General features: G+C 35.0%; 8 protein-coding genes and 1 long non-coding RNA gene across 9 annotated transcripts; 5 read left to right on the top strand and 4 right to left on the bottom strand.

Moving 5' to 3' along the window:
* Positions 1 to 7,406: 7,406 nt before the first annotated feature.
* LOC117331161 lies at positions 7,407 to 18,202 on the bottom strand. Its single transcript, XM_033889758.1, has 2 exons — positions 18,052 to 18,202; positions 7,407 to 7,690 (listed from the first exon to the last, which is right to left on the bottom strand). The coding sequence occupies exons 1-2, from the start codon at positions 18,137 to 18,139 to the stop codon at positions 7,407 to 7,409; spliced, it is 372 nt and encodes a 123-aa protein (XP_033745649.1). The 5' UTR covers positions 18,140 to 18,202.
* A 23,950-nt stretch (positions 18,203 to 42,152) lies between these two features.
* On the top strand, positions 42,153 to 91,628 carry LOC117331162 (protocadherin Fat 4-like). The gene is given in 55 exon segments (XM_033889759.1): positions 42,153 to 42,435; positions 60,015 to 60,240; positions 61,125 to 61,252; positions 62,016 to 62,329; positions 62,738 to 62,834; positions 63,056 to 63,297; positions 63,715 to 63,835; positions 64,229 to 64,474; positions 64,945 to 65,078; positions 65,210 to 65,320; positions 65,526 to 65,646; positions 66,283 to 66,528; positions 67,587 to 67,720; positions 68,001 to 68,105; positions 68,270 to 68,399; positions 68,685 to 68,930; positions 69,013 to 69,146; positions 69,372 to 69,482; positions 69,927 to 70,047; positions 70,320 to 70,565; positions 70,696 to 70,829; positions 70,965 to 71,069; positions 71,290 to 71,419; positions 71,643 to 71,888; positions 72,141 to 72,274; positions 72,486 to 72,596; positions 73,005 to 73,125; positions 73,367 to 73,612; positions 74,386 to 74,519; positions 74,653 to 74,757; positions 75,111 to 75,240; positions 75,381 to 75,626; positions 76,112 to 76,245; positions 76,704 to 76,814; positions 77,044 to 77,164; positions 77,345 to 77,590; positions 77,917 to 78,050; positions 78,360 to 78,470; positions 79,195 to 79,309; positions 79,657 to 79,902; positions 80,184 to 80,317; positions 80,638 to 80,734; positions 80,944 to 81,084; positions 81,213 to 81,332; positions 81,624 to 81,927; positions 82,044 to 82,544; positions 82,662 to 83,194; positions 83,196 to 83,888; positions 84,131 to 84,413; positions 85,017 to 85,165; positions 85,500 to 85,683; positions 86,873 to 86,991; positions 87,362 to 87,402; positions 87,720 to 87,858; positions 88,227 to 91,628. Coding segments are annotated over 55 exon segments (9,912 nt in total). The 5' UTR covers positions 42,153 to 42,353; the 3' UTR covers positions 88,346 to 91,628.
* Positions 91,629 to 96,419: 4,791 nt separating this feature from the next.
* Positions 96,420 to 114,265, top strand: LOC117330473 (hepatocyte growth factor receptor-like). Its single transcript, XM_033888766.1, has 18 exons — positions 96,420 to 96,592; positions 98,026 to 99,362; positions 99,747 to 99,947; positions 101,489 to 101,620; positions 101,964 to 102,155; positions 102,576 to 102,715; positions 103,115 to 103,253; positions 104,037 to 104,173; positions 104,333 to 104,512; positions 107,822 to 107,924; positions 108,247 to 108,510; positions 109,146 to 109,301; positions 110,292 to 110,550; positions 111,155 to 111,298; positions 112,165 to 112,248; positions 113,138 to 113,322; positions 113,733 to 113,842; positions 114,110 to 114,265. Exons 2-18 carry the CDS (start codon positions 98,232 to 98,234, stop codon positions 114,141 to 114,143), a joined length of 3,591 nt encoding a protein of 1,196 aa, XP_033744657.1. The 5' UTR covers positions 96,420 to 96,592; positions 98,026 to 98,231; the 3' UTR covers positions 114,144 to 114,265.
* Positions 114,266 to 127,021: 12,756 nt separating this feature from the next.
* Positions 127,022 to 158,769, bottom strand: LOC117330474 (hepatocyte growth factor receptor-like). Its single transcript, XM_033888767.1, has 20 exons — positions 158,526 to 158,769; positions 148,120 to 149,460; positions 147,575 to 147,778; positions 147,024 to 147,155; positions 145,654 to 145,845; positions 143,672 to 143,811; positions 141,807 to 141,945; positions 141,100 to 141,236; positions 136,646 to 136,825; positions 136,049 to 136,151; positions 134,993 to 135,256; positions 134,319 to 134,474; positions 133,349 to 133,607; positions 132,628 to 132,771; positions 132,230 to 132,313; positions 131,254 to 131,438; positions 130,092 to 130,201; positions 129,336 to 129,498; positions 129,011 to 129,147; positions 127,022 to 128,680 (listed from the first exon to the last, which is right to left on the bottom strand). The coding sequence occupies exons 2-20, from the start codon at positions 149,248 to 149,250 to the stop codon at positions 128,413 to 128,415; spliced, it is 4,128 nt and encodes a 1,375-aa protein (XP_033744658.1). The 5' UTR covers positions 149,251 to 149,460; positions 158,526 to 158,769; the 3' UTR covers positions 127,022 to 128,412.
* A 13,362-nt stretch (positions 158,770 to 172,131) lies between these two features.
* LOC117330475 (hepatocyte growth factor receptor-like) lies at positions 172,132 to 194,555 on the top strand. The gene is made up of 20 exons (XM_033888769.1): positions 172,132 to 172,213; positions 174,200 to 175,307; positions 176,408 to 176,606; positions 177,442 to 177,588; positions 178,112 to 178,279; positions 180,269 to 180,405; positions 180,717 to 180,834; positions 181,243 to 181,385; positions 182,274 to 182,483; positions 182,578 to 182,674; positions 183,071 to 183,310; positions 184,767 to 184,922; positions 185,802 to 186,084; positions 187,028 to 187,174; positions 187,903 to 187,986; positions 188,365 to 188,549; positions 188,941 to 189,050; positions 191,294 to 191,453; positions 192,602 to 192,738; positions 193,662 to 194,555. The coding sequence occupies exons 5-20, from the start codon at positions 178,115 to 178,117 to the stop codon at positions 193,822 to 193,824; spliced, it is 2,535 nt and encodes an 844-aa protein (XP_033744660.1). The 5' UTR covers positions 172,132 to 172,213; positions 174,200 to 175,307; positions 176,408 to 176,606; positions 177,442 to 177,588; positions 178,112 to 178,114; the 3' UTR covers positions 193,825 to 194,555.
* Positions 194,556 to 199,021: 4,466 nt separating this feature from the next.
* Positions 199,022 to 216,825, bottom strand: LOC117330478 (interferon-related developmental regulator 1-like). Its single transcript, XM_033888773.1, has 12 exons — positions 216,647 to 216,825; positions 213,687 to 213,797; positions 213,495 to 213,573; positions 211,808 to 211,888; positions 211,163 to 211,358; positions 210,624 to 210,674; positions 210,218 to 210,396; positions 208,990 to 209,098; positions 208,393 to 208,527; positions 207,761 to 207,889; positions 201,966 to 202,058; positions 199,022 to 201,322 (listed from the first exon to the last, which is right to left on the bottom strand). The coding sequence occupies exons 1-12, from the start codon at positions 216,666 to 216,668 to the stop codon at positions 201,233 to 201,235; spliced, it is 1,275 nt and encodes a 424-aa protein (XP_033744664.1). The 5' UTR covers positions 216,669 to 216,825; the 3' UTR covers positions 199,022 to 201,232.
* Positions 216,826 to 216,964: 139 nt separating this feature from the next.
* Positions 216,965 to 219,741, top strand: LOC117330480. The gene is made up of 2 exons (XR_004533352.1): positions 216,965 to 217,222; positions 218,440 to 219,741. It is a non-coding gene; the product is annotated as an uncharacterized LOC117330480 (long non-coding RNA).
* A 91-nt stretch (positions 219,742 to 219,832) lies between these two features.
* On the bottom strand, positions 219,833 to 230,941 carry LOC117330479. Its single transcript, XM_033888774.1, has 10 exons — positions 230,828 to 230,941; positions 228,933 to 229,039; positions 228,095 to 228,171; positions 227,695 to 227,756; positions 226,958 to 227,079; positions 226,101 to 226,271; positions 224,074 to 224,173; positions 223,077 to 223,286; positions 220,552 to 220,666; positions 219,833 to 220,140 (listed from the first exon to the last, which is right to left on the bottom strand). Exons 1-10 carry the CDS (start codon positions 230,891 to 230,893, stop codon positions 219,989 to 219,991), a joined length of 1,182 nt encoding a protein of 393 aa, XP_033744665.1. The 5' UTR covers positions 230,894 to 230,941; the 3' UTR covers positions 219,833 to 219,988.
* Positions 230,942 to 230,972: 31 nt separating this feature from the next.
* Positions 230,973 to 243,156, top strand: LOC117330477 (battenin-like). Its single transcript, XM_033888772.1, has 15 exons — positions 230,973 to 231,209; positions 231,791 to 231,833; positions 232,056 to 232,164; positions 233,086 to 233,151; positions 233,564 to 233,643; positions 234,007 to 234,092; positions 234,504 to 234,576; positions 235,055 to 235,198; positions 238,001 to 238,086; positions 238,541 to 238,590; positions 239,481 to 239,549; positions 239,766 to 239,821; positions 240,306 to 240,399; positions 241,905 to 242,045; positions 242,836 to 243,156. Exons 1-15 carry the CDS (start codon positions 231,077 to 231,079, stop codon positions 242,968 to 242,970), a joined length of 1,365 nt encoding a protein of 454 aa, XP_033744663.1. The 5' UTR covers positions 230,973 to 231,076; the 3' UTR covers positions 242,971 to 243,156.
* The last annotated feature ends 637 nt before the right edge of the window (positions 243,157 to 243,793 follow it).

A 243,793-nucleotide genomic window follows, 5' to 3' on the forward strand; every position in this document is an offset into this window, starting at 1 on the left:
TAGTGACATTACAACGTAAATGCTAATATGAATGCTAGGAATTACACTCAAAGGGATTTGTTTTAAAGCAGTTGTAATGAAAATACTATAACTGATAAAATAGTTACTGTTATCTGTTAAACAAAGAAAAAGCTTGCTTGTTTTACATTTAAACAGACTCCTTTTCCTATTCTATTATTAGAACTTTTATAATTTGGTCAGTTTTGTGTTTTACTGCATGTACACAGTTGTCCAGTACTCGGCGCTGTATCTTGACGCATGACTAATTACTGATGTATTGTTTTTATTCATTATCGGAATATACCTCACATCCAAACTTTAAGTTTTCATTTAATTAATATTTGATTTAAAATGATGTACCGTTGTTGAGTCATATTTTCACAGAGAAACGACCCTTTAACAAATATCTATGCCAAATTTCGCTGAGTGTTATATATACTAAATTTCGCTGGTGTTTAGAATTCACAGATTTTAGTTGAAATGTGAAAGTAGCGAAAATGAAACCACCGCGAAATATCCCAGGTAAACAGTAATTATGTGTGTACAAATGAAAAATGCTGTGAAAATATGACAATACTGATTCCAATAGAAGAGAATTTCGCTTTGGTAGTTGCATTTTGACTAGATATTTTTTTCGGCTAATGGAACATGTACATTATACAGTATTTTATTCTATAAGCAAGGAAATAAATATTCTTTGTAACCTCTATTTTGTACTTGCCATTTGCTAGAGTTATGATGCCTGCTGCAGATACACTGAAGTCGTTACCAGTATTACCACTAACAAAGGCATATGACACAGTGTCAGAGGTATCAGCGTCCGTACAGGCAAGCGTCTTTACCTGTGGTGGAGATGTATCGCACATTTACAATCAGCATTAAATAAAAAATGTACGATATTGATATGTAGAATATAGATGGCAAAAATCATATATTTGATTTCGCTTTTTACATTTCCTTTCTGATGTTGTTAAAGTATCATATTTTACCACCAAACATCACGTTACACTTTATAGACTCTCACAGGTATTCTGTACCGTTGTTCCAGTTGAAGAGGTCTCCGATACAGTGGCAGTATACGACGAAGGACTACACACTGGAGAGTTATCGTTAATGGGCGTTACCGACACTGTCACTGTCCCTGATCCCTGTTAAAATAACGCTGGATACTAAACATAGGATTGTATTCATATAGGGAAAATGATTAGTAGTTTGTTCGAATTAAATATCACTACAATTAAAAACATTGAGAACAGAAAAAAACAGCAGTTATCAAACGATATGACATAAGAGTCTTCAAGCGTCGGAATTCTACAGGCACAAAGAATTATTTCATCCACCACTGTCTTACATCGAATGGTGAGACTATCGAACAGGTGACATATTATATTAATCTTTATAGTGTCAATATATCCCCGACCAGTTATAGATAAACATGATTCTGGAATAAGCTAAGTAGATTTCCTGACAATGTATTTAGAATGACTGGATTGGCCACCAGCCCCGACGCTTTTGTACTGAATTGCCCAGCTAAATTTTAACAAAAGATTATCTCCCCCAAACTAGAAACTTAGAATCAGACATATCATTTGCGACTAAAATTATAAAGCTCAATCATAGATACGATTTTGATATTCTAGAGTCAGTGTGAGTCCATGGAGTGATATAAAGTGTAAATATCCTCAGCATGAGTTGTCTCCCTTACCATAAGTCCGCCTCCATCTGTAGCTGTCGCTGTTACCTCATAGCTCTGAGTGGTTTCGTAATCCAGTTCCTGAATTATCGTGATACTCCCAGAAGTACTGTCAATGGCGAAGTAAGAATTTCCTGTGTTTGTTACTAAAGCAAACAGTTAACGATCATTCGTAATTATCTTCAGCACACAACTACTGTACTGCCACTTAGGCAAAGTATATTAATCAATTGATAAAGCGTCACCATTGTATTTTTTCATTCAAAAAGTCGCCGTTGCAGTTTTCCTTCAAAAAAAATGTCATCATTGTCATTTTCCATTAAATAGAAATGTCACCGTTGTAATCTTCCTTTAAATAAAAACGTCACCGTTATTATTTCCTTTAAATAAAAAGGTCACCATTGTATCTTTCTCTTAAGTAAAAATGTCAATATTGTCACTTTCATTTAAATAAAAATGTCGGTATTGACACTTTCCTTATAAATAAAAACGTCACCATTGTATCTTTCATTTGAATTAAAAGTCACCATTGTGATTTCCTTTGAATAAAATGTAAACGGCAATATTGTTACTTTAATTTAAATTAAAAAAACAGCACTGTTGTGACTTTTCTTACGATAAAAACGTTACCATATTTCCTTTCCGTATAAGTTTCATAACTATCCTTCGATGAGATGTTATATTCCATAGTTCCTCTGTATTACCAAAAGGGAATTAAGTGACCAAGCATATCATAAAAATTGAGGATGACTCAATCAGATAGACTTATTAGTGCATGTATTTTAGTTTAGTAAGTTGTAGTTACTTATCGGATATCCCACAGTTATTTTAACATCAATAACAATTTTCAGTGTTTCTCCTGATATCAATTTTGATGATATCAAGTTTCATTTCTCTCCTTTCTGTATAATTAAAACAACAATACTACGATTAGAGATTGAATTGAAATAGTTAATTCGCTAACTCAGACGTTGTTCTACCAAAAATTGTTATCAAGGAATTACAGATGAATTATCTACTGTTAAAGATAACCATAGTAAACGGATTATTTCTGGACAGGAAACAGTATGAGCAGTGTGTTCTAGATCAATCCTGTTTGTGTTGTGGTCTGTCTCCTTAGAACCTGCACAAAATGCAATATATGATTTTTGATGTTATAACAATATACTTTCTGACGTATGTTTGTGTTTTACATTAGTAGCATACATCAGTACAAACCTGTGATGCTGTAGGTGAGGACTCCGTCGTCGCCATCATCAGTGTCTGTCGCCTGTATAGTCACTACATTAGTCCCCACGGGACTGTTCTCGGCCACCTGATGTACAGATAAATACTGGTAGATACATTTGTATTAACATTTGCTCCGCATTTTCCCATCGACGCAATGCAAAGAGGAAGTTGTCCCCATACGCCTATAGCACCCAGTGCCTCAGGCTATAACACCCAGTGGGTCATGTGACATTAAAAAAGGGCGGTAAATTCTTTGTTGGTTTAATTGACGAAAACGGTTAAGTAATGTAAATATAAGAATAGAATCGTGTTTTTAATGTTGTTATAGGCGATATGCGAACGTTTGGTTCCCATGGAATTTGTTAGCCATATATCTTCCTGTCATATCGACCATAACAACATTAAAACCACTGCTCATTGCTTCAATGGTTACAACGACTTTGCAATAATAGCAATTAAAACACTGCTTTGTCTGCAGCTTGAACACTTAGGATGTTAGAACACACATTGGGGCTGAATAAAAGTTTGATAAAAAAAATAAACTATTTGGTAAGGTAGCACCTTTGTGACGTCATTTATCTTATTGTCATACCACTGTTCTGTTGATGAACTGAGAGTAATAAATAAATTTCTTCCAGGATATGTGGGTGTTATTTAACCTCCAGGTTATGAAATACTCATAAAATTCGTGAATTACAAGCATTATATAGCATATGTGGAATAAACTCTAAGTGCGTTTTGATTGCGTGAGACGGTGGCCTTCAATAGGGACCTTGTTTTAATCACGTGCTTAAGTTGGTTTCGATTGGCTAACACTTGAGGGTCGCTTGTATGAATGATGACACAAAAGGTAGTGTTTTTTTATATATATATATGATACATTTTACATAAATATCTATCAAACTATAGATTTGAAAAATAATGAACTTACTTATAATTTGCTATGACAACAAATATTTGCACACATTGTCAGTTCTACATATTGATTAGCGGCATATCCTTACACTCAATCTGCTATTGTGATAAGAACACGCATTGACACAAAACGGATCAGTTCATCCTCAGAATAGCTATCATTGTGATAAAAACAGGTTACCAGGTACGCAAACTTATGGTTGTTTTATGTGGTACTTAACGCACTTGAGTTATTTATTGTTCCAAAGTAACAAAAATACATTCGCTAAAACTTGTGTTTTTGTAATTTTTGAAAAATATCTAACTCGAGTGAAAGAAATGCAATATACAACATCCACTCGTTGTGTTACCTCTATATATTTCAGAATTAGAAACTTATCCTTTTATTTTGCCTAGATTATGATATCAATTATCAAATGAAGTAGTCGGTAATTTGTTCCTAGCGCTTATAGACAATTTAACTCGTGTTCCATTGGATCTATGATCTCACATAGAAATCCAAATCAAAGGTTATTCCTCATATTTACAGCAACAAAATCATACAAAACCGTCATATAAAAATACAAGCATTTACCTTGCGTGAATTTAACATTATTTTGACATCAATTTTAAACAAGGCAATCTTTCTCAATTACAACAGAAAAAAAGCCCACATTTCAATTGTATTTTAGTGCGAAGTATATCTTAATAACACATACTGCGTGATATATGCATTGCATTGGGAGGAAATTATTTGGTTTATTTTGTTTAACGTCCTATTAACTGTCAGGGTCATTGGGAGGATCGCAGAAAGTGTGAACTTAGCTTATCACCTCACTCATTTGATTTATATAATTAAGGTGAAGTACTTTAAATTAGATGAAAAAGAGAACTCTTCCACTTAACAATTACAGTATTATACAGCGGTATATCTTTGCCTAGCAGTTTAATAGATGGCTGTTTCCGGCACACAGTATGTGGACACGATGTCTTAACCTTAAAATATATATCATATATAGAATAAAGTTTACAGTGTCCATGTGACGGTAAATAATAATAAAATAAAAAGTCAAACACAGATCAGCTTTCTCTCAAGTACTACTGCGGCTACATTGTGCCGTTCATCAGGGGAATATGAATATTTATATACAATGATAAGGAAACAATGCATACACGTACCGATACAGTTGAGGGTGTTGTACTAGATATCACCGGTGTGTTTTCATTTATACCCGTAATAGTGACGTAAACATAAGCTGTCCCTGTTAGATCTGACCCGGCAGTGGCGCTATCGGTTGCTATGACGACGAGGCTATATATGTAGTTCTGTGACGAGAGTAATTCGTAGTCAGTCGCAGTTCCGGTTGTTTGTAGAGTTGTACCGGAAATAGTAAACTTGGCTGAGACGTCGTCGCCACTTTGTATACTGAGTCCGCAGTCACCGTTAGTACCACTGTCAGCATCGGTACAGGTCAGGGCCGCAATGGATGTCCCTGTCGATCAAACGTTATATGTGTAAACTTGTAAACAACCCGGCCCAAGTTTCATCAATCTTTCTTAGGGATTTTTTCTCGTGAGAAAGCATTAGAGAATTTAATGTTCGTTATAATCCTATCATACTTTCTTACGGAATATTTAAACTAACGGAATTTCCATTAGTTAAGGAACGCTGGGATAGCTGGTGTCCGGTCATTAGTAGGCCCCTATAACACGATTATTTCCTCTTATCAATGCTTTTCTTGATGAAATATCTAAGGGAAACTGTGTTGTTGGTAATAACTTGATTTGTCTGTCCATTAACCCACTTAAAATTGATCAAAGTAAAGTCTATACTATTCATATAAAAGCAGTTGTATCATTAATCTACAGACTGGCCTATCTAGCTCTTTTACGATAGAGTAACTTAAAACAGTATTCAGTTTCAAAATAGTAACTATAACGTATACTAGTATACACTTACATAGAGAGTCAGGTGACAATAGAGAGAGGCAGGCAAAATAGAGTCAGGTAACAATAAATTTAGCCAGGTAACAATAGATAGAGTCAGGTAACAATAGAGTGAGCCAGGTAACAATAGCTAGTCAGGTAACAATAGCTAGTCAAGTAACAATAGCTAGTCAGATAACGATACATAGAGTCAGGTAACTATAGATAGAGTCAGGTAACAATAGACAGAGTCAGGTAACAATAGATTGAGCAAGGTAACATTAGATAGAGCCAGGTAACAATAGATATTCAGGTAACAATAGACAGAGTCAGGTAACAATAGATAGGTAACAATAAATAGTCATGTAACAATAGATAGAGTCGGGTAACAATAGATAGATAACAATAAATAGTCATGTAACAATAGATAGAGTCAGGTAACAATATATATTCAGGTAACAATAGATAGTCAGGTAACAATAGATAGATAACAATAAATAGTCATGTAACAATAGATAGTCAGGTAACAATAGACAGTCAGATGACGATACATAGAGTCAGGTCACATTAGATATTCAGGTAACAATAGATTGAGCCTGGTTACAATTAAGGATTGAATCTTGATTTGGTCGATTTCATGGGGTCATGAATTGAGTTGCTCTTGAGACGAAGCAGTTCATGTTGAATTTGTCTCAAGAGCAACTCAATTCATGACCCCATGAAATCGACCAAATCAAGATTCAATCCTTATATTTCAAGTGGTTTTTTTTTTTAATAAAATAGTCGGCCTAGATATTAATGTCTCGAAGCTTGTGCAAGTCAAAATGGGGAAAATCCCGAGGAGTTCCGGATTGTGCATGTCTAGTCGGTCGAGTAAAATAGTCCGCAATTTTAGGATTAAAAACAGCATTATTTTGTCAAAATAGAAGTATCTAGCATATCTGGTCTTTCATAAAATACTAGAATACATTATGAATTTGATAATTTTAATAATTGTTCTATGTTTATAACAACAATGTATAAAAAGTGAAATAGTTCCACGGAAGGATTTTAACCATGTATTCATACGCACTGTTCAGTGTTAATCTGGTCAAATTCATGAGCAAATGAAAGAGATTAAGTTTGGTAGTTTCATTGAGTCCAACTTGAGTAGAAATTGAAATATTAGATGATATACTACATTACATGAATGTTTACGTTTAGATAATATCTTCCAAATGTGCAATATCAGATAGTCAGCATACTACCTCGTCATGTAAGAAACTACGTACCTGAGGAGGATCCCTCCGGGATGGTTTTGGAGTAGATGGCGGGACTGAATGTTGGTGTGTTATCATTGTAGTCCGTTATTGATACTGTCAATGAAGGACTTGCTACGGAATTTGTTCCATCCGTCGCACTTGGAAATAGTAATAAGAATAGACAATGTTGATGTAAAATTGCTAAACAAGTTCAAGAATACTTGTCGATAGCTTAATTAGATGGGATTTTTTTTCTTCAAATCTGTCTATATACCGTATTTGTATACATTGAAATAAAGGATTGTTACATTTGACGCGCATGACATCACTACAGTTAGTTATAATGTAGAAAATGTGATTAATATCACATAATGATAAAACAAAAATATGAATGAAAATTTTGTCAATTTGCATTGTACCGATTATATTCCAATAACATAACACATACATTGCAACAAGACACTTGAACATCCTACATACGTGAACTGTAAGGCGTATGACGTCGTTGTCTCGTAATCATACGCCGTGTTGGTGTACACTACGTCACTGATGACGCTGAAACCAGAACCACTCGTCAAGGTGTAAGAAACGTTGTCGCCGTCCGCGTCAGTAGCCGTGAGCTGGTAGACGGAGACAGCCGTGGCCGTGTTCTCACTGATGGAGATGGACGTCGAGGTGGACGGCGTGGCCCAGACGGGAGGGTCGCCTATTTTAGGAAAAACAGCATCATGTTTTAATTCTATAACATTTGAAGTTGTGCAGAGCCGTAAAATACTGTAATTGACAACAAAATACAAATTAGAGGTATTTGAATTAATTTCAATCAATATGTGTGATTTGAAGCAGTAACAAATAGATCGCGTACTTATTCATTTCATTGTAATGATGTTATTGTTAATACTAAATCTAAAGTGTTTGTTCTATTCATATATATATCACGTACTTATTTATTTCTATGTAATGTTTTCATTTCAAATACGATCTAAATCCATTTTTTCTATTCACATACATCGCGATTTTCGGCAAGTTACATTAACAAATATTAGATCTACATTGGCAAGTATTCAACTGGTAGATTTAAATATATCAATCCATGATTTAAGAAAATTCAAGAATCTAAATATTTCTGGAAGTATCAACAGAGAATTTTCAGGAATTAATGTAACGTCCCATAACGTGTTGAAACATTTGTAAAAGTGATCGAAAACAGCTGAAATGCATTTATATTTGAATAGGTAATTTATAGAATCTAATTTGAATAGGTAATTGATAAAATCTAATTTGAATAGGTAATTATAAAATTTAATTTGAATACATAATTTATAGAATCTGATTTGAATAGGTAATTTATAAACTCTAATTTGTAATTACTGAAGAGTAAACAGTGTATGCAAATTAGGGTTATATCGAATGCTCTTTCTTATTTATATTGTCCGTTATAATCTAGTATGTATCCTTTTGCCATAGACAATCACATCATACAATTGAGCATGTTTTGAAAGTCCAGCACCTACGCCTTATGCAAATTGTATACTTTAAGGTCGTCCTGATCGTATTGAATTACAGATAGTCATGAAACACTACGTTATGACAATTTGATGAAGGTTGCAAAGATTTATGTTCAGTCGACCTCAATGCTAACAATACATCCAAATGGTTTTCATCCAATCACAAAGCGTCTTAAATTTGCCATTTTGGCAGTTTGTGCCAAAGGAAGGAGCAATCGACAGTGATTTTAAACGTTAAATTAGTCTGTGGTCGGTTCTGAATGTTATCCGTACAGATTGACATCTCGCTCATTTCACTAGTTAAGGTAGGATCAGATGTTAAAAAGAAATCTTACTGGTATCTTTTACTGCATGCTCATATTGTTTCATTATCACAAATATCAGTTGCGCTGTAACCTCGTCGATTTAAAAGCAAAGATGATTTGTTTCTTTTTATATTCTATTCGCAAATTTTGGAATATCGATTAAAATGAAAGTAAGATTTTCTTCATCTTTATATAGAACAGTATAGATGATAATGAAATAAAGAAACATGAAGAAAAAAGTCTTAATAAGGCGGATTGATTTTTTACCATTTTAACAAAGATAATTTACGGGAAAATGTCCTCTCTGTAATCTTAGCAACAGGATGTTGTTATCCATTTTACACATATAAAACAATGTTGATTTTCAATGATAGCTTCATTTTTTCAATAAAATTAAATGAAAGTATTTGATTTATCAAATGCCATAAGATAACCAAGTACTACCATATCACTGTAACCTCTACTGAGAACTGAGGTCTGACAATCATGTACTTGCTAAACTGTAAATAACCGTTAAGCCGTATTTGTGTTGTGCAGTTCTTTGTTTGAAGATTGACAAGCACTTGTACTTTGTCTCGCGATGTAGGCGATCTTTAAAACCTGGCATTCAAGTGTATGCATAAATAGACCTCAAACTGAATTTTGAAGTTCCTGAGGGACACGTGATATCCGTTTTACGCCCAATAGTGTTGCTACGCCTTGCTACAACAACACATAACATGACGATGGTAATAGGGATGGCGGCAATACAAACACGTCACTCTAGTGGTATAACATAGTAAGGGATCAACACTGGAAATGAAATTCTTAGGTCTACTTTCAACTACACATGACGTCAGTCGTCATAATATCTATAAATATTGCAAATGTATTGCAACAGCAATAAGCTGGTTTATTTAATCAAGTAATTCGCGTTAGCATTGATAAATGATGATAATAAATTTTGACAATAAAAACTAATTGTAGACAACCAATTTGTTTGCTTTTCATTTGATATATAGATATATTTCATTGGTTATATAGATATATTTTAATGGATATATGAATACATTTCAATGGATATATAAACATATGCTGTTCCTTTCAAATTATTACTCATCAGACATCAATATATATTTAGTTTTTGATATAAATTGTCAGGTCTAAAATAGAAATACGTGCTAGAAAATTATATAAAAACTGAAATGGTTAAACAGCCTTAATACACACATTTACAAACACGGCTTTCAGCACGTGTGATAAAAACCGGTGTCGTTGTTCGAATCCACTAGGTTATAGATATATATGTATCATTAAACTAAAGCACATGTAATATACCTTAACAAAATATCATGATACAAAAAAGTGTAATTTGAAATTACGCCAAAAGTTTATACGAGTAATTGTAAGCTATAACTTTTGTACATGAAAAAAACTGTTAACAATGGACATATACTCGACATAGATACACACATGTCATCAAATACACGATATGACATGGCCTTGGTTGGTCTACTTACATATGCATTCATACAAAGTGAGATTATTTTAATGGTCCTGTCGGGTTGTCAATCTAAAGTTTGTCTGAAGCGGGTCACATAGCGCGGGTTAATAAAAGATGGATATTGACAGGGCTTTGTGACACCTCCACCGTATCGTTTAAGTTGTCCTCATATATGGCCAAATACCACATCAAATTCCCTTTGACATAGTATCCTATATTTTACTATGAAGTTTGTATATTGTGTTTTCCTTTCAAATTGAACAACAAAATCACTTTATGGTATGAACATAAACGAAAGCCTTCCCATATGATGATAAATCAGACCTTGTCAGGTGTTTTATCAACTATGCATTCTCCTTTCTGTATTGACTGCTGCATAAATCTACCAGAGTTCTGCATATTGGAACCATTACTGTTCACGTGATATATTGGCTTTCTTAACAAAACTTGAATGTTCTTTTTCTTCTTTTATATATGTCACACGAACAGTTGACTTAAGGCTGAATGCTACATATATCCCCTTTCAAAAAGGGCTTTTAAGAAGTTGACCTATATATACTTTGTAGAGGTGATATTTACTTTTATGGGTGTATTAATAGTTGATGATGTGTACGGACGATAACAAGAATATGTATCTCGATGTCGTTTAATATCATTCAAAGGTATTTTATCAAATCAATATGATCCATTGTTATTATGTTATAAATCGAACGAGTTCCCAAGATAATTTCTTTTTTTCTTTGTCATTTTCATTGTAAGATGTTTTCAATATCAAAAACAATTTTGAGTGACCGCTCTACATACATGTAACCTTTGCTAATGCCATTGATACAAATGTCTTGGAGTGATGGTGTCGTGGTTGTTATGACATTGAATATAAAACATGATTTTTAAGCAATTTTTAAATAAAATATCATATTTACATTTGGATGGCAAAGCCATGATATAAACAAACTAAACAAATTTGCAGTCTATGAGAGTATAACTGACACCCAAAGCGTGACACCATTCTATGCATAACTGACACCCAAATCGTGCATTCGGGTGTTATTCATACGCGACCGGATCCCCCGGAACTACTTGCAACCAATGTAAACAAATGGCATCTTATAATTGCTCATCATGCTATCGGATCGAGTACGAGACCAGAAAACAAATCTTAAAATGTAAAACGAAAATAAAGGTAAGAATGGTTAACAATCACGAAAAGGAAATAAAACAAGATTTAATAAACACATATGTTGACAGATATTTGTTCCAGGGCCAGAGTGGAAAATCATTACACACCACATTATTTGCGCGCAACCGCCATCCAGTGTTTTGAATGACAAAAATTTTGAAACCCGACACATCATGTTTATGTCAAATCATAAGAACGAGGCTTCTCTCCGGTCGTACAATAGAACAGTTTCTTCTTCACAAAAGAAAGCATCAAGTGGTGCATTATCGTGTCTAACGCATCCTAAACTTGAAACAGCCATGGTACCCGTCACAAGCAACGTTGTCGCTGAAGCTCGTCTAACTCCCTCGGCCACTGTCACTTCTCTCATTGGTCGTATCCCTGACACCGGTGCTGTTGTAGCTACTATAAACTGTAATCAGGTTTCCATGCAATCAAAGAACATGTTTACATCTGGTTTTTTGGCGAATTCCACTTTCTCCCACTGCACATTCAACTTTCATAGCTAAACTCTGTCAATGCTGTCAGCCGTTGCGTGCGCGTGGTGACGGGTGAAATTTCCATCCGCATAATTGTTCCGGATGGTAAATTTTTTTTTAAAAATCCGAAATCGTTAACAAACTGAATAATTCATCCGTATATTCTGAAATACTGACTACCAATATTATTAATATTGTTATTAAAATATCTGATGATGTTTTCAGTATTTTTTTAATTATTTCCACGCACTATTTTTTTTAATTTTGTTTTGCCAATCAGCACGTGAATCACAATAGGCTGTTCAATTTGTTGACCTCTGACAATGGAAACGTCGGTAAAAGTCAGATTTCAAATTATAATGAAAATTAAAGTTGAAATCGAAAAGAAACTAATATAGAAAACGTAAATATAAGCATTAAACTGTCTTTTTATGGATTATATGGTCTATATAGATGCCAGAGCTTTGCAGACAATCATTTCATAATGCGCTAGCGCGCATTATGAAGATTGTCTGCAAAGCTCTGGCATCTATATAGACCATATAATCCATAAAAAGACAGTTTAATGCTTAAATAGACAGCCCATGTCACAATTTCTTTTTCATGGCTTTCTTTTGAATCTTTTAATTTATTATCTCTGGTATCTGTTTTATACCCCGAAGTAACTAGTGCCTTTCCTGTTAACATGCTGAAGTAAATAACGTTACAAGCTGAATTTTCTGTTATGCTCAGAATATTTCCATTTGGTCGATCGCATGAAAACGAAAGCTACTGGTTGTCTCTATCCCTCCATATATCCACGATATCCTACTTCAGATTTTAACTTTACATTACCTACGTTAGTAGAAGACGCTTACCCTGGAAGAACACTTTTTTATTTAATTTAATTTTTATTTTTGTTTAATTTTTCACCCTTGTATTTGTTATGGGTCTTCATGCAAATCTATATATTTGGTTCATACGTCACCATCGTTTTATGGCATTTGAGTTAGAATTACGGTTTGTATTATATCGGTATTGTCCGCTGTTTGATATAAGAGTTTTATATTTTAGACATAATATGCTATGTATGGTAGAACAGTGTGTTAGGATAATTGGACACCTAAACAACAATCTTAGACCCTCCTCTAGATGTAAGTAATTGAAAAGTTCTGATAAAATCTTTAATGAATGATGTACAAGGAAACCTCACACTGTTTCGTAGATATAAATATTCACCCATGATTATTAACAGTGTGTACTTAATTGATACTGAAATACTATTTTGAACGAGAACAATAAAATAATTCCATGTCGTGGAACGTTGTTTGTTTACTTCTTTCGACATATTTCGAGTTTTTCGGTGGCCTACTATGAAACAGAAATATACTGCTCCTCACATCAATTACGAGTCATAGAAGGACGAAAAACCTATATGATGTCCCTAACATCACTGATGAGTCCTAGAAGGCAGAAACAGAAATATACTGTCCCTCACATAAATAATGCTACTAAATAAATAGCGAATTCTATTGTTTGTCGTCTGACCCAGATCCTTATACGACCGGTATCCTAGGTAACATTTAGTATTCAAACAATATGATCTTCAAACTTGTATTACTACAGAAATGTGCGCTATCTGAATGAATACAAGTAAAACAGTTATTGAGGGGCATACACACTGCGACTGCATGCTTTTAACCAACACGTTTATGCAGTACATTGCACTATCATATCTATATAGGCTTTCATAAAAAACTACTTTTGTGCAATCATGTATTTAACATCTATTGTACATATAAAGAAAATACTGTTCTATTATGCATAAAAGAGACTTTTGTAAAATCAAATAGTTAATTTCGTACTATCATACATACATTTTGATAATACACTTCAGTACTGACGGTAAAATAATAAGTGTTCGTGCTGTGATGCAGGTAAGTCACAGTCATACAGACAGTTACCTTCCGTACTTGCATATATAAAGGACAGTACACTCAACAACAAAGGGTACATCTAAATAGTCATAAATACACTACCGAGCCATCATAAGGAAAAGACACTTGTACGGCCTATACAGAAAGAGTATACCTCCGTAGTCATACAGAAAAAGTATACCTCCGTAGTCATACAGAAATAGTATACCTCCGTAGTCATACAGAAATAGTATACCTCCGTAGTCATACAGAAAAAGTATTACTCCGTAGTCATACAGAAAAGTATACCTCTGTAGTCATACAGAAAAGTATTCCTCCGTAGTCATAAAGAAAAAGTATTACTCCGTAGTCATACAGAAAAGTATACCTCTGTAGTCATACAGAAAAGTATACCTCTGTAGTCATACAGAAAAGTATACCTCCGAGTCATACAGAAAAGTATACCTCCGTAGTCATACAGAAAAAGTATACCTCCGTAGTCTTACAGAAAAAGTACAGTATACCTCCGTAGTCATACAGAAAAAGTATACCTCCGTAGTCATACAGAAAAAGTAAACCTCCGTAGTCATACAGAAAAAGTATACCTCCGTAGTCATACAGAAAAAATAAACCTCCGTAGTCATAATGAACAAGTATTCCTCCGTAGTCATACAGAAAAAGTACAGTATACCTCCGTAGTTATACAGAAAAAGTATACCTCCGTAGTCATACAGAAAAAGTATACCTCCGTAGTCATACAGAAAAACTATACCTCCGTAGTCATACAGAAAAACTATACCTCCGTAGTCATACAGAAAAACTATACCTCCGTAGTCATACAGAAAAAGTACAGTATACCTCCGTAGTCATACAGAAAAAGTATTCCTCCGTAGTCATACATAAAAAGTGTACCTCCGTAGTCATACAGAAAAACTATATCTCCGTAGCCATACAGAAATAGTATACCTCCGTAGTCATACAGAAAAAGTGTACCTCCGTAGTCATACAGAAAAGTATACCTCCGTAGTCATACAGAAAAAGTATACCTCCGTATTCATACAGAAAAAGTACAGTATACCTCCGTAGTAATACAGAAAAAGTATACCTCCGTAGTCATACAGAAAAAGTATACCTCCGTAGTCATACAGAAAAAGTATACCTCCGTAGTCTTACAGAAAAAGTACAGTATACCTCCGTAGTCATACAGAAAAAGTATACCTCCGTAGTCATACAGAAAATATACTCCAGTAAAGTCGCACAGAAGAAACACTTCCAAAGTCATACAAAAGAATATTTTAAAAAAAACCACTCATACAGAAACGAATCTTCCGCAGGTACCTGAGTTAACATTGGACAATTTTGTACACATGGGATTAGAGAAAAAATACCTCGCATCCCCTTTGGGATATGATAAGGAAACTCTTCAGGAAACACATTTAAGTTGTAAACACCTAAGAAAGCTTAGTATTTGTCATCATATAACGTTCGTGTCGGGTTGAAATCCCCCTCTCTCATCCTAAGAGGATAACAGAAACAGATTATGCTTTTCTGATGTTCTCAGTTGTTTCATAATTTTTATCACTAATTATCATTATTTCCAATGTGTTTATTACAAGGGACATATAAGTTTTATTTCCTGTGATTTATGGTATGTTCACACTTTTACTCTATTGAATAACACATTCACCAAAGGGGGATTGATAGAGTACAGTCTCATATATAATCATTGGTGTGGTTGTACAGTGGTATAACAGAGTAAAAAGTGTATTATAGATTTATATTTCTGATGTCAAGTACGACATACAAACCCTTCCGATGACTTAACGACAGATCTCAAGAGTCCTCCAGTTATCGTTATCGCCACTCTGACGGTAGGGGGCATCTGTATATATTTATTTTTGTCAAACATAGAAACTCACCTAGCACCAGGACTTATAAATCAACAAATCATGTACCCATTCTACCTGTGAATACATTGTATTCGGATTAATTACCACAAGAAAATATTTCAATAAATCAGTTTATAAATCCAATATGACTTTGCCTAGTGTTTTAGTTATTTATCATAGCATGAAAAGCAACTTAATATTCGATATACAGATCGGACTTGGTTAAACTGATCAACCGCACGCTTCTCGTGTGGTAAAAACAACACAGGATTTGGTATTATGTAGAGGGTTCTACCTTATAAAGCATACACATTCTTTCAGATTGTACGTACAATTGTATAACAGGAGACGTTCGTTAAGAATCTACACTCTCTTATTACACTCTCTTATATACATGTAGCTATTTATCTTTAATACTGAGTTTAAGAAGGACGAAGCATGATTCAGTTCTATCATTTTGTATTGCTGTTTCTAGCTCTCAATTTGTTGTGAATGATGCTAATAGCTTGTGTGTCTTTTGTAAAATCCTGTAAAATTGTAGGTTTAGACACAGCTGATGGACTTATCAGTCCCCGAGGAGTATCGTAACCTACCTGTCATGCTTTAACTCATTTAAATCTATAGTTCTTTTGAAAAGATGGAAAGTTATGAACTTTATTTAATTTGTGGCCTAAGCACATTTGTTTCGACATATTTTGAGGGACTTTGTTTTTTAATTTATTTATTTATTTGACGCTTCCTTATATCAATACCTCAGGCCCTTATCAACACCCTATGATCTTTTAAGTGTTTGTTCACAAACTAGTTAACTTAGATTGAAATACTTTTAAGCCAGAAAGAAGTCAGGGACATATCATTGTTAGGTTATGTATTTTTGATGAATGTTGATAAGATTCTGATATAGTGAGCACTACCACAATATCAGTTAGTTAGTTAGTTACATGTAATTAGTTAGTTAGTTAGTTAGTTAGTTAGTTCGTTCGTTCGTTCGTTAGTTAGTTAGTTAGTTAGTTCAACCTCATTTAGATTAATATCAGTTGTTGAAATTCCAACAATGTATAAAATTGAACAAAAAATAACGTCTTAATCATCCACACGCTTCATAAGAATCTATATCAAATTTTAACAATGTCTCATCCTCAAAGTGGGAACCGGGTATGTATACCGAAAAACAAAGGCATGTTAATAAATCTGATTTTCAACGTCTGTCTGATCGATATATAAAAATGGTTAATATAATACTCCTTTTACTAATATATTTCGTACATATCTATCTTAGCTGATATAAAAGTTGAAAGCCAGAGTGGAAGTACTATCCGAGGAGTAAAACTTATAGACGTAGGGTAGTACTATGCGAGTTATGTATTATTATCCTGACTTGATACTTTGGTAGTAGTTTCATTAATGACTCTATATAGTTTATCTTTGTGATATGTCACTGGTGGGAAATCTTAGGAGGGCTATGTACTAGAAATGACCATATTACAGTTTATATCCTTTCTGACGATCATTCAGATTTACTGTTGAAATGTTATGAAGAACGGTATTTCGAGTTTGTCGCTGACTCCTTCGCTAGCATCCTGTGATGAGATGAGGCGTATACTAATATATACTCTAAGATGAACATATGTTTGCATTCAACCGTTTTATTTAGGTATATACATATAATGATATAACACTTGGTGTTAAACTACTTTTATCAGATACTAATATATCAAAAATTTCTAATAAAACTGGCGGATAGTAGATTTCATTAATTTAAGTGATCGTATGATTATGGTTATTCTAAATTATTTAATGAAAAATCTTATGACGCAAATATTGAATAAAGGTGTTTAGCTATCATAAAAATGCAATTAGTAATTTTAAGAACATCATAAATGAATGTAGTAATAAACTGTTCTTGATAGGAGAATTTCACAAAGGGGTGGGGGGGGTTCCGGTAGGCTTTGTGAAGTTAGACTGATCTTATTAGCTGTTTAAAAACAGGAAACATCTAAAGTACGATACTACGGTTTAAAAACAGATAGAGCTTAGGTATGTTCCCATACCCGGTACAACCAATAACAAATATTTACAACATGAAAAACACAATAATATCTTAATCATTTTAAAATACTAAAAAGCAATTTAACTTGAAAGCAACTTTATTGAAACTACTGTATTTACAAAATAACTACAATATAAGACACTCTAAATTGTGTTTCGACGTGTTTTTTTCTTGTTTTTTATTCTTGCATTTTCTTAAATCAAAGACAAAGTATATTCAAAGTTTTAAGAATATTTATGAAAATATATACATAAACCAGTTAAGTAAGTATACCTTACCTTCGCATGTTCTGATGAAGCATACAACTATTAAAGTTGAGAAGATATTTGCTTTCCGCCCAATTATAAATCCATTGTAACCTTTCATGTTACAAGCCTCAAATAATGGAGGATCACCTAACGATGTTATATAACTAGTCCCACTCTTTGTTTCTTCAGATCTACACTATATGATTGGCGTTAAATGTCACATCATCAACTATGTAATATCCTTTATGTGCCTTCCTTCGTGCTGTACACATAGGTTTAAATGCACGTGACCTCCCAGCGATCTCACCTGTACAGGCGTGGTAAATGTATTTGTACAGACGTAAACTGAAATAAAGTGAATTTTCCATTACTGTATATCAGCATAACTGAATCTGTGTTATGCAAATTAAATATTAATTGAATATAATTAACAACGCAAAATGAATTTTGTGATCAGTATTTTTGTTAAAACATATGCTATTAATATCACTAGTATTCTATATTACACATAAAACTCAATGTTAAGGTAATGTTGACTAGCTATAATGAGCGTAATTACTCTAACGGCCACACATTGTACCCTCAGGTAATCTTGTGGCTGGTAATTATACTGTCAATTGGCGGAAACGCCTGGAACACAACTGCCGCATGTTTTTCCTTTTATCCGAGTTGATTTGACAAAATTGTAATTGTCCAGACAATCGCCGCTGGATCTGTTTCTTAGTTAAAAGGTCTAAATGTATATGATATATAGCAAAATCAATAGCGTATCGTTTTGTATAAATTATGCATGTGTTGAATTTTATTTCAGACAATAACTATCTCTATATGCCCTGCACTAATAACAAGAAAACATGACAAGGGAAATAATATTACTTTACAATGAGACATACAATAGAAACAGTCAGTTGTACTCTATAAAACATATCGGTAAATACTACACAATACAATATCCACAAACATGTAAACTAGCCACATAGGGCTGACAAAAACCGCCACTAAGACACTTTCGAACCCAAAATAAATAAAAAAAATCTCCCTCGCTATTTACTTTGAGGAAGGATGATACATTCTCCCGAATATTGCGAAACAAATTATTGATGTTGGTAAGGATAGCTATATAAAAGGTAATCTAACTCAACCAATAAGTGTATAAGAGATGGTAACGATAAGTTTGTACGAGTTGATAACAAAAAGTTTGTACGAGATGGTAACAATAAATGTGTATGAGATGATAACAATAAGTGTGTACGAGATGGTAACAATAAGTGTGTAAGAGATGGTAACAATAAGTGTGTATGAGATGGTAACAATACGTGTACAAGATAGTAACAATAAGTGTGTACGAGATGGTAACAATACGTGTACAAGATAGTAACAATGAGTGTGTACGAAATGGTAACAATAAGTGTGTACGAGATGGTAACAATAAGTGTGTATGAGATGGTAACAATAAGTGTGTACGAGATGGTAACAATACGTGTGTACGAGATGGTAACAATAAGTGTGTACGAGATGGTAACAATACGTGTACGAGATAGTAACAATGAGTGTGTACGAAATGGTAACAGTAAGTGTGTAAGAGATGGTAACAATAAGGGTGTAAGAGACGGTAACAATAAGTGTGTACGAGATGGTAACAATACGTGTACAAGATAGTAACAATGAGTGTGTACGAAATGGTAACAATAAGTGTGTACGAGATGGTAACAATAAGTGTGTATGAGATGGTAACAATAAGTGTGTACGAGATGGTAACAATACGTGTGTACGAGATGGTAACAATACGTGTACGAGATAGTAACAATGAGTGTGTACGAAATGGTAACAATAAGTGTGTACGAGATGATAACAATAAGTGTGTACGAGATGGTAACAATAAGTGTGTACGAGATGGTAACAATACGTGTACGAGATAGTAACAATGAGTGTGTACGAAATGGTAACAGTAAGTGTGTACGAGATGGTAACAATAACTGTGTACGAGATGGTAACAATACGTGTACGAGATGGTAACAATAAGTGTGTACGAGATGGTAACAATAAGTGTGTATGAGATGGTAACAATACTTACTGTGTACGAGATGGTACTAAGAAGTGTTTACGAGATGGTAACAATAAGTGTTTACGAGATGGTAACAATAAGTGGCTTCACTTCCAGAGAAGTCTTCTTCTTCTTCTTCTTCTTCATAAGGGTGAAATCCGTTCTGTGATTCGACAATTTACTGGCTGCTGAAAATTCGAAATTCGAAAAGTGCCTTAATGTCCTTAAGGTATTTCATGGGTACTGAAAGTTCTCACTTGTCTGATTTCAGAACATAGATGTATTATGTCACTTCTATTTCTATTTCAAATTGCCGCCGTTCTGGATTCTGTTTCTTGGAAATTTAGGTATTGTCTGATTTTGCTGAAAATTAATACATAGGTGTTTTGAAGGATGCCTAAAACAATGGCAGCCACTTCGAATAGCTTGGATTACATGGTAATGAAATGGAGGCATCTGATTTATCAAACATGCACATATTGGCCCATTTAGATGATGTTTTATGTAGGTGATTTATTATGCTACAAATACAACTGTGATTGGAGTTTTTAAATTTTTTAAATGGCCGCCATTTCGCTTTATATTGTTGTTTCTTTAAGCTTCATTATCAATTGCGGGGATAGTTTGGGGAACACTTGTTATATGTGTATTTAGGTTTTTATTAAAAGACAAACAAAGGTAACTTAAACATCAGCAAAAATTTTCTGTCGCTGCATAAAACCAGCTATATGTAAAGCTTGCATTTATGCACTTCTGATGTGTTTAAAAAAAAATGATAAATTGTCTAAGATGTCTTTTTAGAAGTATGTTGTCATAAATTAAGGGCACACTATGACTGACCCTGTACAGTCCATTAAAATACCACGTTCAAGACTTTCAAGATTTGCATAGTTCATATTTCTGCAATACCAATGTTACCTAATAAATTCTTGCTATGAATCATTTTGATTATAAATACAAACATAGTCACATTTGAATCTCGTCCATATGTACTTTTCTTCAGTAATTCAGTCATATCGGGAATTCAAATAGCTTTAAACACATTTAAGTGGTTTGTTAAATCTCAAAATTGAAACATAATGCACGATTTTAAGTGATTATTTTTTTATTTTCATTGGCTGCATCTTTTAATCTTTATTACAGGCTAATGCCTGATTGAAATACCTATTTTGGTCATTTGTATTTCCATTACATGTGAGATTTATGTCATAATCCTTCATTCATATCAATCAGTATCACATTAATGGCAGCTTGAAAAAAATTGAAATTATCATGATTATATATCTACCATTAGTAAGCAAATACTTCAAATACATTTTAGCTAATACCTGGAAAGATGAAAGATTAGGCGAATTCAATTTACACCAATAAATCAAGGTGTACATTATATAAGACTCATTTGTAAAGGTAAATCCGTATTAATGTGAAACTAAGGTCTTATAATATCAACGTGAATCTAACTGGGTTAATTAAGGTGTAGTAACGTGTTATCAGGTTAACTTAAATGCAATAACGTGAATCTATATATGGTTAATTGAGGTGTGATAACATGAAACTATCGGGATAATTGAGGTGTAATAACGTGAATCTATTGGGTTAATTGGGGTGTAATAACGTTGAACTATTGAGCTTATTGAGATGTAATAACGCAATTCTTTTGGGTTATTGTGTAATAATGTGAATGTATTACATGTAAGTTAATTGAGGTGTGATAACGTGAATCTATTGGAGTTAATTCAGATGTAATACAGTACATGTAACATGGAAATAAAAATTTAATTGAGGTGTAATAACGCGAAACTTTTGCGTAATAAAATAAACCTGATGTGTTACCTGATGTGTAAAATAAAGATAACACGGAACTTGATAAGGTACATGTATTATAGTGCGTAACTTTCGCTGCTTTACCGGCAAATGGTACCTGTTATATGACGTAATGTGACGTATCATGACATTGGTGGTATGTGACCATCACTTATAGATTTTTTTCTTCTTTTTTTTTTCTATAGAGCCATACAGCTATGAAACTGTCAAGTAGATAAATACAATATAATATGATTTTCCTATTTGACATCACTTAGTCTTTTGATATCAGTATAATAACGTGACTTTTATTATTTAATGATCGTATTAAAAGCATATTTACCGAGCTGTTCAAATCTGAAATCGATGCACCAAAATATATTTCAGAGTGGATTTTAACGAATTAATAATGAAGATAATCCACTTGGAAAAAAACCTATGTACAAAGTTATAACCTTTATTTCTAATATCTTTAAATGCCCTTTTCACTGCGAATCAATTGTATTTCAATTTGAATGCATTTTCTCCAATTGATGTGATGAACATCCCATCTAGCGAAGTATTAGAATGTAAATTAATACATAAGGAACCACAGCACAAATCAGTAAATAATTTTTTATTAAAAGAGCCATTGACAAAAATAATACAATATATGGCACAATTCAATATATATCTACCTTTTAAGTTTAAACTTTTTCTGATACTCAGATATCTTTTATTTTTTACTCCAGTTTCTATTATATCTTATTGGAGACAGAAAGGTTAGACATTGGTGTCCTGTACTGGCTATAGGCGTGTCATTTGGCGAGTCATTTGTGAAGAGATTTGTTTGTAGAATGATCACTTACCACAGATTGGGGTAGTCAACAAATACCAGGATTAAATGAGTGAGTATTTGTGTTATCTATCGCACTTGCTTGCCAGTTTTACCTTGTGAATGTGAAATTCTGGCCAGGTACGGTGATATATATGTAAATATTGATAGACATACCGAACCGTTTCTATTTATAGCGACACAATAAAACCATAACGACGTGTAAACGAAAATGTCATTATGAACGAAACATCAGAAATTACATAAATTGTCTACAAATGTATCGATATCATAAATATTCATGAAAATACATTGACTACATAAGTTACTTATTATAAAAAAAACTGTAACAAAATAATACAATAATATAATGCATTAATGGTATTTACGTAAATCAATGATAAAGTTAATATGATTACAAACACATCAATTGTGTTTCTATTTACTATAATCTACACATAAAGCATATTAAGTGGTTCTTATCAATCTCATGGAAATTTCTAATATTTATATTTAATATTACTGAGAGTTATCATCTGATGGTTTTTATTGACATGACCCATTGGTCAGTCACTAACGTTAAAAACCAACTTTTTATAATACATATGTAGTATATCATATGGTAGGTAGTATATACCGATCTAAGAGGGACTACTTTACGATGATATTCAAACGCCACATCTAAGGCGTAAAGCGTCAAACGAAATTGTGCAGAAGCAATATATCCCTACGAGCCTGCCTGTGAAACAGAAAAGAAATCTTAATGCATCATATTTAACAAATACCGCCATTGTAGAAACAAAGGAACCGACGGTGTTTATTAAGAAAAAGAATATTAGCACTTCCATTACCTATTTTGAGTTTTTGGTGGCCTCGTATGATCAATTCATGCCCACAGCATCATTGACGACGTGCCCTAAAAGGGCGAAATAACTGAATGATTCAGATTGAATAAGTATTGCTCTACTCTGTTTAACTCTCTATTAATTTGATTAGAAAGGTGGTTATATCGTGTATTTATTTAGTACAATCATTCAAATTGACTGTAATGAGAGATATTTAATTCCCCTAACGTTAATGTCATCTGAGAATCCTTAACTTCACGTAATATCCGTCATACGTGTGATATCACTACAAAACGAATTCAGATATCCTAACCCTAACATAGCTGCTCTGCTGCATGTGATAGTCTATCCTATATCAGACATTATACTTAACTTAGATATCCTTAAGCTTACTTAATGTCCGCCCTACATGAGATAGTCCTATCCTATACCTAACGTTACAGTCAACTGAGATATCCTTAATATCACAAAATGTCCGTCCGTCCGTCCGATACTTCTATCCTATACTAAATGTTACATTCAACTGAAATGTCCTTAACCTGACAAAATGTCACTACATTACGTAGTATATAGATTTGTTATATACGAAAGGTACCGATAACGTATATACAGTACCAATATACAAGATAAAGAGGAATAGACGGGCGCAGTTGTTGGAATTGAATTCCCTTTGGGTTTATTAATGCATGTTTATTCACTACGGTAAATATTGGTAATACTCATATGCAAATAAGTCTCTGTATGATGGTTATCGCATGATTTAAAGTCCGTGATCAATTGCGCATGCTGCCAGTCCTCAAATATATTCATAACTATATTCATCCTTAATACAATCTGTTGGTCAAATTCTTTAAAGAAAGGTAAAAAAAAAATAGCACCAAATTATATATTACATTTTCATACACATTATAATTCTGCATGTATATCATGTAGCAAATGTCCTCGAAATATCTTGATATTTTTTTATTTTGTTCTCAACAAAGCTTAATCCAGTTTTGTTACAAACAGCCTGTGATCTACAACCTACATAGTATAGAGTTTTTATTTCCCTTACATACGTGTTTATGTGTCCCAAATAATTAGATATTCAAAACTTGTTCCCATTTTCACGATTTCCGTGACAATTGTCGATTACCGACGAAAAATAAGCAACCCCAGAGTTGACCTAGATTTACATAGCGAGTGGCGATAAAGAAACAGAGGACGCTTACCCTCAAGAACACCTGGTCTTATTTCCCTTGTACTGTTACAACTGTCTCCATGAAAAATATATATATATATTATTCATCGTTTGCCCTTGTGTTATCGATTTTTTAGTTATATTTACACTTTCGTAATTAGTCCATAGTCTCTCATGTTTCTGTTTGTTAATCAATGTTAGTTAGAGGTACCTTTATTTGTTTGTACAGCTATAAACCGTTTTAGTACCCAAAAAAATATTGAAAGAAATCAAAATCAAAACTCATGTCATTTCCTGTCATGAGATTTTCAATAAACAGTTAATGTGTATAACGAATGACTTCGGATATTTCAATAACTAAAATCGTGGCCCGCGATAATTTCTCAAATGTATTATAAAACAACTTGAAGGTATCGTAAGGAATAAACTCGGAACCACCACATTTTTGTATCTTTATACATATAAAATTCAATATGTATTTATTCTATTATATCATTATATATGATAAAACAATTAAGTGACGGGCTTAAACCATAACGATATATATGAATATATACATGTAGTAGATTTAAATGTCGATCAGTTTAAACAAATATTATATTTCACCCATTTTTGATATGCACAAATTCCAAACCAAAAGTGTTTTCCATAGAATGAAATAAAGAAGGATATCAACCATCAGCGTTACACCCCCCGCATATATTGAAATAATAACTTTCTTTAACCTGTTGCCCTATTATGCATGCAATGCTGACATAATTTCAATACAGGCATGCCTGACGTGACGTTTTGAATGGTGGCCTTGACGTAATACAAATTGTATTTCTGGGGAATCATTTTATCGCAATGACAGGGTGAGCAAATAAAGCCAATGCCGGCAATAACAAAATATTCACTTGAATATGCTTTGTCACATAATGTGCTTTTAAAAAATAAACCACGTGACTTTTCTTTTGTTAAACGAGGTTGGGCATTACGGATAGTCTATGCACATTAATATGCTGTGTACAGTATATCAATGCAAGGACCATATGATAAGTTAGTGTTTGCATATAATTAAAAGTTAAAGTCTGTAATTTAGAAATGAGTGTATATACGTTCTAGATATTGAACTAGTGTTTATTGATCACCTGTCATTAAAACTGTTTACTATGTTCACTGATGCGTGTCAGGAATTTCATACAATGGCGTAAGATATTGATGCATTTAATGTTGTGCAAAATGGATATGATCAATACCACAATCTTATCAAAACCGATATATGCGTTTAGTTGATTATTGTCTGGAATATTGACCTTGAATTGATTTAGAATTTGGTAAATATTCATTCACGCGAGTTGAAATACTGTAAATCACTAAGATTTCGCGAATACTTTATTTCCCTATCTTACTTCTTTTGACAAACTCGCTAATACATTGTATATGATTGATCTAGAAATGACATAAATTCGCGAATGATTAGTTATTAGAGTCTCGGACTCCATTAGACTCCTATATCGCTAACCGATAGCTTGGCCGCCATCCCGGGGTGTTATTTTTGTATTCATGGAACCATTCTCGTGCTAAAGCATGATATCTGTGTCCAACCGAATTTGCTTTCAACTCGCTTAAATCACGAAATAGCTGCTTAAAAGAAACCAAAACAAAATATCCAAAATATTATCTCCTTTGCGGCCTTTCCGAGATGCCGTCAAATCATTGAGAAAATATCAATATAGATATAAGAATTATCACTAAAAGAATTTAGTCTGAGTACAAAATGTGTATTTGAGCAAGAGCATTATTTCATTTACACCGCCTACTGATAGTAGAATGGGGCTAAAAGTGATCCCCTGTACAATGGGGCATTTTCTTCAGTGTAATCTTATATGAGGACATCAGAGACACCAAATCTGTTTTTCTGTCCTGTTACATCATTTGTGATCTTTGTCTTGTTCTATATTTCTGGTTTCCTTGACAAATAGTATTAAGTTTAAAGAACATGAATATTACTGATATTAAAACACTAATGAAAATGTGTACTTTCATCGGAATGATTAATAGCATGACCTGTCCTTGATAAAAATGAAAACGTTTTATTGTGAAACAGTGTTGTGTATCAACTACAAACAATACTATAATTATATATATTATATTGTAAATATGTTTCCTCTATACATCACGTTAGTATGGAAAACAAAAAATATGAATTTGAATTTGACCTCAATCCTCATACGACTTCGGCTGTTGGAATTTAACCTCGTGAACACACTAAAACTCATTCGATACTACTATAGTAAGATATTACTCATTATAACATGACTTAAATTAATCATATTTGAGGAAAACAAGGGAATACTTCATCGTTAAGTGATATCTGTGATAAAACATCTAATACGGCGCTGCTATTTCATAAAAATGAAAATGTAAATGCTTAGATAAACCATATTCATGAACCGGGCGCAACAAAGTTCCTCCGATGACGTCTCCACTTTATCTATCAATTATTCCTTTGCTCTTTTAATATTATCAACACTTAATATCAATTAGCATATCATTATCAATTTAATGTTAAATCTAAATTAAATTAAAACGATATAATTGATTTAAATGTTTATATCGCTTATTACATTACAAGGGGCATTACTCCAGCGACAATTATATCGGTACGTAGGTACTCAAACTCTTTTGACCTTGTCGTGAAAGGGTAAGATGAAATGACAAAATATTGTTATGAATATACTTTGAGGCAGTATGTCGATCTTGACAGACCACGTGCCTTCTCTATTTGTAAAAAGATTGAATAAATCATAGTATAATCATGTAAGTGTAAAGAATTAATCACTTTCTATACACATATACGCATGCTGTTTAGATCAATAAAGAAACCTCGCGGTCATTAAATTAGTAAATACATACAATTAAATCGTCAGTTCATAATCTAGAATGTTTATTTCACTTTCTATACACATACACGCATGCTGTTTAGATCAATAAAGAAACCTCGTGATCACTAAATTAGTAAGTACATACAATTAAATCGTCAGTTCATAATCTAGAATGTTTATTTCATGTTCTAGATACTGATTGCCCCGCGGCTAATTTCATTGATCACAACAACAAATGTCATATGACAGTCATCGATAGCAGGGTCGTGCCCGTTGATGAAAGGGTCATTCAATGACCTTTTGAAATCGCCATCCGAAATCTGAAATTGAAGGACAAAAGCAAACCGCCGAATCATGAAATGGGTTCCGATATTGAACCATACACCTATTGAACCATACACCTATTGAACCATACACCTATTGAACCATACACCGGGAAACAGAATGAGGTATACCTTCTGATATGCAAAGATGGTTCATGACTCGTATAATTAATTAAATAACCAATTTATTTTTATATTTGATACAATGTATTAGGACTTGATATCAAATGAGATACAATCACAGGTATCACATAATGTATATCGTCATTAACGCTACAAATGTATTCTACGTTTTTTAGTTTTTTATTGTAAGTATGCATAGCTTAATCAAAACACTAGTGAAAAGAAATGGACACAGAAAAAGTACAATTACAGATTATCAGCCTAAGTTTCTTCTTGTTTGTATACATTTAGTTGTAATTCACAATATAACTACATGGCTTTGTATGACACAGAGTGGATGGAGAGTGTAGAACTTGGATACACAATATTGAAACCTACCTGTTTCGACAAAGCAAAACAAAATTAACAAACAAAAATATCCGCTAAAATTCTTCGACACCAAAATATCGTTACTGGCCTGTAAAAGTGGCTTAAAACATCGAATATAGGAACAATTGAATTAGTTGTACAGCGATAAAGGAGACCAGTCGAATCAGTCGTGGATATGTTAGCCAGAATAGTGGTGCATATTACGAGACAACTTGATTGGTGATAACTGGATTAATCATTTTTATTTTCATGAGTACATCTACGATTTATACAAAACAAATGTATTGTACCACTACTGTTCCATCATTGCCTCGTCTGTACATATTAATAGTCTCTATCTGATTTCTCCCTGGCACTCCCTCGATGAATGTCGTGTGTATGTGAATGGTGAAGAACAGCATGTAGGACATCCCGAATAATTGGCTTACATGTATATTTGATTAAGGCTCGTGTCTATACTGACCCCAAACTAGTCTATGTTTATATATTGTTTATACATGCTACCTAGTAAGTTATATGTGGGAGGTTTTAGATGTTTATATAGAATAGTTGATTTATATTTGAGTAGCTTTGCGTGATTATGTAAATATTTTAATCTAAAACATGTCGATATTTAAATAGTGATAATAAGTGTACAGTTCCTGTGATTTAAAGGTGAAAGAACATTTTTTATTTGAATTATGGAAAATTTTATACAATTTTCCACCTTGTTTTCTCAATGTTTCCCACGCTCAGATGAGTACCATTTACGTGGTATTTATTAGATATGAACATATCTACAAAAGAATTGCATTCACTGCATAATTGCATTTACTTTATGCACGCGTCCGTTATATGACGTCACGGCATCTTTGAATGACACTTACATAAAAGAAAACATAAAAAAGCTTAGATGGGTTCATTCAATCCTATATATATATATATACCGTCACCACAGCCCGGTCCTTATCATTGAGTAAAACCCCATTCATCACTCAATAATCGTTTTTCTCAGCTATGTACCCGTTAGATATTCCACAGGGCTATCATGATACGCTAAATATTGTTATTGTCATGTTTTTTTTATACCCCCGCAACGAAGTTAGGGGGGGGGGGGGGGGGGGGGGGGGTATACTGGAATCAGGTTGTCTGTCCGTCCGTCCGTCCGTCCGTCTGTCTGTAGACGCATTTTGTCCGGACAACTCCTCCTAAACCGAAGGGCCGATTTCAATGAAACTTCACACAAATATAGAGGACCATTTGTAGATGTGCATGCCACTTTATTTTTCTCAAAATTATGGTTGCTATGGCAACTGGTCACTATAAACAGGTTTTCTGATAAGAACTATAACTGTAAGTTTGTCCGGACAACTCCTAAACCGAAGGGCCGATTTCAATGAAACTTCACACAAATATAGAGGACCATGTGTAGATGTGCATGCCACTTTATTTTTCTCAAAATTATGGTTGCTATGGCAACTGGTCACTATAAACAGGTTTTCTGATAAGAACTATAACTTTAAGTTTGTCCGGACAACTCCTCCTAAACCGAAGGGCCGATTTCAATGAAACTTCACAAAAAATATAGAGGACCATGTGTAGATGTGCATGCCACTTTCTTTTCTTTCAAAATTATGGTTGCTATGGCAACTGGTCACTATAAACAGGTTTTCTGATAAACCATAACTTTAAGTTTGATCGGACAACTCCTCCTAAACCGAAGGGCCGATTTCAATGAAACTTCACACAAATATAGAGGACCATGTGTAGATGTGCATGCCACTTTATTTTTCTCAAAATTATGGTTGCTATGGCAACTGGTCACTATAAACAGGTTTTCTGATAAGAACTATAACTTTAAGTTTGTCCCGACAACTCCTCCTAAACCGAAGGGCCGATTTCAATGAAACTTCACACAAATATAGAGGACCATTTGTAGATGTGCATGCCACTTTCTTTTCTTTCAAAATTATGGTTGCTATAGCAACTGGTCACTATAAACAGGTTTTCTGATAAACCATAACTTTAAGTTTGATCGGACAACTCCTCCTAAACAGATGGGCCGATTTCAATGAAACTTCACACAAATAAAGAGGAGCATGTGTAGATGTGCATGCCACTTTATTTTTCACAAAATTATGGTTGCTATGGCAACTGGTTACTATATTACTGGGTTATCTTAGTAAGCCTCTAATTAACAGTTCCAATTCACCATTGACTTGTGTAGATTGCGGGGGTATTAGTCAGCCATCCTGGCGACAGTTCTAGTCATTTATGGGGAAAATAGTTTCGCGAAAAATACATATATATTGAAAAAAATAGTAAAGACTATTATAAACTATTTAATGATTTCCCTCAAATATTTGTTTCTTAATAAAATCCGTAAAAGTGTGAGGATTTTAACAAGGGAACACAATCGTTACAGTTAATGGAACTTTTCGGTGTTTAGGGCAATGCATGTTCAATGAAACATTAGTAAGAAATATTAAAAAAATAGTTTAATCTTTAAGCAACACTTTTCCGTAATCGCAAATACATTCCATAAGAGAACAACAGCTGCCATTAGTAACATACTAATGATATATGCATTCTTCCTCTGTCATATGTAACATCCTCACGTGATTTTTTTTCTTTGATAATCATATGATAAGTGGTATGAATTACAGTTCAATAAGCACATCTATCATTACTATTGACTTGATCAGTGACAGCTCTGCATGAGTTATATTATGACCCCGAGCACGAACGGAATAAATTCAGGGTCACGCCCACGTTTGTGCAAGACCAACGGGGACTCCTTCAAACCTATTGATATATCTATTTATTTACTTATTTATTTTAAATACAAAGAAGCAGCATGTCCAATAAATAATTCATAATGCTGTGTGATATGAGCAGTCTATGACTCATGTTCGGATTCAGATTCATTTATTTTCATGAAAAACACAACTATATACAACTGGCATTGGTTTATATTCTACATACATGAAGATACCTGCTATATTGAATACAAGCTTATTTGTAAACGCTTATCCTGTGACAGATCATACTTCATCATTGCGACTACAGAAGAATATTTACACACCTCGTGACAAATGATATCTTAGTAACGATATTGTCAAATTTCGTCGTTACTTGTTATTACAAAATATACAATAACGCAAAGACCGTTGAAAAAGTATACGGAGATAACAAGATCATGCGTTTCGGGAGGATAAGCGTCGTCTCCTTCAACGACGACACCCGTCATATAAATCTAATCCATGTATTTCACATTTTCAAAATGCTTAGTGGACAAGGGCCAATACATCCACCAGATGTATTCACCAATAAACAGTCACATTAGGTCTTAGAATTTTACCACTGCTAAGATATGAACTTTCCAAAAAATGGTTTTAAGAAAGAAAGACATATGATGTATTTAATCCATTGAACCTATGCTGTTTTAAGAGTAGGCCGGTAGGGAGCTGAAGCTTTTGCACAGTTTCCATTGTCGCTTCTAATTAAAGACAAGACACTTGTGAAAGTACGTGTGCTTTTGTTGTGTTTTCAGTATGACAGATTCAGATATCTCCATTCCCAGTGAATTAGATAAAAGATTAAAAAAAAAAAAAAAAAAGTGAATAGTTTGGGTTGCAGAATAATTAATATAAAAAAAGATAATTCATTCGATTCGTTCTTCTAAGCAGTAAAACGCCAAATAGGTTCAGTTGGCGATGATTCTCGACACAAATTGGCCATTGGATGTTGCATGATGTAACTAAATTACTTACTTTTTAAGGTTTTCATTAGACATTGCGTCATCCAAATAACCTGCCATGATATCATTCGTCTGATATATTTGATTCATCAAAAAAGATAACCATCAACACCACCTAATCTCAGTGTGTACGGAGTCAGTAAGTACATACAATACAAATCCAGTCTGAAGCATTGGATAGGTGTCTATATCACTCACATCTCGATTATAGCATGGACCTCGTTGTATTGTCGAAATATTTACTGTTAATCAGCCAAACATGCTCTTTTTTGAGGGCTATTTGTATCGACCTTTAAACCATCTTGTTTCCCACGGATGGAAAGATTTGACAAAAAGCGCTGTTAATATCGAAAAACGACCCTTGTTTGTCCGAATTTTAGCATGTAGTATGATATATAAAATATAGTTAGGAAACAGCCATATTTGAGATTATGCCCAGATCTGTATATGAAATTGAATTAGAATTAATTATGTTCCCAAATTTTGCTGTTTCTTTCGCTATGAAATCAGAAAAAGTTGAAGAAAATGCTTTATGTAAAAGCAATTAATACGTGAATATGCATTGAATGGAAAGTCCACTTTAATAACGTTATACTACCGCCAGCAGAGACGGGAGTTATACGGGACAAAAAGGACATCCTGACCATTGTACCTTACACACGGGTGTATAATTCATAACATATTACATCAATAGACATTCAGGTTTACTATTTGTAATACAAAACTTCAGCGACAAAATCAATTTAAATCTTAATAGGATTCAGGATTGTGACCGAAGGGAGACAATCGCACCAACTTACTTTAGAGAAAACGATTATATTTTCTTTACAATACCACTTACAAAGTGAAAGTAAAATCTGAATACATTTTTGACGAGTTCGTCATGATATAAAAGAAGTTAATTAATGTCAAAGGTTTACCTGATATAATATAATATAGGATTATCAAGGGCTCTACATATGCTGAGTGATACCTTTATATGCACACGCTCATGAATATGTATACTTGTCGCTATTTAAGTTATTTGGTAATTTACAGTAGACAATGTATAATCATACAATGTATTTCAGTATTTGTATTCGGTTGTATTAAGTATTTTGATATAAGTGTTTTATATTGTATTTATATAACTTACCTTATCGCTGCTATTGTAATATCTAATCATGGTGTACATCACTTTAAACATTTCACATCAACTTATCTTGATTTTTTTAAAACATGTCAATCTGTCTGTTAAATCTTCAATACAGAAACACAGATAGAATAACAGTACAGGGATGATGTATCACGTAACATTTTATCTACAAATCGTCTTATTTACATAAATGTTCTGCCTTTTTAATGATGGCCTGAAAGAAAACAGGTTTAGCAAAAAAAACATTTTCATTCCTATTAGCATACAACCATGCAAAGGTACATTGTTTGGTATCTCATTGTTTCATCCCTGTACAAAATAACGTCATTATCTTTAAAACAAATATCCCACTTTTATCGGACATGAATAGTCCACTATCGTCGTTTTAGTTGCTGCGTACCGTTATTTTATCATAAATTAACTGATAGAAAACGTCACATAAACCTCATTTATTATCCATGTACATGATTGTTATCGAATTAATTTTAGCCCTGTGTATTATTACGTACCAGTGACTATTATAACCAGGCACTGTACGTTTGTATAATGAAACATAACCTTACAATTATCATCGTTTAATTTGAAACTGACACTCGGATTAAGCACAGACATGATTTGATTTACTGATGATTTTACCAGATTTGAATGAAAAGACTTTTTTTTTTTTAAATCCTAAATGTCTCACACAGCTTGTTTAAATATTTGTCGATATACATTAAAATAATTATATTAAATCTGATCTAATCATTAACGTTCAATTAATTTACCTTTAAATCTCCACTCGATACTATGTGGATATCCACCCCAATGGCTGTCTCCCGGGGCTTAGAGCAAAGGAGGACAATGCATGAAAGAGTGCGTTATGATCTACTGTTTATTCTCCTATCCTTTCCTTTTTTTCTGCTCTGTTTAAGAAACCATAATAGAATAGTAATATGGTGTTTATCATTAGGCTATTGCTTAGTTTTGCATATGTATAAATTGTATTACAGAGAGGAAATTGATAAGTTGTGATACCTTGCTTTCAATCCTTTTGTGTATTTTTTGCAATAAAAATTATTTAAATTCAAATTCTGGTGATTTTCATTCCATTCCATTTTTATTTCATTTTTTATTTTATTTTTGATTTATATCTTTTTCTTTTTTTTCTTTATTTTTAGCGTTTACATTTCTATAGAAAAAGAGCAGTATATGGGTGTATTAATGGGAAGATTGATTATCGAATGAAAGTCAACACTCACTTGTCGATATTAAAGAGGACGAATACGGGTATTACAGAGAAACCTTCGACGGACCAGACAGACCAGACAGACAGACAGACGGACCAGACGGACCAGACAGACCAGACGGACCAGATAGACCAGACAGACCATTTATCCAAAGCACAATGTCGCTCTTCCACTTACATCAAATATCTTATACAAATTATGTTAAGGATAAATCATTTTGTAATAACATTGACGAGATATCTGAAATATTTATTAGAGATCTTGTTACTTAAAAAATAATGATTTTAAATTATAAGAGCCCTTTCAAAAGAAAATAACAGTTTTCTTTCCTAATATGTGGAATTAATTAGCAATGAATTCCTTTGTTAACTTACTTTCATTATCAGATCCTATGTGTTGATTTAATTATGTTGTCCGCTAATTTACACTCTGTACAAAGATTTTGCGCATATTATTATTATTACTTATAACTGATTCAAGGTGGAAATTAAGTTGATAAAAATAGCTTTTAAAGATATTTCACATATGCTTTCTAATCCAATTGAATGTTTCCGTACATTTTTTTCTTTTTTTTTGAAATGAAATATATCAGACGCATATGATATATGATATTTCACGATTACGTTTTAAATTATGTGGTATTTATACAATCTCCAAATGTACAAAAAGTGTCCAAACATCATATTTAAATAACTAACAACCACTATATACTTATAATTCACCAATGCCTTTTGTATTCAGACCCCGCGGCCCAGTCACACCCTCACAAATTATCTCGTGATCGGGAACACTGTGTATATTGTCATCGCCAACCAAAAATAAACATGTAACTGAGTTTTATCTTTTAAATGGCTGGTGTTTCGTCTTTAATGACGGTGTTGGAATAAATCAAATAAATTGTATAATTGGTTCCACTTATATTTGTAAATATTTTCTCTGAACAAATAGAACACTACTTCGTTAGGACTATGTAGCAGTAGGTGCTATATTTAAAGGGTTTTTCTTCCTAGCGTGCCATACACAGTAAATTGTCGTGCACTAGATCTACAGGGTGACTATGTAACTGAACCTATCCACGTACTTCAAAATATGTTTCATGTGTTATTTGGACGAATTCAAATGAACATAAAATACCCTTTTGTAACTGATCGTAACCACACGTTTAAACAACTCCAACACCAGATACAGACAGTAGTACTATTGCCTATCTTCACTTTGTTGATTGGATTGTTGTTTTTCAATGTCATTATTGGCTTATTTCTCTACTTTTTCATTTTTTACCTTTTTTCTGTGTCCTATATACCAATTACAGTATAATTCCCATCCCTTTAATCTCCGTTAGTAAATATCAACCTCAGTTTTAGGTTATACAGATATATGAAAATTATTTCTTGGAAAATTACGCACAGGAAAAGCATGATTTCTAGACACCGACATGATCCTGTTACCTGCATCTAACATTGATACAAACATCAAATCACCAAACATGTGAAGATATTTACACAGACATGAAATCCGTGCGTTGATACAAACATCAAATCACCAACTATGTGAAGATTGTACAGACAGACATGAAATCCGAGCGTTGATACAAACATCAAATCACCAAATATGTGAAGATTTTACAGACAGACATGAAATCCGAGCGTTGATACAAGCATCAAATCACCAAACATGTGAAGATATTTACAGATAGACATGAATTCCTAGCATCACATTACTTAAGATATATATGTTTAGTTGGAATACAACAAAATCAATTTCAATATTCACCCTTAAATTTAATCCAACAAGAATATGAATCAAATATATGATTATTAAACAAAGTATAATGCCACAAAGATATAACTAAACATGTAGCTGGTAATTTGGTGTACTAGTATTCAGGAAATCAAAAACAGAATGATGAATTCCATTAAAACGGTTATGACAAACATCGAAGATTGAGTCTTCATTTCTGGTTACTGGTACTGGGTTTTAAGACTATATAAATTATATACTCACAAAAATACGACTTTGTGTTTTTCACGTATGTTTATTTAAACATTGTTTATCTAATAGATAATATTATAATATCGATAACTTTATTTTCTTACAAAAATTGGCATTTCAAAAGTGTCGGTTACATCATTAAACAAAAACATAACTTTTCACGGAATTGTATTCACGATGAAGCGCCTGATATCAGCATTCACGAGAGTATGGACTGGAACCTTATCTAAAGTCCCTGTCTCTGATTGTTACAAGTCGAATTTCTCCGACAAAATGGCAAAATAGATTTAAATAATTCCGCTAATCACTCGAGTACCTATATAGGAGGACAATTGGTGTGTATACAGGAACAATAGATCCTTGTGTCAGCCGAGGCGTCATTTCCCATTAACCTGATTTCAAACAGACATTAAAACTTACTTAAGCACCATTGTGTCCCCCGGCTAGATCAGACAGGTGCGATATTCTACTTATCTGTCAGTCGGCGTTATTTCAAGGTGTACACGTTTTCATCAAAATCAAACCGAATTCTAAATTTCACAGTGATTGTCATTGTACTTTATTACCTATGTTGACTATATAACCAAAGTTACATTCTAACAATGTCTACATCGCCGACCCTTGTGTTACTAATGTTACATTAGTACTAGTATCTACATTGTCGACCCTTATGTTACCAATGTTACATTAGTACTAGTATCTACATTGTCGAACCTTGTGTTACCAATGTTACATTAGTACTAGTATCTACATTGTCGACCCCTGTGTTACCAATGTTACATTAGTACTAGTATATACATTGTCGACCCCTGTGTTACCAATGTTACATTAGTACTAGTATCTACATTGTCGACCCTTGTGTAACCAATGTTACATTAGTACTAGTATCTACATTGTCGACCCTTGTGTTACCAATGTTACATTAATACTATAGTATCTACATTGTCGACCCCTGTGTTACCAATGTTACATTAGTACTAGTATCTATACATTGTCGACCCTTGTGTTACCAATGTTACATTAGTACTAGTATCTACATTGTCGACCCCTGTGTTACCAATGTTACATTAGTACTAGTATCTACATTGTCGACCCCTGTGTTACCAATGTTACATTAGTACTAGTATATACATTGTCGACCCTTGTGTTACCAATGTTACATTAGTACTATAGTATCTACATTGTCGACCCCTGTGTTACCAATGTTACATTAGTACTAGTATATACATTGTCGACCCCTGTGTTACCAATGTTACATTAGTACTAGTATCTACATTGTCGACCCTTGTGTTACCAATGTTACATTAGTACTAGTATATACATTGTCGACCCTTGTGTTACCAATGTTACATTAGTACTAGTATCTACATTGTCGACCCTTGTGTTACCAATGTTACATTAGTACTAGTATATACATTGTCGACCCTTGTGTTACCAATGTTACATTAGTACTAGTATCTACATTGTCGACCCTTGTGTTACCAATGTTACATTAGTACTAGTATATACATTGTCGACCCCTGTGTTACCAATGTTACATTAGTACTAGTATCTACATTGTCGACCCTTGTGTTACCAATGTTACATTAGTACTAGTATCTACATTGTCGACCCTTGTGTTACCAATGTTACATTAGTACTAGTATCTACATTGTCGACCCCTGTGTTACCAATGTTACATTAGTACTAGTATATACATTGTCGACCCCTGTGTTACCAATGTTACATTAGTACTAGTATCTACATTGTCGACCCCTGTGTTACCAATGTTACATTAGTACTAGTACCTACATTGTCGACCCCTGTGTTACCAATGTTACATTAGTACTAGTATCTACATTGTCGACCCTTTGTGTTACCAATGTTACATTAGTACCAGTATCTACATTATCGACCCCTGTGTTACCAATGTTACATTAGTACTAGTATCTACATTGTCGACCCCTGTGTTACCAATGTTACATTAGTAATATAGTATCTACATTGTCGACCATTGTGTTACCAATGTAACATTAGTACTAGTATCTACATTGTCGACCCCTGTGTTACCAATGTTACATTAGTAATATAGTATCTACATTGTCGACCCTTGTTACCAATGTTACATTAGTACTAGTATATACATTGTCGACCCCTGTGTTACCAATGTTACATTAGTACTAGTATCTACATTGTCGACCATTGTGTTACCAATGTTACATTAGTACTAGTATCTACATTGTCGACCCCTGTGTTACCAATATTACATTAGTACTAGTATCTACATTGTCGACCCCTGTGTTACCAATGTTACATTAGTACTAGTATCTACATTGTCGACCTTTGTGTTACCAATGTTACATTAGTACTAGTATCTACATTGTCGACCATTGTGTTACCAATGTTACATTAGTACTAGTATCTACATTGTCGACCCCTGTGTTACCAATGTTACATTAGTACTAGTATCTACATTGTCGACCCCTGTGTTACCAATGTTACATTAATACTAGTATCTACATTGTCGACCCTTGTGTTACCAATATTACATTAGTACTAGTATCTACATTGTCGACCCTTGTGTTACCAATGTTACATTAGTACTAGTATCTACATTGTCGACCCTTGTGTTACCAATGTTACATTAGTACTAGTATCTACATTGTCGACCACTGTGTTACCAATGTTACATTAGTATTAGTATATACATTGTCGACCCCTGTGTTACCAATGTTACATTAGTACTAATATCTACATTGTCGACCACTGTGTTACCAATGTTACATTAGTACTAGTATCTACATTGTCGACCCTTGTGTTACCAATGTTACATTAGTACTAGTATATACATTGTCGACCCTTGTGTTACCAATGTTACATTAGTACTAGTATCTACATTGTCGACCCTTGTGTTACCAATGTTACATTAGTACTAGTATATACATTGTCGACCCCTGTGTTACCAATGTTACATCAGTACTAGTATCTATACATTGTCGACCCCTGTGTTACCAATGTTACATTAGTACTAGTATATACATTGTCGACCCCTGTGTTACCAATGTTACATTAGTACTAGTATCTACATTGTCGACCCTTGTGTTACCAATGTTACAGTAGTACTAGTATCTACATTGTCGACCCCTGTGTTACCAATGTTACATTAGTACTAGTACCTACATTGTCGACCCTTGTGTTACCAATGTAACATTAGTACTAGTATCTACATTGTCGACCCTTGTGTTACCAATGTTACATTAGTACTAGTATCTACATTGTCGACCCCTGTGTTACCAATGTAACATTAGTACTAGTATCTACATTGTCGACCCCTGTGTTGCCAATGTTACATTAGTACTAGTATATACATTGTCGACCCCTGTGTTACCAATGTTACATTAGTACTAGTATCTACATTGTCGACCCTTATGTTACCAATGTTACATTAGTACTAGTATCTACATTGTCGACCATTGTGTTACCAATGTTACATTAGTACTAATATCTACATTGTCGACCACTGTGTTACCAATGTTACATTAGTACTAGTATCTACATTGTCGACCCTTGTGTTACCAAAGTTACATTAGTACTAGTATATACATTGTCGACCCTTGTGTTACCAATGTTACATTAGTACTAGTATCTACATTGTCGACCCCTGTGTTACCAATTTTACATTAGTACTAGTATCTACATTGTCAACCCTTGTGTTACCAATGTTACATTAGTACTAGTATATACATTGTCGACCCTTGTTTTACCAATGTTACATTAGTACTAGTATATACATTGTCGACCCTTGTTACCAATGTTACATTAGTACTAGTATATACATTGTCGACCCCTGTGTTACCAATGTTACATTAGTACTAGTATCTACATTGTCGACCCTTGTGTTACCAATGTTACATTAGTACTAGTATATACATTGTCGACCCCTGTGTTACCAATGCTACATTAGTAATATAGTATCTACATTGTCGACCCCTGTGTTACCAATGTTACATTAGTACTAGTATCTACATTGTCGACCATTGTGTTACCAATGTTACATTAGTACTAGTATCTACATTGTCGACCCTTGTGTTACCAATGTTACATTAGTACTAGTATCTACATTGTCGACCCTTGTGTTACCAATGTTACATTAGTACTAGTATCTACATTGTCGACCCTTGTGTTACCAATGTTACATTAGTACTAGTATTTACATTGTCGACCCTTGTGTTACCAATGTTACATTAGTACTAGTATATATATTATCGTCCCTTGTGTTACCAATGTTACATTAGTACTAGTATTTACATTGTCGACCCTTGTGTTACCAATGTTACATTAGTACTAGTATCTACATTGTCGACCCCTGTGTTACCAATGTTACATTAGTACTAGTATCTACATTGTCGACCACTGTGTTACCAATGTTACATTAGTACTAGTATCTACATTGTCGACCCCTGTGTTACCAATGTTGCATTAGTACTAGTATATACATTGTCGACCATTGTGTTACCAATGTTACATTAGTACTAGTATCTACATTGTCGACCCCTGTGTTACCAATGTTATATTAGTACTAGTATCTACATTGTCGACCCCTGTGTTACCAATGTTACATTAGTACTAGTATCTACATTGTCGACCCTTTTGTTACCAATGTTACATTAGTACTAGCATCTACATTGTCGACCCCTGTGTTACCAATGTTACATTAGTACTAGTATCTACATTGTCGACCCTTGTGTTACCAATGTTACATTAGTACTAGTATCTACATTGTCGACCCTTGTGTTACCAATGTTACATTAGTACCAGTATCTATACATTGTCGACCCTTGTGTTACCAATGTTACATTAGTACTAGTATATACATTGTCGACCCTTGTGTTACCAATGTTACATTAGTACTAGTATCTACATTGTCACACTGTCTACCCGCTGTTACCACAGTTACATGATTATCTACACAGTTTACTTCTGATACCATGGTTACATGATTACCCACAATTCCTTTTGTCATGACTACCTAATACTGACAATGTCTTCTCTCGTTTAACTATGGCCCTATTATATGTTACTTGCTGTCATTATACAGGCTGTAACGACACCAGCGTATTGAATAATATCGAGTTACATAAACATCTGACAGGTAAACTCCGATATGGTTGTTTATTATACATTTCGTTATCATATGCATACATTTGTATGCTTTAAATGATATCAATTACTTTAAAGTGTTTAAAATTTGATTTTGTCATTCTGTTTAACATTCATTTTCATGGCGAATAATTCTCGAAATTACGGTTTTCATTAAAAGGTAACGATTTACGATTTTGATATTTTCTTCGTTTTTATCATAAAGCAGTAACATTTAATAGTTTGTTGGGTGTGTATTGAGCGAATTACCGAGACTCGTTGCTTTAATTAAATGACAGTAAGGTGATTAAGTCAGTCACACATGCTGTTTGTACATGTCTTATTGTTAAAAATTACGGGTAGTATAGCAGTGTATATCGTGATATAGGGTTGTGATAACGCTTAACTACACGAATAACACTATATTTTGTGTTTGATGTGAGAACCTTGTTCTAGACACACATAAGACGTATATAAATACACTGTATACGGTACATGCATTTTAATTTCCCGCATCTATGATTTAAGACGTAAGCGCTGAATTTGTATCACGTGATTCTAAATCTACATCAAACAGAGAAGAAAATATTTAAACATAACAATGCCGATAGGCTACGATACGAGGTGATATGTGTTATCGTCAGGAGGTCGCGTGACACGGGTTTTACTGTCACAGTATATACGTATATATAAAAAGTGGTATTCTGTTCTTGTGGATCTTTACAGTTTTTTCTTCGTTGTTAATAGTGATATGTATTCTGGATATGTGAAGGGATATAACAAAATTGTGTTTTCTGTCCTGATAACATTGATTTATCTGGAAACATGTGAAGGTGAGTCTTTTTTATTGTACTTTAACTCGTTCATATATTTTTGTTTTCTTTTTGTAGTTTTCTTTCTTTCTTTTCTTTCTTTCTTTTTTTCTTTCTTTCTTTGATTTCTTTCTGTCTTTTACGCAGATATTCTCTCCATATGGACTCCAAGACAGTAATATAATTATATGCATGTATAATATCTATAGGAATCTTTTGAATTTTAGTTTTTTATGTAACTGACGTGATGAAATGCTACTAAAAACATCTGAATTTGTATCCAAATATTTTTTTTCTGGATATGCGAAGGGATATAAAAAAAATTGTGTTGTTTTTTTATCCTGATAACATTGAATTATCTGGAACCATATGAATGTGGGTCTCTCTTTTGTATTTTTACTCTTTGATGTAGTTTTTCCTTTTCGTAGTTTTCTTTCCTTCTTTCTTTCATTTACGCAGAATTTTCCCTCGTTATTGGGCTACAAAGATAGTGGTAAATGTTATGAGAAGGAATCTTTTAAATTGGAGTTTTTTACGTAACATAATGTGTAGGTAAGGTTACCGAAAACTTCTATATTGGTTTCCAACTCATACTGATTTGGATTTTTAATCACAGCAAAAAGTAATATCAGCCTTAAATTCAGGTATCTCAAAATGTTTTCTCCAAATTTCCAAACAATAAAAACTGATAACAAAAACCTTATTTGTGTAACTAAACAACCGATAAGGTCTATACTCCAGCCATTTGTCAAATTTATCGATACCTCTTGCCCGTCGTGGTCTAAAGTAACGAATACCTCAAGAAGGCACCATAAATGTATATATATAATTTATTATAGCAGGGACGTATTGAACCCGAAAAAGGGTCAATCGGGAGTAGTGTTTTTGATCGGTAAAGACGATCTTGTATATTACTTTGAATGATTCTAATAAATGCAGATTCGAGAATTGGGTTTATGTAAGTCAGTGAGGATTACATTTTCATTCTTCGCTGGTCTTGGTATGGTGGAACTATACCGACATAACGAGTTGAGAATTTCAGACTTAATCACGAACATGACTGTAAACTACATAATGTATATTTTATTATTCTAAGACGGACATTTTTGTACTTCTGTTTGATTAAACCGGTTTCGATTTCACGTATGTGTATTTTGTAACCTGGTTACCGAGAACAAGTTCAGTTCTGTTAATTAGGTTTTGCGCAGTTTTGTGAGTTCAGGACAAAAAGGGTGACACGCGTAATTAATTGCAATTGACCTTTGACCGAGCTTATCCCTGAGACGTTGTTGGTGAATACACTGTTAATGAGTGTCACAGAGAAATGGCAAACTTGTTACAGAAATTAATCCACAGTGACAATGAAGTAATGTTAGGTCAGATACGTGGAGCCATGGGGTGGATATTTAAAGGGAGCCTTATAATCGGACAATAAATGAAGTTATTATGACATAAGGTTACGTTATACGAATCACGTGATCTGAAGTTACGGAACCCTGTTAGTTAATACAGAATATCACGTGTCGTAAGTAAGCGAATAGGACAAACACCAATACGGTGTTGATAGAAAACACAAGATACGTGTTTTTTTTGCTTGTCTTTATTTTGTTACTAACTCTATTTGTAATTTTTGATCTGAGAATATCTGTAAAAGTTATTCTCAGATCAAAAATTACAAATAGAGTTGTTCTTAGGATTTATTATCAATTCTGGTTAGTGTTTACGAAAGGCATTGAAATAGTTAGGTATATTTAATTGTTATTTTCGCTTGTTGATATACCGTTGATGATCAATGGAATGACATGCAGTGTATCAAAGTTCATTTGACAACGTTTACGTACAATGGTAGTTTTCGAAACAGATTTATTGTCGTTATTATCAGAAATGTATAATTTCGTCCGTTCTCATTAGATATAGCACACACACAAATTGCAAGTCACGCTTATGTAAAATCGCTCAAAATCTACATCAGGTACCCTCAATTACCGTGAACCCTTGATAGAAACTTTATATGATACTATAATCACAAGGTTATACTTTCGGTAATATCAGAAAATAATTAGCTTACCTTATATATATTTGCACGTTCAGATTTGTTTTTTCCAATTACAATTGTATATCATCTGTGTCATATTTATTAAGATATACAATAAAAATTAAGTCATTCTTCAAAACTTTCATTCGGGGTGTTTAACTTCCTCGCCACAGCTTAAGTCATATAAGGACAAGACAATACTTTGATATGCAATAGATTTAAATCAATTACAGTAAGGAAATGAGTGGAGCAGTTGATACGACGACCAGTCATAGATTCATCTTACTAGCACCTCAAGATATAAAATTGAATCGCGGCTTCCCAAATTTTACCCTTTGCTCTATCAGCTCATGGGATATTACTAGTTTAACCTCAATAAATCACAGTCGTTATAAATATGACTTAGAATATATATGTGATGTGTCATGATACATGGATATCAATCAAACTTCAATAAAACCTCGGTATATCAAAGTCGTCATAAACATTGTACTAGGACACGCTAGTTTATCGTCGATTATACGGCAACAAAATCTCGGCATGTTGAGGTGGTAGCGATATGGATGTCGGCAAGTCGAAGTTATAATAAATATTTTACTAGGATATCTTATCATCATCCTACAAGAGTGAATTAAGTTTTTAATGTAGAATAACACTTGATATGTACAGGTATTAAATATTCTACAATGAAAAGTCTTTCTTCGCAGTGTAACATATCCAAAGAAGAAAACTTGAATGACGAAAAAGTTCATTTCGAGAGAAAGAATTATTCGAATTGTCCATGGTTCGAAGTTATCATAAATGTAAAGATGTCTATCTATAGATTTCAGCTTATATGGGATTATCACTGTCGTGTCACTGTAGTTTGTAGAAAAAGCTCATAGACTCATTGTGTAATCCCACGGGAAATAACATTACACAATACTGTCAAATCGCTTTTCATGTGGCAGGGGAGCGGGGTGTCAAAATTTCACAGGGACTTGAGAATTAGTTACAGTCAGTATACATTGTATTTGGACCTCCACTAGTGTGTATAGCACATCTTCAGATGTTTTGGGGGTGTAGATTAAAATTCGGTACAAATGACACCCCGGTGTAGACTGTAAGTAATTCTTAAGTCTATAGTCTATTTCATGGTACAGTACATGTACACTTGATTCATCATCATCGTCATCATCGTCGTCGTCGTCGTCGTCGTCGTCAACAACAACAAAGAGAATGTAAACTTGAACACTACATTTGATCATACTCTCCTGACAGAGCGCTGGCAAGATGCCTGATTGTAGCATACTCGCCCTCATTATCATCAACCTCATCAACATTTTCATTACACACTGGATCACAACATAATATCATTGCGTTTTGATTGAAATATACATCGCCGATTTTTATAACGATATATACATGTACTTGTAATCGACATAAAAAAGGGAGAAAAACCCCTTAGAGCTTCATTCCTCCTTAATTTGATATGTTGTCTTTACTGCTAGCTGTATGTGATTTTAGTTGTTATGATCCATTTTTACTCTTTTACGGGTAAAACTTGACGTTAATTACAACAAGTGCATGAAACTCGATATGACAATATTATCTTCACGTTCTAGTCTAGTCCTGAAAAACGTCAGAAACACTTTTAGTTTTTTCTCATTTTTGATAGTTTTCTTTTAAATGTATAGATATTTAGCAGACTTTTGTTAAAATTAAGTTCAAACGAGACCGAAACCCTGCCCGTGTGGCAATTTAAGTTGTAGTGACACGTCTTGTCACAAAATATTCCTACACCTCGTGGGTAATCTGTATCGACACCACATCCATGGTTTTACCACAGTTGTGTAACTACCCATGTTAAGGACATTTAAATATTTGATTTTAGTTAGGAGTGTTGTTGATGATGACCTCTCCCCGGAGTGTCGTGGGAGGCGAGAGTGAAGTGTCCCTTTAAAGACCATTAATAACTCTAATATATTACATCCTGTTTATGACTACCAAAACTACTATAAACGATATTTGAAACATTTTCTACATTTTTTTCACCGATGTGTCTATATGTTAACGGTAACCACTGTCCACAAATAACTAAAACAAGTAAGTGTGTGGGTATACATGTGTCCGGCTTGTTATAGATCCTTCTTTCCAATTTCTCATTCAATTAGCTTAGTTTGAATATATACACCAATGTAACTTCGTTAATCTCTTGTCAGTGTACATTTTACGGAAAATTACGGTATACATTGATTGTCAAACAATAAACACTGTGACATCTTATGACAATAGAAATAAACTTATGTGGATACGACATCCAATGGGTGATATTTTAATTGCTAATCTATGCAAATACATTTTCTATTGAGCCCTATCCGCACTATGGTGTAACAGCGACCAACATCATAGTATACAATACACAATCCTGGTTTAATTAAGGATTAAACTATAATGCCAAATACATTCCTGTGTCCATATTAACATTTGAATACCTCATATCATTTCATGTGTTTAATTTAAACAGATGTCAGTCTGGAATGTTTTACTTTGAGTAATGCAGAAACCTAGTCAGTACCATTATATATAACATACATGCCCAGGTCCGTGGCCTCCTTACATACAACACATGTACAAATGTAAAGTCCTTTTTTCCTTCTTTTCTTTTCCTTTTTTTTCCATTGATATTGCGAAATGCTTATTTTAAATCTTATTTCAACCGAATACCTAATGGAATCCAACATGGCCGTGCAGGTGACCTGTCCTATCGGGGAATCGAATCCCGGTCACATAAGTGAAGGGCGGGTGCTTTACCACTAGGCTACCCTATACCATAGAGGATCACTATCCCGCTATAAGAGGGTTAGCACTCCTTAAAGTACGTAATACTATCTAAGTCTGTGACTCGTCCATAACCGGACTATACAGTAGTGAAGGCGAGGAATAGCACACTGTCAATACACCGCCCACACAGGGTTCAAACACCCAACCCCGTCCCCATATGTTATACACAGACCAATACCCCAGGACAACAGAGATTTTAACTGAAATAATTTGTTGAAATTAGATATACTGCTATGAATTGCATTATTTAAAGTGACAGTTAACGAAACAAATTGTCATGTTTGTAAGCATTTAATTATCTGAATTCTTAATTCTGACATTTAAAGTAGTTATAATGACGTCATCACATACGTTTAAATGTTATTGTAATTGGTGCATTGGAAATATAAAGGGGCGTTTTAATGTTTTTTTCTTTAATTACACTTGATATTCTTATTTTGCAAGTAGTTATGAAACTCGTTATATTTCTGATCGAAAAGTTACTAGGCCCTTGACATCGTCATATAGTACTTGATATGATAAGGTCCTTGTCATTGTTATGTAAACTTTATTTATTTTACACCAATTGCGAAACAAGCTGTAAGCTTTAAAAGAAGTGCGCGAGGGGTCTTAGTGCTGTAGTGTAGCAGCTTGGAAGCCTGAGTGTCCGGAGAAAATACACGTGGTCGGGCAAATGATCCTAACCTTTACATGTCCGATCGGGGATTCGAACCCCGGCCGCCGTGGTAAAAAGACAAGTGTGTTACCACTGTGCCATCCTACCATTCTATTCATGAACCAATACTCTTTTGATCTTTTGATTTTGATCTTCACTATAAACTAACAAATTAAGTTTTGAGAATATCTAAAAATATCAACCCATAGACATCTAAAGACTTCTGGATTTTTTGCTTTCGTTATTGATCAACATAATCATACATAAACTACCAATTTAGCACGAAAAAAGTATTTAAAGAATAGCGGCGACGCATCGAAAGATATAGACGTCATTGAAAAAGCCCCATCCTGGAAGATTAGCCGTAGTTTCGAAGTTTTGTTATCTATTTATAACGGTAATAACAGTTTTGTGTTCTGTTTACTACGTAGTATATCTACCTGACACCTTTATTATACACCACGAATGTGATACTGCAGTCTGTCTTTGTCCACAAAAATCTTAATCCGGGCACTTAGTAGTTTATACAGGCCATTCAGCTAGCGCTCTTTTGATGTCGTGAGAAAAAATGCTTAATATCGGTCAGTTTTGTTGTAAACATAATAAAGTCTTTTTCTTTCGGCTGACGGAGAAATACTAGCGGTATAAATTTAGCACCGTTTCTAAACATTTTCTTTTTGCCGTATGAGGTGGTAAATGAGATCACCATACTGTGTTTCCTTAAGTACGTTCAGAATTAATCTGTACTTTGTAAAGTTAATAAGTTAGGCTAGGAATTTCTATCGTGAGTTGATAGCGTAAGCAAACTTTCGATAATTAAAAATCAAATTAAAAAATGAACCACGTATGTGAATCTATTATTATTGATTTTGCCTGTGAGATAGACTATTGGATTGTATATATTTAAAGGAAGTAAAATATTATCACCCTATCGCAGATTCGAAGATATCAGTAATACACATTATTGAAGTGCTGCCCCTTAATACCAACTCTCCTCTCGGACTAATTTAGGAATATACTGGCCCCGATTATATCTAAACTTTATTTTATTATCATAAATTGAAATTGTACATGCATGTATACAACATGAAGGATTCAGAAACAAGTACTTGGTACTTATGTAAATCCGTCACCTTGTGTTTATGGATAGCTAATGAAACAGTGTTAACAATTCCGTATGTGCTGGGGAAAGAAAGTGAAAGGGTGAAAGGGTTTCAAAAGGAATGATGCTGCAGGCATTTTATTTCAGGAACAAACGCTGATTACATGATAACATACAATGTATGACTATAGAACCATCAGGGCTGCACCTGTTGTGGAACGTAGTACTTATACAAAATATACTGCAGATACAATTCTAAATAGATATCACAGATCATAGATAAAGGGTAGTTATATTTTAAGAGCGCTTAGATTGCGCTTAGATTGAGTGATAAAGTTTTGGACACAATCAAAAACAGTTCCATTGAACTGTACTGGCATGTCTAGAAAAAATAATATTATAATTAGGAGGAAGGCTCCTAAAACATTGAATTCTGAGCTGCTGGTAGTTGGGACAATGGGGGAGGAAATACTCGGTAGTTTCAGCAGACAGATTACAAGAACACATAGGACTATCGACTAAGTTACGTGAGTCAAGTGACTAAGGAGCTGCAATTCATCCAAGTCGTGCATGATGGATCTGTCCGTGTCTAGTTCTGCAGTAATAATGGCGTGAGGGAACAATACTAGCATCGGTATTTAGGAATTTCTTAAGGTTAGTAATTCAAGGATTGTATTTAATGTCATCTGAAAGTGCGTTCCATAAACCTTGCCAAAAAATATTAGGTCTTCTGGTATTATGGAAATGTATATTAATGTGGCGAGCAGGTAGAGCATTTGTTAGGTAAGAAGGGCACTGACCATGGACGATCTTATGAAATTGAATAGTTTTATGTTTTTTCCTTAGTGCAAAGAGGGGGTCCTAGCCGGTTTCTACATTTAGTCTATGGTGACTTGTGAGTTTGGTAGCACCTGTCACGATTCTAGCTGATTCGAGTTGTATATTTTCAAGCATCTGTCATTGGCGTAAAGTTATGTTGTCACATACAATATCGCCATACTCTAGCAAAGGTCTGATAAAAGTAAAATACATTGTTTCAAGACACTTCCTGTCAATACGAAATTTAAGATTCCTGAGCAGACTAAGTTTTTTAGAGGCTTTATTGATAATGTATTGTATATGGAAATTACAAGTCTAATTTCAATTAGATTGAAGTTTCTTGCTTACTGTCATTGTTACAGTTTTGCTAGGATTAAAATTTACAAGCCATGTTTTAGACCACACGTGAATTTTTGTTAGATTATCATTCAAAAGTTGGCCGTTAGATTCGGCGTTTCCCCTTCGACATATAGAGATGTATCGTCAGCGAATAGTTTTATTGTGCAAATGAGGTCTTGTACAGTGTCGTTTATGAATATTAAAAAAAGTAATGGACCTAAGACTGATCCCTGGGGAACTCCTGCTGTAATGTATACTAAGTAGGATTGCTTACCATTTATAACAACGCGTTGACAGCGATGGTGTAAGTAGTCTGTGAACCAAGCGAAAAGGCCCCGATTTCATCAACGTTCTTTAATCTAAAGACATGCCTTAATGTAAAAATTTCACGTGAGCAGTATAGAATTGATAGGAAATCTTATTTAAGGAACTTCCTTAAACTCTGCTATGTTTTTATAGAAAATGTCAAACTAAGAAAAGTTGCTGAAACCGGGACCTGTTCTCTCTTATTTTTTATTCCATTCCCAAATGGTTCTATAGGGCTTTGTCCCCAGACTGTGAGATACCTGTACAAATGCCATTAAACTGGTGTTAAATAATTCGTGTCTGACTCTCAGTGATAAAGGGGACAAACCACACACATAACTGTCCCATCCTGTTGTCAGGATAGATACCATTCCAAAGTGTCTACGCCAAGACAGTTCATTGAAATGGTAGTCACGTAGTAACCCTTAGTTGGCCCAATTAATGTAGGCTTCGTCTTCACATGAACTTCCGGTGTTGATACGACGTTGAACTAATGACACAACAAACCTTTGTTATTAACCAATCAAAATAGTACGTTTAATTAACTGCATTGGACATCACAACTGTTAAGTTATCAGACGCAGCTGAAGCAACTATGACAAACCAATCTAACATTCATTCCCAACCAGCGTATCGAATATGTATTGAAAATATATTTAACTATACATGTAATAGAAAAATATCAAAACTAAACGTAGATGTTTCTATCAGAACTAGATATATCTCATATAATTTGGTGCTAAAAACGTATCCCAAGCTACATGATCTGTCACGTTCGGATGATACGTGTTAACTTGGCTTGTCATCAGCGGTTGGAACTGTAACGTAGATGCTTGGTTTTGTTGACTTCTCAACATAAACAGTTATAAAGTTACTCAACAACAGCATGGGCAACATTATTATTTATACATATATTAGATATCGCCATTATAGCAGTGGAAAGCCATGACACTGAAGAGAAATAAGCTGTCTGTATGTCAGGATGAATGGTTATCAATATCGATATCGTCTAAATAAATTACCATAAATGTCATAAATGTTTATAAGACAACGAGAATACAAATATGTATAAACTTTAAACAGAACAGCAGCCTCTTCCAAATGACAATGAAACCTGTTCTCTTTTACTTTTATTTTTATTTATTTTTTCGGAACTGCACGATTGGCGTGGTAGATTTTCCTTGAAGCTAACTGCTGTACTCAAAGAAAATATTTTATCACGTGAAAAAAAAAATATTAAGTTATTATTCTATTGACAATGACAGATTACTAAGTATGTTTACCAGGTTTAACCTTTACCTAACCGAAGTTACGTGGGTTTAAGGTGAAGTAAATATTTCTCGGTAATCTTATTAATTAAACTTAAATGGCGACCTTTTGCCTGTAATAAGTTGCTTTTTCAACAGATACTTTTACCACCCAAGACGAATGTTGATTAAGTAAAAGTTTGTTTGAGTTTAATTTAAATCCAATCATTTTATTTGAGATAAAAAAAAAAATGTAAAGAAATATATGAAAACGTTTGGTTATTCAAAAGGTGACAAGAAATGTTGAAAAAAATAGTATTATGTTTTAACTCTTTTCTCTTTTTGAAATGAATGGCTCCAAAAAGATGTTATCGCTAATGTGTGACAGTATATATCACAGTTATCTACATCCTATCAAAATCGCAGGTATTTGGCCAGCGGCAGTGAACAAAAAACCCTCGTACGACTTGTATTTATCTAGCAGAGGCCAACAACTGTGAATAGAGAGCAACTCCTTATATATCTCAGTGTTACCTAACACTCGATAATCGAGTAAAATCTCTGTCAACTAAACGTTATCTCTCTAGTTATAGAATAAAAGCTAGTTCAACAGTGCAATTGGCTGTGTTTGCCAATGTCGAGTGGTCGTTACCAAATACTGGATGTTGTTTGGTAATTCCTTTGAATCATAAGCTTACTGTGATGTGAATCTCATGGTGATTCTGAGCGTTTTGTCCTAATTGATTATAAACTCTTGAACACTGCAGTCTCAGGCAAACAGAAGATCGTGATCAATCGAAAACATTCAGAGAAATACCAGCGTGTAATCGAAACTGTAATTCTGTCCCGAAATAGTTTAAACGAGATCAGAATATGAAAGGAAGATATGTTTACACGAAAACCTTTAAAATGTTAAAGAAGAATAAGTCAAAAGGGTAGTTATATTTTGTTTCATCGACGACACCTGCCAGGTAAATCAGACACAGGTGATTACACATTATCATACTAAGAACCGAGGTGGGGAAAAACGGAACCATAAGACATACAAATGTCGGACAAGACATCTATCAATGATGAGGGTCATAACTCTTCACATAGTTTAGAACCATTAGACATACTTATGTCGGACCAGGAATCTTTAAATGTTGAGGGTCATAAATCTTCTCATGCGTCACTGGCATCTCTCAAAATATCATGTGCAACGTGGAAAATCACACTAATACTTAATTTTTAGCGTTTGGTATAGATTAAACAAGTGTTTTTGGATATGATATTTATTTCGCCCGAGTTAGTTTTAAAGTTGCAAGTGTTTGATATGTATCGTTTTCTTTTAGTGTCACTAAATATCGATAAAAATCAAAACTTATCGGTAAATGTCGGAAGTTATCAGTAAATAAAGGTAAATAAAGGTAAATATCGGAAATCATCAATTTGATGAAAATGTATACACTATATTTCTACTGTGGACAATGACGGTTTTAAAGGGAATACAAATGTATTACTGTTATTAGTTTTAACCAGTCAGAACGGTCCTTTCTTTTCAATGTATCCAATGTTGCTTATCAGCTGTTTCATCTTAGGATAGATTTTTTTTCGGTATATGTCCCTTTCTGTAAAATGCTCCCTTAAGGTACGTTTACCACTTTACTTCCGGACATGCGTGATAATATCAAGAAATTGCTATACTTTTCTCAGTTAAGGAGGTTCGGTATACAGAAATTGGCGAAGACTGTCTGTGAACGTACAGCATGCCTCCGATTCTGAAAAGTGGTTTATTAATTCGTAAATTTTCTTACTTACCCAAAACCAATAAATTGAATGAAATTTTCATTGTAATGGACTTAAGTTATATTGATATATAACAAAAATATTCCATTTCTTCCACATAACAGGTGCTTATATTATGACTGAGATATCCGTTAATTGGGGTTTTGATGTTAACAACATTTTTACGAAAAAGTAAATCTATTAAATTTCTTATTGTTATCATGGTGATGAACAATTTTCTTCCATTGAGAGAACGTACCTATCATTCCCTATACACTTATTCTGCACTTGACTGATTTGTGTTTATCAACATCGATGGGGGTAAAATCACCATGATAGATCATTGGTGTGTATGCACAATGTCTAAATATACATTTTCTATATGTGTGGTTTATGCTAGTTAAATAGTTCTGAGTGCTGATGTCAAATATTAACGAATTTGTGGTCGGTGTTATGACAACATTAACAGACGTGTCTAGACCCGGATGTTTTATACCGGCAACCATTTCCAAAAGGCACTGATTTATTATTTACATGACCCGGAACGAATTCTCTACGTTTTGGTTTAGATGAAGGAAGATTTTTTTTTAATCAAACATCGAAAGTTTAGTTGTATACATATAAAAGGCGACATTAAAGAAACAAGTCAAATTTATTTTGCTTTGTGTTTATTCATGCAGTGGATTTTAAACTCAAACTTGTGAAGTGTCATGTGAAACAGATGTTATACTTCCCGTCACCATGGTGACAATGCTCTATCCGAAATAGTGGACGGCTTATAATATAAGTATATATATATAATGAAGCACACTTACGTTGTTTAATTAGAGGATATCATGGTTTTCAACGACTTTCTAGACGCAGCTTGATTCGACAATTAAACCATTATGCCCGATCTTCACCATCTTTGACGTCACCGATATCTTTACTTTGCTCTTTAATTTTTGTGACTGTTCACCCTAACATTTATTCCGTATAATCCCTGTTTTATGATAACTTGGACATGTTTGACTTTGATTTAAAGTTGACGTGTGTCCCTCTACTTCACACAACTCTACAACATTAGGACACTTTAAGGATGTATACAGCTCAGTGTACGTTTGTTATTTGTGGTATTGTCAGTCAAAGCAATGTCTATATAAACAAGGATCTTGACCTCGACATCAAATTTAAGCCACACTCCGTTCGAACTTATATCTATATCTTATAGTACATTCGCACTAATACACTTCGTTAAACTAGTTTCTCTGTACCAGTGTGTTGTTGTTGTTTTTTTGTTGTTGTTTTTTTTTTTTTTTTTTTTTTTTTTGTTATTGAAGTTTTTCTGTACTCGGTCTTTTTAACTGATAGTTATCTTTAGAACATTATTGTTTATATCCGCCATATTTTATTGTGACCTATAACATCACTACTGATACATATATAAGGTATGTTAATAAGTAAATGACATACACCCAGTCAGTATCCTAACACCTATTATACACATTACTTTATGGACAAAGGTTAGAATGATATCATTAGTTGGATGTCGGTATTCTTTGTTAAAGGTATGTTGGAATTGCTATCCAGTATGTCTGGTAGATCCGTCGTCACTACCATGCCTTGATGTTAGAAAATGTATTAGTACCTGGACTTAACATAGACTGACACGGCGAGTGTCCTCGAAGAAGCGAAAGACGCTTGTTTGTCCTGAACATCTGGTCATTTTATGGGTAGTTTTGAAATTATGTCTTATTTTCTATTTTTTCAATTTGTTTCATCGATATTTAGTTGAATTAGTCATAAAGTCATGATTATATTAAACCAGTAATAAAGATACGTTAAGACTGACAATGATACACGGAATGCCTGATAAAACCTTGAAACCTTGACATGAATCAAACTGCGATACTCCGTGTAAAGTTTCTCGTACATTGTAAACTGTCTACCAATGACAACGATGGGGCTTATCATACAAATTTGGTTGTCGCGGAAAGCGTGTAACATTTCTACAGTAAAGTTATTTTCGTCCCCATAAATATTCATCATTCCATCTGATTGTATCTATTTCGCAATTTTATCCCATCCCCTGACAATAACAACATTGACACAAACAAGCGTTCTAATTGGACACATATTTTGGTTTTAAGAATGCTTAGTGATTTGCCGAGTAATATTCGCAATACTCAAATAGCGTTTGATATTAGATACTGTACGTGTATACATTTTAGCGGTAATCTTATTATAGGGAGATTTGCGCTGAAAACCTTCCGCAAAGTTACCAATTGTAGTCAATATAAAGTTTCTTGGTTTTGTTCTGCGGGTGCGCCAGTTCACCAATACCACTAATATGTCTGTATTCAGTTGTGGTCTTCTTGTGCGCCAGTTAACAATTGTCTGTATTCAGTGGTGGTCTTCTTGTGCGCCAGTTAACAAGTGTCTATATTCAGTTGTGGTCTGTTGATGCGCCAGTTACAATTGTCTGTATTCAGTTGTCTGCTGGTGGGCCAGTTAACAATTGTCTGTATTCAGTTGTGGTCTGTTGGTGCGCCAGTTCACCATTACCACTAATATGTCTGTATTTAGATATATGCTTTAAGTTTACTTCAAAGTTAGCTTCAAAAGTTATTTTTACATACACTGCTGTATTGTAACACTGAATTCGTGCCACAGAATTCAATCAAACAATATAAAAAATATCCGTTAATTTCATTGCTAGATAAATGAAAGTCCATTTATAAGAACTATCCTCCAACTTGAGAAATAATAAATCTGTTTGTTTGGATATTTAAAACGACGAGTTGGTAAGAAAATTGACACCGTTTTCATATAATCTCATTTAGGAAATTGATTTTGACCACTTAACAGACAACGAAATGAAATATCTATTCATACAAATTGTTTTTTAAACGAATGACTGCAATAGATGTAGATATTTCTGGCATCTGTGCATGTTTTATGTCATTTAATCCTTTAGAGAAGATAATTGTATAATTGATGCAATACATACGCCTGTGTGTCTTTTGTGCAATCATCTGGTAATTGTGCACCACGACCGAGTACAAGTGGCAGTTCAGATATATATGGTCGAAAAGTATTTCATAGAATGCTTGGTGAACGAATGGAAAAGGCAATAAAGGAATTCGGTGAAGTTGAAATCGTGAGAATAATCGGAGATCAAGGTCGCTATTGCTTCGAACATTAGCCATATATCCAGTCAAATGTGCTACTACAATGTGTTACTATACTGTTTTACCATAAAGTGTTGCTACAATGTGTTACTACATTGTTTTACTACAATATGTTACTACAATCTGTTACTATGAAGTGTTAATACAATACACTACCACGATGTGTTACTAAAATGTGTTACTACAATGTGTTACTTCAATATATTTGTACAATCTGTCACTACAATCTGTCACTACAATGTGTCACTACAATTTGTTACTACAATCTGTCACTACAATATGTTACTACGATGTGTTATTACAAAGTGTTACTACAATGTTACTATACTGTTACTACAATCTGTTACTTCAAAATGTTACTGCAATTTGCTTCTAGAATGTTTTATTATAATCTTTTACTATGAAGTGTTAATACAATATCTTTCTAAACTATAAAAATTGAGCATGTTTTTGTAAAATATTGTAAAATGCTGATTTGATACTATTCCTGCGTCAATTTTATTCGATCATTAGGTGCATTAAATCTCTACTATAAGATATAGTGTGTTTTGGGGGCACGGTTGTCTGGTGGTAGGGCAATTATTTTTGTGAATGTCCTTTTAGTCCAGTGCTGTTTAACCGTAAGTGACTAATTGATAAATTAAGAAATTGACAATTGGTCATAAAAATTCAAAACCAACAAACATTATTGTCAAATCTGTAACATACAATAACTGCTTAATGGTGACATATTTTTTATTTATACCACAGAGATATTAAGCAAAATATGACTAACAACTAATTTTGAGATATGCATCAGTCATAGATCAAGATATTTCTTCTATCATATTTTTGTAATTTTTATCAGAAAATATCAAAGGGTGAGCAAGAACTCGATACTATTTCCATTTATAACCCATCTATGTGTTTTAACTAATCCTTTTATGAATTTTACAACAAAATATACAGTCAGTATATGGAGTCGAAGGAAGTAGTCATGCACCTTTCCATATTTTCAAAACAGATGTATGATCACCGTCGGAGGAGTGAACATGAATATTTTGTCGAGACAGAAAATGAATGTGAAATATCACTGCTTATCTTCTTAAACATATTTTTATCGTTAAAAAGGCATTTAAATGAAAATAACGACACCGAATTCATAAAAAAAGCTGTCCTTTTGTGGTGATTCAGTTCACTTAATTATTTTTTTTTTACTTCTGAAGGACAAATTTTCGTATCAGGTTTATTTATTGACATTTCCTTTAACATGTTTTATGTAAATTAAAAATCTACCAAAACTCACAATAGGTTGACGTGAGACTTGGTAGAGGCGTAAAGGTACAAATAAATACAATGTCTTACTCAATCAAACAAGATCTACAGGTCATATTTCAGACAATCTCTGAAAACATACTGTATTTTCACTTATTTTGGCGTACTCAGAATTTAGCGCATATTCTAAATGAAAAGACCAGTGCAGTGATGAATTGGAGTACTCGCTATGCATGCCGTTGAAAAGTCATAGAAATAATCCATATAACTTGAAAACATTTGCTGATTTAAATTTTACTAAAACCAGCTAAATATAACCAAAAACAAGGCTATAAGTCTGTTCCATCTAGAATTATGAAGTATGTTTCATTAAAGGAAAATATGTATAATTCCAATATATCATAATGAGATTTACAATATCAAAGAATTTTAATTACTTCATACCGCCAAGGAAAGGATTAATTGAATCACTCACTTGTACTATAATATTAAGTATCATGAACAGACATATCTGATAATGAATTTTAAAATCTTGAAAATCTACACCACCTTATAAAGTGTAATAATGATCAATTTAAAAGAAGGTATGGATAAGTTAACGTCATCGTGCTAAGAAATGTTTCAATAAAAAAACACACTTGAAAATGTCTCATTTTTGGAAAATTTCAAAACAGTAACCCGCCCCAGACTGTACTGATGGTATTTCGTTCTCCAAACACTTAACCCTACTCACTACCGATCCGATCTACAGACAGTCACTATTGACGGAGGACTTCAGACGAGAACCTAAAACAGAGACCATAAAGTCCGGTCGTCAGCGGGAGTTCTATTGTACAGCAGGGTAGACCATGTCCCTCCAACATAACTCCACTCGGAAGTGTGTACATTGCTGCCTCTTGTACACAGTCTGTATGGTGGTGGAGTAACGGTGACGGGGTACTTAATCCTGTCAACAAGGATATATACTGTACTGGTGTCAACGTGCGTGAATTGTAAACGTGTTACCTGGCCGTATGGTAGTTTTAAATAGTTTAATGTTAACTTACTGCAATATGTTTCTTTTTTATGGTGACTTATTTCCGCGTGCTCGTATAAAACCCTTCCGAGGAACTACCTACTCCTCGCTGTTTATACTGTGTTAGAATAAGAATTTGCAATATTTATATGCAATAAATTGTTGTCCATTTAAAATACATGTACACGAAAATTCCATTGATGGTATAAGTAATAGATAGAGAGTGGTCGTTGAATAGGGATGCCATGGGTCTTAGGGTTAATCACAATAGCCACTGAATACCTTACTTTCAAGGAAGAAACTCTATACAACAATTTCTCAGAAGCGAATGTTTATCACAAGAATCTATTTAGTATTTACCTGAGTAGACTGATCGCTGTGATATATAAATATCCCTATTTAAAGGAATCTTTAATGCGTTTCCGCTCGTTGCTTTTGAATGAATGTCATACACATTTCATTTTCAACTCATATAGACAAAGGTGCCTAAGTTGAACTTCTTCCCATTATGTCAGTCAGCTTGTATAGAAATACCTGGCAACATTTTTTATATGTATCTTGATCGCTTTTAGGCGTTAAATCTTTCTTCTTTTTTTCAAGTGTTCATTTTACAAAGTTTTTGTCTGGTTTGAAATGTCATAGGATATTTGTGCTATCTCATCGTACTGAATACCGTCAATTATTCCACCTCATCTATTGTGATTTAAATAGAATTCGTAATTAATAACATATTTACTGAATTGGAGTTATATTGTCAATGGTGTAAAGTATTAATTAAAAACATGAAGAAAACTTGATTTTGACTGGGTACATGAATAGTGAATGATGATTGAAATGCATTATGTAATCACCGATAGGTGTGTTTAGTTTCATGAGCTTGCTAGTGACCGAATACATTATTTAGGATACGTTTAGTTGTTTAAAGGCTTCCGGTTAGGTTATCTGTTATGATGTGATGTGATGATTTCAATATGACTGGATATTGGCATGAAGTATTATATTGACGATATGTAATGCATTGGTAAATGACAACATTGAATAATCATAACTCTGCTTCTTTATATCTAGGTTTCGACCCCGTCTGGACCACGCCGTCCACCTCGACGACCATCTCCATCAGTGAGAACACGGCCACAGCTGTCTCAGTCTACCAGCTCACGGCTACTGACGCGGATGGCGACACCATTACATACTCCTTGTCGAGTGGTTCTGGTTTCAGCGTCATCGGTGACGTAGTGTACACCAACACAGCGTATGATTACGAGACAACGACGTCATACCCATTACAGTTCAGGTATGCCCCACTGCATGTTGAACGTAGATCGCAACTTTAAATGCCCGCGCTATCGCAAGGAGATCAACTCAAACACATCGCAACTGCCCAAAAGACACACTCATTCACCGCACGCATGCACCTCACGCACAGGGGAGACTGTCCTAAAATGACCTGAGCTGTTGATAGGACGCTTAACAATACTAAACTAAACCAAAATCCTTTATACCTTTCCTCAAATGACCCTGGCTGTTGCGAGAACGTTAAGCCCCTGAAAACAAAACTATATCTAGATATAAGCTACCGTCAATTCTAATTCCCCTTCTATATTTAAATCGTTTGTATTGTAAGATAACTTTGTCTCTGGAATATATAAAATCGTAGATAAAGCTAGACTATATAAGTTGGGTCTCTAGTATCAAACTATAGGAATATAAACTATCATCAGAATACAGCCGGGCAATTCCATACAAAACACTTAGGGACTGGTGGCCACTTCAGCCCACGGCGTCAGTGACCAATTCCTTAAAAGCTGTATGTCACAGTTTTATATTGTTCATCACTGATACTGTATCTTTTACTTAATTCGTAAATTTATGATTTCCACTCATATTTGTTTTGTAAAATCCTTAGTTAAATGCACTACGGATCAGATATTATAACTCAACCGCTGTAAATCCCAGTAATATTGACAAGATTTTCAGATGTGTAGGTATTTGCATTGTAACGAGTAGAGATATATTTTTAAAAGACAATGAACATGTTGTTTTCCTGAACTTTCCTGAACAATTACACAAAAGGTATTTTTATATATATTTTTTCTGATGTATTATATAACATATACTTGGAATTATGAACCAACTGTATACATTTTCAATCAATGCTGACCATTACTACTTTTTCAGTGCGACTGATGGAGTTACTCCTGTAACAAGTCCTACATTGACTGTATCAATAACGGACTACAATGATAACACACCAACATTCAGTCCCGCCATCTACTCCAAAACCATCCCGGAGGGATCCGCCTCAGGTACGTAATCCTCATCGGAAACAGTAAAATGTTTAACAGTTTGGTTTGGTTTGGTTTATTTTATTAAACGTCCTATTAACAGCTAATGTCATTTAAGGACGGCCTCCCTGTGCGTGCGACATGTATGCGTGTGGTGAGTATGTACGTGTGTTTTGGGAGGCTGCGGTATGTTCGTGTTAAGTCTCGGAATTTTTGCCGATTTATAGTGCTATCTCACTGAAGCATACTGCCGAAGACACTTAGCAGCACACCCCACCCAGTCACATTATACTGACAACGGGCGAACCAGTCGTCCTACTCCAAATATGCTGCGCGCTAAGCAGGAGTAGCAACTACATTTTTTAAAGACTTGTATGTCTCGGCCAGGGGACAGAACCCAAAGCCTTCCTCAGAGCGGCGAACGCTCAACTAAAGGCCAAAAGTGAGGCATTGTCAAGGAAGACATTATAGGAAGAAGAAAGTTGTTAAGAAAGAAGAGAAAAGATAAGATCCCAAGTTTAGTCGCCTCTTACGATCATGCAATGGGGGCAGCAGGTACAATTCTTACGCCCTACCTGCAGGGCAGTGATCTGTGGGACTTTTCATATTGATTAATTAAGAGCTATTTTGCAACTCTTTAACATGATAACGTTCCGTTTCACAGCCACAGCCAATATACTGATTAAGATAATTATACATGACAAAGATATGTAGCGGAATTACGTACTTACTTGTGTCCAAGTCTTTTGTATAGTATTTACAGATACACGGTTTTGATTGACAGGGACGTCCATTGCGGCCCTGACCTGTACCGATGCTGACAGTGGTACTAACGGTGATTGCGGACTCAGTATACAAAGTGGCGACGACGGCTCAGCCAAGTTTACTATTTCCGGAACAACTCTACAAACAACCGGAACTGCGACTGACTACGAATCACTCTCGTCACAGAACTACATATATAGCCTAGTCGTCATAGCAACCGATACCGCCACTGCCGGGTCAGATCTAACAGGGACAGCTTATGTTTACGTCACTATTACGGGTACGAATGACAACACACCGGCGATATCGGGTACAACACCCTCAACCATATCGGTACGTGTATGCATTGTTTTTAAGATCACAAAGATGAAAAAAATACATTTTTTATTCCATGTGACCTGATAACTTCCCACCAAATTACCTTTTTAAAGGACTAAATAATGGTATATAGTAGAGTCACTTCAGCCTAGTATTTAATCAGAAAGAAAGTTAAATTATGAAATTTTACCTCACTAGACAATCAATAAAAATCTTTAAAATATTGATCCCGTGATGAACGCGAAGGAAACATTTACTATTTTCTGTGTGGGAGACAACATGTATTCACTATAGTTAATCAAAAGAAAAATGCATTCTGATTTTGTCGATTATATTTGTTGGAAAAGATGAAACCGTCCATGTTCTTTATTGCTTGCCTTACACCAATATTACACATAGTACCTATGTTAATCTGTATGCCAGGTTGCCGAGAACAGTGCCGTGGGTACTACTGTAGCAACTATACAGGCGACGGACGCTGATGATGGCGACGACGGAGTCCTCACCTACAGCATCATAGGTTTGTACTTGTTGCTATTTATTTATAAATATGTGTCAGAAGGTATAATGGCTTGTCTCGTCTTTACATGAAATGTTTATATCTATTATGAATATGGTGGGTCGTTGTTTAATTAATACCTATAGTAATGTCAATGCTAGTTTCCTTATTTGCAATCATCTTAATACGACTATCACTGAAAAAAATGCTTTATTAAAATGTGAACATGTATGCTTTCTCAGGTGGAAATTCTGAGGCAAGGTTCGGCGTAGGGATAACCACAGGAGAGATCTATTTGACGCTGGCCCTGGACTACGAGACGACCACGTCGTACTCTCTAACTGTACAGGCGACCGACGGCGGCTCACCAACAGACAGTGCCACGTCAGTTGTCACAGTAACCGTCACCGATGTCAATGACAACACCCCGGCCTGTCCATCCTCAACCTACACATACAGTGTGGCAGAAACATCAGCATCTGGGGTGGGTACTTGGACACCAAAGGCCAAGGAACAACCAACATGCTGTTGTTTTTTGTTTTTGTTTTGTTGTTGTTGTTGGTTTTTTGGTGGTTTTTTTTGGTTTTTTGGTGGTTTTTTTTTTGGTTTTTGTTGTTGTTTTTATGTTGTTGTTATTGACGTTATAAGTTGCGAGCATTTCTCTTGGTCAAGAGGGGTTTGCATAGGTTTAAACAATTGCTAAACCTGCCTGAACATTAAAACAGCAAAAGGGCACTTCATATTATATTTCTGTCATTATGATTAATGACTTAACAAAATTATATTTCGGGGAAAATTTTGTAAGTATAAGGTTTCTAGATAAGATGAAAGTTCTTTTTTTACATTGATGTAAATGGTGATTTTAATTTCGTTAATGAGCAACGTTCATTTTCCCTTTCAGACCACCGTGACCACACTTGCTTGTACTGATGCCGATGGAGATTCTATAACCTACTCAATAACGTCCGGTAACTCCGAGAGTTGTTTCAGTATGTCAGCTGCCGCCTTGACCACTGCTTGTAGTACGTACATTGATATATGTATACATTTATTTACAAAATGATAATTTTTTACCTTTTTTACCTAGAGAATAACGAAGCTGAGATTAATCCACAGGCCACGCTTTAATTCATCTAAATAGTGGCACGGTTCAGAAGATACAAATGATCTGAAATTTAGAATTGAAAATTATAAACAAAATTTACTAATTGTGCTATTGCATATCTCGTTCAAAATTTGGATTTTTTTAGAGGTTTTTGAGTTCCTCCCTCTAGTAGGACAAAACAGCTGTATGTTGCAGTTTAATTCACGGTTGGCACTACCATATCTAACTCTGAGGCTGTATTGAATGTTGAAAGATATCGTGTTTTACAATCCTTCGTAACAGAGTATCTAAAATGACCTTTCCTCTTTAGCTCTGGACTATGACACCGGAAGTCAGTCATACACTCTTGCCATCGATGCCAGTGACGGGACCACATCTTCATCCGTTACCGTGTACATTAGTCTCACTGCTGAAAACGACAATAATCCCGCATTTGCCTCCAACCCTACCGCCAGTCTTTCGGAGAGTTCGAGTGTTGGAACAGCCGTTACAACATATGCTGCTGCAGACAGTGATGCTTCCCCTCACGACATTGTGTCGTACTCCATTACTGCAGGTACATCAGAAAGGATTTTCAACATATATAGCATGATCAAAGTGCTATGGAACACGCAGGCACGGATCCAGGAATTTGAAAAGGAGGCGGGGTGGGTGGGGGGGGGGGGGGGGGGGGGGGGGGGGGAAGTGTTCAGTAATTTAGGCGCGAGCAGAATTTTTTTGGCGAGGGGTCTCGGGCCAAAATTTCAGAAAATGAAATGATTATAGCAAATTTTGCAAAGATTCGGGGATAAGATTTTCCTCATCCGAAAATGAAAACTCACTTAAATTGTTATACTTTGAGAATAGAAATTGTTGATATTTAGTAAGCAAATTCTTAATGATCGGTGTTTTCTATATAGAATTGAATGCTATGTGTTTGATAGGATTCCAATCTCAAACAACACGCATATAAGCAAAATAACTATAGATAATACATTGTAAATGGTCTTTAAATTTATGACGTCCAGCACGGTTATTATTTTTCAGTTACAAACAGTGGGTCCAGTCTATTCGCTGTTGACTCGACCTCAGGCAGTATTACCCTGGCCAGTTCTTTGGACTATGAGACCACCACCAGTTACGTCATCACAGTGGAAGCTGTGGATGGTGGAGGGACAACGGTATGGCTTCCTCGTATCATTTAACGAAAACTTCGTGTCTCAAGCATACTTCTAGTATTGTATATTACAGAGTCAGATATTTGAGACGGAAAAAATTATCCGGTGTTTTTTTTGTTTTTTTGTTTTTTCAGGCAACTGGTTCTGTCACGGTTTCGGTGACCGACGTCAACGATAACTCCCCGATATTTTCTCCATCAGCCTACATAGTCGAAATAGCGGAGAGCACATCAGCTTCAGCTGTGGTAATATGATCTATTACATATACGTCTTAATTGGTTTGTTTGATGAGTATGTTTGAACATAGTTAACGAATTGATCATTTCTGTATTTTTTATTTTTTTTAATTGAAACAATTTGGTATGATAAATGTATAATATATCATAACGTTTTAAACGTTATTTCAACTGGGCTAAAAATAGATAAAAAAAATGGTTTAACTTTCCGTAGGTTGTGACCACGACATGCGCAGATGCTGACACTGGAGATACTGTCACCTATTCCATTGCAAGCGGAAATTCTGGAAGTAAATTTGCCGTTTCTGGAACAGGAGTAATAAGTCTTGCAGCAAGTAAGTTACATCAGTCATTATAGACAAGGCTTTTGATAAAATCATTTAAACTTTATCCTTAATCCTCGTCTTGTGCAACTTATGAAATCTGATAAAATGTTATCTTTGTGCCCAAACTATCTTTTCTTTGACAGCCGAAAAAGTACTTACTTATATTCTAGCTTGAATTAAACGAAGTCAAAATTTTAAACAAAGATAGATTACAAAAGTATAAAATCATGTAACCAATAACGATAATCTGGTTCTGATTCAATTTTTGTGATTGAGTGTTTCTGTATGAAAAAAAAACAACGTTCCCGCACAAGTATAAATTGTCGATTTATTGAAGATTTTAAGCACGAGTCGGGCAAACTATTCGGTTAATCTGTCCAACCTGATATCAATATTTTTGATGAGGTTTTAAAGTTGATGAGGATTTTATGCTGTCAAAGTCCCGCATGGATATTTTGGAAATATTTTTGATGCGGTCTAGAATTCATAACTTGAAACTTGTTGCAACACGAAATGGTGTGAAAATATCACATAGCAAAACATAATAATGATAAGGAATATTGCGACAACCAATCTTGGTATAACATTAGAATAATATTGTATTATCATTATTTCTTTTTTAACATATACATTGAAATATTACAGCCATCGACTACGACACTGAGACAACGTTTTACACACTCACGGTAGAAGCCACAGACAGCTCCACCACGGCCACCGCTACAGTTAAGATAACAGTGACCGGTACAAACGAGGGGACGCCAACCTTCGCCTCCAACCCGACTGTTTCCCTGGCCGAAAGCTCCAGTGTCAGTACCGCAGTGACAACCTACGCCGCCACAGATACGGATGCCTCTCCTCACGACATCACAACGTACGCCATAACAGCAGGTATGCTATGCTTTTTATTTAATAGGTTCAGTTTACAACTATGTTAGAAATCATTGCACTGATTTAAACACATATCACCTGTTCGATAGCACCCTTGTTTATGACAACAAGTTTCGACTAAGTGACGGATTGTCGTCATGACGAACTGTTGCATAATTGACAAAATACAATTAATACAATATCACTGTCGCCATATTACGACCATGTACAGAAGAAAACAGAATTAAATGTAGAAACCCCAAGGAGAGGAAGAAGACGCCATTGTCATTTGTCTGCTTGAGCGCATGCGGATGTTTCACGCCTATAAACACTTTGTGATTGTAGGCCATTCCGCATTTTTGATTGTTAATCGGCTTGCTACGATTTTTCTTGCAATTTTCCTAGGAAAGGGTAGTAAATATTTAATTGACATTTACATAAAGAGCCAGGTAACAACGCAATGTATCAACCTAGTTATTCTGACGTTCTGTCAATAATTTACTACACTGTAGTTACGGTGTTGCCACATGGCTATCAGTCAGTAAATATGTATTGTAAAAGCATCTTCATTATCTCCTGCAGAGAAGGGTGTGCTTTTAGTTATAGGTAGGTGTGAAACAGCCAAATGCGTGTGTGGAAGGAACAAAATCAAAATTCCAAGTCCCAAAAGACAGTATGACGTCGTACCCTTGTCATTAAACTCATTCTCTACCTCTCTCACACGGAATACAATTATGGATAGTATATGTCTGACATCAAAACCAAATCTTTATTCACGCAATGTGATTTCAATATTGTCATATTCATATATGAGCATTTCCAGTTTACCTGCATTCTTAGCAGTCATCCATTGACCATATTAGTATCTCTATTGCTATTACATGTTTACTTACGATAACATAAAATCAAACACAATATATGATATGTAGAATACCTTCAGTCAAAGATTCTGCAAATGTTTTATCATAGAAACAATAGTAAAGATATAGCGAAACCACATACCCAAGCTTACGGTTATGTCTCAATAGGGGAGCTGGGTATTTCTTACTGTATTGTTTGTATCAATTTTGTCATTATAGTTTCCAACTCGGGTAGTGCCTATTTCAACATTGATGCAACCACTGGTAGCATAACATTGGCCAAAACTATGGACTACGATACCACAACGAGCTACGAGATCACGGTGACGGCTACTGACGGAGGAGGACTTGTGGTAAGAACATGCAGGCTTATACTACTTTTAATCCTTAGCCAAGCGATCTCTACTTCCAATTGTGGAGGAGTCTAAAGTGGAAAGAGGTGTTGAGAAATACTTTCCACGGCTACGCGTTTCCTTTGATCCACAACTTGTAGCTGAGAAGCTGAGTATGTTAGGGACATAGTAATAGTGATTCATTATCATTTATAGCCATACGTGTAATACCCGTCCATCTCGTCGATTCGAATCAAAATGATTAAATATTAATGTTGTTACATGTGATTGCTTTATAAAGGGAACCGGGACAGTTACCCTGTCGGTAACAAACGTCAACGACAACACTCCGGCGTGTCCTTCATCTTCCTATACATTCACGTTGGCGGAAACATCAGCATCGGGGGTAAATATTTTTATTTTAATGGATCAAGGCATGCATATACATTTCTGAAACCGTTTTTCTTATTAATCAAAGATTGATTTTACATTATATATTGATAAATGAAATATGTAATAATTGACACTTGTAATCAATACATGAAATATGAGTTTATCGTTTCTCTTCAGACTACAGTGACAACACTTGCCTGTACAGATGGCGATACAGGGGCCAGTCTGGCCTACACAATAACATCCGGGAACGGCGACTCATGCTTTAGTCTTGGAAGTGCAACGGGAATATTAATAACATCATGTAGTAAGTTTCAATAACAAATGAAACCAATTTAAAGAATACAAGTTGTTATCAAGCTTATAGAAATCGTGCATAAACACACTAAATAAGGATCGCAAAAATAATACTCTACATACAAATATTTTCTCAGCTTATGACATATTTCAATTAAAATACAATTACTACAACTCAAAAACAGATAAGGTCGAATGCACCCGAGCCATGTGTTTCATTCCTCTATTAAGGTACACATGTACTTTGAAAAAAAAAAATTGAATGCCAATATTAAATAAGTACGTTATGTTACAGCCCTGGATTACGACACCGGAAGTCAGTCGTACAGTCTTGCTGTAGAAGTCAGTGACGGAACCCTGTCCAGTACAGCTACCGTAGACGTCGTTCTGACTGCTGAAAACGACAACAATCCAACATTTGCGTCTAATCCTACCGTCAGCCTCGCGGAAAGTACAAGTGTTGGAACAGCCGTTACGACGTACACCGCCTCAGATGATGACTTATCGCCACACGACGTAGTTTCGTACGCAATTTCAGCAGGTATGAGACCAACCAAGTTCAACATTATCTTCTTCAAATGTTTTATTTATACCAAAATAACAGACATCATATTTCGTTTCAGTTACTAACAGTGGAACCAGTGTCTTCTCTATCGACTCGACGTCGGGCAGTATAACGTTATCCAGCTCATTGGACTACGAGACTACCACGAGCTACGTCATCACAGTGGTGGCTACAGATGGTGGAGGGACAACGGTATGAGTGATCTACTTAGGAACAAACGAAATATTTGCCAAACCATTGTTTCTCACGGGGAATGTGTACATAAATATTTATTGATGGTTATGTTGTGATATGGAATATTGCTCTCAACATCAGTCCATATGACATGATAGAGATGAATGAAATCACACAATAGACAATAACAATTTTCATAATCCCAACAGTTTTGAAGCCAGTGTATTTTCTTTTTTATTTTAGGTAACAGGTTCCGTCACGGTTTCGGTGACTGACGTCAACGATAACTCACCGATATTCTCTCCGTCAGCCTACACAGTCGAAATAGCGGAGAGTACATCAGCTTCTGCGACGGTACTTGAATTTCTCTTATATAACGTCCTACCAACATCTGTGGTCATTTAAGAAAAGTTACGGTAGACACATTAAGGAAAAGACTTTTTATTTTCAAGAAAATGTAGTTCGTAAATATTATACTAATATCAACAATTAAAAAGAGACAACCACGTGTACAGGAAGGACAATTTTAGCTAGAAACCGTGGTATCTCTATAATGCTTAATGATCCAATCTAATCGTTTTTCACTTTTGCTTTCTTTACCTGTGATAAAATGATAATACCGCTGTATTTGGAATTAGGTGGATATATCGTCTCAACCAATCCCGAACGTTTTAACATTTCGTCTTCGTTTAATTATTAACATAATAATAAAAATGAATCCAAACATTCTGTTGATATCAGAGAGGATGGAATGTTTATGCATATGAAGTCACTTATTATATTATATTATGTGTGCAGGTGGTGACCACGACATGCGCAGATGCTGACGCCGCTGACACTATCACCTATTCCATTGCGAGCGGAAATTCTGCCAGCAAATTTGCCGTTTCTGGAACAGGGGAGGTAACCCTGGCTGCGAGTAAGTTTCCGTCGGATATAATTTAATTTCAAATGATACGCCGATTTAACAACAAACAACGATTACCGATATGTAAACGAAACAATTACTCCTTGTCGAGACCTATACAACTAGGGCAAAATATGAACAGAAAAGATAATCACGTAGAGAACAATGGAAGCCTAAACGACAACACGAATAAAATGTGGTGATCAGGTAGTGTAAAGGATAAAAGTTACTCATATCGTCACTAAAATGTAATACTGATCACATGTTACCTTCTGATCACACAGCCATCGACTACGACACGGAGACGACGTTTTATACACTCACCGTAGAAGCCACAGACTCCACAACCACGGCCACCGCTACAGTTAAGATAACAGTCACCGGTACAAACGAGGGGACGCCAACCTTCGCCTCCAACCCGACTGTTTCCCTGGCCGAGAGCTCCAGTGTCAGTACCGCAGTGACAACCTACGCCGCCACAGATACGGACGCCTCTCCTCACGACATCACTACGTACGCCATAACAGCAGGTACGTGAATGGGTACATGCTTCAGCAGCATATAATGAAATCAGTAGGTGTACTAGTTGTGGTAATGTAGCATGATCATCGTGATCTTAGCGAACTTTCTTTATTAAATGCGTCCTTTCTTTCATTATAGTTTCCAACTCGGGTAGTGCCTATTTCAACATTGATGCTAATACTGGTAGTATAACGCTGGCACAAACTCTGGACTACGATACCACAACGAGTTACGAGATCACGGTGACGGCTACTGACGGAGGAGGACTTGTCGTGAGTAGGACCCAATTAACAAAGTTGTCACATCCATTTATTTCTGGTAATGTATTTCGGAATAATTTGCACCCATCTTTTCAGCACAGTTGAATACATTTTTTTCATATATACTTTGTTCATTTGTATTTGTAGGGTACCGGGACAGTCACCCTGTCAGTGACAAACGTCAACGACAACACTCCGGCGTGTCCTTCATCTTCATATACATTCACATTGGCGGAAACATCGGCGTCGGGTGTAAGTAGGACATATTTATTGATTGATTTATCTTACTCAAGCAAATATATTTTCATCGAATTATTCATTGATATATAGATCCATATATATATACATGTATATATATATGCGTTTCTACGTCTACACATTATATTCATCAAAGGTAAACATTACATTATAGATATTGATAGCTGAAACAGGTAAGCAATAACTGAATATTGTCTTTATTGTTTCTCTACAGACGACAGTGACAACACTAGCCTGTACCGATGGTGATACGGGGGCAAGCCTGGCCTACACAATTACATCCGGGAACGGCGACTCGTGCTTCAGTATGGCAAGTGCAACAGGAATATTGACAACATCATGTAGTAAGTGGAATACTGATTGTATTGAAGGATCAAACTGGATCAAAACTCAGCATATGTTTAGTTAACATTGATAATTATATCAGATGAGTATGATTAAAGTTTTTAATATAAACCAATACATTTTACCGATACTTTTCACAAATCAATTTGGTTTGAAGGAGTGAAAATTAACCTTGACGTAGAAGAAATCATGTCAATGTTGCATGAGAAATTGATGTTACAGCCCTGGATTACGACACCGGAAGTCAGTCTTACAGTCTGGCTGTAGAAGTCAGCGACGGAACCCTGTCCAGTACAGCTACCGTAGATGTCGTCCTGACTGCTGAAAATGACAACAATCCAACATTTGCGTCTAATCCTACCGTCAGCCTCGCGGAAAGTACAAGTGTTGGAACAGCCGTTACGACGTACACCGCTTCAGATAGTGACTTATCACCTCACGACGTTGCCTCGTACGCCATTTCAGCAGGTATGAGATACCATGAATTCGAAATGATTATCTTCGAAATCGAGGTAATAGTTCAATCTCAAAATTGCATTAGTGGGGGAAGGCTTATGATTATACATACGGTATATGGGTTTAACACGGACCCTATCCTAATCCGCGACATTTAATGAGTAAATACGAGAATCCTAAATTCGCATACTTTTCGATTGAATTTGTATTAGTACACATGCTTGTGATGTATACCAGGATGATAAATGTCATATTTCATTTCAGTGACCAACAGTGGAACCAGTGTATTCTCTATCGACTCGACGTCGGGCAGTATAACATTATCCAGCTCATTTGACTACGAGACTACCACGAGCTACGTCATAACAGTGGTGGCTACAGATGGCGGAGGGACAACGGTATTAGTGATTTAATTAGGAGCATAAAACTATATGCTAGTATACGAATTTACAGTGAATATGTTCATACCTCTTATCAATTTTCACGTTTTGATATTAAATCGTGCTATCATAATCAGTTGGTTTCGCGCAATGGAGTAGAATGAGATCACACAATAGACAAGACTCATTCAAATAATTGAAGCCAATGTGTTTACAACTTTTATTTCAGGTAACAGGTTCCGTCACGGTTTCGGTGACCGACGTCAACGATAACTCCCCGATATTTTCTCCATCAGCCTACACCGTAGAAATAGCGGAGAGTACTTCAGCTTCTGCTACGGTAAACAAAACGAAATATATATTGTCTTATAAAGCAATCATTTTGTTCCGGGAAAACATTGACAAAGAAAATACACTATGTAAACATAGGATAGATAAACAAATAAACAAAAATCAATTTCCTCTAAAGGCATCGCATATTATGCTTATTTGCGTATTTAACAATAACTGTTTTTACATTTTTTATTTCTTTTTATGTGATCACAATTGGAATTTCATACATAGCATGTCATTATCAATAAGGTATTTTTTCGAGGAAATATATTTCGGTACCATCGCTTTTTGTAAAAGACTTTGTTGTCTAAAATCGTTTTGGTTGAATTTGTTATGCACATAGAGTATCCACTGATATTATGTTATAATATTATTGTATATTATTTCCTATAACACTGTTTATTTATGAGTGTAGGTTGTGACAACGACATGTGCTGATGCTGACGCTGCGGACACTGTCACATATTCCATTGCAAGTGGAAATTCTGGCGGAAAATTTGCTGTTTCTGGAACAGGGGAGATAACCCTAGCTGCAAGTAAGTTTCAATCGAGGATAAGTTTATTTCTAGGGATTTATTTATATCAAAAACGAATACTGACATGTAAACAAAATAAGAACTATGACTAGAAATCAATACAATGAGAGCAAAGATATCAACAGGAGATGGTTTTACTTTGAGGCAATTTGAAACCTACAATCAGGTAGGACCAGGTGTTCTGGAAAGGTTAGGATTAAAGGTATTAATACTGATCACATGTTACCTTCTGATCATACAGCCATCGACTACGACACGGAGACAACGTTTTACACACTCACCGTAGAAGCCACAGACTCCACCACCACGGCCACCGCTACAGTTAAGATTACAGTCACCGGTACAAACGAGGGGACGCCAACCTTCGCCTCCAACCCGACTGTTTCCCTGGCCGAGAGCTCCAGTGTCAGTACCGCAGTGACGACATACGCCGCCACAGATACGGATGCCTCTCCTCACGACATCACTACGTACGCCATAACAGCAGGTGAGTGATTCAATTCAATTTAGCATTTCCAACAGTCATTTGTTGGCAATAGACTCGTAAGAATCCCCATTTATGTAACCCTGGTAAATACTAGCCGCAATAAACCGCTCGGCTAGAGAGCTCTTCTCTTTAGCTCGATCGGTTGAGTGTAAGACTAGTAAGCCAGAGGTCCCGGGTTCAATCCCTAGCGGAGGCAGTGATTTAAATAAAATTAATCCTGCGCTCTGTTACATTTACTTACCCAGGGTTCGATAGTTTAATATAATGCTTCGGATTTGAGGAAATATTCATGTTACATCAAACATCGGCAATATACAGTTAGGTAGCATTTAAATAAATCTATTTAAATGTAATGTATTGTCAACTTGATGTAGCATTCTCTTAACTTTAGACATAATAAATCGGTAGCATTGTGAAGATGGTTTCTAGTCATATATCCTACATTAAAAATAAGTTTTGATTGCCCCATTTTTTGAAATTTGATATGAATATAGTGTTATGCAATCTCGATTCTGTTTCATTTTACCCCATGTACTGTTCAATACATATTATTTAATCCTGTCTGTTAAAGTGAAGAAATAGAAATAGAATTGGATGAATAACACGTACATATACATGTAACAATTATTTTTTGTATAAAGTTATCGCAATCGAGAGTAGCTACTTTCTATGAAAAATGTTAACAAATTGATCAAAGCATGATATGTCATTAGCACAAGAAAGATATAGTCTGTAGCTGTAAGTAAAATTATAATTAATTTCGTCTGTTGTAGTTACCAACTCGGGTAGTGCTTATTTCAACATTGATGCAACCACTGGTAGCATAACATTGGCCAAAACCCTGGACTACGATACCACAACGAGTTACGAGATCACGGTGACGACTACTGACGGAGGAGGACTTGTCGTGAGTAGGATCCAATTAACAAAGTTGTTACATCCATTTATTTCTGGTAATATATTACGGAATAATTTGCATCCTTCTTTTCAGCACAGTTAAATACAATTTTGTCATATACTTTGTTCATCTGTATTTGTAGGGTACCGGGACAGTCACCCTGTCAGTGACAAACGTCAACGACAACACCCCGGCGTGTCCTTCATCTTCATATACATTCACATTGGCGGAAACATCAGCGTCGGGTGTAAGTAGGACATATTTATTATTTGAATAATTTTACTCAAGCAAATAGATTATCATGGAACTGTGGGGTTTTCCCCCTTCATTTGGGGTCAGTAAATATCAATATATAACCTCATTATAAAATACTATGACAACTAGAAATTAACATTTATACTCAGGTGCATTTGTTTTGATATCATATCCATAACACTCTGTATAACTTTTACATCTTTGCTTTCTATCGTTAACGAATAACTCCGAAAAACAATTGATAAATCCACAATACATGTGTTAGAGGAGAATATGAACTTTTTCGTATCTTGCCAATTTGAAGCAAGCTAAACGATTAAATAAAGCTACCTCCCTCTACTATAGACTACAGTGACAACTCTGGCTTGTTCGGATGGTGACACGGGAGCCAGTTTAGCATACACGATTAGTTCCGGAAATGCTGATGCCTGTTTCAGTCTTGGAAGTGCGACGGGGATATTGACAACAGCCTGCAGTAAGTAAACACCATTTCACAAATAAAGATGTATAAACTATCATAGGGGTTTTGTATGTAACTTTATTTGATTTGATATAATATTTTTGTATGCATCTGTATTGAAATAGCGTTTGTAAAGGAATATTTATTGTTTAAAGCCCTGGATTACGACACCGGAAGTCAGTCGTATAGTCTGGCTGTAGAAGTCAGTGACGGAACCCTGTCCAGTACAGCTACCGTAGACGTCGTCCTGACTGCTGAAAATGACAACAATCCAACATTTGCGTCTAATCCTACCGTCAGCCTCGCGGAAAGTACAAGTGTTGGAACAGCCGTTACGACGTACGCCGCCTCAGATAGTGACTTATCACCGCATGAAATTGCATCGTACACAATCACGACAGGTGTGTGTGATATTAAATTAAAGTATATAATAATTTACGACAATTTAGGAACAACTAATTCTCTCGATGTTTTCTCGAGCCTTATCAAAACAGTATATATATATTTATATATTGTTTACCTACATTATGAATTCTTGATTTCAATATCCTTCAATAGATTTTTTTTTTTTTTTTTAATATTTAAATAGGATCGATATTTGTGTATGTTGAGTGAAACTCTTGCTTTAATTCGGTGTGTCTTTTGTACTATCCTCCAAGTTGCACAGTTGGATCTGAAATAATTCCTTTCATTCGTATTACCTACAATGTAATAATATATTCTAGACGATATTGTGCAACGTTCCACTCCGGAGTTAAAACCCCTCTCCAATAACAATTAGATTGAAAATATGTATCTTTGGTTATCTTTAATTTAAACTACTCATGATGTTTACAAACCCCAAAATGATTGATTCTCTAATACTGTTTTATCGTGTGTATTACAGTTACCAATAGTGGTAGTACTGTATTCTCCATCGATTCGACGTCGGGAAGTATAACCTTATCCAGTTCGTTAGACTACGAGACTACCACGAGCTACGTCATAACAGTGGTGGCTACGGACGGGGGAGGGACAACGGTACTAGCATTCACTATGAACTAGTGAAATGAAAACAAATATGATATTATGTCATTCAAAGTAAATGTTTGTGTTATAACACTTGGCGGAGGTTTATGAATAACATAAAACAATTAATATGATCGATTAATTGCAAACTTAATATAATACGCATTGGTGTTACGTAAAATAACGGAGTTTGAAAATAAAATAATTCGTTGCGACTCTGATATATGGGGAAAAAATACAAATGTAGCGGTGATCTGTTAGATTGTAAGCATATATCATTTCCGTGCATTGTTGATTCGCCATACCATGATTCGATGGTGGATTTTATATTCTTTTACAATTTATTTCTGCTTTTCCTGAGTGTAAATACATAAAATAGTTAGTATACATTTAAAACTGGAATATTCAATAATCATTTTTGTTTTTCATCCAATTAAATATTCTTTGAAACACATGCTTTCGCTCTTCAGGTCACCGGATCTGTTACAGTTTCTGTCACAGACGTCAACGATAACTCACCGATATTCTCCCCATCAGCATACGATGTGGAAATGGCGGAGAGTACATCAGCTGCAGCAACGGTAAAGTGTTACAAATAAGGAATCGTACCAGCTGTTATTGATATCAAATTTATCCTAATGACATTATAAAAGCAAACTGCCGGCTATTTTTTGCAAAATTTGCAGCTGAGGAACCACATACCAAAGAATAGAGGCTTTTGAAAGATAATTGGTCCATTCATGAATGATAAATTATCCATCGCTGTTCTGCATCACTTTTAAAAACGTTCCCCCTTACTTTCACGTGTAGGTTGTGACCATGACATGCGCAGATGCCGATACAGGTGACACTGTATCCTACTCAATCGTCAGTGGGAACTCTGGTGGAAAGTTTGCTGTGTCGGCGTCGGGGGAAATAACATTAGCTTCAAGTGAGATGCCATGTCGTTTATGTTTGATTTTCTTTTTGTACGTCTACATTGTATATAAGTTTGAATATCTTCATTTGTTATATAATACTGACTTTAAAAGTTCTCAAACAACACATTATTTGGTTAGGAAACAATCACATTGCAATAAATTTATAAACAGTAATATTTCTTTTATTACAGCCATCGACTACGACACGGAGACGACGTTTTACACACTCGCCGTAGAAGCCACAGACTCCACAACCACGGCCACCGCTACAGTTAAGATAACAGTCACCGGTACAAACGAGGGGACGCCAACCTTCGCCTCCAACCCGACTGTTTCCCTGGCCGAGAGCTCCAGTGTCAGTACCGCAGTGACAACCTACGCCGCCACAGATACGGACGCCTCTCCTCACGACATCACTACGTACGCCATAACAGCAGGTACATCTATCAATACCATCTCATCAGATCGTTTTAGGAAATGATATAAACAAAACACTTAATTTGTATATACACTGACTTTATATCTAAAATTTTCAAAAACAATACATTGTCTGAGATTTCCTGTTTTGTGCACCTTTAATTGATCTATAAATATTTAAATGATTTGTTACACTCAAATTCCGAATTAGAAATATATACATCATTTGATTTCAGTTTTATGCATTGTCCTTATATAAGTAATCAAAATTAATATATGTCAACATTAATATAATTTCATATAAATTAATCCAATCTTATCCGTAAAATGACAATGTGTATATCAGTCACCAACACGGGCAGTCCCTATTTCTCCATCGATGCGAGCACTGGCAGTATAACGCTGGCACAAACTCTTGACTACGAAACCACAACAAGCTACGAGATCACAGTCACTGCTACTGATGGAGGAAGTCTAGTGGTAAGTATCTTAATTTTGGTTATATTTAAATTTCAATGTCGGAATTCAGTAATACAAGGACATGAGGACATAAAGACATCGATGGTAAACTATGAACTGCTTAAAGTGTTGAAGTTAAACGCGTTATGCATTTTGTGAATGCATTATGTAATGAAGGAACTAAACATATATCTTAATTTTTCATTCCAGCGTATGTTAATACATAGAAAAAATGTTCTGAGTATTTAAAATGAAGGAACTGAATGCTTATGAGTATTTGCGTGTCGCGACTAATTTTCAAAAACTAATCGTTCCAAATTTCAATTTCAGGGAACTGGAACAGTCACAGTTTCAGTGACAGATGTTAACGATAACATTCCAATATGTAGTCCCTCTGCATACAGCTCTACCGTATCCGAGTCCTCTTCAACAGGTACAACGGTAGGTAGTCATTAACCAATCAGAACGCTTTGAGAGAACAACTCCAATATTATCCCATTGTTTCATCAATATATCGTTGTGTAGTTAATCTTCATTATCAAGGTTTCTGTGGCATCTACAGAACTGTAAACAAGGAAATCATCTTAACTCAATGTATACAAAACAGTATATGAAATAGTGTACACGCCTTCCATTGCGGACTTAAAAAAGTATTAGATCATAAAGGGTAGACTTCGTCCTCAAATGATAGTTCTGTGTCCCTTTGATACTTAACGGCATCGAAAAGTTGATTTTATTTTCAATATGTTATGATGCGAATTTTAAATATTCCAAAAAATACATGAGAAATAAAAACCCTTTGAAAATAGTAACTTTATGCATTCGACAAAAACTAGCAATATATGGAAAATCATGGAAAGTATGGAAATTCAGGGGAAATGTAGACTACATATTAATTCATTGGGAAATGTGAAACGCTTGTACATATTGATATCATGAAAAATGTGAAATATATGTACATATTGATATTAGAAAACAATGTTTAATACATGCACATATACATATTAATATCAGTGCATGTGCATATTGATATCAGGAAAAATTTGTTAATGCATGTAATATTGAAACGAGGCAAATGTGGATTATACATTTGTATATTAATGTCAGGAATAGTGGAATCTATAATATCAGAGATGTTCAAAATTCTCATTTTGCCTTTCGCCAGGTAACCACTCTGGCCTGTAGTGATGGCGATACTGGAGATACCATTACTTACTCAGTCGTCAGCGGAAATGTTGGCAGCGATTTTCGCAATTTCTGCAGCAGGAGTAGTGACACTTGCAAACGGTAAAACACATTGCACAACGAATAGAAACAGTATCTTTAAAACGCCTTGTGAAAAACAAATTGATTATAGTTCTAAAGATAAAGTCTACAGGCTTACTCATTAATCATTATATATCATAACGCCAAAATTAAGATCCTTGAATTTCATGACTAACCTGAAAGTTGTTTGATGTCATGTTTTATATTATATAACATACATTGTATAGTATGAAAATAAGTAACTCTTTGTTTTATTTTGTTTGTCGTTAATATTATATATAATAGTCGTGATAACATGAGTTCTGTACGATTATGATGGACACAAACAGTCACAATATATATCTCCATCTTTTGTTTTAAGCACTCGACTATGACGCTGGAACTCAAGAATATACTATATTATTTGGTGTATCTGACGGCACCACCATCTCCACGGCGACCGTGGCAGTGACAGTAGGTGCTGCTAACGAAGCCACGCCCACTTTTGCATCAAATCCGTCGACGACGCTTGCGGAAGACACCGGAACCGGAACTGCTGTGACGACGTATACTGCTGTAGACGCTGATGCCTCGCCTCACAACATCATCAATTATGATATAACTGCAGGTTAGTAGACATAGAACATATAATTTGTTCTTTCTCCATTTTAATAAATAAAATGCGGTCTAGCTCCTGCTTATCACTTTGCTGTAATGAAAATTTAAATAATTCACGTTAATATATCAGAAACATTTCTTAACGTGTAGATGTATTAATGCAAGTCGCATACATTTTTCAAATGGTGCATATTGGCAAACTATGAAGAGTTAATTAACATTATTAATCAAATATTACAGTAATATGTTTTGGAAATAAAGGGTAACATTGAGTATTATTTTTAATTGCAGTTACGAATGGGGGCACTAACGTCTTTACAATTGACGAAACTTCCGGCAATATTCAGCTGGCTCAATCTCTTGACTACGAAAGTACCACCAGTTACGAACTGACTGTAGTTGCTACCGATGGTGGAGGATCAACGGTAGGTTGGCTTTCTCTGAGAAACATGTTGTTATTCTAATTGCAAGTTATATAGAGATGTTGATGCGTAATTAAACACGTATTCTAATTTCTTAATAATTATTATTCTCCTGTCGTTTTCACACATCATGGTGTTAATGTCATATTTTTCTCAATAAATTTTCATTTTAGTTATTTATTTAAGGATTTTTACTAATTGTTCAGTTGACAAATAAAATGTTTACTTAAGAATTATCTATTTTGTTTGTCCGTAATTTAAAATTTTTATCTCCTACTTATTTGTTATAACTTAATGTAGAATATGTTTGTGACATCAAACAGGGCACAGGAACTGTCACTGTAGCCGTAACTGATGTGAATGACAACACCCCTATTTGTACGCCGTTTGCGCATGTCCTTACCGTCCTTGAAAGTACAGGTAAATTTCTACATATCATATTATGTATTTGCTTGTAACTGATTCATAAATTGTCTAGTTTCAATATATACTTGAATACGTTATTTTTTAATAAACTGAGATATTCCATTATAGATAAAAAAAAAAAAAGTTTTATCTTTTACAATTGGCAAAGTGTCTTATTCCCATCCTAACTACTTAGTAACGTTGTGATATTTTCTATGGTACAGCTACTAGTACGGCGGTGATATCCGACCTATCCTGTTCTGACGGTGACGCCGGAACAACACTGACGTACACCATGACACAGAATCCGGATAATAAATTCGGTGTGACCGTTTCCGGATCTACAGCTTCCCTGGTCGTTAGTGGTAATGTATACATCATTGACTCTTGTATATATATGTTATTAAGCTGAATGATCGATTGCTGGTAAAGCATAGTTATAGTTAAATGTGTGTCCTTCAATTATAATACTAAGTATTCTATTGAATTTTAGCTTCCCTTGACTACGAGACGACGACATTTTATAACTTACAAGTGACGGTAAAAGATGGCGGGTCTCCGGAGCTCACGGCTACAGTGACTATTGACGTCAACGTCGGGGCTGTAGACGAGGGTTCTCCCTGTGTTTACGAGTTCTGGTATGTTATTTAAATACAAATATACTCAAATCATGCTAGCAGAGAACTATATATTCTTAAACATATATTAGACGGCATTTATAGTTCTTAAAGCGAGTATGAATCAAGAATATAACTATGCTAAAAAGAACAATATATAGATACAATTTTTATTTGTTTATTATCATTTCGAAAATGAATATGTTAACAAGTACATACATAATATGGTTTATCAGTTTATAATTATAATTGCCAGTTTTACTACGTTCTGAATTATTCCCATACAGGAACGTATGCCTTGTCAGCTGGAGAGGACACTGCTGTAGGATCTACGTTAGTGACCGTGACGGCTACAGATTCTGTCGATACCGGGGATCCCATTTCTTATGCTTTCGTCGCTACTTACTCCATGTTTGAGTTGGATACGAACGCGGGAACCATATTACTTGTCACGAGTATGGACTACGAGACGGCAACCAATCACCAACTTCTCGTGACGGCATATGACGGAACAACTTACGTCACTGCGACCGTTACCATCACTGTGAACGATGTCAACGAAGTTGCTGTTTTCGGATCTTCTACATATACGTATGTATATAAGATAAATATAATCTAAATATTTTGAATTTTCGTCATATCTTTTTATCAAAATGTGTTGCAAATATAATTGACCGCAATTAGATAATAACTACTTTTTCATTTAGACCGACATTTGCGGAGAATCAAGCCATAGGAACCACATTGGTGCAAGTGGCTGCTACAGATGGAGATGCTAGTACGTTTGGTACGATAGCGTATTCAATTTCTTCCGGAGATGGTGCCTCATACTTCACTATAGACTCTTCCACGGGAGCGATTACCGCCTCAGTCGTCATAGACTACGAAGCGAATCAATACTTCTCGCTGATAGTACAGGCGGTGGACGGAGTTCCCGCTCTAACAGCCCAGTGCCTTGTCCAGATCACCATGACAGACGAAAACGACAATACGCCCACTTTTAACCCAACAACGTACTCTGTCACTCTTTCGGAGGACTCAGCAGTTACTACAACTGTGACGACGGTTTCTGCAACTGACGCAGATTCTGTAAGCAACAACAATAACGTGTTTGAATTCACCAGCACTTCTTCAGTACCGTTTACGGTTGGCACGACCACAGGAATCGTAACAACAAATGCTGTTCTAGATAGAGAAACCACTGCCAGGTAAGCTGATAAATCATTTTCTTTGGCGTATTTCCCCCCATTCCCAGCACATATCCTGAAAATTGAGACGTAGATAAATATCAAACACTTGTAAAGTCATGTGAAATTTCCTTGCAGTTACGAGATGGTGATCCTGGCGACGGATAAAGGCGCTACCCCTCTCACCGGGACTTCTACCATAACCATTTCGTTGATCGACGTAAACGACAACGACCCCAGTATATCTGGTACTTATGACAGCACGATAGACGAGGACACCGCCGTCAACACCGTCGTCTTCTCAATCACTGCCACTGATTTGGACTATCAAGAAAACAGTCAATTAAGTTATAGCATTAATTCTGGGAACACGAATACAGACTTTAAGATAGAGGTTGGAACAGGAATAATACAGACAGTTAATGCTCTAGACAGAGAAACAACAGCTTCTTATACATTAGAGGTATACGTTGTTGACAATGGAGCGACACCAAGAACAGCTAGTGTTACATGCACCGTGACCATTGGTGATCTAAATGATAATACACCAGCATGGACGGCAGCACCATACACATTCACAGTGGACGAAAATGTAGCAACTGGCTCAAATGTTGGTACCATAGCAGCTACAGATGCGGATACAGGGGTTAACTCGGCGATAAGTTACAGCATTAATAGGTTACTGGTCGGGCGGTTCAAATCCTGTAACTATAGACACTTCAACAGGCGTAATAACAACAAGCGCTAGTCTCGATCGAGAGAGTGTCGACACGTACGTTATTTGGTGCCGTGTCCAGGATTCAGGAACGCCAGTATTATCTTCGGATACTAATGTTACCATAACGATAAATGATCTGAACGACAACGATCCTACATTCGCTAGCACGACCTACACCGCCACAGTGACGGAAAATACATCTGTTGGCACATCCATTACTACAATGTCTGCTACGGACGCCGACACAGGAGTCAATGCAGTCATTGTTTATTCTTTTGACACTTCTACAACAGCCGGTGCTAGGGCAGATATTTATATGACAATTGGGTCGTCTACAGGTTTGGTTGAAGTAAAAGCCTCGATTGACCGAGAGGTAGATGCATCATTTACTGTAGTTGTTTTGGCTGTAGATACAGGTACCACACCAAGAACCGGATCTACAACTCTCACTGTCAATGTGGGAGACGAAAACGATAACTCCCCAATATTTTCACCCACTTACTACAACAGTGAGGTACCGTATACAGGATCATGTAGCCCTACAATATTAATACTGACTGCTACGGACGCAGATGAGGGTGCCAACGCACAGTTGTATTATTACTTCACAACATCTAACAGTGACTTTACTCTCGACTCCAGTACAGGTAGGCACTCATTACACATGGCAATGTTAGGTCAAGGATATTCTTGTGTTGGAGTAATTAAAGATAAAAAGAAATGAAATCATTCAACATCTAATACCGATATTTTCGCTCATCATTAATTTGTGTAGTGGTAGATGTATTTCATGGTTCGTAATAATTATTTTTATCTGGGGAAATTATCAAACAGGCCTTTTTTTCATATTTCAGTTAATGTAATAACGTAATACATATTCACAATGCAGGGGAAGTAACTCGATCGACAACACTGTCCAGTGGGAGAATTTATACTGCATACGCATATTCACACGACGGAGGAAGTCCTCAGTTGCAGACTAGTACCAGCGCCACGATGAGGATCGATGCCTATACCCCGTCCCTTGTCGTAATTTCGTACTACTTAGGGATCAGTAAAAGCACTTATGAATCAACAGAGAGCACCTTTATTAGTCAGCTGGATGCTGTTTATCAGGTGACATATTCATCAGCCTCTGTCAAGCGATGGTGCATTGTCGAGTCAACTGGGAGGTAAGTAGTTACTCTGGTATCTACACCTTTATAGGGAGTTACATAATATGAATGTAACCTGAACAAGAGAAAAATACCCAACAGTATTATACAGTTGTCCTACATCTCTTTGTATTTTTTCAAGAGTCGCCATGCCAATCTTTATTGTTGTTTGCAATTTGTCCTCTCCATTTGTTAATTTTTAGTTGTAATTACGGTTTAATTTTAACATAAGTAATTATCTGTTGTTTCAATCGGTAAATTGAGCAAAAGATAAAGCATGACATTTCTCGTTGTTTCAAAGGACGTTAAGCAAGTACAAATGTACGTTTGCCGAAGGGTTCATTGTGGTTTCTCCAGTTACTAAAACATTATTCTTATTGTATTTTATTGTATTTCCAGTACTTCTTATATATATTATGTGATTGTATTTGTGATTTTTTGTGTTTTGATAAAGGGGCGGATTGCCTCGAAAATTCAACAAACCTTATTGTTTACACTGTTTGAATTACTTCTTTGTCCCATATATATATATATACATGTATATAATCATTTTGCATACCTTTATGTTTATAAACTATATCTCTTTTACCTTGTTGCAAAATATAACTGATTCAATTTCAGTTCGATCATTGTCCATATGTATGTGCTGCAAGACAACACGACGGATTCAATTAGCAATATCGGATCACAGAAAGTCTTCCTCAGCGCATCGTCAGCTCAAGGATTTGTAGCAACAGACACAGCAGGCACCCCATCATCAAGTGTTATTGGTAAGGCAAACTTGAATTTATAAAATGAATTTCAAATTCCTATAGTTTTTTTTACGTGTAGTTCAACTGTATGAGAATGTGCTTTAAACGTCCACTCCAAATAAGCAATCCTTTCTCTTAAAACAGCACCACAATCCTTTCTCATAAAAGACTATTTTTCAGCATTAGCCCACAATGTTTTCAGAGACTGTTAAAAGCTTACTTCTCCTTTCCCTATGGTTGTTACTTTCACTGTTAATGGAATGCATTAGTAGATTTTAGGTCAAAGTTTCTCATTTTGTTTACTATTAAGAGAGATAGCTGATATAATGATAATTTTCTCTCGATCGCTTAGGGACGTCCTGGGACCCGTATGCCATAGAGAAGATCGTGTTATACGAGACGACCTCGGCCGATACCAGCACCCCTTGGATACAGACAGCAACAGGAATCGCAGTGACCACAGTTTGTGTCGCCATTGGAGTGGCCTGTATCACTATGACGGCGATTATGATTATCAAATACCTCAGGGCAAGAAAGTAAATACCTATACCTATACCATAAAATCTCCATATCACTAATTCTAGGACATGGTTTAGGTCTTGTTGATTGGTATATCTGAATTTTCTAACGTTTATTATACCTACGAACTGACCAGTTTCCTACACACAATGCGCCAAATATCAGTAATATATAAATAACCATATCAGCTTTTCCATCTTTAAATGTCTTTGTAATTTTCAGTTTATTTGCGACAATCAAAATCATATACAAAAACAAATGCTTTTAAGGTGAATATTTCTAAGGATATATTTAATATACAAATATTCATATTGCGTTAATTGTTACATTTGTTACTAAGATTTTGAATTTGGTATTAATATCATCAGTAATAATCCCAATTTTTTCAACGTCCATTTCGGTCATTTGACATGAAAAGGAAAAGCATGTCATAAATCCTTTATAATGTTTGATAAAGTAAGCCATGATATGTAAACATCTTGTGACTTTAAATGCACGCTAGGAATACACTACGGCGGCGTCTAGCACCAATTAAAAAAATACATAATTGATGCAAATATCATTGCAAAATTCTGCACATGAAAACAGTTCTTTTTTACTCATTGTTGATATTAAAGGAACAATTATTTAAAGTATTCTGAAACTGTATGTTCAAATACTGCAAAATGAGGAAAAACAACTACATAATTATTGATTCCTCGATTCTGTGTGATCATTTAGGTGTGCTCATTCTGTAATTAATATAATTGTTATTAATCTCTTTGAGAGATATCCATTTTTATAATATAGATAACATGTCATCTTTACTGTGCCGGTTGTTTAAATATTTATAGAGAGGTTAAATAAACAATACTTGTCGGTATTGTAAATGAAGATTTTTTTGATAAGTATTCAAGTACGCCACAAAGCTGCGCTGTATTTAAATTTCGGATGGTTCAAGTTTTCGCGGTCTTATCAATTCTATAGAATGTAAATGATGTATTTCTCAAGGAAGTTGTTAAAACAGCTATTGTTATCACTATAACTTATATTTCCAATTATCTGTCTTTTGCTATTTTATCATAAATTATATCATACTAACAGGGTAAAATATCTAACCTGAAATTAGAAACCATTACTTTGAAAATAAAAGAGATGTTAAACATTGTAACCATTCTTATTCAGTCATTATATAATAAGCACCAAACAAAATTTCTAAATTGTCAGAACCGCTGCGAAAGCAGAGGCACCAAGAGCAGAGATAGAGGAACCTAATAACAGTAAAGACAACAGTAATAAAAGTAATAAAAGCTGGTCCGACAAACCACGCCCTCCTCCATATTCACGTAAGTACAAATGTAGCGTTATTGTCTTCAGAATATTAAACCATTCCTATTATATAAAAAAAAAAAAGCCTGGCAAATCAAGATAAAACAGTTGTTGTCAATTAGAAAATGTATAAGGATGTTTAAAGGTGTCAAACATCACTGCGAGTATTTTATTGATTAGTTGAGATCTTATAGCATTTTTTTTATTTTTTTTTAAGTACACACATTGATTTCATCGGACCCCAGTCTTACTGATCTGAGTGTGATTTAGGTCAATGTTGCATGTTTAGTTGTAAATATTTTCTGATTGAAATATTAAGTGTGAAAAATTATGGATAAATATATATACAAATATACTTTACTAAAAACTGTTATTATTGATCTTTAGGTGAAGGACGACGGGAACAAGCAAAGACAGCTGCTGCAGCCGTAAGTTCATATTTTGAATTTTACAAAACTTGAAAAGGAAATTACATATAATATAATTATTTAAATTATATAAACATGAAATATTATCTCTTGACATGCACAACATCCTTCATAAAATAAATAGTTTGATAATACCGATACCAATACATTGACAGCGTAGAGAATCAAATGACTGTTCCTGGCGGCTGTTAACAATAGAGGTTTATAATTCGGAAATTCTTTATTTTCCAATTTGGAGAATTTAACTATCAAATAAAGCCTTGTTAATTAATGTCCTACAAATGTACCTATGAAATGAAAAATTGTTCATATTACAGTCGGCGCTGACAAGCAAGAATCCAAATAAGACTGCCTTCGTGAGTGAACCGGGTGGAGATATTAACAGCTGGCAGAAAAATAATGATAATGATTTTATCGTTACAAACAGGAGTTTTGATGGACGTGCGGTAGATCAAGGTATATGGAAATAAATTATATAAAATACTGTCAAACTTCGCTAAATCGAAATCGGATTAGATCCCGTTTAACTCGAAGTATGTATCCAAATCAAATATTATATAAGATAGCATACCAAGCTTTGAAACTAGCGTAACTCCAATGCATATTAGATCCTTGGATAACTCGAGTTTACTAAGTTTGACATTCAAAGATTCATGACTGTCATCAGTGTGGTTTTCTTTTATGGTTTGTTTAATACTTGAAGGAGAATATTCCTATGATTATGATTACATTGTAACTTCCTCACGTCTAAATAGACGAAATGAAAACAAAAAATCATATCGTGTTGTATCTTATTTTCAATTATTGATGTCGATATTTTTCAGCTTCTGGCCAAGTTTATGAATATAATACAAGGACAAAGGAAAGACAATGGGTTAAAACACGGGGCGGCACTCCAGTCAAAATCGACATCGGGAAAACTCCAGACGGATTAGATATCTAAAGCACAGATTAGAAAATGCTATACTTTTATTATTAATATCTTTGTTGAACGGAATTGCCTATAATTATATGTCGATGGAGTTATCTGATTTTGTTTTAGTATTTTTACATACAATTCATGTCTTTTATTTTACTTTTGATGAATTATTATACATGTATTTTCTTTTTAGTAGATTATCTATTTAGAGTTAGTTATACTGAGGTTTACCATCAATAGTTATTTAATACTTTGTTAAATGGTATGACTTCACAGCTATTTCATTTATTGTCAATGACTCCCTATCAGTAGTACATGTTGTATTACGTTCACCTCCACAAAAAGGTTGTGACATTACCCTCGGCGTCTGTGTTGGCTTCTGCTTCAAACTGATTGATAAGGTCGATATTGTTTTAAAAGTGTTACCATTTAGTCAATAACGGTGCTTGGATGTGGAAATTTCACATTGTATTTTTGGCTGTAAGAATAATAATATGGGGTCAGTGAGGATAATAATTCATTATTATTTTTCATTTGATAACATTTTTGGACTTCTTTAAGCCTGTGTTTCACGTAATAAAAAGTGAGGGTTTTTTTTCTATTCAGAAAAGATTTGAAGCATAATATTATTGATGATGTAAAATTTTCGAATTGGAAGAAGATCCACTAAGTATTATTTTTGTTATTTTTTTATTATTATTAGTATTTTATTGGATTTTTTTTCTTTTTTTTTTTCTTCACATTTTTTTTTAAACATATTTAAAACTGAATTGCACACGTTATATCAATAACAAGCAATAGTACTGTGTTATAACTTAACTTGTGTTAAAAATGTACATAAGATGTTCCCTATTATATTTTATCATACACGTTTAAATTAAGTCGCTAATAATAATATTACACGCGTATGCATTGTACCCACACGAGTCCGCATCTAGTTATATCATTATCTATAAAAAAAAAAATATTAGCCTCTACTCCTTTTATCCTCTTATCTTATAACTATTTTGTCTGTATGTGTAGGGGCTATTATTTTTTTCTTTAAATACTCGACAGATGCAGACAACTATGAGTGTACCATTGTATTTAGTTCTATTATGGAAAATGTCTAAAACATTAATTAAAAGTATTAAAAGATTTGACAAAAAGATATTTTGCCAAAGATGTTCAATTATATTACCACTCAGGGATGTTCTTTCATCGCTACATTTACATCAAATCAGTTCCTATTTTAAGTCATGCATATTGTTAATGGCTCTATAAATAACATGCTACATTTTCAATATATATCCCAGTACCTTACATAGTATGTTTGTTGATTTTTGTTAAAGTGCTTATAGGTCTGGTTCCTTACAAATATGAACGAATTCTTCTTATCTGAATAAGAACACATAGTTCTCTAGAAAGGAAAGTTATGAGTAGATAGTTAAATCTAATCCTTACAGATAACCTGGTTTATTATACAAGAGACTCGAAAGTGTGGTTTATGTTTACTTTGTCCAGTGATTCACTCTAAGAGACTCCAGTGTCACTTCAGCAGTATATTCATATTTGAGCTCTCGCCGAATTTTATTGTCATTTTTTCATTTTCATTTTCAAATTCGGGAATGACGCATAAATATTTCATTGTGAAATACAGATGGTAGATATTTAAATAATGATTAGGGTTAATTTTATTTTCATTCGACAAAGATACACGATTTCTTCAAAATGTTATTTTAACTGTGAAAAAAGGCCTACTCAGGAAACAATATATATTTACAAATTGTCTGTCATTTCCATATTACCAAACGCGTCGAAGTATTGTGCTATGTAATTTTATTAAACATCTTAAGTGCCATGATATAAATCTTGTTATCTCGTTAACGAAACTGAAATTTTAATATTCCGACTGACTTAAGTTACTACATCTGAAGTATTAAGTATTCAAATAACATTTTAAGTTCAGTTGGGGGAATATTTTGAATCATTATTAAATATTTCACTTCATGAGATGTATCTTGATGACAAATGAGTAACAAGCAAAACAATTTCAAAAATTTCAATTTTATTTTTTAAATGCAAGTCTGCTTTACAAAAAAAAATTCTTCATTTTCAGTACAATAAAAACTATTGTTTTAACCATATTCATATTGAGGTTTTGTAGTTATGTATGCATGATTTCTTCAAAAAATGCTGCAATTATTTATAAAACATGTTTAAGATTAACGGAGAAATAAAAATATATCATGGTTGTGAAGCCTATTTAGTTCTAACGTTAAGATTATTACTCCCACTAGTAATTGCGTCACAATTGGTATGCATGATTATTAAGTAATTAAACAATACTCGGAAATACACTTTACAGCTTCGTAGTAATAATTTGAGACATAGAAATCGAGTTAACTCGTTACAAAGAAAGCACACATTGACAGGATCAGGAGTAAACACTTTATTAGATAGCACGTGATGTTAGGGAGAGCTTGTTCACTATTTTATACTTAAAAGTTGATCACGTTTAACGTAAATTGTTAATTTACTGTTAGATGTTATAAAATGCGTAGAAAATGATTAATGTACATGTATGTATTATGATCTGGTGCAAATATGATGTCTTGATAAGGATATTATTTATAATTAATGTTTGTTATAGTATATGCAACTGTTCATGTTTGATATCATTATTTTACCGCTTACATATATTTGAGGTCGACAATGTTCTAACTTCCGTCCAAATGTTTTATATTATTTATTATCTGATTTGTTTAAACAAAAACGTATTTCTCTGTTATACCGTCATCACTATATGATAGAGTAAAACGAGGGGAAGTAACTCGAGTAGATCAGAATGTTACCGTATTGTAAACTTTTATTGATTTTACAGCAATGCGAAACAAGTTATATTAACTTATATTAGTCACTCTTGTTGGCTCGGGTGGAAGCTCGCAGGAGTCTTACTGTGGGAGGGAACCGGAGTACCGGGGAAAACCCACGTGGTCGGGCAGGTGACCCCCATATACCTTTCACGAGCGATCGGGGAATCGAACCCCGGCTGCCTAGGTGAACGGCAAGTGTGTTACCACTGTGTCACCCGTCCAGATCAGAATATTAAAATGCATAGTGTTAGTTCCGCTGTAGAGAAACGTTCAGTACTAAAACGAGGCAAACATATGCTGAAATAGAGTGGCTACGTCGGAGACAGACTGTTAAATTTTAGTTTCTTTGTTTCTGTTATTTTATTACTTGTTGATCCTCAATTTCTACCTGACCAGACGTCTTTCATCATGGCTCTGTGATAAAAATATTAGTGTGTGTTAAATAAAACTGACAAAAAAATGGTTTGTTGTCGTTTTGATTTCATTATCATTATTATGAATTTAAGTTATCTTTATCATCGTTTGAATGGCGACCCATGGAATATATACATGTATATATATCTTGGCATGTTCTCGGTTACCTGGTATCATGTAATGGTAGTCATGCCAATACATAAGAAGAATTCGGTATTTTTCTTAGCTGTAAATGTCATAAAGATAAATTCCTGGGCTGGTTGCATTTGCTGCTGAAGCCTTTCAAGACCCGATATACAGTTTGACCTCCAACTGCAACAGAAACCAACAGTCCTTGTGATGATAGAAAGGCTAAAGTAATTAGACGCTTATATCTGTCATGAAAAAAAATGTAACAATCATAAGTCGGCTTATACGTTGTTTTTTGTTCTTTTTTTGTTCTTTTTCTTTTTTTTTTTTTTTTTTTTTTAGGGGGGGGGGGGGAGAGATTACTGAAGCAAAACTAAGAATAAAACGAAGCAGTATTTCAAACTGAAAATCGATAACTCGATAACACGAGGGAATGGCAAAAATGGATTTGTATGGAGACCTTGAAAAGACATCAAAGAATATCGAGATATTAACACAACCATAATTCAAACTCAAAACCGATAAACCGAGGAGGGCAAGTTATGAACAACATTATAGGTTTAAACGGAGATTCCTGAGAATGTACAAGTTAAATAAGACCAGATGTTTCGTTGGAGTAAGCGTCTTCTATAGCATCGAATGAGAAAAGAGAAACCGTGAGCTGTTAATTTGTAAGTAAGGGAAGCATGGATGTTACTTTCCAGAAGCGGAAAATTAACAAATGGAAATTGAAATCCTCGCGCTTATCATACAGCTTAATTGTAAGTAAAGATCGAGGTAAGCGGTAAATATAGAGAAAGAGAACGTGTTCCGGTAAGTTAAGCAAATTAATAACTTAGGTTGACATTTGTATTCTTAATCGTGAATGCTTTGGTTTGTTTGTTTTGTTTTTGTTTTTTATCCTGTATTCATATAGCTGTTTTATAACCGAAGCGCATTAGCGTACAGGAATACCTGTTTTCGATCTCTCAGAGAACTCTCTTAGAAGAGTGCCTATCCTTATGAGAAATCAGGAAAATTATCAGATCATGCGAGATCACGATTAAGTTGTATGATACTGGTTATGCATTTGAAGACGTTGAACACTCCTGAACAAAACAACTTACTTGATAGGTCGTTACCGTATGTGGTAGAGTCTTTTCTTAGAGGTATCACATAACGATGAGATTGCAGGTACTTGGAATACAGGTGTGAAGTAAGATTCTCAAAGACAAACACGTATTTACCTCAACTGAAAAACACATATGAAACAGATTTTAATAGATCGTTGTTACATGCTATACCTAGCCACTTTAGGGAAAATAATACGTACGACTTTACACAAGTATTTAGCGTGAACGTACCTTGTTGTTGTCTCAGCGATAATCTGCAACTTGACAAAAACAATTATTGTTTCAAGCACATTTATATGTAAAGCGGGTGTGATGCCCGTCTTTCTTTACCAATAGTCTGAGCCATGGCCCCATCATTCCGCTCTCCGTTTTAGGGACGAAGAAGAGCGAAGTGATTCAGACTACTTTGTCAATCATACAAAAATGTATTGAAAGTCCCTAGAGAGCACATTAATTCCCATAAAGCGCTTAAATGGGTGGTCTCACAGAGCAGATTATTAGATATTCAGACATGACAAGATGACAGAGCAAAGTAAGATGCCATCTATTGTGAGCACAAATGCCTATGTCAATGAGTGACTTTTGTCGCTCCAATTTGATCTGTGTACATTTTCGAGAAATAATGCTATAAAACAACAACAATAACAAAAACAACAACAAAAACAAAGAACACTGACATAAAATACAAACCATAATTCCAACTCAAAATTGATCAAACGTGGCAAACTATGGACATAAATAAAGATTTGCACGGAGACCCTTGAAATTCAGGACATACTCACACGCTAGTGTCAAATACGACAGTCGCCTGGAAAGCTTGTTGGTTTGCCGAGGAATACAAGACGCCTTCCCTTCAGGAACATCTGGGCTTATTCCCCTTGTGTTTTTTGTTGTTGTTTTTTCAGTGGCCTCAAAGCAAATATCTTTCCCGCATTATGTTCTCGTTTTATCGACATCAATCCATCAACCTTCATCTCCTTGTGCTATTTGTTTGTTCCATTAGTTGTCGATATGTCCTTGAATATCGCATCGGAGATGTTTTCCTAAGCGCAGGAGTAACAGGGATGTTACTATCTAGAAATGGAAAATGATCAACTTGGAAATTGAAATAATCACGTTTATCATTAAAGTTTAATCAGTTATCAGCTATCCGAGCTGATGTAAGTAAAGTTCTAGGTAAGCACCTGATGTTGAGAGTCTGTAGTGTAAGTCCCTCAATATGGTCCGTATTTCGTTTTATGTTGTTGTTGTTGTTGTTGTTGTTGTTGTTGTTGTTGTTGTTGTTTATTTTGATATAAAACATTGTCAATTTATCTATATGAAATTACAGGACTTTAAAGGTCTCTGTTACCTGTTCTGATAAGCTCTTTAATAAAACAAATCTCGTGTGAAAACCAAAAGCAAGTCGACCAACAGAGGGTTATACTTTGTTCCCATGAGTATGACAATACTATGTAGATAAGAATTGGTTATCAATCTCAACTAATTATGATTTCGTTTGAATGTCGGTATTCTGTGGTTTTCGTTCTCATGTTAGAGACAACGTAAAAACCGTCATTGCAAATTTCAAGTTATCAACAGATACATATATACATGTAAAAACAGACAGGCTGACTGAAGGTGAAGGACATTAGATGCATGATCTGTAAAGGACAGGTCAGGTATTCAAGATTTGTTGTTTTTTTAATTATATCAATTACGTGGATATCCAGGAGTGTAAATGTATTCTTTGTTATTGATGCCTATATTATATACAAATAGCTGTACGTTTCTCGGTAGTCGAGATCTGCTGGGCATCTTTTTATGAACTCGCTGTATATATATGTACCCCGAAAATGAGAACACAACTACGCTACGCAATTACAAAATATAAATTGATCATATGCAACATAAACAACAACACGCAACAATCCCCCAGCAGGAAATAAATCTTGAAAATACCAAGAAAAATACGAATGTTTTCGCAATTTACTTTGATAGCGAAAACGGAACCAGGCGGTGAAATAGAATTGCCAAAATGCCCGACAAAAATGTGAATTTCCCAATGAAGCCGATAAATAAAACACATAGGCGGTGTGCCAATTAGCGGTTTTCAGGCAAATGCAACACTTTTGATAGTTTTCCCGCTGGCAATAATTTATACTGCTCAACATTCTTCATTTTGATGAAAAATGTCCACAAGAAATTTTCCACTTGACATATGCCCAGATGAAATATCTCAAAACCACCTGTGCGCATCCATCCGGGATAACAAGAGTGGTATATTTATGTTGATATAACTTGCTTCGCGATTGTTGTAAAATACGTAAATTTTGTTTTTATGCAGACTCACACGCACGCACCACGTACCTACTCTCACACCACAGGCGTCTGATTCTTGTTAGAAAAAAATATTAGCCCCTACCTATATGATATAGTAGGAGAAGGGGATACTTTTTTTCTATTAATACTAACCAGAAGCAGACGCCTGTAATCAAGCAGAACATGCTTTTCCTTGTGGAAAATTGATTTTATTATTGTGTAAAGTTTTTTGTGTAAAGGATTCTGTGTGACTATTTAAAAAGAATAATTAATTCATATTCGTTGATAAAACAAACAAATAGATAAATAAATATAAATGTTTGTTGAGTGGTACTTTGTGATAGATCAAATTATCCTAAACATCTTAGGTGGAGAGTATACAGGTTTTCGCCTACATGACTCCGCCTATTGTAGCTTTCGTCTCACAATTAAAGTCAGTGTTTGGGCACCTACTTTTTGTCCTGCTAAAGTTAAAGATTATAAAACTACTACATAAACTGGTCCAATCCTCGAGCTCTGTTTGCTCCAAAAATGCAGAATATAAAATACCAAACAATGTAAATGGCTGTAAAATCTTGGCATACCCCTTGATAAAGGGGGGGGGGGGGGGGGGGGGGGGGGGGACAGCCGTTTATTATAAACAGAAACTTTTAACATATATATATCATATTTTAGAATTAAAACGTAATGTTTTAGCAAAGGTGAGCGAGAACTATGCCTTTAATACTTATAGGTGTGTCAAAGCGACCTGACACAACTAAATACAAATGTAATTATATTTTGGAAATTATTTCTTAAAAAATACCCATGTGTCATAGTTGTATTTAGATGCTTTCCACGGAGATGTATATACTAAATTTAGTTTATAAGTCTCTGCTTTCCATAATAAAATTTACATAATCCGTGAAAATGAAAAATGCATAATTACGTTTTAATTATAAAAACAACAGAGACCTATTATAGATAGTAAGAGCTCAATGTACTAACGGGGTAGAATAGTACTTAGAGGTCTCCGTACTAATAGGAACGTACATTGTACACATATAGAAAATGGTGTACTTGAAAGAGTTAAAATTTATTGTATTTGCACAGGGACATATATATCTTATTATACGTCCCTGATTTGCAACAACACGATAAATGGCATTAGGAACAAAGTAATTTAACGTGTACGTGGGTTGTTATCTCTAGTCTACATGTATTCCACATTTTAAAAATATGAAACTCGTGTTTGCTATCGATGACAAGATATCCCACCTGTGGTCCTCTCTGATGACGTCACGCATCAACGAAACATTGTACTTCCGGATGTTGGTAATTCGGCCTTACCAAAACACACCTGTCCGGCAAAGTGAAAGTTCTCTGATGAATGCAGGTATAGACGTACTTTGGAATTGTGTTTGGAACTGCAAACCAACACATGCAAACTGTAAATACTCAGAGGACATATTATAGTACAGGTGAGATAAGCACAGGTGTGTCATAGTTATATGTGTCACCTATACAGGTATGCATTTGCATGTGTAGATCGTCAGGTAGAGCCAAAGGCGTTTCCTTCTTCCGGAGAAGGACACAGATTTGGTCCACGGATGATGTTGATTAAGGGATGAAAGGTATCGTTGTTCTCAGACCCGAAAAGTATATACCTGGTATGCATATGCCAATTATTGGATCACCTGTACGACTCGGTATAATTCACGCTGTGGACATGTCCATCTATGACCAATGTATATATATAGTGTTTAAGTTTTAACTGTATAGTGTATATAGCGGGATAATATCAGAAATGTAATTGTGGTTGTGAATATATATGATAAGTTACTATATTGTATATAAATAAATAGTTGTGATACACTGGACTGGGTGGTCCATAACCACAGTTATTACTCTGCATCTTGCTAGTACATGTACATGTACTAATAGAACAAATATTAGCCCAGGTATAACCCTACTACTGTAATTCTGTTATTTTCACGGGTCAAAAATCTTGCGATTTTCCTTTGAAATGTCAAAGAATAAATTTTATAAAATCAATTTAAGATTTAGTGATCTGGCTACCAGCTAGAGGATATCATTTCGTGATATTGAATTACAAAATGTTTAACATATGATTGTTGTTAAGCTGTTAGTATATCACAACCAGATCCAAAAGAAATGTATAGATCCATGTGTGATCTACGTGATTGCTGATGCGATGTAACGTTTCAGAACATGTACATGTACCAAATGGAATTATTGAAACACTAAAATGTATAAAAATTGCAAATGCAGGTGATCCTCATACTATTAAACATTAATTCTTCAGGGGAGGTTGGTAAATATGAATATGAATGTATTTTCACAATCAGTTATATATATTATGTATGATATTTCGGTAATTATACTCACACTTCAAACAGACTGACTATGCTAAGTGAAGTGTAGTGATTAATTGACAGAGGATATATTGTCAAAGGACAGATAAAGGAATTAAGTAATTCACCAACATTAATGATTAAAGGTTCAACACGGCGAGAAATTTTTGACAGGTGCCACTGTGTGTTGCAGGCAACACAACAATGTCAGAAAATAGGTCGGCTGTCGACCAGCGGCCGCTTAAGTTATACGAGAAGGAATTCATCAGTCTTGATAAAGTCTATTCTGAATCAGGATGAGGGGGCCCATAGACTGGCACATATACATCTTTTATCAGGTTTTAAATGAAGCATGACTGAATCAATTTGTAAACTATATATTACCTCAGTTTACATGAAATTATAGTGTAGCCAGAAATTCTTGTCAATTTCATAACAATCTTTTATATCTTTATGCCTAAGTACATGTATATATCATCTCTGTTTGAAACATATTCTAGTCATTTTTTTTTTCATTTTTTTTCTTTTTTACTTTTCAGATTAGGTCCACTAATAAAGCAGAAAGACAGTAGAATGAAATTGGGAAAGAAAAACCAAAGATGTTGACCAGGGCATTAATAGGAGATATAATGTGTCTACAGAATTTAATAGGAGATCTTACATCATTATATGGGGAAATAATGACATAAATATGAGTGAGTCTGCTATATAATAGGCTTGGTATGTTCTATGACATTGATGAGCCATGAAGGATACAATAATTATAAGTATTTGTCTGGCCGTGCTGTGCTCCATGCCCATCAGTACAGGGACTTTTTACACTGTGTACAATGTGAGTAGTGATAATCAGCCTCTTACACAGATAACTATAGATACACAAAATGGACATTTGCATGTGGGAGGCAAAAATATTATTATACATTTAAACCCAGATTTAAATGTGGTACAGGAACATGTCATCGGACCAGTGCTTGACAATGTTAACTGTCCTCCATCACCTTTGACCTGCAGTGAAAGTCGGAAAATGTCCCCTAATCATGTCCGTGTCTTGGAAATTAACGATCAAAAAGATTTCATACTGATGTGTGGTTCAGCCAATCAGGGACTGTGTTCCTGTCTTTCCCTGAACAATGTTTCATCCAATCATACTCTAGTTGCCAAAGACAGTGTAAACTTCATCGGAACTACATCTCCTTCCACAGTTTCAGTCGTATTTGGATCTCCTAACCAGCAGTCTGATAGTACAGATAAAGTCTTATATGTCGCCATGGGAATGGACCACAGAGACGTTCAATTCCGTCCAAAAATTATGTCAACACGAGAATTTAACTATATCGATTCATATTGGAGCTTGCTTTATTATGTACATCAGAAAACGCTTGGTACCTACTTAACAGCCGACGATTCTGTCCAGGATTTATTCCAGTCGTACTACATCTACTCATTTGAGTACAGAGATTATATATATCATATCTCCGTACAAATGAGAGACCCGTTTGGTAATCGGACAGAAAATAATGTTTTTGTATCCAAAATAATACAAATATGTAAAGATGACGTGGCGTACGCCTCGTACACAGAACTCCCTCTTCAGTGTGAACATAACGGGAAACTATACGAGATTGCAACCGATGCTTTCCTTGCAGACGCACCAAAACTACTCAAAGCATGGGACAAGAAGTTATTTGTTACCTTTGGTGTGAATAGACAGCTCAATCCAAACCCAGAAGAAAACGAAGGATCCGTCATGTGCTTTTTTGATTTCAGTGATATATTGAGCAAACTTTTAGCCCTCCAAAAAGACTGCTTTTTGGGGAATGCTATACAACCAGCCTGGGTATACGGCAGAGATATAACAGCGCCAAAGATGTGTGCGGTACGTATTAAATGCTTACACAATTATCCATTTCAAGCATTTTGAAGAAAGTGTTTGTATTACACCTAGTCATTATAGATCTTTATCATGATTTCAATTTTAAGTATAATCAGCAATTTCAAATGTGGGTTCCTTTTCCTTATTATATGAAGACCAGTTGGTTTACTATTTGATTCACAATAAATTAATGCGGTACCACTTCATGCTAGCACATATATAAAATACATTGAAACATTTCATGATTTTCTAAACCTATGTTATGTATGTGTGGTACATGTAAAAACTACATAATATATATTTTTATTATGATTTTCCTCACAGGCAGGGAATATGAAGTACGTACGTGGTTTGAAATACTTTTATAATAATATTCTTTGTTCACAGGCTGGTGACTTCGACAGAACTCCTTTCTGTGGTAGTTCAGTTAATATTGGCATTCAAAACCATCTACCAGAACACCGCTTACGGAGTATGGCCACCATTCATATTTCAAACAATGTGTTGACGTCTGTTGCCGTGGTGACACAGGAAGAGGATACAGTGGCTGTGATGGGAACATATGATGGACATCTGCTTAAAACCAAGGTAAGTATTTAAGTTTATGTATCAGTTCTTGCCTAAAAATACAGAAAATCTGACATTGGTAAAGTTCTGATAATTTTTTTTTATTCTTTATGTCGGGATGTACAAGACAAAATATATTCTAGCAGAAAAAGAAATGCAAGTTTATATTCCATAGGTATTATTTTACATGATTCTTTCGTGATGTGGGTTTCTCCGTTATTTTATCATTACTGAATACATTTTGATGATTTTTCCTGGTCCATATCAGTAGCGTGTGTTTTTGTGAATAACGTTAAAACAAGGGTACCCTATACCATTTCCTGATCCAAATCATTAACGTGTATGCACACCCTAGCATTGGTTAATTCTCTTACTCTCCTTACTCTCCTTAACATTGACCCCATCAAGGTGTTTATTGGCCTTTGATGGCTAATATTCCACTCCTGAATAAGGGCCTGAGTGAGTTGAGCAACGTTAAAAGGGATGTTGATGCACTTCCTACCCTCCTGTCTAGCTTGCTCCACAAATGCTTGTTTGGGAACATATCTGGACTGTATGATGGCCATTCCAGAACTGGAGCATTGTTTTGAGCCAGAAAGTCATGACAAACCCTAGCAACATTACAGTATGTAGGCGTCACATTGTCCCGCTACAACATATGGTTATATTGATGGATAAGAATGTGTAGTGTAAAGACCTGATCTCGATATGTTACTGCTGTAAGATTGCCATGGATAACCTAGAGAGGTGTTTTAAAGCCTTAAGATATCCCTAGCCATACCATGTCAGACCCTACCCTGAATCTCTGAATCCATTGCTTTCAATTATGTGACTGTCAGAATATCGCTAACCACCACTTTGATATACATGTTGTCATCCATCTGACCTGTAAAGCATAAAACAAGACTCCATCTCCAATGGGCCAAACTAAACCAATAAGGTCCATGTGCAAGCAGCCACTGCATTCGAGGTTTGTCTCTGTGTAAGTGCATGGTGGACCAACATAATGGACATTGTGGCCTTAAGTGAAACCACTGCAACAGATTCTTAGCTATTCTTGGACACACTGGTCGACCATGAGTGCTGACAACTTACATTACCAGAGCAATGGCCCTACCCCATCGACTTCACTCAATCACTGCATTTTGCTGAACAATCTTTTCAAAAAGAATTGTTGTGTAACTGATCTGTACCATTCCAATGTTTGATTTGTAATGATTTACCAGCGCATATGGTGCAAGAGTACCCCAGAGGCATGCTTTCTTGAAGAAAATGCTGAAAGCATGCAGCCTCGAGAGGGGTCACAGTCAACTGAATTTTAACTGAAGAACATTTTAACAGTGTACGTAGGTAGCTCAGTTTGAAATGTAATTGAATTTAGACCACATGTCTAAAAGTTATATTAAAAAATTCGAACTTGTATTTCTTATTTTTTTCGCTAGTGCACTTATGGATTTCTGGTGATTGAGTTCTGTCCATGATCTGAAATCATAAAGTTATTGAGGCTGGTGGCCTATTAAATGTTGTTTAAAACTCTATGACATAGCGAGACATAATTTTAGGTTGATGACGATCACGACTTGATGACACCCTACCTGGACATGGACCTGACAGGGAACACCAACATTCCTATACAACAGGACATGCAGGTCGATACCACCGAGAACCATGTGTACGTCTTGGCTGGTAGTCAGGTAATTTATATAAATCTCTTCAATGGAGCATGTGGTCAATAGGACAGAATTGTAGTAACCTGTCAAATGTAGATAAATTTTCAGATTTCTTCAGAATTGTTAGGTCATATAGGTACATTCTGACAAGTGACAATTTCGGAAAAGTGCTCAAAGTGCATTTTTATCAGAGCAGGAGATATTTTATCAAGTTGGAAGGAATTAACATTTCGGAGGGGAATTTATGTGTAGTAAGGCGAGTCTCCTCACCAACAGTATTTTTCTTCTCAGGTGAAGAAAATTTCTACTATCTGCTAGGTGAAACCCTAGCATGTATATTTTAATAAAAGTTCCTTATTTTCTACAGGTTGTCAAGTTCCCCCTTGGTACCTGTGAAGTGTATAGCACATGTGAAACATGTGTTACTGCAGATGACCCTCTCGTATGTGGATGGTGTGTTGACCGATGTACGAAGAAAACAGAATGTATCAAGCCGACACAGTCCCTAGGTACCCTGACAACATGGAGTCTAGACACCTGCTCTCCTGTCATATATTCCGTAAGAATACCAAAGTTATCCTAAAATAAGCTCAAGGGATCATTAAATAAACTTGAGTACAGCGAGTTTATTTGAGGACATTGAAAAAACATTTGAATTTTTTTTCATTTAATTTTACTCCTTTTTTTTAAGAAATGCAATATACATGGGTGGGCTTATTACGGGGCATCGGCTAATTGCTGATTAAAATAGGCTATGGTATTTTGAGAGGCATTACAATCATTCCTTATATTTACATAATATTATAATAGTTCATGATGAGTAAGATATCCTAATGTCATTAGGCTTGTATGTACTGAAAGAGACATGATGAAGTTACATACTAACCTATATCAATCGATTTATAATTTACGTACTGAAAACATTATGGAGTGTCAATAATGTATCAAAAACACTTTAACCTTTTGACCTTGATAACAGATCACCCCAGACACTGGTCCTTTTGAGGGGCAAACCCCTATCACCATCTACGGCAACAACTTTGGTTCCAAGCTCGCTCAGGAGATTCAGGCTCGTGTTGGCAATTTGGAATGTGTTCCCAGCTACAGCAACTTCACAAGGTTTTTCTCTCTATTTAAATAATATATGTTACAAATATACAAGTATGAGTTTGATCTGATATGATATGTAACATAGAAACACATTTAACAAATGACAATTTTACTCCTACACTGACCAACTCAAGCTCTATGGCACATGTAATCGCCAAGTCAGAAATTCCTGCAGCTTACACCACTATTCCAAGTCCATATTCTTGTAATATATACATATATATATTAGTCTTACAATTATGATATTACACAAAATTTTACAAGTATGATATGATACACACAAGAATTTTTTCTCCATTGAACTCTAAAATCTAATAAAATAAGGTGTTTTTAAGTCAATTACCTGATATATCAAAGTAGTTAATTCTGGTTTTGTACAAAATTTAATTGGACAATTTATCATTTCAGTTTAGTTTGCATCGCCCCATCAGTGACAGAGGCCAACACACTACCGGTGTCTGTGAAGATTTCTGATGATACCAAAACAGGAATTAAGTATAAGATAATGGGGACATATTCTCTACAGTCAACCCTCTTCAGTTATAAGGTAGGAACTGAGTCAGTTTATAATGTAGGAACTGGGTCAGTCTATAAGGTAGGAACTGGGTCAGTCTATAAGGTAGGAATTGGGTCAGTCTATAAGGTAGAAACTGGGTCACTCTATAAGGTAGGAATTGGGTCAGTCTATAAGGTAGGAACTGGGTCAGATTATAAGGTAGGAACTGGGTCAGTTTATAAGGTAGGAACTAGGTCAGTTATAAGGTAGGAACTGGGTCAGTTTATAAGGTAGGAACTGGGTCAGTTTATAAGGTAGGAACTGGGTCAGTTTATAAGGTAGGAACTGGGTCAGTTTATAAGGTAAGAACTGGGTCAGTTATAAGGTAGGAACTGGGTCACTTAATAAGGTAGGAACTGGGTCAGTTTATAAGCTAGGAACTGGGTCAGTTTATAAGCTAGGAACTGGGTCAGTTTATCACAATTATACAATACCATGTATAGATGAAATATAAGTATTAATGTAATGACACTCATTATAATCTGTAAAGCTGTCAACGTGAAACGCTTTTGCATTATTTTGATGGGATAAACATCTGGTAGTCAAACCTACATTTGTATTATCTTGGGAATGTATTCACATGCTAATTAATTCAAGTTGATAAGAGCTGACAAGGACAGCACTGCAGAAATGTGTCCTGATCTTTACTGGGTGTCAGGCATCCATCTAACAAAAAATGTTTTTTTCAGAATTTTTAGGCTACACTTACACAATACCCATCTGAATTAAAGTAAATGCTTACATATCTGATATATTTTTATTCCTGGTTTCCAGTTACCAAAAATGGCTAATTTTACTCCCAGCTTTGGACCGGTGTCTGGTGGTACAACTTTAGTTATCAAGGGAGATAACTTGGATATCGGAAAAGATCGCTCTGTGAAGGTAGTTAACTTCCCATGCACTCTAAAAAGGTGAGTATCTGTTTTTTGAAGAATTTCTCATTTATGTTATTAAAAAATGTGGCTATTTTTCAAATGTCAGATAGAAAGCTGTTTTTTGAAATGTTGATTTCTATTATATTATGTCAGATAAAACCAGAGCTGTTGTAAAAATAATTTCCATTGGTACAGTTACAATGCAACCATGATAATCTGTGAGACGACAACCTGGACCCCTGGTGGGTCTGAGCGGATGTTAAACGGTCCAGTGGTGGTGATAATAGATGGCACAGATTTCCCGATCTACACAGACTTCACCTACATGGCTGACTCATCCATCAATAATGTGGCTCCACCTCGATCCATGGCAAGGTCAGTTTACTCAAACACAAATTACATTATTTCATCATCAATATAATAAATATGTTTTGGGCTCTGTCTCCTACACTTTTGTCCCTGGAACTTCATACTAGTGGGGTGACACCTAAAGGAGTGTCACAGAAAGAATGAAGTGTAGTGAGGGACGATAACTCTGGTTGAGCATGAAAGATAGATAAAAATAAATGCTGAACATGATATAGAAATGTCCGTCTTGAGTTCAGAGGTTCCATGCACGAGTCATGGTTTACATTAAAATAATTCAATGTCAATATTTCGACCAATAAGAAGCCTCAGCGTGGTTCTATGGCAAGAGAACCCGTGAGGTTGAATTTGCATCTAAAATTTTACCACCTGAATTCCCCCATGTGGTTCCTATGGCAATGAATCCCATGTGGTTGAATTCGAATTCCACTATTTACCATTTTGCATCCAAATCCAATATCTAAACTTCGACCATTCAGAAGCCTTGATATGGCAATGATACCCATGCAATGGAATATGCAGTCCCCTAATACCCCTATATATCAAATACCAATTGTAATCGAAATCAAACAATATCTAAATTTTCACTAGTCAGAGGCAAGTAAGTCTGTGGCGGCCATCTTGGTAGACCGATCGGAAAATAAAGCGTCATGCAGTTGCACACCCCATAATCTTGAAGAACACCTGTGTCAAGTTTTTTTTAAGTGGGGGATTTAATAAAGTATTGGTTACCTTATAACACTGGTAACCCCCAAAACCTTTATTTCCCTTCCTTTAGCATTAATACCTTCATTTGCACTTAATTTCCTCATTTTCACTTAATACATTTGTATCCTCACTTGCACTTAATGTATTCGCGCGACATTTAAAACTCTCAATTACGTTTAGATATTAATACTGGCGCGAGGAAATTGAAAGTTTGGGGGTTACCACTGTAACAATTTTCACAATTCTTCAGTTTTATGAGACAGCAATTGGCATCTATCCAAGCATACGTTGTAGTCATCCACTACTATAAGGAGACCCAGCCTCAAAACGATCCTGATTGCAATATATATACACGTGGTGATAAAACAAGCAAACAAACAAACCTAAGTTCATCTTAGTAACAGATGTACTCGCGGTATTCTAATCGATAAATAGTGACATATACCACAAAGGTAAAAAAAATGTCATGCATATCATATGATGTCAAAATCAAGGCTCCTAATGTGTTGTTCATACTGACAATAACTTCCACAAGTGTACACACAACCTTAAACATCACTTCTGGTCTGAACATGATATTGGGACAGAGATCACAATTAACTTCGATCTATTTTATGAAGATAGCTGTCAATATTCATCTATAACCAAAGTGTAGATTATTTACATCTGGGTCAGGGTTAGAGGTCAAATCTACATCCAAAAATGTGTTAACGACTGGTGCAACTCGATCGGCCAATCAGCGGGTGTTTCACCTGATTCAAGTCCCTGTGGAGAATATGTTTCCCTGGTTTGTAGCTGTTTTCCCGAGTAAATAACACATGAAACGGGTACTTTATATACCATACGAGGATAAATAGTGTGTTGAGATTTAGAAAATCACAAATACACACTGTTACTGAAAATAGAATGACGTAGGATTCTGGGTGTAAAAAGGCGGGAATTCTTCCCCAGTGCAGTGTAAATGTCTGGCTTACTGTCTTTCGATTATACGTACCCGTGTGCCCTTAGCGGAAACTGTTGCATCACGGACATGATGAACTTAATGTACCATATATGTCAAAACAAGATTAATCCTGTCTTTGGGATGGAGATATTTGTGAAAAATATGTAAAAAAAAAAAAAAAAAAAAAAAATGTGCCGAGAATTGTGTCGTTTGTATTTTCTCTAATATTGTAAAATTGTAAGAAATATAGGCAGTGACAGCAAAATACAACCAGCTCACCGAGCGCTACAAGTTCAATCAGACAAGCAGAACAGACGTAGTAACGTCACTCGTGACGTACGTCCGTACATGTAATAGACTCTCCGAAATGTGTGACCTCGCGGTACATAGTACCTATGTTTAAAACCCTATTGTGACCGTTCTCTGATAGATATAGAAAAACTAAAGATACTGTTTTCTTCGGAATTACATGTACTTGTGATGTGTGGAGTTTCAATAAGATGGCTTTATGCGTTAATTCTCTAGGCCGAGTTGTGCAGAAACCAGCAGTCAAAGTGTCGATTTTGGCGTGTTTGTACTCAAAATATCTCCATAACTAGATTATTCCTAGATATACGGGATATGCCTGGACATACATGTAGATCACACCGAGTCTTATAAGTGTGGAAAGTTTTATCAAAATGTATAGAGTCGCTTTTCAGTTAGCTCCAGAAAGTGGTCTGAATTAGCCGCATGTACTTTACGTTCCGTCCTTCAATACACTACATTCCACACATTCTTGTGACGTAACACTCGTGACGTAACATCCGCCACCTCTCGATAAAATACGACCCTTTTTCAAAACCCTATTGTGGCCGTTCTATGAAAGATATAGAAAAACTAAAGATACGTTTTTCTTCAGAACTATCTCTTGTTATGTTTGGAGTTTCAGATTTTTGGATTGAAACGCTGATTTTTAAGGACCGGTTAAACAGAAGCTACCGGTCAAAGTGACGATTTTGGCATGTTTGACCCAAAATATCTCATAAATACGAATTTCCACAGGGATACCAAATACATCCAGACCTAGATCAAGCCGAGTTTTACAATGGTTCAAAAGACCATCAAAATTGTATGTGCCATTTTTTCCGCTCCCAAATCGCTACAATAGCCGGCAAAATAGGCGAATTAGCTCATACTATCATTACGTTCCGTAAGGAACGATAACGAGTTATCGTCCCTTACTACACTTCATTCTTTACTTGGGGCATATGTTCACCTCATAGATATTTTTGTTGAAATACAAGCTCCTGAGAGCTTATGTTAACAGGGACATAAAGAATCTTTTATCTCGTGGCATGTCATGTATCAAAACTAGGTCACTCTGACCTACATTTTTACTCTTGACCTTCATTAAAGAATTGTGATATTCCTGAATTTATTCACATTGAAACCACTAAATCCAATTATTGAATACAGTGAGTCTAACATTTAAAATTAGCTTCTACACAAATTGAACATATATGTATTCTTGGCATATTATTTTACATCTGGTGGGGGATTTTAATTCACCATATTGTCTTCTTACCTGTATGATAATTACCTGCAAAATTCTCACCGATGTAATTAATTTATCTTATCTGCAGTAACTGTTACCTTTAAATTCTTACTTCTGTTGCTGGGTACAGTGGCGGTATTAAACTGACCGTGACGGGGACAAATTTACACATTGTAGCCGATCCCCAGATAGGAGTCACGATTGTCAAAACCAAGAGGACTCCTCCAACTCAGGTGACACATTAAGTGCAAGCACAATTGTATTAACTCTTAGTTTGATGTTTTCAAACTTACTCTTGATAAGTGTTAAATAATATACAACCTGATGATCTAGTCTATACACCTCTTGGTCTTGATGTATATATCAGACCTTTAAGGATTTCATTTCATATGAGATTTTCGGGAGCAAGTTTTAGCAGGTTTTTTTTTTATTTTTGCGAGACTTTACCATAAGCAGAAATATTAACTTTGAGAGGAGTTTCATAAAATTTCATATGAAAAGAAATCAAATGTTTTTTATCAAATAACTCTGAAAATGTACGTAAAAATATTACAGAAATGTAAAGCTGTTGCTGATGGCCGCACTATGTACTGTCCGTCAGTCAATATCACCAGATATGTGGATGGACAACTCCCTACCCGGTCCGAAGAATATCACATTTGGTTCAAAATGGATGGCATAAAGGAGGTTGGTCAGAAGAACGTTGTGGACCAAGTGTGGACAATATTTAGATATTATCCCGACCCTGTCTTCCACATGTTCAGCGACAGTGGACATTTACGAAACATGGACATTACTGAGACAACTTTGGACATTAAGGTAACTTTTTTTAATTAGTCCCAATATTACCAGAAAAAATTGAGTTTTGAATTGGTCAAATTTTAAATGCAAGTACCTCCTTTGATAGCCAAATGTCAAATTGTGAAATGAAATTCATGCTTGCCGTCTTTTGAAATTGTCTATTGGGGAAATTTTTTAGGGTAAAAATTTCAAGCCTTGTAATAGCATCTTTATATTTGTGAACTATAATGATATATTTCACAACAAAATATTTAAAACTGCTCTTTCTGGTAAACTCTTTTCAAAATTAGGACTATTTTAAAATTATGAGTATTTTCAAAATCATTATTATTTATGTAAAAAATAAGGTTAAGAATTCTTCAGGACGTTCTCTCCTTAACAGGGACAGTTGGCAAGTAGGATTATTTTTTCTGATTTAACACACCCTGATGTTGAACCAAGTAGGCTTACATACCAACCTCACAATACATGCTGAGAAAATTAAGCATTACATAAAAAACCTCTACATCAAACGTTCTTTCATTATTTACATTTATCTTAAGAATACTAATATTTGCAGTTTTTCTTCAGAAAATAACCATACAGATCAATCTGTCAGTTCAACTGGACTTAGACTCACCAAAATAATCTTACGATTAATTGTTATGTTTTAGGGAGAGCACTTAAACCTAGGTATATCTATGGCAGATATTATTGTCAAGGTAGGGACCAAAGGAACGTGTAATGCCACCAAACTAAAGGACACTGTCATGTCCTGTACCCTGTACAGCATGCCTACCGAAGCGTCATCACAGAAATATCGTGTTACAGTAAGTATCTGGCTCTCCTGAGTGTTTGTATGTACACCATGTCACCGAAAATTTGAAGTTTTTGGGCCTTAGTTTTTTTAAAGGCTTCTAAGTTCATAACTATACATTGTACACCCTTCCTATTTTGTATAGAGGTCTGGGAGTGATGTTATAGCTACGTGTACACTGTCACCCAAAAATCGAAGTTTTTAGGTCTTAGTTTTTGAAAGGCTTTTAAATCCATAACTAAACATCTTATACCCTTCCTATTGGTATAGAGGTCTAGTAAATGATGTAATAGCTGATTTAAAGCTTTGAAATATTATGGGTACAGCGTATATTTTTAAAGTTTGAATTCCATCTGTACAATCCTCAGAAGTGTAATAAAGGAACAATGGAGTGATGATAAATCTTTAATTTTCCTTCATCGTTTAATTTCGTTAAACATTTGATGTCAAAATTAATTTTTTGGGGATTACTTTTGGAAATTTGGATATTGTTTCATATCCATTGTATAAAATGTGTTAAGAAGACATTAGAGATTTTATATGCTTAAAATTTATGAAAGCATTTATGTCTCTCCTGTTTTTTGTCCCAACAACTCTGTGACAAAGCTTACACAGAAGGTCATCACTCGAAATGTGTACCATATTTTACTGGGTATAAGCCCAAGGGGCTAGTGCACTTCAAATAATTTTTCATTCGGTAAAAAGATCAGTTTTTTTCATTTAAATGTTTTTTACAGAAAATAAAATCTAGATATAGATTAATCAACTCGTTTTCACTATATATTTTTCATTTTATCTTATTATTATTATTTCACTTGTTGATTAGACATTCAAAAGTTGTGGGTGGGCAGATCAACAGTGGACTCTGATAAATTATCAATGTACTGATTCTAGCTCTCTATAAAGTTTAGAGTAAGTGTATACAATTGATTTATGGTTACATCTATTTTTCATAATTTTATCTCATGAAGAAGAAGAATGAAATAAAATGTTTTTGTTTCAGGTGACTGCAGGTGGGATAAATAAAGATATAGGGTTCCTGGTGTTTGCCGCTGCGGAGACTGCACCTGCAACCATGACCATCATCCTCATTGTAATCATCGTTATCGTTGTAATTCTTTTGATAATCACAGTCATTATTTTGAAGAAAAAGGAAATGTGGATATTCAAAAAGCCATCTGATCCCTACATGGCACATTACCAAGCTGTCCGCACTGATGCTAATGGCCAAAGGATGATAGACAGTCAAAATCGAGCCAATGGTATGTATTCTCCTGAAGAATATATTATTACCATTGCATATAAGTTACTAATATATTTTAGTTCAGATTTCTGTCAACAATGTCATGTAGCATATATTTTTTTTCAAAATTTCAGTCATTAATTAGATTTAACCCAATTAACCAAAATCTTATACTTTGCTTATGCTAAGCTATGTCAAACTTAAGATATTCTTTAAAGTTTGGCATTGAACTTTCACATTTAGATCTGTTGCTCAAAACATATATATTTCCATAACCAAAATAAGCATATATTTAGATGACATCAAGGAGGACATCTCAACACACATTATTCACAGAATTATCAAATCTCGGCATTATCTCGCAATAAATGCATTGAATATTTTTTAAGTAGGTAATCACAAATATAGTGTTATGATCTAATTTTAAAAAGTATAATTTGCTTTTTAAGTAAATTAAATATATTGCATCAATAATCCATGTATATGTATAAAGATGTATAAAAAATTAGGGTACATGATACTTATTTAGATTGATGATAATATTATATACATTTAGTTTGATGAAGATGCATTTCACTTCGAAACAAATTAGGGGATTGACTGAGAGGTGTTGATTTTCACAGATTACACAGAACAGCGGATGTCCGAGAGTGGAGCAGCAGCCTCCCTTCTATCTGGTATTGATGATGACACACTGTTGGTTCTCCGAGATAAAAACCTTCTGATAGAACGAGAGTGGCTCACACTGGGTGAAATCCTAGGGAGAGGTCAGTATTTCTTATTTACTTAAGGGAGAGGTCAGTAATTCTTATTTGATAAAGGGAGAGGTCAGTATTTCTTATTTACTAAAGGGAGAGGTCAGTATTTCTTATTTACTAAAGGGAGCGGTCCGTATTTCTTATTTATCATTTGGAGGTGTCTGTTTTTGTTATAATTTAGTGGGTATACTAGTTTTGTTATTATTAGGTGGGTATACTGGATTTATGTTGTCCATCTGTCTGTCCATCCTTCTGTTATTTTGTATACAGGATCTTGTGCAGACAACTCCTACTGTTTTATTAAAACTTTGTGAAATTCTCTGAATGTAATCATGACATGCTGAAAATATAAAAACTTAATTATTTTACAGCAATTGAAAGATAAACCTTTTTAAAACACTACTAGTCCTGAACAACTAAACAGATTTTGATGAAATTTGGTCTTTATAATTATTTTGCAGTGTTGTATGTTGTATAAATGGTTATAAGATGTGACACACTAAGGGCGGGAGAACGAGGGCCCAATAGGGAAAATATAGCAAAAAAAACCTTTAAGATATTTTTTTTCTTTCAAGAATGATAGGATTTAGTACACCTGTAGTTTGAACCATTATTGGGAGAGGCAGTTCGAAAGTGGGAAACTATGTGAAATATAGCTTAAATTAGAGTATTTTGCCATAATTACTGAAATATCCAGGTGAGCAATGCAGACCCTCTAGGCATCTTGTGTTTTAAATACTGTGTACTGTTCAGCTCTTACAACATATTTAATTTTCTTACAGTTATGCCATTCCAAGCGGTTGAAAGAAAACAGTATTAGTTTGATTTTCACAACAAACATCTGAAGGTTACTTTAGATAATGATTATATTTCAGGTCACTTTGGCTGTGTACATAAAGGTTTCCTGACCTTGCCGGGTGCAAAAGAAGATACACTAGTGGCTGTGAAGTCTTTACATAGTGAGTAAATACTGATCATAGGTACCAAAATGGTACTATTTTTGTGTCGCCTTTGAAAAAGGAGACATATAGGTATTACTTTTCGGCGTCGGTGTCGGCGTCGTCCGGAAAATGGTTTTCGTGCGATAACTTTAGTAGTTTAGAACGGATTAATTCGAAACTTCATGGGAAGGTTCATTACCATGATGGCTCGGACAAGTTCGATAACCAAAATTATTCGCACCTTTTTAAAAGAGTTATAGCCCTTTAATTTTTTGCGAAAATGGTTTCCACTCAATAACTTGAATAATTATTACAGGATTAATTTGAAACTTCATGGGAAGGTTCGTTACCATAATACTGTGGACAAGTTCGTTAACCAAATTTATTCGCACCATTTTAAAAGAGTTATGGCCCTTTAATTTTTTGCGAAAATGGTTTCCACTCAATAACTTGAATAATTATTACTGGATTAATTTGAAACTGCATGGGAAGGTTCGTTACCATAATACTGTGGACAAGTTCGTTAACCAAATTTATTCGGACCTTTTTAAAAGAGTTATAGCCCTTAATTTTTTTTGCGAAAATAGAATGTTCGTTACCATAATACTGTGGACAAGTTTGTTATTGTTTTTTTTTATTCAAGTCCTAGTTTTAAAGAGTTATGGCCCTTTAATTATTCGCATACACAGGCGACACCTCCACTTCCGTGGAATTCTTGTATTGTCTTCCCCACAACTACAGCATTCTAATGTTAGGCGCCAAGCATGGGTTTTATAAAAAAAATCTCCAGTTTGAGGAACGTCAGCAAGTTGTAGGTCTCCATGCAGTTTGACAACATTTGACCCGAACAGGTATGGTCATATATCTTGCTTACACTTCATTATCAGTACTAAAATTAACTTTGTAGATGACAGCCCAAGAGAAATAGATGTACAGAGTTTTCTTGAGGAGGCCATGCGTATGAAAGATTTCCACCATGAGAATGTTCTGACTCTGACCGGGATCTGTTTTGGAATGGATGACATGCCCTTGGTGGTACTGCCGTATATGAGTCATGGTGACCTCCTATCTTACATACGTAATGAAGAAAATGTAAGTGCATGTATATCTATTTACCTTGAATTCTTATTATCCCCCGCCCAATAGGGATATACAAATGGGTTCCGTCCATCCAGATTTGCTTTCCACACAATATCTTTTGAAGGAATGATCGGATTTTTATGAATCTTGCTTGGTAGACTTGGTAGCCTAAATCCCTTGCTAATTATTTGATTAATTTCACAGGAACTTGATGACTGAACACAAATACATGTAATGATTCTAAATGCTATGTCATGTGTTTCATGTATTTATGCATGTTGCCCACTTTAATTTCATGTAATACAATATTTGCATGGGCAGGGGATCTTGTATTGTTTTAATTTTAATTTGCAAAAAAAATTAATTAAGTTAACAAAGTGTATAATCGAAACATTCTGAAATCAAATTTCTCTTTATTTTAGAATCCTACAATCAAGGACCTGATAGTTTATGGAATAGACATAGCCCAGGGTATGGACTACCTCTCTGGACTCAAGTTTGTTCACAGAGATCTAGCTGCCAGAAACTGTATGTAAGTATATAAAAGTATAAAAAATCATAAATCTTTGGCCATGTTATAAGATCTGATATTAGCATGAATTTAGAAGGGTAACATAAGATTTTAAAAGTGTTATTAGAATTTAGGTAGGTTATTAAATGTTTTAATGAAGTTTGTTTCCCTTTAAGGCTTTTATTTTCTTTTTTTAAATATTGGAGTTCACCATCTCATTCACCTGTTATGGTAGCCGAACTTCATTGCTGTTATATATTAATAATGATATGTGATGTATGATTATAGGTTAGATGAGAACTTTCAAAGCCCTGGTAGCTGACTTCGGCCTGTCCAGAGATATCTATGAACGTGACTACTACAGCAGTGACAATAAGAAGAGTAAACTACCAGTTAAGTGGATGGCCCCAGAATGTCTTGAGAAGGGAAACTACAACTCAAAATCAGACGTGGTCAGTGGAATTTTTATACACAATAATAACAGATTATATAGATGTGCCTTTTACACTTTCTTCTGTCAGAAAGTGTATTTAATATGATATAAACCTGTTTATAACAATAGATGTTATTGGTTGGAAATCTTTATCACTTTAGATTTCATACACTGGAAAGGTACTTTAGATATGTATAAGGTATTTATAAATCTTCAATTGACCTTTCACCTCTGTGTTCAAGGCAATCAACCAGTGACAGAATTAATGTTCATATTTAAAGTTTCATTTGTTAAAATTTGTTTCTAAAATTGTGTGCCTTTCATACCAGTGGTCCTTTGGAATATGCCTTTGGGAGCTGATGACAAGGGGAGTTAACCCATACCCGGAGGTCGATAACTGGGATGTGTTGAGATACATCAAGGCGGGTCGAAGGATGCCACAACCCCCATTCTGTCCTGATTCTCTGTAAGTTATATATATGTAGATCTTAAATTGTCTTTATTCTGCTGTAATATACGTAGATCTTTGTAAATCCAATGCTGTAGCATAAACATATACATGTATAAAGTATATTTCATTTTTAAAAACAAATGGAAACGAAAATCTGTAGATTTGCCAACCCTAAGGCCACTGATTTCCTTTCCTTTCAAACAAGATTCTTTGTCACCAATGATACTACGAGTACACTCTCTAGGCTCACACGTTGTCCGAGAGGCCTCTCTAGGCTCACACTATATCCGGGAGGGCTCTTTAAGTTCACTCTGTCTGAGGGGGCTCTTTAGGCTCACACTCTATCAGAGAGGCCTCTCTAGGCTCACACTGTCAGAGAGGCCTCTCTAGGCTCACACTCTATCAGAGAGGCCTCTCTAGGTTCACTCTGTCTGAGAGGCCTCTCTAGGCTCACACTCGGTCTGAGAGGTCTCTCTAGGCTCGCACTCGGTCTGAGAGGTCTCTCTAGGCTCACACTTTGTCTGAGAGGCCTCTCTAGGCTCACACGTTGTCTGAGAGGTCTCTCTAGGCTCACACGTTGTCTGAGAGGCCTCTCTAGGTTCACATTCTGTCAGAGAGGCCTCTCTAGGCTCACACTTTGCCTGAGAGGCCTCTCTAGGCTCACACTCTGTCTGAGAGGCCTCTCTAGGCTCACACTCTGAGAGGCCTTTCTAGTCTCACAATTTGTCTGAGAGGCCTCTCTAGTCTCACACTTTGTCAGAGAGGCCTCTCTAGGCTCACACGTTGTCAGAGAGGCCTCTCTAGGCTCACACTCTGTCTGCGAGGCCTCTCTAGTCTCACACTTTGACAGAGAGGCCTCTCTAGGCTCAAACTTTGCCTGAGAGGCCTCTCTAGGCTCACACTCTGAGAGGCCTTTCTAGTCTCACACTTTGTCAGAGAGGCCTCTCTAGGCTAAAACTTTACCTGAGAGGCCTCTCTAGGCTCACACTGTCAGAGAGGCCTCTCTAGGCTCAGTCACACTCTGTCTGAGATCTCTTTCTAGGCTCACACTTTGTCTGAGAGGCCTCTCTAGGCTCACACGTTGTCTGAGAGGCCAATCTAGGCTCACACGTTGTCTGAGAGGCTTTTCTAGGCTCGCACTCTGTCTGAGAGGCCTCTCTAGGCTCACACATTGTCCGAGAGGCCTCTCTAGGCTCACACATTGTCCGAGAGGCCTCTCTAGGCTCACACATTGTCAAAGAGGCCTCTCTAGGCTCACATTCTGTCAGAGAGGCCTCTCTAGGCTCACACTGTCAGAGAGGCCTCTCTAGGCTCACACTCTGTCTGAGAGGCCTCTCTAGGCTCACACGTTGTCTGAGAGGCCTCTCTAGGCTCACACGTTGTCTGAGAGGCCTCTCTAGGCTCACACTCTGTCTGAGATCTCTCTCTAGGCTCACACTCTGTCTGAGAGGCCTCTCTAGGCTCACACTCTGTCAGAGAGGCCTCTCTAGGCTCACACTCTGTCTGAGATCTCTTTCTAGGCTCATACTGAGAGGCCTCTCCAGGCTCACACGTTGTCTGAGTGGCCAATCTAGGCTCACACTATGTCTTAGAGGCCTCTCTAGGCTCACACTCTGTCTGAGAGGCCTCTCTAGGCTCTCACATTGTCTGAGAGGCCTATCTAGACTCACACTATGTCCGAGAGGCCTTTCTAGGCTCAAACTTTGTCTGAGAGGCCTCTCTAGGTTCACACTCTGTCTGAGAGGCCTCTCTAGGCTCACACTTTGTCAGAGAGGCCTCTCTAGGCTCACACTCTGTCAGAGAGGCCTCTCTAGGCTCACACTCTGTCTGAGATCTCTTTCTAGGCTCATACTGAGAGGCCTCTCCAGGCTCACACGTTGTCTGAGTGGCCAATCTAGGCTCACACTATGTCTTAGAGGCCTCTCTAGGCTCACACTCTGTCTGAGAGGCCTCTCTAGGCTCTCACGTTGTCTGAGAGGCCTATCTAGGCTCACACTATGTCCGAGAGGCCTTTCTAGGCTCAAACTTTGTCTGAGAGGCCTCTCTAGGCTCACACTCCGTCTGAGAGGCCTCTCTAGGCTCACACTTTGTCTGAGAGGCCTCTCTAGGCTCACACTTTGTCTGAGAGGCCTCTCTAGGCTCGCACGTTGTCTGAGAGGCCTATCTAGGCTCACACTATGTCCGAGAGGCCTTTCTAGGCTCACACTTTGTCTGAGAGGCCTCTCTAGGCTCACACTTTGTCTGAGAGGCCTCTCTAGGCTCACATCTCTGTCAGAGATGCATCTCTAGGCTCAACCTCTGTCTGAGAGGCCTCTCTAGGCTCGCATGTTGTCAGAGAGGCCTCTCTAGGCTCACACGTTGTCTGAGAGGCCTATCTAGGCTGACACTTTGTCAGAGAGGCCTCTCTAGGCTCACACGTTGTCTGAGAGGCCTATCTAGGCTGACACGTTGTCCGAGAGGCCTCTCTAGGTTCACACTGTCTGAGAGGTCTCTCTAGGCCTACACTTTGTCCATGTAGGCTCTCTGGGTTCTCACTCTTTGAGTCTATTTGTCCATCAATGTTTCTGGGTAATGTACCACAGGTCATGTGATCTCTACCTCATTATATATCCAAACTTCTGTTTCATCCTTCACACAATATATGTTTTTACTAACACACATTCAATATCTTCATAACCAGATGAATTATGTGTTCCCATGGGGATAAGTGACATTCTGCTGTTTTGCTATACAAATTATTTCTGTCAATGATAAACTTTTGTTATCTTTTGCCTTATTACCGTTCATTAAGTACACAAACTATCTTTTCAATCAATTTCTTTTCAGATACAAAATCATGACAAAGTGTTGGATGTTTAATCCAAACGATCGTCCCACCTTTTCTGTACTAGCTCACGAGGTACGTGAGATGGTAACTATTCTCCAGCAACAGATGAAACAGGGACAGAAGCGGAGTAATATACAAAGTACTTACGTCAATGTAGAAACTGCCACCGACTATCACTATGGGGACGCCAGCCAGTCGGCCGTCATGACACCAGATGCCACTGAGAATGTCATCGAACCAGCAGAACCAAATACAACGATTGCATAGTCCCAAAGCTCAATATCTTTATAATTAAATGTTCATATTTTAAAGAATGCCCTTGGGTTTTCTTTCCTTTTTTTTTATTTAGAGAATATAAAATGTGTGTGTTTTCATTTCATTAATATTGTGTCGTAGATTTGTGATTTTTATTGATACAGCATCAAATGCACATTGACTGGAAAGCATATATGTACGTAGGATTGACAATGTCTGTATGGCTCAATATGAATTGTTTGTTGTGAGCAAGACTGAGTGAAATACATTTAACAAAACTTCTGTACTGTCTGTTTCCTTTTTGCCATGAATTTGATGTTTGATTATTTAACTATGATTTGTTACATCAGGTTTATGGCCCCTTCTAGTTCAAATATAATGCTGTATTAAGAATGAAAATTTAAAAAAAAACATTTCATGTGACAAGGAAACATTTTGAAAACAACTGCTCTGGAATCTTCAAGATATGTTGCAGTTTGGAAATGCTTTCAACTGCTGTAATACTTAGAAATTGGAGATGAATAACTCAATTATGAACCAAACAGTAAAAGAATTATCACCATGACAACCATGTTTGTTTAAATGTACTAGTTGTTTTATGAAGTATATTGTTGTTGTTTTTTATGTTTAGTTTATGTTAGTTTTCATTCTTTACAAAAGTTGCTTTAGTACTGAACACATTCCAAAGTATGGAGTTATATACTGACTACAAATGTTTTTTTTATTTAGAAATGTTGTGTTTATGATGTTTTATATATATATAACTCTATGTAATAGGAGCATTTTCTTGAAAATGTCTGATGACTTATCATGGGCGAATGGCTCACACTTACTTATAACATATCATTTAAATATGTAGAATTTTTTACTTATAACATATCATTTAAATATGTAGAATTCTGCACAGTCAGGGATATAACCTATGTTTTATAAGACCGGTTAAGTCACTTCATCGACCAACAGAGTTTGGAAAATGTGTTATTCAGAATGTCTGTTAATTTGTCTTTTTCAACATATGTACATTACTACAACATACTTTATATGATTACTTGTATTATCAATAAAAATATATTGCAAGAAGAAATATATTTTAAACACTGAATGGCTCGTAAATATATATACATGTAAAACTGTACCTGCAGTATTCAAGCTCAAAGTTGGTGTTCAAATCCACAAACATTATTATAACATAGAACATTTCATTTTGATATGAGGAAGTTATATGGCAATATGATCTTTATTTGGAAGTATTGATAATGTAACTTATACTTCAGGTTGTGTAGAAATGTATTGATGTACCATTTTAATTGTGTTAATTTACATACTAATTCATATGATTAAGTCAAATGCATGATGGGTAAATGGTTTGTCTTAATGTTATATTTTTTTTTATTTTATATAATCTACCTGTTAAATGGCTAATTATTTATATCGAAGGTATACAGAAAAATGTTTTTTTTTCTAATTGGATAATGATTGTAGCTCATTTTACATTTTTATCAAGAAAAATGATTGATTAAAAAGCACTGAATTTATGTATATTTGATATTTCATACTTATTTGGATTAATTTCATAAAATTTGTAGACAAGTTGATAATTTTCATTATACTACAGTGTACATGTACAGAAAATTAATTAAAAAACATGTCATAATCTTAAAGATGAAAGATCACAATCTTATTTTTGGTTGCACGTAAACAGAAAAAATGACAGGTCTCTATATAGAAGACATGTTTAATTTGCCATACCTATACATACTTATTTTTCAATGTATACCTATACATACTTATGTTTCAATGTATTTCCATGTGACTTATAGTCCTTTTTGAATATAAAGAATTCTGTTAATTGCATGGTCCTTGAAAACAGAGCTTTATCCTTCTGGTTAAGTACAATTTACATCACTTATGTAAACGCATATATTTTGACACACTCTAAATTTAGTGCAGTACCAAACTTTAATATATTAGCGCTGTGATAAATTGTACCACCCACATTTTTTCGCAGAGAATTTTATTTTGAAAGAGTTATTAGCAAAATTATAATTTAGCACAATACTTCCAGCACAAAAATCGTGAAAATAAGGTTACCTCTGAAATATGTACATTTACAGTAATTGAAATGTTTTCTTCCGATAAAGTCTTATCCTGTGTCCAATTTGGACAAAACTTTTGATTCATATAGCTGTTTAAGTACTAGTCAGTTATCTAAGCTGACAGTGCCATTGTTACTGGGTAGTATTGTGTATTCAGTGGAGTGTGGTACAGGTTTGAAGGGAACATTAACCTCCCATTAAAATTAATTGGTGGAGAGAATTGATATACAAAATGTACATACCCTTGTGTTAGGTATAGTAATCTGCATAAGTCAAAATTCTACAAGAAAACCAAATCAAGGGATTGTGCAATGTTTAAATGTATTGATTGTGCAGGGATTAAATAGCCACTAGCTAATGCCTTCCCGATAATGAGCTAAATATCCTTGTGATTTTTATCTAAAACACAAAAAGAAGGGAAAATATTGCTTTAAAATAAATTTGTACGAATAGTTATAATACTTCCAAAGATAAACTGATGTTAGAATTCAAGCAGATTAATTAGTTCAAAAAGGCAATAGGACTATATCGCCATTTGGAAAAAAGCTTACTAGAAAACCCTTACAATTAGTTTTAACAAAGTGCTTATCATGTATGTATAAAATATTATTTTTTATGTTACTTCATTATATTGTTTAGTAAAACTAAAAATAAGGATCCTATATATGGAAGTATCACTGATAAATTTGTTTGGACAATTAACAGGTAAAAATAGCCTTCAGGTAAAAGCCACAGGTACCACGGGTGCAGGTACCACGGGTGCTGCACCTTATACTGGTCACCTTGTACGGCACGTAAAACCTGTAACCTATCAACCATGGTCAGTCATACCTGATTGGCTCTAGTGCACTACTGGTCTACCTGTAATCTTATTGTGCACGATTAGTGTATAAGGGAAAGTCGTTATAGAAGTTGTAAAGGTAAAGTCTATACTCGACTGGATTGAAATAAGATTTTCATATTCAGATTCAGATATGTATATCTAAGTGTCATGTATTGATACATGTATAATACATAAAATACAGGCATTGAAATAAGAAATGTCAGTGTACAAACAACACAAAATCGTGATTCTGCTAATGAAAATTAGGGTAAATTTTTGAAAATAAGTATATGATATAATATATATATATTGTTTTCACTTAAATACATTGTATACTATTGATGTACATGTACTATGCACCAATTAATCAATATTACATGTATTATGTTGATATGAGATGTCAAGCTAAATTTTGAGTATGCCTATATACTAACACTGATCATTGTCCAATTTTAAAAGTCAGGTTAAAATATCATACCTCAAATGGACATAGAGTGTTAAGTTTTAATTGTCAGCTGACTTAAGAAAGTTTCTAGTGTATGAATATATAATGATGTACTAAGGGATTGTCAACTGACTTGAGAAAGTTTCTAATGTATGAATATATAATGATGTACTAAGGGATTCCAAAACACCATGTCGATTCAAACAAAACCAGGAAAATAAAAAGCAATTTTGTAAAATAAACATTGATTTTTATATGATAATTTTAATCTTTAATAATTATACTATATATACTAAATATACTTTAATTAAGTATTTTTATAACTATGATTTGATGAACTTTGATAATACAACATATCCTAAATTGTGATTGTTATTCAGTCAATGTTTATTTTTTACATATTTAAGGAAATTATTTTTTTCTATAATCACTACTAAACTATTAGTAAAAATATTCACAAAGATAGTATTCACAGTAAAAACCCATTATTACCCCCCCCCCCCCCCCCCCCCCCCACCTCCTAAAGGGGGGGGGGGGGGGCTATACTCCCTAAAACACTTAATTAATTAAATTCATTTACATGTCAAAGTAACGCTTATTACTGAAGAGGGGAGGTAACTGATATAACACTAATTACCACTCGGAACTCCTCGGCTGTGCTGCACAGTTACATCCGAGGAGTTCCGATTGACTAATTACTGAAGAGGGTCACTGATATAACACTAATTACCACTCGGAACTCCTCGGCTGTGCTGCATAGTTACAGCCGAGGAGTTCCGATTGACTAATTACTGAGAGGGGAGGTAACTGATGTAACACTGATTACTGAAGAGGGGAGGTACCTTATGTAACACGAATTACTGAAGAGGGGAGGTAACTGATGTAACACTAATACTTAAGAGGGGAGGTAACTGATATAATACTAATTACTGAAGTGGGGAGGTAACTGATCTAATAGAATAACTTTAAACTGTCTAGATTTCTGTGTAGACCAAGTTTTCTGTGTGTTTGGTGTATATATTTTCGACTATTTATTGTACAACTTTACATGTACCTTTCAATAGACAATACCTACTTGAACATTCCATCATTTGTACATATATTCAAAATTTGCATTAACATTATATGTAATGATTATACAGCGAAAAGCACTTTAATCGAGTTTGAAATGTTGCTAAACAACCCTTTTAAGCTAACGGCAGATGTGTATATCTGAAACCTAGTTATAGGTAATGCATAGGGACCACTGCATTACAAACATAGAAATTCAGTGATTATCCATATTTACCGAGGGAATTGATATAGAGGACTGAATCGAGTAAAAATGTTTGGTGTGTTCCATAGTGGATGCTTTGATAAGATTAACCATAGAGGATTCAATAGATTCTGTAATGTTTATCAGACAGGCCATTTGTTAATGAAAGCCAGAAAGTCACATGTGGTTCCATTGGTCAATGTCTGGTGAACAGATGTCTGGTAAACAAAATTCTCTTTGAACAATCATTCCGTTTGTAAATCTATTGAGGGGTGCTAAACTTTTAGATATTTACATTGCCGTATAATAGTCAGTGCTATCTCTAATTCTGTCAGTTTTCTTTGATTTATGAAATTAAAAAGCTGTTATTTAGAACACGCTACAGAAGATACCTACATGTATACTCAAATCTGATCGGTTTTCATTTATCCTGGTTCAAATGTTTGAATTATAGTTTTTCGTTTATGAAATAAGGATGGCGCTGGTGGTGCTATGTTGTTTTCGGACGAGCTATGACTTTCAAAGCCTGCATTAACTTATGCAAGTCCGGCAAGATATATTCCTGGAATATTTCATTTCAAAACGAACCGGTTGTTGTATTGGTGTACCATTGCCTTGTCCTCTTTTGATATCACAAAGTAGGCCTGGTCACACGATCTATCATAGAGCCACTGATCTTAGCTCAGGAGACTTTAATGATGTCGATAGTCACATCCCTGTAGCACTGATTCACCGATACAGTTTATATCATTCTATTTGTCACAAACCAACGTGTCTGCAGGTATGTTGTACCCAGAGTGACAAGAGACAGCAATTTACAGAAACTAGCTTTAACAAATTGCACCAGTGAGTCGACTGGAAACGCAAATATCCAATTACATGTTCTCTTCTATATTATAGGTAAATTGTATTGGATTGTAGTTATGTTGTGAAAGTTTCATTAGGGATTAGATTAATCATTTTACACATATCACACTAGTTATTCCATGTTAAATTGTTCTAAGGGAGTGAGTTATGCTTTTCGTTTCTTTCATCTTATAATTTCGTCCAATTTATTCCTTCTTAACATATTACCATTTCTAAAGAAGATTGAAGCTTCATCAATAACCATGGTAGTTACAATGCTTTTAACATATTGAAGAATATATACTCACATTTATTATTTTGAGGTGCTACGTTAGACAAAATCTTGTTTAAAATGTTCATGTCAACAATGTTCGTTTAACAATATTGTATTCAATATTCATTCAAGTATACATACACATTTTATAAATTTGGGATCGGAAAACAAGTTTAAAACTAATATTAATTCCTTTCAGCAATGCTCATGTCAACATTACATATCGCATTAAACTTTGAAAAATAAGAGTTTTTCATACGATTGTTGCAAAAACGAAACATTTCTGAAAGATATGTAGACATGTGGTATCTAAATTACAATGTACTAGATATAAGGTATTGGTTCATTATATTGATATATAAGGTATTTGTTCATTATATTAATATGCGTGTATTTAAATGACACTTTTTATAAATAAAACAGAAATATCTTTAATTGATGGTTTCTGTGTTTTATGCTTAACTACAGGTATCAATTTTTAATCAATAAGCAAAGACTAAATAACAAAACGGAGAATCAAGCAATTACAGACATATCACCAGTCTGTGAATACGAAAGCATTTCTCCGTTATTCATTTGTTGTGAGCATTCCTAAATCATGAGCACGATATTTTAAGATATTTTTAGCGCGAACTTCACCGACAGAAACACCACTGCTTCTCCCACCTACGATTTCTATAAAATGTATTTGATACAATTATGTCGCACTATACTGTATTTCTGGGAGAGTACACACTTGTTAAGAATCTTTAAGTATTTATGTGATATATGGATTATCAGGACTGTACAACACAGCTTTCAATGAAGGATCCGAATGATCGAGAAACACCCTTCATCTTAAGTGAATTCTAGAAAATATACGCCGCGAAAAGCTATGCCAGGGAGTTATGCTGTATTTTATGGGTGGTTGAGTTAAATCCATGTATCCTATCGTCATGTCGCTGGCTCGGTCTACAGTTTATGTAAGCCTTTATTTATAGTTCTTACTACCATTCTTAGAAGTATTAGATCATTGGGTTAAGGTCGTATTGTGATAATGTTATTTATTTCTAAGAACCCCAGAGATCTTTCGGTGCGCTTTGATCCATCGCATTACAACAGAAGAGACCAGCCGGAAAGCAGCTCGGGCCTTTCCGTCATATTTTCGAGAAAACAAGAAGATATGACGGAAAACCCCGAGTGGTTTTCTGATTACATAAGTGACGCTTATCAGGAGGTTCATGGGTATGGGCATTTCACCTGCATAGTCCAATAGCTAGCTTTTGGTGGCTGTGCTGTTGAATGTCGTATCTGCGTACCGAAGTTATAAAACAAATTAAGCATGGTCAGCTCTTGGATGGATGAGCGCTGTGTTGTACCCCCAGTGCACAATGATTAACATTTAGTTGTGACCATCTCGCTCTGTACACTATCAAACTGAAAGTCACGGGATCAACGATACGGCAAACGTTTATGTCTAATTTTCATGAAAACGACTCCAAAGTTTAATAATTTAAAGACACCTTCCATTATTTTATTTCAATGTAATAATCGTAATTAAGTAGATCTTGACGATTGTTTTCCGCCAATTCAATAATATCAATTTAAACAGCCGATGGTTTTGTGAGCGAATATCGTTGATACTATGCGTTTAAGGAACGCCTTCGTTCTCTTTTCGTTTCAGCTCATTTAAGGATGCCTTCCTCTGTGTGCGAGATAAATGCGTGTAGTGTGTGTGTCTTGGGAGACTGCAGTGTATTCATGTTTGTCTCCTTGTGATATTGCGAAACTGGTGTCGACTTTCTAGAGCTACCTTAATGAAGCATACTGCCGAAGACATCTAGTAGAATATCCCACCCGGTCACAAAATACTGAGAGTTTAGCTGGAGTATACGCAACGTACGTAACGTCTCAGCCAGGGGACAGAACACAAAGCCTTCCTCACAAATGCAAAAGCGCAACTAAAAGCCAAAAGTGGGGAAGCGTCAAGGGAAAGATAGGTAAGAAAAAAGTTGATAAGAAAGAAGTAAAAATATAATTTCCCAAGTTTAGTCACCTCTTATGCAAATGTATTTCGGGCAACATGTATAATTATCATGCGCTCCCTTAAGAGTAGATTTGACGGAAAGATCTTCCAATACCTTTGCAAAAAATACTTTGAATCCATACGAGTCGAACTGGCAAGTTCTTCATCTTCTTTTTTTTTAGATATATCGCTGATATGTTGCTTTTAAGTAAAGAAAAATAAAAATAAAATGGTTATGTGAATCCAGCTGATACTGCGTTTATTATATTTCCAGTTACAACGTACAACAATGATAACAATAAGCTGTATGATGTCGATCCTCGTTTACTGGGTATCTTATATTCAAGATTTCGGCCAGTGATCATGATGGAGACTTCTTACAATAAATGGTTTCTGCATGGTAATGAGGAATGCCTGGAATTCCTTAAACGACCCCATTGAGAAGTTTCCTTGCGGGATTAGAAATCAAACATGTCCGATACTCTTATATATGTATGGTGATATCATTGCCAATATCCTATGTATCAATTTGAGAACGTGGCATTATGTGCAATTGACATTCAATTACATTTACGTTACATTTACATATTTTTACCGTCATTTGAGTTAGACTTTTTATATGCATCTTACAAAGCTCTTGGCTTGAATAACGGACCAATTCTTTAATTATGGCAGCCTTATACCATTAGCGTGGGAAGCAGAAATGATTCTTCGGAGAAATGCAAAACATATGGAAATCAAAAGTATTTCGCTTACAATACATCCCGGAGGAAAGGTGTCGTTATTGGTTATGCTGCAAGCAAAATGTCTGTAAGAGGTTGTAGTGTATTTGATCTTTAAGTGCAGGATAATACACATGTATAGAATCAAACTCAACCGGTGGAGAAGGGTATGGTAACGTAGTAGTAACAAGAGTATCAGTGTTATGTTTTATGAATATTTCTTTCTTATTATGATTTAAATGATTTTCGTTTGAATAAAAATATACTTTTTTACGCATAATTCATCGGAAGTTTATGAAATGATATTTTTGTGATCCTTTTCTTTTTCATGTACATATAATTATTGTATGGGATAAATATTATATTAACGTTATATTGCCATATTAAACATGATATTCTTTGTAGTCAATATTAGTAACTAGTACCATTACAGTTTCCCCTTTTAACTTTCTAATAACAGATTACAAATTTTATGTTCTAATTCACTTACGTAAATAATCACAGAACACTTTTAAAACATTTACGTTTTATTTATAGAAAAGGTGTAAAAGTAAATCATATCTTGTTATGATGAACACAATGGTATATGTCAATTTTCATATTATGAATTTACAAGAGAAGTAAATCCTCGCGCTCAAAGATATTTTGCTTTATGAGAGAATCCATACTTACCTTGAAATGAAAAATACACACGTTGTGTATTTACTGTACATATCTATGTGACATAAGACTGCAAGATAATATCGTAAAATAATTGCTTGATAATAACCGGGTTTTTTTTTTTTTTTTTTTTTGAAATGATATATACACACAAAAGTTGTCACATTCATATCTACCACTGGAATCCAAGAATATCTCAATTTCATAAAAAAAAATATAATAATAATGATAATAATAATGTGCTCGAAATTGAAAGTAGCAACTCGGTGATCTTGATATTGCAGTTTGCTGAATGACTATTTGACAGTTATTGTGTGTGTCAGGTTTGTAAGCTCTTTGTAAGTTAAATTCTGAATATTTATGTACATTGAATGTACTTTTCAGCAGAACTCAATCTTTCTAAGCTGATTTTAAGAAAGCCGTTCACCAATAATCACATGAACAGGTTTTTTTAAAACTTTTATGATAAAATAAATTCAAATTACTAAACATCAAACATGTAGCTACAAATAGAAAGTGTAAAACATCTTATTTCAGTATTTTCACAGAATCTCTTTTGGTTGGCAGTAAACCATCACACAACAAAGACGTCTACAACCATCATGACCTCCATTACAAAACCATGTCCATATTACTATCCTGTTTACCTTGAATGCTACACAATATCTATCAACTCAAGACAATTTAACTAACATGCATGCATTTGATCTGACTAACAAAAATTATAACAAGTAAATAAAACATAATACGTACATCAATTAATCTATATACATTGTAATTCCAAATAAATTTTACACCTTAAATATTTACTGTTTCTGAAGAGCAGTCCACAACTTTGTTAATTCATACTTTGTCTAAATTAGTGAAATAAAACGTTCTGAAAGGAAAACAAGCTGATCCATGAAAAATCTTAATTTTAGCTATCGAAAACGTTCCACAACAAGTTTTGCTTTTAAGACCAATGATGGACCTTCAAAGGCACTTACTCAGATTCATTACACTCCGCCACATCAGTGGAAAGACTTTAATGTTCCACTGTCATCAGATTATATGGGCGTTTGATAAGCTGTACTATACTCTACCCGATCGCCCTGTCTCTTAAAGACAATGAAATATGTTTAAAGTTATAACTCCCCTACGTAAGATGACGTTATTTTGACCCAAATGTTGCCTGGCTGAGTTTGATTAAAAAATTTCCTGCATTTCCATCAAAGTAGAAATATGTATATTACTAAAACATTCCTGTTTTAATCTGCTATTAAGATCATATAAAAAACTAAAATTGGTCAAAAATTGTCCACAACTTTCAAACACCACACAGCAATACACATAGTACGACACATAGTAGATAGATTGAAACATGTATTTCACTTAACACCAGAAAGGCAGTCATTCTAACAAGTGCTTTCTGAAATTTCCAGTCAAGGATTTTTTAATGTCACAACGGAAAACACGTATAAAACTAGAATCGCATACTAAATGTCTTTTGAGCTTTAGGACTACACAATCGTTGTGCTAGGATCTGTAGGATTAAAATGTTGCTCTGTGGCATCTGGTGTCATGATGGCCGACTGGCTGGCGTCCCCATAGTGATAGTCGGTGGCAGTTTCTACATTGACGTAAGTACACTGTATATTACTTCGCTGCTGTCCCTGTTTCATCTGCTGCTGGAGAACAGTAATCATCTCGCGTACCTCGTGAGCTAGTTCAGAGAAGGTGGGACGATCGTTTGGATTAAACATCCAACACCTTCTCATGATTTTGTATCTGAAAACAATATGTTCAGGAGATCTAGTTTGTACTAATTTTCCTTCTTTGGAAACAAAAACAAAATTGTTTCTATTGACTAAAAATAATTGTTTACGATAAACGTTTTGCATCATTAGAAATGCGGAAATGTTTTGTAAGATCTTTTTTACAGATTTTTTCCCATAAAATACTATGATAATTTTACTCGAATTATGCGAGTTAAGTATATTTGCCCATTTTTGTTTTATGTTGGGAGATATGAAATGCTTTTAAATGTTCTAAGTTGTTGTTTTTTCTTTTATTGACTTAAGCTTATGTAATTTGAAGGTGGACCTTGACTTTACTTACAGAGTATCAGGGCAGAAAGGGGGCTGTGGCATCCTTCGACCCGCCTTGATGTATCTCAATACATCCCAGTTATCGACCTCTGGGTATGGGTTAACTCCCCTTGTCATGAGTTCCCACAGACACACACCATAGGACCACTACAGAAACAAATGATCAATTGAAACTGATTTATAAATTATGCAAAATGATGTCAGTTCCAAATTGCAGCTACGTATATTATAGATGCATATTATTAACTACGTTTCCAGTGTTTGAAGGTCAAAGAAAATTAGTCGCTTTTAGTGCTAAGCAAAAATAACAAGAAACTCCAAATAATTCCACTGACCACGTCCGATTTTGAGTTGTAGTTTCCTTTTTCAAGACTCTCCGGGGCCATCCACTTGACTGGTAGTTTACTCTTCTTATTGTCACTGCTGTAGTAGTCACGTTCATAGATATCTCTGGACAGACCGAAGTCAGCTACCAGGGCTTTGAAGTTCTCATCTAACCTATAGTTATATATAACGCGTTGTGGTTAATGTCAATATGCCCAAAGTTAGTACATCCTTGTTCATTAGCAAATTTTTTGAAACAATTTAAACAAAAATGAATCAGCATTTTATCGCATGATAATAGCAGTAATTAGGTTCAATTTTTCCAAAATCTATTATTTACAATACAATTGTTTGTTGGTTTTAATGTTGTTATAGTCGATATATATACGTTAGGGTTCCCATGCTACATTTGCCCACCATACATCCTGCTGCCATATCGACTATAATAACATTAAAACCACTGTTCAATACTTATATTTACATTGTCTTACCATTTCCGGCAACTTTGAAAAAAACTAAACCAACACAAAAAATCCCGCCTTTTTTAATGTCACATGACCCACTGGGTGTTATAGCCTGAGGCACTGGGTGTTATAGGCGTATGGTGGCAACTGCCTCTTAGCATTGTGTCAATGGGGAAATGCGGAGCAAATGTAAATATATCTTAATGAACCTTTTGGTACATTTTATCAAAGAGTATATTTACAAAGACATTTCTGGGTTTAATATAAACTAGAGTCATAGAAAAAGCGCAGACATATACTTACATACAGTTTCTGGCGGCCAGATCTCTGTGTACAAACTTGAGTCCAGAGAGGTAGTCCATACCCTGGGCTATGTCTATTCCATAAACTATCAGGTCTTTGATTGTAGGATTCTAAAAGAGATACAGAACTTCTACGTAGACGGAAATGGTTAATTTTCCACGACTTTTAAATGTTTTAGATCTCCGGAAAATTGATTAATTCAGATGCAGAACCATATAAGCAACTTGCTGAAATAATACTGCATTTGGTTCTGAAACTCTCACATTCTCCTGTTGATGTCTGAACCCGGCAAGATTCTCATATATTTTCACTATTTTCAGACTACCATACCATCTAGTAAATATATACGGTTTGCCATTGACTTGTAAGAAATTGAGACCCGCAATATGTAGTGCCTCGCAAAATTTCGAGCCAACAAGATAGTCAATATAATTTGTAACTGGTAACTGATACTCTATAAATGATTGGGGCCTACTTTTTGCTCGATATCCCGAACCCTCGGTCTTTAGCAGATGCACGAGCTTTCAACGACATTCAAAACAAATTGAGCGTCGGGAGTTAGATCCAATGGTGGCAAATATGAATTTAACTGCATCACATAACTGTGTCGTCCCTACTCGGACGCATCGGTGATGCTAAGGGCCAAAAGTGTTGATACGAAGGAGGAAGAGGAGGCAATCTTCCGAACGGAATATAATCCGTATATGTCTTTCTTTGGTCGCTTCCCTTACCTCGGACGATGCGCTTTTTATCAATACGGTATTATATCATATAAGTGATTGCCTTACAAAATAAAGTTCCCCGTACTTGGTTTGTCTTCATTATAAATCATTTTCCTTTTTTATGGCCTCTTCAAAGAAAGCACCATATTTGATAATTACACTATTCTAACATCTGCAAGGAAGTGGTTGTTCCAAATTTAGCTCAAGTGCCCTTTCGAGCTCTCTAGAAAGACACTATTTGTCACCTATACAAAAGTTGATTTTTATGGTCGATGAAGGTATCAGATTACCTCCCTTGAATTATAGTTTTATATAACTCAACTTCTTTTGGTTATTGTATAATTTGTGCATACATACAATTCATTTTGTTCTTTTAGAAAACAGAAAGGCATCTCAAGTTTGATAGTTTTATAGGTATGATAAATGAAAAAGATACTTACATTCTGGGCATTACGTATGTAAGATAAAAGGTCACCATGACTCATATACGGTAGTACCACCAAGGGCATGTCATCCATTCCAAAGCAGATCCCGGTCAGGGTCAGGACATTCCCATGGTGGAAATCTTTCATACGCATGGCCTCTTCAAGAAAACTCTGGATGTCTATTTCTCTTGGGCTGTCATCTATAGTGAGAGCAATGTTATATGTTATTAAGATGATATCAAGCGAGCATTGAGTCTAGTAATGACTTGCTTACAAGAAAACATTGGTGTTATATATTTGGTGGAAAATGTAACGAAGGAGAGAAAAGGGGGGAAGGTGGGTAATCATTGCGGGTGAAAACTGAGCAATGGAAGAGAAAATGAGCAATAGAAGAGAAAATAGACAGATTATTAAACAGATATATTTCATGTATATGTGATGATAATCTGATTCATCACAAGGGCTTTGTTCAATGTATTGTTAACGTCGCCAGTTGTGCGCTTTGGTTTGTGACTTAACCGGGATTTGTCCTAGACTTGTCGTCGACGAAGCGAAAGGCGCTTACTCTTTCAAAACACATGGTCTTACTTAATCTCCCTGTATGTCTTCAAGCGTTTCCAGACACATCTATTTTTTGTTCATATTTTCCCCCATTTTATCAATTTTATGTTAGAAAATCGGTTTTGTTATTATGTTGGTATTCTCCTTTTTGAAGGGAAATAGCAAGTGACTAACATTAAACAAGGTTTATATCGAAAAAACTAAAGGTGAAGAGCAAACTAGCAAATATAAACGGAATGTTTTGGAGATGCCTGTGGATCAAGAAAAGAAACCAAAATAATTGGAACAACACGTTACCAATGACTTAGAGAGAGAAAGAAAGGTGAATGAAGGTGTAAGATAACGCGAAAGTCATTGTTTATCATATATGTATTATTTTAATTTAAATTGCGGCAAAGTTTATATAATTATGACGGTCAATGTTGCTTACTGTGTAATGTCTTAACGGCGACCAGCAAATCCCCTTTGGTGTCCGGAAAGGTTAGGTAGCCCATGTGTACACAACCAAAGTGACCTGAAATAAAACCGACCAATGTATTCTCACAAAATTAGACTAAAATGTTTAATAAAAGAATAACAAAATGAGAGATAATTATTAAATAAGATAAGTTGATACTCAATAAACCACTAAATTGTCTCTCCAAAACTAAAAGTATATAGTTACTGCTCTATAGATTATAAATTAATATACATAACAAAAAAAGACAATAAACAAAAATTTTTGTTAAAAAACCTGACATCTCCCTTCAGTAAATAAGAAATACTGACCTCTCCCTTCAGTAAATAAGAAATACTGACCTCTCCCTTCAGTAAATTATAGATACTGACCTCTCCCTAGGATTTCACCCAGTGTGAGCCACTCTCGTTCTATCAGAAGGTTTTTATCTCGGAGAACCAACAGTGTGTCATCATCGATACCAGATAGAAGGGAGGCTGCTGCTCCACCCTCGGACATCCGCTGTTCTGCATAATCTTAAACAAAACATTTCGTTGTTAATCACGTTCAACCTTTTAAAATTAAAATAGTATCGCAAACAAAGGGAGTAATATGTGTATACTAGTGCTTGAGGGCTGTTAAGGATATATGTGCTTTTGTCCTCGGTCAATTAGAGAAGGAAGTAAGTAATAAGTTTTCCCCAGTTTTAATTTAGATCGGTTATATGTAATGAGAGGAAGTCACTTTGTATCACTCACAAAGCTGGTCCTTGGTGTAATAATGTAGAATATTAAAAGAGCACGGCAGGGGATATGGCCATGGTTTTTACGAGGATAATGTTCTGATAGAAAAGACAAACGCATTTAAACGCTAATCTAATGACATGAACATCATATGTCGAAATTAGAATTCCCAATATGACATTTAATGTTCTTTATTTTATATTTTAAGCACGGGATTTTTATATTTCTTACAATATTTATAATTTATTACAAAAATCCTAGTAAGCAATATAACTTAAGTCTTTAAAAACAATTCTAATTTTTTAAAGAAAAAAAGTTCTGAGAGGGGGATTCAAATAATAATGATATACAATTTTGTGTGCATACTAACCATTGGCCCTGTTCTGAATATCTGTTACTCTCTGGCCGTTAGCATCAATGCGGACAGACTGATACTGTGCCATATACGGATCTAATGGTTTTTTAAATGGATAAATATGCTTTGTCTTCAAAATCAATACTAGCATGATGATAAGAATGATGACAATGACAAGTGCTGCTACGAGGATGATGGTCGTAGTTGGGGCTGCGTCTTCGGTCAATGTGAATACCAGGAATCCTATTTCTTTCTTTACCCCGCCTGCTGTTACCTGAAACAAATTCATTTTCGTTCATTTCTTAATGAAACACACTTTTGAAATTACCTAACATATGCAAATTATTTGCATATATTAAACTCTTTCCTAATTTGAATATTTGATATTTAATACCATCAAGCGACCTTCTGTTGATATTTGTGAATGAATTTTAATTTTAACATTAACTTTGTCCGCACTAACTCGTTGACTTATTAAAGTAACAAAGTATTTAGAATTATATCTATCTCAACTCCCTGTATTTCTGAAAAACAATCGCGCTGAAATAGAATATTCTGGGGGGAAAAACGACGATAGAAACTTTTATATACCACTGTAATTCTGAAAAATACAATAATAGGCAAATCATACTTTCCCCATCGGATCTAAAACCACATAACATGAATGCACTGATGAGGATTCGTAATAAATAAGATGATTCCGTACCCAAAGTATGAAGTTTCAATGACAAGTAGAATATGAGATTGAGGCGGGCAAACTTTCTTATTGATACAGGCTTAATGCCTTCTACTGACAAACAGTGATATAGATAGAGACTGGAGAAGACAGGGGGAGGACAGACGGACACAACGCTAATCTATTGCAACTATCTCATTATCGATAAAGCTTTGGAGGAATAGGGTAGTATTTTCGTGTATTGACTTAAAAATTAATAAGATTTAAGTTAATATAACATTAAATCATTCATGAGAGCCAGAAACTTACAGTGACACGATGCTTAAGTGGTGACGCCTTTGTAGGCTTGTTGTGTAGGGTACAGTACATGACGGTGTCCTTGAGCTTGGTGATGTTACACAGTCTTTCAGTTCCTACCCTGACGGACATGTCCTCAATAGATATCCCCAGGTTTAGATGTTCTCCCTACAACAATAATGCATTTCATTATTTCGGAACTAACGAATATCTTCCTATACAATAAAAGGGTGTCTGCATTCATTTATATGTGAATATGCCTTGCCCATCTTGATAAGGAAATATGCCGATCTGATAATCGGCCAATTTCCTATGCGCAGTTTTAGAAAGTGACATTATTTGGCTTTGGCTTTGATTTGCAAAACTTACTAGCAGCTTTACACTAGTTTAGAGAAATATGAAAGCCAAATAAAACTGTTCTATAAAACATAAGTCCGATGTGAAAGACATTGCTAATGCAAATGAGGTATAATCAGTTGTATGCAGCAATGTTCATTAAGCAGCTGTAATCTGTATAAGATCATAACTAGTCAAGTGCTTTCATCCGTGCTCTAGAGTCTCACGATTTTAGTAACCATTGATAAGTCTTTATTCCTTTCTTTTAAGATTTTTCATATCTTGAAATATGCAATACGTGAAGACGGACGTTTTATAACGACCAGGCAATAATGGGTTCCAAAGGTTACCTTAATGTCCAAAGTTGTCTCTGTAATGTCCATATACCGTAAGTGTCCACTGCCACTGAACTTGTAAAAGTTCGGATCTGGATAGTATCGAAATATCGCCCATGCCTGGTCTACAACGTTCTTCTTACCAACCTCCTTGATGCCGTCCATTTTGAACCAAATGTGATATTCTTCGGACCGAATAGGAAGTTGTCCATCCACATATCCGGTGATGTTGACCGAAGGGCAGTACATAGTGCGACCATTAGCAGCAGCTTTACATTTCTGTAATACAAATTATATATTTTAAGAGATGTTTATACAGTTGTAATATTTGTATCGGGGATGTCTAATTATGTAATACTTATGTTAAGGTATTGTATGTTAATCTCTTTATATAGAGTTGTAAATTGTGTATGGAGAGATTTGTTTTTTTGCCCAGTTGTTCCGTCATCACTATCCGAACTCTCATTTGCGATTGAAATTAATCCAGATTTTGAGAGTGCTATCAATGATATTCTTCGGTGACCTGGTCGTGTTCTCCTTGTACTTTTTCAGAAGACTGCATACAAATCTATATTTTTCTTTATAATTGCACTCGTTTAATCGATTTTGAGTTTCAATTATGGTTTGGCTATTATGTCGGTATTCTTTGCGAACCTCTGCAAACGTAGGAAAGGTGTGCCCCACCAGGCACACCCGTCGTGGATTATCTCTATCCCAATATGAGCAACAAATGACGTTGCATGTTTACCTCACAAGCATATGGCATTGTTATATTATTACTTCAATTGACACCACTAATGCGATAAAGATTATAACAAACGCTTTCTGTGTGGGGTTTTCTTAGGGTATATCGGACTAAACTAGTCGCACTTAATGTGTAGTTAGTTTTGCTCACTTTGGTGCTTTATTTACATTTTACTTTTTAGCGAAAAGAAACTGAAGAATTGTGTCAAATTTATATATAGTAATGTGGCATATGGACAATCGTCCTCGGATATAGACTTTATCACTTTACTAATATACTGATTTAGTAGTTAATATTAAACTATATATATGTAACTGAAGACTCACCTGAGTTGGAGGAGTCCTCTGGGTCTTCACAATCGTGACTCCTATCTGAGGATCGGCTACAATGTGTAAATTTGTCCCAGTCACGGTCAGGTTAATACCGCCACTGTATACAGCAACAGAGGTAAAAAATAGATAATGATATTAAAGGGTAAGAACTATATAGGTACCAACTACACAAGGAAGAGATATCAAGGTAAGAATACAGGTGGAAACAATATGTCTGTTATAAGAAATGAAAGTACACAGGTTAGACTAACACATGTTAGAATGATTCGGTAAGAATTACATAGCTTTCAACTATAAAGGTGATAAATAAGTAATAATTGAGCTGGAAAGAACCTTAAAGTATCTTCCTGCAAAATATTAGCCTTATAACTGATTGGCCGCAGAAAGGCCCAAATTGACACCCCTCCTTTGTATTTGTTATTTTAGTTTTAAATCCCTATACATCTGTACAGATCGAGATTGCTGTAAATCCATGATATTTTTTATATAAACGATAAAAACATTGTGCAGAGCGAAACAATTTACAATTGTACATCACCTACAAATTTTACAAATACATGATAATTGATTATAATTGATGAGAGTACCAACCTGGCGATGGATCGAGGTGGAGACACACTAGAGATAGACGAGTCAGTCATATAGGTGAAGTCTGTGTAGATGGGGAAATCGGTCTCATCTACATTCACCACCACCGGGCCGCTCATTTCCTGTGCATCCCCGCCGAGGGTCAAGGCTGTCGTCTCACAGATAATCACGGTAGCGTTGTAGCTGTAACGTTGGAAATAGACAGGTATCGTTCCATGGAGTTGAAAATATACACACTAATGAATATAACACAAATCAAAGATGGCCGCCCGAAAAGTACTATACACGTACCAAGTATGGCATCTAGTTTTGTGGAAGCATCTTCCAGCAGATCTTGGTATAAGTATTACTATAGGTCAGGACTAAAACAAATACAGAGAACTCCGTCTTAACCGGACTCTGTCCAATCGGGATCTTTGAATGAACCGGTAAAATAATTTGATCCCGAATTGTAGTTTGACTCGATCTCTGTCTTTTCTGTAATCAGAATTTATTTCAAGGTTTGGTTTGGTTTGGTTTATTTTGTTTAACGTCCTATTAACAGCTAAGGTCATTTAAGGACGGCCTCCCGTGTGTGCGTCTAGTTCCTTCTTTACCCTGTACCCTGTGTAAACCGGCGTCGGCAGTCTGGTCCTGTGTGCAGCGGTTGATTATACAGGCCTAATATACCTTTCCTATTCCAGGTACACATACATCGCGCATGGACTCGGACACCAACATAAGTTGATATAGGTAATGTATTCTATAGTGTTCTATTCTGACAAGTACTGACACTTGATACCTTACTGTAGATCATTTGAAAATCATATAAAGTTAAACCCATTATGTCGTTTTATTTCATAAAACTCCTAAAGGACTACACTTTTGATACAGTTACTCCAACCTACCAATGCAAGAATAATATAATCTAACATGGGCCTGTTCCATGGACAGGGATATCGCAACCCAAGTGTAAGAGTTTGGCCAGTCAGCACGAGCCTTGTCGAGTGCTGGCCAGCCAAACTCTTACACGAGGGTTGAGATATCCTTGTTCGCGGAACAGACCCACGTTTGATTATTTTTCTCACATACTTGCAAGCAAATGGTAGTTTTATAAAAATTCATTGCGCCATCTCCAATACTCCTTGGAATGTGCGTCCGAATGAATGACGTCATCATGTACGACTTGTTTACTCAAACCACCCCCTTCTGGAGATACACTCTTTGCTGCAATTATTGATGCAGCAAAAGTGTGCGATATAATTTTGCTTAGACAACTTTACCAATATGGCTTACAATCCACAAACTAACTGCTAATCAGCGACTCCATGTATACAAACTTAAGAGTCAAATTGAAAGGGTTCACCTAGAACTACTTCATCGAGCGATAGGGTGTTAGTCAGGGTTGATGCTGGTCCCCTTTCGCAAAAAGACATGTTCTTAGAAAATAAACTTCTTCTGAACACACTGGAGAAGAACAGCGAATTAGAAGGACAACCAATACGGGCAGTCCTACTTCATGTCCAAAAATCTCTTTGAACTCCTGGTAATGCTAAACCTGCAAGGGAACTTTACCAAACGAGAGCGGTACAACGAAAACAAAAAGTAAGATGATGGGTTTCATCATCTCGATGAGTACAGACATTCCACGCGTGGAACTGACCCATCAATGACAAGCATATGAGAGTAGCGGACCAATACAAACATCTTGGTATCGTTAACTTGTCAGCCAGTACCAAAAATCTCTGACACTAGGATCCAGATAGCCAGAAAGCAAACCGGACTTCATGGCTGCAGTGAAACAAACAGAGAAGTTTAAATCCAACTCTGGAACATCTATGTGCGACCACGGAGGTCATATGGTCTAGATGACTAACCAACATCTCAAAAAACCTTGAAACACTTTATGGGACTTCCTCAAAGAATCATTTACATCCGTTCTGGTCAGCTTCCATTCGAAGCCTGTTTAGAAAACAAACCCTCTTACTCTTTGGCAATATGACAATGTTCGACTATCCAGAGGTCGACATTGGCTGGATACAGCTCAATATCGAGGACTCTACCTCTAAGAGAGAGTTTGTGTACGTCAAGTGTCACTTATGAAGAAATTCAAGCTGCACTACCTATACTGGGTGTCACCCAGTTAAAGAAGCAGTGAATACTTGCTGGAGGCGAAAATAAAGGTGACATGTGGATTAGCTCCTTAAAGAAAAATCCTCACGTAGTTTCTTCACCATCACATCACGACAGTCTTGTATCATCACTTCCTCCAATGGACACATTAGCTGTCCAGAATGCAGGATATTAGCGAGAGCATATTCCTTCAAAGGCACCAGAGCCAAACAAACAGCTATCAGCACAAATTGTCTCGTGCGTAATGCTGGTGCAGTGGATGAGAAACGCTTCATAATACTCTATGCTGTCTTGGAAGCAACGAAGCGTCCTTACGTCGAGTATATCCAGCAGATAATAATAAATGTGAACAGTGAACATATTGTAGCCTGAACAACTTTGGTAACTTGAACACGTTTCTGCAATTTTAGTGCTACAACATTACCAACCCCTCTCCTCCAATCTACATTAAAGATGCGGAAACGGCCGCCAGGATTGAATGAATTTCCACGACCTTGTGCTACGCGTTTCACCTGAAAAGAATCTGTTACTTCAAGATTGGAAAAGGAATTTCAGTCGCAATTCCAATACGCTAATAGTATGGTATTAGTCCACCATAACAAATTGATGTCGCCATTCGCCCCACCACCTTATCAGGATGTAACAATGCTGCTCAGTTGTTCAGTATATGTCTCCATACCCGAATGAAATGATGTAGTTGTTCAGTGTAAAGTGAATCTTGTCAATGATTCGATAAGTATTTCTAGGCCAGCCTCTTGTTACCTGTATTTATCTCTCCATGCAAAGGTATCCGTAATTGATTTCAAAAAGTAAAAGCATAACCAAATCGTTTAAAACCGGAAATCCCTCTAAATATACGTTTCAAAATAGGTTTACATAAGCGGCTTATTTTTATTATAACGATATTTTAATCAAAGTGAACATAAAAGCAGGAAAAAATGAGTCGTCCCCTATTCAGCTGTAGTCAGCGTCCTAGGCCATGGTCCATCTACCTGATAATTGGAAATGTCCAGTAACTCTACAGGCAAATTATCTCTTAATCATGCAAAGTAGTCACAATAAGCCGCGCGTAATAAATAATACTGTCTTGTTTATTAAAACGCATTACGTATTATGTCGGTTACAATATTACAAATAGCTTTATGCAAATGAGATTTCCTCTCGAGGTCCCAACGGTTGCGGAATACCCGGATGAGGAAATAGAAGAGGAAAACAAACGTTCTCGCCCCTACCGTTATAAACTCGAAATCGAGAGTGGATGGGAAGTAACACTTGGCAGTGGCCGGCCTGTTTACTCTGGTACGGAAACAGATATCCCAAAGGATGTTGTCTAAGTTGACAATGTAATGATGTTGTAACATGGGAGATGTAATAACCATGTTAAATTTAACATTTTATAAATTCTGAACATCAATTGTAGTATAAATTAACAATGTAATTTGTGGTATCATTAAAATTGGTCGCTGTACCAGCCATATTGGAGGGTTTTCGCATGGAAATTAATAGTTTGTCTACTTTGATTGCTTCGCGAACATACTTTACACACTATGATAGGCTACCTGCTGTCTGTGATGGCACCACTCAGAGGTACAAGTGGGGATATTAATTTCAAAATAAAACGTGATTGATACAGGATTGTCGAACATTATTCTGCTATTCCACACGCGGCAAAGATGCGTTTTGCTAATGTTCGGATATCGATAAAATCATAGATATCTTGTTGAAGGAAACTCCACAGTACAATCTGACCGACAGATTTGGTGAAAATGTTTCAGTGCGAATATGTAGTTGTTAGATCGTGGAGGCACTGAACGCCAAATTTTATAACTCTTAGATAAATTCTCAGCATATCTACTTAAGTATCAATCTCAGCATAGCTACTGAAGCATCTATCTCAAACTTTACTATATTTGCTTACTGATAAATAATATTATTGGTACCCCTCCCCGTCTCAGCTTTTAGGAAAGCCGATACTTCTTAAGTTACTTAATTATGTGTGTGTGTTTTTTTTAAATATATATATAAGGGAAATTACTCTAATCATGACTCCTTACAGGAAGTAGATCACCCCGATCGTAAACACGTTAATGATGATGGAGCATTGATATCAATATAAAGTACACATTGTATTTCTAAATCATAGTTGATTATGATAAAAACTCAAAATCGATGAAATGATGACGAAAGGTCAACAAAGAAAGTAACAACATCGACTAAAAAGTACAAGGAAAATAACAACACAGCCGTAACATTATAAGAATAAAAATCAGTCTGGAATTTAAAACCGAATTTAATAACAATTCTGTAGAAATAAAATTGTTGACCATTTCTTAAAATATACTCACGTTTTTATGGTACATGGGACGTTTACTATCTTCACAGAACGGTTATCTCCGATATCCATGTCACGTCCCTTTATTACCACAGTGGTTCCGCCAGACATTGGTCCAAAGCTGGGAGTAAAGTTTGCCACCATTGGCATCTGGGAACAAGAAGTGTAGATATGCAAGATCCTTGTATATTGTAAGCATTACTTTAATCTCAGTTATTTTTATCTACTCTATTGAATCTACAAAGGATTGTACAAAAGACATACAAAGGTATTCGCACATTTCAAAATAAATTTTTACGTAGATACAGTAGAACTAAAATAAATTGAACTGCATAATACAGCAGTTTTATTCTTGTAAGATTCATTATTGATGCTAAGTGCCTAAAGTGTTGAAGAAAGGATACGACCAATCACTCGAAATAAATGGGTAGATGGAAAGGGTCCACAATGCAATAGATTTAATAATTTTCCATGTATTATTTCAACCGTTTTCAATATTGAATTTCGAATGAAGGTTTAGTATATGTGTTCATTCTGAACCGTGTAACTATCCAAAAGAAGTAACATGCGATAAGCGGGTTACGATAATTTTGATAGCATAGCACTTAACATTGTATATCATTAGAAGATACTAATAAATTGTAACATGACTATACTTAGTGACTTTGTGTGGTACTATGGTGATACAGTGATACAGTGATACAGTGATTCAGTTCCTACCTTATAACTGAAGGGGGTTGTCTGTAGAGAATATGTCCCCATTATCTTATACTTAATTCCTGTTTTGGTATCATCAGAAATCTTCACAGACACCGGTAGTGTGTTGGCCTCTGTCACTGATGGGGCGATGCAAACTAAACTGAAATGATAAATTGTCCAAATGAATTTAAAGCAAAACCAGAACTGGTCTTCTTAGCATATAATGTAATTTAAGCACAAAACTATTCAGTATTTCAGTTTTCAACATGATGCTATTTGCTTGATGATAGATGAAAATATTACTTGTCAGAAAATTACTTTTAGCGAAGGGAACAACAGAAAATCAATCACAATGAAGAATACTAGTACTTTATCAAAATTTAATTTACACGGAATTCTTCAAAATGATAAAACAAGAGTAAAATATGAACAAGAATGGATTTACTTTGAAATCTAGTGATCACAAGAATAACAATAAGCCCTCATTTTGCACGAAGATTTAGAAATATCCATGACAGCACTACATTTTAACTATAGACTTTATAAAATCTCTCGAAGTCCTACTGTAATATTTTCAGTCAGCAGCTATCATAAGGAAAATCGTGTTAAGCAAGTTATTGGATATTCATAACATCGGGCTTATTAAGATTGGTATTTCGAAAATTATGATTCAGGAGAGAATAAATTCCTTGATTTCAATGTGAGAAGAGTTCTACAATCGACATTATCGTCGATACTTCATCTGATAAGCTCCCTTTAAATTAAAAAAAAATCACAACAACAAAATTCCGCCTAACTGGAGCACATTTGTTTCCACGGATTAATCAAAAGTTGATGGAAGATGAAATCATAAAACTGAACAAATAGCATATCAACCAATTATGTATCTATTATTACGCTTTCATGCAATACTACTGGATTATCGTTTATCTCTCTGAGACAGGAAGGTTCACATGATATGATTAGGAAGCTTACAGAGTGGGCAATGCAATAGTACTGACAGAAGAAACAATATTAGCGAAGAATATATCGAAATACCTTAGAGATTTTTAAAATCACAATTGAGTCTTACAAAAACACTGTTCAAGAAGATTCTTGATATGTTTCTGAATCAAATCCTACGTTTGTAAGTTCATGTTGTATTATGTTTTCGATACTCAAGGACATGCTACTACTTCCGTGATAAATACCGGTACTAACCGCCGAGGGAAAACAGGGATTCGAGAGATTGGGGAAGTTTAATAGTTAATTGGGAATTATTCTTCTCCCTTGAACGATATGAAACACTAGATAGTGTGCCTGATAGTTTCGTTGTTAAAACATGTGTTCCTTCTTTAGAAGCGGTTAACAGGGCGAGTGACGTCGATGAAGCAGAAAGTAAACTCCCTTCCAAAACACCTGATCTTATTCTCCGTGTACATTTTCAGTATTCTCTGTGTAAATGAAAATTCTTTTCCTCGCGTTTTGAAGATAACATAAAAGAATTTTTGGTAAACATTCTTATATTCCTTTGTTTATGTAAAACTGTTTGGTTATTTGACTTATAAAAACAGAAAACATAGAGATTATCGACATAATAACGAAACCGTAATTCGAACTCGAAGTCGATATAGACGAAGAGAAATACGAACAACATATTTAGATTTTAGAACCTTGAAAAAGTACAAGGATAATAATACCAGGCGTTGTGGAAGGGTTAGCGTGTTGCTCCATATAAATCATACAAATATTGGTATAATCCGGGTTATGTCACATACTCAAACGGAACCACCAGGCATATCAATAAGCATCGAACACGTCTAGTATTTTGTATTTAATAGGAATAAGCATAATTTGGGAATTCGACACGAAATGGATACATTCTTCAAAATACGGTAGGGGGAAACCTGGTGAAATTTCTGTAGCTGACAGGACAGTCCATATTGCCCACACGAGCCTGCCACTCCTGGGCAATGGTAGAGCCAAAGTTGTTTCCGTGGATGGTGATGTTTGTTTTCCCCTGCAACGGACCAGTTTCCGGAGATATCTGTTATTAAGGTAAAAGTATCCATGAAACAATTGTGACAGGAAACACACTCTAACGTTTAAGTAAGTGTGTCAACAATAGCGTATATATTGCATTTCCTGTACACAACCATACAAAATAAATTATGCAATTTCATCCCAAATACAATAGTTACGAAGGTTATATACCTGTTTCCTTGCCCATCATCCGCATTAATGTAAAACAGCTTGTACAAACATTTGATCAACCACTCTTTATTCTTTTCCATATATTCAATATCCGGATAATCGTAATTAATTTTATCATTTTAGTATATTAAATATCCGGTTACTAGTAAATGATGCAAGCTTTGTTACTTTCAGCGTATTCAATATCCAATTACTAGTAATTAATTCGAACTTTGTTATTTTATTTCATGTGTTCCCTTGATTAAACCATGTTACCTTGATAGATGACTTTGGTTACTGGCGGTGTAATTTCACTTGATTTAACTCTTTGACATTTGTCCTTAGTTATATCGAGATCACTTTTGATCATAACGAATTGACTAGTAACCATTTATTAGTATCTCGATCTATTTCTACGCTGTAACAATGACATTTTATTCCCTGCAACAATATCAACTCAATCCGAAATCCTGTTGACGCAATTTCCCTTAATAGGGAACAATCAACCAATTGAAAAAAAATATTTTTGAAACAGCCCCTGTGTATAGAAAGTTGAGCCAAGGATAAAATGTCTGGCAGCCACTGATTGGCCAGTATGTTATGAAGTGAGAAAATAGATATGTAGCCTGATAGGTAGCTATCAATAAGAAATGTTGATATAGTTTGTATAAATTTCGTAAGTCCGATTGATTTTTTTCCCAGAAGTTCAGTTAATAATAATAAACAGGTAAACATTTAAGATTTTTGAGAATTTTTACAGCGAAATTCACCCATTTTCAAAATGGCTACCCTGGAGAAAATTTGAGCTGAAGGACCCAACTTTTTTTTGATTAGGTGTTATATCAGACCCTAAACGTTTGTTATAAACCATAATTACATATTGAATTCAAGAATTTGAATGAAATACTCCAAAACGTTAACACTAAGGTATATGGGAAAACAATTGGTTGGTTGGTCCCTAATATGAGACTTTTAAGTAACTCACATTGTGTAAATATGTATAGTATAAGTTGGTCCATATATATCAATTAACCTATTCATGATCAATCGATAACGTTCTTGATGAGACTGTGGTTAATATCAAATTTCTCATTCCTCCAAACTATATCCATGATAAAAGACATCTTTGCTTAAGAGAAACATAGAAATGACATAACTTAACAATTAAACTGTAACATTTAAATATACGTATTTGTTTATGTCTCGGTTTCATCAATGTTACTTAGCTAAGAATTTGAATAGGAGGAATTATTGGAATAAATCTTTATTAAGGAACTTTTCTCTACTGTTATGTTTTCCTATGTAAACTTTAAGCTAAGAGACAGTCATAAAACTGGGGTTTGATTGAATCGGTCATTCCCTTGGGAATGATGCGGAAACTATCAAGGGAATTAGACTGCAATGTTGTTTTATTTATCTGCTAAAAGATAGGGCCAAAAGTATTTTAACAGGTTTTAAACTTTTTATAATCATAATATATGTAAATAATAATTCAATTTGGGTTATTTTTCATTTATTTATTTTTTTGGGGTTATTCAAGCTATATTTTTATTAACTAAATAGCTAGCAGAAATTCAAATATATTTACCCCAAACTGTTCAATATGAAAATTCGCCTCTTTGATCAAATTCATCGATAAAATTAACATCTGAAAACTGTTAAATCGCTACAAGCACATGGATTGGAGTATACCTACAGAATATATGACAGGAGAGCAGGTGTCTAGACTCCATGTTGTCAGGGTACCAAGGGACTGTATCGGATTGATACACTCTGTTTTCTTTGTACATCGGTCCACACACCATCCACATACGAGGGGGTCATCTGCCGTAACACATGTTTCACATGTGCTATACACTTCACAGGTCCGAAGGGGGAACTTGACAACCTATGACAAATAAAATAAGTGTAAGTCCCAATCGCAGGCTAATACCCCTCACCTTCTGGTTTATGGTACAGGCCAACCAGTAGTATTACATAATTCACTGAAATATATGCAGAACTCCAACAGAAGTATTGTAAAATAGTCTTAAAGATGTAATGCTAAACAAAAACGAAAAGTAAATTAAGAAGTCAACAATCTTCAACACTGATGAAGTGTAAAGGTTTCATCTGTATAGGTCCAATATGTATTTAATCTTTTAGTAGAAGTAGTCATATACATGTATTCGGTGATTTAGCCTACCATTAAGGCAGGCTTAGCGCACATCAATCTTTAAAGAACAAATGATAATGATAGAAATGATAGAAGAAATGAAAATGATACGAAAATATTAGAACTGATCAAAGAAAAAGATATACATATCATTTGATTTTTTTATTCATTTATTTTTTGAAATGATAGAGAGAAAACAGATATATATACTGATAGACAAACAGACAGAAAACAGACAAGAAACTGATGGACAAACAGTCAGACAATAAACTGATGGACAAACAGACAGAAAACAGACAATACACTGAGAGACAAACAGACAGACAACGGACAATAAACTGATAGACAAACAGACAGACAACAGACATATTAACTGATGGACAAACGGACAGACAACAGACAATACATTGATAGAAAAACAGACAGACAGACAATACACTGATAGACAAACAGACAGACAACGGACAATAAACAGATAGACAAACAGACAGACAACGGACAATAAACTGATAGACAAACAGACAGGCAACGGACGATAGACTGATAGACAAACAGACAACGGACAATAAACTGATAGACAAACAGACAGACAACGGACAATAAACTGATAGACAAACAGACACACAACGGACAATAAACTGATAGACAAACAGACACACAACGGACAATAAACTGATAGACAAACAGACAGACAACGGACAATAAACTGATAGACAGACAACGGACATATGAACTGATAGATAAACAGACAGACAACAGACATATTAACTGATAGATAAACAGACTTAAAAAGAACATCGTTGAGTACCTCCTTCAATACGAGGCTCACAACATATCAAGCATCCCTCGTATCTATATAGTCATGTTATAATACATAACAAATCATTGACTATTAACCATGTAAATATTACCTGTATGCCAGCTAAGACGTACACATGGTTCTCGCCAGTATCGACCTGCATGTCCTGTTGTATAGGAACATCTTTGTTCCCTGTCAGGTCAAAGTTCATATAGGGCTCTATAAGCCTGTGATCCTCATCAACCTAGAAATCAATTTATTTTGTATATATTCTCACATTACACTATATATAGATATTTATTCATTCATATGTAGTTATTTTATCACATTTTATATGTACAATACAACACACTATCTAAAGATGAATAAAGCAAACAATTTTTATCATTATTGAGTATGTTACGGAGCCATGATAAGTAAAAAAAGTACTAAAAAAAATGCGGATTAATAAGAGAGAACATCTCCTCAGGGATAGTTATGCAACTCCATCAGCGAATTAAAAACAATGTTTCATTTTTGGAGTTATGAAAGTATCCAATAGAAATACGTGTTACAAATGAGACTAAATTATACTTCACACAACATTACTGTGATTATTGAAGCCATTAGACCAATATTACTGTTCCTCCTTTTCCAAAGAATCATACCTACTCAACTACTTACCTTAGTTTTAAGAAGATGTCCATCATACGTTCCCATCACAGCCACTGTATCCTCGCCCTGGGTCACCACGACAACAGACCTTAATACATTGTTCCGTATATAAGTAGAAGCCATACTCCGTACACGGTGTTCTGGTCGATGGTTTTGAATACCAATATTACTGAAACTACCACAAAAGTCTTTATCCCTGTCAGGGCTACTGGGCTGAAGTCAAAGAGTACAATAATACGTCTATGTTTTTCAAAGCACTCATATATTATTAGACTATGTTTTGTATAATATATAATGTGGAAACAATTAAAAATCTTTAGAAACCATCAAATAACTGTAAGGATTATAAAAGACACAAGATATTAACACCATGCAATACAAATTGAGAGAACGTTTCATGCAGAAACCAGTGAGGCGACTTAGGAAACTTAAAACAGACAAAAAGAAATGTAAAATCTAGACGAGGAGACAGAAACAGATCCACAATTCAATATATTTCGTAATTGTAAATGAACCTTTTTGCGTTTCGTTTAAATACACTGTCTTTTACCTACCGCACACATCTTTGGGCTGACCAATTTTCGACCGTATACCCAAGCTGGTTGTATGGCGTTTCCATTAAAACAATCTTTTTGGAGAACTGAAAGATTTCCCACTATTTCGTCAAAATCAAAAAAGCACATGACGGATCCTTCGTTTTCTTCTGGGTTTGGATTGAGCTGTCTGTTCACACCAAAGGTAACAAATAACTTCTTGTCCCATACTGGGGGTAGTCTTGGTGCTTCTGCAAGGAAAGCATCAGTTGCAATCTCGTATATTTTCCCGTTATGTTCACACTGAAGAGGGAGTTCTGTGTACGAGGCGTACGCCACGTCATCTTTACATATTTGTATTATTTTGGATACAAAAACGTTATTTTCTGTCCGATTACCAAACGGGTCTCTCATTTGTACGGAGATATGATATATATAATCTCTGTATTCAAATGAGTAGATGTAGTACGACTGGAATAAATCCTGGACAGAATCGTCGGCTGTTAAGTAGGTACCATGCGTTGACTGTTGTACATAATAAAGCAAGCTCCAGGATGAATCAGCATCGTGAAATTCTCGTGTTGACATAATTTTTGGACGGAATTGAACGTCTCTGTTGTCCAGTCCCATGGCGACATAAAGAACTTTTTCTGTACTAAGTGAAATCCGATTAGGAGATCCAAAAACAACCGAAACTGTTGAAGGAGACGTAGTTCCGATAAAGTTAACACTATCTGTGGAAGCCAGAGTATGATTGGACGAAATATCTTTGAGGAAGAGACAAGAACACAGACCCTGATTGGCTGAACCACACATCAGTATGAAATCTTTCTGATCGTTAATTTCCAAGACACGGACATGATTGGGTGACATTTTCCTACTTTCACTGCAGGTCAAAGGTGATGGGGGACAGTTCACATTGTCCAGCACTGGTCCGATGACATGTTCCTGTACCACATTTAAATCTGGGTTTAAATGTGAAATAATATTTTTGCCTCCCACATACAAATGTCCATTTTGTGTATCTATAGTTATCTGTGTAAGAGGCTGATTATCACTACTCACATTGTACACAGTGTAAAAAGTCCCTGTACAGATGGGCATGGAGCACAGCACGGCCAGACAAATACTTATAATCATTGTATCCTTCATGGCTCATCAATGTTGTAGACCATATCTCGTCCCTGTTACGAACCAGGGCAAACAGATTTGGTCCATCAAAAAGGAACCCAGATCAATTGATATATGCCCTGTAAAATTATCACCGTGTTGTTATCATTGAAGAACGACGAATACATTCCTTACTGCCAAGGTCTCCAGATTTTCTTTCCATATTAGGTATGAGTTGTATTCATCTGAAACCTGTAAATGGAAATAAAATACACTAAGTTAACCGTTACAGAGTTTTTCCCAATTAGTAACTGATATATTATATGCCGATTAATGAACTGTTGTGACCTTCTAGGGCTCGTCAGTGACGTAAGGGACATCATACAATTGTTTCGACCTTCTAGGACTCGTAGGTGATATCAGGAACATCACACAGCTGTTTCTGCCTGCTATGATTCGTCAGTAACCTAAGGGATATCATACAACTGTTTTGTACTTCTATGATTCGTCAGTGGCCTTAGAAACATCATACAGCTGATGTGACCTTCTAGGACTCGCCAGTGACGTTACACAGCTGTCTTGTCCTTCTTTGAGTCGTCAGTGATGCCAGGGACCTCATAGAACTGTTTTGTATTTCTATGATTCGTCAGTGACGTTAAGGACTTCGTCGTTCTTTGACTCGTCATTGACTTTACACAGCTGTTTTGTCCTTCTTTGACTCGTCAGTGATGCCAGGGACATCATAGAACTGTTTTCACACAGCTGCTGTGTCCTTCTAGGACTCGTCAGTGACATTAGGGACATCACACAGCTGCTGCGTCCTTCTAAGACCCGTCATTGACATTAGGGACATCACACAGCTGCTGGGTCCTTCTAGGACTCGTCAATGACATTAGGGACACCATACAGCTGTTGGGTCCTTCTAGGACTCGTCATTGACATTAGGGACATCACACAGCTGTTGGGTCCCTCTAGGACTCGTCAGTGACATTAGGGACATCACACAGCTGTTGGGTCCCTCTAGGACTCGTCAGTGACATTAGGGACATCACACAGCTGCTGTGTCCTTCTAGGACTCGTCAGTGACATTAGGGACATCACACAGCTGTTGGGTCCTTCTAGGACTCGTCAGTGACATTAGGGACATCATACAGCTGTTGGGTCCTTCTAGGACTCGTCAGTGACGTTAGAGACATCACACAGCTGCTGTGTCCTTCTAGGACTCGTCAATGACATTAGGGACACCATACAGCTGTTGGGTCCTTCTAGGACTCGTCAGTGACATTAGGGACATCACACAGCTGTTGGGTCCCTCTAGGACTCGTCAGTGACATTAGGGACATCACACAGCTGTTGGGTCCTTCTAGGACTCGTCAATGACGTTAGGGACATCACACAGCTGTTGGGTCCTTCTAGGACTCGTCAGTGACATTAGGGACACCATACAGCTGTTGGGTCCTTCTAGGACTCGTCAGTGACATTAGGGACATCACACAGCTGTTGGGTCCTTCTAGGACTCGTCAGTGACATTAGGGACACCATACAGCTGTTGGGTCCTTCTAGGACTCGTCATTGACATTAGGGACATCACACAGCTGATGGGTCCTTCTAGGACTCGTCAATGACATTATGGACACCATACAGCTGTCATTATAACGTCGGTAATGCTTAGTCTTTAGATGTGGAAATCTACAAAATAAGTCTTAACAATAAAACAAATAATCCTTAAGTTTTAAGAACATACATATTATAATTTCATTTTCCGTTTTCTTCATGGAAAATATCTTCAACATTGTTTTCAAGCCCTAAATAAATAATGGGCGATTCTCTAGAATGGAAATGATTAATAAATTATGGGTTTTAATACAGGGCTAGACTGTTTGGAATTCGACATAGGTTCCAAGTACCAGAGAAACATTATTGTGTTAAATTAACCATTTAATTTTTTTTTCTTTTGTCTGGTTAATTGGAGGATGACATGTTGTCTATTTGATAGAACATTTAGCACGATTATAAATGATAGGATTAATCAAGATTTAATTGCGCCAGTGAATTGGGTAAATTACGTAGTTGTATTACTGACTACGATCATCATTATAAATAAAACATTTGACATTCGCCCCAGTCTTCAAACAGTTGGTGATACGGCATGTATAAATAAAATGATGTTTTGTCAGCTGTCAATGCAACTGGTGAAACATATGGGATATACTGTCAATGTAACTGGTACAATATATGGGATATACTGTCGATATAACTGGTACAATATATGGGATATACTGTCGATGTAACTGGTACAATATATGGGTTATACTGTCTATGTAACTGGTACAATATATGGGATATACTGTCAATGTAACTGGTGCAATATATGTGATATACTGTCAATGTAATTAGTACAATATATGGGATATATTGTCAATGTAATTAGTACAATATATGGGATATATTGTCAATGTAATTAGTACAATATATGGGATATATTGTCAATGTAACTAGTACAATATATGGGATATACTGTCTATGTAACTGGTGCAATATATGTGATATACTGTCAATGTAATTAGTACAATATATGGGATGTACTGTCTATGTAACTGGTGCAATATATGGGATATACTGTCAATGTAACTAATACAATATATGGGATATACTGTCAATGTAACTAGTACAATATATGGGATATACTGTCAATGTAACTAGTACAATATATGGAATATACTGTCAATGTAACTGGTACAATATATGGGATATACTGTCAATGTAACTTGTACAATATATGGGATATACTGTCAATGTAACTGGTACAATATATGTGATATACTGTCAATGTAACTGGTACAATATATGGGATATACTGTCAATGTAACAGGTACAATATATGGGATATACTGTCGATGTAACTTGTACAATATATGGGATATACTGTCAATGTAACTAGTACAATATATGGGATATACTGTCAATGTAACTTGTACAATATATGGGATATAATGTCGGTGTAACTGGTGCAATATATGGGATATACTGTCAATGTAACTGGTACAATATATGGGATATACTGTCAATGTAACTGGTACAATATATGGGATATACTGTCGATGTAACTAGTACAATATATGGGATATACTGTCAATGTAACTTGTACAATATATGGGATATACTGTCAATGTAACTAGTACAATATATGGGATATACTGTCAATGTAACTGGTACAATATATGGGAGGGATTTATTGTCAATGTAACTAGTACAATATATGGGATATACTGTCAATGTAACTGGTACAGTATATGGGATATACTGTCAATGTAACTTGTACAATATATGGGATATACTGCCAATGTAACTTGTACAATATATGGGATATACTGCCAATGTAACTTGTACAATATATTGGATATACTGTCGATTTTCATTATCTCGAGCTCTGATAACACGGTAATCCTGTTTAAGTCGAAGTAAACGATTCAGATCCCACAGAAAATGCTATAAAATTAACATGTACTTGATTTTCTCGAACACTCAGGTATTTCGGTTTTTTGTCGTGACCCTTATGACTTCGAGGTAAGGGTTTTGACTGGAAAATTGCGCAATTTCCAATCAAATCCGAATTTGAATAAATTTAGGTTTAAATATCGTGTGAATTCTAACCATTGTTTAGGTTCATCTTGATTTACCCAACGCCCCTTCTGTATTTCCACAATATGGGCCACTAGCATCACTGACGAGTCCTAGGAGGACTAAACAGCTATATGGTGCAGTTTCATATATAGGAGAACTCCGTTATCTCGAAGCCATTAGGGGTCCATGAAAAACATCGAGACATCCCGAGTAATCGAGTTAACCAGGCATATTTTATTTTTATTTTTTTATGTTAATGTCGGAACTGGGTTTTTTACTTCGAGTTAACCAAAGACTTCGTGTCATCAGAGTTCCAGAAAAGGAAGTTTGACTGTATTATTAAAATCATGTTTAAGTTACTTACAGCTTTGTACAATCTTTCTGGGTAGCACCGCGAATGGAAATTAATCCTTTCGTAAGAAAACCATCAATACAAATGTAGGTTCAAACAAGGTCATCGGATATTTTCTGTTTTAATTTTTTTACCAACAGACTGTCACTCCAAGGACATTGACCACAACTAAACAATGAACCAAGCATGGGCTGTAAGATACAATGGAGAGAGTTAAAATGAGACCGGTCAACGCCTGGGTCATAGTATTGTGGTATCACAATAGTTACCGATACTGCCATCCTCGGGTCCAACACAGGGGCCCTTCATTTATACACATAGTAAAGTAGCAGCCAATTTTGAAAATAAATTGTGAGCGGACCGTGTGTCGTTTCTCTGTTTACAGATACCCTGTGCCTCTCTCCTTGGACTAAGATGAATTAAGTATTTTTTCTACTCTTTGTAAGTTTTGCATATAACAGGTAAGTATTGCAATGGGCTTACGAACCGACTGGCGACCCATGCCAATGGTCAGTCATCTTATTTCCGTTCTTGGTAGATTTTAATCTAAACCTTGTCTAACAGTCATCTGATTCCAGTGTTGCATGTTTGTTTTTAATCTGGAATAACAACATGGCGTCACATTTTATCTCGTGGGTTGGCGTAATGCTTTGTCTCTGTCTACATGGTATTTTGTTATTGTAAGGGAGTTAGGTAAAATAAAGGAATATTTGAATGTGTTGGAGGAAAGGAACTCCCTACATTAAAAAAAAATTTGGATACCCCTGTGAAGGTATTGAGATTGCTGTCTAACAAGACCATTTTTATAGCTGACTTGACATACCAAATTAGGTAACTTACACTGCCCAAATAGAACCCTGTACTGTTTAAATAACCAACCCCACACAACCTGGACTGTAGTATCAAAATACTTCACCTGATATTTAATTTACCTATAAACTCCCTTTAAATATCAATGGCCGATCCACGTGTCACGTGAACAATTGTTCCAAAATAACAACAGACATGTATGTATACATGTTATGAAATAGTCTCGTAAATTACTGCAGGTAGTGACTTCTATTCAATTTCACTATTTTTTTTCTTTTAAAGACTAAAGACTTCTAAAGAACGCTATATGTCTCTGAGCCAGGTTAGGTCGAGAACTGAAGTACTTTTCAAATAAATGATATAACTTTTACTACTTGGAGTTTCAGTTTAGAGAAGTTTAAGCCTTACGATTTTCCTCAACAATATTTTTAAAAGAACTTATTTAAAAACGTTATCTGTCACAGGACTTATTCTTAATCACTTGAATTTAAATTGTATTATATCTACATGATAAAATCGATTATCTTGCAAATTAAAACGTATTTTTTTTTTTTTACAATTTCATAATTTTTCAAAAGTGTGTAGTGACCTATATATACCCCTGCATAATACTTATAGACACATATACATGTATAGAAAAATGTCAGATAAGACAGAATACTTACTGTTAAGATGTAGTACTCCTGTCAAGTATCCGAGTGTATATATAGGTTCAATGTAGACACGCTATACTTATGAAGAGCGATGTTACGCATCACGCGTATATACCTGTTATATACTGTATGCGTGGGCTTGTGATTTCATACACATGCTATGAACAGGGGCTTGCTATTTTTAATCGGTCACCAAAATGTGACATCGAAGTTATACTTTTTTCTCAAAGACCACAAATTAACGAGAACTTTAAATACATGGCTATATAGATTGTCCTCATTAAATCTTTCATCCACTGCCTAAAGTGACCAATACGCTGGATGAGTACTACTAGAAATACATTATTGGTCATGTAGTTATAACGACAGTACAAACAAGTAAATTCTCAATTTTCGAGGCAATCTGCTCCTTTATCAAGAAACTAGTAAATTACAAACGATCACATATAGACATTTTATATCATAGAATTAAGACTCTCTTAATTAGTAAAATTAAAGTGTCCGAAACCGTGTTTTGTAATTACTTAAATCAGTGCAAAACAATGCCATTACTATTCGGTAGTTCCTACAAGAATGCATATGATATATATCTTTAACTAACTCACATACTCATATTTAGTTTAAGCTATCCTTTATTGCTGTAAATTACAATAGGGCATACATTATACAAAAATGAAAGGATTCGGATCAAGTACATTATGTATATCTATTGAACAGTACTGACAAATAAAAGTATTGCGGGGAAAAGAGAAAGGGATCAAGGATTTAGGGAGGCATGATGCTGGAGACATTTCTTCATTTCAGGAACAAACGCTCATACCGTTCAGTAGTGAGAGCAATCTGTCAAAGGCGAGTCACTAACTCCTATTGGAGTAAGTTGATCAATAGTGAGAGTATTTTGTAGATTATCAAAAGTGACATTAAAACTAAACCATAGACATTGACTGAAAGTGAATGACTCACTATTGTATGGATTGGACTGGCGGCGTAGCTATTGACAACACGTGACGCTAACCAAGACGAATGGTGTCCAATTCCCGATAGGGCATATAAGGATATAGGGTTGAAACTTTATTTATTTTACAACAATTACGAAACAAATTATATCAGCTTAATTAGTCACGCTTGTTGGCCCGGATAGAAGCGCGCGAGAGGTCTTACGGTGGGAGGAAACCGGAGTACCCGGGGGAAAACCCACGTGGTCGGGCAGGTATTGGATATAATGTTGCATTCCCAATCACGTGAAATTCCCCCGGAAGTTACCTTTTATCCGCAGTAAAACCCACTTCGCGCTTCAATTCGGTCCAACAAAAGTGATTAGCACAAGTTGATAAATTTGTTTATAGTTGTCCATAATTCTTTTAAAAAGATAATGACTCACTACTGACGAGTACATTCATCTAGTACGTCTAATGTCATATAATGTAGACTCTTTGACTCACTACTGACATATATACCCATCTAGTACGTCTAATATCATATAATGTAGACTCTTTGACTCACTACTGACCAGAATACTCATCTAGTACGTATAATGTTATATAATGTAGACTCTTTGACTCACTACTGACATATATACTCATCTAGTACGTGTAATGTCATATAATGTAACTCTTTGACTCACTACTGACATATATATTCATCTAGTACGTCTAATGTCATATAATGTAACTCTTTGACTCACTACTGACATATATACTCATCTAGTACGTCTAATATCATATAATGTACACTCTTTGACTCACTACTGACATATATACTCATCTAGTACGTCTAATATCATATAATGTAGACTCTTTGACTCACTACTGACATATATACTCATCTAGTACGTCTAATGTCATATAATGTAGACTCTTTGACTCACTACTGACATATATACTCGTCTAGTACGTATAATGTTATATAATGTGGACTCTTTGACTCAAAACTGACCAGCATACTGATCTAGTACGTCTAATGTCATATAATGTAACTCTTTGACTCACTACTGACATATATACTCATCTAGTACGTCTAATGTCATATAATGTAGACTCTTTGACTCACTACTGACATATATACTCATCTAGTACGTCTAATGTCATATAATGTAACTCTTTGACTCACTACTGACATATATACTCATCTAGTACGTCTAATTTCATATAATGTAACTCTTTGACTCACTACTGACATATATACCCATCTAGTACGTCTAATGTCATATAATGTAACTCTTTGACACACTACTGACATATATACCCATCTTGTACGTCTAATGTCATATAATGTAACTCTTTGACTCACTACTGACATATATACTCATCTTGTACGTCTTATGTCATATAATGTAGACTCTTTGACTCACTACTGACATATATACCCATCTAGTACGTCTAATGTCATATAATGTAACTCTTTGACTCACTACTGACATACATACCCATCTAGTACGTCTAATGTCATATAATGTAACTCTTTGACTCACTACTGACATATATACCCATCTAGAACGTCTAATGTCATATAATGTAGACTCTTTGACTCACTACTGACATATATACCCATCAAGTACGTCTAATGTCATATAATGTAACTCTTTGACTCACTACTGACATATATACTCATCTAGTACGTCTAATGTCATATAATGTAACTCTTTGACTCACTACTGAAATATATACCCATCTAGTACGTCTAATGTCATATAATGTAACTCTTTGACACACTACTGACATATATACCCATCTTGTACGTCTAATGTCATATAATGTAACTCTTTGACTCACTACTGACATATATACTCATCTTGTACGTCTTATGTCATATAATGTAGACTCTTTGACTCACTACTGACATATATACCCATCTAGTACGTCTAATGTCATATAATGTAACTCTTTGACTCACTTCTGACATACATACCCATCTAGTACGTCTAATGTCATATAATGTAACTCTTTGACTCACTACTGACATATATACCCATCTAGAACGTCTAATGTCATATAATGTAGACTCTTTGACTCACTACTGACATATATACCCATCAAGTACGTCTAATGTCATATAATGTAACTCTTTGACTCACTACTGACATATATACTCATCTAGTACGTCTAATGTCATATAATGTAACTCTTTGACTCACTACTGAAATATATACTCGTCTAGTACGTATAATGTTATATAATGTAGACTCTTTGACTCACTACTGACATATATACTCATCTAGTACGTATAATGTCATATAATGTAGACTCTTTGACTCACTACTGAAATATATACTCGTATAGTACGTGTAATGTCATATAATGTAGACTCTTTGACTCACTACTGAAATATATACTCATCTAGTACGTCTAATGTCATATAATGTAACTCTTTGACTCACTACTGAAATATATACTCATCTAGTACGTGTAATGTCATATAATGTAGACTCTTTGACTCACTACTGACATATATACTCATCTAGTACGTATAATGTCATATAATGTAGACTCTTTGACTCACTACTGAAATATATACTCGTATAGTACGTGTAATGTCATATAATGTAGACTCTTTGACTCACTACTGAAATATATACTCATCTAGTACGTCTAATGTCATATAATGTAACTCTTTGACTCACTACTGAAATATATACTCATCTAGTACGTCTAATGTCATATAATGTAACTCTTTGACTCACTACTGACATATATACCCATCTAGTACGTCTAATGCCATTTAATGTAGACTCTTTGACTCACAGGATTCATGTTCTGCAGGACTTCACATATGCTCCTGTAGAAGCGGGTTGTTTTACACTGATTATGATCGTTATATATATATAGTAACTCTTTATTCATCAGTAAAATTGTTGTAGTCAAGCAAGGATAATGACTTACCTGATTGACTCGAAAGCTCTCAGTGACTCAATATAATGAGTGACATGGTCACTCAGAACGAGAGACTCGTCAATACCATGCTCTTTCTATGCGAGTCCACACAGCTACATTACTGACCACTCTACTGGAATGTGTGTCGGTGAATCACCACTAGCAGATATACACTTTGATACCTAGATAATATACACTTTTGTATTATCCCTCTCATGAATGAAACTTGAAAAGTTTACAAATACACCCCTGTGTGGAGTCCTATGAAGCGACCCCAGTCTACTAGAGAGGGTCACACGATTTAACGTGTTTGTACAGTTAAGTCACTTCCTGTTGTGTGTATGGCACTGTTTCACGGGTTCACGGGGACATCCGAGACAACATAACAATAGCACAAATACATATATCCCACAGATTATTCAAAACAAATAAAATAATGAAATGTTATGATTTTGTCATATCTGATAGTACAGAAATTCTGTAATCTATATCACAGCTATATATCAAAATACTAAAATAGTATGCCTATTGTTATGTAAATTAATTGGTGTATGCACTGAGAAACTACATCTTCTTAGAAATATATCGTATGTATATTTGTGAAATAAACGTGGATAAAAGTAGTTTTAAAACCTGTGTATAAAGAATACCTGTATAGATGATATATTTTGTATCATTAGTATTAACTTTGAATAAAGCTTACCTGTGAATAAGGAACATGTACATTGTTGTGTCTGTTGATAAACCCTGTTTATAAAGAACGCTTCTGTCTAAAGAAAACCTATATATCAACAAAACTATACTAACAGAACATTTGTTTATTAGGTACTTAATGCATTGTTTATTCCCTTTTTTCAAATAGTTAATTAGATATATTTCAGTTATAGCATTATAGGTCTAAGTGAATTCCCTGGTACCCATATTATTTTTACGTTACTCAGTATAAGGATGATCAGACATACGTTAGGATGACGCTTGACTGACACAGATAACATAGTACCGATAACACGAACAGCTCACTAAGTGCAAGTTTAATTCAATTAGATATCTAAATACACAAACATAAACGCTAACATAAAGGTAAACACGAGCGCTGAAGTGGTATAAAGTTGATCTGTATGTACAACAGAACAAATATGTTGTCATGTCCCATCATTGTAACTTTCTCTATATGAAATTGATACTTTAAAATCTCAAATGGCCATGTTTTTGTTCTTTTCCTCACATATACCATGCCATCACTAAGCAATGTCTGTTATGCATTTCCTAAAATTCTTGCAATCTATGTTAATATAGTTCTTATGATGAGCCAAAATCTTTAAAAAAAAAAATCCAATATTCAGTACATTCTGAACCTGGTTATGCAAGCGTGGTAACAATGTATAGAGATGGTTGCTATGGAGAGGTGAACATTATATAGAGATGGTTGCCATGGAGAAGTGAACGATACGTACAGGTGGTCGCTATGGAGGGGAAGGTGCTATGTATAGGAGATTACTATGTAGAGGTGAACGTGGTGTAGGTGGTTGTTATGGAGAGGTGAGCGATATTTAGAGATGATCTCTATGTAGAGGTGAACATGTAGGCGGTTGCTATGGAGAGGTGAACACTATATAGAGATGGTTGCCATAGAGAGGTGAACGATATTTAGAGGTGATCTCTATGTAGAGGTGAACATGTAGGCGGTTGCTATGTAGAGGTGAACACTATGCAGGCGGTTGCTATGGAGAGGTGAACACTATATATAGGTGGTTGTTATGGAGAGGTTAACGCTATGTAGAGGTGGATGCTATATTGATTTCGGATTTTGATATACCGAGACACGTGTTTGTGCATAGTACTAACACATATTATTATTTCAAAATTAACAAAACTTTAAAACGCTATTTACACGTGTTTTCGCAGCAGAAGTAAAAAAGAAACATTTAAGAATATTGTAAAATTCAAATACAAAATGTATTTAAAGAATGTCGTATAAGTATAATATAAATTGTTGTACAATGAGCGGCATCCGACCTTTTGTTGGCGACACAGGAAATTCTAGTAACACACACACTACACACAGCATTATTTTACACAATGATAGAAGCAGTAAATATTATATTTACCTGTTATATGTGTAAATCTCCAAAACGACTGGACATCGGATAGACCAGTGTAACACAACCGGGACACACTACTGGGACAAAACATAATATTATTTGACCGGCGAGTGATGTTGGAGGGATACCTCAATTAGAGGTCACAGGCTAGGAGATGCAACGACGGAAAGGGTTTAACGGGAGTGCTCTCTTACTTGTGTAACCTGTACACAGTCTATGAAGACAGCTCAGTCAAGTGACTTTTGGAACATGTGTGACTTATTGAATTCATAGAGATTCGTGATCTTACCTTGATGAAAGTTTCATTGGCGTTAGAATTATAGTGCTATAAACTTTCACAATAATGTTACAGTGAAACCTATCTAATCCGACTCGAAGTATTCCTACCGGCCATTTCAAATGAAAAATTTAAAAAGTAAGGGTATTCAGATAGTCTGTCTTAACCGATTATCTTCTTCTTCTTCTCCTTCTTCTTCTTCTCCTTCTTCTTCTTCTTCTTCTTCTTCTTCTTCTTCTTCTTCTTCTTCTTTACATTGACTCTAGAAGGTTTAAAGTTTGCTGCAAAAACGATGACGATGTTATAATCAATGTAGTTATCAACATATTATTCCTTACACTGTGTTCCAGTAGAGTGACGGTGAGGGTCCAATTACCATAGTAACCAGTCTATATGACACATCAGTACGTAGACTCAAATTACCATTGATAATTTGGTAATTACACTCATAATGACCCTGTAAATATCACCAAGCTCCCTATTCTCCACGGAACAATACTTTTTATTTGGTTTTGTCAGGATGAACACAGTCAGCGTTACATCACTACACTAGCGACTGTGGACAACATGTTCACATGTATGTCGGTACATGGGTCATAACAACGTGTCAAGCCCCTGTGGGGTAGGTGCTGGGGATTTTGATCCTCTGGTAGATAGTCAGTATAATGTCGTTGATAGCATGTCTAAATATTTTCTCAGTTAATTCGTAGCAATATACATTCCTATATAGCATAAGCGTGTAATTAGTGATCAACTTATGTAGCATTATTGTATGATTATTTATAGTATTAATTTGTAACTATCAATAGCATTGATTTTTAATTATAAATACTATCGATGTATAACTATATATATATTACTAAATATAGTATTAGTGTATAATTATATATAGTATTCGTGTAGCTATATATATAATTAATGTATAACTATATATAGTATAAGTATATAACTATATATAGTATTAGTGTAAAACTATACATAGTATCAGTGTGTAACTATACATAGTATTAGTGTAAAACTATACATAGTATCAGTGTGTAACTATACATAGTATCAGTGTGTAACTATACATAGTATTAGTGTATAACTATTCATAGTATTAGTGTATATCAATATATAGTATTAGTGTATAACTATACATAGTATTAGTGTATATAAATATATAGTATTTACTATTAGTGTATAACTATTCATAGTATTAGTGTATATCAATATATAGTATTAGTGTATAACTATACATAGTATTAGTGTATAACTATATATAGTATTAATGTGTAACTATGCATATTTTTAGTGTGTAACTATACATAGTATAATTATGTAACTATATATAGTATTAGTGTGTAACTATTCATAATATTAATGTGTTACTATGCATTGCATTAGTTCATTCATTCGTTCATATCTTTATTTCCTCCATAAATGAAGAGTTACATGAACAAATAAGAATACAAACAATAATAGGTGCAAAGTAATGACAAAAATGGTGAGAGGACATATTTTAAAGACAAGGGAGAAAACAAGATAAATAAGCATATAATAAATAAATAAATTGATAAACAAAAATGTTCCAGAGATACTACCATTTGTCAAATTATAAACACATGTTAATTTACAGGGAAGCGTAGGCGTATCTGTTGGCTACCAACAATTATATTTCATTATATCTATTGTATAAGTACTAGGTTAGTAGACAATTACAAAAACAGGTATAAATACAGGAAATGTTACAGAGTATATAAAAATTTGATTACTGAAAGGTCAGAGCAGATACTTTATCTGCGAAATAAAGACAATCTTGAACGAAAGAATATACGACGTCACCCTCACCAAGAGCAAGAACAATGTTATCATTTGGACGGCCAAGTATAATATTGATTTGTTCTTCCCTGTCAGCTTGGTCTAACAGAACATATACAAGGACGGGATAAATATTCACAACTTTTGTAAAAAAAAAATGCATCTCTAATTGTGACTATATCTATATTTCTACAATCTAAAATACAATGGGCAACATCATCTGGGACAGATAAATTGCATTTAGCACAGTGCAGCTCACAGTCAGGGGGAGTAATCCATAATTTGGAAACGCGTTTACAAATACCAGATAAAAATGGAGAGACTTTGGAAATGGACCACAAAATCGACGGAGAAAATTCCATGTGAATATTCCTAAACCTGCGCAACTCACAATTTAAAGACAAACGCTGTTACCATTGATTACTTTCCTCAAGAAGTAAAACATTTTTAACAATATGTTTCCATGGGTATTTGCTTGGTCGATGTATAACTATATATATATGTTACTAAATATAGTATTAGTGTATAATTATATATAGTATTCGTGTAGCTATATATATAATTAATGTATAGCTATATATAGTATAAGTATATAACTATATATAGTATTAGTGTATAACTATACATAGTATCAGTGTGTAACTATACATAGTATTAGTGTATAACTATACATAGTATTAGTGTATATCAATATATAGTATTAGTGTATAACTATACATAGTATTAGTGTATATCAATATATAGTATTAGTGTATAACTATACATAGTATTAGTGTATATAAATATATAGTATTTACTATTAGTGTATAACTATTCATAGTATTAGTGTATAACTATATATAGTATTAGTGTATAACTATACATAGTATTAGTGTATATCAATATATAGTATTAGTGTATAACTATACATAGTATTAGTGTATATAAATATGTAGTATTTACTATTAGTGTATAACTATACATAGTATTAGTGTATATCAATATATAGTATTAGTGTATAACTATACATAGTATTAGTGTATATAAATATATAGTATTTACTATTAGTGTATAACTATTCATAGTATTAGTGTATAACTATATATAGTATTAGTGTATAACTATACATAGTATTAGTATATATCAATACATAGTATTAGTGTATATCAATATATAGTATTAGTGTATAACTATACATAGTATTAGTGTATATAAATATATAGTATTTACTATTAGTGTATAACTATACATAGTATCAGTGTGTATAAATATATAGTATTTACTATTAGTGTATTACTATACATAGTATTAGTGTATATCAATATATAGTATTAGTGTATAACTATACATAGTATTAGTGTATATAAATATATAGTATTTACTATTAGTGTATATCTATTCATAGTATTAGTGTATATCAATATATAGTATTAGTGTATAACTATACATAGTATTAGTGTATAACTATATATAGTATTAATGTTTAACTATGCATATTTTTAGTGTGTAACTATACATAGTATAATTATGTAACTATCTATAGTATTAGTGTGTAACTATTCATAATATTAATGTGTAACTATGCATTGCATTAGTTCATTCATTCGTTCATATCTTTATTTCCTCCATAAATGAAGAGTTACATGAACAAATAAGAATACAAACAATAATAGGTGCAAAGTAATGACAAAAAAGGTGAGAGGACATATTTTAAAGACAAGGGAGAAAACAAGATAAATAAGCATATAATAAATAAATAAATTGATAAACAAAAATGTTCTAGAGATACTACCATTAGTCAAATTATAAACACATGTTAATTTACAGGGAAGCGTGGGCGTATCTGTTGGCTACCAACAATTATATTTCATTATATCTATTGTATAAGTACTAGGTTAGTAGACAATTACAAAAACAGGTATAAATACAGGAAATGTTACAGAGTATATAAAAATTTGATTACTGAAAGGTCAGAGCAGATACTTTATCTGCGAAATAAAGACAATCTTGAACGAAAGAATATACGACGTCACCCTCACCAAGAGCAAGAACAATGTTATCATTTGGACGGCCAAGTATAATATTGATTTGTTCTTCCCTGTCAGCTTGGTCTAACAGAACATATACAAGGACGGGATAAATATTCACAACTTTTGTAAAAAAAAAATGCATCTCTAATTGTGACTATATCTATATTTCTACAAACTAAAATACAATGGGCAACAGCATCTGGGACAGATACATTGCATTTAGCACAGTGCAGCTCACAGTCAGGGGGAGTAATCCATAGTTTGGAAACGCGTTTACAAATACCAGATAAAAATGGAGAGACTTTGGAAATGGACCACAAAATCGACGGAGAAAATTCCATGTGAATATTCCTAAACCTGCGCAACTCACAATTTAAAGACAAACGCTGTTTCCACTGATTACTTTCCTCAAGAAGTAAAACATTTTTAACAATATGTTTCCATGGGTATTTGCTTGGTCGATGTATAACTATATATATATATTACTAAATATAGTATTAGTGTATAATTATATATAGTATTAACGTGTAGCTATATATATAATTAATATATAGCTATATATAGTATAAGTATATAACAATATATAGTATTAATGTATAATTATACATAGTATTAGTGTATAACTATACATAGTATTAGTGTATAACTATACATAGTATTAGTGTATATAAATATATAGTATTAGTGTATAACTATTCATAGTATTAGTGTATATCAATATATAGTATTAGTGTATAACTATACATAGTATTAGTGTATATCAATATATAGTATTAGTGTATAACTATACATAGTATTAGTGTATAACTATACATAGTATTAGTATATATAAATATATAGTATTTACTATTAGTGTATAACTATACATAGTATTAGTGTATAACTATATATAGTATTAATGTGTAACTACATGTATGCATATTTTTAGTGTGTAACTATACATAGTATAATTATGTAACTATATATAGTATTAGTGTGTAACTATTCATAATATTAATGTGTAACTATGCAATGCATTAGTGTGTAACTATATACAGTATAAGTGTTTAACTACATATAGTATTAGCGTGTTAAGATATATATATATTATGTAATGCCGATTCATCGGCATTATCATCTTTATTGAATATATGGAATTTTATCATTTCACCATAGCAACCCGAGAAACATGAGTTGTTTTATTTTATTTTTTTATTTTTTTTTTTGAGTTGCCTCCCTTCGTATTACAATCATCTTAACATATTATGATCTAGCAGTAATAAATATATTTAATTTGTGTTACCTGGACAGGTGTACGGAAAGTGTTCAACTCGACACTGACAGTTTAATTCTCGTGCGTCGTCCGTCCACCTGTCCTTCTGTAGACATTAGATAATCCTGAGTATCTCAATAATTTTTGTATCAAATTGGATGTCCGATAGCATGAACTGCGTCTTTCTTATTTTATGTCGACCATTTTCACGGGAGTTGTGTCCCTTCTAATACACCTTACGTTCTTTTTTAGTTATTCATGTCACTTCTATTAATATCTGACCTTTGTTGTTAGAATGAGGTTAATAAGTTAGTTCATGGTTTGTTTACAATCCAATTCTCATTGAATTCATTACTCATACATTTTAGCGAGAGTTTCCGTAAGCCTGTTTCCGTGATAATTGACGGGCCTTCCCGTGATTTCAGCAACAACAGCAATTATAAGTGGGCTTAGATGATTTAATTAAACAAACAATATGGCTTTTCAGAATATATTTAGAAATTGTATTTCGCGATTTCCGGCGCAAAATGTTTAAAGCGCTTTCGTTGATGACGAATAATTTTTAAAAATGGAACGGTTGATATCCAAATGGATCGAATTACTAAGTTCGCTATGGCCATACGGCAGAAACATTTGAATGATATTAGGTCACATCTGAGTACTAAGCTAGCAAGGCTGAAGGCTTGCAGAATGTACGATCTCTTGTCTGCACAGGGACTTGATAATTAGGTACAGTCTACATGTATTTAGACCTTCCCTGGTGTGTTTAGCACATTTTGAGACGTTTTGGGGGACTAGATTAAAATTCGGTAAAATTGACACCCCCGGTGTTCACATATACGCTCCGGTGTCATTTTCACCGAATTCTAATATAGACCCCAAACGTCTCTAAATGTGCTATGCACACTAGGGAAGGTCCAACTACATGCAGACTGTAACAAATTCTCAGGTCCCTATGGTTGCCTGTATAAGACAGGCAAGGTATTCAAGCTCCGCTTGTGTGTCTGGCCTTAGTAGCTTCATGATTAGTACTCCAACAATGTTAGAGGATAACACGGCGAGAAATTTATGACAGACGACGTGTAACCTCTAACTTCCCAAGGCGGATTTACACTACGCAGAATGTCAAATTTTCAAAGTCAGGATTTTGATCATGTCCGGCAGCTGATTTACGTTTAAGTTTTTAACGGTGTCATTTTATTACCTCTATTTCATGAATCCATCATTAAATCCACAAATTACACTTAAAGACACACAATCACGATTATTTACATTTCCATGCTTTATTCCCGTAACAACTCAGATTGAAAATGGCGGCCCGGTAAATACAAAAAACGGAATATAAAGTAAAAACAAGCGGAAAAGCTATTTGCTTTGCACTTTATATTTGTTCCGCTTGGTACACACATTCCGTACTTTTTACGAAATGTTCGAAATAGGTCACGTGAAGTGGTGGAATGGGGTAGCAAGTTGTTTTGTGTCAAAGTATTATTAATTTGGTGTGAATTAGTGATTGGACTGTTTAAATGGGATATATAATGCCTAAACTGTAAGCCCAGACTTATAAATACCGATATTGCCATCTCTTTCTTTCCGCCCTAAAATTAGGGCGGAATTTTCGCAGTGTCAAATAGGGTTCGGTTGCTTTGAAAGGTCGGTTGGCGTCAGAACCAAAAAATAGCCAGAGACCTTAAGCTAGCTGAAGTACATAATTAGATGTGATATATTCAATGAAAGATTATGTCGTTATTCTTGACACTTGAAGTTTCTATTTTTGACACTTTCCTTGCTTGTGTAAGCTACACCAAAGACGTCTGCTTCTGGTTAGTATTAATACGAAAAAATATTAGCCTTACTCCTACTATATCAACCAACAAGGTGTAACATTCAAGCAACCGGAAGTGGGGGTTTGCTTCGATTCACTTTGAATTCATTACTCATACATTTTAGCGAGAGTTTCGGTAAGCCTAGTTCAATCCGATAAAAATATCAAATGCACCAAACGGCTTTCACCATACTTTTTTCATAGAAATGATAAGCCATCAACATATTTCCTACGAATCCTTGGATGACATGCATTAAAAAAACTACCTACGTCCATACAAGTGGAACTTTTCAAAGTTTAAGTGAAAATATTATGTGCGTCTAAAACTGGTTTTCGTTAAAGAAATTTTCATCAATGTACGTATGGATAGATCTATATGAATGATATAATCAGACATGACATGAATAGATACGGAATAGTATCTGTGTAATGGCACCGATAGGTCCACGGAATAAAATGAACTGAACTGTAAGAAGATACTAGTAAGTGATCTATTAGATGAGGGCACAGCAACAAATAAATATGTTGACTGGACGCGATCATTATTATGGCCGAGTCAAAGATAAATTATCACGGATCTCGGAGAAAAAATATACAATAATGCAATTGTTTCGCCTACAAGAAAGGGAACTTTCGTGTACCTTGCGGAAAACTACTATGATATCTTGCGTGTCCTGAAAGATCACGTAAAACTTAAACAGCCAACCTTTACCGTGTCATCTGGATCGGATCTCTATATACACCAAGTTAAACGCGAGGTCTTTTCAGGTTACCCTTGTGAGACCCGACCCATACCCACCATACAAGACCTTCTGTTGGAAAACGATACCAAAACCCAGTTACATCATATTGAACTTTTGATATTATGTCCCAGCATTACCATTTGAATTATGAAACGAAACTGTGATATGTTAATGTCTCTAGCCAAGGGTGGGTAAGTTCGTTCCTTAGGGGTGGTGAGATGAAGGTGCTCGGGGTTTTTAACTGACCCGATATCGTAACGTAACAAGTTCACATTTTCTGCTTAATAGAGCTACTGGAACTTGGAGTCAAACTTGGGTATGAACGAACTGTTTACATCGACAGTAAGAAGCCTCAATTCTACTTGTTTCTTCTTCGGCAAACGAATGAGAGTCAATTATTTATTTTTTTCATTTATTTATTTATTTTATTATGAGTGAAAATGTTTGTCAAGAAAGAAGCTATTTGTTGTCTCAGTTTGATTATCCACAATCTGAAATTAACCGTAATCTGACTTTCTGTTCACATGATTATTGCAAGGCAGCCTACCCCTGTCTCGTCATGCCGATCTAAGGCAGTGGATAAGGTTTATGTGAGCCCTCCTACCAATACGACATCAAGGATCTCGAAAAAAAAAAGTCCAGAACAAAGTATTGCAATACATAGCAGAAAGCTATAGGAACATCGAAGGGGTTTTGTCCGAAATATGCTTAGGGGTTGAAAGTTCATCGCACTTTCGAACCGCAGATGTGTGGTACTACCTGCCTGTCACGATATCCTAAAACTGTTCCGGTTAGAGGCAGACAGATCAAACAATTGTCGACATGTGAAGAGGGTAAAAAGTTCAAGGTCAAACCGACAGATTATTGTAATGTTTCATGTTTATATTTCCTTGTGTATGAGTAAGGTTATGTTCCACATGACGTGATTTACAGTCATAACATCCCACTTTAATATTTTATCATTATTGTTTATTTATGTACGGTAACTTGAAAACATATGACAATGCATAAAATTGACGAGCATTTTTTAATATTCTATATTTTACAGAAGGTAAAAACGTTTTCCTCTCCGACTGTTAAATTAATGTGTTCACCAGAAAATGTTATTGCATTAAAGCCAGCAATACGTCTCAGCTGATTTTTAATCGTTTAATCGCAAACGATTGTCATCGATTACATTTTTTGAAATAAGACGTTTTTAATTACTTGTTATCGTAATCGTATTTTTAAAATGAAAATTCACTGTGTAATTGTAATTACATTTCGATTACATTTCAATTACGTTAGACATGTATCAGAATTGTTTTTGAAATGACTTTACAAGAGTTCATCAAGTTTGATAATAGATTAGTAATAATGAATATAAAAGGTATAAATATATATAGCAATGGTAGCATGATTATCAAATACCTGAAGGACTAATAAGTAATCAAGAAGAAACCAAACCCCGAATAATTTAAAATATATATATGAATTTTGTTGTCGGTATAACATACACCCTTGTAAGGAACGTGAATTATAAATACACATATAAAACATCTTTCATTTGTTGTGTTATTTTTAGATATAAATAACATATACCAACTCTCCGAACGTGAAATGAGCTTTAAAATCCATGCGGGTGTTGTCGTTGAAGCAAAGGACGCTTAGTCCTCCTAAACACCTGGTCTATATATTACTTGTTCTATCTCTCTTCATTAATTTATTGTTAAGCTCTATTTTGGGTAATATTCAATCTGATGTTAAATGTTATTATCCTTGTTCTATCCCTCTGCATTAAGGTTTTTGTTAACTTCTATTTTGGGTAATATTCAATCTGATTTTAAGTGTTGTAAAGCTGGTTAGTGTATTTAAACTCTTACGCTGAGTGTTGTAAGACATTGTCTACGTTCAGTTTTCTTTTAGAGAAATATTGCTGTGACCGTCAATAAAATAATATAGTAATAAATGGCAGAGACATAGCAGTTGATATATCTGAAGTTATTAGGTTATAATATTTTTTGTGACAACAATCTTATCCTTATATTTGTTAGAGCATGTGATTGACGGACATGTACTTGACTCATGGATTCCTTTGCAGTAACACTAAGTTATAGCGGAAGTTCCCCATATACCCACTCTCGAGCGAAATATTTCCGCCTATAGCTATACATTATCAAATAAGTGTTCATTTTATTATATTTATTTTATCTTATTTTTTTATTTTTTAATATTTTTTTTTTTTTTCATTTTTTATCGATTTCTCAGTGATAAATGGAGATCTGAATGTAACATTCTAGGCAAAATGAGACTTCAGAATTAATACCAAGTATCCAGGCTATCTATACCATGAAATGTAAGATATTTGATGTATGACTAAGGCAGATAATGGGCAAAACGATACCATGCTTACGTCGATACATTTCAGCATTAATTTAACTCATCATTTGATATACAAAGGTATAATTCATATACAATGTCTTATTTTCAATCATTTATGTTCGTTGGTTGGTAAGCTCTGCTGGTAGAAGTTTGGTCACTGAGGTTTACAACAAACCTCGGCCACACAACACCAATGTTTTGATATATACTTCATTCATTCCTTGACAACGGAGTTGGATACGTTGGACACGAAGAAAAAGAGAACAGTGAAAAGTGATAGGGTCACTCGTGTTGTTTTAGCTATTTTGATATTGATGTGTAGTAGTGAGAACGAGGAAGACAGGAAGGTCAGGACAATATAAATATATTCTAGGACGAGCAAATCATTAGGAATCATTTGTAATAAACTATTTGAGGAATGGATAACCTGGGGGGGGGGGGGGGGGGGGTTTCGCTTGCGTTCATGTTCCTCACAGTGTTATTGTTCAAACTACTTCTCGGTTCGAGCCATAACGTCTGTATTGACATACTTTAGTATGATTCCACTTTTTGACGTTTCTAGATATCCAACCTTGACCTCTGTTGGTTATTGATTTAACAATAACACAATGTTTAACGATAGACGTATCAATCTACACGTTTCACGAATATTACTCCATAGGGAGGATGTTCAGAATTAAGCCTTAATAGGGAAACAATATGATGACGCCTTATCTGGATTCAATATAGTCTAATATATCAATGGATTCGGGAAAAATACTCAATAGATCAATCGTGTTTGGGAAATGGTGCATCTCAAATTCTATCTTGTAAAAAAAATTTCCAGATTTACACGGAAGTGTCCTAAAATGATTTTTAAAAACACACCCACAATACAATGCAGTTTTAAGTTATTGTTTGGGCATATATTTTTTTTACCAACTTCATATCGGACGATATTAATTGTTTTCTCTTATGTGAGCATTCATTAGTGTCTTCCAATGGGAAACGTGAGGATGACTCCTCAGTTAGGGAGCTTGATTTCTTGATTTGGTTCTCCATGTTGGCACTTCTCGCACCCTGTGATTGTTAACTCCTTGACATCCACTTTCTTATTGACGCAAAATAGTAATAAGCTAGGCCCACCATTGTTTGAAAGGTTATCAGAAAATACTATATTTAACGAGTAGATATAAACGTATTACTCATCGCCCCATCAATACTTGATATGCGCATACTGTAGACCTATGCGTGTCGGCAGAATCTTTCCGGTATCGGGCTGCGTGAGAAGGAAGTCATATATGATGAAAACGGGTCAGGGAGGATGTCATGCCGTAACCAGATACAAAGTAAGTTTGTATTTACTGTCTATAAACAATGCTTTTGTCGACGTTATATTTATAAACATATCTTTGTTAAACACTGTGTTTCTGTTCATACTCGCTTTGTTTAAACAACGTATATCCACCACTTATATAAACCACAAGTATTTTGTTACTGAGAAGATGTATCTAATGATATGTGAATAGCATAACATTTACTGTTAGGCTGTTACCAGTCCCTAAGTTTTGACGAAGAATGACTCGGTGTAACATAGTATCTACTATGGTATCTTCCTCTGGAGTGAAAACATCTTTAGTCGGACATAATCAATAGATCAATATCGTATATCTATATTTATAAATATATAATTCAAAATTCTTTGAGACTGGTCAGTCTTTATACAAAGTACATAGATGGTATGTGAGAAGTATTCCACAGTTTCATACTGCAGTCAAATGCAAATGAACACAATCAGTTTAAAATTTTAATCTGATAAATTACTGTAAACAACAGTCTAGGTAAAACAGCAATGAAAACATTGTTTTTGTTGAAAAGACTTCATCGTATCTTGATGAATTACAGTGTTCCTTTACGCCATTCTTTAAACAAGGTATGAAAATAAAACAACTCTGCACTTCATGAACATCAAATTTTCCAACAAAGGAAGTAGGCGCTATCAAGATCAGTGATAGTCAACACCATGTGTAATTCAGACCTAATATACCACTGTACTTCCGATATAAACGTAACCCAGTCATTTTCATACTGTCTACACTGACTACCTTAAAGTGATGTTTAATTTCTTATAAATAAAACAATAACACGATATATGCCATTGTCTGTCATACAGATAAACCTCAGAGGCGTTCAATCAATTGATAAAAAAAAATTCTAACACAAAATGAAACAAAAATCAATAAAAAAAAAGGGGGGGGGGGGGGGGGGGTGTTCAATAAAAACATATTGATCGATTTAGATAACGATCTCTCCTTTCACAACATACAGTATAATGCATGTAAGCTGTATCCAATACCTTTCAGGGATACAAACCAGAGACAAAGTTCAGGACTATAACACTACATGTAATTTTGATCTATCAAATATATTGTACATATCAAGTTAAAAAATACCAATGGATAAATACACTTACTTTACCATAAACCCGTAACCTCAACACATTTAGTACTTGAAATGATAATGTCACATGACCTATACGTCACGTGTCAATGACAGTCAGAAATATCACTGAGAAGTAATGATAGGATATACCACTACTCTGCATCCGCCTACATATATGTTCATCCCCACATAGTTACATTTTATGTTAATTGAAAATAAGGATTCAGGAAAAACCTTAAATTCAGTAAAGCATGCCTTACGAGACCGTCGGTATGAAAGAGAAAATACATTGAAAGTGCATTTGTAAACAGGTTTCTCGAGTTACAGAATAAATGATATCTAAGTCTCGCTTACTGGTAATATAGTGTTTATCAGACTCGTTTTGCAAATCAACTCTTTGCTACTATACAATTATAACACTTTGTATCTATCGATATGATTATTAATGGAGCATGGTTGATATTGGTTATCATCATATTGATACTGTTTTATTACATTTCGCTATCAAAACCAGAACACAGAATGCTAAAGGTATTATTTCATTCCCTTCAAACAGCATCTTATTACATAACATTTACAACAACTTCATAGATACCGCATCTTTGATAAAAATTCATATTGCACTCTCGTGCAACTTAACAAATCTGATTGACTGAAATTACGCGACGTCACAGAACACTTGCACGAGCGTGCGATACATTTTATCGCTATCACACAGTGTAATTCTATGTTACATATAATCACACGCTATGTAGACCTTTCGGCATCTGATACAAAACTAAAAATGTGATAATTCAATATAACACGAAAACTTCTAAGATTCTCTACCCGGAATGGCCCACTAATATATCATGATTTAGGTATTTCTCATGGATTTCTTTTTTTCTTGACAGGTTGTAGGCAGTGAACATGTTTCTCTTGTGGATGTGCATAGTTAGTGCCACCTTCCTGTTTTCCACAGCCACTTCACACTTCATAACCAGAGTCTATCAGGCAAATGGAAACCATCGACTTACTCGAATTTCTGTGGATGGCAACAACTTATTTATCGGAGGTAAAAACATTCTCCTGAATCTATCAGAAGACCTCGAAGAGCTCCAGCCACCGTACCGAATGTTTGGGCCAGTCACAGAGGGTTATGGTGAAAAGTGCAAAGGTCCGCTACACCGAGGCCAAGATTGCAACAACCGAACTGTTGAGAACACTGTCACGATTCTGGTGGTCAATATCACAGGTCATATACTGGTTTGTGGTTCAGGATTACAGGGGCTGTGCTCTGTGCATTCAAAGTCTAATGTTTCTGATTGGTCATACCTCCCTTACGATACCGACCATGGTTTCTCCTCGGACAGCCTACTAGGTTCACACGGAGGAAACAATGTCGTTATATTCCAAGACCAGCAAAATGCAAATATCTACTATATGGCGAGGGGTTACGAACCGAAGCCATCTCGATTTCATTCTCACATTTTTTCGGTGATGGAGTTGAGATCAAATTTGAAAGGGTATTTTATGCGCCATAGTAGCCAATGGGCTGGAGAAGGACAGATGTTTATGAACATGAAGAGTACATACAAGGGAAACTTTAGCATGGAAATGATATTTGGTTTCGAGACAGAAGACTACATTTTCTTCATATTTAACCGCAATCCAGGACCAAATACCGACACCCTAGAGTCTAAAATTGCAAGGATTAAGAGAAATTGTCCGGCAAAGTATTTTCAAACTTACATCGAACTTCCAATTGCATGTAATTATGAAAACGAAATCATAGAGAAACAACCAGCTCTGTCCGGTCATCTGCATGACAATCCTGAAGGAAGCAAAATACTTTTCATTGCGTTCTATAACCCAATCACCCAAGGTTCCAGTGTATGCGCCTATCCTGTAACAAGTCTTATTGAAGACAATTTTCATTTCGCAGTAACGGATTGTGCCCAAGGATTGGATGACGATGTCCACATACCGAATTGGGTGTCTCACACAAACGATCGATGTAGTGTAAGTATCCAACTTATTTTTAACTTACAATCAAATCTAGCATTGCCTTACGGACTGAGGAGGGAATAAGTATGTAGATGTAATAGGTTTTTATTAGTTTTTTTAAAGTGTTTAGTACATACTTGTTAAACGACCGTACCCCTAACTTTACACAGATGTGTGGAAAGAACATGTCTTCCTTCATTGCATGTTTAGACCATCAAATGATTAACTGAGGTTTCCATGGTTTCTAATATGACGCCATAATTTCCTTGTGACATGACCAAAATAAGGAAAGGAAAGGAAACGCAAACAGTTTAGAGTTAAGATAATTCTAATTAAAACAAAATTTCTCAGACTCTATCAAAATATCGTATGAAATGGAAATTCTTATTTGAACATCCTTCATCACAGCAGAAAACACTCAAAGGTTATTTAAGAAATAATTAACGATGATTCGTGTATTATTGCAGGATATACAACGAAGACGAGGATATTTTGCAATTGAATTAATAACGAAGGCCGCAGGCCTGAGTTATTAATTAAAATTGCAAAATATCCTAGTCCGATTTGTATATCCTGCAACAATACACGAGTCAAAGTTGATTATTTCTATTCTACCATGTACTGTTTAGTTCTGAGATCGACCTCTTTCTAATAGAAAAACAGCAAAGAAACCCCGGGAAAACCTTGTAATTTATTTCTTGAGTATTGCATTATTTGTTGATGAAATATACAGGCAATACAGTACTACGATCAAGAGCATCTATCATATGGCATTGATTTTGAAAATTAAAAAAAAGGATAAAAAAAGAAAGAAAAAAAGTGGGGGCCTCCGTAGGATTCGAACTCGCGTCGTGATAAAAATATATTGAAAGACTAACCCATTAGCCCACTCGACTATAGTAACCTTTTATGAAACGGGTGAATATTAGATATTTAAAATTGTAACAGCCGTGACTCACGAGCGTGTATTATTGGCACGAGCGTGGGTTATTGGAAAATAATACATGGTTTTTATCCAATCAAAACTGGCGTTACATAGCAAACATGGTAGAATAATGTGTAAAATAGCCTTATTGCACAAGAGTATATATAACATGTACATTATCTATCTACAGGCGTACCCTCGCAAGACGCCATGGCCAACATGTGGTTCATACCAATACAGAGGTCTAGCTACAAGTCTGTTTCCGTTTAAAAGAAACAGGTTTATCTTACTTGAGAAGCAGAGGATTGAGGCAATGCACGTGTCTCATGTTTCTCCAAATCAGGAACCTGTAGTCCTGCTAGGCACCAGTGACGGGATTCCTACACAAGGTAACTTCAGAATAGCAATGTCAAGTACTCATATCCTTGTTCAAATGTAATGGCCTTGATAGATTTTCGATGAGTTTTAGTTTCCTTCTTTCGATGTTAACTTTAACATAGTTCATATATTAATTATAAATATTTGATATTATGCAAAGAGTAACGTCACATGGAAAGCCAATCCCGGTTAGGTCAATAATATTTATATTACTATTCAATAAATGTGTTTACTTATATAGCTATATATATTCACAATCGATGATGTTTGTCTTTGATTAAGATACATCAAATGTTTTCTATTTGGGCTTTAAATCGAGGGAAAATTCTTGTTGGAAATAAAAATGAATATTCACAGAAGACATTTCAGAAGAGAACGGCTGTGTGTTTCATTCAGGGAAGATAACCCTTATTTAGATAATTTCATCCAGCATTTTTGTAAAGCAAGTAGAATAGAACAAATAACACAACTGGTGAAGGAAGACAACTTTATAACTCGTGCCCTCACCCGGCCTCGAATTCACGATCTACAGCACCCAATCGCCTAGCCAGAAATACCTGCAGCTTATACCGCTTTTTCTTAAAAAAAAACGTTTCAATAACGCAGTGATTGTCGGCCCGATATCCTGACATGATCATAGTGGAAGTCGTCTATTAGATGATATGAATGCCTGGATCGTAATGTATTTGCATACATGGATGCAAATTGTATCAAGTACATGTATTTGTACTTCAAGGGAATAGGTAATAAGATTCTACAAATTTTCTTCTCCTTTACCAGAAACCTTTAAAAATTCGGAATAGTTTACCTCATAATGTTACTTATGAAAACAATATACTTTTCCAGGTACAAGTTAGCAGAAATTACGACTCTATTTCACAAAGCAGACGGTATGCGACCTTTGATCTCAGTGGCAACAGATCAGTGCCTATTGAGAAGTCACATGCGATTGACAGCAGTAAAGAGTACCTTTATCTCCTTGTGGATAATAAGGTATATCAACAACTTATATAAGTAAAACATAAAAAAAAACATTAAAGCGTTAACTTTCGTTCGCCCTCTATAAATTTTAGAGCCTTTGTCATTCTCTCATTGCTATAGATAAGATAATAATAGTTTGAATGAATATTATTGGTCAAACATTAACGCGGTGTAGTTCGGACAAGTCTTTGGTAGGATGCACATGGTATACATTGAATGTTTTTCGACAGAGATACATAATGTATATAAACAGGAAAACCCAATCATTTTATAAATCAACTATGAGTTTCCAAACAATTATCGGGATACATTATAATTGAAACATGTTATAGTGCCAGTCTCAATAACTACTAAATATAAAGTCAGTAAATTGTTTAGAGAGCTGAAGCGCTAATTAGCTATCTTGGTGACATGGGTATTGTCACTAGTGTAGGGAAATACTAATTCAGTAATATAAATATATCCTAAAGTTAACAATCACTGGAAAGCAATAATTTATTTTCTCGTGATTATCCATGAATGTTTTGTTTTTCAGGTTATGAAGGTTTCTTTGTTTTCCTGTGGGATACATACGGATTGCGACTCCTGCGTGAAGTCTTTGGACCCGCTGGGCTGTGGATGGTGTGGAGATCACTGTGCCTCACAAAATGACTGCACCAAGTACCCGTGGTTCAGCAAATCATGTCCACCTGAAATCTATCAAGTAAGTAGTTGCTGAATATCATAAATATTTTTGTGCTTCCTTAAAAAGTCATTTTCCTTTCCCATTACCCTCAAAGTGGCATGGCTTACGTTACGTTCATTAATTCATATTGATCCAAAAGGTGTATTTACATGGCATTCCTTCACATATACATGTAGTTTAAATACTTGTTGTTTCATAGATTCTGCTGTCTTTTTGGGGGGGATGGGGGAGCTCTAATTTTCCTGATTTTACAGACATTTTAAACGAAATTATAATATACTTTTTCCACTGAAAACAGAACTTTTCGCAGATGTATTCCTGTTTAAGTTATGAAAATCATCATTTTTTATTATTATTACTTTTTTTTTCTCTACATTTCTTTGTCATTTGTTCAATAACAGAAGATACGGTCATAAAACCGAAATCGTTATTCTTTATCAAAATCAATGAAACATAACCAATGGATGTTGCGATGACTAGTACGGTATGTACACTGTCACCTTCGTCGGACAAATGACCAGTGCAACACAAAAATGTGTAAATCGTCTACGAGTTGTCTTTGAAACTCGAAGATCGATGTCGATTTCGGCTATGTATGCTGCAGTGTACAATATAATGCTGTAGTAATGTAATTGGACCGATATGACTCCATTCTGCTATTCTTTACCTAATACCTGGACATGTATGTTCGAAGGTCTATGTGCCCCTCATGCCGGTTTTCTGTTGCGATTTCTTTCCGATCGAGTAAATTTCTTTCCTGACCGGGATTCTGCATCTTTCCGGTGTCCTCAAGGCGGAACCCCAAAACGTATATCCGTCCCTCCAATATACAATGCTTCGCAGTTTTTGCATACGATATTTCAGACGCGTTTCATGACGTTTCTTTGGGTGTTTTATTATTTAGATGTACTAGGATGACTGTGTGGCTGCGTGGTTGTAGTTATGCCATGGCCGCGGTATGTCCTCAAGATGATTTCGGATATGCCATTGATATACGGGAATGACTACATGGTCTTTAGTTTTGATGTTGCCTGAGCTGGCCTTTTTTCCTGTATTTTGACGCTGTTTTGTACCCGTTTTAGGGCCCATTATGGATATACACGTTTCAATTACCCTAGATATATGGTTCTGTTATTGTAGTCTCTCCTGCTGTCCTGTGACTACAGTCTCACATATATTAAGCTATGTGCCAATTATGCCTAGTTTCTGATATAAAAGATTTTGAGAATTAAACCAATTATGGTACCATCTTCTGTCTTTATTAGTAGATTGTCCAGGAAAGCCACAGGGCTGTTGGTTTCTTCTTCACAAATGAATTGGATGTTATTACTGGCATCTATAGTGTTGATGTGGGTGGTAATTTCCTTCTGTGACCCGTTCTTGATTACCTCAATTATGTCATCAACGTACCGTTTCAATAATTTCGGATTGCATTCTATGTGTGCTGTGGCTACCGCTTCTTGTTCCAGATGTTCCATGAACAAATTTGCAACAATTAGTGACACTGGGCTCCCTATGGCAGTGCCTGAACGTTGCTGTAAAAATCTTATTACAATATTACAACATATCATTGTACACTGCAGTATCGCCGAAATCGTCATCGATCTTCGAGTTTCGAAGACTTTGTGTACACATGCTGCCTGTGGCATATGTCTGATGAAGGTGACAGTGTACGTGTGTGCTAGTCATGGAAATGACACATATAAACATTTATTGGTTGTGTTACGAAAATCCTTACATAACCCCTACTTTCCAACAAGAAAAGAATGCTTAGAAATGACTTCTATACCCTTGTTTAAGTACAAAATAATAAGTCATGCGGCAGGAAAAGCACTTCACCCGCAATCCATTGTAGAGTTAAGTTCCGTTGTTTATGAATGTGTAATATTCATATTTGTATAATACATGCAGAGCTATATAATCATGTCGATGACAGCGTTGTTTCATATTCCAACTCTACTTTACAGGCTGTGAAGAGTATAGATGTTGGGTTTTTTTCTGTTTAAGATTTCTCCATGGAATGGGACTACTGATGGTCAAACGCTGGTGACAATACAAGGACGTTACTTTAATTCTGAAGGAGGAAAGTTGCATGTACTTGTTGGTGAAAGTGAATGCCTGGAACCTTCCCACAATACGTCGAGGCAGGTTACATCACGTCACTAATCAAATCATGTTAAACCAACAAGGAACAATTCAGATATTTGAACTAAAACTTAAATTAAGTAATGGTTAAGAGCCTATATACATTGTATATATGTTTACAGCGAAGATATGACTCAAATGCATTATGCAATATTGACTCAATAATATTCAATCAAATATATTTAGTAATGAATTTAAACATCAATATGGAAAACTTTCTTAACTAATGCGATAAGGAATTTTTTTTTTCAAATTCAGCGAAAGTCTCGATTTCATTTTGAAGTTAATCGTCCTGGTTTCAATTTTGCAGTATCACGTGCAAGACCACGGAGGCTAACATAACTGATAATGTGTCGGTTGTTGTTCGGATATCAAACAACACATACTCTGCGCAGTCCGTCACGAACGACGTCATGTTTAATTATCTGGTAAGTTTTAAAACGTTACTGGGACATATATGGAAATTAATATCCAGTAGTTACCATGGAAACAGTTTCCTCAATACAAGCTCGTTAACGACTTGAGACTCCACTAACTTCAGTACATTCAAGCAGTACAACATCCAGACGCCCCCTTTTCATTTCAACTTCCCCTAATCTGTGTTGGCCTTTCGTAACACAGCATAGTTATTGTTATGATATATGGAAAACTTAACTAATATTTTCCTATTGAATTTTCCCTTAATGTAGTAAACTGTTTGGTCGAGTATCTGTGTTGTCTCCAAACACTTGTGTTCTTTGTTTCCTCAGTCATATGTTTAGTAGATCAAATTACCACACCTGTACGATTAGGATATACAACGACGTACGTTAATGCGATGCATGTTGCAATTTCAGAAACCTTCATTTGATGACTTTTATCCAACACATGGACCACGATCTGGATTTACGTCCCTAACAATCATTGGCGAGAATCTGAACATAGGATCGTCTTTATCAATTGATGTGTCTGACTCGCAATCTGTTTGTAAATTGGAAAGGTAGAATTATTATTCTCTTCTACATAATTCAATCTACACAAATACAACATCTGTATTTCACTGTGGCATAGGCACTGGCTGATGAGTTTATTTTAAACAATCATGATTTTCAAATAAAAAGACACAAAAATACACATTTTGCACACATCATACAAACTCCTCACCTAGCCTATTTCATCTCATCTCGGAAAATACAAAAAATACGTGCGCTCACTGTTACATGTGTCGCCTGAATGATACGTATAAGTTATGCCTAAGGTCATTTGCACGTGCAAATACCGGTAGCGCCACCTATTGGCGTATCTCATACCTAATTCCTACCGTCCACCGGTTAAAATTTTATTAATTTTTTTTACTGTGATTGTAATTTTTCAATGATTACTGAAACTGAAACACAATATCAGCCATGCTCAATATCCAAAATAAAGCATCTTGATAAGAAGGCGTTCAAGCCTTATTTGTTTTATCTTTGTAACCATCAATATGCACAAGGGACTTAAGTGTAAAACTTTTTGAAGATGATACATCAGTGGTAAATAACAAACCATATCAGTTTCAAATTACTACACACTGACTTTTACAACATTCGCGATATGTAAGTTAGTTCAAGCATAATACTACAAAACATTGTACTAAAGTATACTTTGAAGTTTTTAAATTATTTCAAACTTTGTATATACGATCGTTCATAGTTTTTTTAATTAAATGTCCTACTGTCAGCTTTACATGTGATATTCAGGAGCATGGAAAGGGTGTGGAACTCTTGAGAATTTTCAGTGATAGGTATTAATACGTATTTCTTTGTGCCAATAAACATTAAACATGAATGAAATAAAACCAATACCTCAACAAAATGGCGTTTTGAATATCATATTGTTTTCTTGACAGTAAGGGGAATGACTACATCGTATGCCAATTGACCCGATGGACATCTACAAATTCCGGCACCGGGACCAACCAATCCATGCCAGCCTCTTGTCTTGGCCACGGTCCAGTGGTGGTGTTTATTGACGGAACTGTTTTGTCGTCCGATGCAGGGTTCTGTTACATGAATGATCCGGTGATCACCAACATATCACCGGTGTCTACCACTATAAGGTAATTTGATATTTACTAAGTAGTACATTTGTTCAACCTGCTATAGAAAATGTTAATGTATGTATATGTAAAAATATCGGATATACTGTTGCAGGGGTGGAAGAACCTTGTCCGTCACCGGTCACCATTTTGATGCCATATCTATGTCGCGTTTAAGGGTTGTCGTAAGGCACAACCAATTACAGAGCGAGGTTTGTAATAAATCGCTTTTATTGCATTTTTGCAAGTGAAAATTGATCAACTGATAAAACTTATATTTTTACTGCAGCGATGACCAGTAGCATTCGCATTATTATTTAAAACCTGTTTTACAACAAGTCATATGACTTCTGTAAACATTTATTCCTAAGTTGTATTTTATGCAACCATTGTGTTTATGTTTCCAAAGGAACAGTTTTGATATAGTAAGCATTTATATTTTTATATACTGTATATTCCCTTTACTATCAATATATATCATTAAGTAACATACTTTTAACAAAATTCTACCAGTTTTGTTTTATATCATTTAGTGAAGGAACTTAAAATAGTGTTTTGTCCGTTACCTCGTGTGCTGTTTATTTATTTTGTTATATTTTATTTATCAGATAGACTCAAACGAATGTATAGTGGTTCACCCTGGGTTATTAGAATGTACTTATCCAAGTCTTACGGAGATTCTGGACAGTGCCCCCTTTGGTGTTACCGGAAGCCTGACACTCGAACTGGATGGAGGGATTCCCCTTGAAAACGCTGACAGACGAATCATGGTCTACAACGATCCGGTTCTCTTCCGCGTCTCACAAAATGTATCTTTGAACAGTGAAGAAAGAAAAATGGTTTTACATGTAAGAGACTTATCATTTGAACTTCCTATTTGGTTATAAGATAATGTTATATTTTTTACTGGAATTGAATGAAACATTTTAGTCGGATTAAAAATTAGATCATTAACCTTTAAAATGTATCAAATACATTGTAGTAGTGATTTTCTATCAAAAAAAGTTTTCCATTCTACGTCAAGGTCAATTATTTTTCGTGTCATATAATTGTGTATATAGTTTCAATGAATAAAGCTTCGGTTGTTAAATGAAAGTTAGTTAATGCCGTCCTCTCACCAATTTACAAATGATTTGGACTGAGCTAAATATAAATGGTCATTATCGTCGTCAAATATGTATCTGAAACTTATTTTCTACACAATCACAACTTCCAAAAACATCAACGAAAAAGACAGCTCCCTAAACATATTACACGTGTCAAGTTGTCTGTATTAGAAAAGACGCACCCATGTCTGAAAATCCTGTTCATGTTTTCTGAATTTAAAACAGAAATCTAAATCAGTAAAACTGCTTCTAAAGAGAAAGTGGTTAGTTATTCTTGTACTTTTTATTCAAGGCAAATTACTATGTACTTATATCTACTTTTTGATAATCTTTTTTATTCTGCTTAGTTTGTTTTTCAGTATTGTTAAAAAGAAATGATAATATTCATTATTTAATAGTTTCTTGATTATTATATTATCTAATTAAGATAAATTAAAGCATTCACAAATACTGATTTTTGTAAATCTCCATAAAATTGTTATTCAGTCACAAAACTTTCTTTTTTGCTCAAACTTAAGATCAAATTGGTAACCAATTTTAATATTACACCACTCTATCCGAATTTTGACAGTTTTGTTGACCTTTTCATCAACACCTGCAATGACGAGCCGTAGAAGGGCTAAACAGCTGTATGATACAGTGTAATGCTTGTTGTTTTTTTTTTTTGTTTTTTTTTATAATTCTTTTATTTTTTGAAGATTTTTCACATATTAAACAATAGACATGAATGACAAAGGTAAAAAAAACATACACACCCATACTCTCACACTTACATATATCATCATCATCATCAACATAAATCATCATCATCATCATCATCACGTATCATCATCATTATAGTAAGCATACGTCATCAACATACATCATCATCATCATCATCATCATCATCATCATCATCATCATCATCAACATATATCATCATCATCATCATCACGTATCATCATCATTATAGTAACCATACGCCATCAACATATATCATCATCATCATCATGCATCATATATCATCATCATCATCATCACGCATCATCATCAGTATAGTCAAACACGCATCATCATCATAATCGTAATCATCATCATGCATCGTCATCATCATCATCGTGTAATGCTTTCCGGCGCTACTTTATATAATTCTTAATTTGTATTGATATCTTGTGTATCTTTTGTACAATCCTTGATATGTTTATCAATAATCTTTCAGGGTCTCTATCTGAACCTCGCATTTCAAGCCGATGATTACAATGTGACTGTCCAAGGCATAGGTTGTCCGGTTACAACGTTAACGAAGGACAGTCTGGAATGCGACATGTCGCCTGTCCTTAAATATACTTACCGGAATCAAGTTTACCAAGTAAAGGTAAGTAGCTTATTCGTATCGCTGATTAAATCACAATTGTTAGTTAAAGAAGTAAAAACAATAACTAGAAACAAAACGAATAATAATCAAAATAACTACAAAGTATAAAAATAAGTATCAGTTCAAAAGAACTGGAAAAAAACTAGTATAAAACGAATATTAATTGAAATAGCTACAAAGTATTGATTTAAAATAACTGGGAAAAAACAAGTTTTCATTTTGCATTAGCCGGAAACACAATTTAGCAGTTCGGTCGTGAAATGGCATGGGGTCACTTGTCCGATCATCTAGGTCTATTCTGGGTACTCCTGTTGAACCCTCTTTAATTTTCACTTTTGCAGCAATTCATATCAAATGTGGAAAATATGATTATTCCAGCAGTTTGAAATTTCAAGAAATGATTTTCAATTATATAAGCAGTATGTTTATTAATCAGGGCACTGCTGTGTCAAACAATGACAAAGTTGGCTGTTTATCATATTTATGTACACAATGCTTTATATTCCACTCTTCTTTGAAATATGTTCCTGGTAACAAAGTTCGTTGCTTTTCATTGATTGGGGTTTGTAAGTCATTTAAGTTTTGGATAGTATCATTTGAATATGGTATTTTAGTATGACGTATCATACTGAAATATTTCACGAAAAAGATTAACATTTTATTATACTAGTAAGTTTCTTATTTGTATTTAAATATGTTATTGTTATATTTTTCAAATTCCGATTTCTTGACATCAAATTAGAGTAACCCCAATGTTGAGTGTATAGGGTAACCAAATAATCAACTTGTGGGTCTATTGACCCTTGTCTGTTTTATTTTAGGCAAATGTTTCTTGTCTTTAGAATATTTTGCGTTAAAACAGTTTCCTCTGTTATTTAGGTACAGGTTGGCTCGTTTCTGCTGGAACTTGGAGATCTGAACATCACACGGTACACGAAACTAGCCTATGTCAGTAAAGGGCTTTATCAGAACTGGCTGTGGGCAGGAATTGCTTTGATATCCGCCTTTATCTTTATCATTCTCTGTTTAATTGTAAAAAGTAAAAGAAGTAAATGCCGAAGAAAGAGGAGGGACTATATCACCAATCATGATATAGAAGGGACAATGACCTTTCAAAACCTGATGCGGATAGAGACGGATGAACCAAGCTCAGTTCCAAACAGTAAGTATCCCACATTTATGTCTATAGCTTGCAGGTAGTAGCTATGGTTAGCTTCCGTTGCAAAATTGAAACAAGGCAGTTTTACTTTTTCTTATGGCAAACAACAAAATACTGTACAAATTTGAATTTGACACATTAAGATTTTTAACTATAGACATTTACAGTAATATGTTATACCTGAAGCAGAATAGAAGTCAATGTAATTTGATTCTTGCATTCTAGCTACTTGATATGCTAAGAATATCGATACATTAAATAAAAATATAATCCACGTACAATAGCAGTTATATATTATGAAAATATACGAGACTTTTGTGATAAGTTCTTCCAATGATATCAGCGTCACGTGGTACTATATAAAATACCCTATTGTACAAAAGACATATATGAGAATAAAATTTTATATAGGTATTGCATAGAGTGTAGGCTGACAAAGCACTACTCTAATAGTGATGATATTCAAAGGTGACAAAAGACAAAACGGAAGTAAGGAAAATAAGAATAGATCTAAGTTAGAATTAAAATATAGAAATACAAATGCTATGAATGTAATTTCGACATTGGATGAGTTCCTAGGAGTGTAATGTAAAATTTATTTATTAATCACTCTTGTTGGCCCGGCTGGCAGGGCACGAAGGGCCTTACTGTGGGAGGAAACCCGAGTACCCGGGGAAAACCCACGTGGTCGGGCACGTAACCCCAATCCTTTTCACGTCCTATCGGGGAATCGAACCCCGGTCGCCTAGGTGAAAGGCAAGTGTGCCACCCGATCACTCTAGGTTCATAGGTATCACCCACGAAATATGATGTGGTTTAATTAGCTATACTCTAACTTTGATTTGACAGACGCTAATATTGTCTTTTGTACCATAAGAGTGTAAACATTTAGACTTAGCATGAACTTACACTTAGAAATAGCACTAACACAACATGCCCATTACAGACTACATCCATATTGGCCAGGAGGACGGAGCCATTGGAGGGGAACCAGCTAACCTTATGGTGGATTTAGGCACAATAGATATGCTACAGAAACAACACCTTCTTGTCAGTAGAGACAATCTACTTCTGGGAGAGAGTTTGGGTCATGGTGGGTAACACTTCTGTATGTAACAGTAAAATCGTCGACAGTGATGTTAATTTCCCTACCAGATTTGTGTACATACGTTTCAAAGTGTGACCTTTATATACGTATATCAAGACGGTCCGATTAAAAGTTTATCAGGTTGCTGCGATTTTTCAAACGGTCGTTCATAACGGAGTTATGTCCCTTGATTATAAAACGATACAGACTTTTACATGATAATAAGGACAGCTTAATTGTTTTCATTGTGTAATCAATAATCATAAATATTCATATCTTATTTATAAATCTTATTATTAAATGTGAATTTATAAACAGAACATGCTAATCAAAGAAATGAACTTTATTCATTCATTATTTGGTCACATGGTAGATGTTATTCATTCATTATTTGTTTACATGGTAGATGGTATTCATTCATTATTTGTTTACATGGTAGATGGTATTCATTCATTATTTGGTCACATGGTAGATGTTATTCATTCATTATTTGTTTACATGGTAGATGGTATTCATTCATTATTTTTTCACATGGTAGATGGTATTCATTCATTATTTGGTCACATGGTAGATGTTATTCATTCATTATTTGTTTACATGGTAGATGGTATTCATTCATAATTTGTTTACATGGTAGATGGTATTCATTCATTATTTGTTTACATGGTAGATATTATCCATTCGTTATTTGCTTGCATGATAGACGTCAATTTTATCGTTAATACTCCCGACAGGCCAGTTTGGATGTGTCTACAAAGGTTATCTATCTAAGCCTGGAGCTAAGGGAGAGGAACTCGTTGCTGTAAAGACAATATTAAGTGAGCAATTTAACTGTAACACAATACTGTAATACTCTATGTCACCTTGTGTAGTTCAAAATGTAACACAATACTGTATCTATGTCACCTTGTACAAGGTCGTAAATGATCTTATTCTAATGAAGCGTTTAACATTATGCGTATTTATAATGTAGCGGTATAGTATATTACAAAATGATCTGTTTCAAAAGCACGTGAATTTATTTTATTTAATGTCACAGAAGGTAAGCATAGCTCACATCGAACTATCAAAAGTCAATCGGTACTGAAAGCAGTGATAAACTTTGACAATATATAATCTCCAAAAGTCAATCGGTACTGAAAGCAGTGATAAACTTTGACAATATATAATCTGTCTTTTTCATTATTTTTGTTAAGATACCTCTTCAAAAGACGTGGATATCGGAGAATTCATGAACGAGGCGTTGATTATGAAGGACTTTAATCACCCAAATGTGTTGTCGTTGATTGGCGTTTGCATAGACAAGGGGGAGTTCCCACTAGTGATACTGCCTTTTATGGAGAACGGAGACTTACTGGCCTATATCAGAGATGAGCAAAATGTAATTTGTCTGCTTCTTTAGTATTAAAACTGTGACATATAACATTATCTTTAATAATTAACCATAATGATCGATTAATGATAAAAACATCATATGATTACAAATGTGTCTGTGGAAATGTCATTAATAGGTTTAACATTTAATATAATTGATACACCTTATGTATTTTTGTACTACATCAAACATTAGTTGTTTGCTATTCTCAAACAAACCAAACATTCCTTGTCTATACTTAGGAAGGGTAGACTATTTGTTCTAGGGTGACTAGGTAGACTATTTGTTCTCGTTTAATATCAAATATGCGATACTCTGAATATTGCTGTAAAGAACCCAAGCCATGAAAAGTAGTCATTAATTATATTTGGAAATACTCAATTCTCTATTCCGTTAGATGCCTCTTGTAAAAGACCTGGTGTTTTTTGGACTAGACATTGCCAAAGGAATGGAGTACCTGGCATCTATCAAATTTGTTCACCGGGACTTGGCCGCAAGGAACTGTATGTAAGTACGGTATGTCTGTCACCACTTTGCAAATCAAATGTTTGAGTGGAAACAAAAGATAGAAAGGTACAGATCATTATTTTGTCGAGTGAAGAACATTCTACTAAAGCAGACGACGAAGACAGTGGGATGGTATAATTATAGGGATCTATTGAAGTCATAGGGTCTACGATGCTCTCGTGAAAAATATGTCAGGTTTTCAGGGAAACGACTTTCAATGTGAGTAAGTGAATTTTAAAAATACTGTAGTGAAAACTGCGAAACGGTCAAATTAAAGTCTCGTAGCCCTCGGAAGGTGCCTTTGAGGTAGCGTCAGACATTCACCACAATATCTGAGTTTAGAGAGAAAGTAGAGAGGGTCGTCAAGAAAACACAGTTCCATGCTATCTATATTCAGCAACATCGGCATTCAAAGGACATCGTTACAAAGCAACTCACAACAAAGCTCTTGTATAAAAACTATCCAGTAAAATCTAGCAAGAGCAACACCCGGGCATGTAAAACTAGAACTCCCCCTCCGCTCTCGTCCCTTTTATGCAGAAACCTATCGAATCGCTCGCATCCGAGCACAAGAAGCAGCCCGTTCCTGTGAAGGAGGATTGGCTCCGTTTACTTAAATGAGACAATAAGAATATACATAAGACTTCGAAAAAACAATTAGCGACGAGTTAGTGTTGATTGCCCTGCAGGTAGGGCGTAAGAATTGTACCTGCTGCCCCCATTGCATGATCGTAAGAAGCGACTAAATTTGGGATCTTATCTTTTCTCTTCTTTCTTAACAACTTTCTTCTTCCTAATGTCTCCCTTGACAATGCCTCACTTTTGGCCTTTAGTTGAGCGTTCGCCGCTGTGAGGAAGGTTTTGGGTTCTGTCCCCTAGCCGAGACATACCAGAGTCTTTAAAAATGGTAGCTGCTACTCCTGCTTAGCGCTCAGCATATTTGGAGTGGGACGACTGGTTCGCCCGTTGTCAGTCTAATGTGACCGGGTGGGGTGTGCTACTGGGTGTCTTCGGCAGTATGCTTCAGTGAGGTAGCACTATAAATCGGCAAAAGTTCCGGCCTATCACAAGGAGACTTAACACGAACATACCGCAGCCTCCCAAAACACACATACACACTTACCACACGCATACATGTCGCATGCACGGGAGGCCGTCCTTAAATGACCTTAGCTGTTAATAGGACGTTAAACAAAATAAACCAAACCAAACCAAATAGTGTTGACCTTGTGTAATATAGATATGGACATTGCAGGAGCCCCCAGATTGGCGTAGCAATTTGTAGATGATAATGGGTTAAAATGCGAGTAATATCTCTCTTACAAGGGGCAGTAATAATGAAGGGGGCCGTGCGTAGTGATTAGAGTCACGGACATGAAGAATGAATTACTTCACTGATGAACTGTCCGGCGTGGCCGAAATTGATTGGAATAGCTAATTTAAACCCCAGATTTAGCAAAGAGAAAGTGAAGTTTAACGTATCTTAATGTAAATACATTTGTATAACAATTAAACGCTTGTTAGATTGTATTTATTGTCAATATTAATGCAATCTGCATGCCATACATATTCATGACGCCCTAACGGGCGTCATTCTATTTATCTGTCGCCCAGATTGCATTGATCCTGCCAATAAATACAATCTAACAAGCCTTTAATTGTTAAATTAATATGATATTGACGTTTCATCAATGCAATACAATGTTGATGTGACATGATTGAACTTAAAACGTGACGTCAATGTAGTGTCGACATCACATTAGTGTATCTGTGTCACGACGTCATACAATTGCTAAGAACGTTCAATGAGCACGTGTAGGTTGTCTCATCCTCAGGATGAGATAAGAAAATATCACACTGGTAATATTGTAGATATCCCTGTCCAATATAAGAGAATAATTTTTTCATTCTCTGGCATCAACCAACAATCCTGGGTGACAATTCAATTATCCACTAGATTCTGGAACGTGTTCAAATACACGTAAAATAACGTCCATCACTAAACGCTCATTTTCAAGGATCATGGTGAAAAAGTTAACGAATTATTTGTGACACATGTAATACCTAAGTTAGTCACATCATCGATTAACTGTTTATATTCCTTTAATTTAATTTTGAACTTTTATCTCATCAACATGGTTAAAGACTACGTGTGTTGCTTTTGAATATCAGTAGGTGAAATTAATAGTACATAAACATGGATTTTACGTAATAAATAAACTAACTTGCTGACTTGTTGACAGGTTGGATGATAAATTCATTGCGAGGGTTGCTGACTTTGGGTTGTCCAGAGATATCTACTCAAATCACTACTACAGTAGTGACAACAAGAAAAAACTGCCCGTCAAATGGATGGCTCCTGAAAGTCTCGAGAAGGGCAAATACTCTTCCAAGTCAGACGTGGTGAGTATTTTATTCACATAGGCATACCTGATCATCAAACGTCTACCTCCTTCTTTATGTTGATGATCCAAAAACTACTTTCCTACAATGACTTGTTCCCAAATCAAATACAACACAGGATTTTTATTCTATAGTAAATAACTGTATGTACATATTTTAACGATAATCATATTTTAGCTATCATCTCGCTCGCTAGCATTGCGCTAGATCATGATTGCGCTAGCTTAGCATTGCGCTAGATCAGCATTGCGCTTATTGTACTTTTTTCTACACTGTTGCTATGGGAAACAATTTAAGCGCGCCAATTCAGCAATACGCTAATCTGTTAAACTTGGAAATGTGTTATTTTAGTTCTCAAAATTAAGTAAGTTTACGGAATTTGGATTAAAGGATAAAGTATTTCAACAGTCAATCAGTTCATGAAATATTTTCGAACATATTGTAAACATATAAACTTTCATGGTTAAAAAGTTTGTATTTCAACGTTTCAGAATATGTCAACGTTTCAGAATTTAAGACGTAGAAACGAATCCAGAATTCTTTGTATCAAGTTACCATACATTGTGCACATGTCTGTATGCATTCCTGCAGTTGACTTCTGTCATGTACCTCAAATACAATAGTATACAATTGTTTCATGCCTTATCAGTCAGCAGTCAAAACTCTTCCTCGAGGTGTTTGGACCAACCCGATGAACTGTTTCCCGAGGCTGCAGGCCTCGTGCAATAGAACATTGGTCGAATACCAGTACCTAATGTCAAATATTCTGGACTATTGCACAGATACCCATGATATACAGTGTATTTGTATAATAATATGCAGCTTTGTGACGTCATCACAATATCATTATGGGCTTAATATAAGCTGGTATCCAAACTGTGTTACATGGATGTTTTCATTTCTTAGGACACCCATGTCGCGTAAATGAAACAGGTGATAAAGGAATAAGAAAAACAGACACAGGATATATAAACACGTATACAATGGCATATAAACATTATTGTTTTCTCCGCTGTCGATGAAATCATGACACATATCTAAGGAGAGAGCTGGCAAAGAAAGCAATGGAAATGTGATAGTTATGATAACTATTGAATTGTATATGATCGACGATTGAATACCCTTGCTTGGTCATTATAACTTTACAGTGGTCGTTCGGCGTGGTTCTGTGGGAGCTGATCACACGAGGAAATAGTCCCTACGCGGTAGTAGATAACTGGGACATGTACAAGTACCTTAAAGAGGGACGCCGTCTGCCTAAACCTCCCTACTGCCCTCCCAGACTGTAAGTACTATGGTGACGTATTTCCCTTCCACTTTAGCAAATCAGTGTCGCATTTCTGTCAAATACATAATGTAGTACAGGATGAATCATATCAAATTTTGAAACATTATTAAAAGTCAACTCCTATATATAACTTCGTTTCAGTTCAAGGGTCACATGCATGTATATCTTTTATTTAGCTATATAGGCAAGACCAAAATAATATCTGTTCAATTGTTTGGTTTTTGAAAAAGATTTATAAGCAGAGGTGTAATTTCAAATTCAAAATATCTGGCCCCAGTTTCATCGCCGTTTCTTAATTTAAAGCATTTCTAAAAAAAAAAAAAGGGGGGGGCGGGGGGGGGGGGGGGGGGGGGGGGGGGGGGGGGGGGGCGCGGTGGCCGAGTGGTTAAGGTGTCCCGACACTTTAACACTAGCTCTCCACCTCTGGGTTTGCGAGTTCGAAACCTACGTGGGGCAGTTGCCAGGTACTGACCGTAGGCCGGTGGTTTTTCTCCGGGTACTCCGGCTTTCCTCCACCTCCAAAACCTGGCACGTCCTTAAATGACCCTGGCTGTTAATAGGACGTTAAACAAAATAACCAATAACCAAACCTCTATAGAAAAAAAATATAATTTGATAAAATACAGTTCAGGAAGTTTCCTTAAATTATATAATGATTGACAGGGTATGGAATTAGGAATATTGGTGATACCTTTGACGAATAGTTGTTAATGGTAAAAAATGGCTTTGTTCCAGTCGCATTACATGATACGTAACTTAATCGATAAATATTCAATGAAACAATTAGGAATTACTGGAGAGAAAAGGATTATGTATATTCACCAAAGCAAAGAATTCGTTGGTTTTTTTATTTTTTTATTTTAAGATAAGTTTTATTATGATAATGAAATCAAGTACTCAAAAATAATAAATCTGTGTAGATTCCAGATGATGCAGTGTTGTTGGGAGTTCACACCGTCTCGGCGTCCGACATTCCGTGACCTCATCAAGGAAATCAAACGGCTGCTGAAAGAAAGTGAGAAAGAGGAAAACAGCATATGTGACGTTACTGTTGACCTCGAAAGTGCTACCACCACTTCATGACATTTGTAGCTTGCGGTCTTTAGACATGTTCAAATTTGTCATAGTGGAGACAAGCTAAGCATCACTGTTTGTAATGATGCTGAAGTCAATGAATACGTTGTTCCTCACTGAACATTATAAATCTAGTCAGAAATGGATACAGTATCGAAAAGTATATCATATTCTATCATGTTGAAACACAAAAAGAGCGGCAAAAAATGGAAGATATAACTTATCTTAGGCGCTATATATTTTCCATTCGTCAGAAAGCGCTGAGTTCTCTCCTTGATATTTTTTTTTTCATGTCCTCCTAATATCATGTTCTATTTTCTAGGCCTCTGCAACACGACACAATACTTTACCAGAGATTGTAAAACAGTACACGATAATCACATTCGTACATCATTAAGATGCAAATAAATGTAAATTCACGTGAAAAAAAATCATCATAGTCGGATACTCATGGTCGATTGCACTGCGCTAAGCTACACTTATAGTGTCATCAATCGTGGGTATCCGACGATGAAGAAACACTCTACTGTTACGTACATACCTTAAACAATCGTTGTACGCCGTTTCATCGTTTCACGGACCTCAAGCAAGGTAGAATGCAATATATTTCCACCCTTCTATCGATGCAAAAGCCAGAAAAATATCACCTTGTAGTCTTGTTAAGGGCCAAACTATATCATACCGAATTCACCAATTACATGCCATCTCCAAAAATATCTATAAAACTCTCTAAAAAGCTATCTCAATCTCCTGTTTCCTTGATTATTTCCATTCAAGTTTCAAAATGTGTTTGTGTTGCCCGAGTTCTTCCCCAGGATTTGTACGGTGAAGGCTTGCTGTTGATATAATTTAATTTTGTATGAAACACGCATTTTCATTGGCTGAAATAATTTTGTTATACCTCCATAACAAAATTTTTGACGTTGCGAAATGTAACGTCATTTTTGATTGGCTGATGACGTTGCGTAATAATTTATCACAGAAAAGAGTTCGCCAAAAAAAGTGAAATATCTTGGTGTGTATAATACGAAATTAAATTATAAGGATTAACATCAATTATTTTTTCTGTTATACAGTCATAACAGAAAAAACTGGAGTGTACTCTCTTCATAAACCGCTTCGCGGTTTATTTAGAGTACACTCCAGTTTTTTCTGTTATGACTGTATAACAGAAAAAATAATTGATGTTAATCCTTAAGTAACCATTCAAAATAATTTCAACGTGTGCAATGTGATAAATCATTTCATATATTTCATCCACTTCATTCAAATTGATTTAAGTCCCGTTTACATGCCGAAAATATACAATTTGTATAAGCATACTTATGTTATATAAGAATATTTGCTAAGCGTTCAAGATCATTAAATGGTCATTTAGCTTTATGTCATACAGAGGGTAGCCTCTTAATTATTTCCCTTCCATATAGGGATTGAACGGTGTTTTTGTTACGGTGGTATAATGGGATACAGACATTTTCTATATAGCGCGGTAATTTTAATGAAATGAATGTTCCATTGATTATATTAGGCATATATAAATACGTGTTTACATGTTTGTATACTTTTAAACAACATGCCCCTTCGCACGACCGTTGGTTTACTTTTAGGCGGTAAACAAGTTGTACCGCTTTCATATAGACCACCGATAGTGATTTGCAGCAGTTGATCAATATGATTCTCAGTTATTGTAAAAGAGAGTTTACACTTTCTTTCGGGCGGAGGAATGATAATACAATGCGTTTCTTATCCAAGTGAGGACATAGTCGGTTTGGGGGTATCTTACGACATGTCGCGTTGCCAATCATGAATTAACTTGTTCATCTCGTTTATGTTGGAAACTGTCTCAAATGGAGGGAAAGTAACGTCTGTATATATTACACGTGAATTTCAGGCTGATAGTTAAAGCTTCTCTCGTGTAATACATTAGATAAGATTGAAATCCTATATCAAAATGATTTTATACAGTGTCAGGGAGATAACTGTTGTAAGATTTACAAACCAAATGGTCAGTAGGATCACAGGTGTTTGCATCTGTTTGATATCTATAGAAAAAAAGATTAGCCCTACTTTGATATAGTAGGAGTATCGACTAATTATTTATCTGTAAATACTTACAATGTGCAGACGCCTGTGGTAGGGTGATGAAATAATATTATCTTAAGATTGTCGTAATTAAGTACCCAAGCGAGTATGTTAACCTTCTTCATCCGAACATCTACATAATCAGCAGCAGTGATTTTGTCTTCATCTTAAATGAAGCAGATACCGTATTTTGACTTATCTGTCGACAGGCCCGTATTCATTGTTAGGCTGATTTAAAACAAATTCATAAAGAAAGTCGGTTGAACTATGGACGGTATTCAACATGCCTACCAATTGTACGCATAATGACTATTGATTTAAAATGAATATTATATTTTTATATTACATATAATTGCACGTAATCATTATTTTAACAGCAATTAATATCTCTGTTGATTCATTATTGTAAAAATATGCATGTACAAAAAACATTTATTCGGCGAGACAAGGAATTTCCGTGTTTACTGGGGTGGGTTACGGAATGTATGGGAAAGTGATATTACACATGGAGTGTTCACTGGGGTGGGTTACTGAATGTATGGGAAAGTGATATTACACATGGAGTGTTTACTGGGGTGGGTTACTGAATGTATGGGAAAGTGATATTACACATGGAGTGTTTACTGGGGTGGGTTACTGAATGTATGGGAAAGTGATAATACACATGGAGTGTTTACTGGGGTGGGTTACTGAATGTATGGGAAAGTGATACACATGGACTGTTTACTGGGGTGGGTTACGGAATGTATGGGAAAGTAATAATACACATGGAGTGTTTACTGGGGTGGGTTACTGAATGTATGGGAAAGTGATAATACACATGGAGTGTTTACTGGGGTGGGTTACGGAATGTATGGGAAAGTAATAATACACATGGAGTGTTCACTGGGGTGGGTTACTGAATGTATGGGAAAGTGATAATACACATGGAGTGTTTCCTGGGGTGGGTTAGGGAATGTATGGGAAAGTGATAATACACATGGAATGTTTACTGGGGTGGGTTAGGGAATGTATGGGAAAGTGATAATACACATGGAGTGTTTACTGGGGTGGGTTACGGAATGTATGGGAAAGTGATAATACACATGGAGTGTTTACTGGGGTGGGTTACGGAATGTATGGGAAAGTGATAATACACATGGAGTGTTTACTGGGGTGGGTTACTGAATGTATGGGAAAGTGATAATACACATGGAGTGTTTACTGGGGTGGGTTAGGGAATGTATGGGAAAGTGATAATACACATGGAGTGTTTCCTGGGGTGGGTTAGGGAATGTATGGGAAAGTGATAATACACATGGAATGTTTACTGGGGTGGGTTAGGGAATGTATGGGAAAGTGATAATACACATGGAGTGTTTACTGGGGTGGGTTACAGAATGTATGGGAAAGTAATAATAATACACATTGAGTGTTTACTGGGGTGGGTTAGGGAATGTATGGGAAAGTGATAATACACAGGAGTGTTTACTGGGGTGGGTTACGGAATGTATGATCATGGGAGTCTAATACAAAATGCATGATGTAACACATTGTATAAAATATATTGCTGTTGTTCATTAAGTTTTTACTGGTGTAGGGAAGGTAAATAGGGAGAGCTTCGCTATAAAATTTACAAAACATTATTTGATATTGAAGAGATACAGTATTGACTAAGTTGGGTTATGAAAGATACAATCGATAGATTTTGGTTATAAATTGTATAAACCATATTGATATCAAGCTTGAATATTAACTGGAGTGAGTTATCATAACCAGTAGGCTACTATGTTGTCTTAAACAACCCTACTAATTTGTGATAATTCTAAAATAAATTCATTCAGATAATATCAGAAAACAGATAAAAGATAATCATGATTTTAAATATTGATAAAACAATGGCGAAATATGAACAAAATATGTATTTACTCTTGAAACAATTCAAGAATGATCATGGTCGATATTCATGAATCGATGCTCATGCTCAAGTATGTTTTGCTCAGGCTCAAATAATTTGGATAAGAAATATGATATCTTAACTTTTTGTTCTCGATATTTTGAAGAAATTTCAGAAAAACTTCAAGTGAAGATTATTTTCAAATTGAAGGTTTTCCTTTAAAACGTTATTTCATTATTTAAACGAGTTTAAAAGAAGATGGGTTGAGCTTAAGCACGAGAATGGAGCATACGGACTCGGAACGATGAGCGTCTTCATCGGTGACATCCATCTAAGTCAAATCGGGGCAATACCACGTTCTCCGAATGAAAACCAGGATAGAGACTTAACTTTATTGTTCTAACACGTCATTTTATACCATCCCTTACATGAATATTTTTCAAAGTGTTTTTTTTTTTTTCACAATCATTTTATGTCATATTTTGTGTCCGATCCAAGATTCACCAGAATGAAGATGAGAATTATAACTATTAAGAACGTCAGAAATACAGTATATAAGTATTCAATGTTATCGATTTATCATTCATATTAAATTTATATTTGCTTTTTTACAGATTATATTTTAATAAAATAATATTAAAAAAAAATGTTTTGTCAAATTGTTTCATGGCAGCAAAAGATTTAGTAAATGATGGTTAATACACGATCCTAGTGTATTCATAAAGAACGAGATTATTCTTTATTTTATTGGTACATACATCAACAAGATAAAGAACCGTATACATTTGCAATAGGAACTTATGTTTTCTGATAAAGGATGAAGCTTCACGTTCTTGCAATTAAAATTTGCGGGAGACGATAAAAATGAAACTGGAGTGTTGGCGGAATCTTTCTACTTTTCCCAACTATCATCTTAATAATCCGATACATGTAACTAGGAAAACTTTCATATGAAATCTAGGAAAAGGTCTAGAAATAACTTTCTGGGAAATAGCGATAACAAACTTAAACTGTCAACATCCAAGACGACTGCCTGTTGGCCAATTTTGTTTTCTTAATATAATCCAAATTTGGAATATTCCTCCAGTGCTTTTTAAGAAATAGCGATCAAGATTTCTAATTGTCAAAATCAAAGATGGCTGCCCGCTAGCCATTTCGTAAGTAAAATTAACTGATGGATGGATGGACAGGACAAATGCTTTACGTCCTTGTCAGTTCGTGGTAAGTAAAAATAATGAAAGATTAGAAGAGATTTTAGTACTATTTTATTTTTCTAAGTCTGTGGCATTATGTTACAGTCCAGATTTGTGCAGGAATATCTACACACTTTGATTTTTAAAAGGAATTCATACCAATAAAGAATATTCTTAGACGAATAGACCTAAAGTTTAAATAACTGTAATGTCTTACCTGCAGGGTTTTATTCTGATGGTGTCAAGAGAATTAGATATAATATCAAAAATCAAACTTCATTTCATTACTCTTGCTAAGATTTAGCAATATGACATGTTTAACATAAAATAGGCTTTATAGTAAATCCTAAGTAAAAACCTGATACTCTATAAAGCATAAACAATGAATTTCCCTACAACTCGCACACAAATAGGCATCGTAAACAAGTCGGAGTCTATTTTTGTAAATTCTTTAAAGTATATTATCTTCAGTCCACACAATATTCATTAGTTTAATCACAAGAAAATTAAAAAATAATGGCAATACATAGATGTATTAACCAGATATGGTGTAAAGAATGCCCAATTAACCATCCATTGTAATACTGTTATTGAAACAATCTGAAAATAACTTTTGGGGACCGACACAAGCTTTTAAAATTGTGCACAAAAACAATGGGTTTTTTGCTATAAAATGTCTTGTCCCTCAAAATAATTCCTCTCAGTCCTGAATTATCTCCAACCTAAAACGACCGCCATTAGTGCCAAAGAATTAGAGTTAATTAAAAATACATGTAAATCTTGTTTCTCTTAACAGAGAGGCCCAACTAATTCTGTCATGCTTTTGGTCATGGTTGAAAATACTGAAGATTAGTAGTTAAGCAAATACCTTATCTAAAGTGGTGTCTTTCTAACATATTACAAAACCCAATAGAAATCAGACATTTGAATAACTTCTCCACCTTCAAAAGTCTATTCAATTCTATCATGTATGTTATTATATTGTCTTATTTCATGTAATGTAGCCCACAAAATTACCTTCCACAACAAAACACCCACACACTGTAAATGCAATCAATTTTTAAGCATCAACAATAACAACTCAGTTGTCACTGACCATGCATCTACAATTAACATCTCAATACATTTGTAGTCAAAAAGACTTTGTTTTTGAAATATTGTCTTAAGCTGTTTTTCATTTTTTTGCTGGAACACAGTCATTTAATCATACTTATGTCTGTAAATTATTTAAACCAATATTTGATAGTAAAGAAATCAGTACTCTTGGTTACGATTATACCACAGGCACCGAGATTCAACTGATCCCTCATCTTAAGTGAGCTAGTATTAATGTTGTCGTAATATTACTCTTCATCTCAACTCTGAGCTATCAATGCAATATTACCCCTCCTAGTAACATCGTAATATTACCTCTTGTCAACTCTGAGCTAGTAATGTTGTAATTTCACCCCTCATCTCAACTCTGAGCTATCAATGCAATATTACCCCTCCTAGTAACATTGTAATATTACCTCTTGTCAACTCTGAGCTAGTAACGTTGTAATTTCACTCCTCATCTCAACTCTGAGCTAGTAATGTTGCAATATCACTCCTCATCTCAACTCTGAGCTAGTAATGCTGTAATATTACTCATCTCAATTCTGAGCTAGTAATGTTGTAATATTACTCATCTCAATTCTGAGCTAGTAATGTTGTAATATCACTCCTCATCTCAATTCTGAGCTAGTAATGTTGTAATATCACCCCTGATCTCAACTCTGAGCTAATAATAAATATTACTACTGACGGTATTACCCCCTTTAGACTAGTAAGACAATAGTGTTGAAAATATCAAAATGTGGCACTGGGCAGTAACGTAGTACATAAATGATGAATGAACCAGCAAATCATCTAATTCCCATAAATACATGGCACTGACCGGCGTTGGACACTCAAAATATTCTCAAGTTTTGCTTTAGCACTTTTAAAATATCATAAAATCACTCTTATAATATAACAACACTATACACTTGCACACACTTTTCTCTCATTACAAATGATCAAAATTATAATATTTACAATCTGATTAAAAACTGTGGTCTTCCACAAATTATTTCCCAAAGTTCTAAGCTGATCACACTAAATGTGGAGTTTGTTATGTTCAGCAGTATATCAATCAAATGTCCCCATAGCTGGCACGGTCCACTGTTTTAATGAGATTGTGGTCTGTACACTTATACATAAATAATCAGTCAGTCTCACAGTCGTACATGGCAGAGATGTCTAGTTAATCTCCACTTATCATCACAGTTCGCTTGTCTCTGTGTTTGGACCGCACTTTAGTCCTGGCCTTAAAAACAGCAGCATTGTAATGGGTCTGGAAAAGAAATAATTAAATTTATTTACACACCTACCTCTCTCTAATATTGTATCATGCATTTCAATGTACATTTAAAACAGTTTTTGAATGAAAACTTCAGCAAGATCTGTACTCTTCCCTATTATAAAAATTATATCTTAACTAGTAATACAATCTTTACAAACTCCCTCTCTGAAAATAGCATTTAAGAATGCAAAAATCGATCTCCAGATTCTACAGCAACTTTGAAGTTGATCTAGGTCATTTCTGCAGATACTAAGCCGATAACCACTTTATTGAAATATAAGAGTAGGCTAGGTTTATGCATGTCAATATACTTTCTATCCATTCATTCCAGCATGCTATTCACCTAATATCAGGTCTCAAGTCTCTTAGCTCTGAAGAAATCATTGCCTTTAAGATTTTATCCTATTTGACCCCTGTGACCTTGAATGAAGGCCAAGGTCATAAATTTGAACAAGATCAACATCAAGTCTAATGGTAACTGAGAAGTAGTTGTTGAAAGGAAAAAGTTAACGATGGATACCACACCACGGCATAAGCTCTCTTGTCCTTCGGGCAGGTGAGCTTAAACTGAAATGATCAAGTAGCAATAACCCTATATATTAGTCTGACAGTTGGTGTTGTGTGAAATTCTTACCCTTTCCCACTTGGTTGGTTTAGATGAAGAACCAGGAGCAGAGGGGAGGAGAGGGTCACCTAGGCCAAACACTTCTCGTACTAGGACATTATCCTGAAACAAAAAAGCAGTTTTAATGTTTTTGACAAAAGTTTAAGTAATTCCTGTGCTTTCCATACTTATAAAAGTGTTTCTAATTTATTATGGGCAGACTTTAATGGTATCAAACTTTTTGAAAAATGCACTTGAATATTTTCTGGGTTTTTTCTTTAATTTTTACATCTCATGTAGCAAAAATACAAAAAAAAGTAAACAAGTTCTATTTACAATCCACTGTACAATACTAGAAATATATTTAATTCTTTTTTCTGAATTAGATTCTGTAAAAACTAACAGTTAAGCAGAAAGCTCTGTAAAAACTAACAGTTAAGCAGAAAGCTAACACCTTACTTAACATTTTTGGATTAACTTTGACAGTTAAAACCATGTACAGTAAATTATTAAAGCATGGTTTTTTCTCACTGGTTTGGGAAGGGGCCTTCTTGTCTCATTTTGGGAAAACTGTTGGTGAATTGGGAAAGATTTTTCAGGAGTAAACTGCAAATTTTGGGAATTTGGCTTAAATATGAAATAATTTCAATTGGGAACCGGGCTCATTGACAATCCCAAAAAGCCAGCAGAAAAAGCCCTGTAAAGTGAGGTTAAAGTGAAATCAGGCGCAAATTATTAAAAGTAAAGAATGAAGTGTAGTGAGGGGGCGATAACTCATTAGAGTTATCGTTCCTTACGGAACGTAATGATAGTATGAGCTAATTCGCGATTTTTGCCGGCTATTGTAGCGATTTGGGAGCGGAAAAAATGGCACATACAATTTTGATGGGCTGTTGAACCATTGTAAAACTCGGCTCGATCTAGGTCTGGATGTATCTGGTATCCCTGTGGAAATTCGTATTTATGTGATATTTTGGGTCAAACATGCCAAAATCGTCACTTTGACTAAGAGGTTCTGTTTAAATCACCCTCAAAATTCAGAAAAAAATCCAGGGATATATACAATGCACATACAAAGAGATAAATGTTTCCTGAAGAAAACAGTGTGTTTAGTTTTTCGATATCTTTAGCAGAACGGTTACAAGATTGTTTTGAAAATGGCCTATTTTTTCGACCTTCTCAGTATTTTTCCATTCGACTGGGGTATTTTCCTGCCTGTTTTGATGACGCAAGACCGGGTGTTTCCTTTCCGTTTAGCACGGTAGAACAGATGGACCGGATCGGCATACATAGTTATCAGCATTACATTCATTACGAATCAACTGGTTTTATATTTGTTTTGCGCGAGTCATCTTGATGATGTGTTTTAAAGCCTGCATTAACATCAACAGGTCCGTTAAAATTGACGTATGAAGTTTATATTTAATAGAAATTATTAACACACTTGGTTTGGTCGGCTTGACCGCATATATAAAGGACAACTATAGATAACGCCATCCTGAACTCATCGGGTATTATCGCTGAAATGATTCTCCGAGGAGTTCCGGATGGAACAACACCGGGGACTTCACGCCGCTTACTCGTTTAACCCCAGGCTTCAGCTGCATTCTAAGTGAGTTGTATTACATTTTCCCGTCAGGACCAGGACTTTTTAATATTATGTCATATTAAAAGTGACATTGGAGATTATAGTTGTTCTACTATGACCATATTTGTTGCTTTCCAGGATCAGTATTCATCGTCAACCCAGACCAGCGTTCAATTCTTTTCGATAACAAATCTAAACTCGTAGCCTACCGAGTCGTAGGCTTCCAGTACTGGCAGTAGGCCTAGTGTAAATGTTACGTGTTCATTAACGTTTTAGAGACAGGCGACGTTTAAATATGTAATATTTAATTTTTATTGTTTGTTTGTTTAATGAAATTACTGTGTCGTTAGTTGATGCTTTGATGTCTTGATCAGCTGATATTTGTTTATGTTGAGGAGCAACGACGTTTCGAGAATCATATCTCATACATATTAGCTTACGATGACACGAACTTTCAAGGAACTACTGTACACGTACTTCAGTACACACTAGCAGTATATTCAGAGACATGTATATATGTCTCTGGTATATTGAACAATTCTTTTTCAGTAATATAAGTTTTTTTTTCAAATTTCTAATGAAATATTTATATTCTAATGCTTTAAATTTTGAAATTAAAGTCTCTGACCTGCCCTTTATTGAGATGGTTCTTAGGACAGTGTCAAATTATATCATCTTTTGCATTAATAAATATATGAAATAAGTTTTCAAATATATTTAAACCCTTCACTTTTATGCACCAAAGAAAACAATATGCAAGAAAGCTGTTCTGACAAATTTAAGCTAAAATATTGTCAATTATTATGTTGCATTAAGTAAAATTATGTTGCTTTGGGTGTCATGCATTTTTTTTTTTTATCTTTTAAAATTAAATTAATTTCTTAACTTATTACAAAAAAAAGTATAAGATGGAAAATTATTTGACAAAATCAAAGAGCTACCAGGTTTTAGCTATCACAATTTTACAAAATAGTTGACTTTGAAATTTCATGAATTAGTCAATTTTCAAATATCTATAAGTTGCTTTATTATCAATTCCATATCAACATATTTCAACTCTTTGCTTACATGTACATGTGCCAAAGAAAACCATGTGCGAGAAACCTGTTCTGACAAAATTTTACTAAAATTATGTCAATTGTTTTATCACATTAATTTAATTAACTAATTTAGGGTGTGGGACCATGTTGTATTTTTGTTTTATCTTTTGAATTTTTAATCTGTTTCAACTTATTACAAAAGGTATTATAGAAAACTACTTCTCAAAATTAAAGAATTACCAATATTTTGTTATCACTATTTTACAAAATAGTTTTTCTCCCAAATTTCATCTGCACACAGGTAGCAATTAGTAAAATCTTTTGAATCTAAACTTTAATTATATAAAGGTATTATAGAAAATTATTCGACAAATTCAAACAATGACCAGGATTTTAATTTATAACCATTCTACAAAATAGTCTTCTTCATAATGTCATCTCCACACAGGTAAAATACTGTAACACAGGGACTAGTGTACATGTAAATAGTTTATATGTTTCTTTTTTTAGGCCAACACCACCATATGCATATATTTACATTAGGAGGGGTGTTCTAAATTGTTGGCCAAAGACCGCACTTAATTTCCCTCTATATTCTACTGAAGAAACAAATTCAGAATTTTGAAACTTTACATAAAATCTGATTTTAATTTCATATTGTAGAACTAGTCTCTCAATATCAAATATTTTGATATTGGGATGAAACCATTTTCTTTAATTATCACATCTTTTACAATAGCAACTGTGACAAATAAGAATTAAAAAGTTTTAAACAGTTACTGTAATTGCAAGCCTTAGACCGCAAGTAATTACCCTCTATGTTCTACTTAAAAAAAAACTTCATTAAAATGTTTTTGAGACTTTGTATGAAATATGGTTTTCATTTCATTTAGTAGAACTATTCTCTCAATTTCAAGCCATTTAGATATTAAGAAACAAATTTTCCACAATTTTTACTGTAAGATAGTTTATTAATTATTTATTATTGAGGGGCCGAGTGGTTAAGATATGTCATGACACTTTATCACTAGCCCTCCACCTCTGGGTTGCTAGTTCGAAACCTACGTGGGGAAGTTAACTGGTACTGATCGTAGGCCGGTAGTGTTTCTCCTGGTACTCCGGCTTTCCTCCACCTCTAAACCTGGCACGTCCTCAAATGAACTTGGCTGTTAATAGGACGTTAAACCAAATACACAAAGTTTATTAGTATTATATATATAGAAGAAGTATAGAAAAGTTTGAACAGTTATCCTGCAGAAGAAAAGGGAAGCTGACAATCAGGCCGGTATGTGCTGTCGTGGTTGTGTCTTTGGGCAGAACCATTTTACCCTTATTGCTCTGGATGGCATGCAATGGGCCTCTTATATGTTGTTCAGTCAGGTAGTCACCAACTACTACAAGGAGACCCAGCCTCAGACTTAAAGATGCTACTTATTTTTCAGAAACCGGACAAGCTGGTCTACACTGCTACCTTACAAGAAGTTTAAATCATTTATTTGAAAAGAAAATATTATTTATTTTGCTTGGTAAGCTTCATTTTCATAAATTATTGCACCATTTCCTGGATGGCATGTGGACAGACAGGTCTCCTGCATGTTGTTCAGAGGTAGTCACTAACTTCTACAAGGAGACCCTGCCTCAAACTGACTTAGCTGGCTATTCAAAGGGTGATAAACAAAGCTAACAAAGCAAATATATATAAGAGTAAGAGATAATTGCCACTTAATTTTCAGAAACTTGGCAAACTGGTGTACACTGCTACCTGATAAAAGGTTAAAAAAAGGTATTTAAAAATAAAAACATGTTTTATTATGCATGGTTAAGCTTCCTTTACATGAATTATTGTTCAAATTCACATAAGACAATTTAAAACTTGCTAATTACCTAATTTTCATCCGTGATAGAAAAAGGGAGATAACTTGCTCACCTGTTCTTGATATAAAATTACCTGGGTAATTATAATGTACAATTCATATTAATGCTTTTGTAGATATTTCCCTAAAGTTCTATTCATGATCGATCAATTATCGATATGATGATGATTGATCATGAACTTATTAGTGATTCCCAACACTACTGAAGAAGTTGCAAAATTTTCGAATAAAAAAAATAGATACCTGGTAATCTCCCAATTTGCTCGACACGGACCACTGACAAAGACACTGATACTGACTTTAAACTATGGGGAAAGTCTCGAAATATCAATTTAAAGAAATGGCTATGTCAAACAAACAAACAATTTTCCTTCTCTCATTTGTATCATTGTGTTCCACTGGGGAATTCATACAAAAATGGGATTTTCCTCGTGCAAGTGTGATTTATTAACAATTTTCTCCAAGATTAATATTGGGGCGAGCCAATTCCCATAAAATCTTGGATATTCCTATCTGAAAGAGTTAATCCTATCTTTTTCGAGGAAATTTGTCCAAATTTAGATATTGTCTGATTGCAATGAAATTTGGTACAGTATATAGGTACATCATTGGACACCGGTTACTCTTGTAACCTCACTTTAACTTTTTTTAAACAGAATGACTGCTATTTCCCAGCCTCTGATTGGTCCAAAATAAGATATTGTCCAATTTTGATGAAATTTGATATGTAGGTACATCATGGGACACTGGTCCCTCTGGTCACCTCATTTTCACATTTTACCAAAATGGTCGCCATTTCCTGGCCTCTGATTGGTCCAAATTTAGATATTGTCTGATTTCAATGAAATAGGGGTATTATGGGACAGCAAATTCAACTTCATGGGTTTCATTTCCTTGGCAATAAGACAGTTTTACTTATTTTTGTTTAACGTCCTATTAAAAGTCAGGGTCATTTACAATATTTGTAAGGACGTGTTGGTTTTGGTGGTGGAGGAAAGCTGGAGTACCCGGAGGAAAACCACTGACCTACGGTCAGTACCAGGTAACTGCCCAACGTCGGTTTCGAACTCGCATCCCTGAGATGGACAGCTAGTGATAAAATGTTGGGACACCTTAACCACTCGGCCCCGCGGCCCAACCTTTAACACAGTCTTCTCATTGGTTGAAATTTAGATATTGAGCGATTTTTTTTATGAAAACTGCTGAAACAGAGTTATCGCCCCTCACTACGCTTCATTCTTTCTGTGACATCCTTCAGGTGTCGCCCAACTAGTATGGTGAAGGAGTAAAGCATTATTTTGTTAAATATTCAGAACTGTTTACCTGTAGGTGTTGGTAGATTCCCGAAGTAAGTGCCAAGCACAGAGCATCATATTGGTTTTGTTTTACCCAGGAGTCAATCACAAAGTTTTCCTTCCCAAATTTCACACAATTTTCTGGCGAGTCTCCAACCTGTAACCATCGAGTTCACACTAACACTCAGCAAGTTGTAACAAATTTTCAACACAAATGTATTCAAGAAATACCACAAATATGTTTTCACTAGATATTCACCTGATTTCTTGGTTATCACATGAACTTACCATATTTAAAAGAAACCCAGTCACCAGGATCAAGATGTTGGAAATCAGCATTATTACAATTCTTTATTACACTCTGAACCACACACATGTGTGCAACCAGGGTTAATATAGAAAACAACAAGCATGTCGATAGCAGACAGGGTAACAGAGTAAAGATGCAATAATGCTTACAAAATAAAGAAAACTAAATACATTGTCGATATCAGACAGGATAACAGAGTAAAGATGCAATGATGCTTACAAAATAAAGAAAACTAAATACGTTGTCGATATCAGACAGGATAACAGAGTAAAGATACAATGATATACATACAAAAAACATGAATATATGACATTCTATCAAAAATCCATGGTATGCTAAAAGCATCCTACCTCCACAGTTCGGAGAATATCTCTAAAGCTAGAGCGCTGTTGACGTCTCTCTTTCTTGGCCCTATATTTCTGCGAGTCAGTGGCGAGAGTCTTCAGTGTGTCAATCAAAGTGTCAATATCATCACCTTCATATTCCTAAAATACAATATCATATTGTTGCAGAAACTGATGCTACCAATGAATCCAATGGAAAGTGAATACGTAATAATTTTAACTTCTTTTTTCTTGCTTATGTAAAATTATCCTCTGACTGACATATAAATTCATTGTAAGATATGATAGATAATATACAAATGCAAGTCCCCATGTATAAAATTGAAACCTAACCTTCTATCTGAACACCAAACTTTGGGATTAACCCAGTATATAAATTATTGAGTATTACACCTTTTTTTCATGAGTTTAGATAAAAGTCTGAATAAGGCAGTCTGGTTTAGGCTGTGTACTGTAAATATCTCACACAAAATACGTGTTTTTTGTAATTTATAAAAATACTTAATTTTACAGAGATATTTTTACTACAATTTTAGATGCTTTAACTCGTCAATATATCACATTTAATATACTTTATTATACATGTATATATTTTTAACATACATCGTCTTCTTCTCTTGCCAGCTCATACATAAGAGCAATGGTTTCTCCTGCAGTTATCCTAAGTTCTACATCTTTACTCAGTAGTAGGTCAGGCAGCTTTCCTATATGACTGTGAAGTAATAAAAGATAGGGTTCATGAGATATTGTGGGAACTTGAGTCCTAACAATGAAGCAAGGGTGACAACTCCATTGTGTTACAGGCATATTTTACCTTTCTTCACATGTAGTAATACAAATCAGGCTATACTAATTTAGAATTGAAAATTACCAGTGTCTGTTACTGTGTTTTGTGAAAATACTCATAGCAGTGCAAAACAATAACATTACAATTTGGTAGGTCCTACAAGGAATGCCTATATTGTCGCTCATAATCACAACACTGTGTAAACTCATCACTCCATTCAGCTTTCTCCATGTTGCATTCTTTATAAACATCATTAAAACCAAGGCAAACAGTACTTTAATACACGTAAACATGTCTTAACATAGGTTTAGAACATTTTTAACAGTACAGGCTCAGGCCTTGCAATATCTTAAATCTATTTCATTATTTAAATGAAGAAAGCATGGTTTAATGAGGATAAAATCAATAGTTATAGTCACTTTAATGCTAGGGACGGTCATAAACAAACTTTATTTATTTAATTGTAGATAATGATGACATATTCGTTTTTATTTCGTTTGGGTTAAGTGTTTTTCCGTTAGAGGAATAGGTGATATTTTCTCTATGTTGTTAATGTAAACAATATGGCGGCTTGCTACATTTACATTTTAGATATCACTGTCTAGGACGTTTCAGATTGTTCAATCTGACATCTACATCTTATTTAGTTAAATATTTCTTAATTATGTACAAAGATCACACTAACCTTTGTGTTTCTTTATGAAAAAAAACAACACATCAATAACGCACGTAGTCTGCCATTTTGTTTAAACTTCTGGGGGCGAGGCTAATAACTACTTCCGGTACGGAATCCGGAAAGGACACAAAGTACGGAAAGAGTTAAAAAGAACTAATGAAAAAAACAAAGTTTTTGTTATGGCCGTGCTACAGGTTTTTAGATGTTTTTAATTTTGCGCAAAAAAAAAAAAAAAACCCATCAAAATTGAGCATTAGATGCCAAAACCCAATATTAACTAGATTCCACAGTATCATATCTGTACATTAAACCTGTGGTTCTTAAAATCTCACTTTTATATGTAGTTAACCTGTGTATGGTAAGTGTACCTTTCAACAAGTTTGTTGACTAGAAACGATGGAGCAATGGACAATAGCAGACTCCAGGAACTAAGAGCTGCAGCATGTAGACGACACACCTCAGGATTAATGTTGGGGATGCTCTTATCTCCCTTCCTGTACGACAGTTTGAAAATTCCCTCTAACGCATCCATTGTCTTCATAACATCCTACAACAATGATGGGTATTTAGTTAAATAAAAGGACGCAAATAAACATTTTAATTTTTTCTTTAATTTCTGATATGTATTTATTTACTTGATGTTTTTTTGTAGCAGATCAGCACATTAAGAATGGAGCACACACTACTAGTATCCGTAATTCATTTCATTATATATGACAAGGCCATGAAAGTGACTTTATTAATTTCCAATTTTTGTTAAATACTCATACATACATCTATGTCACTGCAGGCAAGAAAATGACAAAGTCCCAGAGTCAGTGCACACTGCAATAAAAAGAAGTATTAAAATCAAGAACTCTTTATTTCTGAAAATATAAAAATTAAACATATGTGTATCACAAATACAACAAATCATTCAAAATTATCAGTAATGCGACAGTCAAATATTTAAAACTATTTCTGCCTTGTATCTCTTTTTTTTCCCCTACTATTTCTACATACAATCTTTATATTAACACAGGTATGTTTAAACTGCAAATTCAGCCACCAATACATGACTCTTGTAAGCCCAAAATTCTTCACCCTGCCCTGTATCATTTGTATCATTTGTACACAATAAATTTCAGGCACTGTAAACTGTAAAAATTTTAAAGATACAGTTAAGTGTACACGTATAAGAAATCATGGAATAATATCCCTGCTTTGATTATGTTTCTGTAATTGTTAGCAGGTAAGCAAATCCCACTCTTTGATGAATATATAAATTAAAACTATGGTTGAAACTATTTTTTTCATTAAGTGAGTGACCTTACCTCAGATCTCCCCTTTACCGCAGCACTGTTATCAGTCATGGTGGCCATCAGCTGAGGCTTCAGTGCCTTAATCTCATCCTCGATGTCAAGACCCAGCTGGATACACATCAAGCTCAGACATCGTGCAGCGAGAGCCTGCTCATCACCTCTTCCCTTCTTTATACATCTCACCAGGCAGTCACTCACTGTCATCTTCCTGTGGGTGACGATATACAAAAATATCTAGTTATCAGCAGGACACTTACTGAATGAATGGCAATTTCCTAGAATTCCATCGACTTTCAAATATATTTCTCATAGCCCTAGGCTCCTTTAGGCCTCCTACCCCTAATAGGTATAGCCACTGTTGATGGACCACTATATTGCAATACAAATTATCAAAATATGAGAATGACTCCTCCAAAAGGAAAGAGTAATTAAGAGGCAGAAAAAAGATAGAACTATGCCAACAATTACAGTGGAGGTAACAGAATATAATATGATGTTGATACCTTTTACATATCCAACTGGAATCAGTGTCAATTTGTGTTGTATTTGGGAATTAATTTTTAAAGGCATTTTTCTCCAGAGAATACTAAACCAATTTCACATATTTTCTCAGTTTGATTTTTTTTTAAATCCAATCTCTGTCCTTATATACATTACCTGTCAAGAAGGAATTCTGAAATGCATTTTTTACTTAATGCTTTTGTCAACCCCTCCAGACAGGATTTTCTCCCTTGTGCACTGAAAAATTAAAGGTAAAAATGTCTTGATTGTTGATCTGTTTATTTTTATTGCCAGACATCTATCAGGTAAGTGTTTCAACAATGGTGTCATTTAGCCAGGTATACCGTGAACAACTAATCACATAATTATTACAATTATTTTAGATTTCATCATATGAGGGTTGGGAGGCCACAACCACCTAAGTTTTACTGTCAAGCTACCCAACTGAGAATGAAGCAAAGATCTTGTCGGGGATATTTTTTAATGTAATTTGGTTCAACAATTTTTATCTACCAGGTAAATTTCAAACTGCCCAGACCTTTGAATACTAAACCCAGGGATTATTTTGGGTTACCAAATGGATGGATCATTTTCAAGGAAAAGAACTATTTGTTATATAATTTATGGGCCATGTATAAAAAAATTTAAGGATTTTTCTGAATCCTGTGGGTCATTCAGGAAAATTATTGGCCAATGGCCCCCTCCAAAATGATCCCTGCTGACCAGATTATCTCAATGATGGTGTCTCATAGCATGAAACATATGCTCAAACTGTGTTCATGTATATATTTCAACACAGACAGGAATTTATACCCATGTATCTTCTCAGATGGAGTTGCACGAGAGTAAAATTGTTTGAACATAAAAGGTTAAAACATGACATCTTCCAATTAATATAGGTCACTCATCAGGTGTCTGCCGTATTAGCATATTATGAAATGGCTTTATAAAACTATATTTTTGAAGATGTTGGAGTTATTTGAAGAAAGGTGACATAAAATAAGGTTTCTTTGACATTGTAGACTACGAATATTATAGCATACATTTAGATAGACTATTTTCATATTTCAGAAGCATCAAAATTTTTAAAAAGAATACATACAGGTACATTTATTTTTGTGTCTTTTGTGATAACAAACTGGTAAAATCTTTCTCGAGTTGAGACTTCTTTTATCAAATCCCAATATTTTTGACACATAACTGAACTTTGCTATTTCAGATGGATTCATACATGTACAGCTATCAAAGCTCTACATTGTCCATTTTTGTGTATATTGTACTGGACTTGACTTTCTGATATCTTCAATCATTGGGAAAATGCATACAGGAACATCCCTGCCCTATGCAGATATGATAATATGGTATTCCCGTCTTTTCCTTAAAAATTGTTTTAACACCTTTTTAATTATTTTATCAATGTGTGGTTTTGGCAGATATTCTTTACTGGAAAAGCCCTCCCTAAATCCCTGCATAGGCTAACGATAGGCTAACAATTGCTGCTATGAAAGGTAATATTTTATACTCATGATCAAGAAAATGCTTGACACTGGCAACATTACTAAACAAGCGTCTCTGTGACTTTAATTACATGTATTCTAACCAGCTGAAAATTGGACTTAGAACTGATGCAATCATCTGGTTTTTGTTTATGTAAATTACCCTGACTGGCCCGAGTTCAGTTTTTTGTTGTATTACTAGTAACTATAAAAGTATGTTTGTAAATATAAATTCATGCATGTTTGTTATCTGGAGCAGCGAGGCACACATTTATGTTTCAGTCACAGCAAATAATCATAAACATATTAATATCACTGGAATACAAAAATAGCAATGAAATTTGTACCTTTTCTGTAGAATTCCTTCTATACATTCCTTCAGCTTATCTTCAAAGTTTTCTTGAGCACTTGCTTCATCCACACCATCTAAATGAATAAAACATGATTAACAAATTAAGGCACATTAACAATAGAATAGAATGAGCGGACAATAAAAAAGAACATAACAAATATCAAAATAGAATGAGATGAAATGGTACCTTCTTCTGGAATACTGTTGTGTTCCTCTGACTGGACACTGACTGTACTGACATTATCAGCAGTATCATATTCCTCATCACTTGGTGGCTGGGACACTCTTCCCTTCCCTCCTAAAACATCACAGTAAGAAATTAAAGATAGTAAGCAATGGCTGGGACTCTTCCCTTCCCTCCTAAAACATTACAGTAAGAAATTAAAGATAGTAAGAAATGGCTGGGACACTCTTCCCTTCCCTCCTAAAACATTACAGTAATAAAAATAGTAAGAAATGGCTGGGACACTCTTCCCTTCCCTCCTAAAACATCACAGTAAGAAATTAAAGATAGTAAGCAATGGCTGGGACTCTTCCCTTCCCTCCTAAAACATTACAGTAAGAAATTAAAGATAGTAAGAAATGGCTGGGACACTCTTCCCTTCCCTCCTAAAACATTACAGTAATAAAAATAGTAAGAAATGGCTGGGACACTCTTCCCTTCCCTCCTAAAACATTACAGTAAGAAATTAAAGATAGTAAGCAATGGCTGGGACACTTCCCTTCCTTCCTAAAACATTACAGTAATAAAAATAGTAAGAAATGGCTGGGACACTCTTCCCTTCCCTCCTGAAACATCACAGTGTGAAAAATAGCCTTTCTCAGTGTTTGTTGATCAGACGTCAACTGAACTAATACATAAATAAAAAAAATTAACAAAGTTCTCTGAATCAATTCATACATTGTGTGTAATATACTCATACATTGTGTGTAATATACAAACTGGTTGTGGGTGCAGAAGACATCATTGTAATAGCATATTGTGTATGTGTCCTTATTAAAATTGCTTTTGTTTACATGATTATGATGAATCTGTTACATGTGTAAAGCTTACATGTTCTGGGCTAACATCAGTTTGACATTATTTTGACATAAATATACCTCAGCAAAATACCCATTTTATGCCGATTGTTCATTGCTTTTTCAGTGATCTAGTAAGTTCCATCAGCTCTCATTCAGTTTTCTATACTAAGCAGATCCAATATATTGAGATGATTCCCTACATAAGCTTGGCAGATTGACAATGGTTTGAATGCCATGGAGTGTTTATATCTTCCATATTCTTGACTGGGAGAAATATTACTGAACATGTTCCAGCAACCAAAAAAGTAAGGATATCAATTTAAATTATTTGACTTCAGATCTTCCCTTCATATTTTATCTCTGAATCTTATAAGTAAATGTCACTTTGACTCTAAAACTTTAGCCATCCTCTACAGTCTGCACACCCTTATGAACATTATTATTTGTCAAACAGTGCACCAGATAACTTTTTAGATCAGGGAGTGATGGGCTGCCTCTGATGAAGGACAGGGAGTAATCTAAGATACATCTGAGATTGTTGTACGCATACTTAAAATAAACAACAAAACAATCTACTTGTTTTCTATCCTTGCCTACTTTACAAAATATGATCTGTGCGTGAGCTCCATTCAAACATTCCAGATACAGAAATGAATGGCTCAACGCTTTTGAGGTTGTTGAAAGAATATAACATGTTTACTTTTAAAAATTGTTAATAATTTTGTCTATAATACCTTTGACAGTGTTCTGGCTTTCATTGACAGATGATTTAGTTTTAAAAAATACTTTCATATACTGTCAGCAGACACTATTTTAAGCTTCTTGCCATTCACACAGCACGCCATATGTCATTAGTGATCTGAGTCAATGGAGTGCTTAGAAGCACTCGCGGTCAGACTAGAGCAACAAAGAGCGCTTGGAAAAAGCCTTGAAGCATACATAGAGTTACGCTGGGCATTGTCAGTCGATAAAAATATCTCCCGCATCATGAACACATTACTATGCTATGTTAATTAATTGTCACATGTACAGGAGCTTTTAAGTTCTTGCATCAAAATCTTAGGCGTAATGCTACATTCATGAGAGTTTTGGGTACGTTTCCATTTTTTTCTAGTGAGTTTTTTTCTAATTACAAGGCTGTAAATTACGCTTGTACACTCCTTATCTGGAGCACCGGTCAAAGAAAGAAAAAAATATTGGTTTTATTATTTCAGTTAACATGTGCACAAACGTTTTTTTTTTAATTTTTATCATTAGATTTTTTTCTTATGCCATATAATCGTTGCTAACCTGTGCTTTTATATCAGTTATATCAGTCGTCGGTCTTTTTAAGCTATCAGCTTCTGGACCTCCTTGTTATTGATTCTCCACCTTCCAAATGAGCTCCTCGACTTCTTTTCTTGAAATTTTGTAGAGGAATTATCCCATTGAATATTATTAGAATATGCCTTCACGAAACGAAGTGGTCAACAACAATCTGTGCATTACCTCAGTTGACCTGGTGTTAGCTCACCTCAATGATAGGCTAGCCTAGCTAACTCTGATAAGATTGGTTTTGGACACAGAAAAAAACCTCATTTCACTAGATCGGTCATCCCTGCGTATTCTTATGAGTTCACCATGTGACAAATATATTCCACTTTTTGAAGATTGTTACATAATTCAATTCAAAAATTATTTTATTATTCCAAATATAGACAAATATACATGTTCAATATACATACAATCAATAAACCTAATTATATTAGAAATTTAAATATTATTTATGTATATTATTATCATTTGTTAAGTTTTTAAATATTTATATACATAATCGTAGAAATGAAAGACTATATGAATGTCCTATATAAAGGCAGATCCGAGGTGAAAGTCGTTAGATCGAGTTTACATACTGTACATGTGGCCTTGGTCAAAAAGGCGGGAGTTGTCAATGACAGTAAAGTCTATCCAACCTACTGTTTGTTTGTTTAGCGTAGATCTATTCTTTATCTACGAGCAATTCAAAATCTTCAACATACTGGGAAGATAGAGATGGTGACGTATCTACATATAGGCCTAGTTATCATGCGTGAATGTAAAAAGTTCACGTGTTGTTATGACACATATGGTCGTGAATCGTCTTACCTTTCTTCTTTCCTTTCGGCATTATTCTCGATAATTTCTTCTAATTTCACAATCTAATAAATGTTTTAAACACATAGATTTTCGTATATGAAAATCAAAAAGATAATATGGGGTTTGAGTTTGAGAAGAAACGTTGAACTTCGACAGCATGGTAGGCCCTGAATGGATTCTCACATTCTGAGCTAAAAATAGAAATTGCCTCGTTTCTAACGACGGAAATAAAACTAAACTAATAAGGTATCAACTTGCAAATTTAATGTATTGTTTCATTTAAACTCATCCAATGAGATGTTTTGGTAAAATGTAACAGCAATTATGCTAGATATTCAATATATTGTATTTTTCGGAAAGTAAGGAAAACACGACATCAAAATATCTTTCAGACGCTTGTAAAGTGATATAAAACACCTTCGAATCAAACACTGAGGAACAGAGACTATTTCGGTGCTATGACGAAATGGGACGTAGAGACAACGAAATAACCACGTGACATAGGCGTATAAATAACCAAGCGCAACGTTTGTCGTCGTATTAGCGACAGAAACACGAGCAAGGAAGGAGGTCCGTGCCACGCAAGTAAGCAAACCTACTTTACATAGACGTTTTTCGAAGGTTATGATTAATCAATTATCCAGAAAAATGATTGGTTTTGAATCTAGTCCACAATCATCAGTTGAGAGAATGGTTGAGAGGCAGACAAGAATTGCTATGAGAAAACGAAAAACCCGAAGAGGGAAGAAGAAAAGGGAATTTGGATCGGTCGAAAAATTTCCAGTGAAGTCATGTGATGAATCCTATCATATTGATAGTGTAGTTTCCTCTTGCCGATATTGTGCCAAAGAAACTTTAGATATTTGTAATCGGACAAACACTAAATTCTCGAAAGAAACACGTCGCAACAAGTCCCGCCAAATTCTTAGACCAAGGTATAGTCCGAAAGCGCCACACAACTCGACCCAGTTCATAATGGACGGATATCTGAAAGATCAGAGTTTTTACGATCATTTTGATTCACCAGAGTATCCATGCGAGTCTACAAACACGTTACGCGAACTGGAGTATTCGCCCATCAGCAACAGTGATTATGGTTTGGATACGCTGTTCAGAGACTCTGAAATAATAGATTTTGGTACAGCAACAACGGACACCATGGCTTTTATGGAACAGGATTTCGAAAGTGTCATGAGAACCGCACAAATGGATGAACTTTCAAACATGTCAAAAGAAGAACTTTTAAAAAGAGTGTTGATCATGGCCGAGAGGGCTGAACATCTGGAAAAAGAACTTGAGCAATCCAGTAGTGAGAGCAGTTACTTGGGGGATGATGATTCCATGTTAGAAAACAGTGGACAGGGATATTTGTCAAAATTACATGAAGAAAATGTGAAATTAAAAAGTGAAAATCAATTGTTGAAAGAAATGCTATCAAAAGTTCAAACTTGAGAAAAAATAAGTGAATGACTGAAATAGTGCTCGCATCATTTATATGTAAATTGTTTTTAAACCAACATTCAAATTTTAAAAGACTGTTTCTTCCAAAACCAGCATGATCATGTTTGCAAAATAAATAGATTGCGAAGATAAATATACTCAGGTTGAATATATTGACAAGGAAATGCAATGTAATTGAAGTGTACATCAATTGTTGGATGATATAGCCCTGTAAATTGTCATGCCAAGCCAAAGTTTACTTCAGTTTTTAATATGTTCAGTTTTAAATATTAAAAAGAAAATAATTATTTCATCTGCCTGTTTTGTTAATACTTTACTAATTTGGAAGTTTTATTTTTCAGCGAGGTACAGCTTCACGTGCCTTGAGAGTTGATCGACCTGTTACAGGATCTGGTTGACCTCCCGGTCTAGATCTTGTTTCTTGGGTTTGCGGATATGATCGAGACGGCACAGGTAATGGCTGTGTATTCAAATGGATAAGTGTATAAGATCATCTTTAATGTTAAATATCTATACACTGCTAGAAATTAAGAAGTTTAGAAGTTTTTTATTGATCAAAAATTTCAAAAACAATATATTCTTTTCACATACTTTCCTGCAGTGTATACATATTTGATATTATCATTACACTATTTACACAGTACATTTTCTGTTTTTAAAAAAGTGAAGAATTCATTTCGGTAAAGTTTGATATGAAAGTGTTAGTATTAAATTTCATTTCACATTCAGCATATATTTTGTAATGATTGCTTGAATGGAATGCACATATTGATCCTTGAATTTACAGGATTACAAGGAATGCTATATAGGATAGATTATGTGAAAAGTTCAACAATTCCTGCAGTTTTCTAATCCTTTAATATATAGCAGTTTGTCCTTGAAATGGCTTTGATAGTCTCAGTGTTTCATCTGAAACATGGAAAAGTTTCAAATTCAAGATACATTTATAACATTCCTTTTCACTTTAATCACAGGGATTGATGGTCACTCCTGGCCTTCATTTTAAAGTTAAGATTTTCCAATGTTCAGTGTGTTGCTGCAAGTTGTTTATTTGTGAAATTGCACTAACTGCAATATTATTTTAATTTCTATAAAAACTTAATGCCTGGCTGTTTCAAGGACATCAAATGATTGTAGAAATATTAAAGAACTTTACAAGGAAATTGAACAACAATTTGTGCAGTAGAATAGTGGTTGGACTCCCTACCTTATAAGATAACTTGTGGTAGGTGTGGTTTAGATAACAGATGTTCATGTGTAAAGATAAAATCAATACCACCTACACCTCAAACCGGTGACAGCTGGCTACATAAATCATACATAAATACATATATATTCCATTAAAAAAAACTTTTATCGCGTAATGGAATATGGTTACAACTTATATTCTTCAAATTAAACTGCTGTCGTTTGATGAAATTTCATTTTACATGAAGTACTTACCTTTGCAGCATTACCAAAACGAATACATCTGATTTCTATAAAACATTTCATGCTCTAGTAGTTTTTAGATAAAGGATAATTAGTTTTTGAAGCTACTGAAAAATTCTTATACATACATGTAATAACTACCTAAACTTAAAACTGTTAGGATGTAAAAGTAAAAAACAATTGGTGTGTATTTTATGTATTTAAAAACATTTTTTTTAAAAGTTCAAACTTTACATCCGTAATTTCATGGAAGTGTTTCTGTAGAAGGAAAAGTTTCATCTATAGAATAAAAATAAAAAGTTATTTTTCAGAAAGTAAAATTTATTACAAGTTTGCATTTCTGTCAATAAATCATAAATTTAACAATTTTATAAATATCAACAAGTGGTGAAACAAAGAAAATGTTCGATGCAATTGAAGAATTTTGTATCTCCTCGCCCTCCAGATTGCTGCTTAAAACTAATGTTTGTTTTTCCTTTCTCCGCGGAGAATCGAAGAGGAGGATCGTATGGAACTGGACATGCTGGTTTCCATTTCTTGGCGCTGAAGTGATCTATCCAGGACACTGACACATTCCTGGAAGCTGGACAATGAAGTCTGACTAGCTGAAGCTGTGAAAAGGACAATTCACAATTGATTTGTATTGATAATTTGTTTCAGAGTCGCAGCGATACATTATTTCATATTGAATGTATGTATGAACAGTATAGAAGATTTAAGTTTTCTATTGCATGAAATGGTTCAGTGCAAAATGTTTTGGCCTTCTAGTAGCCATATATTTCCCAAATACATACATTAATTTCTGTTTACCATTGATTATTTCCCGAGTGTTCCAATCCTAGTTAAATCTGTGATGATGATTATTTAAACATTATGAAATCCATATGTTTTAACTTGCCATTCAATTTCAAGGTGAAATAAAATGCTGATGATTTCATCAACCAGAAGGTAAGTTTATGTGGTTAATTTGCTATATCAATACTGTTTGTTGATTCTGAAATACACAATAAAATGTTGTATACCTAAATTTGTGACTTTCTTGTGTGTTGTGCTGGATACTAGATTTCTCAACCGCTTTGATGAATCTCTACTTAAGTTGGTGTAAGATAATCTGATGGATTTGAAACCCTCCAGAAGCTGTAATGGAAATTCATATATTTTAAAGATGAATACTTTGGAAATCCCACTACTTGTCTTCACACTTAAAATGACTTCCTCATTCTGATTACATCATCATTTGATGATATCTATGTATGAAGTGCCATTCAGTTTCTGAAGGAAGAGATATTTATTGAACCTGACAATCGCAGCCATACAGACTTCTAAGCTTTCTATAAAAAGATAGAAACCCATATTTAGTTATAAAACAAGAGGCCCATGGGGCCTGTATCGCTCACCTGGTTGGATTTGACCAAATGTCAAAATAATGTTCATGTTCAATTCGTTTTGTTTGTTAACCTCAAACAATGCTATATATGGTTATAGCGTGGGGATCCCAACTGCTTTAAAGAAATAATGAAGTCCAGACTCTCCGTTTACAACATGCATTCTAGTAGTGATTTAAAGGCATTACCTCTATTTCCCATATGGGGCCCCGCCCCTTTTGCCCCACGGGGGTCAGAGTCACCATTTATGCAAAATCTGTTCCCCTTCCCCCAAGAATGTTTCTTACCAAAATTGGGTTCAAATCCATTCATAACTTTATGACTAGTAGCGATTTTAAGGAATTACCTCTATTTCCCCATTAGGCTTGGCCCCTTGGGGATCAGAGTCACCATTTATGCAAAATCTGTTCCCCTTTCCAAAAGGATGTTTCTTACTAAATTGTGTTAAAAACCATTCATAAATTGATGACTAGTAGCGATTTAAAGGAATTACCTCTATTTCCCATATGGGGCCATGCCCCCCTTTGGCCCCTCAGGGATCATAGTCACCATTTATGCAAAATCTGTTCCCCCTTCCCCCAATGATGTTGTTGACCAAATTGGGTTAAAATCCTTTCATAACTTTATGACTAGTAGCGATTTAAAGATATTACCTCTGTTTCCCCATTACGCCCTGCCCCTTTGGTCCTTTGAGAGTCCGAGTCATCATTTATGCAAAATTTGTTCCCCTTCACATAAGAATGTTTCTGACCAAATTGGGTTCAAATCCATTCATAACTTTATGACTAGTAGCGATTTGAAGGAATACCTCTATTTCCCCATTAGGCCCCGCCCCTTAGGGATCAGAGTCACCATTTATGCAAAATCTGATCCCCTTCCCCCAAGAATGCTTCTGACTAAATTGGGTTCAAATCCATTCATAACTTTATGACTAGTAGCGATTTGAAAGAATTACCTCTATTTCCCCATTAGGCCCCGCCCCTTGGGGGTCAGAGTCACCATTTATGTAAAATCTATTCCCCATCCCCAAAGGATGTTTCTGACCAAATTGGGTTCAAATCCATTTATAACTTTATGACTAGTAGCGATTGAAAGGAATTACCTCTATTTCCCCCTTTGGCCCCTTGGGGGTCGGAGTCACCATTTATGCAAAATCTGTTCCCCTTCCCCAAAGGATGTTTCTGACCAAATTGGGTTCAAATCCATTCATAACTTTATGACTAGTAGCGATTTAAAGGAATTGCCTCAATTTCCTCTATTGGGCCCCGCCCCTCAGGCCCCTTGGGGGTCAGAGTAACCATTTATGCAAAATCTGATCCCCTTCTGCCAAGGATGTTTCTGACCAAATTGGGTTCAGATCCATTCATAACTTGATGACTAGTAGCGATTTGAAGGAATTACCTCTATTTCCCCATTAGGCCCCGCCCCTTTGGCCCCTTGGGGGTCAGAGTTACCATTTATGCAAAATCTGTTCCCCTTCCCCAAAGGATGTTTCTGAACAAATTGGGTTCAAATCCATTAATAACTTTATGTCTAGTAGCGATTTAAAGGAATTGCCTCAATTTCCCCTATTGGGCCCCGCCCCTCAGGCCCCTTTGGGGTCAGAGTCACCATTTATGCAAAATCTGATCCCCTTCTGCCAAGGATGTTTCTGACCAAATTTGGTCAAAATCCAATAAGAACTTTTTGACTAGTAGCGATTTGAAGCGAATGTTGACGGACGGACGGCGGACGCCGCACCATGGCATAAGCTCACCAGACCTTCGGTCCAGGTGAGCTAAAAACTAGCCTCAACAGATGATTTTGGTATAATTGACTCTCATATGGAACAACGGAGACAAAACTGGACTAACTTTGATTACATATATATAACTGGACATGATGCTATCTGGACTAACTTTGAATACATATATTATTTGTATGAACCCGATATTGACTTCAGATTTAGACAAAAGTTATGGTGACATTCACTTCATAAGACCTGAACCATCATTTTCAAATTTGGACAAACCTGGAGCAGAAATTTTAGAGATGAAAACCTGGCCCTGATGTCGGAAAACTGACCCGAATATAATGATTCTTCCTCCTATTTCTGCTAATTGGACATTTTAACTAACTGAGATTACTGATTCAGCTTCAATTTCTGGCATGATAAGACTTACATTTACAAATTGTTGAAGAAGAGTGTGGACCCGTTTGAAGGCAGGTCCAAGTTGATTGAGAGTTGGTGGCGTTCTGTTACACCAATGACACATCTCGTTTTCATAACAGTATGAGAAGCCCACTTCTAACTGTGATAACTCCGACAGAACAAGTTGCATGGTTTTAGTTATCTTTTCCATCCGGGACTCGTCAGGAGCTTGGTATTCAAACTGTTTGGAAAGAAATAAAGTTCTGATATACATTTTCAAACATTTCTTTTTTTCAAAGCATAACATTCTTTTACATCAATTGGTACAAGAGTACTGCCGGGCGGAACAACATTCTCAAAATCAAGGATGGCTGCCAAGCAGCCATTTTGTTTCTCTAATAAAAATATATATAAAATGTATTGGCACAACTAGGGACTTGGGAGAACCTACACATGAAGTTTAAGAAATATCCCTCCAGTACTTTCAAGAAATTTTCAATTCTCAAAATGTAAGATGGCAGTTTGTCAGCCATTTTGTTTTTCTGACCAAAAATCTAAATTGAAATGGCACAACTAGGGACCAAGGGGAACCTACATGTGAAGTTTGAGGAATATCCTCCAATTCTTCAAGAAACAGTGATAACAAGGATTGTTTACGGACAGACACAGGACAATTTGAATATTTAGAATAACACAGGGCAATATATTTAGAATATCACAGGGCAATAACTTTTGCAAAAATAATCAAATCAAAATTCTTTCCTTGGAAGCAACATATCATGATTATAAAACTTAAAAAGTTTCATAGAAGGAAGAGCAACAACCAAGTTCAAAGCCAGTCAATTTAACATTAAGACAACCTCAAGATTATTTTGATGTACATCAAAGGATCAAACTAGTCGTTTTGTTTTATCCATGTGATGGAGCCTTTGATTTTACCATGACATATTCCAGGGTTGCAGAGAGCAAAATTGAGCATTAACCTAGACATGTAGTTTGTAAAACTCATATCGATCAGTTAAACTTACTGTTTTTGTTAACTCTTCTAATATTTCCTTTTGTCTACCTAAATCTTCAGCAAGTTTATTTGCTGCGTCTGTCAGTTTCTGCAAATCTGGCTTTGGTGGTCTGAAAAGTATGATTTCCAAGTCTGACATATGAAAACTGATGATTATGTTTGAATTTTATAATTCATTTTTAAAAGGTTTGAATACAAAATAAGAATTGCACGTAATGTCTCACCTGTCTTACCTTGTCAGTATAGTAAGTTTTAAGCAAACCACGAAAAAAAAAAAACTCCACTTGATAGTATGGAAGCACCCTGTATATATATTACACATGTGTAAACTATTGATGCATTGCAAAACAAATATCAAATTTTGCAGAATCACCAAGTCTAAGAATTCACATAAATATGACAATTTTACCACAAAAAAACTCATTTTGAAAAGTGAGTAGAAAATACATGTAAAATAAGATAGAATTAATTCCAATTTGACTATAAAATAATTCAATATACAATGTACTAAACTTACTTAATGTACTAAACTTACTTAGATATGAATTTTATTTGTTTTATTGTATACATGTACTGTATAAACCATGGTCAGGATTTCAACTATTTCTACTTTGAGAGACTAATGGGTAGGCCTACATGCCTCTGCTCCCATCCCTCCTAGTGATTGTGAAATCATTAGTCAGTTGAAGATTTTATATTAATTTTCCCAAAATCCAAGGATTTAACCCAAAACTGCAGCAAACAAAATTAAAAATCTAAAATTCACAAAATTTGTAGGGTGTATTAAGACTATTATCCCAGGTTTGGTTAGAATAATTGATACTTGTTGATGTCCACTATACACCGAGTTTGAGTAACGGATCTAAACACAAAAATAAGTGAAATGTTAATGAAAATGCTCTCACAGCCAGAAAAGTAACACCATAGGCCGTTTTCAGACGAGCCTTGACAAAGACTTTGAAGGCCTGTATTAATATTTGCAGGTCCTTTAAGATATATGTTTGAAATATTACATTTAACAACTGACGAACCGATTTGTCCGCATAAACTAACAGGGCCATAGTCTCATATATAAACAAATAGATGACACAATCACATTTTTCATTAAAACTATCTCATGTCAGTTGTTTTAAATGTATTACTAGGTCAAAAATTCACCCAAGTACCTGGTGTTTTATCTTTTTAATGCTTATTTTGATATCATTTTCATAACAAGTTTTAAATAAATCAAATTTAAAATGAACAAAAAACTTTGGAATGTAAATAATCATTACCACTCTGAAAAAAGTAAACAACACCAAATAGATATAAAAAATAAACATGTTGAAGTTGAATTGAGGTTAACTCGCATTTATCTAAATACTTTGGATTGATGTGTATTGATTAACATCCTATCAACAGCTATTGTCACTTCAGGATGGCCTTCCTGTGTGTGTGCTGTATGTGCAAGTGTTTTTGGAGGCTGCAGCATATTTGTGCTTGTCTCCTTGTGATAGCACAAAACTGATATCAATTTTATAGTGCTACCTTACTGAAGTATACAGCCGAAAACACCATCAGACGAACCAGTCGTCCAATAATTTGTTGACTTGTTGGACCGTACATGTATTTTACAACATAACAATGATTTGCATTCTTTACCTTCAAATTATTGTTTATTCTGTCAATTACAGTTTCAAAACATTTATTTTAAAGCACTCAATTCTTAGCACACATTAATTTAAACAGAAAACATGATGATATATTAGTGCTTTAACAATACTTGTCACTGAAAACAATATACAGAAACCATAATTAGCACAATCATCTTTAAGCAGAATACATTCATTGTGAAAGACGCTAAAAATACAACCGCTAAAGTAAGTATGTTTATAGCATGTAAGAGGGTCAGCTGTCTAGCATTAACTTAACAGTCAGAAAACTCCTGCTCTACACTATGAACAATATTGATACTCTTGTGATTTAAATTTTGCTATTCTGACAGAACAACTTGCAAAAATATACAGTTTTAATTTGATTTGGTATTTCAAAACATACTTGTCCTTGGTGTGACCTTGCTGTGCCCAGCTGATCTCCACCTGTTGCTGAAGGTCTGGAGGTAGAAGTGTTGATCTGAGGTTAAACAAAGCGTCCATTCTCTCCTGTTGGACAAGGGAGTCTATGTATAGACAATCCTTTCTGAACTGTTCATCCAGGCTGGTGGCATCACTGTGATATTTATTGAAATAAACGTATGAAACATGTAGTCTAATCTACCAAGCATTTTAACAAAATTGATGGGGGGAAAATATTCACATATGGTTCCCTTTTGGACAGAGACTGAAATTAATGTTGAAACAATATATTAATTAAAATTAATTATATTGCCATTCTCTTCATCTCACAAAACACAACACAGTATAATTTGGTGTTTTGAAATATCAGTTTTGGGAATAGACAAAACAACTTGCAAAAAGGAACATTTGGTATTTTAAAAAAATTCTTCAAAAGCATCAAATGTTTACTCTCCAAAAAATGTTAAGCTTTGAGTCCTTAAACTTAGGTGACCTTTCATTGCAACTTATCAAATCCACTGACAACTAGTACATTCATTTCACACATCTCATACTTTCACACATCTCATACAGAGTTCGGTTTGTTTGTTTTTGTTTAATGTCCTATTAACAGCCAGGGTCATTTAAGGACGTGCCAGGTTTTGGAGGTGGAGGAAAGCCGGAGTACCCGGAGAAAAACCACCAGCCTACGGTCAGTACCTGGCAACTGCCCCACGTAGGTTTCGAACTCGCAACCCAGAGGTGGAGGGCTAGTGTTAAAGTGTCGGGACACCTTAACCACTCGGCCACCACGGCCCCCATTCTCATACAGAGCATATTTGTTTAAGGTGGCACAGTTACCTGACAACACCTGGGTTACATAATGATTTATTCATTGGATCCTCTGCAGCATCCATGATACAGACATTGTCCAGTAACTGATCCATGAAGGAAGCCTGCCTCATAGCTTTAGTATTGATGCCCTGTCAAATAAAATGATAATGTACATCACACTTGAGATTGCTCATGCACATAAATATAAGCATTCTTAAAATAGAGAAAAAAAATTTCAGAATCGTACAGTTCTCACTTTAACTACCAATTTGACAATTCTCAAAATACACTTTTTCACATTTTCTTAGAATATGCTGGCTTTCACTTTTTTGTCCAGATTTGAGTTGCACTCCTATGATCTATAAACCACTATGAAATGGCTATATACCATATATATGTAGTAATTTCAGATAAACTGAGCTTAATTCAATGTAGGTAGGGGAAAAGAAATCAATTTTGAATCTTTTTTATCTAAATACTGTCTAAACCTTTTATCTCTCAGTACTTACCAGGTCTATATACCGGTAATTCAGAACATGACAGAATATTCGAAATGTATAAACATTGTTACACAGTCAAACGGAAGCAATTTGAGACTTAACAGGAATGTTTTTCATAAATAAATATCAAGCCAGAATTATTGGCAGGTAAAAAATACATTCAGCTTCTCAAAAGCTCTGTGTAAGAGGTGACTATCCTTATATTTTCAAAGCTTTATCTGCATGAGGATAATAAGATATGTCATGATTATGAAGCAAACTCACTCGTATAAGGTCAACATCATCATATTTACACAATCCTAGCGTTGTTGCCACAAACAGCAGTCCTGTGAATATTTACAAAATGTATTACAAAGGAAGTTTCAGATTATTTTAAAGTTTTATAAATAACAGAATTTCATTACTTTTCTATAAATATAGTGTTATCAATTAATTATTGGGTATGATATTTTTCAATACAAATATCAACATTTTTTTACCCATGATTATCTTGATAAGGCATTCACAATACAGTATTACCTAAGTCTTAATAGTTTTTACAATTTAAATGAGAAATCATCATAAAACTTGAAACTGAAATTGAATACTGATACTGTTAAGCTTAATGCTAATTGAGAGGACTTAATGTGCTGGTGATATCCCATTCTATACCTGGAATACTTACTCTGTAAACGAGAATCCATCTTTGACTCATTGGAGGCAAATTGTGGATCAAGAACATCATTTAACCTTGAGTCAAATCTGTAGAGAAAAAGACAGATTGATACATTACCTAAGGAAATGGTTAACAGTAATTTAACAAGACCTTTAGTCCTAACAAACGGCTAGAGAGAAGCAAAGAATGAATATGCATTTAATTTTCGTCACTTGTTGTGACATCTACTTGAGAAATTCAACTGAAAAGAGTAATATCTTGTGATAGCACATACAGTGTAAGAATCAATAAAATAATCTTTGGTTTTTTATATTTAGCAGTTTTAGAAGATTCCTAATCGCCAATTCCTTGTAATTTCCATGGAGAACATCATGATTTCCAAATTTTCAAGTCTTTTATAAAAGCTTTTATAGGCCTGCTTTTGATGAACTGATAAAACTACATATTGAAGTTGATGCTTCTGCTGGACTCCTTTGATATTTAATATTACACCCAACACAATGTAAAAGTTTTACTGATAAATCATGAATCTTAATCCACTGAGAATCGAGAGGGGTGGCAAGTATGGTGTTTTCAATCTTCCTGGGACCTTATTAATTACATTGAGGTTACATACCTACATACCTACATGTGATGTTTAACTTAATGTCTTTTTTAAGTACATTTGTATATGCACTTACAATATACAGATTTATACTATTTCATTAAGTATCTATCAGTTAAACAGCTACAGTCCATAACAGGCTCAAATGAAGAGTAAAGATCTAGATTGAGCTAATCATATAAGTAACATCGTCAGATCAAGGGGATATGAAAGTATTAGACATAATATTTCTAGAATACTAACTTTGAGAAGAGCCACTGAAGGAGTCTGATCCTGTGTTCTCCTGGCTTGAAAATTAGCTCTGAAATCCATGAATCTTCAACTCCTTCTGTGAAAGGACATCCCAGCTTCTGCAAAGTATCATATATTCGAACAGCATGGAAACAACTTCACAGTCAATAATTTTGCATTGACTAGTATCTCAGAGATATTTTGGGTTACCAAATGGATGGGTCATTTTCAAGAAAAAGAACTATCTGTAATATAACTTAATGGGCCATTTATAGAAATTTAAAGGATTTTTCTGAATCATGTAGGACATTCAGGAAAATTGAGGGCAAAACGGCCCCAAGGCCCCCTCCAAAATGGTCCCTGGTATCTGGTCATTACTAATCAAATATAAACAATGACACTGTGTAACAAATTCAGGTGAGATTTGGCCCATTAGGAGACAGTATGTGTGAACATGATCTAACAATCAATCTGAATTGATACACTTGCTGCAGGCCTATTGATCATCAGATGTGGACTGAAAATATCAAGTTATTCTCCCGATCATATCAGAATGAAACTTGAAAATGATATTGCATTGCTTTAAACTCTTATTTCAAGGAAAATCCACTTGAAACATTTCTATGGGAAAACAAACATGTATAGGCTTAGCTCATGTTCATATTTTCAACATGCATGTCCAGTTCCTGTTTCTGACAATATACAAATTGAATTTTCAAAGATTAAAGAATTATCTGAAAACTTTGATTTACTTATTGTTTAGTATTTCATTTATATAAATTACGATAAAGGATGAGAAATCATCAAATTATTTAATAACGAGTTTAATTTCCAAGCTACCAAACAGGTTACAAATAACATTTTTGTCAGACAAAAAACAGTGGTTGGCATCATAACTTAAAATTAGCCAGAGACTTTTATTATTCAAACTGCATGGAAATATATGTTTCGTAAATAATAATAAAAAAAAAATACAGGTACAATTCCTATTTTTATCTTAGAAATAGCCTTAATATATATGTTATTAAATATGGGTAATGTAGCAGAACTGGACTGGGTCGATCATCACTGACCAGGTAGCTCAGTTGGTAGAGTGTCTATCTAGTAGCTCAGTTGGTAGAGTGTCTATCTAGAGTTTGGAGAGGTCCTGGATTCAAACCCCAGTCTGGCCACTACATTCTCTCTTTCTCCTGTTGCAAAATTGGTGAGCTTGTCAGCCCTTGTTTAAAGCATTTAAAGTATATATGCTTAGCAAGAGGATACCTGAACTTGTGGTCTTTGGGGGCGAATACTTGAAAAAAGGGAGAGAGGAATGTAGCAGAACTGGAGCGGGTCAAGCATCGGCGCTCAGCATGTAAAGTTAGGGTCCCGCGTTCGAACACCGGTCTAGATCTAGACTACATTTTCTCTTTCTCCTGTTACAGGTAGCATTGACATGAAATTACTTTATCAATATATTATATGGAAACCAAAATGTGTACAAGAATGTTAGTTCAGAAACTGCTATATATGTGTAGTCGAAACGAAATTTGAACTGATTTAATTGAAAACTTATAATTAAGAATCAATAGGGAAATATTTATTTAAAGAAAACATTGATAAATTCAATCAAAGGAAGGGAACATTTTTGCCTCTCTACACATGAGTAAAATATTTCATATTTGCCTTATTCTTCATGATTATCCTATAATTCATGGCCAACCATTGGGGAGGATTTTGATGTTAGGCTACTATAGCTAGCTAAAGGTTTCTGGCTATTTTTTAGTCAATCAACATCGACAAGTTTTAACAAGTTTTACATACAACTATTTTTTGTTTAAAGACATTTTTGAAAGTTATAACTTATTCATAATGTGTCATTGCAAATGGTGGAATCATAGGGTTAATTCACACTCCTGCATAATTACATCAAGTCTTTCTTTGAATGATTTTGCCAACTTGATCTTCTGGTCGTCTTTTGAAGGAGCCGCCATTATTATATACCGGAAGTAAATAAACTTTAAAATCAAGCACCTGCCAGGCAAGATGAAGCGCAAAATTGACACTGAGTGGCCTAGAAAATTGAGGTGGAATCTCGGAATGATGATGGCAACAGCTGACAGACAAATAAAGACAACAGTTGTCAGTCATAGCTTAAGATTAGAATATAAAATGTAATGGAACATACTGATGCCCGTGAAGTTGAGTCGTCAGACTCCACATGTTCAGAAATACATGAAGAAGAAAACGATTCAGTCTCAAAAACTGAAGATAATTCGGAAACTCCAACTCAAGAAACTTCAACGATGCGTGTGTATAAGTTTGTTGAATTGGCATTGTTTGAGCTGTTTCTATTAAATATTATATATTTTATTTTTCAATGATACATTCCAAAAAAATCGGTTACAGAAGATAAGAACAATATCAATTATATTTATCAATGCTAAGGTGTCATGAAGAATAAAATGAACTGTTTATAAATCAAATATGTGTGGAAAAGATACCTAAATTGTTATATTGATATATATCATTTGTCCCTGTTACATCGAATTATTGGTCATATATGATATAAATAGCCAAACCTTTTGTTTAAGTGTTTTATTGCAAGCACAGGACATTGACACAAATAGCCAGTCCCACATTCTTATTATACTTGGTATTTATAATTAATTATAATATAACTCATGCACAGACCGTTGGATTGTGGATTTGTGGCAAGTCCTGTGATTGAAATTTATATAAATTCATCATTTTTTTAAATTTTGTTTTTTAAAGAAAAAAGAAGCAAGATAAAAAAAAAACAGCTGAATTTAGATATTTTCAAGTTTTATAATAGGTATACATTTGACGCTTATAAACATTTAACAATGTCTTTGGGTTTGTTTTCACAGCTAACGATATACCACATAGGAAAAGAAATTTATTTGGATTTTGGTAAGTATATTTATGAAATTCATTATTCTACATACAATATAAAAGTATCCCTCAAAGTTCAGTCTATATTCTTCAGTATAAATGTATAGAATTACCCAGTAAATATCATATTTTTATCTTTACCAAAGCTTCCTGCAATGGGTTTATTCTGAGTGTGAATATTTTCGACCAAATCAAGAGAGGAATATGTCTGTATGTATACTGCATGATTATCTCCTACAGGTGGCTTGGCTTGTGTAACAACTTTGCCTATGTTATCATGCTAAGTGCTGCCCATGATATTCTTAGAGAGCAGGGAGGAGGAGAAGGCCACTCCAACACCAGTTCCAATGTATGTGTACATTGAAAAATGTCCTGTTTTACAATCATATAAATAAACAATCATTTTATTTCCATTCTGTTCCCATGCTGTCCTCATTGTATTTGAATCAAGCACAATAACTATGAAGCGATCTTTCTAAATAAAGATATGTACATTTTTTTTTATTAAACACAAGTCTATTTCCATGGTGTGAAAAAAAATATCCCCTCAGTCAAATTTGTTTTGATACAAAGTTACTTTATCATGTATTTATGTTTTGGTAGTAATCCGTTATCACAATCTGTTATCACATGAAACTTTCAGCCCATCTCTGTCATAACTGCCACAATCACCAGATTTTGTAAGTGAATATCACTTGGGAGTATTATATATATGAACTATAGAGTTATTGCCCTTTGTTCACCATATGTCACCTATATAATAAAGGTGTTAATGTTGTATATGCGTATGACCTTTACTGATTGGTCCTGGCTTTGGCATCTGTTGTAGGGCTCTGTATCATTACTTTTCAGCAACTGAAATACTGTTGTGAAACAATCAAATTGATCAAAACTATGTATAGACAGTTGTTTCACCATCCATGTTGTTGGGGCATATTATGTGTTTGGAAGCTTTAAAAAGGCAAAAAGTTTATGCCATGCTACTGAAATATATAAAGATTTGTGGCCCTTAGTTAATCTTTGATACAGAGCTAAAGTAGAGGTTGCCAACAAGACATTCCCTTGTAGCTATTAGACAGGATTTTCTCTTTAATTTCATGTCAACCTGCATCAAATACTGTAATAACCTTAAATGAGGGTCCTGGATCATACAGACCTCACTGATTTATTCAACAGAAAAACACAATGAATTAGTATAATTTGGTATTGGACAATGTAAAGAAGATTCCACATATGTTATACATGTATAATGTTCTGGTACTATTTACAGACTACAACCCCAGCTCCTGTGAACAGTAGCTATGAGCGGCTTCACTGTAATCCAATATCAACTGGGGTAAGTAGTCGTAGCTAAAAGTGTCCCCAAGGTAGGAATGTGTAATAGTGATTAGGTGTGACACCACTGTAACCAAATATCAACTGGGGACGTACATCTAACAGAGATGAAAATGTTCAGCCGATTGGCTGATTTCAGCCTTTTTGAGAATATCAGTGTAATGTAAACTTGTAATTTTTCCCATTGAAAAGATTGAGTAATCTAATTTTCAGCCTTTTTGCCCTTAGTCCATTTTCATCTCTGATCTAAGTAGATGGTCACTGGAAGATTTTTCTGTAGCCTAATGATGATACACTTGTATATTTATCAGATCTTGTCAGTTGTGATTGTGTAAACCTGTTCTGTTGTATGTTATATTACCACTACACAGTCATAATTATTATGTATGGCCTAAATTTTCTTTGTATTTCAGGCAATCCTTTTGGCCGACATATTACCAACTTTACTCATCAAACTAACAGCACCCTTTTATGTTGAACGACTAAGTTATAGGTACATCACATAAATATGACAATATAAAAAAATAATGAAATGTCACTTCCTGTTAACCAATATTGGGATTCAGTGATGTTCCAATATACAGTACCTTTTTAGAAAAACTTGTAATGGTATAATGGAAAGCATGTATTTACTCTTGAAGTATTAAGCCTTAAGCTTCATCTATGAAATACAAAGTATTTGTTAAAAAAATCACAATAGTATAATAGCTTGATTGCCTTTTAAATCCAGAATAATACATCTGACTATGTGATTTATTAGGTAGAAACTTTGATGTAAGAGGAGCATTCCTCAACACATTTTCCACACTACTACTTTAAATCTGAGACAGGCTGTCAATGTTAATTTGATTTGAAGATTTAAGGTTTCCACGGTGACTGTATTTTGCCTACTGAGTTTTGTATTGGTGGGATTTTCTGGAGGAATCTGGATGAGCATTACAGGTGAGTCCCATATCTTCCTTAAATCATTTTGGAATTTTGATTGAACTTTTTACAGCCTTAGACAAAGTGAAACATTGAACGCAATTTGTGTATAAATAAATGATCTGCAAGCTGATGCCAGTTTTGACAATTTTTACGATTCAGGACTTTCCATTTTGTGAAAAATAACAACATGTGACATTATATGCAATGTTTGTGACCACTTGTTAATTTTACATAAGAACAGATTACTAAATGAAGATTACATTTTGGTTATGCATATCCGTTACCTGATGCGATGCTTATACTTAAGTATTTTGGAAGATTTTTTTACAAGTATACCATCTTCAAATGTACGTATGGATAAAACGTTAAAAAAATAACCATTAATCTATACCCATATTCAATAAATGTTGAAATGCTTATTTAAAGGTGTGGTGTGTGCCAGTATTGGAGGTGGACTAGGGGAGGTAACCTATCTCAGCTACTCATCATTTTTCCACAGGTTAGTTAATATAAAACACTCATTCAATGTACATAGTATTTAACATAATATAAAAGTGTTTGCATATAAATTCAATGTTAAGAATTAAAGTGTTATCAGAAAGTGACAGGTCATTATAAATTACCGTAATCACCTGATAAATGATTTTGCTTGATAATTGCATACAGATCAATATAGATTTCATAAAAGTGGTTCAATTATTATTTACTTGAATGCAAAGTTTAACTGTATTCTGTAATAAATATGCTCGTTATTATAAATCATAAATAACTTTGTAGAAGTAATTCAGAGAAACCTTTTTAATAGTTGGGACTTGAAGGTTGAGCTTTTTCAGTCAGAAATGCAGACCTGGAAAAATGGAAATTACATGTGTATGCAAAACAAAATTAGCCCATATCATTCAACCAGCAATTTTCCTGTTTACATGGCTGGAGACTTATATCAGTTTCTGATAAAACGTTGTTGATACTTTGTCCAGGAATGTGGTATCAGCATACTCGTCGGGAACAGGTGGTGCTGGTGTGTTTGGGGCCCTGGTGTATGCGGGACTGACCAGTGCTGGACTATCTCCTAAAGCCACCACACTGTGTATGGTCATCATTCCAATTATTATGGCTGTCAAGTAAGTAAACTCAATCACTGTAACATCAGATATTTTCCATGGTTTGAAATTTGGTGTTTTCCAATATTATTACATTGATTGTATTCAATGGCTTATTGATAAAATGTACAGTGGAACTTCGTTAACTCGAACTCGGAAAACTTGAATACCCCTCTTAAGTACTTCGTCAGTCCTGGCCGAATTCTCTCTTTATCCTAGGAAAAAAAATCAGAAAACTCTAATTTACTTATAACATTAATCACCTTCATATCAAATTTTGAACATTTTACTTTATTTCTGGGCAAGGAATTTGTCGAAAATAAAAACAAAAAAAGTTATCGATTTTGAAGTATTGCAAATTTTTAGCCCACCATCATGAGATGGTGGGCTATTCAAATCGCCCTGCGTCCGTGGTCCGTCGTCCGTCCGTCCGTCCGTCCCTCCGTCCCTCCGTCCGTAAACAATTCTTGTTATCGCTATTTCTCAGAAAGTACTGAAGGGATCTTTCTCAAATTTCATATGTGGGTTCCCCTTGGTGCCTAGTTATGCATATTGCGTTTTGAGACCAATCTGAAAACAACATGGCCGACAGGCAGCCATCTTGGATTTTGACAATTGAAGTTTGTTATCGCTATTTCTGAGAAAGTACTGAAGGGATCTTTCTCAAATTTCATATGAAGGTTCCCCTTGGTGCCTAGTTATGCATATTGCGTTTTGAGACTAATCGGATAACAACATGGCCGACAGGCAGCCATCTTGGATTTTGACAATTGAAGTTTGTTATCGCTATTTCTGAGAAAGTACTGAAGGGATCTTTCTCAAATTTCATATGAAGGTTCCCCTTGGTGCTTAGTTATGCATATTGCGTTTTGAGACCAATCGGATAACAACATGGCCGACAGGCAGCCATCTTGGATTTTGACAATTGAAGATTGTTATCGCTATTTCTCAGAAAGTACTGAAGGGATCTTTCTCAAATTTCATATGTAGGTTGCCCTTGGTGCCTAGTTATGCATATTGCGTTTTGAGACCAATCTGAAAACAACATGGCCGACAGGCAGCCATCTTGGATTTTGACAATTGAAGTTTGTTATCGCTATTTCTGAGAAAGTACTGAAGGGATCTTTCTCAAATTTCATATGAAGGTTCCCCTTGGTGCCTAGTTATGCATATTGCGTTTTGAGACTAATCGGATAACAACATGGCCGACAGGCAGCCATCTTGGATTTTGACAATTGAAGTTTGTTATCGCTATTTCTGAGAAAGTACTGAAGGGATCTTTCTCAAATTTCATATGAAGGTTCCCCTTGGTGCTTAGTTATGCATATTGCGTTTTGAGACCAATCGGATAACAACATGGCCGACAGGCAGCCATCTTGGATTTTGACAATTGAAGATTGTTATCGCTATTTCTCAGAAAGTACTGAAGGGATCTTTCTCAAATTTCATATGTAGGTTGCCCTTGGTGCCTAGTTATGCATATTGCGTTTTGAGACCAATCTGAAAACAACATGGCCGACAGGCAGCCATCTTGGATTTTGACAATTGAAGTTTGTTATCGCTATTTCTGAGAAAGTACTGAAGGGATCTTTCTCAAATTTCATATGTAGGTTCCCCTTGGTGCCTAGTTATGCATATTTCGTTTTGAGACCAATCCGAAAACAACATGGCTGACAGGCAGCCATCTTGGATTTTGACAATTGAAGTTTGTTATCGCTATTTCTGAGAAAGTACTGAATGGATCTTTCTGAAATTTCATATGTAGGTTCCCCTTGGTGCCTAATTATGCATATTGCGTTTTGAGACCAATCCGAAAACAACATGGCTGACAGGCAGCCATCTTGGATTTTGACAATTGAAGTTTGTTATCGCTATTTCTGAGAATGTACTGAATGGATCTTTCTGAAATTTCATATGTAGGTTTCCCTTGGTGCCTTGTTATGCATATTGCGTTTTGAGACCAATCTGAAAACAACATGGCCGACAGGCAGCCATCTTGGATTTTGACAATTGAAGTTTGTTATCACTGTTTCTGAGAAAGTATTTAAGGGATCTTTCTCAAATTTCATATGTAGGTTTCCCTTGGTGCCTAGTTATGCATATTTCGTTTTGAGACCAATCAGAAAACAACATGGCTGACAGGCAGCCATCTTGGATTTTGACAATTTAAGTTTGTTATCACTATTTCTGAGAATGTACTGAATGGATCTTTCTGAAATTTCATATGGAGGTTCCCCTTGGTGCCTCGTTATGCTTATTGCATTTTGAGATCAATTGGAAAACAATATGGCCGACAGACCGCCATCTTGGATTTTGACAAATGAAGTTTGTTATCTCTATTTCTCAAAGTACTGAATGGATCTTTCTCAAATTTCATAAGTAGGTTCCCCTTGGTCCCTTGTATTGCATTTTTGGACCAGTCTGTCCTGAAAACAACCTGGCAAACAAACAGCCATTATCGTTAAATCTCAAATTTCTTATATAGCTAGGATTCCCTTGAAAAGTACTGGAGGGATGTCTCAATTTGCACAGATTAGTAAAATGAAGGGAAAAGTAGGGAAAAGATCAATCTGACATGGAACCTATGAAGATCATTCAATGGTGGGCGCCAAGATCCCTCTGGTTATAATAGCTTTAGGGAAAGAGAAATGCTGCAAGCAATTTACCTGTGTTGGTAACAGAGCAGTACCATAGCTGAAAGACTTTACTCAAGGCTGAGTCAGTTTCATTCTTTTAGATTCAAACTAGAAATAAAGGAATTATCTGTTACTATGTATTTTATGAAATTGTGATATTTAGAATTACAATATCTTATAATTCCAGTTTTTTCCTGGTGATCAAAAAGCCCCAAGGACATTCTACCCGAGAGTCTGCAGACAGTTCGTTATTGCTGATGGAGGAAGCTAAAAGTTAGTTCTGCAAATTATCTCCCCTTAGACCATGACATTATCTCTAATTGATTGAATTATCTCCCCTTAGACCATGACATTATCTCTAATTGATTGAATTATCTCCCCTTAGACCATGACGTTATTTCTTATTAATTGAATGATCTCCCCTTAGACCATTACGTTATCTCTAATTAATTGAATTATCTCCCCTTAGACCATGCTGCTATCTGTTAATTAAAACTATCTTTAGGACCAGTACTCTACTACACACTACTTCAAAATAGATCAATTGACAATTTAATATATTTCTACATATGTACTGATTGACATTGTTGCGATCTTTCTGTTATAAATGGAAGTTGGATGGATTTCATGAAAATATTAAAATAATGAAGTTATGACATGATGCACATTCAAAAAATAATTTCAGCGATTTGCAAGTAGTCAGAGATATCCTTTATGTTTTCCACAGAGTCCGAGAGATTGGTGTTATCAGCAAAACAGAAAATAGCCCTGCTTGTGGTAAGTAGAAATTAGATGTGAATAGGATGACTATGATTAAAATGGAAGATGATTTTAGAAAAGGTGTTGATATCTGTAATACGTCACTCTGGTCAATCAGTTTTCTCAGCCTGTCCAAAGGGGTCGCGATAGCTCAGTTAGAACGTCGGCCACGTAACCTCAGGTGAATATCTGAGGTTCATGGTTCAAAGCTACACATGTTGGTTCATGTTTCTTGGGAGGCTGAGAAACAAGCCATTCTGCGCTGTCATTGTTATGTTCTTGGGCTAGACACTTTACCCTAATTACTCTGGATGGCATGCGACCCTGGCTGTTCACGGCACGATAAACCCAGCAAACAAACAAACAGCTTGTCCAAAGAATTGTTTCTAAGACTTAGCCAGCTAATTAGCATCAGCTGCTAGTGCCCAAATGATGTTAAGGATGACTGCAGACATCCCTTTATATATATCCTGTAAACTTAAATGTACATCTGAATTGAAAAAAAAAATCATTTTCAAAAAGGTGTATTGGCACATCTTACAATAATATGATGCAAAATAATGAAAAAAGGAAAGAAAAACACTGGATTCATCCTCTCATTGACCTGTCCGACTCCACTCAACCACACACTTAAACCAATGCTCATGACTACAATATAATTTATGTCGAAGTAATTCTAACAGATCTTGAAATCTTTGTGGCAAAATAAGTATGAGATCAACAAATAACTTGGAGAAAATGTTAGTGTTTCATTTCACTCTGTTATTAATACAAGAGAAAATAATAGTGTTTCACTTCACTCTTTTATTAATACAATGTTTTTGTGATCTTGAAGTTTGATAACAAAATGACTTTTTCTTGAATCTGAGAGTCGGTCTTACATGCAAACTTCACTGTTTTTATCACAGCCGTTGTTGAAGTACATGGTGCCCCTAATGCTTGTGTATTTTGCTGAGTATTTCATCAATCAGGGTCTAGTAAGTATACTACCACATTGAAAAATTAGAGTGTGGAAATATAAAATAAAATGAAAACTGAAGAAAACAAATCAAATAAATTTCACTGCATTGTGTCATAGCATTTTTTTCCTGTTTAATTCAATAATATTTCCATATTGATGATTACATTCACCATATTTTAGAATTAATTATAAAATGTTGTGATTTTTATGATAATGTAATTCATTTTTTCAGCATGAAATTTTGTATTTCAACAATATCTGGCTGACTAAATCAGAGCAATACAGATGGTAAGCTTGATTTTAAATCACTGATAAAAATCATGTACAATTGTTTAAAAATGAATTAAAAAAATTTAAAAAAATTGTAGATCACATGAGTCTTGTCAATACACTACCATTATCTGTACATTATATACCCTGTACATTTGCTAGTAAGCATCATAGCAAGTAAGAGATAAAATTATAAGCATCAAGTATAAGGATGTCTGATTCCACCACTATCAGAATTATTATAACACTATACTGCTCTTTCAAAAAATTGACTTTTGGAGTTCATCATTAAAAATTCAGTCACAAAGAAAATGTTTTCACTCTCAAAGAGTTCCAAAGAAATGAACAATGTCAACTTTTCTAACGGCAAACACTGTATTATTGAATTGACCTAACATTCTAACACCATACACTGTACTATTAAATTGACCTGTCTTGATCAGTAAGTACTTGTACCATAATATACAGTACATTTAAATGATTTTCATTTCCATGTATCCAGGTATCAGGTTGACTACCAACTTGGCGTGTTTATATCAAGGTCGTCAGTGAATTTGATTGAAATAAAAAGACTGTGGCTTTTACCTATCCTCCAGGTGAGTATCATTACCTATCCTCCAGATGGGTATTTTTACCTGTCCTCCAGGTGAGTATTTTTACCTATCCTCCAGGTGGGTATTTTAACCTGTCCTCCAGGTGAGTATTTTTACCTATCCTCCAGGTGGGTACTTTTACCTATCCTCCAGGTGATTGTTTTTACCTATCCTCCAGGTGAGTATTTTTACCAATCCTCCAGGTGAGTATCATTACCTATCCTCCAGGTGAGTATCGTTACCTATCCTCCAGGTGGGTATTTTTTCCTGTCCTCCAGGTGAGTATTTTTACCTATCCTCCAGGTGATTGTTTTTACCTATCCTCCAGGTGAGTATTTTTACCAATCCTCCAGGTGAGTATTTTTACCTGTCCTCCAGGTGAATCGTTACCTATCCTCCAGGTGAGTATTTTTACCTATCCTTCAGGTGAGTATTTTTACCTATCCTCCAGGTGGGTACTTTTACCTATCCTCCAGGTGAGTATTTTTACCTATCCTCCAGGTGGGTATTTTTTCCTATCCTCCAGGTGAGTATTTTTACCTATCCTCCAGGTGAGTATTTTTTTACCTATCCTCCAGGTGGGTACTTTTACCTATCCTCCAGGTGAGTATCGTTACCTATCCTCCAGGTGGGTATTTTTTACCTATCCTCCAGGTGAGTATTTTTCCTATCCTACAAGAGAATATTTTTGTCTATCCTCCAAGTGAGTATTTTTACCTGTCCTCCAGGCGAGTATTTTAACCTATGATCCAGGTGAGTATACGTATTTTTACTTGTCCTGAAGGTGAGTAATTTTATCCGCCAGGTGAGTATTGCATTAGTGCTGTATGATTAATTAGCTAATACAACAGTAATACTGGTCTATAGTCAGTTTATTGATGTCCTAGCTGTAGATATAACTTTATAAACAAGACTAAAAAAGTGTCTGTAACACCAGGGAGGTCGTTATTTGGTGGTGGTCGTTATATAATGATTCACTGAAAATTTATATTGTTAACTTTTAACATCTGACATTTTGTTTAATGACACAGTTCCTTCAATATACAGAATTTAATATACTGCTACTCTGTACTTATCTCCCTTATAAGATATTTGTACCATTAATATTCGTGTGTAGTGCACACTTTTTCTCAAAAATTGACAAGTGAAAAAATCCACTGCACACTTTACACGAATATCTATGGTAGAGTGGAAGAATTGTAAACCGGGAGTCCCTGGGTTCATTCCTTAGTGAAGGCATTGAAATACATTACATGTAATTATAACTGAAAATGGCCTCTGTTACGTAAATCAAAATGTACAATCTTACAAAGACTTTAAGGACAGGAAACAGAAAGGTAAACTAATCACCACAATCAAATGTTCTGTTTTTCTGTAGTTTATCAACATGGGCGTACAATCAAATGTTGTTTTTCCGTAGTTTATCAACATGGGCTTACAATCAAATGTTCTGTTTTTCCGTAGTTTATCAACATGGGCTTACAATCAAATGTTCCGTTTTTCTGTAGTTTATCAACATGGGCCTCCTCCTGTTACAAGTATTTTACCAGTTCATACCAAGTATATGGATTGTACTAGGCATCGTCCTGTATGAGGGTCTTCTAGGAGGAGCTGCATTTGTCAACACTTTCTTCAGGATTTCCAAGAAGGTGGGTCACATAGTAGTGATGCTAAAGCAAACCTTTCTGTTAACAGTGCCAATCACCATTATAGGTGGGCTATACCAATCACCCTGCGTCCGTGGGCCGTCCTTCCGTCCGTAAACAATTCTTGTTATCGCTATTTCTCAGAAAGTACTGAAGGGATCTTTCTCAAATTTCATATGAAGGTTCCCCTTGGTGCCTAGTTATGCATATTGCATTTTGGGACCAGTCGGAAGACAACATGGCCGAGAGGCAGCCATCTTGGATTTTGACAGTTGAAGTTTGTTATTGCTATTTCTCAGAAAGCACTAAAGGGATCTTTCTCAAATTTCATATGTAGGTACCCCTTGGTGCCTAGTTATGCATATTGTATTTTGGGACCAGTCGGAAAACAACATGGCCGACAGGCAGCCATCTTGGATTTTGACAAAATTTCATATGTGGGTTCCCCTTGGTCCCTCGTATTTTATTTTGGACCAATCTGAAAACAACATGGCCAAAAGACAGCCATTATTGCTAAATCTCAGATTTCATATATAGGTTCCCCTTGTTTGAAAAGTACTGGAGGGATGTTTCTCAATTTACACAGATTAGTAAGAGGAAGGGAAAAATAGAGAGAAGATCAATCTAACATGAAACCTATGAAGATCATTCAATGGTGGGCACCAAGATCCCTCTGGGATCTCTTGTTGTTTTGTGTTGTAGGTGGAGCCGGAGTACAGAGTTTAGTATGGGCATAGCCACGATGGTTGATACCATGGATATTATTTTTTTATATCATTGTTTTGTGTTGTAGGTAGAGCCAGAATACAGAGAGTTTAGTATGGGCATAGCCACGGTGGCCGATTCCTTAGGTATTGCAGTAGCCGGTGCTGTAACCATTCCAAGTCATAACAGCATTTGTGCCCTCAACATTCTTGTTCCCAAATAATCTTGGATTTTTTACCACTTTCTGATACTTAATTAATGTGATATTGTTATATATACACACATAAAGATCGTGATATTGTTATATATACACACATAAAGATCGTTGAAGATCTGATGATTATCCCTTTGTCCATACTCGTATTTTTTTAATGGCAAAATATCATTTTAATATTTTGAGGTGTTAAATTTTATTAATGTTTAAATAATTACATGCTGGGTTTTATATTTTTATCAGAACAGATTTTTAGGGATCTTTTTGTTAAATGTTGCTATGTAATGTATTTCAAACAGAAAGAATCTCACTTGTTAAGAAGTATCAGCATCCTTACCAAGTGAATGTTCTCAAGAATTTGTTTGGATATAATCTGTAGGTCTTTTCATACACTGAGAATTAAAGTGACGCCTGGCTAATCTGTCACCCACTAATATTAACCTGGCTAATCTGTCACCCACTAACATTAACCTGGCTAATCTGTCACCCACTAATATTAACCTGGCTAATCTATCACCCACTGACATTAGCCTGACTAATCTGACATCCACTGACATTAACCTGGTTAATATGACACTAAGTGACATTCACCTGGCTAATCCTACAACTTTTTCTGACATCCAGATACATTAACCTGGCTAATATGACATCCACTGACATTAGCCTGACCAATATGACATTCACCTGGCTAATCCTTCAACTTTTTCTGATTTTTCTGACCTCCAGATACATTAACCTGGCTAATCTGACATTAAGTGAATTTTACCTAACAAATCTACCACCCATTGACAAGAACTTTTTTAACCGACATCCAGTGTCATTTTTCTGGGTA

This window comes from Pecten maximus, chromosome 7 (genome assembly GCF_902652985.1).
Source record: "Pecten maximus chromosome 7, xPecMax1.1, whole genome shotgun sequence".
Lineage (NCBI taxonomy): Eukaryota > Metazoa > Mollusca > Bivalvia > Pectinida > Pectinidae > Pecten > Pecten maximus.

Coding starts and splice junctions, on each gene's coding strand:
- LOC117331161 (XM_033889758.1), bottom strand. CDS start 18,139: ATGAAAGGTTACAATGGATTTATAATTGGGCGGAAAGCAAATATCTTC. Junction 7,691..18,051: donor CTTCATCAGAACATGCGAAG/GTAAGGTATACT, acceptor TTCCTAAAATAG/GCGACCCTCCCGTCTGGGCC.
- LOC117330473 (XM_033888766.1), top strand. CDS start 98,232: ATGAAGGATACAATAATTATAAGTATTTGTCTGGCCGTGCTGTGCTCC. Junction 99,948..101,488: donor GACATCTGCTTAAAACCAAG/GTAAGTATTTAA, acceptor ACATAATTTTAG/GTTGATGACGATCACGACTT. Junction 102,156..102,575: donor GCTCTCCTGTCATATATTCC/GTAAGAATACCA, acceptor CCTTGATAACAG/ATCACCCCAGACACTGGTCC.
- LOC117330474 (XM_033888767.1), bottom strand. CDS start 149,250: ATGAAGGATACAATGATTATAAGTATTTGTCTGGCCGTGCTGTGCTCC. Junction 129,148..129,335: donor ACAACTCAAAATCGGACGTG/GTCAGTGGAATT, acceptor TTGTTTCTGTAG/TGGTCCTATGGTGTGTGTCT. Junction 128,681..129,010: donor CCTTTCTGCCCTGATACTCT/GTAAGTAAAGTC, acceptor TATTGTTTTCAG/ATACAAAATCATGAGAAGGT.
- LOC117330475 (XM_033888769.1), top strand. CDS start 178,115: ATGAAGGTTTCTTTGTTTTCCTGTGGGATACATACGGATTGCGACTCC. Junction 182,675..183,070: donor ACAACCAATTACAGAGCGAG/GTTTGTAATAAA, acceptor TTTATTTATCAG/ATAGACTCAAACGAATGTAT. Junction 191,454..192,601: donor ACTCTTCCAAGTCAGACGTG/GTGAGTATTTTA, acceptor ATAACTTTACAG/TGGTCGTTCGGCGTGGTTCT.
- LOC117330478 (XM_033888773.1), bottom strand. CDS start 216,668: ATGCCGAAAGGAAAGAAGAAAG. Junction 213,798..216,646: donor GCCGAAAGGAAAGAAGAAAG/GTAAGACGATTC, acceptor GTGATGTTTTAG/GAGGGAAGGGAAGAGTGTCC. Junction 208,528..208,989: donor TGGCAAGAGAAGAAGACGAT/GTATGTTAAAAA, acceptor ATTGTATTTTAG/GAATATGAAGGTGATGATAT.
- LOC117330479 (XM_033888774.1), bottom strand. CDS start 230,893: ATGGCGGCTCCTTCAAAAGACGACCAGAAGATCAAGTTGGCAAAATCA. Junction 229,040..230,827: donor CATTCAAAGAAAGACTTGAT/GTAATTATGCAG, acceptor GATACTTTGCAG/AAGCTGGGATGTCCTTTCAC. Junction 220,667..223,076: donor TTCTTCAACAATTTGTAAAT/GTAAGTCTTATC, acceptor TTTCCATTACAG/CTTCTGGAGGGTTTCAAATC.
- LOC117330477 (XM_033888772.1), top strand. CDS start 231,077: ATGGAACATACTGATGCCCGTGAAGTTGAGTCGTCAGACTCCACATGT. Junction 234,093..234,503: donor AATCTGGATGAGCATTACAG/GTGAGTCCCATA, acceptor GCTTATTTAAAG/GTGTGGTGTGTGCCAGTATT. Junction 235,199..238,000: donor CCAATTATTATGGCTGTCAA/GTAAGTAAACTC, acceptor TTATAATTCCAG/TTTTTTCCTGGTGATCAAAA.